At 40.3% G+C, this 288,358-nt stretch overlaps 1 protein-coding gene and 1 non-coding gene across 2 annotated transcripts; one reads left to right on the plus strand and one right to left on the minus strand.

Annotated features, from left to right (window-relative positions):
* Positions 1-169,831: 169,831 nt before the first annotated feature.
* On the minus strand, positions 169,832-169,938 carry LOC118491892. Its single transcript, XR_004892337.1, has one exon. It is a non-coding gene; the product is annotated as a small nucleolar RNA R71 (small nucleolar RNA).
* Positions 169,939-245,487: 75,549 nt separating this feature from the next.
* On the plus strand, positions 245,488-246,095 carry LOC110901552 (heavy metal-associated isoprenylated plant protein 2). Its single transcript, XM_022148373.2, has 2 exons — positions 245,488-245,527; positions 245,616-246,095. The coding sequence occupies exons 1-2, from the start codon at positions 245,519-245,521 to the stop codon at positions 245,931-245,933; spliced, it is 327 nt and encodes a 108-aa protein (XP_022004065.1). The 5' UTR covers positions 245,488-245,518; the 3' UTR covers positions 245,934-246,095.
* Positions 246,096-288,358: the final 42,263 nt, after the last annotated feature.

Raw genomic sequence — 288,358 nt, forward strand, 5'->3', positions numbered from 1 at the left:
GGCTTTGTTAGACCATATTACACGAGTCTCCATACTCCTTCGGTTTACGAACCCGCATACTATTCGATCCTTCCGATTTAGGTCCGGTATATTAACATAACTACCTATTAGGTGCCGTTTGATATTCCGTGATCTCTAGCATTATTTGGTTATTATACAAGAACTACAAAGCAATCTCAGGTGAGTACATTGAACCCCTCTTTTACTGTTTTCCAAACTGTTTTGGGGTGAAACGCATGTACCTACTTGTTACTTTCATGCTTTCCGGTTTTTCACATCATATACTTGCTATGTTCGATAGTACATATATAGTACATGATTTCATTGTGTCTATGCTATGTATGTCCAGTGTGTGCAAACTTAGTACATCACTTTACAATACATTTCATGTTATGTATGCCCATTGTGTGTGTACTTAGTATATTGCCTTACATTACATGCTATGTATGCCCATTGTGTGCGTACTTAGTACATTGCTTTACATTACATGCTATGTATGCCCATTGTGTGCGTACTTAGTACATTGCCTTACATTTCATGCTATGTATGCCCATTGTGTGCGTACTTAGTACATTGCCTTACATTACATGCTATGTATGCCCATTGTGTGCGTACTTAGTACATTGCTTTACATTAAATGCTATGTGTGCCCATTGTGTGCGTACTTAGTACATTGCATTTCTGTTGCATATGCTCCTCCAGCATATGAACACATTATACTACATTTTGAACCGTTGTAACCATTTGACTATGTGAACCGTCTTAACCCTTCGATTATATGAACTGTTTGTAACCATTGAACCGTGTAAACTAGTTGTATCCGTTGACATGATTTACATTTGACAATAGACATTTGACTATACATAAACATTTCCACAATTGTTAAACATTTCATCTTGATGGTTTGGTTTGAGTAAGTGATTAAGTAACGAGGCGTGTGTAATATGATACAAGCATGGTGGATACGCCGCTGGTACTTCCTATATATAAGTGTTTGTATGGTTTTACATATCGTAGCGTTATTTGAATCATTTCAATTTGAGACATATGACATTATATACAAATAACACACTTTTCACGAGACATTGTTTTACAAACGACTTATCTTATACAAACTCATTTTACATGGTTATCCGTTTAACCATACAGTGTTCTCTTATTTATACATGTCATCTAATCTTATCGTTTTTCAAATGATTTACAAGACAAAGCAAATTACAAGGTTCATGACTAAACATTTTCTCAAACATAAGTCATGAATTCCGTTTTCACAAAACCAATGTATCTCACAGGCATTTTTATGCTGACGTACCTATTTTCACATGTGTTTTCAGGAGATGATGCATAGGACTTATCAAGACATACTTAGGCGGACCTGTGCCTTAGTGACTTAAAACGAGACAAGAACTAGTTAAATTATGTTATGTACTCTTTGGTTCTTGTATAAAACAATGTAAACTTTCATGTTTGATTAATAAAACGAAACTTCAATTGCCATGGATTTGAAACAATTGATTCTGTTACAACACTCCCCGACGTTTCCGCCACGTTTTGTATGTTCCACGTGGTCGGGGTGTGACAGAAAAGTTGGTATCAGAGCCAATGGTTATAGGGAATTAGGTTATTAGTAATGCTTTGACCTAGTCTATAACCTTCCTAGGACCCTAACACGAGTTTACTTGCGTTTAGTCATAAAACAATACCGTCACCTATCCTTAGGCGACGACCACAACAAGAACATAAATTTCAAAACCGCTTTGAAAACGAATCATCTGTTCTAGGATGATTGATTACTAGGTTTTGAACCTTCTGGTATATGGTTTTGAACCCTCTGTTATAAGGTTTTGAACCCTCTGTTATAAGGTTTTGAACCCCTTTGAATTTTCAAAACACTCGTCAAAGTTTTGGGTCCTAAATAATGTGAACACATGCAAACTGGAAGAGTGAATACCTGTACCCTGTGATTTCTGTCTAAGGTTAGAGTGTTCGTACAAATCCACATAATCGGACCAGTCACTCTAACCTGGGAACTCTTGGGGTGAGTGTCCACTTATAGGCGAGCATGTCTTCGCGATACACTATGAGGATCTATTTGCTTTGATTCAGCCTTGGTGTTGTTTGTTTGCTTCGTGGTTCAAACAAATGACCATCAACCATGACTATGGTCGGTAATTGTAACATCCTATTCTTACCCAATGCCATTTCATTTGCTTTCTTTCTTGTTTCTCTTTTAGAATGCCTCCTCGACGCGAAAACCAGATAGCGACTGCCGAACTGGCAGAGATCATTGCACAGCAAATGGCTGCTCAATTCCCAAACCTCTTTGCTCAATGGAACCAAGCCAACAACAACAATAATGCCCCCTGCAACTTCAAGACGTTCAACTCGGCTAAGCCATCAAAGTTTTCTGGGTCTCAAGGAGCGACTACACTTCTGCAATGGTTCGAGAGTTTAGAGAACACCTTCAGACATGTTCAATGTCCAAGCGAGCGAAAGGTAGAATTCGCATCTAGCGTCTTTGAGAAACGAGCTTTGACATGGTGGAATGGTGTGATGAGAGATAGGGGTGCCGATGTGGCACTGGCTCAAACATGGCAAGAGCTTCGAGCTCTGATGATGAAGGAATTATGTCCTCGTCACGAGATCAGGGCCTTGGAAACGGAGTTCGACGATCTTAAGCAAGTTAGCGGTGAGCATCGAGCCTACACAGATCGTTATGAGGAGTTAAGTCTGTTATGCCCGGATATGGTTACACCTTTGGATAAGGCAATCGAAAAGTACATTGATGGCCTCCCTAACTCAATACAAGACATTGTGACTGGTAGCAACCCTACTACAGTTAGACAGGCCATTGAGCTATCTGCAACCTTGACTGAATCAAAGATCAGGAAAGGTAAACTTTTCCGAAAAGGTAACAAGAAACCGGTCGGGGAATCGAACCCAATCGAGGAATCAAAGACCATGGATGAACAGACTGAATCCCCTAAGAAGTCAAAGAAGCGAAAGGCTTCTCAGAACTTCGCCGTGGTCGCTCACAATGGTCAAGCCGTCCCCAACCAACCAGCTCAACCCGCTGCTAGAAAACCATACAATGGAATTGCACCCTTGTGCAACCAATGTAGCCTCCATCATCACGCCAATGTACAGTGCCGCAAATGCCAAACTTGTGGGCTTATAGGCCACACAGCAAGAGTCTGCCTAGCTGCAGTTGCGCCAAACCAAGCTGGCAACAATCCTGCTCAAGGTCATTTTCTACCAGGTTCTTGTTTCAACTGTGGCGAGATGGGTCATTTCCGAAGAAATTGCCCAAAGCTTGCTAATGCAAATCCAGCACAGGGATGAGCATCTGACTGACTAGAAGACAACATCGTTTAGAAATAATCACGTCTTATGTATTATTTTCTTTTGTTGTCAAGATCCAAGAAAACAGTTGTTATCGTTGTTTAGAAATAAATCTTTTATTTACATTGCAATGTATTTCTATGGTTGCATGTATAAACGACATAACCCTTACAATACCGACAATCAAGGAACCGTATTCCTTAAAGAACAAACTACCCCCAAAATTCTCCCATTCTATGATCTCTTGCGTCTTCCACGTAATTCCTAAGTACCCGTTTCTTCTATGAAAAACGAAGTACAAGGCACAAGTTACAACACATGACGAATACCCAAAGTACCACTATAAATCCTTAATAGGGTACCTAAGGATTTCCCGTGAGTCCTTAATTGTGTATGCCTTAATTCGAATGTGGTGATTCCTTGTAAACAAAAATCAAATTTTGGGAGATCTTCCTATCTTCTCAGATAGATCCCAGGGGACATTGTAGCCCATCGACAGGTTTCCATATCCGTATTCAATCAATAACAAGTTAATAACAAATTATAATCAAGTTAAACAATTATGTGACTTTGTGCTTATGTGTTCCCTTATGTGTTGTTGTGTGATCCAAATTATGTTATCCAAATCTTCGTAGAATCTTACATATCCTTGTACAAGAGATTCATAGTAGGATACCCAAAGGTATTACTTAAAATCCTCAATGGACTTCTATGTTATAGTTAAATCCCTTGGATTATAAAGTACTACTTCATAATTAGACCCCTGGAGTGGTCTAGTTAAACAGATTGATCCAAAAATCTGGCTAGGGGTATCATGTGATGATATAGCTGAAAGGACTCCTTGGTGGCCTAACTAAGAAGATCCCCTGTAGATCTAATTAAAGGGAACCGATGGAAGTCTAGCCACCCTCATCACAAGTTTGATATCCTTCCCAAAACATTACAAAACAAACTGTGCGGACTGTGCAAGGGATTACGTAATTATGGATGCATACATAATTATGGAATTTAGTGCACAGAAATCACAGCAAGTTCTTTAATGTGTCTAGAGTTAACCCCATTCATTTCCAACTCTGAGGAAGCAACCGTTGAAAATGACCCCGTTAGTTCATTTTCGTTTCTGAAGATTTATCCGTTGGGGAAATGAATATCCGTTGAGTAATCCTTCATTTCCAACTCTGAGGAAGCAACCGTTGAAAATGACTCCGTTAGTTCATTTTCGTTTCTGAAGATTTACCCGTTGAGGAAATGAATATCCGTTGTGTAATCCTTCATTTCCAACTCTGAGGAAGCAACCGTTGAAAATGACTCCGTTAGTTCATTTTCGTTTGTGAAGATTTATCCGTTGGGGAAATGAAAATCCGTTGTGTAATCCTTCATTTCCAACTCTGAGGAAGCAACCGTTGAAAATGACTCCATTAGTTCATTTTCGTTTCTGAGGATTTACCCGTTGAGGAAATGAATATCCGTTGTGTAATCCTTCATTTCCAACTCTGAGGATGTCACACCCCCAAAATCCACCTGCGGAGTATCACCGCTTGGGAGCGTGACTGACCAGGATCAAGCCACCAATCATATTGAACATGTAAATATATAGTAAAAGTTATCCATCAATACGAAAGGTGTTTATCAAAACCAACATAGTTAAGTATAGCGGAAGCATTAATGTAAAAACCCAATCATAAGTATTAATGTATGAAATGACATAAGTAATCACGATCCATTTGCCCACAACGACCTGCTCCTCCTTGTGCAAGCTCCATAATGTACCTAAGGTCCTGCAAGGCATGCAGCAGATAATCAACAACTAGTTGAGCGAGTTCACAGAAAGTAAGTTCATAACAGTAATGCGTAAGTTCATCTAGTGGGGGCTTCCCATGCAAGTATATACTACTGGTGGGGGATTCCCACATTTATCCTTAATAATGGGGGGCTTCCCATTATGGTACTTACTAGACTATTTGCAACCATGTGTTCTTCTTAATCCGAGAACAGGAATACGTACAAGGTCACGCAGGATTTACGTGAGTGCCCTTCCTCGAGGATAGTGGTACGCGTGGGGTTTACGTAGGATTTACGTAAGTGTCCTTCCGACCCGGAAGACAGTAGTGGGTGTTAGGTTACGCAGGATTTACGTAAGTGTCCTCCCGACCCGGGAGACAATGGTAGATACTAGTTTACGTAGGTTTTACGTAAGTGTCCTGACTATCCTGAGGACGATGGTCTATAGTCTAGTGATTGCGTAAGTACGAGTAATCATTCCATATCAAACATTCCAACCCAATTCCCAACCCGGGAATCCCATGCCTTGGCTGTGTGAACTCACCTTGGATTGCTCGGCAGATACACAAAGAGGGTTTCTTGAACTAAAGGTGGTCAACCACGTCCTAACAGGGTTACCACACAAATCAGGTTTTGACTCAAGTAATGCACGTACGTATCACATAAGTTAACACGTTGCAAACACGCATAGATCATGGTAACACTTAACAGTCAAGAGCATAACTTGTGCGTTTTAATCTTAGCCCAAATGTACTCGGCCCAACATAACCCAGCCCAATTATCATAACAGATCAATAACACATCGGCCCAATTAAACAACATAATAGTCCAATGGCATACACGGCCCAAACACTTAAACAGATAATTCAACTTGTACGACCCATGCATCTTGTGCGACTGGGATCACATTGTGCGACTCGTTTTGGGCTTCGAGGCCCAACAGTTAAACAAACTTTATCACATGTGCGATTCAGTAAACCTTGTGCGATTCATACGGGTTGTGCGATTAGGATTGGGCTTGTGCGGTTCTACTTGGGCTGATCGGCCCAACTACTTAACAACATTTCAACAGTTTGTACGTTTATGTGTGTGTGGCCCAACATATCAAACAACAAACTATCCAGCCCGGTCCATGTGTCTTGTGCGACTCGTTTTGGGCTTAAAGGCCCAAACGTTAAACACATGTAGCTCGTGCGATCCAGCAGGCCTTGTGCGACTGGACGAGTCTTGTACGACTGGCCAGACTTGTGCGAGAGAACCCCTTATGCGACTAGGGGCCTTGTGCGACCGGTTTAACAAAGTTCCGGATTTCTTGCCAATCGGTTACAATTATCATTTGTCATCAATAGTTTCCAAGTTTATAGAATCAATTAACAATTAAACAGTTTCATACCATGATGGATTTCGATCAAACAAAGTGGTTAACATCCAATTCTTATGAACCCTAACCTAATCATAACATGAACATCAAACACAATCCTTAACATATATCACATCACAGCCGATCACTAGGTGTTCGGTTCTAACTCTAGGTCATGCAATCCAAATCATAAACATCAACCAATTCCTCATGTAAATCAAACGAATCAACTAACCCTTCAATCTAGTAACCCGTGAACCATTTTCATAAACACTTCATTCTATCATAATCAATCTTATGAATCCATATCATCAATGATTTCATTAACAAAACCTTAGACTATCATACAAGGTTATAGCATCATAACATCAATCATCATACAAATAAATAATTAACAACACACTAACCGGTTAGAACAAAGATTGATCCCGATTAAAAGAGCTTCGAGGAAGGGAAAATGTTGCTGCCGTCGAGTTCGAGATTGAGGGAGAGAGAGAGCTAGGGTTTTTGTGTGTGATAGTGTTTTGATAAGAATGAGAGATGGTTACTACACTCTAAGAGTTATGCGTGTGAGGTGTGTGGGCCGAACCCTAACATGGGCTGCCCTATAGTCCGTTTACAAGCAATACGGCCCAATGGCCTTGTGCGGTCGAGTGGGTGTGTGGGTTGTTGTGCGATCGGATCATGTAACCCATATACATTCATATAACATGTCATACATTCATTCAATAAGAGCACATATCACATAACATTCATATCATTCACATACGTTACATCAAAGCACAAAATAGGTTCGGAAACACGAGTTGTCACATTATCCCCAACTAAAAAGAAATTTTGTCCCGAAATTTGGTATGCACTCACTGAGGGAGCTAGGTAAGTTGTATTGTTCACTGGTTTTCCTGGGGTGTCACATCCTCCCCCCGTTGATCTGGAATTTCGTCCCGAAATTCCGAAGTAGTAGCTTCAGCCTCAGTAGTGGTTGCATTGGTTCCGAATAACTGGGGGTACTTTTCTGTCATCCTATCTTCGCGTTCCCAGGTGTACTCTGGGCCACGTTTGGAGTTCCAACGTACTCGAACAAGAGGGATTCTCTTGTTTTTGAGGACCTTTACATCCCGGTCCGTGATTTCTACAGGTTCTTCGACGAACTGCAACCGCTCGTCGATAGTGAGTTCCTTAAAAGGAATTATGAGAGTCTCATCTGACAGGCACTTCTTCTGATTCGACACGTGAAAGACATTGTGAACTGCACCGAGTTCAGCTGGTAGGTTCAACTTGTAGGCCACTTTGCCGATTTTCTCAATGATTTCGAACGGGCCGACGTACCGCGGATTTAGTTTGCCCCGTTAGCCAAAACGAACCACACCCTTCCAGGGTGAGACTTTTAGTAAAACCCGGTCCCCGACCTGAAATTCCAATGGCTTTCTACGCTTATCCGCGTAGGCTTTCTGACGGTCGCGTGCTGCCGCCATGCGTTGTCGTATCTGTGCTATCTTTTCCGTGGCGTCCACTACAATCTCTGGACCCGTAATCTGACTATCGCCCACCTCTGCCCAACAGAGAGGTGACCGGCATTTACGTCCGTACAATGCCTCGAATGGAGCGGCTTGTATGCTGGTGTGATAACTGTTATTGTATGAGAACTCCACCAAAGGGAGATGCTTTTCCCAGCCGTTGCCGAAATCGATAACATATGCCCGAAGCATGTCTTCAAGAGTTTGAATCGTTCGCTCAGACTGCCCATCCGTCTGAGGATGATATGCTGTGCTCATGTCTAATCGTGAGCCGAAAGATTTGTGCATCGCTTGCCATAGTTCTGACGTGAATCGTGCATCGCGATCCGAAATGATGGATGTGGGCACCCCGTGCCTCGAAACAACTTCTTTAAGATAGACGTCTGCGAGAGTGGAGAACTTATCCGTTTCCTTTATAGCCAGAAAGTGTGCAGACTTGGTGAGTCGATCCACGATCACCCATATGGTATCATTCCCACACTGGGATCTGGGTAAGCCCGTAACGAAATCCATGGAAATTTCTTCCCATTTCCATTGCGGTATTTTGGGTTGCTGAAGTAGACCCGCTGGTTTCTGGTATTCAACCTTGACTCTCGCACAGGTCAAGCACTTGCCGACATAAGTAGCGATGTGGGCCTTCATGCTAGGCCACCAATAAGTAGTTCTGATGTCGTGGTACATCTTGTCCGACCCTGGATGTACTGAGTAGCGAGACTTGTGAGCTTCATCCATTACAAGTTCGCGTAGACCGCCGTAAAGTGGGACCCAAATACGCCCCGTTACATAGTAGGCGCCGTCTGCCTTCTGTTCTAATCGTTGCCTTGAGCCGCGTAGGGCTTCAGCCCTGACGTTTTCTGGTTTCAATGCTTCTGCCTGAGCATCTCGTATCTGTGTAGGAAGGCTAGACTGAATCGTAAGCTGTAGCGCTCGCACTAGCCGTGGTAGAGTGTCTTTCCGACTGAGGGCATCAGCCACAACGTTGGCTTTGCCTGGATGGTACTTAATGGCGCATTCGTAAACGTTCAGTAGTCCAACCCATCGTCGTTGACGCATGTTCAAATCCTTCTGCTTAAGAATATGCTCGAGACTCCTGTGATTGGTGTAAATCGTGCACCTGGTACCGTACAGGTAGTGTCGCCATATCTTAAGCGCGAAAACAACAGCTCCCAGCTCTAAATCGTGCGTCGTGTAGTTCCGTTCGTGAATCTTAAGTTGGTGCGAGGCGTAAGCAATGACCTTGTCGCGCTGCATTAACACACATCCAAGACCCTGGATGGATGCATCACAGTAGACCACAAAGTAGTCCATGCCCTCTGGCAATGAGAGGATAGGTGCACTGCAAAGTCTATCCTTTAAGTGCTGAAAAGCAGTTTCTTGCGTGTTGCCCCAACGGTAGGTGACACCCTTCTGTGTCAGTAGTGTAAGCGGCTGAGCAATCTTCGAGAAATCCTTGATAAACCGTCTATAGTACCCCGCCAAACCCAAAAATTGGCGTATTTCCATTGGTGTACGTGGTGCAGGCCAGTTTCTGATCGAGTCTACCTTGGATGGATCAACATGGATCCCATCCTTGTTCACTATGTGGCCTAGAAAGTGGACTTCACGAAGCCAGAAGTCGCATTTCGAGAACTTAGCGTACAGTTGTTCCTTCCGTAGGAGTTCCAAAATAAGGCGTAGGTGCTGCTCGTGTTCCCCCTGACTCTTGGAGTAGATCAGAATGTCGTCGATGAAGACAATGACGAACTTGTCAAGATAGGGTTTGCACACCCTATTCATAAGGTCCATAAATACGGCAGGTGCGTTCGTTAACCCGAACGGCATGACAAGAAACTCGTAGTGGCCGTAGCGAGTTCTGAATGCGGTTTTGGAGACGTCCTCATCCCGGACTCTCAGCTGATGATAACCGGACCTCAAGTCTATCTTGGAGTAGTAACACGACCCTTGCAACTGGTCGAATAGATCATCTATGCGTGGTAGAGGATAACGGTTCTTCACCGTCACCTTGTTGAGTTCACGGTAGTCGATGCACATCCTGAAGGTACCATCCTTTTTTTTCACGAAAAGTACTGGAGCTCCTCAAGGCGAAGAGCTTGGATGAATGAAGCCCTTTTCCAAGAGCTCTTGTAGCTGCTTTGACAGTTCCTCCAATTCTAATGGAGCTAGACGATACGGTGCGCGAGCTATGGGTGCTGCTCCTGGAGCGAGCTCGATTTGAAATTCGACCTGACGGTGAGGCGGTAATCCAGGTAAATCTTCAGGAAACACCTGAGGGTAGTCGCGTACAACTGGAATGTCTTCCAATTTCTTTTCCTTCACTGATGCATCCGAAACGAGTGCCAAGATTGCGGTGTGACCCTTCCGCAGACACTTCTGAGCCTTCAAGAAAGAGATGATGCCTACCACTGCACCACTCCTGTCACCTTGAACTTCGAGGGGTTCTTGACCAGAACGTGGAATACGAATGATCTTCTCACTGCATAAGATCTCTGCCTGATGTTGGGATAACCAATCCATCCCAATAACGATATCAAAACTTCCCAAGACTATGGGAATAAGGTCGATGGAGAAAACTTGACCGGCTAAGACAATACTACAACCCTTGACTATTTGCGTGGCTTCTAAACTCTTACCATTTGCTAACTCTACGACATGTTTGGTGCTTAGGGGTGTTGATGTACGTTTTAACAATTTACTGGCTTTCACAGAAATATAACTTGTATCCGCACCTGAATCAAATAAAACAGTAACATAAACATCGTCAAGGAGAAACTTACCCATAACCACATTGGGATCGTTCATTGCATCTCCTCGTCCTAACACGAAAGCTCGACCCCTTGCCTCGTTGCCATTGTTGTTGTTGTTTCCCTCGTTGTTGTTGTTCCCGTTGCCCTGGTTATTGTTGTTGCGATTCTGGTTCTGGTTCAGTTGAGGATAGTCGCGTTTGAAATGTCCTTCAGCCCCACACTGGAAACATCCCCGGTTTCCACGCTGTGGCTGCTGTTGCTGTGGGTTATGTGGAGCTGGTTGTTGCGGTTGCTGGTTCTGATTTGCAGGCCGTGGGCTCCTACAGTCTTTGGCCTCGTGACCCATCTTGAGACATCTTTGACAACGACCCTTGTTGCACTGGCCGCTGTGATGTCTGTTGCAGTTGTGACACTTGGGGTGAAACCCTTGATACCTTCTCTGTCTATGACCTCCAGAGGATTGCTGACTAGGACTCTGGTAGTGGTCAGTCTTTTGCTGCTGAGCTTGAGATTGAACTGTTGCTGAACCTTTGCTAGAATCCCCATCCCACTTTCTTTTGTTGTCACTGGGTGTAGTAGGAGTAGCGGCTGAAGTGGTAGCACTGATGTGTTTGGGCAACTTGTTTTGTTCCACCGCCTGATCCGTGAGGCGATGAGCAAGACGCTGGACGTCTTGGATATTATCGAGGTTAGCCGATGTAACATGGCTCTGAATTTCTGAGGCTAGACCCTTGAGGTACAACTCGATGCGTTTGATGGGAGGGTCTACCATGGTAGGACACAAAATAGCCAGTTCGTTCGATCGCTTCGTGTAAGCTTCTATCTCTGACCCCGTCATCTTCAAGTGATAAAACTCATTCTCCAACTTGTGGATATCATCCCTTGTGCAGTACTCACGCTTGATAAGTTCCTTGAATTCGTTCCAGGGTGTGGCGTTAGCAGCTGCCAACCCTAAGATCTGAACTTGGGCGTTCCACCAAGTTAGTGCTATTCCTTCTAGCGTGCCAGTGGCGTATTTCACCCTGCGAGCCTCAGGGCATTCACACATCTCGAACACTGACTCCAGCTTCTCAAACCAGTGGAGGAGTCCCACTGCCCCCTCTGTGCCGCTGAAAGTACTTGGACGACAGTCCATGAAGTTCTTAAAGGTGCAAACTTGCTGCTGCGCTGGTTGACCTATTGTGTACGAATAGGGCAAAGTTTAAATACAAGGGCTAGTTTAGGAGTGTAGGATCTAAAGATCCTAGTGTAAGTTATGACTACAGGATATACTACCTGCTTGAGCAGCTGCAAGTGCCGCAGCAACTTGAGCTTGAACGAGAGCCTCTAGCTGGGCTTGAGGCATGTTAATTCGTCCAGACATGATCTTCATAGTAAAAGTAACGTAAGTGAGAGTGGTTCGCGAATAGGGCGATGACAGAAAAGCGTAAGCACGTAGGTATTCTCATGTAATAAAGTCATGTGTATCTAAACGTATTGCGAGCAAAGTTCTATATAGTTCTAGCATGCAGGTAATAATCATAAACCTTATTACCTAGGATGTTGAGTCTTGCACGTGGAGCGAAGCGTCGTTGTGGATCGTTGAGAGCACTGTTCTGGTTATAGTCTGGTTTTAATAAAAACGTTTTCCCATATTAAAACCAAGTTCTCTATAACCAATGGCTCTGATACCAATCTGTCACACCCCCAAAATCCACCTGCGGAGTATCACCGCTTGGGAGCGTGACTGACCAGGATCAAGCCACCAATCATATTGAACATGTAAATATATAGTAAAAGTTATCCATCAATACGAAAGGTGTCTATCAAAACCAACATAGTTAAGTATAGCGGAAGCATTAATGTAAAAACCCAATCATAAGTATTAATGTATGAAATGACATAAGTAATCACGATCCATTTGCCCACAACGACCTGCTCCTCCTTGTGCAAGCTCCATAATGTACCTAAGGTCTTGCAAGGCATGCAGCAGATAATCAACAACTAGTTGAGCGAGTTCACAGAAAGTAAGTTCATAACAGTAATGCGTAAGTTCATCTAGTGGGGGCTTCCCATGCAAGTATATACTACTGGTGGGGGATTCCCACATTTATCCTTAATAATGGGGGGCTTCCCATTATGGTACTTACTAGACTATTTGCAACCATGTGTTCTTCTTAATCCGAGAACAGGAATACGTACAAGGTCACGCAGGATTTACGTGAGTGCCCTTCCCCGAGGACAGTGGTACGCGTGGGGTTTACGTAGGATTTACGTAAGTGTCCTTCCGACCCGGAAGACAGTAGTGGGTGTTAGGTTACGCAGGATTTACGTAAGTGTCCTCCCGACCCAGGAGACAATGGTAGATACTAGTTTACGTAGGTTTTACGTAAGTGTCCTGACTATCCTGAGGACGATGGTCTATAGTCTAGTGATTGCGTAAGTACGAGTAATCATTCCATATCAAACATTCCAACCCAATTCCCAACCCGGGAATCCCATGCCTTGGCTGTGTGAACTCACCTTGGATTGCTCGGCAGATACACAAAGAGGGTTTCTTGAACTAAAGGTGGTCAACCACGTCCTAACAGGGTTACCACACAAATCAGGTTTTGACTCAAGTAATGCACGTACGTATCACATAAGTTAACACGTTGCAAACACGCATAGATCATGGTAACACTTAACAGTCAAGAGCATAACTTGTGCGTTTTAATCTTAGCCCAAATGTACTCGGCCCAACATAACCCGGCCCAATTATCATAACAGATCAATAACACATCGGCCCAATTAAACAACATAATAGTCTAATGGCATACACGGCCCAAACACTTAAACAGATAATTCAACTTGTACGACCCATGCATCTTGTGCGACTGGGATCACATTGTGCGACTCGTTTTGGGCTTCGAGGCCCAACAGTTAAACAAACTTTATCACATGTGCGATTCAGTAAACCTTGTGCGATTCATACGGGTTGTGCGATTAGGATTGGGCTTGTGCGGTTCTACTTGGGCTGATCGGCCCAACTACTTAACAACATTTCAACAGTTTGTACGTTTATGTGTGTGTGGCCCAACATATCAAACAACAAACTATCCAGCCCGGTCCATGTGTCTTGTGCGACTCGTTTTGGGCTTAAAGGCCCAAACGTTAAACACATGTAGCTCGTGCGATCCAGCAGGCCTTGTGCGACTGGACGAGTCTTGTACGACTGGCCAGACTTGTGCGAGAGAACCCCTTATGCGACTAGGGGCCTTGTGCGACCGGTTTAACAAAGTTCCGGATTTCTTGCCAATCGGTTACAATTATCATTTGTCATCAATAGTTTCCAAGTTTATAGAATCAATTAACAATTAAACTAAGAAAGAGAGAAAATATTTTTGCGCAAATTTACCATTTACTAGAGAAAGGACACTTTATATACAAAATAATGAACTAAGAAAGAGAGAAAATATTTTTGTTTAACCGTTCTATCATCAGATTGAAGACTAATCAAAATCAAATCAAAGTACTGAATTTAAAAAGTACCTTTTGCTGATCGTATCTTACTTCTCTAATCTCCTCCAAAGGAAACATATCATCTGTAAAAAAATTTGAACTTTTTGCAACAGTGAAATGTTACCCGTTTTATCTCTGGAACAACCGCTATCAACATTCCAGAGATGTCAACAGCTCCTTATTAGTTGTTCCTGAAAGGTAAGGAGATTAGTAAGACATTGGTACCCAGGCCATCGTGGTCCTGGGTTTACCTGAAGCATCAAAATAAGACACTTCCTTTAAACATAAGTCCCCTTTAGTTTCAAGGATTGGAGACGTTGCTGCTTTGGGTTTCCAAGTCTGTTTCGGTTTAACAAACGTGTTTGTTACCTTCGGTTGAGCAACTTTAGCTAATTCAGGTTTATTGGTTTTAGAAACACGTTTTTGTTCCTAAAAAGCTTTTTGTTTGTTTTTAGCAGCATTCCAATCCCCATCAGAAGGTTTAACCTTGGGATTCACATTCTTCATTGCCTTAGGTGACGATACCTTCATTGGCTTAGAATGATTGTTATCCTTAGGTGTAACCCTCTGATTTTGTATATAGTAGGGTACATGGGGACGCCGTGTGCAGTTTCTAGCAATATGACCCACAATGCCACAGTTGTAGCAAGTTTGTCTTTTCATCGGAAAGACGTTTTGAGCATCTTGATTTGCTCTAGCAGGTCCTGAAGGACAAACTGATCCTTTTTGCACTGGATGCGCCTGCACATTTCTCTTAGACGAAGACGAGTTTGGGTGCTTGTATTTGTTGTTTGCAGAAGTCTTGTTGCTCTGAGCACCATTCTTCATCTTTTCTCCCTTATTGGAGCTTTCAATCACTTTGTCACGAGCCTTATGAGATCGTGATTTTCCTTGATAAGCAGACTTCGTATACCCCCGACTTTGATCTGCTCGTTTTGGCTCCTTTTGCGTGTTGTGAACCGGCTCGCAAACATCAGCACAAGAGTGAATATTCGCATTTTGTTGCACGTTTGGGCGATGAACACAATTTCTAGCAATGTGCCCAGGAATTCTACAGTTGAAACATGTCTGTCGCTTCAATGTATGGAGATTCGGAGAGCCAGCAGCAGTAGCTGATCTGATGGATCCAGATGACCGAGCTTGCTTAGCATGCTTAGGTTGCTTTGCTTGTGTTCCATGTGCCTTTTCTGATTTCTTCTGTACCTGTTGATCAGAACTAGCACAAGCATGAGATTCAGACAGTTGATGTTTTTCGTCTTTTATAGTTTTATTAGGATCATTTTGAAAAGACGATTCAGTTTCTGTTTTAATTTCCTTTTCAGAAACATTTTCTTGTGACTTTTCATTTAATGTGACCACCTCTTCTTTTTCAAAATCTGGTTCAGCTTTAATTTCAGAAGATGTAGAAGTTTCATCAACACGTGTTTCTGCATCACATGCATCAACGGTTTCCAATGGGGTCCCACTAGATTCAACATTAGGGACACCCACTGAGACCGATTCAGAAGAAGAATCAGGATATTCTTGATTTTCTTGAGAAGTAGTTTCAGTGGTTTCACTGAATGTATCCTGAGGGACCTCACCTGTACCACTATCATCAACTGAAGAGTTAGAAACATCACATTCGCAATCATTAACTGAAGAAAATTCATCACCAGAATTAATGTTCACAGATTGAACACACCCATCATCAGTCTTGCCCAAAACAGCAGGTCCATTAGACGCTAACGAAAGAAACATACTAAAAATATTTTGTCCCAAAACAAGATCAGGATTATTTTCATCAAAACAATTTTTAGGTAAATCAGAATTTAAAGCTTGTTCTCCCCCAAGAGTATCTTCACATTTCAAGTCTACCCTTTCTGCACATGCAAACGATTGGTTAGGATCAACATCTCCTTTAGAGACAAAGTTCATTAACGGGGCTGACTGTTTATTGCCAGCAGGACCATTGTTGACTGATGACTTATCAATTTTTGGTCCATAAGTCATCTTGCCCTCATTAATTAACTCCTCTTCCGTGAATGGCAAATAAGTATAGTTATGATTGTATGGAGGAGGAGTTTTTGTGTATCCCAAACCAGCCCCTTTCTTTCCTTTGTACTCTAGTTGTATATCACAAATGTTCTTGACCAAATTACTAGAAGTGTCAAATTTTTTAATATTAATTTCATTTACCTGATATTTGACCTTTAGTTCTTCCAGTTCTTTGGTCAAGTCACTAATTGTTGCTAGAGCATCTAAAAAATTACAATTCTTAGCGCTGAGATCTTCTTTCAACTGAATGATATGTTTCCTTTGGGCTTCAATTTTTTCTTTATAAAGTTTTTCATTTTTAGCCAAAGTAAAGTTTTTATTTTTAGTATCTTTGTAATCTTGAATCAACTCAGCGTTGTGTAACCGATATGCCTCCACTCTTTCTCTACACTCAGGAGTGCAAAAGACAGAAAGTATCTCTTCACGGAATGTCATAGTTTCAGAGGGTGGTTGATACTTTTGTTCTTCTCCTCAAAACACAAACCAAACGAGAACCCGTGTACTCGCTAACTCAAACCCTTTCAATCGAATGAACCCGCTTTCTGAACCACACCTCAAAACCTGTCAAAACTGTTATCACAAACGTTTTTTTTTTTTTTTTTTTTAAATTATAAGATAAACCCTTTTTTTTAAAGAAAACTTCTTCTTCTTATTATTATTATTATAAATAAATATTTATTGATTAGGTAATTATGATCCAATGATTAGTCAATTTATTATTATAATTAAATGAAAAAAAAATCAGTAAACGACAATTTTGCAAATGTCTGTTATCCTCTTCGTTCAAACAACACACAATGGTGACGAAGATTGAAACGGAGATGGTGTGAGGAAGACGACCGGGTTCTGGTGATTCACGGTAGTGAATGGTTGTTCGTTGCAGTGGTCGGTGACGAACGGTATGAAGGACGATACGATGTAGACTGAGGTTGTACAGAGTTGCACGTCGGAGAAGACGATGATGACCGGAAAGTTGAACGGAGAAGGAGAAGGTTAAGGATAAAGATTGACGAAGATGGTGAACGATGAAGATGATGACGGAAGAAGATGATGAGGTCGGATAACGTCGGAACGATGACAGGAGACTATGGTGACTCGTAATAAATGATGAAAGTGATCGGAAGTTGTAGGTGATGATGGTGATGAAAGTGATCGAAAGTTGTAGGTGATGATGATCGGAGAGATGAGCGGCGTCGACGATCAAGCTAGCAAGATATAACGACAGTGAAGCGGTAGTGTTCTATGGTGATTAATGGTGATCGGAGGTGGTGGTTGTGTTTCGAAAACTTCGCGGACTCGGAACCGTTGTGGAAACAATGGTTGCGACTCAAATATGAATGACTCGAGACCAATGAAGTTCAAATGGTGAGTCGAGAGCTTGAAGATGATGATGTAGCTTTGGAGATGATTGCGACTCGTAACTTGAAGTCGGAAAGGATGATTGACTCGAGACCTTGGTTGCGACTCGTGATGAAATGGCTGTGATGATGATGATTGCAACTCGAAATCGTGAGTCGAAATGTAGATTGCGACTCGAAATCGAGGTTGCGAGTCGGAACGATGTTTGCGAGTCAAGACCTGTTGTAGAGATGGCTGTGATGATGATGATTAGTCGAGACCGTGGCCTGTAAATATGAGTCGAGACCTTTAACAGATGATGAAGTTGAGTCAAGACCTCAACTGATGTCAATTTGGAGAAGGTTGTTGACTCGAAACCGATACTGACTCGAAACAGTTGATGAAACTTTTAAATTTGGAAATTAGAAAATTTCAAAAGATTCTATCAATTCAACAAATCACCGAAAACATTGTAGAAATATTAAAATCAAGATATTTTAGTAAAAATAAAAGATTATGTTTAATCCTTTTAACAGCCTTTTTCAAAATCAACACACCAAAATATAGTGATTTTTGATGAAATTTCGATGAACACTACGACGAACGCCAAGAACACTGAACCAAAAGTAACGAAAATCTTGAATCTTTGATATCACACCGAGCCTAGAAATAGGTTCTAATGGCTCTGATACAACTTGTAAGTCCCGTTTAACCGGATCTTTCAATGATATCAAACCTAATCTTGTGAGAGTGCGGAAACCAAACACAAGATGATTCAAGATAAACCGAAAATATGAAACACGAAAAACAAACCGAATCACCTTTCAAACTTGCACACGATTCTATTACTATCAACTAGCAAAACCGTCTGGTACAAGTTCCTACACCACAATCGCCTCTCTCTAGCTTCTTTAGAACTTTTGTAACAAAGAGGTTCAAAAACTAAACCAAGTTAAAAACTTGTTTATATACATAGACAAGCCCACTTCACTACATGGGCTCCCCTTGGGCCTTCTTGGCCCACATGGCCTAAAGCTTGGCCCAAGTGACCTATAAAGGTCCACAACCTAATATAAACTAACCCAATAAAGCCCAGTTCGCAACCATAACCCGTTGTGTTAATTTGATGCGTCAGTCTCACACTTCAGGGCCTAACAGTTGTAAACATCCAACTTCTTTAAAAAAGAAGTTTTTAAAGAAGTAAATACATTTTAAAGGGTAACTACACTCACTAAACACACTAGTAAGTTACTACAAGTTTTTATAAAAGTTCAAGTTCATGTTGTTGTGTAAATTGCATGATTTTGGCACTTGGTAAGCGTTGATTGAATTGTTAATTGTTTGTTATGATTTTTCAAAAGAAAATGATATGCTTAAGAGGATGGAAACCTCCATTTTTAAGGAAAACTATGGCAAAATTTTTGTAAAAATTAAATACTTAGAAAAATATTTTTGAACAAGTATTTACAAGTATATTTTTAACCATGATTTTCAGACAAAGTTTGCCATGTTTTTTTTTATTACAAAAAGTATAAATATTGGAGGTTGGTTTTCATAAATAAAAGTGACTAAATATGTATTTAAGAGACACAATGTGTGTGATTATTTGTATACTTTGTGCATCAGTTATATTATTTTAGGGCATAAAAATAATGTAACACATCAAATACCAAGGATTACAACCCAAAATGTTACCAAAATCTCAAGAAATAAATTACAAGTTACACACAAAAGATTGGTGAAACCGAACAAGAAATGTAACTTACAAAATATTCCAAAACTTAATTCACAAGTATATTTGGTAAATAATATTTTGGACACAAGGAAATGAAAATATGATTTCTACAATTATTACAAAAATTATATCATACTTTTGACAAGGAGAAAATATATTATTTTTGGGAAATAAAAATATATTGGAATCTTTGGAAGATATATTATTTTTGGGAAAGATATATATATTTTCTTGGGTAAACTTAAACACATTATTTTGGATAAAAATAAGTTTATATATATTTTCTAAATTAGATTTGAAAATATTTTATTTTTGGAACTTATATGAAAATAAAAATATTTTTGCCAAGTGAAAAAATTATAAATAATTCTTCTAAGTAATACTTCTTGAATAGATATTTTGGAAATATATATTAGTGGACTTTTATTAGAAATAATATTCCGGAAAATTTAATATAAATTTAAGTATATGAATACTTAATGAATACAATAAAATACGTATTCTCACACGTATAAATACACACCGGAATACGACACCAATACATGGCAAAAATTTACAAATACAAGAATACGAATACAAATACCCCCATCCTTGGGAAGGAAATACAAGTATGAATACTTGGGAAGTATTAAGTTAAAATATGTTATTTTAACGATTATTCCAAAATTTAAGAAACATCATTTAAAGTTAAAATATTAATTATTTTGACAATAATGATATAACTTGGAACAATATCAAAGGCATAAAAGAAACGTAACTCAAAGACATTAATACTAAATAAAGGCACGGCCCGTTCGTCTAATAGACATTAGTACGTTGTAGGTAGTCGTGTTCATCGAAGGAGCTTTGAGTTACTGTGACCCGAAGACGCAAGACTGTGAGTTCATGACCCCCTTTTCTTTTAACTGTTTTTTTTTTCAGTTTTATAACTTCGGGGGTGAAATACATGTTACAAACTGTTTACGAACATTTTATGTGGTATGGTTAGCTAAAGAAGGGTACTGCTTGATCATGTGAGTGGTGGGTATGACACTTAAGGCAATTAATCCTCGTTGTAGGACCGAGGGACATGAGTGATAGATCTATTTGGGTGTAGCGAGCCCACACCCATGCGGACCAGGGTGGCCCATGTGGTGACTATGTCTTATTCCCGGAGACAAATTTGCTAGGTTTGAGTTTTCCTGCATCACTTCACACATATCAATGGCCTTGCAAACCATTGGTGATCTGTTTTCCTTGTTGCTTTCATACCAGGAGTTTACAAACTTACACACATACTTTCAATGATTACAAAGGTTTATTCTTACACACAAACTAACACATGAACTCGCTCAACTTTTGTTGATGTTTTCAAACTACATGTATTTCAGGAAATTAGATGTGGATCTGGCGGGCGTTCGGAAGTTCCAAGTATGGTTTATGAATAAAATATGTCATCCATGGACTTAGGTTTTGGTCAGTGTGTCTTATTCCTGGACGAGACACGTCTTCCAAATCCTGGTTTTACGTAATATCTTTTGTCGAGTCTTTGTGAACTCTTAGACAAATTGCATGGTTTGTACTCGAATTAGAATTCTTCATGTTTTAAAACAATGTTGTTATTATGTATTTAAAACTTATTTAACAGATGATCATCGTTGGTTTTATCATATATGTTGGATCGTCGTGTAACCCTAACGAGTCAATTTGAAGAGTTCAACATCAAAATCAAAGGCGGAATCAATGAAACTGATGTAACACAGCTTGTTTTCCTCTAATTATCTTCTTATTAACCGATTCTGAGCTTTTACAGATTCAAATAACAAACGGACAACACCTCGGCTCTGAATCACACACACTAATTTCGTTTCAAATGACACAGGCACAACAGGTATTTATAGGCGGCTAATTCCTCTTGAAAGGTCCATGCGAGATTTAATTCCGTGCGGAATTAACTCAAGCAGAATAACGTTTCGTGCGGAATTACCATTTCGTGCGGAATTATAATTCCAAGCGGAATTATAATTTCGTGCGGAATTACCTATAAACTCCATTTCTCATTTTGCATGCCCTGATCTATCTAATACAATACAAGACTCTATAAAGACGAAGTTAACAGACATCAGTGCACCAACAGACTCCCCCTTGGATGTTGACGAAGTCTTTAGCATCTAGTTCTTCAGTCTTTAGTCTTGATCTATCGTTCTTTGCTCTAAATTGTTTTGACATTGTAAAGCATCCTTCAAACTTCTATCTTCAAACTCCCCTTTGAATGTTGATCCGGAATCTAGACTCCCCCTTTCGATGACTCCCCCTCTCGATCAGCTGGGACTTGAAATCTGGTTCAAACTTTGACATTTTCTTTGCCATGGGAATCTTCCAAAACTATTTCCTGTTTCTCAAACATATAATATTACAAACTATTCAATCTTAAATTTCTATTAACTGTTCATCAGTTTTAGAAATCCACTTAAGTATTCAGGTCCAAGTTAATGACCCTGATTACTCAATTTATCTACCAAGTCCAACTTAATGACCTTGGTTGATACAATACAGAAACAAAACTGATTTTGTTCAAAAAAATTTTCTGAAAAATTACTCGTTTAAAGTTAATGAACTTGTTCTGACTTTCCATTTTATCAATTAACATGTTAAGCTCCCAACTCATCGTCCAGCTTAGAATCTTTCTGCATCTGCTCCAACTTTCTGAATCTGAAGATCAACTCCCCACTTTGGTTTGTCGGAAAATAAAGCAGAAATGAAAAATCTTTTTGGATTTTTAATAACATTTCTAAACTAGAAAGTTAGGACATAAATGAAATGCAGAAATATAATGCAATGGAAGTAAACTATTTACAAACATATATTTGGTGAGCGTGTTAGGGAATCATATCAGCTGACGACAAGTTACTAGCACCGTTAAGCTTGATAACATACTAAGTCTTAAACAATTCACTTAGATTGTCGATATGCTGATCCTCTTAAATTTTCATACAGATTTGAATCTGTTCAGGATACGATTTAGGTGAATTAACGACTTAAACTTATATGTGTATCCCACCTCTTGAATATACTCCTGTATCCAGATCCCAATATTCAGTCTTACAGGTGAGTATACTTAGATAATATCTGTAAAGGGTTAAATGCGAAACCGTGAGAGCTCAGGTCAGAACTTCCGTTCAGCAAAGAGATGACGGTTCGACTTTAGGTGTGTTCCCTTTAGAGAAATCTTTTCTTCAACAGCACATGATTAGCATTTTGCAATGTTTCATCATTTTCTGTACTGAGGGTGAGCTTTATTTCAAGCAAGCACAATTATACGGGGACTAGGCCATTGCTTCCGCAAAATCAGAAGTCCCGGGATAATACCCTTGATATCACTGAGTATAAAGACCTAGTATCTCGGAAAAAGGGACCTTTCAAACAAGATTTCAGGGGTTACCTTTATATCCAAGATTTGTTCCCCACAAGATAAGCAAGTTTGAATTTTAGGTTTATATCCCAAAAAAGATTTACTGAATGTATTAAAACCTGTCGACACATCATCAGCGAGACTGTTTAACACTTTTAAACTTTACATTTCTTTAGCGTACCATAACTGTCAAGCCGATGTATTATCATTTTCCCTTTTTACACAAGCTCCTTTTTAGTTTTCTATTGTTTTTGGATTTTGAAATTTTCTCATGTTTTTGGATTTTTGAATTTTTTATTGTTTTTGTATTTTCTGAAAATATAATACTCCCCCTAAATACCAAAACAAGTAAAAAATCGACAAACCGTTGCAAATTGTTTGTCGACATCATCATCTACAATGTTATCCTCATCAACGCCAATAATCCCATCCGACACCGATAAAAGCTTCATACCGTTTAGTTTTAAAAGATATTTAAAACGAGTTTTGTCAAATGCTTTGGTATGTAAATCAACTTTCTGTTCGTCAGTGTGGATTTTCTCAATTCGTATCAACTTCTTCTCGAAGCAATCTCGGATGAAGTGATGACGAATTTCGATATGTTTTGTTTTAGCGTGATGAACAGGATTTTTTGTGATATTAATCGCTGCCTCATTATCAACAAAGATAGGGGTGTTAAGAAATTGCAAACCGTAGTCACGCATCTGTTGCTGGATCCACAAGATCTGAGAGCAAAAACGGCTAGCAGATACATACTCAGCTTCACATGTGGACAAAGCTACAGAGGTTTGCTTCTTACATTGCCAGGTGACCAAGCGTGGTCTGAAAAGCTGACAACCCGCTGTTGTTGATTTTGCGTTAACTTTGCAGCTTCCGTAGTCGGAGTCAGAATACCCTTCGAGCATGAAGTCGCCTGTTTTTGGATACCACAACCCCAAAGATGGAGTTCCTTTCAGGTAGCGTAATATCCGTTTCACAATCACCATGTGCGAAGCTCTGGGGCTTGACTGAAACCGTGCTGCGAGGCACGTTGGATACATGATATCGGGTCTTGAAGCAGTTAAGTACATCAACGATCCGATCATGGAACGATACATCGTTTCATCTACCCTGTCTCCGGTGAGTCTGGGTTTATCCCATGATTCGTCGCTAAAGGGGTTGAAGCTGGAGTAGATCCTGACATCCCAAATTTCTCTAAGATATCATGAACATACTTCGTCTGATGTATGAAAATTCCCTCAGGTAGTTGATCAACTTGAAGTCCCAAAAAGAATTTCATCTCCCCCATCGATGACATTTCAAATTTTTGCTTCATAACTTTTTCAAAGTCTTTGCACAAATTCTCATTTGTTGACCCAAATATGATGTCGTCCACGTACATCTGAACTATCAGAAGATGTCCGTCGACCTCTTTAGTGAAGAGAGTGGCATCCACTTTTCCACGGATGAAGCTGTTGGCTAGCAGGTGTTGAGACAAAGTCTCGTACCAAGCTCTCGGGGCCTGGTGTAAATCATACAGTGCTTTATCCAGCAAATAAACCTTTTCTTTGTGGATTGGGTCGGTGAAGCCCGGTGGCTATCTGACATATACCTCCTCTTTTAACTTCCCATAGAGAAAAGCCGATTTAACATCTAACTGATATACTTTGAAATTTTTCCAAGATGCAATTGCTAGAAAGATTCTAATTGCTTCTAGTCGAGCCACAGGAGCATATATGTAACACCCCCAAAATTCCACCTGCGGAAACCCCGCGAGGCGTGTTACGCATCAGAGTTCGAGCCACCAATCACACTGAACCAATAGTAAATACTTAATAAAACATGCCATTAATTACCAATAGAAATCGTTAAACATGATATCAATTCTCAAAATGTTGTGTAGCGAAATCATGTAATAAGTTGTTTAGCAATTGTTTCATAATAATACTTAAAACCAACGTATCAAATGTAAGTTAATCCCAGAGCCTCGATCCATTACCACTCCAGCACTCCCAGATAGCAAGTCCATGTTCCAAGGTTAACGACCTACAAGCATGCAAACAAGTGTGTCAGACTACGCTGGTGAGTTCAAGGTTTTGTTAACGTGTCGTGTTACCAGATGTATGTTAATGCGATTCAATGTTGCGTTACGATGTTGCTCATGCTAGTTACCCTAGGGAGTACGCCCTTACGTAACCGAGGAGTGTGCCTCTTAGCAACCCACTATGTTGTTCACGCTAGTTACCCTAGGGAAAACGCCCTTACGTAACCGAGGAGTGTGCCTCTTAACAACCATAGTGAAACCCAGATATTAGTTCACCCCCGTCCTTACGGCCCGGTGTGAGGTTTCCCACCTAATAGCGCTATCAACTAATTACCCCATTGCCCTCCAGGCAATCCGATGATAGATTCCATGTTCAATAACCAAAACCGATTAAGTTGTTTACCCAAGATTTCCCTTCCAAATGTTTATCAGTTGTCCCAAACCACCGGGACGCATGCTTGAGAAAATGCAATGAACTCACCTGGGATTGCTCGGTATGATACACGAGAAGGTTCAGTTAAGCTACAACGTGATCACCCACGTCCTAGCATGTTTATCATACAAGTCAGGTTTGTATACAAGTATTTCACGTATGTTCTACACGTCTCGTAACAAGTTGTGTACAAGTATTGACCATCGTATTCACGTATAAGCATAACAGTTCAACAGTAGCTTCACAAAACAAAGTCCAAATATGCGGCCCAATTAGATGGACTTGTAACAGTGTGCAGGCCCAATGACAAAGTGTACACGTAAATGGTCTCGAGTCGAGACTAAGCTCTCGAGTCGAGACTAAGTGGTCTCGGGTTGTCCTGGTTTCCCAGTCTCGAGTCGCAACAGGGTGTTCTCGGGTCATCTTGGTCTGGTCGAGACTACATGGTCTCGAGTCGCAACGGGACTCGCAAACGTTGGTCTCGAGTTGTGCTGTTTGTGTGCGAGTGTTGTGGTCTCGAGTCGAGACTAGGAGTTCTCGACTCGCAACCTGTGTCGAGACTATGCATGTAACAGACTTCCTGGTTTCCATAATTTGCAGCTCTATCAGTTCCGTAAAATTAGCAAACATCTTTGGAAGTTACACAATTCGGATCAAATCATAGTTTATTCAATAATTATGAACATTCATATCATCATCATCAAGAACAACAATCGGATCATCATACAAACCGAATCATTTAACTATCATGAAACCGGATTCTAGACTAATCATGCCATCCTAACCCGAAATCATATTATCACAGCCCGTTTAACTAGCATATAATCGGACTAACTATCATATTGCCAATCATTCATGCAACTGATTTCATGAACACTAAAAATCAACAACATAATAAATCATGCAAGCAAGAACCCTAGATCATGTAACAATAGCCCTAGATTATCATGCAAGAAACATCATCAAACATGGAATCATATAACAACAAACACTTAAAACACTAACCGGCTTAGAGATGAAACCCGTGAGGTCTCGAGTCCAGGTGGTGTCGTCGCCGGCTTCAAGGGAGAGGGAATGAGTTCTAGGGTTTGTGTATGTGCTAGGATGTTTTGCAAGTTGTGAGAATGTTACTAACATTCTAGGTATAATTCGGTTAAGGGAGGGGTTGGGCCGAACCCTCACATGGGCTGCCCTAAAGGTCTCGAGTTCATGCATAGTGGGCCGAATGGGTTGGTGCAATCGAGTAAGTGTTGTGCGATCGGATCATATTGTGCGTTTGGGCCACTATATACATACATACACATATAAATAACATAACATTCAATCAACATAGTTCACGTAAGCACGTAACGTTACAGAAAGTAGGTTCAAATTACGAGTTGTCACAGTATCCCCAACTAAAAAGAAATTTCGTCCCGAAATTTGGTACGCACTCACTGAGAAAGCTAGATAAGTTAAAGCTAGGTAAGTTATATCGTTTGCTGGTTTTCCTGGGGTGTCACATCCTCCCCAACTTGAATGGGAATTTCGTCCCGAAATTCACTAGTTGTATCAACACTAGGTTTGCTAGGTTTTGACTGGTCTTTGGGGAACAAATGTGGATACTTAAGTTTCATCTGGTCCTCGCGTTCCCACGTGAACTCTGGACCACGTCTTGAGTTCCAACGAACTCTCACAATCGGTATACGGCTGTGTTTACGAACTTTAACTTCCCGATCCATAATCTCAATTGGTTCTTCGACAAACTGCAATTTGTCGTCTATCTTTAGCTCTTGAAATGGTACAACTAGTGTTTCATCAACCAAACACTTCTTTAGCTGCGATACATGAAATACATCATGGACATTACCCAACTCAGCCGGTAATTCCATCCTGTAGGCCACCTTTCCAATCCGTTCTAAAATTTTGAATGGTCCTACATAACGAGGGTTTAGTTTGCCGCGTTTCCCAAAACGCACCACACCCTTCCAGGGTGAAACCTTTAACATAACGCGGTCATTAACTTCAAATTCCAGCGGTTTACTACGCTTGTCAGCGTAGCTTTTCTGGCGGTGGCGAGCTGCGGCCATCCGGTTTCGGATCTGCACAATGCTTTCTGATGCCTCAAGCACAAACTCAGGGCCTGTGATCTGACTATCACCCACCTCAAGCCAACAGAGAGGTGAACGACATTTCCGTCCGTACAATGCTTCGAACGGAGCTGCCTTAATACTTGCATGGTAGCTGTTGTTGTAGGAGAACTCTATCAATGGCAAATGTTTCTCCCATCCTTTCCCAAAGTCGATTACACATGCCCGTAGCATGTCTTCAAGTGTTTAGATGGTGCGCTCGCTTTGACCATCCGTCTGCGGGTGATAAGCGGTACTCATGTCGAGTTGGGAACCGAACGATTTATGCATTGACTGCCATAACTCTGAAGTGAAACGCGGATCTCGGTCTGAAATGATAGAAGTTGGCACCCCATGCCTAGAAACCACCTCCTTAAGATACACTGCTGCCAGCTGAGAGAATTTGTCTGTTTCCTTGATTGCTAGGAAGTGTGCTGATTTCGTGAGGCGATCAACAATCACCCAAATGGTATCATTCCCAGCCTGAGTTCGGGGTAGCCCTGTCACGAAATCCATGGCTATCTGTTCCCACTTCCATGTGGGTATCTCTGGTTGCTGCAGTAGACCTGAGGGCTTTTGATGTTCTGCTTTGACTTTAGCACAAGTTAAACATTTGCTGACGTAGGTTGCTATATGAGCCTTCATGCTGGGCCACCAGTAGGTAGTTTTCAAATCGTGGTACATCTTATCTGATCTAGGATGTACAGAGTAGCGTGATTTATGTGCCTCTTCCATTACAAGTTCTCGTAAGTTGCCAAAGAATGGGACCCAAATGCGTCCAGTTACGTAGTAAGCACCGTCTCCCTTTCGTTCTAGTCGTTGCCTCGAGCCACGTAAAGCTTCAGCTCGAACGTTCTCTGGTTTCAACGCTTCTAACTGAGCGTCTCGTATCTGGGAAGGAAGGTTGGACTGGATCGTGAGTTGCAATGCTCGTACACGCCTAGGTGCATTATCCTTTCTGCTGAGGGCGTCAGCTACAACGTTTGCCTTGCCCGGATGATACTTGATGGCACATTCATAATCGTTCAATAATTCCACCCATCGTCGTTGTCACATATTCAATTCTTTCTGGTCGAAGATGTGCTGGAGACTCCTATGGTCGGTGTAGATGGTGCATTTGGTACCGTACAGATAGTGCCTCCAAATCTTCAACGCAAATACCACCGCTCCTAACTCCAAGTCGTGTGTCGTGTAGTTCTTCTCGTGCACCTTCAGCTGACGAGAAGTATAAGCTATCACCTTCTCGCGTTGCATCAACACGCAACCGAGACCCTGAATCGAAGCATCACAATAAACCACAAATTCGGTTCCCTCTGGTAACGACAAGATCGGTGCACTGCAAAGTTTCTGTTTTAACAACTGGAAGGCCTCTTCCTGCTTCGTTCCCCAAGAGTATACCGTGTTCTTCTGTGTCAACGAGGTGAGGGGTTGCGCGATTTTCGAGAAGTCTTTAATGAACCTTCGATAATACCCTGCGAGACCAAGAAATTGTCGCACCTCAGACGGAGTCTTTGGTGCCGCCCAATTCTTAACTGCATCCACATTCGCAGGATCCACATGTATCCCTTTCTCGTTAACAACGTGCCCAAGGAAATGCACTTCTCGAATCCAAAAGTCGCACTTCGAAAATTTCGCATACAGCTGTTCTCTTCTCAAAAGTTCCAAGATGAGACGTAGGTGACGCTCGTGATCCTCCCTGTTCTTCGAATAGACTAAGATGTCATCAATAAACACTATAACAAACTCGTCGAGATATGGCTTACATACGCGGTTCATGAGATCCATGAAAACCGCTGGTGCATTGGTCAATCCAAACGGCATGACCAAAAACTCATAGTGTCCGTAGCGCGTTCGAAAAGCCGTCTTAGGAACATCTTCTTCTCTAACCCTTACCTGGTGATAACCCGATCTTAAGTCGATCTTGGAATAGAAACTTGACCCTTGCAGCTGGTCAAACAAGTCGTCGATGCGTGGTAACGGATAACGGTTCTTAATGGTCACCTTGTTGAGCTCTCGATAATCAATACACATACGAAATGACCCATCTTTCTTCTTTACGAACAGGACTGGGGCTCCCCAAGGCGAAGAACTGGGTCGAATGAAACCCCTATCCAACAACTCCTGTAGTTGATTGGACAGCTCCTGTAACTCTCCAGGTGCTAACCGGTAAGGAGCTCGAGCAATTGGAGCCGCTCCCGGCGCAAGATCAATCTGAAATTCTACTTGACGGTGAGGAGGTAACCCTGGTAGCTCCTCTGGAAATACATCAGCGAATTCTCGCACCACTGGTAGATCCTCGATCTTACTTTCTTCAGACTGAGCGTTGGTAACTAACGCTAACATTGCTGGATACCCCTTTTGTAGATACTTCTGCGCATGCATGGCCGAGATAATACCAACCATCGTCCCACTATGATGTCCTTGAACTAATAATGTCTCCCCATCAGGGAGAGGAATACGCACAATCTTTTCCTTACACAAAATTTCTGCTTGGTGCTTAGACAACCAATCCATGCCTACCACTATGTCAACACTACCGAGCGTAACAGGAAGGAGGTCAATATCAAACACCTGACCCACGAGATCTAGTTTGCACCCAAAAAGGACATTCGAGGCTTCTATCGTTTTACCATCTGCTAGTTCTACTACTTGTTTAACATCTAAAGGTGTTGGGGTTATCCCTAATCGTTGACTAAACTCTAGGGACACGTAACTCCAATCGGCACCCGAATCAAATAATACAGAAGCAATACGATTGTTAACAGGAAACGTACCAGTTACAACGTTGCCGTCATTCCTGGCATCCCCTGCTCCAAGCTGGAACACTCTGCCTCGAGCACCATTTCCCCCGTTGTTGCCGTTGTTGTTGTTGTTGTTGTTCCCAGCATTGTTATTATTCGGGCGGTTGTTGTCGTTAGCGTTCTGGTTTAGCTGAGGGCAATCCCGCTTAAAGTGGCCCTCGTCACCACACTGATAGCACCCCTTCCTGAAACCCTGATTCTGCTGGGGTGGTTGTCCCTGTTGTCTCTGGTTCTGTTGCTGCTGGTGTTTGGGTTGTGAGGTCCTACAATCCCTGGCCTCATGGCCCGTCTTACCACACTTGTTACACATCCGACCACACGGCCCAAAATGATGATAGCCACACTTGTTACACCGTGGCTTCCTCCCTGCATACGAACCCTGGCTGTGGCCACTTCCCTGGCCTTGATTGACAGAAGACGACTTGCTGATGCTGCGGTTGTTGTTGTTGTCTGGCCTTTTCTGAGTCTGACCAGCACTGGGTGCTTTGTCGTAGTCGCTCCACTTCCGTTTGTTATCATTAGCAGATGTAGTAGCAGTGGGTGCCGCAGCAGCAGTGGGAGAAATGCGCGGGGGTAACGAATTGCTCTCTACCTCTTGGTCCACAATCTTATGAGTCAGTCGAACAATCTGTGTTAAATCATTGAGATGGGCTGCAGTGACCAAACTCTTCACACGCGGAGGCAACCCTTTGATGAATAACTCAATCCTCCGAGACATAGGCCGGGACAAGTTTGGGCACATGTCGGCCAGTTCATACGATCGCTTCACATACGCTTCGACTTCAGATCCAACCATCTTCAAGTCGTAGTACTCGTTTTCCAACTTCTGGACTTCATCCCGAGGACAGTACTCCTCCCTGATCAGTTCCTTAAAGTCTTCCCAAGTTGTGGCATTCGCTGCCTCGATGCCAAACAACTGCACCTGGGCATTCCACCACGTTAGGGCACCATCCGCCAAGGTACCCGCAGCATATTTCACCCTGTCCCCAGCGGGACAGTTACAGATAGCAAACACAGACTCTGCTTTCTCGAACCATCTCAGAAGTCCCACAGCCCCTTCAGTCCCGGTGAAGGTCTGTGGCTTACAGTCCATAAACATTTTGAATGTACACACAGGCTGGTTGTTGTGGGGTTGCGCTTGCTGACCTAAATGACGGAAGGAAACACATTATAGAAGTGAAAAGACGTGTACGCGATATGAGAGTAAGAGTACTTGGTACATTCCGTACCAGCTTGATAGGCTGCTAGAGCCTCAGCCACACGGGTATTGATTAAGTCAGTCAACTCAGCCTGAGTCATGTTGATGTTGCCACGTCCGTGTCCTCGTCCACTCATGATTCTATAGTTGGAAATGAACTGATTTAGGAGTCGATCAAGGTGGAATTCATGTATCACACTAATATCTATTCACTACCAAATTCGTACACAAAATAAGGCAGAACCCTTCTCACGCTCGATAAGCCTCACTGGGACTTGCATGCACCCCGCGTTATTATTAAGTGTGCACCCATAATAATAAGGCAATTTGCATGCTTATCTCAGTGCCTCTTAGCTTGCGCTCGAAGCTTCCCCCGTTCAAACAACACAACAGATGGTATCACAGGTCTATGATTCACACGAGTCGAAGAGTAGTGTCACACTATCAAGTCACTATGGTGTTAAATGTTTCAGTTCATATACGTTGTGAGTGTGTGACTGCTAAGCAAGTAATGTATAAAGTGAGAGAGAGACGAACCTTGCAATCTGGAGCTGAGTGTCATGATCGATTTTCGAAGTTGTTCGGTTATAGTCTGGTTTTACAAAACGTTTTAAAACCTAGTGCACTATAACCAGTGGCTCTGATACCAACTGTAACACCCCCAAAATTCCACCTGCGGAAACCCCGCGAGGCGTGTTACGCATCAGAGTTCGAGCCACCAATCACACTGAACCAATAGTAAATACTTAATAAAACATGCCATTAATTACCAATAGAAATCGTTAAACATGATATCAATTCTCAAAATGTTGTGTAGCGGAAGCATGTAATAAGTTGTTTAGCAATTGTTTCATAATAATACTTAAAACCTACGTATCAGATGTAAGTTAATCCCAGAGCCTCGATCCATGACCACTCCAGCACTCCCAGATAGCAAGTCCATGTTCCAAGGTTAACGACCTACAAGCATGCAAACAAGTGTGTCAGACTACGCTGGTGAGTTCAAGGTTTTGCTAACGTGTCGTGTTACCAGATGTATGTTAATGCGATTCAATGTTGCGTTACGATGTTGCTCGTGCTAGTTACCCTAGGGAGTACGCCCTTACGTAACCGATGAGTGTGCCTCTTAGCAACCCACTATGTTGTTCACGCTAGTTACCCTAGGGAAAACGCCCTTACGTAACCGAGGAGTGTGCCTCTTAACAACCATAGTGAAACCCAGATAATTAGTTCACCCCCGTCCTTACGGCCCGGTGTGAGGTTTCCCACCTAATAGTGTGACACCTGTGTCACCGCGACCATCAAACAAATACCAAGCCGACGAAATATTGTATTTCATACTTGGGATCTTGTATAAATATGTGTATGTTTTGCACATATCAATTATTGTTCAATTTCAAACTCTACATTGCTTTCTAGAGCATTATACGCAAACTGGTGCGTAAACGTACTCAGTTTAATGCGACAAATACTCCGGAACATCAACATATACTCAACATACCTTAAATAAACCTTACATAACTTAGAAATAAGTTTTGAAGGCTTGGGTATAGCAAAAACAAGTTAATTCGCTTACAGGGACTAAACTTGACAAACTGCGAAAGTATGCCAAATTGAACTGTAACGAACATTCCGGAACATGTTCATAAGTTAAACATACCCTAAATATCATCTACATAGCTTAGAAATAGGCTTTGAGGTGTTTGGTATGCTAAAACAAACTTTTGGATCATTCAGGGACTAAAAGTGTCAAAAAGTGCACAAGTTTGCACTTTCGCGCATAACTTACGTTCTGAATACATCCGGACATCCAAAAATTTATGTAAGCATCCTTATATTATGCCTTAGTGTTGGGCATGAGAAAAATCCATTCGTCGCGTCATTTGGATCATCTTTCGCGCTTATGCGCATTCCGTCGTAATTAAGCGAACATCGCAATCGTACGGCCAAACGAACCGACATCCGGAACATTTTTGAGCATATTTCATGTCCCCTACACTTTAACTTCATCTTAGAGCCTTGAAATGAGGTTAACGGGGCTTAAACGTGCCAAAAATGGGCCAAAATACGTGTTTCTGAAGTGCAGGGACCAAAATTGTAAATTCTGATCTGGGAACCTTAGGCGGGGCGCGTAAGGATTTACCAAATCCTTACGCGGGGCGCGTGAGACTGTCAGACAGATTCAATGTATCTATTTAATGCAGTTGGCCTTTCGTTCGATCAAGAGGCAATGCCCTTTCACCCAATCAAGAGCCAAGGGGCAATTTCTGACTTACCACAAGAATTTGACAAGTGTACGCTCGAGATCGCGGCACGATATTCGATAAACGATCCTAACGGTTCCACTTTTCCTATAAATACCCCCCCCCTTTGTTCCAAAAACCCACAAAATCTGATCTTAAGGCTCTAAGTTGGAACCATTGTTCTATACCTGAGCTATTTGATCTAGATTAGCACTCGGGGACCTTCCGTAAGTCTTCTTTCGCTCTTTTATCGCTTTTCGAGTCCGAAAGTCAATGTTTTGTTGACTTTCTGCATTGACCAGCTTATGGTCGATGCGAAGTTCATGGAACTTCATAACGTGAGCGTGATCACGATGGTTATAGTTCGTAGTGACTATACCTACTGATCACCACGTTAACTAGGCTCAGTGACGGGTCGTAGTTTCGGCCAAAATGTGCATTCTTGCATATTTTGTAACCAAACTACTCGTGAGCATCAAAGCCGTTTGTTTTGATGTCAAACCTGTTTTCTAAACTTAGTTAAGCATGTTCTAACATGCTTAGCTCATCACTTTTAGTTTAGTGCTTATATAGGGTCGTAAGGTAAGCGATCTAAACCATCGCTTATACTTTCGAACCCGACCCATTTGGTCGATCTTTAGGATCTGACCAAACACATTAGGTGACTATAGCTATAACCTTCCGAGGTTATACCTTGTGGTCACGATGTTAGGCGTTCCGAACGCGTTCTACGCAAACGACGCGTTAGGGTAGCATAAGCTACCTAAACGGGTCGTAATGGGTCGCAAGCACTTAGGTTAGGTTTCATTTTAGTATGTAGGCTTTGTTAAACCATATTACACGAGTCTCCATACTCGTTTGGTTTACGAACCCGCGTACTATCCGATCCTTCCGATTTGGTCCGGTATATTAACATAGCTACCTATTAGGTGCCGTTTGATATTCCGTGATCTAGCATTTGTTTGGTTATTATACAAGAACTCAAAGCAATCTCAGGTGAGTACATTGAACCCCTCTTTTACTGTTTTCCAAACTGTTTTGGGGTGAAACACATGTGCCTACTTGCTACTTTCATGCTTTCCGGTTTTCACATCATATACTGCTATGTTCGATAGTACATATATAGTACATGATTTCATTGTGTTTATGCTATGTATGCCCATTGTGTGCGTACTTAGTACATTGCTTTACATCACATTTCATGCTACGTACGCCCATTGTGTGCATACGTAGTACATTGTTTCACATTGCATATCTGTTGCATATGCTCATCCAGCATATGAACACAGTATACTACATTTTGAACCGTTGTACTCTACAATACATTTCATGCTACGTACGCCCATTGTGTGCATACGTAGTACATTGTTTCACATTGCATTTCTGTTGCATATGCTCATCCAGCATATGAACATATTACACTACATTTTGAACCGTTGTAACCATTTGACTATGTGAACCGTCTTACCCCTTTGATTTCATGAACCGTCTGTAACCATTGAACCGTGTAAACCAGTTGTATCCGTTGACATGGATTACATTTGACAATAGACATTTGACTATAGATGAACATTTCTACAATTGTTCAACATTTCATCTTGATGGGTTGGTTTGAGTAAGTGATTAAGTAACGAGGCGTGTGTAATATGATACAAGCATGGTGGATACGCCGCTGGTACTTCCTATATATAAGTGTTTGTATGGTATTACATATCGTAGCGTTATTTGAATCATTTAAATTTGAGACATATGACATTTTATACAAATAACACACTTTTCATGAGACATTGTTTTACAAACTCATTTTACATGGTTATCCATTTAACCATACAGTGTTCTCTTATTTATACATATCATCTGATCTTATCGTTTTTTCAAATGATTTACAAGACAAAGCAAATTACAAGGTTCATGACTAAACATTTTCTCAAACATAAGTCATGAATTCCGTTTTCACAAAATCAATGTATCTCACAGGCATTTTTATGCTGACGTACCTATTTTCACATGTGTTTTCAGGAGATGATGCATAGGACTTATCAAGACATACTTAGGCGGACCTGTGCCTTAGTGACTTAAAACGAGACAAGAACTAGTTAATTTATGTTATGTACACTTTGATTCTTGTTTAGACAATGTAAACTTTCATGTTTGATTTACAAAACGAAACTTCATTTGCCATGGATTTGAAACAATTGATTCTGTTACAACACTCCCCGACGTTTCCGCCACGTTTTGTATGTTCTACGTGGTCGGGGTGTGACAGAAAAGATGGTATCAGAGCCAATGGTTATAGGGAATTAGGTTATTAGTAATGATTTGACCTAGTCTATAACCTTCCTAGGACCCTAACGCGAGTTTACTTGCGTTTAGTCACAAAACAATATCGTCACCTATCCTTAGGCGACGACCACAACAAGAACATAAATTTCAAAACCGCTTTGAAAACCAATCATCTGTTCTAGGATGATTGATTACTAGGTTTTGAACCCTCTGTTATAAGGTTTTGAACCCCTTTGAATTTTCAAACCTCCCGTCAAAGTTTTGGGTCCTAACTAGTGTGAACACGTGCGAACTGGAAGAGTGAATGCCTGTACCCTGGGTTTTCTGTCTAAGGTTAGAGTGTTCGTACAAATCCACATAATCGGACCAGTCACTCTTACCTGGGAACTCTTGGGGTGAGTGTGCACTTATAGGCGAGCATGTCTTCGCGATACACTATGAGGATCTATTTGCTTTGATTCAGCCTTGGTGTTGTTTGTTTGCTTCATGATTCAAACAAGTGACCATCAACCGTGATTATGGTCAGTGATTGTAACATCCTATTCTTACCCAATACCATTTTATTTGTTTCCTTTCATGTTTTCCTCTTTTAGAATGCCTCCTCGACGCGAACACCAGATAGCAACTGCCGAGCTGGCAGAAATTATTGCGCAGCAGATGGCTGCTCAATTCCCAAATCTCTTTGCTCAATGGAACCAAGCCAACAACAACAACAATGGTACATGCAATTTCAAGAGCTTTAACTCGGCTAAACCACTCAAGTTTAGTGGTTCTGAGGGAGCAACTGGGCTTCTCCAATGGTTCGAGAGCATCGAGAATACCTTTCGCCACGTGCAGTGTCCGGAAAATCGCAAGGTCGAGTTTTCTTCGAGTGTGTTTCAGAAGAGGGCTCTTACATGGTGGAATGGGGTAATGAGAGACCGTTGTGCAGATGTTGCTCTAGCACAAACATGGGCTGAACTGAGAGCTCTTATGATGAGAGAGTTTTGTCCTCGTCATGAACAACGAGCGTTGGAGGAGGAGTTTGATGATTTAAAACAAGATAGTGGCGAACACAGGGCATATACTGATAGGTTTGAGGAGTTGAGTCTACTTTGCCCGACTATGGTCGCCCCACTCGACAAGGCTATCGAAAGGTACATCGACGGCCTGCCTGACTCGGTACAAGACATTGTCACTGGTAGTAACCCTACCACACTCCGTCAGGCCATTGAGCTATCTGCAACCTTGACTGAATCGCAGATCAGAAAGCATAAACTTTTTCGAAAGGGTGACAAGAAGCCAATCGAGGAATCAAAGACCATGGATGAACAGACTGAATCTCCTAAGAAGTCAAAGAAGCGAAAGGCTTCTCAGAACTTCGCCATGGTCGCTCACAATGGTCAAGCCGTCCCCAACCAACCAGCTCAACCCCCTGCTAGAAAACCATACAATGGAACTGCACCTTTGTGCAACCAATGTGGCCTCCATCATCACGCCAATGTACAATGCCGCAAATGCCAAACTTGTGGACTTATAGGCCACACAGCAAGAGTCTGCCCAGCTGCAGCTGCGCCAAACCAAGCTGGCAACAATCCTGCTCAAGGTCGTTTTCTACCAGGCTCTTGTTTCAACTGTGGCGAGATGGGTCATTTCCGAAGAAATTGCCCAAAGCTTGCTAATGCAAATCCAGCACAGGGATAAGCATCTGACTGACAAGAAGACAACATCGTTTAGAAATAATCCCGTCTTATGTATTATTTTCTTTTGTTGTCAAGGTCCAAGAAACCGTTGTTATCGTTGTTTATAAATAAATTTTTATTTACATTGCAATGTATTTGTGTGGTTACATATATAAACGACATACCCCCTTACAATACCGACAATCAAGGAACCGTATTCCTTAAAGAACAAACTACCCCCAAAATTCTCCCATCTTATGATCTCTTGCGTCTTCCACGAAATTCCTAAGTACCCGTTTATTCTAAGGAAACGAAGTACAAGGCGCAGGTTACAACACATGACGAATACCCAAAGTACCACTATAAATCCTTAATAGGGTACCTAGGAATTTCCCGTAAGTCTTTAATTGTTGTATACCTTCATTCGAATGTGGTGATTCCTTGTAATCAAAAATCGAATTTTGGGAGATCTTTCTATCTTCTCAGATAGATTCCAGTGAACATTGAGATCCGTCGACAGGTTTCCATATCCGTATTCAATCGATAACAAGTTAATAACAAATTATGATCAAATTAAACAATTATGTGACTATGTGCTTATGTGTTTCCTTATGTATTGTTGTGTGATCCAAATTATGTTATCCAAATCTTCGTAGAATCTTACATATCCGTGTACAAGAGATTCATAGTAGGATGCCCAAAGGTATTACTTAAAATCCTCAATGGACTTCTATGTTATAGTTAAGTCCCTCGGATTATAAAGTACTACTTCATAATTAGACCCCTTGAGTGGTCTAGCTAAACAGATTCATCCAAAAATCTGGTTAGGGATATCATGTGATGATATAGCTGAAAGGACTCCTTGGTGGCCTAACCAAGAGGATCCCCTGTCGATCTAATTAAAAGGAACCGATGGAAGTCTAGTCACCCTCGTCACAAGTTTGATATCCTTCCCCAAAACATTACAAAACAAACTGTGCGGACTGTGCAAGGGATTACGTAATTATGGATGCATACATAATTATGGAATTTAGTGCACAGAAACCACAGCAAGTTCTGTCATGTGTCTAAAGTTAACTCTATTCATTTCCAAACTCTGAGGAAGCAACCGTTGAAAATGACTCCGTTAGTTCATTTTCGTTTCTGATGATTTACCCGTTGAGGAAATGAATATCCGTTGTGAAATCCTTCATTTCCAACTCTGAGGAAGCAACCGTTGAAAATGACTCCGTTAATTCATTTTCGTTTCTGACGATTTATCTGTTGGGGAAATGAATATCCGTTGTATAATCCTTCATTTCCAGCTCTGAGGAAGCAACCGTTGAAAATGACTCCGTTAATTCATTTTCGTTTCTGACGATTTATCCGTTGGGGAAATGAATATCCGTTGTGTAATCCTTCATTTCCAGCTCTGAGGAAGCAACTGTTGAAAATGACTCCGTTAGTTCATTTTCGTTTCTGAAGATTTACCCGTTGAGGAAATGAATATCCGTTGTGTAATCCTTCATTCCCAACTCTGATGAAGCAACCGTTGAAAATGACTCCGTTAGTTCATTTTCGTTTCTGAAGATTTATCCGTTGGGGAAATGAACATCCGTTGTGTAATCCTTCATTTCCAGCTCTGAGGAAGCAACCGTTGAAAATGACTCCGTTAGTTCATTTTCGTTTCTGAAGATTTACCCGTTGAGGAAATGAATATCCGTTGTGTAATCCTTCATTCCCAACTCTGATGAAGCAACCGTTGAAAATGACTCCGTTAGTTCATTTTCGTTTCTGAAGATTTATCCGTTGGGGAAATGAATATCCATTGTGTAATCCTTCATTTCCACTTCTGACGAAGCAACCATTGAAAATGACCCCGTCTGTTCATTTCGTTTCTGAAGAATGACCGTTAAGGAAATAACAGGACATTACTTTGCATATCGCTGATGGTTATTTGGCAGAGTCACAAATAGACTCCAACGAATAAATTTCGGGACGAAATTTCCTAAAGTAGGGGAGACTGTGACACCTGTGTCACCGCGACCATCAAACAAATACCAAGCCGATGAAATATTGTATTTCATACTTGGGATCTTGTATAAATATGTGTATGTTTTGCACATATCAATTATTGTTCAATTTCAAACTCTACATTGCTTTCTAGAGCATTATACGCAAACTGGTGCGTAAACGTACTCAGTTTAATGCGACAAATACTCCGGAACATCAACATATACTCAACATACCTTAAATAAACTTTACATAACTTAGAAATAAGTTTTGAAGGCTTGGGTATAGCAAAAACAAGTTAATTCGCTTACAGGGACTAAACTTGACAAACTGCGAAAGTATGCCAAATTGAACTGTAACGAACATTCCGGAACATGTTCATAAGTTAAACATACCCTAAATATCATCTACATAGCTTAGAAATAGGCTTTGAGGTGTTTGGTATGCTAAAACAAACTTTTGGATCATTCAGGGACTAAAAGTGTCAAAAAGTGCACAAGTTTGCACTTTCGCGCATAACTTACGTTCTGAATACATCCGGACATCCAAAAATTTATGTAAGCATCCTTATATTATGCCTTAGTGTTGGGCATGAGAAAAATCCATTCGTCGCGTCATTTGGATCATCTTTCGCGCTTATGCGCATTCCGTCGTAATTAAGCGAACATCGCAATCGTACGGCCAAACGAACCGACATCCGGAACATTTTTGAGCATATTTCATGTCCCCTACACTTTAACTTCATCTTAGAGCCTTGAAATGAGGTTAACGGGGCTTAAACGTGCCAAAAATGGGCCAAAATACGTGTTTCTGAAGTGCAGGGACCAAAATTGTAAATTCTGATCTGGGAACCTTAGGCGGGGCGCGTAAGGATTTACCAAATCCTTACGCGGGGCGCGTGAGACTGTCAGACAGATTCAATGTATCTATTTAATGCAGTTGGCCTTTCGTTCGATCAAGAGGCAATGCCCTTTCACCCAATCAAGAGCCAAGGGGCAATTTCTGACTTACCACAAGAATTTGACAAGTGTACGCTCGAGATCGCGGCACGATATTCGATAAACGATCCTAACGGTTCCACTTTTCCTATAAATACCCCCCCCCCCTTTGTTCCAAAAACCCACAAAATCTGATCTTAAGGCTCTAAGTTGGAACCATTGTTCTATACCTGAGCTATTTGATCTAGATTAGCACTCGGGGACCTTCCGTAAGTCTTCTTTCGCTCTTTTATCGCTTTTCGAGTCCGAAAGTCAATGTTTTGTTGACTTTCTGCATTGACCAGCTTATGGTCAATGCGAAGTTCATGGAACTTCATAACGTGAGCGTGATCACGATGGTTATAGTTCGTAGTGACTATACCTACTGATCACCACGTTAACTAGGCTCAGTGACGGGTCGTAGTTTCGGCCAAAATGTGCATTCTTGCATATTTTGTAACCAAACTACTCGTGAGCATCAAAGCCGTTTGTTTTGATGTCAAACCTGTTTTCTAAACTTAGTTAAGCATGTTCTAACATGCTTAGCTCATCACTTTTAGTTTAGTGCTTATATAGGGTCGTAAGGTAAGCGATCTAAACCATCGCTTATACTTTCGAACCCGACCCATTTGGTCGATCTTTAGGATCCGACCAAACACATTAGGTGACCATAGCTATAACCTTCCGAGGTTATACCTTGTGGTCACGATGTTAGGCGTTCCGAACGCGTTCTACGCAAACGACGCGTTAGGGTAGCATAAGCTACCTAAACGGGTCGTAATGGGTCGCAAGCACTTAGGTTAGGTTTCATTTTAGTATGTAGGCTTTGTTAAACCATATTACACGAGTCTCCATACTCGTTTGGTTTACGAACCCGCGTACTATCCGATCCTTCCGATTTGGTCCGGTATATTAACATAGCTACCTATTAGGTGCCGTTTGATATTCCGTGATCTAGCATTTGTTTGGTTATTATACAAGAACTCAAAGCAATCTCAGGTGAGTACATTGAACCCCTCTTTTACTGTTTTCCAAACTGTTTTGGGGTGAAACACATGTGCCTACTTGCTACTTTCATGCTTTCCGGTTTTCACATCATATACTGCTATGTTCGATAGTACATATATAGTACATGATTTCATTGTGTTTATGCTATGTATGCCCATTGTGTGCGTACTTAGTACATTGCTTTACATCACATTTCATGCTACGTACGCCCATTGTGTGCATACGTAGTACATTGTTTCACATTGCATATCTGTTGCATATGCTCATCCAGCATATGAACACAGTATACTACATTTTGAACCGTTGTACTCTACAATACATTTCATGCTACGTACGCCCATTGTGTGCATACGTAGTACATTGTTTCACATTGCATTTCTGTTGCATATGCTCATCCAGCATATGAACATATTACACTACATTTTGAACCGTTGTAACCATTTGACTATGTGAACCGTCTTACCCCTTTGATTTCATGAACCGTCTGTAACCATTGAACCGTGTAAACCAGTTGTATCCGTTGACATGGATTACATTTGACAATAGACATTTGACTATAGATGAACATTTCTACAATTGTTCAACATTTCATCTTGATGGGTTGGTTTGAGTAAGTGATTAAGTAACGAGGCGTGTGTAATATGATACAAGCATGGTGGATACGCCGCTGGTACTTCCTATATATAAGTGTTTGTATGGTATTACATATCGTAGCGTTATTTGAATCATTTAAATTTGAGACATATGACATTTTATACAAATAACACACTTTTCATGAGACATTGTTTTACAAACTCATTTTACATGGTTATCCATTTAACCATACAGTGTTCTCTTATTTATACATATCATCTGATCTTATCGTTTTTTCAAATGATTTACAAGACAAAGCAAATTACAAGGTTCATGACTAAACATTTTCTCAAACATAAGTCATGAATTCCGTTTTCACAAAACCAATGTATCTCACAGGCATTTTTATGCTGACGTACCTATTTTCACATGTGTTTTCAGGAGATGATGCATAGGACTTATCAAGACATACTTAGGCGGACCTGTGCCTTAGTGACTTAAAACGAGACAAGAACTAGTTAATTTATGTTATGTACACTTTGATTCTTGTTTAGACAATGTAAACTTTCATGTTTGATTTACAAAACGAAACTTCATTTGCCATGGATTTGAAACAATTGATTCTGTTACAACACTCCCCGACGTTTCCGCCACGTTTTGTATGTTCTACGTGGTCGGGGTGTGACAAATAGCGCTATCAACTAATTACCCCATTGCCCTTCAGGCAATCCGATGATAGATTCCATGTTCAATAACCAAAACCGATTAAGTTGTTTACCCAAGATTTCCCTTCCAAATGTTTATCAGTTGTCCCAAACCACCGGGACGCATGCTTGAGAAAATGCAATGAACTCACCTGGGATTGCTCGGTATGATACACGAAAAGGTTCAGTTAAGCTACAATGTGATCAACCACGTCCTAGCATGTTTATCATACAAGTCAGGTTTGTATACAAGTATTTCACGTATGTTCTACACGTCTCGTAACAAGTTGTGTACAAGTATTGACCATCGTATTCACGTATAAGCATAACAGTTCAACAGTAGCTTCACAAAACAAAGTCCAAATATGCGGCCCAATTAGATGGACTTGTAACAGTGTGCAGGCCCAATGACAAAGTGTACACGTAAATGGTCTCGAGTCGAGACTAAGCTCTCGAGTCGAGACTAAGTGGTCTCGGGTTGTCCTGGTTTCCCAGTCTCGAGTCGCAACAGGGTGTTCTCGGGTCATCTTGGTCTGGTCGAGACTACACGGTCTCGAGTCGCAACGGGACTCGCAAACGTTGGTCTCGAGTTGTGCTGTTTGTGTGCGAGTGTTGTGGTCTCGAGTCGAGACTAGGAGTTCTCGACTCGCAACCTGTGTCGAGACTATGCATGTAACAGACTTCCTGGTTTCCATAATTTGCAGCTCTATCAGTTCCGTAAAATTAGCAAACATCTTTGGCAGTTTCACAATTCGGATCAAATCACAGTTTATTCAATAATTATGAACATTCATATCATCATCATCAAGAACAACAATCGGATCATCATACAAACCGAATCATTTAACTATCATGAAACCGGATTATAGACTAATCATGCCATCCTAACCCGAAATCATATTATCACAGCCCGTTTAACTAGCATATAATCGGACTAACTATCATATTGCCAATCATTCATGCAACCGATTTCATGAACACTAAAAATCAACAACATAATAAATCATCCTAGCAAGAACCCTAGATCATGTAACAATAGCCCTAGATTATCATGCAAGAAACATCATCAAACATGGAATCATATAACAACAAACACTTAAAACACTAACCGGCTTAGAGATGAAACCCGTGAGGTCTCGAGTCCAGGTGGTGTCGTCGCCGACTTCAAGGGAGAGGGAAGGAGTTCTAGGGTTTGTGTGTGTTGTAACATCTGTGCTTGTAATCATTGTGAACAGTTCAATTATCAATAAAATAATGTTATTTGATCCCAATGTTTGTTTGGTTGTGCTTTGCATTTTTCATGTTTTGAGTTTCGTTCAATTTCAAGCTCTACATCGCTTTCTGGAGCATTATACGCAAACTGGTGCGTAAACGTACTCAGTTTAATGCGACAAATACTCCGGAACATCAACATATACTCAACATACCTTAAATAACCTTTACATAACTTAGAAATAAGTTTTGAAGGCTTTGGTATAGCAAAAACAAGTTATTTCGCTTACAGGGACTAAACTTGACAAACTGCGAAAGTATGCCAATTTGAACTGTAACGAACATTCCGGAACATGTCCATAAGTTAAACATACCATAAATATCCTTTACATAGCTTAGAAATAGGCTTTGAGAGGTTTGGTATGCTAAAACAAACTTTTGGATCATTCAGGGACTAAAAGTGTCAAAAAGTGCCTAAGTTTGCACTTTCGCGCATAACTTACGTTCTGAATACACCCGGACATCCAAAAATTTATATAAGCATCCTTATATTATGCCTTAGTGTTTGGCATGAGAAAAATCCATTCGTCGCGTAATTTGGATCGTCTTTCACGCTTATGCGCATTCCGTCGTAATTAAGCGAACATCGCGATCGTACGGCCAAACGAACCGACATCCGACATATTTTTGGGCATTTTTCATGTCCACAATGTTTAGGCATCATTTTAGGGCCTTAAAGATGGCTTTACAGGTCTTAGAAGGGCTGGAAATAGCTTAAACACGCAACAGGGACCAAATGTGTAAATTCTGCAAGTGGTGCAGATCAGAGAGGGCCAGGCGGCCCGCGTGAGTTTTGCCCAAATATGAGGCGGGCCGCGTGGGGATGTCTGACAGAAAGATTTTGCATTTAATGCAGAATCTGGCCTTTCGTTCGATCAAAGGGCGATGCCTTTTCACCCAAATGAAGGGCCAAGGGTCAAGTTCACTGAACTTATCCACTGGACACATGTACGCACGAGATCAAGGCACGATATTCGATAAAACGATCCTAACGGTTCCACATTTCCTATAAATACCCCCCCCCCTTTAGTGTAAAAATCACAAAATCAGATCCTAAAGCTCTAAGTTGAAACCATTGTTTCATACCTGAGCTGTTTGGTCTTGATTTGCACTCGGGGACCCTCCGTAAGTCTTCTTTCGCTCTTTTATTCGCTTTTCGAGTCCGAAAGTCAACGTTTTGTTGACTTTCTGCATTGACCAGCTTATGGTCGATGCGAAGTTCATGGAACTTCATAACGTGAGCGTGATCACGATGGTCATGGTCCGTAGTGACCATACCTACTGATTTCCCCGTTATCTAGGCTTAGTGACGAGTCGTAGTTTCGGCCAAAATGCGCATTCTTGCGTGTTTTGTAACCAAACTACTCGTGGGCATCAAAGCCGTTTGTTTTGATGCCAAACCTGTTTTCTAAACTAAGTTAAGCATGTTCTAACATGCTTAGCTCGTCACGTTTAGTATAGTGCTTATATAGGGTCGTAAGGTAAGCGATCTAAACCATCGCTTATACTTTCGAACCCGACCCATTTGGTCGATCTTTAGGATCCGACCAAACATATTAGGTGACCATAGCTATAACCTTCCGAAGTTATACCTTGTGGTCGCAATGTTAGGCGTTCCAAACGCGTTCTACGCGAACGACGCGTAAGGTGGCATAAGCTACCTAAACGGGTCGTGATGGACCGTAAGCACTTAGGATAAGTTTCATTTTAGTATGTAGGCTTTGTTAAACCATATTACACGGGTCTCTATACTCGTTTGGTTTACGAACCCGCATACTATCCGATCCTTCCGATTTGGTCCAGTATATTAACATAGCTACCTATTAGGTGCCGTTTGATATCCCGTGATCTTTAGCATTATCTGGTTAATATACAAGAACTCCAAAGCAATCTCAGGTGAGTACATTGAACCCCTCTTTTACTATTTTCCAAGCTGTTTTGGGGTGAAACACATGTGCCTATCTGTTACTTTCATGCTTTCCATGTTTTCACATCGTATATTTGCTATGCTCATTAGTACATAATAGTACATGATTTCGTTACATTTTATGCTATGTATGCCCATTGTGTGCATACTTAGTACATTGATTTACATTACATTTGCTGTTGCATATGTTTACTCAGCATATGGACACATTGATTTACATGAACATTTCTGTTGCATATGTTTACTCAGCATATGGACACATTGATTTACATGAACATTTCTGTTGCATATGTTTACTCAGCATATGGACACATTGGTTTACATGCACATTTCTGCTGCATATGTTTACTCAGCATATGGGCACATGCCTTCATTTTGTTATGACATTTGGTTTGTTTAAACATGGGACAATACATTCATTAACATTAGCTACGCCGTTCGTTAGTAGGTAGTGGTACCATAGGAATTGACAACTCCCATTCCTGAAGTCCTGGGTTTGATAGGACTGGAAGGAATGACCGAATTCGATATACATAACTTAGATAAACCTTTAATTTGTTTAAGGGTTTATCGCCGCAGTCTCAAGGCTTGGATGTATGCATAGTTTACAATACCACATAAATGTTAATATCAATAGAGCATGCATTTCCCGCAGAACATAACGCTGATTTAAACCACGTTTTACTTCAACGACTTGTTTTGTGCATATGGTTTAAGTCGATACATTTCGCTTACCATACATGATACATTTTGGGATTTCACATTACATGATTTACATTGAACATAAACACGTCGACATTGACATATACGTTTGGTGGTTTACATTTGAACATAAACATTTGACATGGTTTACAATAACACTTGACATTTGGTTTACACATGAACAATTTACATGGTGGATTGGTTTGGGTGAATGATTTAAGTAACGTGGCGTATGTAATATGATACAAACATGGTGGATACGCCGCTGGTACTTCCTATATATAAATGTTTGTATAATGTTACATATCGTGGCGTTATCTGAGTCATTTCAGTTTAGACACATTACATTTTACATAAATAACATATTCTTCACAAGACATTATTTTCACAAGCAACTTATCTTATTCAACTCATTTTACTTGGTTATTCGTTTAACCTTGCACTTATCTATACATATCGTTTGATGTTATCGTTTTTCAAATGGTTTACAAAGCAAAACAAATTACAAGGTTCATGACTGACTGTTATTAAACATTTCTTTAAGCTCAAGTCATGAATCCCATTTTCACAAAAACTATGTATCTCACAGGCATTTTTATGCTGACGTACCTACTTTCACATGTGTTTTCAGGAGCTATTCCATAGGATGATGATCATGACACTAGGGCGGACCTGTGCCTTAGAGCCTAAAAATGAAGTTTGAACTAGCTTAATTATGTTTTGATTTCCGTACTCTCTTTCCAAGACAATGTAACACCTTTGTTCATAAATAAAATACAACTTGTATGCCATGGTTATGAAACAATTTAATTCTGTCCTCAACACTCCCCGGCGTTTCCGCCGCGGTTGCATGTTACACGCGGCCGGGGTGTGACAGAAGAGTTGGTATCAGAGCCATTGGTTATAGGGAATTAGGTTATTAGTAATGCTTTGACCTAGACTATAACTTTCTAGGACCCTAACACAAGTTGTCTTGTGTTTAGAGTTTAAAACATGCACATCACCAATCCTTAGGTGATAACCACAACGGGAACTTCGGTTCCGAATCCGCTTTGAAAATTAATCATCTGTTCTAGGATGATTGATTACTAGGTTTTGAACCCTCTGTTATAAGGTTTTGAACCCCTTTGGATTTCAAAAATCCCGTCAAAGTTTTGGGTTAATAGTGTGAACACGTGCGAACTGGAAGAGTGAATGCCTGTACCCTGGGTTTTCTGTCTAAGGCTAGAGTGTTCGTACAAATCCACATAATCGGACCAGTCACTCTTACCTGGGAACTCTTGGGGTGAGTGTTCACTTATAGGCAAGCATGTCTTCGCGATACACTAATTCTGACCCATTTACTTTGACTAGACATTTCATATCGCTTGTTTGCATTGCGATGCATAACCGCCATCTTTGCTTTTGATTGCTTTTGCTTCATCTCATTCTCTTCATCCAATCATCTCACTCGTTTCATTTCATGTTTTTCTCTTCTAGAATGCCTCCTCGACGCGACAACCAGATAGCTACTGCCGAGCTGGCGGAGATCATTGCGCAGCAGATGGCTGCTCAATTTCCGAATCTCTTTGCTCAATGGAACCAGGCCAACAACAACAATGGTACATGCAAATACAAGGATTTTAACCAGGCTAAGCCACTCAAGTTTAGTGGTTCTGAAGGAGCAACTGGGCTTCTTCAGTGGTTCGAGAGCATCGAGAACACTTTTCGCCATGTGCAGTGTCCGGATAATCGCAAGGTCGAGTTTTCTTCGAGCGTGTTTCAGAAGAGGGCTCTTACATGGTGGAATGGGGTTATGAGAGATCAAGGTGCAGAAGTTGCTCTAGCTCAAACATGGGCTGAACTGAGAGCTCTTATGATGAGGGAGTTTTGTCCTCGTCATGAGCAACGAGCGTTGGAGAAAGAATTTGATGTTTTGAAGCAAGATAGTGGCGAGCACAGGGCTTATACGGATAGGTTTGAGGAGTTGAGTCTTCTTTGCCCGACTATGGTTACCCCACTTGATAAGGCCATCGAAAGGTACATCGACGGCCTACCTGACTCAGTACAAGACATCCTTACTGGTAGCAACCCTACCACACTCCGTCAGGCAATCGAGTTATCAGCGACACTGACTGAGTCGCAGATTCGGAAGAATAAGCTACACAGGAAGGGTGACAAGGGCAAGAAACAGTCGGCTGACAAGGAGGATAGTAAGAAAGGTCAGAACAAGAAGGGAAAGGACTCTGGTTCCTCAAGGGGGTCAAGGAAGCGTAAGGCTTCCCAAAATTTTGCTGTGACTGCCCAAGCTAACCAGGCAGCTCCCAACCAAGCCGCACAGCCTCCAGCCAAGAAACCCTATTCAGGAAATGTACCTTTGTGCAATCGATGCAACAGTCACCACCAACCACAATATCAGTGCCGTTTCTGTACTAACTGTGGGAAGTCGGGTCATCTTGCCGATGTTTGTCGGTTTGCTCAGAATCACACAGTCCAGAACCCTGCTCAACAGGTTGCTCAACAACAGGGTCAGGCTGCACGACCAAACTACCCACCAGGTGCATGTTATAATTGTGGGGATCTGACCCACTACAGAAATCGGTGTCCAAGACTAGTCAACCAGAACCAGAATGCAAACCAGAATCCGGCACCGGCTCGAGGTCGAGTCTTTAACATGAATGCACAAGAAGAACAAGCAGACAACGAGGTGGTGAACGGTACGTTCTTTATTAATAATCAGCCAGCATCTGTTCTTTTTGATTCGGGTGCCGACAAGAGCTTTGTGTCATTGTCTTTTGAGACAATGCTTCGCGTGTCTAGAACGAAACTAGGTAAACCTTTGACAGTAGAGGTTGCCAGTGGTGAACCCATCGTTCTAAATTCTGTTCTGCGCAACTGCCAGTTGAACCTTAACGACCATATTTTTCCTATTGACCTCACGCCAATGCAACTTGGAAGCTTCGACGTTATTGTGGGAATGGATTGGTTATCTAAGCATCGCGCAGAGATAGTTTGTTCTGAGAAGATTGTTCGTGTACCGCTGTCGACAGGCGAGATCCTACAAGTTCGTGGTGAGAAGCCTGCCGGTGGTCTCAAACTCATGTCTTGTTTTAAAGCACGGAAGTATCTGCGAAAGCACTATGTGGCTTTCTTAGCACATGTTACAGCAGATAAAGGCAAGGGTAAGTCTATTTCAGATATTCCTGTCGTTCGGGATTATTCCGAAGTATTCCCTGAAGACTTACCTGGTCTACCTCCAGCACGCCAAGTCGAGTTTCGTATTGATCTCGTACCTGGTGCAAATCCCATTGCCAGAGCTCCATACCGTCTTGCACCGTCTGAGATGCAAGAGTTGTCTAAACAACTGCAGGAACTCTCCGACAAAGGTTTTATCCGTCCTAGCTTTTCACCCTGGGGTGCTCCCGTTCTTTTTGTAAAGAAGAAGGATGGATCTTTTAGGATGTGTATCGATTATCGTGAGCTTAACAAGCTCACCATCAAAAATCGATATCCCCTACCTCGCATTGATGATCTCTTTGATCAATTGCAAGGCGCTTCTTATTTTTCAAAGATCGATCTACGATCTGGATATCATCAGCTTCGTGTGCATGAAGAAGATATTCCAAAGACAGCGTTCCGTACTCGTTATGGACATTATGAGTTCACAGTCATGCCATTCGGTTTGACTAATGCTCCTGCTGTTTTCATGGACATGATGAATAGGGTCTGCAAACCTTACTTGGATAAGTTCATCATTGTTTTCATTGACGACATTTTGATATATTCTAAGACGCGAGCTGATCATGAGCAACATCTCCGTCTTACTTTGGAACTCCTAAAGAAAGAACAACTTTTCGCCAAATTCTCCAAGTGTGATTCTGGCTTAAAGAGGTTCAATTCTTAGGACATATTGTCAACGAACAAGGTATTCATGTAGATCCCTCCAAGATCAGTGCGATTAAGGATTGGGATACACCTACTACCCCTACTGAAGTTCGTTCTTTTCTTGATCTGTCACACCCCCAAAATCCACACGCGGAATATCACCGCTTGGGAGCGTGACTGACCAGGATCAAGCCACCAATCATATTGAACATGCAATTAATATCAAGTAAAATAAAAGTAAACCATCCATTCAACACGAAAGGTGTTCAACCAAAACCATAGTTTCAAAATGTAGCGGAAGCATAGTAAATAATCCAGTAGTAGTTAACAATTTTTAAGTGTCATAATAGTTCAACAGAAAAGCCACGATCCTTGTCCACAACGACCCGCTTCTCCAGTACAAGCTCCAAGTACCTAACGATCTGCAAGGCATGTAACAGAATGATCAACAAACTAGTTGAGCGAGTTCACAGTTAATAGTTTAGTTTGGGTAACAATGCGTTCGTTCAATTAAGTCTCATATCGTATCAGTTCCATCGCGGCCTCACAGGCATGTGTGCGAAGATTAGGTTCATTAGTTCGCGACCATAGTCTTTACCGACCAGGGTGTGTGCGAAGGCAGTTGAGTAGTTCGTTCGCGACCATAGTCTTTACCAACCAGGGTGTGTGCGAAGGCAGTTCGACAAGTATCATTTAAGCATGCACAAATAATCATCCAACCCATTCCCACCCTGGGAACCCATGCCTTGGCTGTGTGAACTCACCTTGGTTTGCTCGGTATGCTAGGTTATGCACTCACAAGTAATTAATCAAGTCCTATTGTATGCACGTATAACAAATCAGTTCATGTTCACAGTGATACGCATGCAATTTAATGTTCACATAACAGTCAGTTTGCATATCGGCACAACACGTATTATTTCACATTAAATCATCAGCTAGTGCGCACGAATACAAATGTTAACATTCATCACCAGCATGGCATGCCAAATAATTCAAACATACATTCCAACATTCAAAATATGTTCCTAATTATATATCTTTCGATCCACCCTTATCTTTCGGTACATTAGTGATCTTTCGACAAACAGTTATCACAGTTATCCTTCGGACCGAATGTTATGTTTCGAACCAATGCCATCTTTCGACCAACTGTCATCTTTCGGTCAACCTAATTATGTTTCGGTCAATGCTATCCTTCGGTCAATGCTACTATGGTTCGGTCAAAGCTATCCTTCGACAACAACTATGTTTCGAGTAGCAAGTATCTTTCGATACATATCAGTTACGTTTGATCACAATCAGTTACGGATATCACGCAGTCAATTACAGAAACAGAAACCCTAATCATCTACAGCCGTCATCATCATTAACAATCATCATCGATCATGCATGTCCAAACAAATCACAACCGGTACCAAAACTTAACAGTACATCTACATAACGAGTATCATACGAGCACGATTCCTCACTACAATCGATCTATAATATTAATTAATAATCCGAACAGAATACCAAAAACCCTAATCGATAGCAAGTTTTGATCTTTGTGTTTAAACTAACCCAAACCGTGTTCCCTTGTTTCGTTTTCGTTTACCATAATCAACATCATCAATCAGTAAGGATTCAAACATGAGGTCAGGCATTATGTATATATATATTAATGAATCATGTATTCGATTAACAGTTAGCAAAGATAACAATTTAAATAATCATGAAATGCTTGGATACTAACCGAGATGAATCGAAAACTAAAGCAAGCTTCGAAAGTTCCAAATTGCCGTCACTCACAGAAAGGCTCTAGGGTTGAAAATGACTGCCGACTACATGCATTCACGTATTTAAAAGTATCACAGAAATGGGCCAAGCCCATTAGAAAGGCTGGGCCGAAAGATGTCGAAGGATAGGGTCCTTGGTCGAAGGATATGTTTCGAGATCCTTCGGACCGAAAGTTGATCCTTCGAATCGAAGGATATGTTTCGAGATCCTTCGAACTGTAGGTCATGTTTCGTGGTCTAGATTAAGTGTTTTAATAATAATTCTAACATTATTTTCTACCACAGCAAGTAATCACACATAGGCAAAAATGACAATACGTTTCATTAAAACACAACTCGTACAATTTCAAGTCCACAATCCAAACAACTAAACAGTCAAAGTCAACGCGCATTTAATGCGAAAGTGAAAGTCAGAAACTCGAGTTGTCACATTATCCCCAACTTAAAAGAAATTTCGTCCCGAAATTTGGTACGCACTCACTGAGGAAGCTAGGCAAGTTACATCGTTCACTGGTTTTCCTGGGGTGTCACATCATCCCCCCGTTGATTTGGAATTTCGTCCCGAAATTCAGTAGTAGTAGCTTCAGCCTCAGAAGTGGATGCATTGGTTTCGAATAGCTGGGGGTACTTTTCCTTCATCTGGTCTTCGCGTTCCCAGGTATACTCTGGGCCACGCTGGGAGTTCCAACGAACTCGAACAAGAGGGATTCTCTTGTGTTTGAGGACCTTAACATCCCGGTCCGTGATTTCAACTGGTTCCTCGACGAACTGCAACCGCTCGTCGATAGTGAGTTCCTTAAAAGGAACTATAAGGGTCTCATCTGACAGGCACTTCTTCAAATTTGACACGTGAAATACATTGTGAACTGCACCGAGTTCAGCTGGTAGGTTTAATCTGTAGGCTACTTTGCCAATCTTTTCTAAGATTTCAAATGGTCCGACGTACCGCGGATTCAGTTTGCCTCTTTTACCAAATCGAACCACACCCTTCCAGGGTGAAACTTTCAATAAAACCCGGTCCCCGACCTCAAATTCCAATGGCTTTCTACGCTTGTCCGCGTAGGCTTTCTGACGGTCGCGTGCTGCCGCCATGCGTTGCCGTATCTGTGCTATCTTTTCTGTGGCGTCCACTACAATATCTGGACCCGTAATCTGACTATCCCCCACCTCTGCCCAACAGAGAGGTGACCGGCATTTACGTCCGTACAATGCCTCGAATGGAGCGGCTTGAATGCTGGTATGGTAACTGTTATTGTATGAAAACTCCACTAAAGGGAGGTGCTTTTCCCAGCCGTTGCCGAAATCGATAACACACGCTCGAAGCATGTCTTCTAGAGTTTGAATCGTGCGCTCAGACTGCCCATCCGTCTGAGGGTGATATGCTGTGCTCATGTCTAATCGTGAGCCGAAGGATTTGTGCATCGCTTGCCAAAGCTCTGACGTGAATCGTGCATCGCGATCCGAAATAATAGAAGTGGGCACTCCGTGCCTTGAAACAACTTCTTTCAAGTAGATGTCTGCTAGGGTAGAAAACTTATCCGTTTCTTTGATAGCCAAGAAGTGAGCAGACTTTGTGAGTCGATCAACGATTACCCAAATAGTGTCATTCCCACGCTGGGATCTTGGTAAGCCCGTAACGAAATCCATGGAAATTTCTTCCCATTTCCACTGCGGTATCTTGGGCTGCTGAAGTAGACCAGCTGGTTTCTGATATTCAACCTTGACTCTCGCACAGGTTAAGCATTTTCCAACGTACGTAGCGATGTGAGCCTTCATACTAGGCCACCAATAAGTAGTGCTGATGTCGTGGTACATTTTATCCGACCCTGGATGTACCGAATAGCGAGACTTGTGAGCTTCATCCATTACAAGTTCGCGTAAACCGCCATAAAGTGGGACCCAAATATGCCCTGTTACGTAGTAGGCGCCGTCTTCCTTTTGTTCCATGCGTTGCCTTGAGCCGCGTAAGGCTTCAGCTTTGACGTTTTCAGGTTTCAGAGCTTCCATCTGAGCAGCTCGTATCTGAGAGGGAAGACTAGACTGAATAGTAAGCTGTAGCGCTCGCACGCGCTTCGGTAGAGTGTCTTTCCGACTGAGGGCATCAGCCACAACATTGGCCTTGCCTGGATGGTACTTGATGGCGCATTCATAGTCGTTTAGAAGTTCAACCCATCTCCGTTGACGCATATTCAAATCCTTTTGCTTAAGAATATGCTCGAGACTCCTGTGATCGGTGTAAATTGTGCACCTGGTACCGTACAGGTAGTGTCGCCATATCTTAAGCGCGAAAACAACAGCTCCCAGCTCTAAATCGTGCGTCGTGTAGTTTCGTTCATGAACCTTGAGTTGCCGCGAAGCGTAGGCAATAACTTTATCCCGCTGCATCAATACACAACCAAGCCCCTGTATCGATGCGTCACAATAAACCACGAAGTCATCCGTGCCCTCTGGCAATGAGAGAATAGGTGCGCTGTAAAGCCTATCCTTTAAGTACTGAAAAGCGGTCTCTTGCGTATTACCCCATCTGTAAACGACACCTTTCTGTGTTAGCATGGTAAGTGGTTGCGCGATCTTGGAGAAGTCTTTAATAAATCGCCTGTAGTAACCCGCCAAACCCAAGAATTGGCGTATTTCTGTCGGTGTACGTGGTGCTGGCCAGTTTCTGATCGAATCAACCTTGGATGGATCGACATGAATCCCATCCTTGTTCACCACATGGCCTAAGAAGTGGACTTCACGAAGCCAGAAGTCGCATTTTGAAAACTTTGCGTACAGTTGCTCCTTTCGAAGAAGTTCCAAGATAAGACGTAAGTGCTGCTCGTGCTCCTCCTGACTCTTGGAGTAGATCAAAATGTCGTCGATGAAGACGATAACAAACTTATCAAGATACGGTTTGCACACCCTGTTCATAAGATCCATGAAGACTGCAGGCGCGTTCGTAAGCCCGAATGGCATGACAAGAAATTCGTAATGACCGTAGCGAGTTCTGAAAGCGGTTTTGGAGACGTCCTCATCCCGGACTCTCAGTTGATGATATCCTGACCTCAAATCAATCTTGGAATAGTAACACGACCCTTGCAACTGGTCGAATAGGTCATCTATGCGCGGGAGAGGATAACGGTTCTTCACCGTCACCTTATTGAGTTCACGGTAGTCGATGCACATCCTGAACGTACCGTCTTTCTTCTTTACAAATAATACTGGAGCTCCCCAAGGCGAAGAGCTTGGACGAATAAAGCCCTTTTCCAAGAGCTCTTGTAGTTGCTTCGACAGTTCTTCCAGTTCGGTTGGAGCTAAACGATACGGTGCGCGGGCTATTGGTGCTGCTCCAGGAGCTAACTCAATCTGAAACTCGACTTGACGATGAGGAGGTAAACCAGGTAAATCTTCAGGAAACACTTGAGGAAAATCACGCACAACTGGTATATCCTCCAGCTTCTTTTCCTTTGCTGACGCGTCTGTGACAAGTGCCAGAATGGCAGTATGTCCCTTTCGTAGACATTTCTGCGCCTTTAAGAAAGAGATGATGCCAACCACAGCACCACTCTTGTCACCTTGTACATCGAGAGGTTCTTGACTGGAGCGAGGAATACGAATAACTTTTTCTTTGCATAAGATCTCCGCGTGATGTTGGGATAACCAATCCATACCGATGACGACGTCGAAACTACCCAAAACTATGGGTATGAGATCAATCGAGAAAGTCTGACCCGCTAGAACAATACTACAACCCTTGACTACTTGTGCGGCTTCTACGCTTTTACCATTGGCTAGTTCTACAACGTGTTTGGTGTCTAGGGGTGTTGGTGTACGTTTTAATAATTTACTCATTTTCAATGACATATAGCTTGTATCAGCACCCGAATCAAATAAGACAGTAACATAAATATCGTCGAGAAGAAACTTACCCATAACCACATTGGGATCATTCACTGCATCTCCCCGACCCAACACAAAAGCACGACCACGAGCTTCATTGCCGTTGTTGTTGTTGTTTCCCCCGTTGTTGTTGTTACCATTACCCTGATTGTTGTTATTTCCGTTGCCCTGGTTGTTGTTGTTGTTGCGATTCTGGTTCAACTGAGGGCAATCGCGTTTGTAATGACCTTCAGCCCCACACTGGAAACATCCCCGATTTCCACGCTGTGGCTGCTGCTGCTGATTCTGTGGAGCTGGCGGTGGGAGTTGCTGGTTCTGGTTTACTGGTCGCGCGCTTCTACAATCTTTGGCCTCATGGCCCATCTTGTGGCATCTTTGACAGCGATCTTTCCGACACCTTCCACTGTGGTGTTTGTTGCACTTGTTGCACCACGGATGATTTCCCTGATAACCTCGTTGTCCCTGACTTCCCGATGATTGCTGACTCGGACTCTGGTAATCGTTGGTGCGACGTTGCTGAGTTTGGGACTGAACAGACACCGATCCCCTGCTGGAATCCCCATCCCATTTTCTCTTGTTGTCGCTGGGTGTAGCAGAAGTAGCAGCTGTAGTGGCAGCAGTAGCACTGATACGCTTTGGCAGTTTGTTCTGATCCACTGCCTGATCGGTGATGCGATGAGCGAGACGCTGTATTTCCTGGATCTTGTTGAGATTAGCCGAGGTAACGTGGCTCTGTATTTCTGGCGCCAAACCTTTGAGATACAACTCAATACGCTTGTATGGAGGGTCCACCATAGTTGGACATAACACAGCCAACTCATTCGATCTCTTGGTGTAAGCTTCGATTTCCGAACCAACCATTTTCAAGTTATACAACTCGTCCTCCAACTTGTGAATGTCTTCTCTAGTGCAGTATTCCCTCTTGATCAGTTCTTTGAATTCATTCCAGGGTGTGGCGTTAGCAGCTGCCAACCCTAAGATCTGCACTTGTGCGTTCCACCAAGTGAGCGCAATCCCTTCAAGTGTGCCAGTGGCGAACTTCACCCTGCGAGCCTCAGGGCATTCACACATTTCGAAAACCGACTCGAGCTTTTCAAACCAGTGGAGGAGTCCAACTGCTCCCTCCGTGCCACTGAACGAACTAGGACGACATTCCATGAAATTCTTGAAGGTGCACCCAGGTTGTTGCTGAGCGGGTTGACCTATTGTGTACGAATAGGGCAAAGTTAAGTACAAGGATTAATGTAGGATCTAAGGATCCTAGTGTCTATACTGCAGGGTACACTACCTGCTTGTGCAGCTGCAACTGCCGCAGCAACGAGAGCCTCTAGCTGGGCTTGAGTCATGGTAATTCGTGCGGCCATTGATCTTCACATCAAAGGCAACATAAGTGAGAAAGGTTCGCGAATAGTGCGATGACAGAAGAGTGTAAGCACATAAGTATTCTCATGCAATGTCAAGTTGTGAGCAAGGTAATGTAAGCATACTACGAGCAAAGTTCTATGCAAATTCTAGCATGTAGGCAATAAACATAAACCTTATTACCTAAGAAGTTGAGTCTTGCACGTGGAGCGAAGCGTCGTTGTGGATCGTTGAGAGCACTGTTCTGGTTATAGTCTGGTTTTAATAAAACGTTTTTCCATATTAAAACCGAGTTCTCTATAACCAATGGCTCTGATACCAATCTGTCACACCCCCAAAATCCACACGCGGAATATCACCGCTTGGGAGCGTGACTGACCAGGATCAAGCCACCAATCATATTGAACATGCAATTAATATCAAGTAAAATAAAAGTAAACCATCCATTCAACACGAAAGGTGTTCAACCAAAACCATAGTTTCAAAATGTAGCGGAAGCATAGTAAATAATCCAGTAGTAGTTAACAATTTTTAAGTGTCATAATAGTTCAACAGAAAAGCCACGATCCTTGTCCACAACGACCCGCTTCTCCAGTACAAGCTCCAAGTACCTAACGATCTGCAAGGCATGTAACAGAATGATCAACAAACTAGTTGAGCGAGTTCACAGTTAATAGTTTAGTTTGGGTAACAATGCGTTCGTTCAATTAAGTCTCATATCGTATCAGTTCCATCGCGGCCTCACAGGCATGTGTGCGAAGATTAGGTTCATTAGTTCGCGACCATAGTCTTTACCGACCAGGGTGTGTGCGAAGGCAGTTGAGTAGTTCGTTCGCGACCATAGTCTTTACCAACCAGGGTGTGTGCGAAGGCAGTTCGACAAGTATCATTTAAGCATGCACAAATAATCATCCAACCCATTCCCACCCTGGGAACCCATGCCTTGGCTGTGTGAACTCACCTTGGTTTGCTCGGTATGCTAGGTTATGCACTCACAAGTAATTAATCAAGTCCTATTGTATGCACGTATAACAAATCAGTTCATGTTCACAGTGATACGCATGCAATTTAATGTTCACATAACAGTCAGTTTGCATATCGGCACAACACGTATTATTTCACATTAAATCATCAGCTAGTGCGCACGAATACAAATGTTAACATTCATCACCAGCATGGCATGCCAAATAATTCAAACATACATTCCAACATTCAAAATATGTTCCTAATTATATATCTTTCGATCCACCCTTATCTTTCGGTACATTAGTGATCTTTCGACAAACAGTTATCACAGTTATCCTTCGGACCGAATGTTATGTTTCGAACCAATGCCATCTTTCGACCAACTGTCATCTTTCGGTCAACCTAATTATGTTTCGGTCAATGCTATCCTTCGGTCAATGCTACTATGGTTCGGTCAAAGCTATCCTTCGACAACAACTATGTTTCGAGTAGCAAGTATCTTTCGATACATATCAGTTACGTTTGATCACAATCAGTTACGGATATCACGCAGTCAATTACAGAAACAGAAACCCTAATCATCTACATCCGTCATCATCATTAACAATCATCATCGATCATGCATGTCCAAACAAATCACAACCGGTACCAAAACTTAACAGTACATCTACATAACGAGTATCATACGAGCACGATTCCTCACTACAATCAATCTATAATATTAATTAATAATCCGAACAGAATACCAAAAACCCTAATCGATAGCAAGTTTTGATCTTTGTGTTTAAACTAACCCAAACCGTGTTCCCTTGTTTCGTTTTCGTTTACCATAATCAACATCATCAATAAGTAAGGATTCAAACATGAGGTCAGGCATTATGTATATATATATTAATGAATCATGTATTCGATTAACAGTTAGCAAAGATAACAATTTAAATAATCATGAAATGCTTGGATACTAACCGTGGTGAATCGAAAACTAAAGCAAGCTTCGAAAGTTCCAAATTGCCGTCACTCACAGAAAGGCTCTAGGGTTGAAAATGACTGCCGACTACATGCATTCACGTATTTAAACGTATCACAGAAATGGGCCAAGCCCATTAGAAAGGCTGGGCCGAAAGATGTCGAAGGATAGGGTCCTTGGTCGAAGGATATGTTTCGAGATCCTTCGGACCGAAAGTTGATCCTTCGAATCGAAGGATATGTTTCGAGATCCTTCGAACTGTAGGTCATGTTTCGTGGTCTAGATTAAGTGTTTTAATAATAATTCTAACATTATTTTCTACCACAGCAAGTAATCACACATAGGCAAAAATGACAATACGTTTCATTAAAACACAACTCGTACAATTTCAAGTCCACAATCCAAACAACTAAACAGTCAAAGTCAACGCGCATTTAATGCGAAAGTGAAAGTCAGAAACTCGAGTTGTCACAGTCTAGCGGGTTATTACCGCCGCTTCATAGAAAATTTCTCAAAGATTGCAGTTCCTCTAACTACTCTAACTCAGAAGAACAAGCCATTTGATTGGGGAGTCAAACAAGAGGAAGCGTTTCAGACTTTGAAGCAAAAACTTTGTGACGCGCCTGTCCTAACTTTGCCCGAGGGTAATGATGATTTCGTCGTTTATTGCGACGCATCTAAATTAGGACTTGGCTGCGTCCTGATGCAAAGAAACAAAGTCATAGCATATGCATCAAGGCAGTTGAAGATACATGAGAAGAACTACACCACTCATGATCTTGAGTTGGGTGCAGTTGTCTTCGCTCTCAAAATCTGGAGACACTACTTGTATGGCACAAAATGTGTGGTTTTCACAGACCACAAAAGTCTTCAGCATATCTTCAATCAAAAAGAGCTCAACATGAGACAACGACGTTGGGTTGAACTTCTAAACGACTACGACTGCGAGATTCGCTACCATCCTGGTAAGGCGAATGTCGTAGCCGATGCATTGAGTCGCAAGGAACGTACTAAGCTTCATTGTGTACGTATCCAATCTGTTATTCAAACCGATATCCAAGCTCGTATTTCTCAGGCTCAACAAGCTTGTGTTTCACAAGGCTCGATGGATAAGGAATTTCCTTATCACATAACACCTGCTCTTGAATTAAAAGACAATGGATCGTATTATTTCATGGACCGTTTGTGGGTCCCAAGCCAAGATAATCTCCGTACCTTGCTTATGGATGAAGCCCATAAGTCTCGTTATTCTATTCATCCTGGCTCAGATAAGATGTATAAGGATCTTCGTATTCAGTATTGGTGGCCTGGTATGAAGAAAGACATTGCCTTATACGTATCCAAATGCCTTACTTGTCTTAAGGTTAAGGCTGAACATCAGCGTCCTTCTGGCTTATTGGAACAACCAGAGATCCCAGTTTGGAAATGGGAAAACATTACTATGGATCTTATTACCAAACTCCCGCGCACAAAGAAAGGTCACGATGCCATCTGGGTAGTCGTGGATCGTCTTACAAAGTCAGCGCATTTCTTACCAATCCGTGAGGATTTTTCGGCTGACAAACTTGCTCAAATCAACGTAGATGAAATTGTAGCTCGACATGGTGTTCCTTTGAGCATCATTTCTGACAGAGATGCTCGTTTCACTTCTCATTTTTGGAGAACCATGCAATCTGCTATGGGGTCTCAACTCAATTTGAGCACAGCTTATCATCCGCAAACGGATGGTCAATCTAAAAGAACAATCCAGACACTGGAGGATATGCTTAGAGCTTGTGTGATCGACTTTGGTGGTAGTTGGGATTCACATCTTCCATTGATTGAATTCTCCTACAACAACAGTTATCACTCCAGCATCAACATGGCTCCTTTCGAGGCTCTCTATGGTCGAAAATGTCGTTCACCAGTCTGCTGGAATGAGATTGGCGAGGCTCAACTTACTGGACCTGCCCTCATTTTGGAGACAACAGAAAAGGTAAAGAAAGTTCGTGATAACCTTCAGACAGCTAGAAACCGTTAGAAGAGTTACGCGGACCTAAAACGCAAACCCTTGGATTTTCAAGTCGGTGATCGTGTATTACTTAAGGTCTCACCTTGGAAAGGTGTGATCAGGTTTGGAAAGAAAGGAAAACTTGCACCTAGATACGTTGGACCATTCAGGATCGTCGAAAGAATCGGTAAGGTAGCCTACAGACTTGAGTTACCTCCTGAACTTGGAAATGTTCATCCAACCTTTCACGTGTCCAATCTCAAGAGGTGTTTAGCTGATGAAAACCTCCACATACCGCTTGACGAAATTCGTGTTGATAAAACACTGAAGTTTGTTGAGAAACCAGTAGAAATCATGGAACGTGAAGTCAAGTGGCTTAAACGCAAGCGCATTCCTTTGGTCAAGGTTCGTTGGGAATCTAAGCGTGGACCCGAGTTTACTTGGGAACGTGAAGATCAAATGAAGGCAAAATATCCGCATCTTTTTCAATCAGTTTCCTCTAAATAAATTTCGGGACGAAATTTCCACAAGTAGGGGAGACTGTAACATCTGTGCTTGTAATCATTGTGAACAGTTCAATTATCAATAAAATAATGTTATTTGATCCCAATGTTTGTTTGGTTGTGCTTTGCATTTTTCATGTTTTGAGTTTCGTTCAATTTCAAGCTCTACATCGCTTTCTGGAGCATTATACGCAAACTGGTGCGTAAACGTACTCAGTTTAATGCGACAAATACTTCGGAACATCAACATATACTCAACATACCTTAAATAACCTTTACATAACTTAGAAATAAGTTTTGAAGGCTTTGGTATAGCAAAAACAAGTTAATTCGCTTACAGGGACTAAACTTGAAAAACTGCGAAAGTATGCCAATTTGAACTGTAACGAACATTCCGGAACATGTCCATAAGTTAAACATACCATAAATATCCTTTACATAGCTTAGAAATAGGCTTTGAGAGGTTTGGTATGCTAAAACAAACTTTTGGATCATTCAGGGACTAAAAGTGTCAAAAAGTGCCTAAGTTTGCACTTTCGCGCATAACTTACGTTCTGAATACACCCGGACATCCAAAAATTTATGTAAGCATCCTTATATTATGCCTTAGTGTTTGGCATGAGAAAAATCCATTCGTCGCGTCATTTGGATCGTCTTTCACGCTTATGCGCATTCCGTCGTAATTAAGCGAACATCGCGATCGTACGGCCAAACGAACCGACATCCGACATATTTTTGGGCATGTTTCATGTCCACAGTGTTTAGGCATCATTTTAGGGCCTTAAAGATGGCTTTACAGGTCTTAGAAGGGCTGGAAATAGCTTAAACACGCAACAGGGACCAAATGTGTAAATTCTGCAAGTGGTGCAGATCAGAGAGGGCCAGGCGGCCCGCGTGAGTTTTGCCCAAATATGAGGCGGGCCGCGTGGGGATGTCTGACAGAAAGATTTTGCATTTAATGCAGAATCTGGCCTTTCGTTCGATCAAAGGGCGATGCCTTTTCACCCAAATGAAGGGCCAAGGGTCAAGTTCACTGAACTTATCCACTGGACACATGTACGCACGAGATCAAGGCACGATATTCAATAAAACGATCCTAACGGTTCCACATTTCCTATAAATACCCCCCCCCCTTTAGTGTAAAAATCACAAAATCAGATTCTAAAGCTCTAAGTTGAAACCATTGTTTCATACCTGAGCTGTTTGGTCTTGATTTGCACTCGGGGACCCTCCGTAAGTCTTCTTTCGCTCTTTTATTCGCTTTTCGAGTCCGAAAGTCAACGTTTTTTTGACTTTCTGCATTGACCAGCTTATGGTCGATGCGAAGTTCATGGAACTTCATAACGTGAGCGTGATCACGATGGTCATGGTCCGTAGTGACCATACCTACTGATTTCCCCGTTATCTAGGCTTAGTGACGAGTCGTAGTTTCGGCCAAAATGCGCATTCTTGCGTGTTTTGTAACCAAACTACTCGTGGGCATCAAAGCCGTTTGTTTTGATGCCAAACCTGTTTTCTAAACTAAGTTAAGCATGTTCTAACATGCTTAGCTCGTCACGTTTAGTATAGTGCTTATATAGGGTCGTAAGGTAAGCGATCTAAACCATCGCTTATACTTTCGAACCCGACCCATTTGGTCGATCTTTAGGATCCGACCAAACATATTAGGTGACCATAGCTATAACCTTCCGAAGTTATACCTTGTGGTCGCAATGTTAGGCGTTCCAAACGCGTTCTACGCGAACGACGCGTAAGGTGGCATAAGCTACCTAAACGGGTCGTGATGGACCGTAAGCACTTAGGATAAGTTTCATTTTAGTATGTAGGCTTTGTTAAACCATATTACACGGGTCTCTATACTCGTTTGGTTTACGAACCCGCATACTATCCGATCCTTCCGATTTGGTCCAGTATATTAACATAGCTACCTATTAGGTGCCGTTTGATATCCCGTGATCTTTAGCATTATCTGGTTAATATACAAGAACTCCAAAGCAATCTCAGGTGAGTACATTGAACCCCTCTTTTACTGTTTTCCAAGCTGTTTTGGGGTGAAACACATGTGCCTATCTGTTACTTTCATGCTTTCCATGTTTTCACATCGTATATTTGCTATGCTCATTAGTACATAATAGTACATGATTTCGTTACATTTTATGCTATGTATGCCCATTGTGTGCATACTTAGTACATTGATTTACATTACATTTGCTGTTGCATATGTTTACTCAGCATATGGACACATTGATTTACATGAACATTTCTGTTGCATATGTTTACTCAGCATATGGACACATTGATTTACATGAACATTTCTGTTGCATATGTTTACTCAACATATGGACACATTGGTTTACATGCACATTTCTGCTGCATATGTTTACTCAGCATATGGGCACATGCCTTCATTTTGTTATGACATTTGGTTTGTTTAAACATGGGACAATACATTCATTAACATTAGCTACGCCGTTCGTTAGTAGGTAGTGGTACCATAGGAATTGACAACTCCCATTCCTGAAGTCCTGGGTTTGATAGGACTGGAAGGAATGACCGAATTCGATATACATAACTTAGATAAACCTTTAATTTGTTTAAGGGTTTATCGCCGCAGTCTCAAGGCTTGGATGTATGCATAGTTTACAATACCACATAAATGTTAATATCAATAGAGCATGCATTTCCCGCAGAACATAATGCTGATTTAAACCACGTTTTACTTCAACGACTTGTTTTGTGCATATGGTTTAAGTCGATACATTTCGCTTACCATACATGATACATTTTGGGATTTCACATTACATGATTTACATTGAACATAAACACGTCGACATTGACATATACGTTTGGTGGTTTACATTTGAACATAAACATTTGACATGGTTTACAATAACACTTGACATTTGGTTTACACATGAACAATTTACATGGTGGATTGGTTTGGGTGAATGATTTAAGTAACGTGGCATATGTAATATGATACAAACATGGTGGATACGCTGCTGGTACTTCCTATATATAAATGTTTGTATAATGTTACATATCGTGGCGTTATCTGAGTCATTTCAGTTTAGACACATTACATTTTACATAAATAACATATTCTTCACAAGACATTATTTTCACAAACAACTTATCTTATTCAACTCATTTTACTTGGTTATTCGTTTAACCTTGCACTTATCTATACATATCGTTTGATGTTATCGTTTTTCAAATGGTTTACAAAGCAAAACAAATTACAAGGTTCATGACTGACTGTTATTAAACATTTCTTTAAGCTCAAGTCATGAATCCCATTTTCACAAAAACTATGTATCTCACAGGCATTTTTATGCTGACGTACCTACTTTCACATGTGTTTTCAGGAGCTATTCCATAGGATGATGATCATGACACTAGGGCGGACCTGTGCCTTAGAGCCTAAAAATGAAGTTTGAACTAGCTTAATTATGTTTTGATTTCCGTACTCTCTTTCTAAGACAATGTAACACCTTTGTTCATAAATAAAATACAACTTGTATGCCATGGTTATGAAACAATTTAATTCTGTCCTCAACACTCCCCGGCGTTTCCGCCGCGGTTGCATGTTACACGCGGCCGGGGTGTGACATGTGTGCTAGGATGTTTTGCAAGTTGTGAGAATGTTACTAACATTCTAGGTATAATTCGGTTAAGGGAGGGGTTGGGCCGAACCCTCACATGGGCTGCCCTAAAGGTCTCGAGTTCATGCATAGTGGGCCGAATGGGTTGGTGCAATCGAGTAAGTGTTGTGCGATCGGATCATATTGTGCGTTTGGGCCACTATATACATACATACACATATAAATAACATAACATTCAATCAATATAGTTCACGTAAGCACGTAACGTTACAGAAAGTAGGTTCAAATTACGAGTTGTCACAATATACTTTGGTGAAATCTATACCCTCCTACTGACTAAAGCCCTGGACTACGAGTCGAGCTTTATTGCGAATAATAACCCTTCGATCATCTCTCTTGCATTTAAACACCCATTTTGTGTTAATTTTCTTGTGACCATCAGGCAAATCTACTAACTTCCATACTCCTAACTTCTCAAACTGGCTCAGTTCCTCCTGCATCGCATTGACCCAAGAATCTTCAGTAAGCGCCTCCTTGTAAGTCCTCGGTTCAATCTGCGAGATAAAACAACTAAGTGAAAACTCAGTTTGTAACGGAGCAACTGTAGAATAAAAACAAGTAAGCCCTTGATCAATTTGTCGTCTAGTTCGGACGCCTGATTGTAATTCTCCAATAATCAGCTCCTCTGGATGGTATGAAAGAGTTCTTGGCATCGCCTCGCCTGGAACATCTACCTCGCCTTCCAAATTAGTGATATTCTGGTTTACATCTTGTTCACTGACTGGATTTGTTTGACTTGAAATCTGGATCTGCTCCCCCTCAGAATATTAATCACCACGATCGAATACTCGCATGTTATCAGATTCTTGATTATCATTGACCACCGTCTGATTATCAGGAGCTTGTTCTGAAGATTGTTGAATATCATCATGTTCACCAGCATTGCTTGGACCGGCTTCACCATCATTTGAAGTTTGCCGTGGTCTTCTAGAATACTCAGCTGGAAACCTTTCTCCAGATGACTCATACTCTCTCAGAATATCCAACTTATCAAAGAACTCCATTTCTTCCTCTGTTTCTTCTTCCATGTTAAACGAATCCCACAAAGTATCGTAATTAAATCGCCACGAGTCTCCTGGATTCTGCGGTGGCATTGTGTAACCTTGACACTCAACATTTGATGCTTCGATGGTCCGCTTTAAGCTTGGAACAAAGACACGTCTTAGTGGACTTGAGTAACCCACAAAAATCCCTTCGATGCTCTTTGGGCCAAATTTACCAAAAGGCTCTAGAACAGTGCAGGGAGACCCAAACGGTTCTAAATACTTTAGGTTCGGCTTGCGGTTGTTGATCAGCTCGAAACATGTCTTGTTGAGTTTCTTGACAGTAAGAACCCGGTTGAGCGTATAGCAAGCGGCTGACACTGCTTCTGCCCAAAAATTTACTGTTAGCTTTGAATCATTAAGCATCGTCCTGGCCGTTTCAATTAGCGTCCTGTTCTTTCATTCAGCTACTCCATTTTGTTGTGGAGTGTAAGGAGCACTAAATTCTTGCAATATACCTCTCTCATCACAGTATCCTTCCATTCGGTTGTGTGACACCCCAGGAAAACCAGTGAACAATACAGCTTACCTAGCTTCCTCAGTGAGTACATACCAAATTTCGGGACGAAATTTCCAATTAGTTGGGGATAATGTGACAACTCGAACTTTAGACCTATCGTTGTGTAACATACGTGAACGTGTTATGATTTTACAAACTTTGATGCTAATGAATGTTATGATGTTTATGTGCATTATGTGTGTATGTTATGTCTTGCACGAGCCCAAACCACACACTAAAACCCGATCGCACAAGGCAAACCGGTCACACAAGCCCATTTCGGGCCACACCTTGTTCACGGATCCATCTGGCAGCCGAGTGGGCTCGGCCCACTCCCCACTCGCAAACACAAAACCTTTTGGTAAAGGTTGATTCTCATTGTTGTTACAAATCACAAAAACACACAACAAACCCTACTTGCTCTCTCTCTCTCTCGGCTTGCTTAGGACCCGACGGCACAAGACCATCCGATCATCCTCTTGTTCGGATCACACCTCTTTACTCGTAACCGGTTAGTATGTTATCCATTGATGTGTGTTGTATATGCTCGGCATGTTGATGATGATTTGGTTTGATGTTATGATGCATATATGTGATTCTTATGTGCATGTAAATCGGATTTGCTTCTGGATTGATGTTAACCGAATGCTTGTTAACCGGTTATAGTTTCATAGGTATCGAATGGTATGGTAAATGTGAAACCGAATAGATGTTAACCCGGATATCATGTTCTGTTAGTTTAATTGTTATGAGATAGTTGATTTTTAGATGCTTATGTCCAGAATTTCGGATTGTTCATATGATTGATTGATGTTTATAAAACGGTTTCATGATTGTTAAATTGTTCATATATTTGGTGCTAGGGTTCATAAGGATTAGCGTTGATTTTCCCTGTTTGATCTAAAAAGTTCCCGGATAGAAACTGTTAGTGATTTGAATTTTGGAAACTGATAATTGATGGCATAAATGTGTATAACTGAATTGCATGAATTCAGGAAACCAGTACACACGCACGGTTGCGAGTCGGTACCTCCAATTACGACTCGAAACCTCACACCGACACAGCAGCACGAGCCGCAATCATGGTTGCGAGTCAGGTTGCGACTCGTAACCAAACCATGATGAGCCGAGACCACCCGTTGCGACTCGTATTCAGCTGTTGCGACTCGTATTCAGCTGTTGCGACTCGAGATCCCCGTTGCGACTCGAGATCCCCGTTGCGACTCGAGATCCCCGTTGCGACTCGAGACCATCTTTGCATATCCACTGTTTTGGGCCTACACTGTCACGGGCCCAATCTTATGACTGTTATGTTATTGGACTGCTTATCTGTTGGGCCGATAAGTTATTTGGGCTGATATGTTATTTGGGCGGATTACCTTTCGGGCTTAGACATTGGATCGCACATGAATGTTAATGCTATGCTCTTACCTGCTCGCATGCATACGTGATAGTAACGTGTTAGTTGATGTGATGCATACGTGTACTACCTTAGTCAAAACCTGACTTGATTAATAACCATGATAGGACGTGGTTGACCATTTCTAGCTTAACTATACTCTTTGTGTATCTGCCGAGCAAACCAAGGTGAGTTCACACGGCCAAGGCATGGGATTCCCGGGTTGGGAATTGGGTTGGATATGTTGAATATGGAATGATTACTCGTACTTACGCATTCTCTAGACTATAGACCATCGTCCTCAGGTTAGTCAGGACACGTTACGTAAAGCCTACGTAACCCAGATTATTTGCCATTTGTCTCCCGGGTCGGGAGGACACGTTACGTAAAGCCTACGTAACCCAATACCATCCACTGGCTTCCAGGTCGGAAGGCCACGCTGCGTAAAGCCTACGTAGCCCCCACGCGTACCATGTCCTCGGGGAAGGGCACGTCACGTAAAGCCTACGTGACCCTGTACGTATTCCTGTTCTCGGTAAAGAAGAACACATGGTCGGAAGTTGGTCTAGTAAGTACCGTTAATGAGAAGCCCTCATTAGCCAGGATAAACATGGGAAGCCCCCACCTTTAGTACACACTAGTATGGGAAGCCCCCACTAGTTATACTTATGCACTATGTTATGAACTTACTTACTGTGAACTCGCTCAACTAGTTTGTTGATTATTTGCTGCATGCCTTGCAGGACCTTAGGTACATTACAGAGCTTGCACAGGGAGGAGCAGGTCGTTGTGGGATACGGATCATGAACTTATTCTGAACTTATAACTATTTTGAGATTACATACTATGCTTCCGCTATTTAAACGATGTTTGGTTTTGGAACATCAATCATGTCATGATGATTTACATTGATTACTTTTATTTTTAAATGCTATGTTTGATATGATTGATGGCTTGATCCTGGTCAGTCACGCCTCCAAGCGGTGGTACTCCGCGGGTGGATTTTGGGGGTGTGACAGGTTGTTTTTAAACTCAGTACCATTATCACTCCTGATTCTTCTGATTCGAGTTTGGTACAAGTTTTCAATCTTTCTGAACAACGCCATCAAACTTTCAAACGTCTCATCTTTAAATTTCAGAAACGATACCCATGAAAATATGGAATAATCGTCAGTTACTACAAGACAATAGAGATCACCGGTTATGCTTTTGACGTTCACTGGACCAAAAAGATCCATATGAAGTCTCTCTAGAGGTCTTGAGACTGAATTGACTTTCTTTTGAGGGTGTGATTTCTTCTTCTGCTTTCCTTTGACGCAGCTAATGCACCCCCCTTCTAGATGGAAACTTTTCAAATGAACGCCAGTTACTAAATCATTGTGCACCAGGTGATTCATTTTTTGTAGGTGAATACGACCCATCTTTCGGTGCCACAACTTCGATTCTTTTTCCGTTGCTCTTGACATGAAGCAATGAGCCTGACCCGTGGTAGTAGTAGCAACACTCATGTCTAACACGTATAGATCATTAACTCTAGGTGCTCTCATGATAACCCACTCTTCGGGAACAACAAATCCTGGTTTCAAGATCAAACATTCTTTGTCTGTGAAGTGTGTTATATACTTTCTATCATAGATTTGAGAAATACTCAGCAAATTATTCTCCAGCTCGGCAATGTAGTTAACTCTTTCAAACGTGACAATTCCATTAGATAACGTTCCTTCTCCAACTATCCGACCTCCTTGATTTCCTGCAAAACCCACATATCCTCCATTAAACCCTCTAACATCGTACAGCAGGGTCTTCTTCCCCGTCATGTGCCGAGAAGCTCCACTATCCATAATCCAATGTGAAACGGATCTTGGAAGCTCCTGCATAAGTCACAAATGCTTAGTTAGATTTCGATGCCACCCAAGCCTCTTTTAACTCAGGTAGCTGGAAATTAATAACAGTTCTTTTGGTAATCAATGGTGGAAAATTCTTATCATTCATTTTCAAGCTTTCTTCAGACCCAACCTCAACCTCTTTGTATAGGAAAAACTCATCTTTGAGACGTTGACCAGATGGTTGGTCTTTCTTTGGAACATCTTTCTTCTCAGAATTTTGCATTTCTTTCTCAAATTTCACATAGTAATCCAATGGAACATTCATCTTTACTGGTGTAGAAGAAGATGATTGTTTTTGCATCTCAGAAACCTTTGGTTTTGGAGAACTTGTTTTTATTTCAACAACTTTTGGCTTCCATGTTTGTTGAGATGACGCAACCCGTTTATAAAACTTGTCATTTTTAGTTACCACATTTTCAACAGGTTTAGTTTTGACTTTGATGTTTTCATTTTTCAAAACCTTTTGCTCAACAACCATTGGAGCTTTTCTTTTCACATCAACTTTCCTTTTCTAAATCTCAACAACTTCAGTCTTAGGCTTCAAGTTGGTACACTTTCGAGCAATACGTCTAACTTGATTACATTTGAAACTTGTTTGGGTGTCAACTACCCGACTTGTGCCTTCAGACTGAGGCTGTGAGGCCTTCTTCTCAAAGAACTCTTTGTTTGATTTTGAAAAAATTTCAGATTCCTCATCAGAAAGTGAACTCGAATTTTTCACAAACACCTTTTTCTCAACAAACCTTCTGTTTTGAACATTCTTTTTCTGATATTTCTTACCACCCTGATATCCACCCAACCATTTGTTTTGATTGTTGTTATAAAAACGCGGTGGAACAACAGGCTTCTTGTAGTAAGCTTTGTCTTTTTCAAAATTCATTTGCCTTTTTGTCTGATTTAAACTTTTTACTTCAGACAGATCAACTTCAATCAATTTGAACACATTTGTCAATTTAGCAACATTAACATTCTCCAGTAGAAACTCAGAATCCGAATACAACTTATCCGATCCCGGCATCTTGTACATGACAAGAGGAGATTCTTCATTTAAGTTGTTTTTGGATTTTGGTTTTGGAATGTATTTGTCCAAGAAATATTCATCATCCTTAGTAGTGTCACTTTCAGTTTTCAAAAAATTTTTAGCCATGCTTTTAACAATTTCAGATTGAACACTATCCTCATCGGACGATGAAGTGAATGTGACATCAATTGTGTCCGGAAGTTTCACTTCATGAACATCTTCATCATTAACCAGCCCTGATTGTTTCTTTGAATAATTATTTAAGACTGGTGGTGGAACTTGATGATAACCCACCCCGGTTCCATCAGAATATACATCTTCGCCTGCTTTGTTCTTTCCAATTGGTTTGGGGATGATATGTTGGAGAACAAAACTTGCGGAGTTGTAACTGCTCAGTTTCAACTGGATGCGTTCATTTTCAATTTTAGCTTCTTGAAACTGAAGCTTCAACTTAGCAATTTCATCCAGTTGCTGGTTTATTAACTCTCCTTTCACCCTAAGTACTCCTGACAGTTGAAGATTTTCTTTGGTTGTTTTACCATTTCTTTCATCAGAATCTTTAACCGTACGTTTTAGCTTCTCAAACTTTTCTGAAATTTGATGATTTTCAAGAATTAAATTTTCATTTTCTTTCCTAATTCTTTCTATGTCGTTTTTATCATTTTCGATTTTCTCAGTTAATTCTTTTAATCTGTCGTTTGAAGCTTTCAACAATTTATCATGGTTTAATATCTGATCTTCAACACTTCTGACTCTACTAGTCAGTTCTTCAACTTTCTTACCACTGAGGTAAGTAATTGTACTACAAACTTTGCACACTTTCATGCAATTTTTGCAGTTGTTCTCAGATGTAACTTTCTTACCTGACTCATGTGTATCATTTGAACTGACCTTGTTTTTGGACTCAGTTCCAGAACCAGAAACTACCTCTAGTTCTTTTGCAGCAAGAACTTTATCAGCCATCTTTTTCAAGTTTTCAGCGGTGAATTCTTGTGATGTATCAATAATCCCATCAACAATCTTCTTTGTCTGCTGCTCTTTCTCCTTTTCTTTTTCTTCTACTTTCTCTTCTCCACCTCCCCACCATTCTCTCTGTCTGGCTTCTTTGTCACACCCCTCCAAAACCCCACCCCGCCTTGGAGGCGTGACATGCCCAGGATCATAGCCACCAATCATATTGAACAAACATGTAGTTTATTTATAAAAACCAACACAATACAATTGGTGTCAAAACATAGTTTGAGTTTACAGCGGAAGCAAAACATAAGTTTAATATAAGTTTTCCCACAACGACCACGCCTCCCAGTGCAAGCTCCTTAAGCTAGGGACCTAACGACCTGCAAGGCATGTAACAACGAGTCAACAACAAAGTTGAGTGAATTCACGGTTGGTTCGCTGGCTTACTAGCCCGTATCGCGGTCTCCCAGACATGTGTGCGAAGGTTAGTATCTGTATCGCGTCGCATCGCATCGCGGCCCTACAGGCATGTGTGCGAAGATCAGTGGAGTGGCATCTTACCTCTGGAGGATGGCCGTGCCTTGTAGAAAGTTTGTGAACTCACCTTTGCTTTTGCTTTGGTCGGTTTGCCTATCTTCTTTGATTGTGAGGGTATGGTTTAGCCTACTGATAAGCCTAATAATCTAATGCACACGAAATTAGGTAAGTAACCAATACAGCATTTACGATAACTCACGAGATCAAATTCTCACAACGAACGACAAAGTGCGATACTTAAACATCCATCGAATTAACGACGAACGACAAAGTATAACCCTATGTGGGCGACACTTAAACATCCATTGGATATATTGATTAATCGGAAAATGAATCGTAATAGCGATCGAATTAATACCCTGAATCGTAGCAGCACTTCGTGATTGTGTGTGTTGTTGGACTGTTTAGACGATATCTCAGCCTACAGAGAGAGTTTTCTCGTCGTTCAAATGCCAAAATCTAAGTCCCAAAGCCCTCTATTTATAGCTGGAAAATCGTCCCCTTCGCGTGTCGCGACAGGGAAACCTAGCTCTGTCGCATGGCGCGACGAGTTACTTTTTAGCATAGGGTTGCCATGTGTCCCGGTAGCCTAGCTGAGTCGACAGCTTCTTAAAAGTCTATGTTGACAACGAATAATTAGGATAATCGTCAGGTAAGGAAATACCCCCCCTGAGTTTTAGGGGTCTTGATCCTAATTCTAATTGTTCTGAAACTTTCAGGGTTTGTGCAGAATCACCTGGGGATCTTAATTATGGTTTCCTTAATAGATAATTAACATCCTAAGTATTGATTTTAGTGAGAGTTGTTACATTCTTCCCTCCTTATAGAAATCTCGTCCTCGAGATTTATTCGAATAAGTAAGGATACCAGTACTAATCTTTTATGCTCGAGAAACTTAACCTGTCTTCTATCTAAAGTGGTTTCTCAACTAATCTTTAAATTTTTCATTCACTTATATGTCTTGAAGAGGTACTACCAGCTATTCGTCAGATAGATATTTCTTAAAGTTGGATACATGAAATACTTAGGGAAGACTTAACCTTACCTGTAACACTTAAAATGAATATTACAGAATGCAGTAAAGTATTGAGTCTTTGCACTTGGAGCGAAGCATCGTTGCGGATTACTGTACAGGTTATAGTCCGGTTTTATCAAAAAAACTTTTCCCTTTTTAAAACCAAGTTCACTATAACCAATGGCTCTGATACCACTCTGTCACACCCCTCCAAAACCCCACCCCGCCTTGGAGGCGTGACATGCCCAGGATCATAGCCACCAATCATATTGAACAAACATGTAGTTTATTTATAAAAACCAACACAATACAATTGGTGTCAAAACATAGTTTGAGTTTACAGCGGAAGCAAAACATAAGTTTAATATAAGTTTTCCCACAACGACCACGCCTCCCAGTGCAAGCTCCTTAAGCTAGGGACCTAACGACCTGCAAGGCATGTAACAACGAGTCAACAACAAAGTTGAGTGAATTCACGGTTGGTTCACTGGCTTACTAGCCCGTATCGCGGTCTCCCAGACATGTGTGCGAAGGTTAGTATCTGTATCGCGTCGCATCGCATCGCGGCCCTACAGGCATGTGTGCGAAGATCAGTGGAGTGGCATCCTACCTCTGGAGGATGGCCATGCCTTGTAGAAAGTTTGTGAACTCACCTTTGCTTTTTCTTTGGTCGGTTTGCCTATCTTCTTTGATTGTGAGGGTATGGTTTAGCCTACTGATAAGCCTAATAATCTAATGCACACGAAATTAGGTAAGTAACCAATACAGCATTTACGATAACTCACGAGATCAAATTCTCACAACGAACGACAAAGTGCGATACTTAAACATCCATCGAATTAACGATGAACGACAAAGTATAACCCTATGTGGGCGGCACTTAAACATCCATTGGATATATTGATTAATCGGAAAATGAATCGTAATAGCGATCGAATTAATACCCTGAATCGTAGCAGCACTTCGTGATTGTGTGTGTTGTTGGACTGTTTAGACGATATCTCAGCCTACAGAGAGAGTTTTCTCGTCGTTCAAATGCCAAAATCTAAGTCCCAAAGCCCTCTATTTATAGCTGGAAAATCGTCCCCTTCGCGTGTCGCGACAGGGAAACCTAGCTCTGTCGCATGGCGCGACGGGTTACTTTTTAGCATAGGGTTGCCATGTGTCCCGGTAGCCTAGCTGAGTCGACAGCTTCTTAAAAGTCTATGTTGACAACGAATAATTAGGATAATCGTCAGGTAAGGAAATACCCCCCCTGAGTTTTAGGGGTCCTGATCCTAATTCTGATTGTTCTGAAACTTTCAGGGTTTGTGCAGAATCACCTGGGGATCTTAATTATGGTTTCCTTAATAGATAATTAACATCCTAAGTATTGATTTTAGTGAGAGTTGTTACATTCTTCCCTCCTTATAGAAATCTCGTCCTCGAGATTTATTCGAATAAGTAAGGATACCAGTACTAATCTTTTATGCTCGAGAAACTTAACCTGTCTTCTATCTAAAGTGGTTTCTCAACTAATCTTTAAATTTTTCATTCACTTATATGTCTTGAAGAGGTACTACCAGCTATTCGTCAGATAGATATTTCTTAAAGTTGGATACATGAAATACTTAGGGAAGACTTAACCTTAGCTGTAACACTTAAAATGAATATTAAAGAATGCAGTAAATTATTGAGTCTTTGCACTTGGAGCGAAGCATCGTTGCGGATTACTGTACAGGTTATAGTCCGGTTTTATCAAAAAAACTTTTCCCTTTTTAAAACCAAGTTCACTATAACCAATGGCTCTGATACCACTCTGTCACACCCCTCCAAAACCCCACCCCGCCTTGGAGGCGTGACATGCCCAGGATCATAGCCACCAATCATATTGAACAAACATGTAGTTTATTTATAAAAACCAACACAATACAATTGGTGTCAAAACATAGTTTGAGTTTACAGCGGAAGCAAAACATAAGTTTAATATAAGTTTTCCCACAACGACCACGCCTCCCAGTGCAAGCTCCTTAAGCTAGGGACCTAACGACCTGCAAGGCATGTAACAACGAGTCAACAACAAAGTTGAGTGAATTCACGGTTGGTTCACTGGCTTACTAGCCCGTATCGCGGTCTCCCAGACATGTGTGCGAAGGTTAGTATCTGTATCGCGTCGCATCGCATCGCGGCCCTACAGGCATGTGTGCGAAGATCAGTGGAGTGGCATCCTACCTCTGGAGGATGGCCGTGCCTTGTTGAAAGTTTGTGAACTCACCTTTGCTTTTGCTTTGGTCGGTTTGCCTATCTTCTTTGATTGTGAGGGTATGGTTTAGCCTACCGATAAGCCTAATAATCTAATGCACACGAAATTAGGTAAGTAACCAATACAACATTTACGATAACTCACGAGATCAAATTCTCACAACGAACGACAAAATGCGATACTTAAACATCCATCGAATTAACGACGAACGACAAAGTATAACCCTATGTGGGCGGCACTTAAACATCCATTGGATATATTGATTAATCGGAAAATGAATCGTAATAGCGATCGAATTAATACCCTGAATCGTAGCAGCACTTCGTGATTGTGTGTGTTGTTGGACTGTTTAGACGATATCTCAGCCTACAGAGAGAGTTTTCTCGTCGTTCAAATGCCAAAATCTAAGTCCCAAAGCCCTCTATTTATAGCTAGAAAATCGTCCCCTTCGCGTGTCGCGACAGGGAAACCTAGCTCTGTCGCGTGGCGCGACGGGTTACTTTTTAGCATAGGGTTGCCATGTGTCCCGGTAGCCTAGCTGAGTCGACAGCTTCTTAAAATTCTATGTTGACAACGAATAATTAGGATAATCGTCAGGTAAGGAAATACCCCCCCCCCCCCATGAGTTTTAGGGGTCCTGATCCTAATTCTAATTGTTCTGAAACTTTCAGGGTTTGTGCAGAATCACCTGGGGATCTTAATTATGGTTTCCTTAATAGATAATTAACATCCTAAGTATTGATTTTAGTGAGAGTTGTTACATTCTTCCCTCCTTATAGAAATCTCGTCCTCGAGATTTATTCGAATAAGTAAGGATACCAGTACTAATCTTTTATGCTCGAGAAACTTAACCTGTCTTCTATCTAAAGTGGTTTCTCAACTAATCTTTAAATTTTTCATTCACTTATATGTCTTGAAGAGGTACTACCAGCTATTCGTTAGATAGATATTTCTTAAAGTTGGATACATGAAATACTTAGGGAAGAGTTAACCTTAGCTGTAACACTTAAAATGAATATTACAGAATGCAGTAAAGTATTGAGTCTTTGCACTTGGAGCGAAGCATCGTTGCGGATTACTGTACAGGTTATAGTCCGGTTTTATCAAAAAAACTTTTCCCTTTTTAAAACCAAGTTCACTATAACCAATGGCTCTGATACCACTCTGTCACACCCCTCCAAAACCCCACCCCGCCTTGGAGGCGTGACATGCCCAGGATCATAGCCACCAATCATATTGAACAAACATGTAGTTTATTTATAAAAACCAACACAATACAATTGGTGTCAAAACATAGTTTGAGTTTACAGTGGAAGCAAAACATAAGTTTAATATAAGTTTTCCCACAACGACCACGCCTCCCAGTGCAAGCTCCTTAAGCTAGGGACCTAACGACCTGCAAGGCATGTAACAACGAGTCAACAACAAAGTTGAGTGAATTTACGGTTGGTTCGCTGGCTTACTAGCCCGTATCGCGGTCTCCCAGACATGTGTGCGAAGGTTAGTATCTGTATCGCGTCGCATCGCATCGCGGCCCTACAGGCATGTGTGCGAAGATCAGTGGAGTGGCATCCTACCTCTGGAGGATGGCCGTGCCTTGTAGAAAGTTTGTGAACTCACCTTTGCTTTTGCTTTGGTCGGTTTGCCTATCTTCTTTGATTGTGAGGGTATGGTTTATCCTACCGATAAGCCTAATAATCTAATGCACACGAAATTAGGTAAGTAACCAATACAACATTTACGATAACTCACGAGATCAAATTCTCACAACGAACGACAAAATGCGATACTTAAACATCCATCGAATTAACGACGAACGACAAAGTATAACCCTATGTGGGCGGCACTTAAACATCCATTGGATATATTGATTAATCGGAAAATGAATCGTAATAGCGATCGAATTAATACTATGAATCGTAGCAGCACTTCGTGATTGTGTGTGTTGTTGGACTGTTTAGACGATATCTCAGCCTACAGAGAGAGTTTTCTCGTCGTTCAAATGCCAAAATCTAAGTCCCAAAGCCCTCTATTTATAGCTGGAAAATCGTCCCCTTCGCGTGTCGCGACAGGGAAACCTAGCTCTGTCGCGTGGCGCGACGGGTTACTTTTTAGCATAGGGTTGCCATGTGTCCCGATAGCCTAGCTGAGTCGACAGCTTCTTAAAATTCTATGTTGACAACGAATAATTAGGATAATCGTCAGGTAAGGAAATACCCCCCCCCCCCCATGAGTTTTAGGGGTCCTGATCCTAATTCTAATTGTTCTGAAACTTTCAGGGTTTGTGCAGAATCACCTGGGGATCTTAATTATAGTTTCCTTAATAGATAATTAACATCCTAAGTATTGATTTTAGTGAGAGTTGTTACATTCTTCTTCTTCAGCAAATTGCTGAATAAGAGTATCAAGACTAATGGACTTTGGATCAACAGCAATGTTTCCTATGGGATCAAGATAACATTCTCTATCAGCATCCCATCTCTTTGCCCTTTTAGCTTCATTGAATGTAGAAGACATTATGATCATCCTGTTTTGAGCTTTCATCTTTCTGTTAACGAATTTCTCTTCTTCTGTTCTGTTGTCTTTGAATGGAACAGGCTTTGCCACAAACGCATATCCTACTGCATCCTCCTCTGGTAACAATTCGCTCCAGTCAAAACCTTCGTCATCATGAATAACAGCAAGAGCTCTGGATTTTTCTTTGGGGGTATCTTCAAGCTGCTTCATTCTGGGCGGTTCTGATTTGTTCTGATGATAGATTGCTCAATTAGCAGTATCATCAGCTGGTGCGTTCCGACATTCTCGTTTGAAATGTCCTTTTTGTTTACACCGGAAACACGTGACTTTTGATTTGTCAAAGCCAAGGTTTGTGGACGGCCCTCCGATAGAATCTCTACCAGTAATCTCAATGAACCGTTGTGCTCGTCGGACTGCACTAGCCATACACCACCTGATGTCGATCAACTCCATCTCTTCATGATCGATCTTATCGTAGTCCTCCTTGGTGAGGTTAGTGTTTCCAATCTTGCCTGCCACAAGGCTCTCATATGACTCTAGCACAGAAGCTAAGAACACCATCTGTTGCTTTGCGGATTCTTCACTGGAATTTTGAGCATTCTTTAAATCCACAACAATGTTACGTTGAAACAAGTTCCTTGAGGCTGATTGGCTTGAAGTTGATGAAGAACCACTATGAAAACCACTGCTTGAACTCTCTTTTCTTGATGTGTTAGAATTTTTAGCAGAGAAAGTTGTCTTAGGAGACACATTCTTGGGAATCATACTTTTTGGATAGTACAGCTCCACATTCTGTTAATAAGAGGAATGATTGACTTTATTTGATTTCTTGATCTCTAGCTCATGACTCTCCAGTCTTTCAATCAACAGATCAACCGTCAAATCCTCCGACTTTATCGTATTCTTCAACATCAAAGCAAAGTATTGCCAATCCATCTCATCCGGCAGCGAGTCAAACAATTTGTCAACTAATTCTTCTCGAGAATATACAACCTTGTGTCTTGCCAGCTCCAACTTCAAGTGGCCGAATCTTTCAATCATCTTAGAAACAGATTCGTTTTTCAAACAGCCAAATAAATCAAACTCTTTTCTTAACAGTTTCTTTTTTGTTTTTTACTATCTCAGCACTACCCACACATTTCACTCTTAATTTTTCCCAAAGATCTTGAGCATTTTTGTACTCAATCAAAGATATTATGTCGTCTCTCACAGACTGATGAAGCAATGCAATGCACTTTTGTTCAGCAACAAAATTCTCTATATCTTCAGTTTCTGTCAAATTTTCACAATCTGGTCTTTCATTACTAAAACCATTCTTTAAACTTTTCCAGCTTGGGTATGCAAACGCTTTTAGCCATTCTTCAAATCTTTTGGCCCACCTATTGTACTCTTCAATCGCCATCAGTTTTGGAGGTTTGTTGTATGTACCATATGCACTCTCCACACTTAAAGCATCGGACAGAGTTTTCTTCGCATTTGGAGTGTTTTCATTTGTGTTGTTTGAAGTATCATCTCTAGTGTTTCCCGCGAAAGCAAACATGTCACTGAAAGGATTCATAAACTCATCCATCTTTCAAGTACCTGAAACAATCAAACACTTAGAAAAATTTTTGAAGTTTTAAGATTTTCAAACGAAATCAGTTTAAGCAGAATTGCTCAAACGAAATTACTTGCTTCAAACGAAATACTTACTCAAACGGAATTAAGTATTTCGAATGAGATTCTCAAACAGTATCTAATTCCGTGCGGAATTAGCCTAATTTCAAACGAAATTAAACCAATAGAAACGAAATTAGGTGCTTTGAAGCGGAATTATTAATTCCGTTTTAATGTTTTAAACGAAATTAAATCTCGTGTGAACTTGACTACAATTTTCAAACGAAATTAGAACCAAAGAGTAATTCCGTGCGGAATTGCAAAGCTGATTTCGAACGGAATTACTTAGGACGTCAGCATGTTCGAACAGTTTTTCAAGCGGAATTACAAGATTTTATCAAATTTTGTTCGAATTAAGGTCCAAATCTTTCACGGATTAGTTAAAACTTTGTTTCGCTTGATATATGTGAGTTTTATGCCATTTCAACCGATAAATCTTGTTCAAATCAGAAAAGAATGAGTAGAAGTGAGAGAATCCGATGAAATCAAGCTGAACTGGTATGAACTCCTCGTCCTGAGCTCTGGTACCACTTGTTGGATCGTCGTGTGACCCTAACGAATCAATTTGAAAAGTTCAACATCAAAATCAAAGGCGGAATCAATGAAATTGATGTAACACAACTTGTTTTCCTCTAATTATCTTCTTATTAACCGATTCTGAGCTTTTACAGATCCAAATGACAAACGGACAGCACCTCGGCTCTGAATCACACACACTAATTTTGTTTCAAATGACACAGGAATAACAGGTATTTATAGGCGGCTAATTCCGCTTGAAAGGTCCACGCGAGATTTAATTCCGTGCGGAATTAACTCAAGCGGAACAACGTTTCATGCGGAATTACCATTTCGTGCGGAATTATAATTCCAAGCGGAATTATAATTTCGTGCGGAATTACCTACATACTCAATTTCTTGTTTTGCGTGCCCTGATCTATCTAATACAATACAAGACTCTATAAAGACGAAGTTAAAGACATCAATGCATCAACAATATAGTTATTGTTATGATTGAGTGCAATGGTATTAAGAAAGTCACACCATAATCACGCTTCCGCAAAAGTCAGGGTGTGGCAGCTTGGTATCAGAGCTTCGATCGTAGCGAACTAGGATTCTTTCTCGAGTCTAGACTATGATCATTAGGGCTCTCACGAAAATGTTTTCACAACATATTTTCATTGCATACACGAAACGCCCAGATCCAGGAAACAAACATTTTTACAAAGAAAAGACACAAAACACATTTCAAGGAATTCTTTTATAGTTCAGTCTGAGAGACTGGGTAGTTCAGTCTGAGAGACTCGGTAGTTAGTCTGAGAGACTAGTTAGGACAGTCTGAGAGACTGGGGAGTTTAGTCTGAGAGACTAAGTAGTTCAATCTAAGAGACTGCGAGGCTTAGTCCGAGAGACTAGGTGGGTAGTCTAGGAAGACTAGGAATAATACGCGCTTACATTGTTATTGATTACATGCTTATTGATGATTGTTGATATATGTGCATATGTTGTGATTGTTTTGTTACAAACACTATGTCCTCATCTGAGAGTGGACTGTCAGATACTGCCGACCCCATGGCCATTGTTTCGGACTTTGAGATTGTCCCAGACCCTGAGATTTTTACCTCCGACAGTGAGAGTGACCCGGAGATAATGTCGGATGATGATGATGATTTCCAGCCTTTTGCATTACCTGACTTTAGCGATGATGTACCGCATGCTGATGGTTTACCCGACGAGGATCCCTTTGTTGTTCCTATTCCTGACCAGGACCATCTCATCCTCGGACATCCCGATGGCGAGCACATCGTGGTTTCGATCCTTGCCCCTTTGCCTCTTGCGGCCTTTCCTCTCGAGGATTTGCCTTTTGATGACTTGTTTGATGACGATGTCGATCGTTTCATTGATGGTCCCCTGATGATGCCCAGGGTGACGGAGTTCCAGCTGATGACGACCTTGTTGTTCCACTTCTTTCGAGTCTGTGTCAACCACCTCCTTGCATGCAGTGGGATTGCGACGTTACGCCCCTGATACTGATAACGACACAGCTATGTCGGCTGCACCGGTTGTGACACCTGTGTCACCACGACCATCAAACAAATACCAAACCAATGAAATATTGTATTTCATACTTGGGATTTGTATAAATATGTGTATCGTTTGCACATATTAATTTTTGTTCGATTTCGGGCTTTAAATCGCTTTCTGGAAGGTTATACGCGATCTGATGCGTAAATATAACCAGTTTAATGCAACAAACACTCCGGAACAGTGAAATAGGCTTAACATACCATAAATAACCCTTACATAACTTAGAAATATGTTTTGGATGGTTTGGTATGCCGAAATCAAGTTTATTCGCTTACATGGACTAAATTCGACAAACTACGAAAGTATGTCAATTTGTACTTTAACAGACCCTCTGGAACTTGATCATAAGTTAAACACACTCTAAATATCCTTTATATATCTTAGAAATAGGCTCTGAGGTGTTCGGTGTGCTAAAATAAACTTTATGCTCATTCAGGGACTAAAAGCGTCAAAAAGTGCATAAGTTTGCATTTTCGCGCATATTTTACGTTCTGAATACTTCCGGACTTCCAAAAATTTATGTAAGCATTAAAATATTATGTTTTAGTGTTTGGCTTGACAAAAATCCATTCGTCGCGCAATTTGGATCGTTTTTCGCGTTTATGCGCATTCCGTCGTAATTAACCGAACAACGCAACCGTACGACCAAACAACCGACATCCAAGATATTTTTGAGCACATTTTAAGTTCCCTATATTTTAACTTCATTTTAGAGCTTTGAAATGGGGTTAACGGGGCTTAAACATGTCAAAAATGCATCAAATACCAAGTTTTGGGGCTGCAGGGACCAAAACTGCCAATTTTGAAAGTTGCTGACCTGCAAGGTCCTTACGGTCTGTATGGACCTTTGCTTACGGTCCGTAAGCATGTCCCAGATCAGCAGAATTGGTTTCCAGCCTGTTCCAGCTGTTCCACACCTTTGCTAATGGTTTTTCATCAATCTATGGGCTATTTTTGATGGTTTTTAAGTGCCCATGGTATCCAAATACCATATGCCCACTTGTACGGCTTAGATCGAAGCTCAATCTTCGAGAAACGATCTTAACGGCTCATGAATTCCTATAAATACCCACCCTCATTCATTCCTCCAACTCACACTTGATCTGATTTTGGCTCTCTAAGTTGAAGTTTATGCTTCATACCTGAGAGTAAATCGGATCAAGAGCTTGCGGGGACCTTCTGTAAGTATTCTTTCGCGTTTTTCGTTCGTTTTAGCGTTTATGTCAAACTGTGTTTGACTTCCTGCTTTGAGCAGTTTATGGTCAACGCGAAGTTCGTTTGAACTTCATAACGTGAGCGTAATCACGATGGTTATAGTCCCTAGTGACTATACCTACTGATTTCCATGTTCTCTAGGCTCAGTGACGAGTCGTAGTTTCGGCCAAAATGCGTTTTCTCACGTATTTTGTAACCAAACTACTCTAGAGTATTAAAGCCGTTTGTTTTAATACCAAACCTGTTTTCTAACTTTACTAAACATGTTCTAGCATGTTTAGCTCGTCGCTTTTAGAATTATGCTTGTTTAGGGTCGTAAAGGTAAGCGATCTAATCAATCGCTTATACTTTCGAACCCGACCCATTTTGTCGATCATTAGGATCCGACCAAACGTTTTAGGTGACCATAGTTGTATAGGGAATAACCTTTCGAGGTTATACCTTATGGTCACGACGCTTAAGTAGTTGTATGATAAGTAGTTCTTATGCCTTGGGTAAATTTCCAAAATGCCCTTTTTACGCATAAATTCATTTTAAGCATATGTGACTTAATTTTTGACATCTAAACTGATTTAACAACAATATTAAACATGTTAAGGCATATCTTGCTTGTCATAGGACTAGTTAGGCGTTCCGAATGCGTTTACGCAAACGACGCGTTAAAGTGGCATAAGCTACCTAAACGGGTCGTAATGGGTCAAAAGCACTTAGGATAGGTTTCATTTTAGTACGTAGGCTTTGTTAAACCATATTACATAAGTTCCCATACTTATTTGGTTTACGAACCCTCGTACTACCCGATCCTCCGATGGGTCCGTTTATTAATGTAGATACCTATATTAGGTGCCGTTTGATTCCATGATCTTCTAGCTTGCTTGGTGGTTATCCAAGGACTTCTAAGCAATCTCAAGTGAGTACATAGACCCCTCTTTTACTGTTTTCCAAACATTTTGGGGTGAAACACATGTGCCTACTTGTTACTTTCATGATTTCATGCTTTTATATCATATACTTGCTATGTTCACTAGTACACTATTAGTACATGATTTTATTATGATTTTGCTATGTATGCCCATTGTGTGCATACTTAGTACATCGTTTTACATGACATTCCATGCTATGTATGTTCATCATACTTAGTACATTTTACATCACATGCTATGTATGCCCATTGTGTGCATACTTGGTACATCGTTTTACAAGACATTTTATGCTTGGTATCATGCTATGTATGTCCATCTGTCGCACACTTAGTACATTGTTTGTGCATTCTTACCTATGGTTCGGTTGTTACATATTTCACTTGCCATACATGACATTATGTTTACACATTACTTGATTAACATTTGACAACGGTTTAGACGTGGGCAATTTACATTGATGGTTTATGTGGGTAAGTGATTTGAGTAACGAGACGTGTGTAATATGATACAAGCATGGTGGATACGCCGCTGGTACTTCCTATATATAAGTGCTTGTATTATATTACATGGCGTAGCGTTATTTAAATCATTCATTTGGATTTATACATTGCTACACAAATAACATATTTTTCACAAGACATTGTTTTACAAAACAGTTTGTTTTATACAAACTCATTTTTCACTTGGTTATTCAATTAACCTTACATCATTCTTTTAACTATACATATCTATCATCGATTTTCAAACATTTTATAAAAGCAAACACTTAAACTGGATTCATGACAAGTTTTTGGTTAAACATTTTCTTAAACCTAAGTCATGAATCCTGTTTTTTATAAAACCTATGTACTCGCCGGCATTTTTATGCTGATGTATTTTCACATGTGTTTCAGGTGCTATAGTTGATGACTATTGATGATGATATTGATGCATGCTCACATAGGATTGGACGAGGCCTTAGTGACATTAAAAGATGCAAGACTAAATAATTTTTGTTATGTTTCTTTATTGTTAAGACATTGTAACTCATTTAATTCAATAAAACGAAATTTGTTTAATCTATGGTTGTGAAACAATGATTCTGTTACAACACTCCCCGACGTTTCCGCCACGTTTTGTTGTTTTACGTGGTCGGGGTGTGACAGAAAAGTTGGTATCAGAGCCAATGGTTATAGAGAATTAGGTTATTAGTAATGCTTTGACCTAGACTATAACCTTCCTAGGACCCTAACGCGAGTTTACATGCATTTAGTCATAAAACAATACCGTCACTTATCCTTAGGTGACAACCACAACAAGAACATAAATTTGATCTGCTTTGAAAACTAATCATCTGTTCTAGGATGATTGATTACTAGGTTTTGAACCCTTAGTTATAGGTTTCGAACCCTTTAAGTTTTCAAAATTCCGTCAAAGTTTGGGTCTAAATAATGTGAACACGTGCAAACTGGAAGGGTGGGTGCCTGTACCCTGAGTTTTCTGTCTAAGGCTAGAGTGTCCGTACAAATCCGCAGTATCGGACCAGTCACTCTTACCTGGGAACTCTTGGGGTGAGTGTCCACTTATAGGCGAGCATGTCTTCGCGATACATTTTGGGGACCTATTTACTTTGATTCAGCCTTTGTGTGTTGTTTGTTTGCTTCGTGGTTCAAACAAATGACCATCACCCATGCTTTTGGTCGGTAATTTCCTATTCTTACCCAATGCCATTTCACTTGTTTCTCTCTCTTGTTTCCCTTTTAGAATGCCTCCACGACGCGACAATCAGATACCTAATGAAGAACTGGCAACTATCATTACGCAGCAAATGACTGCTGCAATCCCGAACATCGTTGCTCAATGCAACCAAGCTCTCAACAACAATAATGTCCCTTGCAACTTCAAGACGTTCAACTCAGCTAAGCCATCAAAGTTTTCTGGGTCTCAAGGAGCGACTGCACTTCTGCAATGGTTCGAGAGTCTAGAGAGCACCTTCAGGCATGTTCAATGCCCAAATGAGCGAAAGGTAGATTTCGCATCTAGTGTCTTTGAAAAGCGGGCTCTAACATGGTGGAATGGTGTAATGAGAGATAGGGGTGCCGATGTGGCACTAGCTCAAACATGGGAAGAGCTTCGAGCTCTGATGATGAAGGAATTATGTCCTCGTCATGAGATCAGGGCCCTAGAAAGGGAATTCGACGATCTTAAGCAAGACAGCGGTGAACATCGAGCCTACACCGATCGATATGAGGAGCTGAGTCTGTTGTGTCCTTCCATGGTTATGCCTTTGGATAAGGCGATCGAAAAATACATTGATGGCCTCCCTGACTCAGTTCAGGACATTGTTACTGGTAGTAACCCCACTACAGTTAGGCAGGCCATTGAGCTATCTGCAACTTTGACTGAATCTCATATCAGGAAACGTAAGCTTTTCCGAAAGGGTGACAAGAAACCGGTCGAGGAATCGAAACCAATCGAGGAATCAAAGACCATGGATGAACAGACTGGATCCCGTAAGAAGTCAAAGAAGCGAAAGGCTTCTCAGAACTTCGCCATGGTTACTCACAATGATCAAGCCGTCCCCAACCAACCAGCTCACCCCCCTGCTAGGAAGCCATACAATGGAAATTCACCCTTGTGCCACCAATGTAACCTTCATCATCATGCTAGGGTGAAGTGCCGCGAATGCCAAATTTGTGGACTTAAAGGTCACACAACAAAGGCTTGCCGAGCTGCAGTTGCACCAAATCAAGCTGACAACAATCCTGCTCAAGCTCGCTTTCCACCAGGTTCTTGCTACAATTGTGGCGAGATGGGTCATTTCCGAAGAAATTGCCCAAAGCTTGCTAATGCTAATCCAGCACAGTGATGAGCATCTGACCGACTAAAAGACAACACCCTTTAGAAATAATCATGTCTTGTGTATTATTTTCTTTTGTTGTCAAGGTCCATGAAACAGTTGTTATCATTGTTTATAAATAAATCTTTTATTTACATTGCAATGTATTTATGAGGTTGTATGTATAAAGAACATATCCCTTACAATACCGACAATCAAGGAATCGTATTCCTTGAAAAGCAAACTACCACCCAAAATTTTTTTCCATCTTATGATATCTTGCGTTTCCATGAAGTTCCTAAGTACTCGTTTCTTCTAAGAAAAACGAAGTACAAGGCGCAAGTTACAACACTGGACAAATACCAAAGTACCACTATAAATCCTTAATAGGGTACCTAAGAGTATTTCCATAAATCCAAAAATTTATGTGTTCCTTAATTCGAATATTACGTTTCTTTGGAAACAAAAATCGAAATTTTTGGAAGATCTTCCTATCTTTTCAGATAGATTCCAGAGGACATTGAAGTCCATCTACTGGTTTCCATATCCATTTTCAATCAATAACAAGTTAATAACAAATTAATAACCAAGTTAAACAACTATGTGATTATGTGCTTATGTGTTCCCTTTTATGTTTTTGTGATCCAATTTTTGTTATCCAAATCCTCGTAGAATCTTCCATATCTTCGTATAAGGGAGTCATAGTAGGATATCCAAAGGTACTATATTAAATCCTCAATGGGCTTTTACGTGATAGTAAGGACCCTTGAATTATATTGTACTATTCCATAATTAAACCCCTTGAGTGGTCTAGTTAAACAGATTGATCCAAAAATCTAGTTAGGAATATCATGTGATGATATAGCTGAAAGGACTCCATAGGTGGTCTAATTAAAGAGATCATTTATTGATCTAATTAAAAGAACCCTATGGTAGTCTAGTCACCCTCATCACAAGTATGATATTCTTCCCCAAAACATTACAAAACAAACTGTGCGGACTGTGCAAGGAATTACGTAATTATGGATGCATACATAATTATGGAATTTAGTGCACAGAAACCACAGCAAGTTTTGTCGTGTATCTAGAATTAACCCTGTTCATTTTCGTATCTGAAGAAATTGTGGAAAATGACTCATTCCGTTCGTTTTCGTTTCTGAAGAAATTGTGGAAAATGACTCATTCCGTTCATTTTCATTTCTGAAGAAATTGTTGAAAATGACTCATTCCGTTCATTTTCGTTTCTGAAGAAATTGTGGAAAATGACTCATTCCGTTCATTTTCGTTTCTGAAGAAATTGTGGAAAATGACTCATTCCGTTCATTTTCGTATCTGAAGAAATTGTGGAAAATGACTCATTCCGTTCATTTTCGTTTCTGAAGAAATTGTGGAAAATGACTCATTCCGTTCATTTTCGTTTCTGAATAAATTATGGAAAATGACTCATTCCGTTCATTTTCGTTTCTGAAGAAATTAAGGAAAATGACTCATTCCGTGCATTTTCGTTTCTAAAAGATACCCATTAAGGAAAATGACTCATTCCGTGCATTTTCATTTCTAAAGGATACCCATTAAGGAAAATGACCCATTCCGTGCATTTTCGTTTCCAAAGGATACCCATTAAGGAAAATGACTCATTCCGTGCATTTTCGTTTCTAAAGGATACCCATTAAGGAAAATGACTCATTCCGTGCATTTTTGTTTCTAAAGGATACCCATTAAGGAAAATGACTCATTCCGTGCATTTTCGTTTCTAAAGGATACCCTTTAAGGAAAATGACTCATTCCGTGCATTTTCGTTTCTAAAGGATACCCATTAAGGAAAATGACTCATTCCGTGCATTTTCGTTTCTAAAGGATACCCACTAAGGAAAATGACTCATTCTGTGCATTTTCGTTTCTGAAAATTTTCCATTGAAGGGAAATGAATATCCCTGATTTTTCCTTCATTTCCATTTCTGAAGAGTCTCCGTTAAGGAAATGACAGGATATTGCCTTGCATATCTTTGGTGGCTATTTGACACAAAGTCACAAAATAGACTCCTATGAATAAATTTCGGGTCGAAATTTCCTAAAGTAGGGGAGACTGTGACACCTGTGTCACCACGACCATCAAACAAATACCAAACCAATGAAATATTGTATTTCATACTTGGGATTTGTATAAATATGTGTATCGTTTGCACATATTAATTCTTGTTCGATTTCAGGCTTTAAATCGCTTTCTGGAAGGTTATACGCGATCTGAAGCGTAAATATAACCAGTTTAATGCAACAAACACTCCGGAACAGTGAAATTGGCTTAACATACCTTAAATAACCCTTACATAACTTAGAAATAAGTTTTGGATGGTTTGGTATGCCGAAATCAAGTTTATTCGCTTACAAGAACTAAATTCGACAAACTGCGAAAGTATGTCAATTTGTACTGTAACAGACCCTCCGGAACTTGATCATACGTTAAACACACTCTAAATATCCTTTACATAGCTTAGAAATAGGCTTTGAGGTGTTCGGTGTGCTAAAATAAACTTTATGCTCATTCAGGGACTAAAAGCGTCAAAAAGTGCATAAGTTTGCATTTTCGCGCATATTTTACGTTCTAAATACTTCCAGACTTCCAAAAATTTATGTAAGCATTAAAATATTATGTTTTAGTGTTTGGTTTGACAAAAATCCTTTCGTCGCGCAATTTGGATCGTTTTTCGCGTTTATGCGCATTCCGTCGTAATTAACCGAACAACGCAACCGTACGACCAAACGAACCGACATCTAAGATATTTTTGAGCACATTTTAAGTTCCCTATACTTTTACTTCATTTTAGAGCTTTGAAATGGGGTTAACAGGGCTTAAACGTGTCAAAAATGCATCAAATACCAAGTTTTGGGGCTGCAGGGACCAAAACTGCCAATTTTGAAAGTTGCTGACCTGCAAGGTCCTTACGGTCCGTATGGACCTTTGCTTACGGTCCGTAAGCTTGTCCCAGATCAACAGAATTGGTTTCCAGCTTGTTCCAGCTGTTCCACACCTTTGCTAATGGTTTTTCATCAATCTATGGGCTATTTTTGATGGTTTTTAAGTGCCCATGGTATCCAAATACCATGTGCCCACTTGTACGGCTTAGATCGAAGCTCAATCTTCGAGAAACGATCTTAACGGCTCTTCAATTCCTATAAATACCCACCCTCATTCATTCCTCCAACTCACACTTGATCTGATTTTGGCTCTCTAAGTTGAAGTTTATGCTTCATACCTGAGAGTAAATCAGATCAAGAGCTTGCGGGGACCTTCTGTAAGTATTCTTTCGCGTTTTTCGTTCGTTTTAGCGTTTAAGTCAAACTGTGTTTGACTTCCTGCTTTGACCAGTTTATGGTCAATGCGAAGTTCGTTTGAACTTCATAACGTGAGCGTAATCACGATGGTTATAGTCCCTAGTGACTATACCTACTGATTTCCACGTTCTCTAGGCTCAGTGACGAGTCGTAGTTTCGGCCAAAATGCGTTTTCTCACGTATTTTGTAACCAAACTACTCTAGAGTATTAAAGCCGTTTGTTTTAATACCAAACCTGTTTTCTAACTTTACTAAACATGTTCTAGCATGTTTAGCTCGTCGCTTTTAGAATTATGCTTGTTTAGGGTCGTAAAGGTAAGTGATCTAATCAATCGCTTATACTTTCGAACCCGACCCATTTTGTCGATCATTAGGATCCGACCAAACGTTTTAGCTGACCAGAGTTGTATAGGGAATAACCTTCTGAGGTTATACCTTATGGTCACGACGTTTAAGTAGTTGTATGATAAGTAGTTCTTATGCCTTGGGTAAATTTCCAAAATGCCCTTTTTACGCATAAATTCATTTTAAGCATATGTAACTTAATTTTTGACATCTAAACTGATTTAACAACAATATTAAACATGTTAAGGCATATCTTGCTTGTCATAGGACTAGTTAGGCGTTCCGAATGCGTTTTACGCAAACGACGCGTTAAAGTGGCATAAGCTACCTAAACGGGTCGTAATGGGTCAAAGGCACTTAGGATAGGTTTCGTTTTAGTACGTAGGCTTTGTTAAACCATATTACATAAGTTCCCATACTTATTTGGTTTACAAACCCTCGTACTACCCGATCCTCCGATGGGTCCGTTTATTAATGTAGATACCTATATTAGGTGCCGTTTGATTCCATGATCTTCTAGCTTGCTTGGTGGTAATCCTAGGACTTCCAAGCAATCTCAAGTGAGTACATAGACCCCTCTTTTACTGTTTTCCAAACATTTTGGGGTGAAACACATGTGCCTACTTGTTACTTTCATGATTTCATGCTTTTATATCATATACTTGCTATGTTCACTAGTACACTATTAGTACATGATTTTATTATGATTTTGCTATGTATGCCCATTGTGTGCATACTTAGTACATCGTTTTACATGACATTCCATGCTATGTATGTTCATCATACTTAGTACATTTTACATCACATGCTATGTATGCCCATTGTGTGCATACTTGGTACATCGTTTTACAAGACATTTTATGCTTGGTATCATGCTATGTATGTCCATCTGTCGCACACTTAGTACATTGTTTGTGCATTCTTACCTATGGTTCGGTTGTTACATATTTCACTTGCCATACATGACATTATGTTTACACATTACTTGATTAACATTTGACAACGGTTTAGACGTGGGCAATTTACATTGATGGTTTATGTGGGTAAGTGATTTGAGTAACGAGACGTGTGTAATATGATACAAGCATGGTGGATACGCCGCTGGTACTTCCTATATATAAGTGCTTGTATTATATTACATGGCGTAGCGTTATTTAAATCATTCATTTGGATTTATACATTGTTACACAAATAACATATTTTTCACAAGACATTGTTTTACAAAACAGTTTGTTTTATACAAACTCATTTTTCACTTGGTTATTCAATTAACCTTACATCATTCTTTTAACTATACATATCTATCATCGATTTTCAAACATTTTATAAAAGCAAACACTTAAACTGGATTCATGACAAGTTTTTGGTTAAACATTTTCTTAAACCTAAGTCATGAATCCTGTTTTTTATAAAACCTATGTACTCACCGGCATTTTTATGCTGATGTATTTTTACATGTGTTTCAGGTGCTATAGTTGATGACTATAGTTGATGACTATTGATGATGATATTGTAACTCATTTAATTCAATAAAACGAAATTTGTTTAATCCATGGTTGTGAAACAATGATTCTGTTACAACACTCCCCGACGTTTCCGCCACGTTTTGTTGTTTTACGTGGTCGGGGTGTGACACCGGTTCCCCCACATGACGTTGAGCCTGGACATGAGATTGACATTGTTCCCGACGATCAGCCTGTTGATGCACCCGCTGATCCTGAGTAGATGCCAGCTCCTGAGCCTCTGCCTGATCATGATCATGTACCATTTGGCATACATGTTGTTGCACCACTTATACCAGACCCGATTCCTGCACCTGCTGACCCTGCTGCTTTTGCCGATCAGATAGATCCCCGATACGCCTTCACCAGCAATGGATGGATAGATGATGATGATGATATGCTCCCTTTTGTTGAGCCTGTTACTCCCCCACACATACCTGCACCTGTTGAGGTTGCCCCTTTTCACCCGATTGTGTCCGATGTTCACCGCACTGACCTGCCTATCACGTTCTTGCAGGGCATCTCTCCACCCCGTCCGTGGGAAGACCCCTCTAGCCAGCAGCCTGGCCATGTTCCACACGTGTCAGCAGCTTTTCCTCACATGCCTCAGTATACACCTACTACTCATTTAACTTCTTCACTGCCAGGCGAGCCACTCATATGGTTTCCGCCGAACACCATGCCCGTTTCTGATCCCTACCATCCTTCACACTACACTGGTTACACGAGGGATGAGTTACTCCTGTCGTTACAGCTTCAGCAGGAGATCCTATGTCGTAGAGTTATTTAGCTAGAGAGGATTCCACGTCCTCTACCTTGTTCATGTCAGTCACCTTTTGCGACTCCACCTGCTCCTCTTTTGCCTTATCCAGATTTTGATGTTCGATTTCTCACCATGGAGCAGCAGATCAGTTATCTGTTGCGTCACGTTTATGACCTTGAGGAGGAGCTCACGCATGTGCGCAGCTTGCTTCCTGTTCCTCCACCTCCTCCTCCACCGCCATCAGCATAGCCGGTTTTTGGTTTTATGTAGGTAGCTTACGTTTGATGAGAGCACCGTTATTGAGCCTAGCTTGCGAAGCCTTTTGGAAACCACAATTTGACAGTATGACCTCTGTAGATTGGTAGACTTATTGGACAAGTGTAGTGTGACCCTGTATTCCCTTTTGATATAATGCACTTTGTAAAACATGTAACAATATTTGGTGATCGATGATTAATGAAAGCTCAATCGTCATGTTCTCATTAAGCACGTTGTTGACATACATGTTTGTGATATGATACTACATGCATGCTTGTTACGTTCTCATTAAATATGCTCCCATTTACTTGTCCATGTTATCACTGTGTTGTGGCTTGATTGTTTGATATGATGGTTAGTTATGTGTGTGTACATACGACCCCTAGACAACTATATACATTCCCTGAACAAACGAGACCTAACTAATCTAAACTTCTTCTTAGAAGATGTCTCATCAAGAGATCATTCGACTGAACGAGGAAGAATGGCAAGCACACGCCTCACGGGTCATAGCTCGGTACGAGGTTCTTCGCTACAAACGCAGCGAAAGTACCTCAAGGAATAACCCACCTAACGGTAATGTTTAAGTCATCCAAGACACATTACAACATGTTTGGAAAATCCCTAGTGTGCTTTGCTAATACTTACTATGATGATGATTGCTTGGGTACAGGTTGTACCTACAAACAGGTTTTAGACTGCAAGCCCCTAAACTTTGGCAGCACTGGAGGTGCCATAGCTTTTGTAAAATGGGTCGAGAATGTGGATGCTGTTGTACGAATCAGCGGTTGTACGCTAGAGCAACAAGTCCCATACGTTTCTGGATTGCTTCAAGATGAGGCTCTGATATGGTGGAACCTTTGGGTTCAAATAATGGGCGATACTGCAGCATATGCGTTTACATGGGATGAGCTGAACGGAATAATGCGTAGGGAGTATTGTTCTCAGATGGAGACCTAGAAGCTGGAAAGTGAATTCCGGAGCCTGATGATGGAAGGTCCAAGGGTGGTGGAGTACGTGCAGAGACTTCATGATTTGTCGTGAGTTGTTCCATACCTGGTGGAACCAGAATTGAAAAGGATGGGGAAATTCATTTGGGGACTGGCACCTCAAGCCTTGAGCTTGTTGACGGCATCAACCCCGCCAACTACTATTGATGCGAATATCTTGAGTTTGGCGCTCGCTAAGTAAGCACTTAGACTGGAAAAACTTGCAACCCCTAACAAGAAGAAATAGACTCATGTGGAGCCATCGGGAGATAATAAGAGGAAGTTCGCAAAGTTCAAGAAGAGCACTCGAGCAAATAAAAAGATCAGGACCAAAAAGGGGAAAAAGCACATGGGTATCCCACCTAAGTGCAACAACTCTCTACGTTATCATAACAGGCGATGCAGGTATGGGAAATGTGGAACTTGTGGAAAGGTTGGTCACCCTATGGAGACATGTTGGTACGGTATCGGACATAGGAATGAAGGTCAAGATGGCAGCGGAAATCGCGGAGAAAATAGCAACAATGGTTACCAGGACGGAAACAGTAATAATCAAGAACAAGGTCAAGGTTGTGGTAGCGTAGGGCATTTCCAGAGAGTTTACTTGGGGACTAAGCCGAGATGTGATGAGTGCAAGTTTCACCATGAAGGTCGATGCCAGAAGCCTTGGTGCGATAGGTGCGGAAGGGAAGGACACAACAAGTACGCCTGCCGAACGAAGTATCCCAGACAAGAAGGAAATAATAACGATAACCAAGACGAAAACAATGATGGTAGAACTCCAGGTTGCTTCAAATGGTGAGACATGGGGCACTTTAGGAAGGAATGCCTAAAGGATGACCAGGATCGTGGAAGGGTGTGCAACATCGGAGCTCTTGAAGCATGCCAGGATCTAGATGTGGTTGCTGGTACGTTCTCTATCAACCAAAATTTTGCACCTATGTTGTTTGAGACCAATGCCGACCATAGCTTCGTATCTCTAGAGTTTAAGAATATACTTGGTTTAGTAGCAGTAAGTTAGATATCTCGTATTCAATAGAACTGACTAATGAGAAGCTAGTGGGATGCCAACGAAGTAATTAAAGGGCGCGTGATAGAACTTAGAGAGCGTGAGTTCTCGACAGATCTTCTGCCAGTTGGGTTGAGAAGCTTCGGCGTTGTTGTTGGGATGGAATGGTTGTCGAATAATTATGCTGAAATTATTCGCCATGAAAAGATTATCCGCATCCCGATGGCAAGTGAAGAGACGATCGTGATTCCTGGAAGAGAAGCAGGGTATGCTACTACGAGTTACTGGCTATTTGAAGCCACAGAAGTTTTTGCGTAAAGGATGTGTCGCCTTCATAGCTCATGTCGTGGGCAAAGAAACCAATGAACTGAAGCCGGAAGATGTCCCTGTGGTAAGGGAATATCACAAAGTCTTCCCCGAAGACTTGCCAGGAGTTACCCCTCAGCGACAAGTCGAATTCCACATCGCTTTAGTTCCAGGCACCACGCCTGTAGTTAAGACTCCTTATCGACTTACACTTCCAGAGATGCAAGGATTGTCATCGCAGCTTCAGGAGTTGCTAGAGAAGGAAGCTAACAGACCAAGTTTCTTGTTTTGGGAAACTCCAGTTTTGCTCGTCAAAAAGAAGGACGATAGTTTTCGTACGTGCATCAACTACCAGGAGCGTAGGTCGAAACTTGTTAAGGGTTATCACTTAGGAACTATACCTATTAACTTTGGAAAACACCATTAATTTGCCAAATATGTCATCTCAGTTAACCAAATAGATAGAGTACTCAAATTTTTTTTATGGAGATTTCCCACTTTTGCTTCTAGCAAGTAAATTTTTACATCTCTACTCCTCTTAATGGTAGTTGCATCACAAGGATTTTCTTTATTTTAGCAAACACTCCATTGTCTCGATACTTGATCATCTTTTTCGTTTTAGCGAATACTCATTGTATCAATTCTTAGAAATTCATATGTTACGCGTGCACCGTTTGTCATGCATGTGGTTTCGTTTCGAAGGAGCACTTCATCAAAGTTCCAAATATCATTTCGTTAAATCTAATTATTGAACAGTGATTCTAATGACCTACCTTATTGTAATTGTTGACTCCTTTGCTATCAAGTCAACACACTTTCTTGAAGTTTCACTTCATAAATAGTTATCATTGTAACTATGCCGAAATTCCTTTTTCGATATATACGATTATTGTCGGATTGCGCTGAAACCAAGTTCAATTACCTGAACTTATCCATTTCGCATATTCAATTCAAAATACCATATGATTTATTGACGGCATCATATTTAAGTTTATTCTTACTATGACATCTGTGCTCTGTAATCATCGTATAATATAAAACAATTTTGATTATCAATAAAACAATGTGCTTTGGTGTTATTATATTTGTTATTGTGTGTGATGATTTTACAATATGATTCGATTCCGATTTCAAGCTTTAAATCACTTGCTGGAAGTTTATACGCAAACTGGTGCGTAAACGCAATCAGTTTAACACGACGTACACTCCAGAGCTGTGACGTAAGCCAAACATACCCTAAATATCCTTTACATAACTTAGAAATAAGTTTCGAAGGACTCGGTATGGCAAAAACATGTTTATTCGAACTTAAGAACTAATTACGATAAAACTGCGAAACGAACGTTAGTGACCGCCCGGATAATATTTAAATCCCAAAAATATTCTGTCATGATTAAAATTTTATTTTTAATTAGGTTCGTGTTGAAAAATAAATTAAAAAGGTAAAAAACGTTATTTTTCAAGTTTAAGCGCGTACCGAGTGTTTCTCCGCAACACAGTGCTTCTACTGCAAAATGCAGACAACACAGCCAGTCACGGCAACTGAAATTTATTTCAGTAATATTTTGGCGAGTTTATTTTTATAGAATAATAAAAATAATTTAGAACGCCATAAACCGGGATTTAAACGCTAGATAAAATATCCGGTATCCAGTTAAATACCTGTTTTATCTATTTTTCCAACAAAAAAATTACACATGGACCCCCTCCCCCTTCAAATTTTCGGTTACAATATGTGTGGCCCCACCATATATTTTGCTAGATTATGGCAATATTCCATTTGAACTTGATTGGCCAAGTGTTGGTGCATGCATCTTTCCATATCTTGCAAATATCATTATATATCTGATGGAGAGGGTGAAACCCGAGTTTTAGAGTGATTAATTATCATGTTTTATGTGTATTTGATGTGTCTATTTTCTTGGAATGAAGTAACTATGAGATTTTGGTGATTTGTAGGTAAAACACGTAAATCTGTGCATTTACGATGGTTAAAGATGAAGTTGTGAGCTTTGGATGGGATATTGCAGCTCGAGGATGAATATTGAAGTTTGTTCGGGTGATATGAAGGCTCACGAGTGAAAGGAGTATGAAAGAACAAAGTATAGGGGCCGTTTGGTAATTAATTGGAAGTTAATAATAGTTGAAATATTGAAGACATACGTGATATTGAAGTTTGAGGGGTCTCCAGGTCATTAAACGGAAGTTATATGATGGGTATATGTTAAGAAGATGATGGGAGTTTAGTTGGGGGACCAATCTTGCCATTCTATGAAAGTTGCACAATTGTTGGAGAAAAGTTATGCAATTCACGTTCTTACCCATCACGGTTCAGGAGTATATAGTTATTAAACCAACAGCAAGTCTATACCATGACCCCCACTTCAGACTGTAACTCCCTGTTCAGAATCCATGTTAGTGCAGCAAAGGTAAACTGTGACCCACGGTTCTGAACTGTGGGTGAAGCTGGGCAATAGGGGAGCGCGAATTGGGCTTATTTTAGAGGGTTTTATATGATAAAAACCCTAGTTTTCTCATTGTCATTCATACACAATCGATCCTAGGCTTCAAGATACTCAAGATTCAAGGTTTCTTCCATCCAATTCCATCAAGATTCTTAATTCCATCACCGAATCAACCATGATTTCTTCATCAATTCAAGCTTTTGAAGATTCTTCGTGTGACACCCCAGGAAAACCAGTGAATGATACAACTTACCTAGCTTCCTCAGTGAGTGCATACCAAATTTCGGGATGAAATTTCTTTCTAGTTGGGGATAATGTGACAACTCGTACTTTAGACCTATCTTGTAACGTTACGTGAGCTACTCTAATTGAATAAATGCATGTTTATGTGATATGTGTGTATTAAATGTTAGTATAGTGAACGAGCCCAAACCGCACACCATAACCCGATCGCATAAGGCTCAACCGGTCGCACAAGCCCATTTGGGCCACACCTTGTAATCGGACACCATAGGGCAGCCGAGTTGGGCTCGGCCCACTCCCCTTATACGCAAACAAACACTCTCTAGGGACTTGTTTTCTCATTTGTTGCAAAACATAACACACACAAATTCACAAACCCTAGGAGCTCTCATTCTCTCTCTCGTCCCCTCTTGGAACCGGTGACAACTCCCTTGTTCACCCAAGACCTTTCTTGTTCACCCTCTAATCCGGTTAGTGTCTTATTAACGGCTTGTATTATATGTGATATTGTTAATAATCGGATTACATGATCGGTTAGGGTTGTGCTAGTAACTCGGTTGATATGTTGTATGATATGTGTATGCATGATAACCGGATTGAAGTTTGCTATCCTTGTTATTGTTCTTGTTGTAAATCGGATTGCATGATTAGAACCGAATGGATATGTATAATCGGCTGTATGCATATGATTGTGTTTAAGAAATCCGTTTGGAATGATTTAGGTTGCATGATAGTCTATGAATTTATTTATCACATGATCCGATCATATGTTCTATACAAGATTGATTAATTGTTCTTGAATTGATGATGATTATGAACATGCTTGAATATGGATTAATTGTTGATTTGATCTGTTTTCGAAACTGCCCAATGTGTTATCTGAAATCACGGAATTGATTGAGATTGAATTATGGAAATCAGGAAAGTTGTTACAATCGGATTGTCTCGACCAGGGTTGCGAGTCGAGATCTCCTAGTCTCGACTCGAGACCACAACACTCGCACACAAACAGCACAACTCGAGACCAACGTTTGCGAGTCCCGTTGTGACTCGAGATCATGTAGTCTCGACCGGACCATGACAACTCGAGACCGCCCTTGTTGCGACTCGAGACCCCGAAACCATGACAACTCGAGACCGACTAGTCTCGACTCAAGACCAGCTACACATGCACACTGTTGGACCCTTCACTGTTACGAGCCCAATTGATTGGGCCGGATACTTAGACTTGTTTATGTGCCTGCTATTGGACTGCTATGATATACTTGTGCATGCCATGATCATACTTGATACAATACGTGTAGAACATACGTGCTATATACGAACCTGGCTTGTATAATAACCATGATAGGACGTGGTTGACCACTTACTAGCTTACCTGTACTTTCTGTGTATCTGCCGAGCAACCCAAGGTGAGTTCACACAAGCCAAGGCATGGGGTTCCCAGGGTGGGAATGGGGATTTAATGATTTACTGTACATACATAGATGATAGAACCTACTGCTAGACTAGTAACACTTATTGAACGATCTTCGCACACCTGCCAAGGGTTGGCCGCGATATTATGACTGACTCCGCACACCTGCCTTTGGAAGGCCGCGAACTGTAATCTGCTAATCTTCGCACACCTGCCTGGTAGGCCGCGATACAAACAAACCTAGTCTAGAATACTCGGGAGGAACATCCCCTAATATCTTCGCACACCTGCCTGGGAGGCCGCGATACGAACTAAACGATACACGACTTAACAAACGAACAAAACGCTACGCATGCTATACTATTACTGAACTGTTAACTGTGAACTCGCTCAACTAGTTGTTGATTATCTGCTGCATGCCTTGCAGGACCTTAGGTACATTATGGAGCTTGCACAGGGAGGAGCAGGTCGTTGTGGGATACGGATCGTGAACGATATTTGAACTTATAACTTACTTTGGGTTTTCATTATTATGCTTCCGCTACTTAAATAATGTTTGGTTATGAACATCAGTCATGTCATGATGAAATACATTTTCTACTTTTACACTTAAATGCTATGTTTGATATGATTGATGGCTTGATCCTGGTCATGTCACGCCTCCAAGCGGTGGTACTCTGCGTGTGGGATTTTGGGGGTGTGACACTTCGTGCGAGATGAGCGGCTAAACTTTTTGTGGTTTCCTCCGGATGGAGGGTTTGTGTAATTAGGTACTTTTATGTGTTTTTAATCATTGTAACTTGGTGATCTAAGCATCCGATGCTTTTCACCATGGATTTAATTGACTGATTGTAACTGGTTGCATTTATTTAAACCTTGATTTCTAAGCATTCAGTTCCCGAGAGTTCTAGTAATTGGGATATATTTGACATGGGATTAGGGTTTGTAATTGTAATTGATAATCATTCGATAACCTCCCGTTATGTATTGACCGGAGTACTTAGTCGTTGGTTATCACAATTGGTTAATTAGGTTAAACATTTATGTCTATGTGAATGTTTTGATTAAACACATAATTGAAGCTAATTGCAAAACCTGAAATCTGGAGGAACCATCTTTTCTCCCATTGAATTAAATCACAATTTTTACTCGTTAATTTAGTTTTTTTTCACATAATCAAACAACCCAATTTCTCAATTCAGTAACTGTCACACCCCCCACAATCCACCCGCGGAGTACCACCGCTTGGAGGCGTGACATGACCAGGATCAAGCCATCAATCATATCAAACATAGTATTTAATAATAATAAAAGTAACTAAGGTAGTTCATCATGACATGATTGATGTTTCAAAACCAATTTTGTTTAAGTAGCGGAAGCATAGTAATGTAAACTCAAAATAGTTATAAGTTCAAATATCGTTCATGATCCGTATCCCACAACGACCCGCTCCTCCCTGTGCAAGCTCCAAAATGTACCTAAGGTCCTGCAAGGCATGCAGCAAATAGTCAACAACTAGTTGAGCGAGTTCACAGAAAGTAAGTTCGTAATAGTAATGCGTATAATCAACTGGTGGGGGCTTCCCATACAAGTATATACTACTGGTGAGGGATTCTCACGTTTATCCTTTATAATGGGGGCTTCCCATTATGGTACTTACTAGACTAGTGCAACCATGTGTTCTTCTTAAACCGAGAACAGGAATACATACTGGGTCACGTAGGCTTTACGTGACGTGCCCTTCCCCGAGGACAGTGGTACGCGTGGGGGCTACGTAGGCTTTACGCAGCGTATCCTTCCGACCCGGAAGACAGAAGAAGGTATTGGGTTACGTAGGCTTTACGTAACGTGTCCTCCCGACCCGGGAGACAAATGGCAATTACTGGGTTACGTAGGCTTTACGTAACGTGTCCTAACTATCCTGAGGACGATGGTCTATAGTCTAGTGAATGCGTAATTACGAGTAATTCTTTCCAACATATCCAACCCAATTCCCAACCCGGGAATCCCATGCCTTGGCTGTGTGAACTCACCTTGGTTTGCTCGGCAGATACACAAAGAGTACAGGTAGCAAGTAAATGGTCAACCACGTCCTATCACGGTTTTTGTACAAGTCAGGTTTTGACTTCACGTAATGCACATATAAAATATGCAAGTTAACATGTTTCGAGCACTTATAGAACATGGTAACACTTAGCAGTCAAGAGCATAACTTGTGCGTTCTAATCTTGGCCCAACATAACCCGGCCCAATTTATATACCACATATTAAACTTGTGCGATCCAATGTCTAAGCCCGGAAGACAATCAGCCCAAATAACATTCACCCAAATAGCATATCGGCCCAATAAAAGTCCAATGGTATACACGGCCCAAATACATAACGCATGACAGTCAATTGCATAAGTCCAAAATGTTTGGCCCAGAATGATTGGGCCCGTGACAGTGTAGGCCCAAAACAGTGTACGTGCATAACTGGTCTCGAGTCGCAACCGGCGATCTCGAGTCGCAACAGGGGGTTACGAGTCGCAACAGCTGGTTACAAGTCGCAACAGGTGGTCTCGGCTCGTCATGGACCGGTTACGAGTCGCAACAAGACTCGCAACCATGGTTTCGGCTCGTGCTGCTGGGTGTGAGGTTCCGAGTCGCAACGATCACCGGTCTCGACTCGCAACCGTGTGGTTAGTCAATGCAACAAACTTCCTGATTTCATGCAGAATTCTTTCAATCCGTTTCAAGGTTTCCAAACATAACCAATTCAATTAACATGAAATCAGTTACAAGACATGCTAAATCTCGATCAAACAAGACAACTTATTCAAAAATCCATATGAACCCTAATCAACATTCGTGAACACTAATCTATTCCATGCCATTTAATTGAACCAACTCTAGAACTTTACACATAACATACGGGTTCAATTCATATCACAGCCGATTGTTTATTTACCCGGTAATATCACAAGATCATCGTTTAAGCAAACAAGATAGCAAGAATATCAACCACGATCAAACATCACCAACTCGCATACACGACATAGCAATATCAATTCGGTTTTAGCTTAACATCATGCAATAATATATACAAGAACAACACATATTCAATCCTAGTCGGTTGATCTAAGCATGGAACATGTAAATCACAGTGTACATCACACAATCAAATACCAAACAAACACCAAAACACTAACCGGATGAAGATAGAGGATCGATCCGGTTCACGAGCTTCAAAGGGTGTGTGTGTGCCGTCGGGTTCCAAGCAACAAGAGAGAGAGCAAAAGTTGTCTAGGGTTTTGTGTGTTTTCTTGTGTTTAGTGACAAAATGAGAGAACAAAACCCCTTACGGGTGTTTTACTCGCTAAGGAGAAGTGGGCCGAACCCACTAATGGGTTGCCCATGTTCCGAGTACAAGAGGTGCGGCCCAATTTGGGCTTGTGCGGTCGGATGGTGTTGTGTGGTTCGGATAGGGCTTGATTAATACACCCATAAAAAAACACACATATTAAACATAGCACATATCAAATAATCATTCGCTTAGTAAGTCAAGTTCATATAGTCATAACATGTTCATAAACGTTACACAAAGATAGGTCTAAAGTTTGAGTTGTCACATTATCCCCAACTAATTGGAAATTTCGTCCCGAAATTTGGTATACACTCACTGAGGAAGCTAGGTAAGTTATAACATTCACTGGTTTTCCTGGGGTGTCACATCCTCCCCCCGTTGATCTGGAATTTCGTCCCGAAATTCCGAAGTAGTAGCTTCAGCCTCAGTAGTGGTTGCATTGGTTTCGAATAACTGGGGGTACTTTTCTGTCATCCTGTCTTCGCGTTCCCAGGTGTACTCTGGGCCACGTTTGGAGTTCCAACGTACTCGAACAAGAGGGATTCTCTTGTTTTTGAGGACCTTCACATCCCGGTCCGTGATTTCTACTGGTTCCTCGATGAACTGCAACCGCTCGTCGATAGTGAGTTCCTTAAAAGGAATGATGAGGGTTTCATCTGATAGGCACTTCATTAGGTTCGACACATGAAAGACATTGTGAACTGCCCCGAGTTCAGCTGGTAGGTTTAGCTTGTATGCTACTTTGCCAATCTTTTCTATGATTTCGAATGGTCCGACGTACCGTGGATTTAGTTTGCCCCGTTTGCCAAAACGTACCACACCCTTCCAGGGTGAGACTTTAAGTAAAACCCGGTCCCCGACCTGAAATTCCAATGGCTTTCTACGCTTGTCCGCGTAGGCTTTCTGACGGTCGCGTGCTGCCGCCATGCGTTGTCGTATCTGTGCCATCTTTTCTGTGGCGTCCACTACAATCTCTGGACCCGTGATCTGACTATCTCCCACCTCTGCCCAACAAAGAGGTGACCGGCATTTACGCCCGTACAATGCCTCGAATGGAGCGGCTTGAATGCTGGTGTGATAACTATTATTATACGAGAACTCCACCAAAGGGAGATGCTTTTCCCAGCCGTTGCCGAAATCGATGACGCATGCCCGAAGCATGTCTTCTAGAGTTTGGATCGTTCGCTCAGACTGCCCATCCGTCTGAGGATGATATGCTGTGCTCATGTCTAATCGTGAGCCGAAAGATTTGTGCATTGCTTGCCAAAGTTCTGACGTGAATCGTGCATCGCGATCCGAAATGATGGATGTGGGCACCCCGTGCCTCGAAACAACTTCTTTAAGATAAACGTCTGCTAGAGTGGAGAACTTATCTGTTTCTTTTATAGGTAGGAAGTGTGCAGACTTGGTGAGTCGATCCACGATCACCCATATGGTATCATTCCCACGCTGGGATCTAGGTAGGCCTGTAACGAAATCCATGGAAATTTCTTCCCATTTCCACTGAGGTATCTTAGGCTGTTGGAGTAGGCCCGCTGGTTTCTGGTATTCAACCTTGACTCTCGCACAGGTCAAGCATTTTCCAACGTACGTAGCAATGTGGGCCTTCATACTAGGCCACCAATAAGTAGTGCTGATGTCGTGGTACATTTTGTCCGACCCTGGATGTACCGAGTAGCGAGACTTGTGTGCTTCGTCCATCACAAGTTCGCGTAGTCTGCCATAAAGTGGGACCCAAATACGCCCCGTTACATAGTAAGCGCCGTCTGCCTTCTGTTCCAATCGTTGTCGTGAGCCGCGTAAGGCTTCAGCCTTGACGTTTTCGGGTTTCAATGCTTCTACCTAAGCATCTCGTATCTGTGCAGGAAGGCTAGACTGAATCGTAAGCTGTAGCGTTCGCACGCGCCGTGGTAGAGTGTCTTTCCGACTGAGGGCGCCGGCCACAACATTGGCCTTGCCTGGATGATACTTGATGGCGCATTCGTAGTCGTTCAGTAGTTCAACCCATCTCCGTTGACGCATGTTCAAATCCTTCAGCTTAAGGATATGCTCGAGACTCCTGTGATCGGTGTAAATCGTGCACCTGGTACCGTACAGGTAGTGCCGCCATATCTTAAGCGCGAAAACCACAGCTCCCAGCTCTAAATCGTGCGTCGTGTAGTTCCATTCATGAATTTTAAGTTGGCGTGAAGCGTAAGCAATAACCTTGTCGCGCTGCATTAACACACATCCAAGTCCCCGAATGGATGCATCACAATAAACTACGAAATCATCTGTGCCCTCTGGCAAAGAGAGGATAGGTGCACTGCAAAGTCTATCCTTTAGGTGCTGAAAAGCAGTTTCCTGGGGGTCTCCCCAACGGTAGGTGACACCCTTCTGTGTCAGTAGTGTAAGTGGTTGCGCGATCTTGGAGAAGTCTTTGATAAACCGTCTGTAATAACCCGCCAAGCCCAAGAATTGGCGTATTTCCGTTGGCGTACGTGGTGCAGGCCAGTTCCTGATCGAGTCTACCTTGGATGGATCGACATGGATCCCATCCTTGTTCACTACATGGCCTAAGAAGTGGACTTCACGAAGCCAGAAGTCGCATTTTGAAAACTTAGCGTACAACTGTTCCTTCCGAAGGAGTTCCAAAATAAGACGAAGATGCTGCTCGTGTTCCTCCCGACTCTTGGAGTAAATCAGGATGTCGTCGATGAATACTATGACGAACTTGTCAAGATAGGGTTTGCACACCCTGTTCATAAGGTCCATAAATACAGCAGGCGCGTTCGTTAACCCGAACGGCATGACAAGAAACTCGTAGTGGCCATAACGAGTTCTGAATGCGGTTTTGGAGACGTCCTCATCCCGGACTCTCAGCTGATGATAACCAGACCTCAAGTCTATCTTCGAATAGTAACACGACCCTTGTAACTGGTCAAATAAGTCGTCTATGCGTGGGAGAGGATAACGGTTCTTCACCGTCACCTTGTTCAGTTCCCTGTAGTCTATGCACATTCTGAACGTACCGTCTTTCTTTTTCACAAATAGTACTGGAGCTCCCCAAGGCGAAGAGCTTGGACGAATGAAGCCCTTTTCCAAGAGCTCTTGTAGCTGCTTTGATAGTTCTTCCAATTCTGATGGAGCTAAACGATATGGTGCGCGAGCTATGGGTGCTGCTCCCGGAGCGAGCTCGATTTGAAATTCGACCTGACGATGAGGCGGTAAGCTAGGTAAGTCTTCAGGAAACACCTGAGGGTAATCGCGTACAATTGGAATATCCTCCAATTTCTTTTCTTTTGCTGATGCGTCTGTAACGAGTGCCAAGATTGCGGTGTGACCCTTCCGCAGGCACTTCTGAGCCTTCAAGAAAGAGATGATGCCAACCACTGCACCACTCTTGTCGCCTTGGACTTCGAGAGGTTCTTGACCAGAACGTGGAATACGAATGATCTTCTCTCTGCATATGATCTCTGCCTGGTGTTGAGATAGCCAATCCATCCCAATCACGACGTCGAAGCTACCCAAAACTATGGGAATGAGATCGATAGAGAAAGTTTGACCAGCTAGGATAAGATTACAACCCTGCACTACGTGCGTGGCTTCTAGACTTTTACCGTTAGCTAACTCTACTACATGTTTGGTGGGTAAAAGTGTTGGTGCATGTTTTAGCAGTTGACACATTTTCACAGACATATAGCTTGTATCCGCACCCGAATCAAATAAAAGAGTAACATAAATATTGTCGAGGAGAAACTTACCCATAACAACGTTGGGATCGTTCACTGCGTCACCTCGACCTAGCACAAAAGCGCGTCCCCCAGCTTCGTTGCCATTGTTGTTGTTGTTTCCACCGTTGTTGTTATTCCCGTTGCCCTGATTGTTGTTGTGATTCTGATTCTGGTTCAACTGGGGACAATCGCGTTTGAAATGACCCTCAGCCCCACACTGGAAACATCCCCGGTTTCCACGCTGTGGCTGCTGCTGCTGCTGTGGGTTCTGTGGAGCTGGTTGTTGCGGTTGCTGGTTCTGGTTTGCAGGCCGTGGGCTCCTACAGTCTTTGGCCTCGTGACCCATCTTGAGGCACCTTTGACAACGACCCTTGTTGCACTGGCCGTTGTGATGCCTGTTGCAGTTGTGACACTTGGGGTGAAAACCCTGATATCTTCCCCGTCTATGACTACCAGAGGATTGCTGACCAGGACTCTGGTAGTGATCAGTCTTCTGTTGCTGAGCTTGAGACTGAACAGTTGCTGAACCTTTACTGGAATCTCCATCCCACTTCTTTTGCCGTCGCTAGTAGTAGCAGGAGTAGCTGAAGGAGTGACTGTAGTAGTAGCGTTGACACGCTTAGGCAGTTTATTCTGATCCACTGCCTGGTCGGTGATGCGATGAGCGAGACGCTGAATTTCCTGGATGTTGTCAAGGTTAGCCGAGGTAACATGGCTCTGGATTTCTGGTGCCAACCCTTTGAGATACATCTCGATGCGCTTGTATGGAGGGTCTACCATAGTTGGGCATAGCACGGCTAGCTCATTTGACCGTTTAGTATACGCTTCAATCTCTGACCCAACCATTTTCAGATTATACAACTCGTCTTCCAGCTTGTGAATATCTTCACGCGTGCAATATTCTCTCTTGATAAGTTCCTTAAAATCGTTCCAGGGTGTGGCGTTAGCAATCTGTCACACCCCCCACAATCCACCCGCGGAGTACCACCGCTTGGAGGCGTGACATGACCAGGATCAAGCCATCAATCATATCAAACATAGTATTTAATAATAATAAAAGTAACTAAGGTAGTTCATCATGACATGATTGATGTTTCAAAACCAATTTTGTTTAAGTAGCGGAAGCATAGTAATGTAAACTCAAAATAGTTATAAGTTCAAATATCGTTCATGATCCGTATCCCACAACGACCCGCTCCTCCCTGTGCAAGCTCCAAAATGTACCTAAGGTCCTGCAAGGCATGCAGCAAATAGTCAACAACTAGTTGAGCGAGTTCACAGAAAGTAAGTTCGTAATAGTAATGCGTATAATCAACTGGTGGGGGCTTCCCATACAAGTATATACTACTGGTGAGGGATTCTCACGTTTATCCTTTATAATGGGGGCTTCCCATTATGGTACTTACTAGACTAGTGCAACCATGTGTTCTTCTTAAACCGAGAACAGGAATACGTACTGGGTCACGTAGGCTTTACGTGACGTGCCCTTCCCCGAGGACAGTGGTACGCGTGGGGGCTACGTAGGCTTTACGCAGCGTGTCCTTCCGACCCGGAAGACAGAAGAAGGTATTGGGTTACGTAGGCTTTACGTAACGTGTCCTCCCGACCCGGGAGACAAATGGCAATTACTGGGTTACGTAGGCTTTACGTAACGTGTCCTGACTATCCTGAGGACGATGGTCTATAGTCTAGTGAATGCGTAATTACGAGTAATTCTTTCCAACATATCCAACCCAATTCCCAACCCGGGAATCCCATGCCTTGACTGTGTGAACTCACCTTGGTTTGCTCGGCAGATACACAAAGAGTACAGGTAGCAAGTAAATGGTCAACCACGTCCTATCACGGTTTTTGTACAAGTCAGGTTTTGACTTCACGTAATGCACGTATAAAACATACAAGTTAACATGTTTCGAGCACTTATAGAACATGGTAACACTTAGCAGTCAAGAGCATAACTTGTGCGTTCTAATCTTGGCCCAACATAACCCGGCCCAATTTATATACCACATATTAAACTTGTGCGATCCAATGTCTAAGCCCGAAAGACAATCAGCCCAAATAACATTCACCCAAATAGCATATCGGCCCAATAAAAGTCCAATGGTATACACGGCCCAAATACATAACGCATGACAGTCAATTGCATAAGTCCAAAATGTTTGGCCCAGAATGATTGGGCCCGTGACAGTGTAGGCCCAAAACAGTGTACGTGCATAACTGGTCTCGAGTCGCAACCGGCGATCTCGAGTCACAACAGGGGGTTACGAGTCGCAACAGCTGGTTACGAGTCGCAACAGGTGGTCTCGGCTCGTCATGGTCCGGTTACGAGTCGCAACAAGACTCGCAACCATGGTTTCGGCTCGTGCTGCTGGGTGTGAGGTTCCGAGTCGCAACGATCACCGGTCTCGACTCGCAACCGTGTGGTTAGTCAATGCAACAAACTTCCTGATTTCATGCAGAATTCTTTCAATCCGTTTCAAGGTTTCCAAACATAACCAATTCAATTAACATGAAATCAGTTACAAGACATGCTAAATCTCGATCAAACAAGACAACTTATTCAAAAATCCATATGAACCCTAATCAACATTCGTGAACACTAATCTATTCCATGCCATTTAATTGAACCAACTCTAGAACTTTACACATAACATACGGGTTCAATTCATATCACAGCCGATTGTTTATTTACCCGGTAATATCACAAGATCATCGTTTAAGCAAACAAGATAGCAAGAATATCAACCACGATCAAACATCACCAACTCGCATACACGACATAGCAATATCAATTCGGTTTTAGCTTAACATCATGCAATAATATATACAAGAACAACACATATTCAATCCTAGTCGGTTGATCTAAGCATGGAACATGTAAATCACAGTGTACATCACACAATCAAATACCAAACAAACACCAAAACACTAACCGGATGAAGATAGAGGATCGATCCGGTTCACGAGCTTCAAAGGGTGTGTGTATGCCGTCGGGTTCCAAGCAACAAGAGAGAGAGCAAAAGTTGTCTAGGGTTTTGTGTGTTTTCTTGTGTTTAGTGACAAAATGAGAGAACAAAACCCCTTACGGGTGTTTTACTCGCTAAGGAGAAGTGGGCCGAACCCACTAATGGGTTGCCCATGTTCCGAGTACAAGAGGTGCGGCCCAATTTGGGCTTGTGCGGTCGGATGGTGTTGTGTGGTTCGGATTGGGCTTGATTAATACACCCATAAAAAAACACACATATTAAACATAGCACATATCAAATAATCATTCGCTTAGTAAGTCAAGTTCATATAGTCATAACATGTTCATAAACGTTACACAAAGATAGGTCTAAAGTTCGAGTTGTCACAGTAACAGTTAATCAATACTCAGCATAAAAACGCTTTCCACAGTCCTCCCTTGGTTCGATACCCTGCTTATTCTATACTATTAGTTTAAATAGGTTTTTGCATGTCCATTACGACATACATCAATATCTTCCAAGATCAGTTCACATCCTACAAGACCACTCAAACTCCTTCTCTCTCCATAACCGTCCACCCTCTCTCTCTCTCTCTCCATCTTCATCTTCATCTTCATCTTCTTCAACTATGTTCTAGTCAATCAAGCTCCATTTTTAGCAAACTTCAAGTTGGTGTGAAGATCCTAAGGTGTTTCCAAGGTGCATTCAAGTGATTTCAAGCTTCCTATCATCAAAATCTCATCCAACAACCTACTTGAATCTTGAAGGTATAACATTTATGTTTAAATCATACTTTTGATTCTTGGATGTTCTTGATGATTTGAAGTTTCTCTTGAATCTTGGAATTTTCACAAACTTGAAATCTAAAATGAAATGGGTCTTGTTACAAGTAAAAATGGTGGTGTATATGTATGTATATAACCGTACATATATGTATGGGTGTAAGAGTTTTGAAGTTTGATTTTTGATAAAGTACATGTTTAAGTTGTTACTTGTTCTTGAATGATAGTTAAAGTGCAAGTGTTTAATGATCTATGCATGATATGAAAAGTGTAAATCACATCAGCAAATAAACATGAATAAGTTGTATATTTGATGCATCTAAACTCATATAAAATGATGATGATATGATAGTATGCTGTAGGCACTTATACATAAGTATACATGTTGATTTAAAGCTCAAGAAGTGATAAAAAAATGGTTGTATGACAAAAAGTGATTTTGAACAGATTATAAACACTAAATATAACATTATTTGGTATATTATAATGGCATAAAACTTTGACAAAGGTTTGATAGCTTTGCATGTTGTACATATAACTTAAAAAGTGGTAAAATATGTGAAACTTGCATGATTTATGTGCTTTATTTAAGACCTGCACTATCATGAGTATAAAGTAAATAACATGGGTTGTGTTAAAATTTCAAGTCGTTTCGATTTGGGATGGTTCGGGTAACGTTTGGTGCAAAACTATGCGGTAAAACGGTTTAAAATCGCCTTTTCGGAAGATTTTTATAAAACTGTTTTAGATCAGTAACCAAACTGATATTTTTGATATACAAATAACTATTTTAACTTATATTAAGTTTACTTGGTCTTTGGTTAGTCATACGTGACTTCCGACGCCCGAAAATGTTACCGAATCGCTAAAATAAGTGTTTTTCAACGTACACTAGAATGGGTTGTTCATGGGTTATTTTATGTGTTACAATGTGTTATGTGTTTTACAATACGTGTATAATGATATGATAATACTTGACAAGATTACGTGTATTACGCTTGAGTACATATATACAAATACACCAAGATAATCAAAAATAATAACTTTTCGAGAAAATCTCAAAGTTATGTGGAAATTCTAAGTATCGGAGAAACTCATGTATTTTGTGGGTTTTTGATTATTAAATCATTCTTATTTAATTTAGGGCGAATAAACAATTTGAGGGATTGTGTTCACATATAAAAACGCACCCAAAGGTGAGTACATAGACCCCCTCTTTTTACTATTTTCGATTGTTTTGGGGTGATTCATATATATCAAAACGAATTCGATATTTTAACGATGGTTTCAAAAAAATGATTAAGATGGTTTATACTAAACTAATAACAATTTCGATAATGTGAACGAACTTGTTGGTTGTAGTTACACAACGAATGACATTCATTAGCATTGATCAAGCCGACCAGTATTAGGTTATGGTATCATATGATCTGACAAATCCTGTTATCAGACCACACCCATGGTTATGTGTGGGTGAGGTGGGTAACGACTGAATCTGATGATTGTTAACTTACCCTTTGGTGGTTTGTTAATACGAGTTGAATGATGAACGAGTCACAAAGGTTTGAATGTTATTAGCGAAACGACCAAAAGCAGTTTTCACAATTAAAACGAGAACGATTTTGAACGATTGAATGATTAATAACGATTTAAACAAGTGAGCGATGATTTATAACGAGAACGAGTTAAACGATGTCACACAACGAGGTTTACTAAATGATATAAACCATACGAGTTTTATTACGAGGACGATTTATGATTTGGTTTACGAAAACAAAGGTTTTGGGTTAAGATTCATGGCATCGAGGTTTATAAATTATAACCAAATCTGTTTTGACTTGGTTATTCATTTTACAATACAAACATTTTACAGAACAAGGTTTCTAATATCGATTAACGAAGTTGTACGAGATATTTCAACATGTAAACGAGCCATGAATCTGACACTCACAGAAAAACTATGTACTCGCCAACATTTCTTTGTTGACTTTGTTTTTACATATGGTTCAGGTGATGTTGCTTAATGTTGATTGCGAATAGGATGCATGCTCACTTAAGACCGGACGAGGCTTTAGTGATTTAATAACGATGATAGACTATGTTTGACTTGCTTGTTTAACTTTAAGACAATGTTTAATATTTAATAAAACGAAACTCTTTGTATCCATGGTTTGAAACAATAATTCTGTTACAACACTCCCCGATGTTTCCGCCACGATTTGTTTTTTTATGTGGTCGGGGTGTGACAGAAGAAGTTGGTATCAGAGCCAATGGTTATAGGGAATTAGGTTATTAGTAATGTTTTGACCTAGACTATAACTTTCTAGGACCCCAACGCAAGTTGATTTGCGTTTAGATTTTAAAAATAAAATCCGAATCTGCTTCGAAAATTAATCATCCGTTATAGGATGATTGATTACTAGGTTTTGAACCCTCTGTTATAAGGTTTTGAACCCTTCCAGTTTGACTCATTTTTGGCTTAGTGCCTTCTGAGTTTTCAAAATCTCGTCAAAGTTTGGGTCTAAATAATGTGAACACGTGCAAATTGGAAGAGTGAATGCTTGTACCCTAAGTTTTTTTGTCTAAGGCTAGAGTGTTCGTACAAATCCACATAATCGGACCAGTCACTCTTACCTGGGAACTCTTGGGGTGAGTGTTTACTTATAGGCGAGCATGTCTTCGCGATACATTATTATTGACCTATTTACTTTGATTAGTCTCTGCGTATCGTTTGTTTGTTCGAGGTAACGAACAAATGAATGATCGCATCCCCTATGTTTTGTCGATGTTTTGGATACCTCTTGTGTTTTTCCAACTGTCGATCCCGCTCATGGATGAGCATTCAATCTGAATGCAAACGAGGCTCGAGCTGACCACCTCGTTGTCAATGGTACCTTTCTGGTTAATGGTACGTTTCTTGTTAACAATCGACCTGCATCTATTCTTTTTGATTCTGGTGCCGATAGAAGTTTTGTTTCATTATCTTTTGAACCTTTGCTTGCGATACCTAGAACTAAATTGAGGAAACCCTTATCTGTCGAAGTTGCTACTTGTAAACCTCTTGTTCTCGATTCTATTATTCGTGATTGTCAGTTAAACCTTGATAACCATCTTTTTCCCATTGACCTCACGCCGTTGCAACTTGGGAGTTTCGATATCACGCTGAGGTGGTTTGTTTCGATAAGATTGTTCGTATTCCTCTTCCGTCTGGCGATGTTCTGGAAGTTCGTGGAGAGAAGCCATCTGGTGATTTGAAGCTTATGTCGTGTACAAAGGCCCAAAGTTATTTGCGAAAAGGATATGTTGCTTTCCTGGAACATGTCACCGAGGAGAAAGGCAAGAGCAAGAGTATTCAGTATATTCCAATTGTTCGGGATTATCCAAGGTGTTTCCCGATGAACTGCCTGGTTTGCCTCCAGTTCGTCAAGTCGAGTTTCATATTGACCTTGTACCCAATGCCAACCTGATTGCGAAAGCACCATATCGTCTTGCACCATCGGAGATGCAAGAGTTATCGAAACATCTTCAAGAGTTGTCTGATAAAGGATTCATCCGTCCGAGCTTTTTGCCTTGGAGAGCTCCTGTCCTCTTTGTGAAAAAGAAAGATGGATCTTTTCGAACGTGTATCGATTATTGTGAGCTTAATAAGCTTACCATCAAAAATCGATATCCCCTACCTAGAATTGATGATCTCTTCGACCAGCTGCAAGGTGCTTTAAGCTTTTCCAAGATCGATCTGCGATCTGGGTATCATCAACTTCGTGTACTCGAAGAAGATATTCCCAAAACTGCATTCCATACGAGATATGGGCACTACGAGTTTACTGTCATGCCTTTTGGTTTGACAAATGCCCCAGCTATCTTCATGGACTTAATGAACAGGGTTTGTAAACCTTATTTAGATAAGTTCATCATTGTGTTCATCGACGATATTCTCATTTATTCAAAGTCTCGAGCCCATCACGAGCAACACCTTCGTTTGACATTGGAACTCCTAAAGAAGGAACAACTTTTTGCTAAATTCTCCAAGTGTGAATTTTGGCTTAAAGAAGTTCAGTTCTTGGGTCATATTGTTAATGAGCAGGGTATACATGTGGATCCTTGCAAAATATCAGATATTAGGATTGGAATACACCGACGACACCTACAGAGATCCGATCATTTCTTGGTCTTGCTTGTTATTATCGTCGATTCATTTCTAATTTCTCAAAGATCGCGGTTCCACTCACTGCTTTGACTCAGAAAAATAAGCCTTTTGAGTAGGGACCTAAGCAAGAAGAAGCGTTCCAAATGCTGAAACGGAAGCTCTGTGATGCTCCTGTTTTATCTCTACCTGAGGGAAACGATGATTTTGTTGTCTATTGTGACGCATCGAATCTAGGACTTGGTTGTGTTCTTATGCAACGAGGTAAAGTCATAGCTTATGCGTCTAGACAGTTGAAAGTTCACGAGAAGAACTATACGACTCATGATCTTGAATTAGGAGCTGTGGTTTTCGCACTTAAAATCTGGAGTCACTACCTCTATGGAACAAAGTGTGTGGTTTTCACAGACCACAAAAGTCTCCAGCATACTCTCAATCAGAAGGAACTGAACATGAGGCAACGACGTTGGGTTGAACTCTTAAACGATTATGATTTGCGAGATCCGCTACCATCCTGGTAAGGCGAATGTCGTAGCCGATGCGCTTAGTCGAAAGGAACGAGTCAAGCTTCATTCTGTTCGCACTCTATCTGATATTTAGTCTCGTGTCCTTCAAGCTCAACGATCTTGTGTGATCAAAGGCTTGTTGAAAAATGAGCTACCGCTTCAACTTGAGCTTAAACTCGAAATGAAGGACGATGGGTTGCTATATTTCAAGGATCGTTTGTGGATTCCAAAACAAGACGATCTTCGCACCTTGGTAATGGACGAATCTCACAAGTCTCGATATTCTATCCATCCTGGTGCTGATAAAATGTACAAGGATCTTCGTACTCAGTTCTGGTGGCCTGGTATGAAGAAGGATGTTGCCTTGTATGTATCGAAATGCCTAACTTGTCTCAAAGTCAAGGCCGAACATCAACGACCTTCTGGTTTGCTTGCACTGTCACACCCCGACCACGTAAAACATCAAATCGTGGCGGAAACATCGGGGAGTGTTGTAACAGAATTATTGTTTCACAACCATGGCATATAAAGTTATATTTTATTAATCAAACAAACGAGTTTCATTGTCTTAAACAAAAGATACAAGAGTACATCACATAAATTAAACTAAGTCTATCTTCATTTTAAGTCTCTAAGGCACATGTCCGCCCTAGTGTCACGATCAACATCCTAAGCAACAGCTCCTGAAAACACATGTGAAAGTATGTACGTCAGCATAAAAATTCCTGTGAGATACATAGGTTTTGTGAAAATAAGATTCATGACTTGAGTTTAAGAAAATGTTTAATAAAAGTTAGTCGTGAACCTTGTAAGTTGTTTTGTTTTGTAAATCATTTGAAAAGCGATAAAATCAGATGATATGTGTATATATGAAGAATAATGTATGGTTAAATGAATAACCAAGTAAAATAGGTTGTATAAAATAAACTGTTTTGTAAAACAAAGTTTTATGAAATATATGTTATTTGTGTAAAATGTATAAGTCCAAATTGAATGATTTAAGCAAGGCTACGATATGTAATATAATATAATACAAACACTTATATATAGGAAGTACCAGCGGCATATCCACCATGCTTGTATCATGCTACACACGTATCGTTACTTAAGTCACTTAAACAAACCATCAATGTATAAAGTCTATGTTTAAACCAAATGTCAAATGTTCTTGTATAATCCAATGTCAAATGTTTAGAAGTCCAAAATGTAGTCATGTAGTCATGTATGTGTAACAAATGTTATGTATGTTAAGTAAAATGTGTTCACTTAAACCAAATGTAAAAATGTAAAAAACAAAGTATTTTGAGTATATCAAAAAGTTATGTTTTGCAAAGTAAAAGCATGTTTTAATGATACAAACATTTATGTGGTAAGTTAACGCATACATTCAAGCCTTGAGACAGACGGATAACCGTAAGTCATGGTTATCAAAATAAATGTTATCGGATTCAGTCATTCTTTACACCCAAACAAACCTAGGATGTCAGGAACGGGGTTTGTCAAGTCCTATGGTACCATTACTTACTACCGAGCGGCGTAGCTAATGTTAATGAATGTATTTAAGTCCCGTTCGTGCAAACCAAATGTTATACCAAATGTAAACATGTTATATGAAAACAATGTACTAAGTATGCTAAGTTAACATACAAAGCAGAAAAGTCATGTAAATCAATGTGCTAGCATGCTCAGTCTACATACATAGCAGAAAATGTAATGTAAAACAATGTGCTAATATGCCAAGTAAACATATGTAGCAAAACAATGTAATGTAAATCAATGTGCTAGCATGCTAAGTTAACATACTTAGCAAAACAATGTAATGAAATCATGTACTATAAGTGTACTAAAGAACATAGCAACATATGACGTGAAAACATGAAAGCACGAAAGTAACAAGTAGGCACATGTGTTTCACCCCAAAATGTTTGGAAAACAGTAAAAGAGGGGTCTATGTACTCACTTGAGATTCCTCAATAGGCTTTAGATATCCACCAAGCAAGCTAGAAGATCACGGATTCAAACGGCACCTAAAATAGGTATCTACATTAATAAACGAACCTATCGGAGGATCGGGTAGTACGAGGGTTCGTAAACCAAATAAGTGTGGGAACTTATGTAATATGGTTTAGCAAAGCCTACATACTAAAACAAAACTTATCCTAAGTGCTTTTGACCCGTTACGACCCATTTAGGTAGCTTATCCTACTTTAACGTGTCGTTTGCGTAAAACGCGTTCGGAATGTCTAACTAGTCCTATGACAAGTAAGATATGCCTTAACATGTTTAATATTGTTGCCAAATCAGTTTATATGTCAAAAGTTATGTTACATAGGCTTAAAATGAATTTTAGCGTAAAAAGGGTATTTTAGTAACTTACCTAAGGCATAAGAACTACTTATCATACAACTACTTAAACGACGTGACCATAAGGTATAACCTCGGAAGGTTTTTCCCTATACAACTATGGTCACCTAAAGTGTTTGGTCGGATCCTAATGATCGACCAAATGGGTCAGGTTCTAAAGTATAAGCGATTGATTAAATCGCTTACTTTTACGACCCTAAACAAGCACAATCTAAAAGCGACGAGCTAAACATGCTAGAACATGTTTAGTAAAGTTAGAAAACAGGTTTGGTATTAAAATAAACGGTTTTAATACCCCTATAGTAGTTTGGTTACAATATACGCGAGAAAACGCATTTTGGCCGAAACTATGACTCGTCACTGAGCCTAGATAACGTGGTAATCAGTAGGTATAGTCACTAGGGACTATAACCATCGTGATTACGCTCACGTTATGAAGTTCAAACGAACTTTGCGTTGACCATAAACTGGTCAATGCAGAAAGTCAAATGCAGTTTGACTTTAACGCTAAAATGAAAGAAAAACGCGAAAGAATACTTACAGAAGGTCCCCGCAAGATTTGACCCGATTCACTCTCAGGTAGGAAGCATATACTTCCACTTAGAGAGTGTAGAATCAGATTCAAATGTGAGGAATGAATGAAATGGGTTGGTTTATATAGGCATGGCACAACCGTTAGGATCGTTCATCGCGAAACGTGCTTCGATCTAGGCCGTACACATGGGCCCATTGTTTTGGAAAACCATTAGAGCCCATAGATTCAGTCCATGGTTTGAGAAAAACCATTTGCAATGGGTTTTGGGTGATTAACAGCTGTAAACAGCTGTTTGCAACAATTCTGCAGATCTAGGGGGCTCTCGCGCCCCGCGTAAGGTTTAACCATACCTTACGCGCCCCGCCTGGGGTTCTGAGCAGCAAACATCTTTGAAAAATGACAGTTTCAGTCCCTGTTATGCAAAAAGCTCATTTCCGACACGTTTAAGGCCCGTTAAGCCAACTTTAAGGCCGTAAAATGATGCTCAAACATTGTTGACATGAAACATGCTCAAAAATATGCCGGATCTCGGTTCGTTTGGTCGTACGATCGCGATGTTCGCTTAATTACGACGGAATGCGCATAAGCACGAAAAACGATCCAAATTGCGCGACGAATGAATTTTTCTCATTCCAAACACTAAAATAAAATATTTTAATGCTTACATAAATTTTTGGATGTCCGAGTGTATTCAGAACGTAAGTTATCCGCGAAAATGCAAACTTATGCACTTTTTGACGCTTTTAGTCCCTGAATAAGCATAAAGTTTATTTTAGCACACCGAACCCCTCAAAGCCTATTTCTAAGCTATGTAAAGGATATTTAGGGTGTGTTTAACTTATGATCATGTTCCGGAATGTTCGTTACAGTTCAAATTGGCATACTTTCGCAGTTTGTCAATTTTACTCCCTGTAAGCGAATTAACTTGATTTTGCCATACCAAAGCCTTCAAAACTTATTTCTAAGTTATGTAAAGGTTATTTAAGGTATGTTAAACATAAATTGATGTTCTGGAGTATTTGTCGCGTTTAACTGATTACGTTTACGCACCAGTTTGCGTATAATTCTCCAGAAAGCGATATAGAGTTTGAAATTGAATAAAAACCAAAACATGAAAAACATCAAACATAAACAAACAAACATTGGGATCAAATAACTTTATTTCATTGATAACTGAATTGTTTATAATGATTACAAGCACAGATGTGACAGTCTCCCCTACTTGTGGAAATTTCGTCCCAAAATTTGTTTAGAGGAAACTCGTGAGAATAAATGTGGATACTTCGCCTTCATTTGATCTTCACGTTCCCAAGTAAACTCAGGTCCACATTTAGATTCCCAGCGAACTTTAACCAAAGGAATGCGCTTGCGTTTAAGCCATTTGACTTCACGATCAATAATTCCCACAGGTTTCTCAACAAAATGGAGTGTTTTATCAACACGAATCTCGTCAAGCGGTATGTGGAGGTTCTCATCAGCTTGACATTTTTTGAGATTGGATACGTGGAATGTTGGATGAACATTACCAAGTTCAGTAGGTAATTCAAGTCTGTAGGCTACCTTACCGATTCTTTCGACGATCTTGAATGGTCCAACATATCTAGGTGCAAGTTTTCCTTTCTTTCCAAATCTAATCACACCTTTCCAATGTGAGACCTTAAGTAATACGCGATCACCGACTTGAAATTCCAAGGGCTTGCGTCGTCGGTCCGCTTAACTCTTTTGACGACTTCGAGCTGTCTGAAGGTTATCACAAACTTTCTTAACCTTGTTAGTCGTTTCTAGAATGAGGTCAGGTCCAGTAAGCTGAGCCTCACCTATTTCATTCCAGCAGACTGGTGAACGACATTTTCGACCATAGAGAGCCTCGAAAGGAGCCATGTTGATGCTGGAGTGATAACTGTTGTTGTAGGAGAATTCAATCAATGCAAGATGTGAATCCCAACTACCACCAAAGTCGATCACACAAGCTCTAAGCGTATCCTCCAAAGTCTGGATTGTTCTTTCAGTTTGGCCATCTATTTGCGGATGATATGCTGTGCTCAGATTTAGTTGGGTCCCCATAGCAGATTGCATGGTTCTCCAAAAACGAGACGAGAAGCGAGCATCTCTATCAGAAATAATGTTCAAAGGAACACCATGTCGAGATACAATTTCATCCACATAGATTTTAGCCAGCCTTTCAGCAGAAAAATCCTCACGGATTGGCAAGAAATGCGCTGACTTAGTAAGACAATCAACAACTACCCAGATGGCATCATGACCTTTCTTAGTGCGCGGAAGTTTAGTAATGAGATCTATAGCGATGTTTTCCCATTTCCAAACTGGAATCTCTGGTTGCTCCAAAAGACCAGAAGGATGTTGATGTTCAGCCTTAACCTTAAGACAAGTAAGGCATTTTGAAACGTACAAGGCAATGTCTTTCTTCATACCAGGCCACCAATACCGAGTACGAAGATCCTTATACATCTTGTCTGAGCCAGGATGAATAGAATAACGAGACTTATGGGCCTCATCCATAAGCAAGGTGCGAAGATCATCTTGGCTTGGGACCCACAAACGGTCCATGAAATAATATGATCCATCATCTTTCAGCACAAGATCAGGCTTAATGTGATAGGGTAATTCCTTACCCATCAAATCTTGTGAAACACAAGCATGTTGAGCCTGAGAAATGCGTGCTTGAATATCGGATTGAACACGAACGTAATGAAGCTTAGGACGTTCCTTACGATTCAATGCGTCAGCCACGACATTCGCTTTTCCAGGATGGTAGCGAATTTCGCAATCATAGTCGTTTAGGAGTTCGACCCAACGTCTTTGCCTCATGTTGAGTTCTTTCTGATTGAAGATATGCTGAAGACTTTTGTGGTCAGTGAAAACCACACATTTTGTGCCATACAAATAGTGTCTCCAGATTTTGAGAGCAAAGACAACTGCACCCAACTCAAGATCATGAGTGGTGTAGTTTCTCTCATGCACCTTCAATTGCCTTGATACGTAGGCTATGACTTTGTTCCTTTGCATCAGAACACAGCCAAGACCCAATTTCGATGCATCAAAATAAACGACAAAATCATCATTACCCTCGGGCAAAGTCAGAATAGGTGCATCACAAAGCTTCTGCTTCAAGGTCTGAAACGCTTCTTCTTGCTTAGAACCCCATTCAAAGGGTTTGTTCTTCTGAGTTAGAGCAGTTAGAGGAACTGCAATCTTCGAGAAGTTTGATGTGTGAAATATGTGTTAATTAAATTCAACAAGTTTTAAAAATCGGAAAAACCCGTAAACCACACATTACCGGCAAGTGTACCGGTCGTAAGTAGTAAAACAAGTAAGTCCGAGTATGGAACTGTGGACACAATCTAGCGACTCTTGATACTAAACCTCTATCGAACCCTAGCTTAATAATTTGGTTTTGTTTTAAGAAAAATATGTTTAAACTAAAAAGCAATTTAAATAAATAAACGACCAAACAGCAGCAAACGCAGACAACTAGAGACTGGACTGAAACTCAAGTATGAGAAAAATAGGTTACCTAGGCAAGAGTCCCTAGACTCATGAATAAAATCCTAACTTTGGTTCTGAATGAAGACTCTGCCTAACCCGATAAACCCCTGGAAGGTAAACCGAACCTGACAGTATGACAAGTGATGAAGTGCTAAAATGGACTGACTCGAGTTATCGACCACCAAGTCCCACAACTATGAGGTATGAAGAAATTATTTACTAAAACCCTCAAATTATGAAGCAGAAATAACTAAGAACACCGAGACCCTAGGAAACTCTAGACGCGAATAAACAGATGAACCCGAGTTATCGGCCACCAAAACTGCCAAACAACGCCCAGCTAATAACCTAGCAATTCTAGATTAGATTTCTCACCTCTAGAAGAGATTGCACGTTTTAATTAATTGGTTTTAATAATTATGAAACTTGAATTAGATTTCTCACCTTCAAGGTCTAGACCGAAAGATTAACAACCTGGACTGACTCCCGGCTCTAAAGAATATTTCTAAGTATCTAGAGTAATGGAACCAACAAATAAATTATCAAACGAATCAACACCAACACACAAATAATTAGAATCGGGTTCAAAAATTATAACATGTAAATCATCACATTCATTCAAAACCGAAAGTTAATCATTCAAACAATCATCTAGTTCATCAAACCTAGGCAACCATAAAAAGTTTAGCTACTCATAGTAAATAAAAACGCATAAACAATGTTCAATATAACCGCATACATCATGTTTAATTATGAAAAAAACAAAGTTTAGTGTTTAAATCTAACCAGATCATGAATTAAATAATATCCTTTTTTCACTCATTTTTCCTTCTTTTCTTGCTGCCGTGCGATCTGATGTTCGTCCGTAGTATGATTTCTTCTGCCGTCAACTGTTGTTCTCTATGCTTGCTGCCGTATGCTCCTCTTTTTTTACAACCCTCTCAGGATATCAATATATATTTTCACTCCATTAGGGTTATTTTTTCAAAGCCCAAAAACAAATCCAATTCCACCCAATATGATGTTGTCAACGTGCATGGTGGCATATTCTTTTTTTCTTTTTTTTTTTTTTCGGCCCAATGTTATCGAATATAATTAGTTCACCTTTCTAAAATATAGGTAGAGGATCCTTTACAAAATGGAACTTTTGTGAGAAGTGTGAGAAGTAATTTGGGAATGACAAATGTCCTTTGTCCTAATTAATTCAAAAGTGTATATTAGTAATTTGATATTCTTAATATTTAATTAATTTCCAAGATAACTGCCAAAAAAAAAAAAAAAAAAAACTGGCGAAAAGTTTTTATAAGGATTGATTCGAATTTTAAATTTTTTTTTGCAAGATCCAATAAGATTATCATCTACGCATCATTCTTCATCAATTATAAATACATGAAATCGCCAGATACCTTCCCCAGATACAATACAATTGTTTACTTTCTGCGCCCTTCTTCGATTTTGGTGTTTTATAGCATTTACAGATGTATAGTGTTGTATCCCCAATCAATAGTGTTATATTCTGTACAGACATCTTGATTTTCTGGTTTATAGTGTTTTATCCCTAATCAATAGTGTTATATTCTGTACAGACATCTTGATTTTCTGGTTCATAGTTTATATCTTCATATAGTGTTTATCAAGGGTTCATAGTGTTATATCTTCATATAGTGTAGATACGGTTACCATTTTTGATTGAGGAAAGTCGCTGATTTTTAGGAGAATAATGGGGGTTTTGGTTGTGTAGGATACGGTTACCATACTTGAAACATTTGAAAAGACACTATTGCCCTTCAATTTTACATAAGGCCCATCTAATTAAAACACAATTTACATTTTTATACCCTATTGATCTCAACCACTAGATCAAATATCCAATGGTTTAAAACACTTCTTACCCTTCTCACATTTTAAACACTTTTTATCATATCCCTACCCATAAAATATATATGCTTCTTTTTTTTTGGTCAACTTTTAACTTCCTCGGTCAACAACAGCAATTCACAATTCATGTGAATTCTAACTTTTTTCATTTAGTGGATAATTAATTCCACTTTCAGCACAAGGCGAATTTAGTCCCTCATCTTTTAACAACTATTTTTAAAACAACTTTTTTTTTATTGCAATTCAGCCCTCCATCTTTCAACTTTATTTAATATTTCCCGATTCTTCATACACTAATCGTTTAGGCTCGTTTTTCATTCCTTTTCACACCGGGACCTGTAATAATAATAAATAATAAAATATATGTCTAAATATTATAAAAATGACTCTAAACTAATAAAATAGTATAGAAAATACACAAGGAAAATAAGATGTGTTTGCAACACATCAAACATCCCCACACTTAAACATTTTTCGTCCCGAAAAATATGCAATGGAATCATAACTAGGATAGATGGTTTCAAAAACTTTAGATTATTTAATTAAAAGATATAAAAACATTTAACCACGATTACCGGTATTGTTATCCAATTGAACCCAACCGCCAACTTATTAAGCTCCTTTCATGTCAGCTGATATGCGCAAAATGCAACATATAAATTATATCAAATGTGGCATAAAACTAACCCCTTTTTAGTACTAATGTTGGAAAAAGTGTGTTTTTGTCTTCCTTTTGTATTTTCAGGATTAAATGAGCTCAAATTAACAAAAGAAGCAAAAAGACAGCAAAATCTAACATAAATACAAGAAAAGGAACAAAAGTGGAATGCCCGACCCCTCAACAGCATCTTCCCAAGCAAAACCAAGAAAATAGAAGACTGAACACGCCCCGTGCTCAGCGAGCACGGGGCCGTGCTCAAGAAGCAGCAGAAAAGACAAACCTTTAGAAGCTTCTATTGCCCACCACGGGGCCGTGCGCAGCGGACACGGGGGCGTGGTCAGACTCCTGCAGGCGCATTTATTGTAATTGCGAATTACAATTAATGAGGAGAGAGACAAGGATGGGCACGGGGCCGTGCCCAGCGGGCACGAGGCCCTGCCCGAGCTTCTGTTCAGCCTATAAATAGGAGTGCTTGGAGACATTTCAACTCATCCCTTGGCACACCACCTGTCTCACACTTCACCGACCACCCACCACCACCATAACACCATCATCCACCACCATCATCCACTGTCCATCATAGAGTGTGTGAGTCGTCTCGGGATCCAAGATTGATCGTAAGAGTTCTTGACAATCAAATGCCATGTTTGCCTAAGTCTCTTACATCACTTGGTGAAGACAAGTGTTTAGTGTAATACTTTTTATTTTTAATCTTTTGGACTTTTTAATTGGTTTTGTATTAATGACTTTAATTACTAGTTTCTTATGTTGAAGGTGATTCTTCCTTATCGTTTGTCCGTGGTGTCTTGGCATTATTTTACTGTCTATATAAAATAAAAGATTTTCACCATTCATATCTCCACGGTCTATATGGAGGTATGTTGGCTACCTGGTCGGGGGTTAAGGGAACGGTTTGGTAAGAGTCTTGCCATTGTTCAGCGTTTAGAGATCCTGCAAGGGACCTGGGTCAAATTTAGTAGGACCTCCTTCAATACCCAAAGGTATTGGATGGCGGGGGTCCAAACTCTTTGATCCCCTCATAAGTTAAACTACTATTAAAACTTTAACCCAGCTAGTTAGGACTGTATCCTTGCTGACTCAGACTACTTAGCTAAGGGTAACGTCGCCTTCAAAAGAGGGGCCTACCACATTATGCATTAAGAACTTAATTAATTATCTTTCAATAATTCGACTCTTTAGGATTGTATCCTTGCTGACTCAAACTACTGGGTTGAGGGTAACGTCACCTTCAAAAGAGGGGCCTACTACAATAACTAAGATAATCTCTTAAACAAGTGCAAAAGTGCGAAAATAATCAAAGGTTACACTAACACACAAGTCGGATCCAAGTGATTCATCTTCTCTATCTGTTTTTATTTTTTATTTTTATTTTCAGCATTTTATTTAGTTTTATTTTCTTAGTTTAAAATCTTTTTCTAACATTTTGATTTGATTAGACGTTGAGGATAAACCGGTACTAAAAGCTCTTTTGTCCTTAGACGACCTCGGTATCTTACCAACACTATACTACGTCCACGATGGGTGCACTTGCCCATATGTGTGTTTAGTGTTAGTAAATATCGTGTTTTATAAATTTGAAACTTGGCTAAAAGGTGTAAAAGGGCTTAAAATATATACCTAAAATATAACACACTTCACGCACATCAAGTTTTTGGTGCCGTTGCCGGGGACACAAGGATTTTAAGAAAGTTAGGAATCAACGGCCTAATCATTTTTTTTATTTTCTTTTTATTTTTTTTAGGATTTTCTTAACTTTTAAGCTTCTGCAGAGCTCAGCACGGGCCGTGCCTGGTCGGACACGGGCCATGCCCAGCATTGGTACTGGCAGTTTTTATTTTCCGAGTTATAGAAGGCTGAGCACGGGGCCGTGTCCAACTTTCCAGTAACAGGGATCCGGAAAACAATCGCTGTAACTCCGACCATCGGCCGTGCTCACCGAGCACGGGGCCGTGGTGAACTTTCTGACCAGCATTCTCTTTTTTTTTTTTTTTTGTTGCAGGACTTGGAACCAGACGCCACCTCTACGTAGTGTATGAGCTCCAGTTCTAATAAAGACATAAAAGAACCTCTAGAAGAACCCGAACGCTTTCTCAGAAAAAGACTAAAAGCTAAAAACCAAGAGAAGGTTTCGGGGGACCCACTTCCAATGGCGGACCAACGTACCCTCATGGATTACCTACGACCCACATAGGTAATCTCGGCGCTGCTATCAATGCACCGAATGTCGAATCCAACAACTTCGAACTTCGGCCAAATTTGATACAGATGCTTCAAAACTCTACAACCTTTCATGGGCTTGCAGACGAGGATCCCCATCTACATATCACTAATTTCTTAGAAATCTGTGATACCTTTCGGATCAATGGAGCATCAAATGACGCCATCCGCCTTCGAATGTTTCCATTTTCACTAAAAGACCGAGCAAAAGCTTGGCTTAACACCCTCCCAGTTGGTTCGGTAAACACCTGGGATGAACTATGTGACAACTCATATTTCAAACCTCTATTTATGTGCTTCGATGTAACTTGTTTGGACTATACGTGACTAGTTGACGTGTTTGATTGTAATGGAATACTATGTTTTGTTATGCTATGTGCTACGTAATTGCATGTGAATATTATAAGCTCGGTTGCACAACACTTGTCCGGTCACACGAGCCCTCTTGGGCCGCACACTTCCCTTTCTTGGCTCACTATACTTGGCCGACTCGAGACCAAGGGCAGCCCATCAATGGGTTCGGCCCACTTCTCTTGTTCACCTACACTTAGTAGCATTGGGGTTTAATTCCTCATATGTTAAAAAAACACTAACACACACAAAAATCCTAAGCTCTCTTCCTCTCTCTTTGTGCGACGGCAACAATCCTCCAGCACCGAACCCGGTGGTAGTTGAAGGCTATCTCGATCAAATTAGTCACATCACACACTTCCGGTTAGTGCTTCGTTATCTCTTTTGGTTGTATGATCATGGTGTTGTGGTTGCTATAATCATATGCAATAACTAGGGTTTCATGCTAGTGATGTTTATTAATGAGATTATATTGTGAAATCGGAACATGTGTTTAGATGAATAGATGGTATACAAGCAGCTTTGGTTCGGGTATTGCATGATGTTCGTGTGGCTAGATTTGATGCCATAATCGATGATTGTATGTTGTGTGATGATTGGTTTTATGACCAACTGATGATTGTTTGATCTGGCTCAATGATTTCAGGAATAATTGATTGGCCATGATGTAGGGTTACATGCTAGTCCTTGAATTTGTTAATCAGATGATTCAATTGAATGTGCAACGGTTGTTCATGATTAGAGAAATATTTAGGGTGCATGATTGTTGAATAATTATGATTTGATCTGATTTGTGAAACTGCCAAAGTTGTTACTGATGTTACGGAAATAAATGAGCTGTGAATAAGGAAGTTTGTTACACCTTCTGATCTCGACAAGGGTTGCGAGTCGAGAACCCACAGTCTCGACTCGAGACCACGCATCATCAGCACAAACATCATAACTCGAGACCATCGTTGCGGGTCCTGTTGCGACTCGAGACCGTCTAGTCTCGACTAGAACATGCATGACTCGAGACCCTCTTAGTTGCGACTCGAGAACACCAAGACTTCTACTCGAGACCGCCTAGTCTCGACTCGAGATCTCTAGTCTCGACCCGAGACCATATAACCATATAGACTGTTGGACTTGCACACTATTACGGGCCTAGCATTGGGCCGCACTGTTGGGCTTTGTTTGTTTACGTGATGCTACTATTGAACTCGTATGAACAGTGAACTGTCATGATTATACGTGAATGCCATGATCAATACTTGTATACAACTTGTTAGTATACGTGTAGAAAATCTTACGTGCAATACATGAATATGAACCTGACTTGTATGGTAACCATGGTAGGACGTGGTTGACCACCAGATAGCTTGATTGACTTGTCTGTGTATTTGCCGAGCAAACCAAGGTGAGTTCACACTCTTACCAAGGCATGGGATTCCCGGTGGGTAGGAAATGAGATTGAAGGAATGGTATTGAACAATTACTCGTACTTACACTGTTACTAGACTAACTACCATCGTCCTCGGATGCGAAGGACCCATACGTAAAACCTACGTATACCTGTACTCATCACTGTCCTCAGGTTGCGAAGGACACTTACGTAAGACCTACGTAAACTTATATTCACTACTGCCTCGGGTTGTGACAGGCACTTACGTAAAACCTAAGTAAATCCCCGCGTACCACTGTCCTCGGGTTAAGAAGGACACTTACGTAATACCTACGTAAACCCCGTACGTACTACTGTTCTCGGGTTAAGAAGAACACTTATGGTTGCCCCTAGTCTAGTACATACACTCATGGGAAGCCCCCACCAAATGAACATACAACTAACTTAGTTAATAACGCATGGTGATGCAACGGACCTATTATTACGAACTTACTTACTGTGAACTCGCTCAACTAGTTGTTGACCTTCTGTTACATGCCTTGCAGGACCATAGGTACTCATGGAGCTTGCACGGGAGGCGCGGTCGTTGTGGGCGCGGATTGTGGATATTATGATAAACACTTTTATGACGTTTCAACTTAATACTTATGTTGGGTTTTTACATTATTGCTTCCGCTTCACATTTAACTATGTTTAGTTTTGAAAACACCTTTCGTATTGATGAATGACTTTTTACTATTTACATATATGTTCAATATGATTGGTGGCTTGATCCTAGTCATGTCACATCTCCATGCGGTGGTACTCTGCGTGTGGATTTTGGGGGTGTGACAGATTGGTATCAGAGCCATTTGTGACAACCCGTAACTTCAGGTTAATGCTTTAACTTAACACAATTAAGTTGGTCACACAATCTTTAGCATTTCATGGAATTATGCACTACTTTATGCATTATTTGACTTACATGAGAACTTTGTGCCTTAATTGTAAATTATATGTGGTGTGTGTGTTTTATGTAAAAGATGATACTTAAGGGTGAGTAGAGTAGTTAGTGAAACCTTAATAACCTCTTAACCCTAACCTCTCTCACAAATCATTATACGTACTTTCAATCTTTCTCTACAATCATCTCCTACAATCATCTTCTTCATCATTCTTGGTGGCACAAGCTCTCAATCATCACTTTTGGTCTCCCTCTTCATCTATAATCAATCTAATGTAAATGTTTAATGGTTATTTGTTGTTAATCCTTGATTATTTGATTAATGCAAAACCCTAGTTCTCCAAACAATGGTTCTGTGGTTATTGATCATTCTGATTGTTTGTACAATGGTTTATGAGTAATTGCGTAACCCTTTGCCTTAACTGTGATGTCTAATATGCTAGAATAGTTAGATTGTCTGTTTGATTACAACACTGGCAATGTTTGGGATTAGGGTTTTTGATCATAACCTGTAACTGTTCCATTGGAGTCTGTGATTTGGTTTTGAATATTCACATGATTGTTAGTCCGGGGATTTGTGTCAGGGTTTTGTGAAGTCACAAGTCCGGGTTTTGTTAAAGAAACACAAGTCCGAATATTATAGGGACTCCTTGAGTCCGAGTTTTATTGATGCACATGTCCGAGTTTTATGAGATGAACATGGTCCGACTTTTGATTATGAAATACATGGTCCGAATTCTTCAAGTAATGTGTGGTCTGAGTTTTAGTAATATGCATGATCCGAGTTTATTAGAGACACTTGATCCGAGTTTTGGTTGTTATGTGGTCCGAATTTCTGGTTAGATGCTTGGTCCAAATTTTTGGTTAAGGAAGGTTGGTCCGAGTTTTGTAATGCCATAAGGTCCGAGTTTCATGAATAATGTATTGTCTGAGTTTTAGATTGAGCACATGATCCGAATTTCTAGTAATGATGCATAGTCCGAACTTTAATGATGTTGTAAGGTCCGAGTTTTTGTAAACAAAACACATGGTCTGAGTTTGTTGTTTGGTTCATAAGTGTTACTGTATATTACTGTATGCCACTATATGCCACTGCATCTTACTACATGTTACTGCATGTTACTGTATGTTACCGTATGTTACTGTATGTTACCGTATGTTACTGTATGTTACTGTATGTATGTGCAATCTATGTCATGTCAATCTGTAAACAATTATCACACAGAACACAGTTGTTTGGACACCAAGGAATTGTAAACCTTACTTGAACGCAAACACTTACATTGAGTTTATGTGCAATGAACCTTAGGTCGTGTGTAACGGACCTAACCATTAAGTAACACTAGAAGCACAATAACAAACCGCGCAAACCAAGGTGAGTTCACACTCTTACCAAGGCATGGGATTCCCGGGGTTGGGAATGGGATTGAAGGAATAGGATTGTATCTACACTGTTACTAGACTATCTACCATCGTCCTCGGATGCGAAGGATACATACGTAAAACCTACGTATACTTGTACTCATCACTGTCCTCAGGTTACGAAGGACACCTACGTAAAACCTACATAAACTTATACCCACTACTGCCTCGGGTTGTGACAGGCACTTACGTAAAACCTACGTAAACCCCCGCGTACCACTGTCCTCGGGATAAGAAGGACACTTACGTAAAAGCTACGTAAACCTCGTACGTACTACTGTTCTCGGGTTAAGAAGAACGCTTATGGTTACAAATAGTCTAGTGTATATCCAACTATGGGAAGCCCCCACTAATAGAACATACTATCGGCCTAGTAGAGCCACACGTTACGAAACAAACTTACTATTACGAACTTACTTACTGTGAACTCGCTCAACTAGTTGTTGACTTTCTGTTACATGCCTTGCAGGTCGTTAGGTATTCATGGAGCTTGCACTGGGAGGTGCGGTCGTTGTGGACAAGGATCGTGAATGCTTTGATTAAACATTTGACATTTCATACTTTACTTATGTTGGGCTTTTACTCATATGCTTCCACTAAACGTTGAATTTATACTTATGTTTTGAACACCTTTCATATGGATTGGTTTGGTTTTAAATTACATTTACTTTTACTATTTACGTTGTTCTATATGATTGGTGGCTTGATCCTGGTCATGTCACGCCTCCAAGCGGTGGTACTCCGAGAGTGGATTTTGGGGGTGTGACAGATTGGTATCAGAGCCATTGGTTATAGAGAACTTGGTTTTAATTTGGGGAAAACGTTTTTATTAAAACCAGACTATAACCAGTACAGTGCTCAACGATCCCCAACGACGCTTCGCTCCACGTGCAAGGCTCAACACTAGGTACTATTATTCATGTTTACATTGCTTACTTGCTAGAATTACATAGAACTTTGCTCGTCGTGGTATGCTTAGATTACATTGCTTACTATTCGTTATTGCTTGAGAACACTTGTGTGCTTACTCTCTTCTGTCATCGCACTATTCGCGAACGCTCTCTCACTTACATTACTTTTGCTATGAAGATCATGGCTGGACGCTTTAACTTGACACAAGCCCAGTTGACGGCTCTCATTAACGAACAAGTTGATGCGGCACTTGCAGTCGCACAAGCAGGTAGCATACCCTGCAGTCGTGACTTACGCTAGGATCTTTAGATCCTACATTCCTAAACCAACTCTTGTGTTTAACCTTGTCCTATTCTTACACACTAGGTCAACACGCTCAGCAACCTGTTTGCACTTTCAAGAACTTCATGGACTGTCGTCCTAGCACGTTTAGTGGCACTGAAGGAGCGGTTGGACTCCTCCATTGGTTCGAAAAGCTCGAGTCGGTATTTGAGATGTGTGAATACCCTGAGGCTTGCAGGGTGAAATACGCCACTGGTACTCTAGAAGGAATTGCGCTGACTTGGTGGAACGCGCAAGTTCAGATTTTAGGGCTGGCAGCTGCTAACGCCACCCCTTGGAATGATTTCAAGGAACTCATCAAACGGGAATACTGCACACGTGATGACATCCACAAGTTGGAAGTGGACCTCTACCATCTGAAAATGACAGGGTCGGAAATTGAAGCCTATACGAAACGGTCAAACGAGCTGGCCATCTTGTGTCCAACTATGGTGGACCCTCCAGTCAAGCGCATTGAATTGTACCTCAAGGGGTTAGCACCAAAAATCAGAGCCATGTAACATCGGCTAACCTTAATAATATCTAGGATGTTCAGCGTCTTGCTCATCGCCTCACGGATCAGGCAGTGGAACAAAACAGGCTACCTAAGCGCATCAGCGCTGCTGCTACCGTTACCACTTCTGCTACTCCTGCTACTCCCAGTGACAACAAGAGAAAATGGGAGGGGGATTCCAGCAAGGGATCAGCTTCAGTTCAGTCTCAGGTTCAACAGCGAAAGACTGACAACTACTAGAGCCCCAGTCAGCAGTCTTCTGGTAGTCACGGGCAGAGAAGATATCAAGGAAATCACCCAAGGTGCAACAACTGTAACAGACACCACAGTGGCCAGTGCAACAAGGGTCGTTGTCAGAGGTGTCTCAAGATGGGTCATGAGGCCAAGGATTGTAGGAGCCCACGGCCTGTAACTCAGAATCAGCAGCAACAGCAAGCACAGCAGAACCAGCAACAGGGCAACAATGGATGTTTTCATTGTGGCGCTGAAGGTCACTTCAAAAGACATTGCCCTCAGTTAAACCGAAACCAGAACAACAACAACAACAACAATAACCAAGGCTATGGAAACAACAACGGTGGGAACAACAACGGCAACGAAGCTAGGGGACGTGCATTTGTGCTGGGGCAGGGTGATGCCAGGAATGATCCCAACGTGGTTATGGGTAAGTTTCTTCTTGACGACTTTTATGTTACGGTATTGTTTGATTCGGGTGCGGATACCAGTTATATGTCTTTGAAAGTTAGTCAAATGTTAAAACATGCACCAACTCCCTTAAACACCAAGCATGTTGTAGAATTAGCTAATGGTAAGAGTCTAGAGGCCACGCACATAGTTCAGGGTTGTAATCTTATCCTCGCTGGTCAGACTTTCTCCATCGACCTCATTCCTATAGTTCTGGGTAGTTTCGACATCGTCATTGGTATGGATTGGTTATCCCAGCAGCAAGCAGAGATCTTATGCAAGGAGAAGATCGTTCGTATTCTCCGTTCTGGTAAAGAACCTCTCGAAGTTCAAGGCGACAAGAGTGGTGCAGTGGTTGGCATCATCTCCTTTCTGAAGGCTCAGAAGTGTTTACGAAAGGGGCACACTGCCATTTTGGCACTAGTTACGAATGCATCAACGAAAGAGAAAAGAATAGAGGATATCCCAGTTGTACGCGATTTTCCTCAAGTGTTTCCTGAAGATTTACCTGGTCTACCGCCTCATCGCCAGGTCGAATTCCAGATTGAACTAGCTCCTGGAGCAGCGCCTATAGCTCGTGCACCATATCGATTAGCTCCCACTGAACTAGAAAAACTGTCTAAGCAATTGCAAGAGCTCTTGGATAAGGGCTTTATTCGTCCTAGCTCTTCGCTTTGGGGAGCTCCAGTGCTATTTGTGAAGAAGAAAGATGGAACCTTCAGGATGTGCATAGATTACCGCTAACTAAACAAGGTGACAGTGAAGAACCGCTATCCTCTGCCATGTATCGATGACTTATTCGACCAGTTGCAAGGGTCGAGCTACTACTCCAAGATAGATCTGAGGTCAGGTTACCACCAGCTGAGAGTCCGGGATGAGGACGTCTCCAAAACAGCTTTCAGAACTCGCTACGGCCACTATGAGTTTCTAGTCATGCCATTCGGGCTAACGAACGCGCCTGCAGTTTTCATGGATCTTATGAACAGGTCGTGCAAGCCTTATTTAGACAAGTTTGTGATTGTTTTCATCGATGACATTCTGATCTACTCCAAGAGTCAGGAGGAACACGAGCAGCATCTACAACTTATCTTGGAACTTCTTCGAAAGGAACAACTGTACGCCAAGTTTTCAAAATGCGACTTCTGGCTTTGTGAAGTCCATTTTCTAGGCCATGTGGTAAACAAGGATGGGATTCATGTTGATCCATCCAAGGTAGATTCGATCAGGAACTGGCCTGCACCGCGTACACCAAAGGAAATACGCCAATTCTTGGGTTTGCGGGTTATTTGTCACACCCCAATTTTCCACGTGTCACCGGTGGGCCCGGTGGGGAGTATAGTGACGTAGTTGGCGTCATCATAGACAAACAACACAATATGATAATGCACAGCGGAAGCAAAAGATAAATATATTACATTCCGAATATAAGTAATGTCAAAGTATTACAACGGAAGGTAAAGGATCCACAGGCGGATCAATAATAGAAAACTGTTCAATAGACTTTAGGCATCTAGGACTTGCAAGATTCCCTAGTGACGCCCCGAGCTCCCAGCCAATTACGCATAGTACCTGTCACTTAACCTTTTGGAAAATACGTCAGTTTACACTGGTAAATACAATTAACTGACTCATTTTGGAAAAAGAGTTTGAAAATTGATTCGAGTGCAAACGGCACAAAATATCTTGACACATCGATTAAAATGCACAGAGGCAAAATTAATCTTTATACTTGGGACAATTTTATTAATAAAAATCTTGTATCCGATTTACATGGTTGTCCAACATTTAGGGCCGGTGATTATACAATACAAGCCGGACAAGATTAATCGACACACCACAAATATAATCTCACAAGAAGATAATCTCACGAGTGAGTATACGTTATACATATGCAACAGGAGGTGTTCTGCCTACACCTTGTGCTTACGTCGTGGCCATTCACTTTTTAAAATGAGCCAAGGATATCCAGGACACGGTCATTAACCCCCAATGTTATTTGTTATCAATCAACACAGATTAAAACGGGATTATGCAATTTAATCATCTCCGATTAAACAGTTTCTACACCCGACCAAGCGGTATTTTTATAATACCGTATCCCAAGCCCGTATAAGGGAAAATAAGTTAAAAGTATTTACTTGAGCTAGCTCCTGTCTTAAATATCAAGAATAATAACTCAGCCGTATTCCTAGGTAAGCGTAGGTACGATTTACCGGAAAGCTCTAGTCTGGAACGATGGTATAAATAACCAATTAGACTGCTAACGGGTCTTTAATTAAGCCTAAGCTTAGACCGGTTAGTCTTACAGAAATATACGGTTAAGACGCATGATTAAGCGAAAGACCGGATAAAATGTGATTTAGACCCGACAAGTTTGAATACTTGTATAATATGGGTATACTAAATACATTCTGGATTTTGAGATAAAAATGATAACGTTTGACCCGTTTCGGTCAATTTATGCAACTAGTTACATAAACCGGACCAAACGCCAAAAGGGCGTTACAGGTAGTCGAAAGAGTCATATGTAAGTTCCCTGAGATATTATGCTTTAAATATGATATAATATCAGTAAGTTATGTTCTATTATGCCCCGAATAGTTTTAAACTCAATTTATGCCTTAGAAGGGCATTTTGGTTATTTAAAAGATTATAAAAGAGTCAATTTAGAAATCTGAGTTTCGGGTCTGGTTTATACAGTAAATATACTTCATTTAACATATTATGACAGTAGGGTATGACCCATATACCAAAGTTATCATTTAAAATCAAACTATGCACCGTAGGGGTATTTTAGTAATTTCACAAGGGCTAAAACTGCCAAAACTTGAAATCTGAGTTCAAACATTTATACATACTGTTATTATATGAAAATATGCTAAATACATCAGTAGGTATGAGTCTTATATGTTTAATATGAGTATAACACTTACAATGCGCTAAAAACGCTAAAAATGCGATTTAGAGCCGTTTCCGGGTTTTTAAAAGAAAGCTGAGATTTTTATATTTCCAGAATGCCCAAAATAATTTATTTAACAAATAAAATCCGTAGAAAGAGGTTTGGGGTCAAAAGAATGTATAAAACTCATTTTATGGCTTAAACGGTCAAAACCGGCATTAACCGAATCGACTTAGCGATCTATGATCCGATCAGCCAAAAATTAAATAAAAATCATCAAAAATCCGAAAATAATATATAACATCAGTGGGTAAAAAGTTTTATATCAAAAAGCGGTCTGAAATAGGTTATACGCGAAATGCGCCGTTTATGTAACTTTAAGATATAGTTTTACGATATCGGCCATAACTCAAAATCTGGACCACTAACTGATCTCAAATTTTCGGTGCAAGTTCATATATTAGAAATAAAGATTTCTACTCTTTCACTTTTCTAAAAATCACGTTTTATATCAAAAAGGGCAAAATAGTCAACTTTAAGCATAAATCGGAAACACGCAAATGAATCGGCTAAACATAGACTCAAGCAATAAAAATTCCAGAGAGTTTTACCAAAATGAAAATGGTTCAAAATACTCTCCAATACAGGTCTCAAACATGCACGTACGGATCCGAATCGATAGTCTACGAAAAAGTCTTTTTATAAGACTTTCGGTTCCGATTCGTATTTATACTCAAGATTGTCGAGTTGATTATGATAAAACACATTCTTACATATATTATAAGTTATTTATGATGATCAAACAGATTGCATGTCCTCTACATTACCATTTAAGCTTATTTTTGCAAAAACCACTTATGTTGACTTTTTAAGAACGCCTTTGACTCGACAATTAGCATGCATAAAGTGGGAATCAGAGAATACCCTTTTGAGGGTTTGTTTCCCACATGAATACCAACATATGTGTGGTTTCAATTTGAGAAGTGACTGAGTAAAACTCGTTTAATCAGAAAGTCAAAGTTCAAGAACAACGGTTTGACTTTTAGCAATTAATCAATGCTAGAACGAATTAGAGACTGAATTAGAAGCTTACAAAGGTCCTATTGATGCTTAGCTAACACTAAGAATCGGCCTTGATGTCCAGAAATGCTCCAGGAATTCTTGAGAGTTCTTGAGAGTTGAAAGAGTTCTTGATCACAATGCAAATGCCAAGGAATGGAGCTTTGATCTGATTTAAAGAGGGATTCAGAGGTTTGAGGATAGGTTACTATAGTCCTAGGCATGCAAGGGTTTTCATTGGTGCAAAGGGAGGTGCTACCAGCTGTTACACACCTCAATTTCGGACCAAATATGCAAAATTCGCGAATTTCTGATGCTGGGGGGTTCACGCGGCCCGCCTAAGGATTCCCAGGCGGGTCGCCTGGGGTCTGCAGGCCCAAAAATGTTTCAAACTTGGCAGCTTTGGTCCCTGGTCTTGCACGCGATGTTTCGGCTGCTTATTTTGACTCGTAAACCCCCAAACTTGGTTTTTAAGAACCTTGGGACATTTACCAACATGGTAATGTCCTCGGATAACTTTGCGCTCAACCGAAAAGCCATGAAATTCGACGTTGACGCTTTTAGCCCCTCAAGTACGGTTTTGGCCATAACTTTCTCATACGTTAACGAAACTTCATGAAATTTTTACCACATATTCTAGTGAGTATATTTTAGCATTATAAAGCTTCAGGTCTGCCAAAAGTTCACTCAGAGGTATAAATTAAACATGTTGACACTTTTGGCCCCTATAGTTTGAAATTCCTCACTTTGGTGCAATTTCTGCGTCGTATGATCCATGAACCATCCGTTTAATGTTATAAACGTTATGTAGGGTTATCATAGAGTCTAATTATCCATTGTTGACACTTTGGACCCTTACGTTCCATAATTTTCACTGTTTGTCACTTTTAGTCCCTCTAAAGTATGTTTTCACATACCGGAACCTTATGACACGTGTCAAGACATAATTGGACAAAATTTTTCGAGGTGTTACATCCTCACCCCCTTAAAAGAAATCTCGTCCCCGAGATTTACTGAAACAAATGAGGATACTTTTCTTTCATCGTGGATTCCACTTCCCACGTGTATTCGGGTCCTCTACGGGCATCCCATTTGACCTTAACAATAGGCACATGCTTCCTTCGAAGCTTCTTTACCTGTCGATCCTCAATCGACAAAGGTTTTTCCACAACTTTAGACTCTCGTCTATGTGTATATCTGTATGCGGTATAACCAGTGATTCGTCAGCGAAACACTTCTTCAGATTACAGATGTGGAACACATTATGAATGGCGCTAAGCTCTTCAGGCAAGTTTAACTTGTAAGCGACTGACCCGACACGTTCGACAATCTCGAAAGGTCCTTTGTATCTCGGGCTTAGCCTGCCTTTCTTTCCAAATCGCATCACCCCCCTTCTAGGGCGATACCTTAAGTAACACTTTATCACCTACTTCGAAGTGAAAATTTCTGCGTCTTGAATCCGCATTCGATACGGGTTTATCATTATATCACAAGTCTTCCAACCATTATGTGATAGTGCTCCTTGACTTATTGGCGAAACACATCCCTTAATCCTTAGGGTGTAATACATTGCGAGCTCCACCAAGCTCCTTAAATAGGCTTTTAGCTCATAAGTTATATGATCTATGATACATTCGATTCCTTCGAATGATTTTTATATATAATCAGAGTTTAACTAGCCTGATACTTATTAATTTGGCACACCCTTCCAGAGTGATGTCTTTGATGAACCTTATTTCTTAACAAGGACTTAAGATGGTTGCTATTTTCACAACTCTTGATTTTTCTGCCAAAACCGGCAATCTTACAGATGATCGTGGATTTGCCTGATCTTATTCGTTGTTTCCAAGGCATCTATCAGACCGGACGATTGGACTTACCAATCTTCTATTTATCAATAGATAATTAACATTCCATCTAGGCAAGGCCCCCAAAGGAGTAGCCTTGATACTTATACATCACTATTATAGAAATGCTTATCTTAAGGTGAGATGGTTCTTCCAACCATTACTTAAAACTAGTCTTAAGGGATAGTTAATTCTCTCAGTTAGTCGAACAATCGACGATCCTGTGCAGCTGATGGAAATTCTCAATTGTTGCTTAATTTGGGTTGTGGTATTCAATGCATAAGCAGAATGAACCTTCTTTCTTAATTAACAATGCCGATTTCTTCAGGATATCGAGTTAGGCTATATGGATCCTTTGTTTTAAAACTTACTTATTTGGGGTTTCGATTCTTCCAATGATGGTACTAGCTACCTTGAAGGTTTCATAATATAATAACCTGAAATGGGATATAGATCTTAAATCTACTTGCCTCTCAAGAGGTGAACATGGTAATTCTTATAAGGAAGCTAATTATGACACATAAAGATGTCAGAGATTTCCGTACTCTCAGGCTTTGGCTAATCTATCGCTGTCGGTGTCAGATAAATGACACATTCCCTTTGCCTTTGCAAAGATGCCCTAAGTAGAGATACTTATAAGGACATTTTTATTTTGGATATCTTCTTTGAATACTACTAGTCGACTTTAGTACAATATGACTATTGGGCTATCTTCGGGGATCCCATGCATTAAACCTCCATACTGATCAGGCATGGAAGCAATCTATGGGACACACTAGGATACGCAAATCCTCATATGGCACTTTTATCAAACATAGTTTGGCATTCGCAGACGATAGAAAACAATGAGAAAAAAAATAATAAAATAAATAATAAATATTGTCGTACTCTTTCTGGGGAAAAGTACTCCAGATTCTTATGAAAGGATTTTCTCCGAGGATGCGAGAGAGGTCATTAAAGATTCCATTGGTAATTTATACCTCATATTTAATATATGGAGTCCTTATGATGAGTTTTTTAAAAAATCTGATATACTTATAGTTTACGAAGGATTTATTGGTATCCGAACCAAAATAAAACTCTTAGCATTTAAATTACTGATAAAACGACAAAGAATTGTACCTGATGTCATTATTTATGGGCCAGCTTAGGCACTTTAGGCGTTTTCAATTTTTTTTTGGCTTTACTTCCTCCGCCGCATTTCCTTTGACATATTTAGGGCACGTAGTCTTGATGTGGCCTTTCTCATTACAGCCAAAACAAACTGCATTCTTCATGTCCTTACAGTCCAATGCTTTATGTCCCTTAGACTTGCAGATCCCACAAGCCCTGGGCTGTGATTTGGATCTTAGTTCGAACCTGCATTTCCCATAATGGCGCTTCTTGCAGGTCTCACATACTGGTTTCTTGTCAGACTTTTGTTTGTTCTTTTTCTTAAAACTCTGGGAGTTATCTACCTCCCTTTTCCTTTTTAGTTCATCCTTTGCATCCGAGGCATGAACGAGATCCTCCTTAAGAGCAAGGAAATGTGGTCCTAGATAGAACTTGGACTGAGCAGCATGGGGCTCCTTTAACTTTTTCACAGCCTTCTTCACAGCTTTTCCAACGGCTGCGTCTATCATATTTTGAAGAACATCTTTGGAAATTCTAAGGTTTACAATTTCAGCATCATTAGCATGCGTCGCGTCATCAATGGCGCGATTGACTGTTATCTTACCCGAGTTTGCCATACTCGATATTGGTTCCTAATACCAATAAAACAATTTCTTAGTTGAAATCCAACAACTGCTATTTTTACTCTGATGGCCTTAATATATACTAACCATGGTGTCAATCACCTATACAGGCTATTATAGCACTAACATTATTAATGAACGTTATTTAAAATATATTAATACTACTTAGCCTAGGTCGCAAAAGACCATCAATGGCATTAAAGATTTGGACCTATTCCATTACTTTTCTGACAGAGAATCAAAACGTCACGTCTGTCTTTATTATATTAAAGAATTTAGGTAGCTTGAAAGCTTGCCATAGGAATATCAGAAAAGGGTGACGCCTATTTAGATATAAAATATCCATCTAAGGTTTGTTGGAGCATTTTCTAAAGTGTCATCGGCCAGTTCCTTCTTCGTATAAAATGACCGAAGTTCTACTAAGACGGAGACAACAGTTCTCAACAGTGATCGTTCATTATTGAATCTCATGTGTCAGTATTAATTAAATTTCTGCATAAACTGCTTGATAAGGAAAAGTACCTGCTATATAGTTATCCTTCCTGGCATTCATCCGGAAGACTCATGCATTTGTTTTCCTGGCCTCTCAGGCTTCTTTATAAGCTTTGGGCAGTTGGTTTTGATGTGCCCTTCCTCGTTACAGTTGTAGCATGTGGCGTTCTTTAACCCCTTGCAATCTAAGGTTTTGTGGCCTTTGGTCTTGCAAATTCCACACAATTTAGCGCGTGGGTCTATTGTACATTTTCCAAAATGCTGCTTTTTGCAGTTATTGCATTTGGGTCTGTTATCAGACTGACTCGAGTTCTTCCTAAACTCAGAATCTTTCCCATGCTCCGAGCTTCCCTTCTTCTTCTTGTTAGTTTGATGAGAGTTTTCCTCCTCTCTTTCTCTTCTTCTCTCGCCAGAAGCCTTAACAGACTTAATTCTGATTGCATCTAAGGTGAGAGATATGGATAAGTCCACCGCGGACCTATATGTGGTTGGCCTATATGCTTTAACATTTCCTTTTATCTCTGGTGCTAGGCCTCCAATGAAACGCGCTATGCGTTTAGGTTCAGGGGTGACTAGATAAGGAACTAGGCGGGACATAGTGTTGAAACTTGTCACATATGCCGGACAATTCAAATCTTCCATGACCAAGGTCAAGAAGTCTGATTCTATCTTTTCTACTTCATGCTGAGGGCAGTAGTTTTCCTTGACTAAAGCAACAAATTGACTCCAAGATAAGTTGTAGAGTAGAACTTTCCCCGTGGCTTGGAGCAATGATCTCCACCATGCCAACGCTTCTCCTTTAAATGATTGTGAAACAAATTTCACAACATCTTGCTCCGCACAACCGCTGATGTCAACAACGGCGTCCATCTCATCGAGCCATGTCATGCAATCGATGGCCCCATTTTCTCCTGTAAAGTCTCTGGGCTTGCAGGAGATAAAATATTTATATTAACAGGTCTTAACTGGTGCCTCTTGATGAAACACAACTTGTCTAGACGGAATACTCCTTTGATTTGACAAGTCATGATCATCGTCCCCCCCTTGACTCATATGTTTTAGGAGGGGGCTTACTACGAGCCATAGATAGAGTCTTGGAGTGGGTATCATTTGATTCATCATTCTGTCGATCAAGAGCTCGAGTAACAGCATAATCTATTATTGCATGCAGTTCTGCTCCAGTTACATTAATTCCGGTAGTATCATTGCTCTCCTTCAAACGACTGTTAAATTCATCTAATCCAGCCATGTAGCTTGATTGCTACATAATTATTAACAATGATTTATTCAGAGATTATTATGGAATCATCATCTTTGACGATTTATCAACCATGGTAATATAAACCATATTGGTTAACTTGTTAGTTATATTTAATTAGTATTTTCCATTATAATTTATCCTAGTTATAAAACATTAAGGATATTAAAGTGGCGCAAAAGGCCTAGTCACAAGGACAGTTCTAAATTTTGGTAAGCCATGATTTCAGAGAATCGAGGCATTTAAGGTTCGAATCACGTTCATTACCTTCTCTTGACAGGGAGTTGTAGACTTCAACTGTCTTTTGTCCTTTAGGACAATAGGCATAGCCCGTGGGCGTTCCCCTTCTGAGGGATGGTTATAATATGATCATCTTCTCAGATGTTATTAGTCGAGATCGTATGGATCCTACCGACTATTATGCTTGGACCTGGTCCAACACTTTTAGACAGGAGGTCAAGACCACCACTGTCATTGTCTTATCGGACAACCAGTTTAGCCCGGAGGCACTTCATCACTATCGGATGTTTATAATGTGATCATCTTATAGGATGACACAAGCCATGATTTCTAAATCACTAGGCTAGATAAGAAAATTGGAAGAATCCAATATAAGTTTGATTGTTGTGATTTATCGAATCACATTTGTCAGGAGTGCTAACACGTTCTTAGGCGTTAACAAGGATCTGAATCCCTTGGGTAGGTTTCACCATCTTGGCCGCGTAGGCTAGATTTCACCTTTAAGATTCTTTTTAAAAATGCCTACTGGCAGGGAAGGAAGGATATTTATTTTATTCAGGATTTTATCATAAATCCTAATTTATAAGTTAATAATAGCACAAATGGCCTAGTCGCGTAGACAAGTTTAATTTATAAGCCATGATCGTCTGGGATCGAGGCATTTAGTAATAGCACAAAAGGCTTAGTCACGTGGACAAGTTTAATTTATAAGCCATGATCGTCTGGGATCGAGGCATTTAGTAATAGCACAAAAGGCTTAGTCACGTGGACAAGTTTAATTTATAAGCCATGATCGTCTGGGATCGAGGCATTTAGTAATAGCACAAAAGGCTTAGTCACATGGACAAGTTTAATTTATAAGCCATGATCGTCTGGGATCGAGGCATTTAGGTGTGAATCAAAGTTCATTACCTTTTCTTGACAGGGAGTCATAGACCACCACTGCCTTTTGTCTTATATGACAATTAGTATGGCCCGTAGGCGCTACATCACTATTGGATGTTTAATAAGTTTGGCCCGTAGGCACTACATCGCTAATGGATGTTTTAAATAAGTTTGGCCCGTAGGCATTAAAAGATAATTATGTCCTTATAAGGGCTAATAAGGAAAACGATTTTCAGTAAAAGGAGTTTCTTCTTCATCTTATTTCTGAATGCTTTCTCCTTGGATGTTCGTTCCATTTTAGCCGCGGTACGAGACTCAGCATCTCGGGCTCCGGTGTGGAGAACTCCTATTACGGCTTCTTCGCTTGGCGACGTATCCAATATAAAAATAATCGGAAGCAGTAAATTCCATATTAGAATCGGGAGTATTCCTATGTTAAGTCTAGACTCAAGTATGTGCAATTGTGTCACTGAGATTAAACACATTAGGATAGTGTTTAATTCACTCAATGTTGGCTCTGATACCAACCTGTCACACCCCAATTTTCCATGTGTCACCGGAGGGCCCGGTGGGGAGTATAGTGACGTAGTTGGCGTCATCATAGACAAACAACACAATATAATAATGCACAGCGGAAACAAAAGATAAATATATTACATTCCGAATATAAGTAATGTCAAAGTATTACAACGGAAGGTAAAGGATCCACAGGCGGATCAATAATAGAAAACTGTTCAATAGACTTTAGGCATCTAGGACTTGCAAGATTCCCTAGTGACGCCCCGAGCTCCCAGCCAATTACGCATAGTACCTGTCACTTAACCTTTTGGAAAATACGTCAGTTTACACTGGTAAATACAATTAACTGACTCATTTTGGAAAAAGAGTTTGAAAAGTGATTCGAGTGCAAACGGCACAAAATATCTTGACACATCGATTAAAATGCACAGAGGCAAAATTAATCTTTATACTTGGGACAATTTTATTAATAAAAATCTTGTATCCGATTTACATGGTTGTCCAACATTTAGGGCCGGTGATTATACAATACAAGCCGGACAAGATTAATCGACACACCACAAATATAATCTCACAAGAAGATAATCTCACGAGTGAGTATACGTTATACATATGCAACAGGAGGTGTTCTGCCTACACCTTGTGCTTACGTCGTGGCCATTCACTTTTTAAAATGAGCCAAGGATATCCAGGACACGGTCATTAACCCCCAATGTTATTTGTTATCAATCAACACAGATTAAAACGGGATTATGCAATTTAATCATCTCCGATTAAACAGTTTCTACACCCGACCAAGCGGTATTTTTATAATACCGTATCCCAAGCCCGTATAAGGGAAAATAAGTTAAAAGTATTTACTTGAGCTAGCTCCTGTCTTAAATATCAAGAATAATAACTCAGCCGTATTCCTAAGTAAGCGTAGGTACGATTTACCGGAAAGCTCTAGTCTGGAACGATGGTATAAATAACCAATTAGACTGCTAACGGGTCTTTAATTAAGCCTAAGCTTAGACCGGTTAGTCTTACAGAAATATACGGTTAAGACGCATGCTTAAGCGAAAGACCGGATAGAATGTGATTTAGACCCGACAAGTTTGAATACTTGTATAATATGGGTATACTAAATACATTCTGGATTTTGAGATAAAAATGATAACGTTTGGCCCGTTTCGGTCAATTTATGCAACTAGTTACATAAACCGGACCGAACGCAAAAAGGGCGTTACAGGTAGTCGAAAGAGTCATATGTAAGTTCCCTGAGATATTATGCTTTAAATATGATATAATATCAGTAATTTATGTTCTATTATGCCCCGAATAGTTTTAAACTCAATTTATGCCTTAGAAGGGCATTTTGGTTATTTAAAAGATTATAAAAGAGTCAATTTAGAAATCTGAGTTTCGGGTCTGGTTTATACAGTAAATATACTTCATTTAACATATTATGACAGTAGGGTATGACCCATATACCAAACTTATCATTTAAAATCAAACTATGCACCGTAGGGGTATTTTAGTAATTTCACAAGGGCTAAAACTGCCAAAACTGGAAATCTGAGTTCAAACATTTATACTTACTGTTATTATATGAAAATATGCTAAATACATCAGTAGGTATGAGTCTTATATGTTTAATATGAGTATAACACTTACAATGCGCTAAAAACGCTAAAAATGCGATTTAGAGCCGTTTCCGGGTTTTTAAAAGAAAGCTGAGATTTTTATATTTCCAGAATGCCCAAAATAATTTATTTAACAAATAAAATCAGTAGAAAGAGGTTTGGGGTCAAAAGAATGTATAAAACTCATTTTATGGCTTAAACGGTCAAAACCGGCATTAACCGAATCGACTTAGCGATCTATGATCCGATCAGCCAAAAATTAAATAAAAATCATCAAAAATCCCAAAATAATATATAACATCAGTGGGTAAAAAGTTTTATATCAAAAAGCGGTCTGAAATAGGTTATACGCGAAATGCGCCGTTTATGTAACTTTAAGATATAGTTTTACGATATCGGCCATAACTCAAAATCTGGACCACTAACTGATCTCAAATTTTCGGTGCAAGTTCATATATTAGAAATAAAGATTTCTACTCTTTCGCTTTTCTAAAAATCACGTTTTATATCAAAAAGGGCAAAATAGTCAACTTTAAGCATAAATCGGAAACACGCAAATGAATCGGCTAAACATAGACTCAAGCAATAAAAATTCCAGAGAGTTTTACCAAAATGAAAATGGTTCAAAATACTCTCCAATACAGGTCTCAAACATGCACGTACGGATCCGAATCGATAGTCTACGAAAAAGTCTTTTTATAAGACTTTCGGTTCCGATTCGTATTTATACTCAAGATTGTCGAGTTGATTATGATAAAACACGTTCTTACATATATTATAAGTTATTTATGATGATCAAACAGATTGCATGTCCTCTACATTACCATTTAAGCTTATTTTTGCAAAAACCACTTCTGTTGACTTTTTAAGAACGCCTTTGACTCGACAATTAGCATGCATAAAGTGGGAATCAGAGAATACCCTTTTGAGGGTTTGTTTCCCACATGAATACCAACATATGTGTGGTTTCAATTTGAGAAGTGACTGAGTAAAACTCGTTTAATCAGAAAGTCAAAGTTCAAGAACAATGGTTTGACTTTTAGCAATTAATCAATGCTAGAACGAATTAGAGACTGAATTAGAAGCTTACAAAGGTCCTATTGATGCTTAGCTAACACTAAGAATCGGCCTTGATGTCCAGAAATGCTCCAGGAAGTCTTGAGAGTTCTTGAGAGTTGAAAGAGTTCTTGAGAGTTGAAAGAGTTCTTGATCACAATGCAAATGCCAAGGAATGGAGCTTTGATCTGATTTAAAGAGGGATTCAGAGGTTTGAGGATAGGTTACTATAGTCCTAGGCATGCAAGGGTTTTCATTGGTGCAAAGGGAGGTGCTACCAGCTGTTACACACCTCAATTTCGGACCAAATATGCAAAATTCGCGAATTTCTGATGCTGGGGGTTCACGCGGCCCGCCTAAGGATTCCCAGGCGGGTCGCCTGGGGTCTGCAGGCCCAAAAATGTTTCAAACTTGGCAGCTTTGGTCCCTGGTCTTGCACGCGATGTTTCGGCTGCTTATTTTGACCCGTAAACCCCCAAACTTGGTTTTTAAGAACCTTGGGACATTTACCAACATGGTAATGTCCTCGGATAACTTTGCGCTCAACCGAAAAGCCATGAAATTCGACGTTGACGCTTTTAGCCCCTCAAGTACGGTTTTGGCCATAACTTTCTCATACGTTAACGAAACTTCATGAAATTTTTACCACATATTCTAGTGAGTATATTTTAGCATTATAAAGCTTCGGGTCTGCCAAAAGTTCACTCAGAGGTATAAATTAAACATGTTGACACTTTTGGCCCCTATAGTTTGAAATTCCTCACTTTGGTGCAATTTCTGCGTCGTATGATCCATGAACCATCCGTTTAATGTTATAAACATTATGTAGGGTTATCATAGAGTCTAATTATCCATTGTTGACACTTTGGACCCTTACGTTCCATAATTTTCACTGTTTGTCACTTTTAGTCCCTTTAAAGTATGTTTTCACATACCGGAACCTTATGACACATGTCAAGACATTATTGGACGAAATTTTTCGAGGTGTTACATTATTACAGACGGTTCATCAAAGACTTCTCAAAGATCGCACAACTGCTTACAATGCTAACACAGAAAGGTGTTACCTATCGTTGGGGTAATACACAAGAAACGGCTTTTCAACACCTAAAGGATAGACTATGCAGTGCACCTATTCTCTCCTTGCCAGAGGGCACGGACGATTTTGTGGTCTACTGTGACGCGTCGATTCAGGGTCTTTGTTGTGTATTGATGCAAAGGGATAAAGTCATTGATTACGCTTCGCGGCAACTTAAAGTTCATGAATGGAACTACACTACACATGATTTAGAACTTGGAGCTGTTGTTTTCGCGCTTAAGATATGGCGACACTACTTGTACGGTACCAAGTGCACTATCTACACCGGTCACAGGAGTCTCGAGCATATCTTCAAGCAGAAGGAATTGAACATGCGGCAACGTCGATGGGTCGAGCTACTTAACGAATACGAATGCGCCATCAAGTACCATCCTCGCAAAGCCAATGTTGTGGCTGATGCCCTCAGTCGAAAAGATACTACACCTAGGCGTGTACGAGCCTTGTAGCTTACTATTCAGTCTAGTCTTCCTGCACAGATACGGGATGCTCAGGTAGAAGCATTGAAACCCGATAACGTCAAGGCTGAAGCCCCACGCGGCTCAAGGCAACGATTAGAACAAAGGGAGGACGACGCCTACTACGTAACAGGACGCATTTGGGTTCCACATTATGGCAACTTACGCGAGCTTGTAATGGATGAAGCTCATAAGTCCCATTACTCGGTACACCCAGGTTCGGACAAAATGTACCACGATCTTAGAACTACGTACTGGTGGCCTAGCATGAAGGCCCACATAGAAACTTACATCGGCAAGTGTTTGACTTGTGCGAGGGTCAAGACGGAATACCACAAACCATCGGGCCTACGTCAGCAACCAAGGATACCACAGTGGAAATAGGAGGAAATTTCCATGGATTTTGTTACGGGCCTGCCTAGATCCCAGCGTGGGAACCATACTATTTGGGTGATCGTGGATCGACTCACAAAGTCTGCTCACTTCTTGGCTTTCAAGGAAACTGACAAGTCACACCTCCATGCGGTGGTACTCCGCGTGTGGATTTTGGGGGTGTGACAGATTGGCATCAGAGCCATTTGTGACAACCCGTAACTTCAGGTTAATGCTTTAACTTAACACAATTAAGTTGGTCACACAATCTTTAGCATTTCATGGAATTATGCACTACTTTATGCATTATTTGACTTACATGAGAACTTTGTGCCTTAACTGTAAATTATATGTGGTGTGTGTGTTTTATGTAAAAGATGATACTTAAGGGTGAGTAGAGTAGTTAGTGAAACCTTATCAACCTCTTAACCCTAACCTCTCTCACAAATCATTATACGTACTTTCAATCTTTCTCTACAATCATCTCCTTCAATCATCTTCTTCATCATTCTTGGTGGCACAAGCTCTCAATCATCACTTTTGATCTCCCTCTTCATCTAGAATCAATCTAAGGTAAATGTTTAATGGTTATTTGTTGTTAATCCTTGATTATTTGATTAATGCAAAACCCTAGTTCTCCAAACAATGGTTCTGTGGTTATTGATCATTCTGATTGTTTGTACAATGGTTTATGAGTAATTGCGTAACCCTTTGCCTTAACTGTGATGTCTAATATGCTAGAATAGTTAGATTGTCTGTTTGATTACAACACTGGCAATGTCTGGGATTAGGGTTTTTGATCGTAACCTGTAACTGTTCCATTGGAATTTGTGATTTGGTGTTAGTCCGGGGATTTGTGTCAGGGTTTTGTGAAGTCACAAGTCCGGGTTTTGTTAAAGAAACACAAGTCCGAATATTATAAGCTGTGACATCTGTGCTTGTAATCATTGTAAACAATTCAGTTATTAATGAAATAAAGTTATTTGATCCCAATGTTTGTTTATTTGTTTTTGATGTTTTTCATGTTTTGACTAGTATTCGATTTCAAACTCTGTACCGTTTTCTGGAGAATTATACGCAAACTGGTGCGTAAATGCAATCCGTTTAACGCGACAAATACTCCGAAACATCAATTTGTGCTTAGCATACCTTAAATAACCTTTACAAAACTTAGAAATAAGTTTTGAAGGCTTTGGTATGGCAAAATTAAAGTTAATTCGCTTACAGGGACTAAAATTGACAAACTGCGAAAGTATGCCGATTTGAACTGTAATGAACATTTCGGAACATGCCCATAAGCTAAACACACCCTAAAATATCCTTTACATAGCTTAGAAATAGGCCTTGAGGGGTTCGGTGTGCTAGAATAAACTTTTGGGTCATTCAGGGACTAAAGGCGTCAAAAAGTGCATAAGTTTGCATTTTCGCGCATCACTTACGTTCTGAATACATCCGGACATCCAAAAATTTATGCAAGCATTAAAATATTTTATTTTAATGTTTGGCATGAGAAAAATCCATTCGTCGCGCAATTTGGATCGTCTTTCGCGCTTATGCGCATTCCGTCGTAATTAAGCGAACATCGTGATCGTATGGCCAAACGAACCGACATCCGAAATATTTATGAGCATGTTTTGAGTTCCCTGCACTTTAACTTCATTTTTGAGCCTTGAAATGAGGTTAACGGGGCTTAAACGTGCCAAAAATGGGCCAAAATACATGTTTCTAAAGTGCAGGAGCTAAACTGCAATTTCTGAATAGTCAGCCAAGCGGGCCGCGTAAGCCCATATGCATATCTCACGCCGGCCGCGTGAAAGGCCCAGTAACAGAAAACTAGTTTCTGAATCAGCAGCTGGTATTCGTTGAACTTGGACATGTTTTTGATTAATCTAGGGGCAAATTTTGATGGTTTTTATCTACCCATTGTATTGCAAAACAATGGGCACGAGTGGAGGGCCAAGATTAAAAGCGGTCCTAACGGTTCTACCATTTCTATAAATACCCAACCCATTTGCCCATCTTCCTCACATTTGATCTGATTCAAAGCTTTCTAAGTGGAAGTGTATACTTCCTACCTGAAAGCGAATCGGGTTAAATCTTGCGGGGACCTTCTGTAAGTATTCTTTCGCGTTTTTGATTCGTTTTATCGTTAAAGTCAAACTGTGTTTGACTTTCTGCATTGACCAGTTTATGGTCAACGCGAAGTTCGTTTGAACTTCATAACGTGAGCGTAATCACGATGGTTATAGTCCCTAGTGGCTATACCTACTGATTACCACGTTATCTAGGCTCAGTGACGAGTCGTAGTTTCGGCCAAAATGCGTTTTCTTGCGTATTTTGTAACCAAACTACTCTAGGGTATTAAAACCGTTTGTTTTAATACCAAACCTGTTTTCTAACTTTATTAAATATGTTCTAGCATGTTTAGCTCGTCGCTTCTAGTTTTGTGCTTGTCTAGGGTCGTAAGGTAAGCGATCTAAACAATCGCTTATGCTTACGAACCCGACCCATTTGGTCGATCATTAGGATCTGACCAAATACTTTAGGTGACCAAAGTTGTATACGGAATAACCTTCCGAGGTTATACCTTATGGTCACATCGTTTAAGTAGTTTTATGATAGGTAGGTAGTTCTTATGCCTTAGGTAAATTACCAAAATACCCTTTTGCGCCAAAATTCATTTTAAGCCTATGTAACAAAATTTTTGGTATCTAAACTGATTTAACAACAATATTAAACATGTCAAGGTATATTTTACTTGTCATAGGACTAGTTAGGCATTCCGAACGCGTTTTACGCAAACGACGCGTTAAAGTAGCATAAGCTACCTCAGCGGGTCATAACGGGTCAAAAGCACTTAGGATAAGTTTCGTTTTAGTATGTAGGCTTTGTTAAACCATACTACATAAGTTCCCATACTTATTTGGTTTACAAACCCTCGTAATACCCGATCCTCCGATAGGTCCGTATATTAATGTAGATACCTATATAGGTGCCGTTTGATTCCGTGATCTTCTAGCTTTGCTTGGTGGTCATTCTAAGACTTCTAAGCAATCTCAAGTGAGTACATAGTACCCCTCTTTTACTGTTTTTTAAACATTTTGGGGTGAAACACATGTGCCTACTTGTTACTTTCATGCTTTCCATGATTTCATATCATATGCTTGTTATGTTTAATAGTACACATATAGTAGATGCTTTCATCGTGTTTTTGCTACGTATGTTCGTTTAGCGCATACTTAGTACATTGTTTACATTACCTTTTCACGCTATGTGTGTTCATCATACTTAGTGCATTTGTTTTTCATCACATGGTTACATATTGGGTATGACATTTGGTTTGTATAAGTGGGACCATATACATTCATTAACTTTGATCACGCCGCTCGTTAGTAGGTAGTGGTACCATAGGAATTGACAACTCCCGTTCCTGACATCCTGGGTATGTTTGGATGAAAGGAATGACCGAATTCGATTAAACATAACACAGATAGACCTTTAATTTGTTTAAAGGTTTATCACCACAGTCGCAAGGCTTGAATGTATGCACTTTCACAATACCACATATAAGTGTTTGTATTCAGTGTAGCATGCATTTCCACAAAACATAACTTTGATTTAAACTGAGTTTTACTTCAATACTTTGTTTTGTGCATTTTTTCACCTATGGTTTAGTTGATACATATTTCACTAGCCATACATGACATTTTGTTTACACACTACATGATTGACATTTGACATAGATATTTTGACATGGTTTTCACAATGACATTTGACAATTTGGTTTAGACATGGGTAAATTTACATTGGTGGTTTGTTTGGGTAAGTGGTTTAAGTAACGAGACGTATGTAATGTGATACAAGCATGGTGGATACGCCGCTGGTACTTCCTATATATAAGTGCTTGTATTGTATTACATGTCGTAGCGTTATTTAAATCATTCAATTTGGATTTATACATTTTTTTTTACAAATGACATATTTTTCACAAGACATTAATTTACAAAATAGTTTATTTATTACAACTTATTTTACTTAGTTATTTATTTAACCATACATTATTCTTTTACTTATATACATCATCTGATTTTATCACTTTTTAAACGATTTACATAACAAAACAATTTACAAGGTTCATGACTAACTTTTCTTAAGCATTTTCTCAAACTTAAGTCATGAATCCTATTTTCACAAAACCTATGTATCTCACAGGCATTTTTATGCTGACGTACCTATTTTCACATGTGTTTCAGGAGCTAATGCATAGGACATTCGTGACACGCTAGGGTGGACTTGGGCCTTAGTGACGATAAAATGGAATTAGACTAGTTAAAACTTGTTATGTACTCTTTGTTTCAGTTGTTTTAAGACAATGTAACTCGTTTGTTGATTCAATAAAATATAACTTTGTATGCCATGGTTGTGAAACAATAATTCTGTTACAACACTCCCCGACGTTTCCGCCACGGTTTGATGTTTTACGTGGTCGGGGTGTGACAGAAGAGTTGGTATCAGAGCCAATGGTTATAGGGAATTAGGTTATTAGTAATGCTTTGACCTAGACTATAACCTTTCTAGGACCCCAACACAAGTTGTCTTGTGTTTAGATCTTAAAACATGCATTTCACCTATCCTTAGGTGATCACCAAAACAAGAACCCATTTTTCTAAAACGTTTTTTGAAAAAAAAAACAATCTCCTGTTTTTAAATGATTTCTTATATGGTTTTGAACCCTTTTGACTTTTCAATTTGATTTTGAAACTTTATCATTTGTTTTTGAATGATTCTTTTGGCCTTGTGCCTTCCAAGTTTTCAAAATCTCGTCAAAGTTTTGGGTTCTAAATAGTGTGAACACGTGCAAACTGGAAGGGTGAATGCCTGTACCCTGGGTTTTCTATCTAAGGCTAGAGTGTTCGTACAAATCCACATAATCGAACCAGTCACTCTTACCTGGGAACTCCTGGGGTGAGTGTTCACTTATATGCGAGCATGTCTTCGCTAAGCATTATTTATGAACCCATTTACTTTGATTAGTCACTGTGTGTCGTTTGTTTGCTTTGTGATACGGACAAATGACCACCATCCTTGCTTTGATTTATTTTGTTTCATCTCGTTCTTTTCATCTAAGCATCTCACTCATTTCCTCTCATGTTTTCCTCTTTTTAGCATGCCTCCTCGACGTGAAAACCCGTTGTCTAATGCCGAAATGGCAGACATTCTGGCACAGCACATGGCTGCCGCACTCCCAAACATTATTGCTCAGATAAACCAAGCCAACAACAATCAGAACGCTCCTTGTAACTTCAAGAGCTTCAATTCGGCTAAACCACTGAAGTTCAGTGGTACTGAGGGGGAAACTACGCTCCTTCAATGGTTTGAGAGCATTGAGAGTACATTCCGTCATGTTCTGTGTCCTGAAAATCGAAAGGTCGAGTTTGCTTCTAGTGTTTTTCAGAAAAGGGCATTGACATGGTGGAACGGGGTTATGAGAGATCGTGGTGCTGAAGTTGCTTTAGCACAAACACGGGCCGAACTGAGAACTCTTATGATGAGGGAGTTTTGTCCTCGTCATGAGCTACGAAAATTGGAGAGGGAGTTTGATGATCTGAAACAGGTTAGTGGTGAGCACAGGGCGTATACTGATAGATATGAAGAGCTGAGCTTATTATGCCTAACACTGGTCACCCCACTCGACAAGGCTATCGAGAGATACATCGATGGTCTACCTGACCCCGTATAAGACATCGTTACTGGTAATAATCCTACCACTGTCCGTTAGGGAATCGAGTTAGCTGCGACGTTGACTGAGTCGCAGATTCGAAAGGGTAAGTTGCACAGAATGGGTGACAAGAAGGGTAAGAAACAGGAGTTTGACAAAGGGGATAGCAAGAAAGGTAAAAACAAGAAGGGGAAGGATTCTGGTACCTCAAAGGGCTCTAGGAAGCGAAAGGCTTCCCAGAATTTTGCCATCACTGCCCAACAGAACCAGGCAGCTCCTAATCAGCCAGCGCAGCCTCCAGCAAAGAAGCGGTATGAAGGGAATGCACCTTTGTGCAATAGGTGCAATAGTCATCATCATCAGCAACTCCCGTGCCGTTTCTGTACCAACTGTGGAAAGTCAGGTCATCTTGCAGAAGTTTGTTGTTCTGCTCGAAATCAGGTCGCTCAACAAGTTGCTCAGCCTCCTGCTCAGCAACAGGGTCAAGCCGCACGACCTCACTATCCTCCTGGCTCGTGCTTTAATTGCGGAGACCTGACCCATTATCGAAACCAGTGTCCAAGGCTGTTTAATGCGAATCCAGTTCAGGCTCAGGCTCGTGGACGAGCTTTTAACATGAATGTTGTTGAAGCGCAAGCAGACAATGAGGTGATGAACGGTACGTTCTTTGTTAATAATCAACCTGCGTCTGTTCTTTTTGATTCAGGGGCCGATAAGAGTTTCGTGTCGTTATCTTTTGAGCCATTGCTTCGCGTGTCTAGAACGAAACTAGGTAAGCCTTTGACAGTAGAAGTTGCTAATGGAGAACCCATTGTTCTTGATTCGGTTCTTCGCAACTGCCAATTGAACCTTAACGATCATCTTTTTCCCATTGACCTCACGCCTATGTAACTTGGAAGCTTCGACATTATTGTGGGTATGGATTGGTTAGCCAAGCATCGCGCAGAGGTAGTTTGTTTTGAGAAGATTGTTCGAGTTCCGCTTTCGTCTGGCGAGATTCTACAGGTTCGTGGTGAAAAACCTGTTAGTAACCTCAAGCTTATGTCCTGTTTTCAAGCTCGGAAGTATCTGCGAAAGAACTATGTGGCCTTCTTGGCACATGTTACAGCAGATAAGGACCAAGGTGAGTCTATTCAAGATATCCTTTTTGTTCGGGATTATCCGGAGCTATTCCCTGAAGAATTACCTGGTCTACCTCCTGCACGCCAAGTCGAGTTCCGTATTGACCTCGTACCTGGTGCAAATCCTATTGCCAGAGCTCCATATCGTCTTGCACCATCTGAGATGCAAGAGTTGTCTAAGCAGCTTCAAGAGTCGATATCCCCTACCTCGCATTGATGATCTCTTTGACCAGTTGCAGGGTGCTACATGCTTCTCGAAGATCGACCTTCGTTCTGGGTATCATCAACTTCGTGTGCATGAAGAGGATATTCCCAAGACAGCATTCCGCACTCGATATGGGCATTATGAGTTCACAGTCATGCCATTCGGTTTGACCAATGCTCCTGCTGTATTTATGGACTTAATGAATAGGGTCTGCAAGACTTATTTAGATAAGTTCATCATCGTTTTTATCGATGATATCTTGGTTTACTCTAAGACGCGAGCTGATCATAAGCAACATCTTCGTCTTACTCTGGAACTCCTAAAGAAAGAACAACTTTTTGCAAAATTCTCCAAGTGCGAATTTTGGCTTAAGGAAGTTCAATTTTTGGGACATATTGTCAACGAACAAGGTATTCATGTAGATCCCTCCAAGATAAGTGCGATTAAGGATTGGGATACGCCTACTACTCCAACCGAGGTTCGTTCTTTTCTTGGTCTTGCGGGTTATTACCGCCGCTTCATCGAGAACTTCTCAAAGATTGCAGTTCCTCTAACTGCTCTAACTCAGAAGAACAAACCCTTTGAATGGGGTTTTAAGCAAGAAGAAGCATTTCAGACCTTGAAGCAGAAGCTTTGTAATGCACCTATTCTGACTTTGCCCGAGGACAATGATGATTTTGTTCTTTATTGCGATGCATCTAAATTGGGTCTTGGCTGTGTTCTAATGCAAAGGAACAAAGTCATAGACTACGCATCAAGACAGTTGAAGGTGCATGAGAGAAACTACACCACTCATGATCTTGAGTTGGGTGCAGTTGTCTTCGCTCTCAAAATCTTCAGAAAGAACTCAACATGAGGCAAAGACGTTGGGTCGAACTCCTGAACGACTATGATTGCGAAATTCGCTACCATCCTGGTAAAGCGAATGTTGTGGCTGGCGCATTGAGTCGTAAGGAACGTACTAAGCTTCATTGTGTTCGTGTTCAATCTGATGTTCAAGCTCGATCTGATATTCAAGCACGTATTTCTCAGGCTCAACATGCTTGTGTTTCACAAAATTTGATGGGTAAGGAATTACCCTATCACATTAAACCTAATCTTGTTCTGAAGGAAGATGGATCTTATTATTTTATGAAAAACGTTTGTGGGTCCCAAGCCTTCATGACCTTCGCACTTTGCTTATGGATGAAGCCCACAAGTCTCGTTATTCTATTCATCCTGGCTCAGACAAGATGTATAAGGATCTTCGTACTCAGTATTGGTGGCCTGGTATGAAGAAAGACATTGCCTTGTACGTTTCAAAATGCCTTACTTGTCTCAAGGTGAAGGCTAAACACCAAAATCCTTATGGTCTTTTGGAGCAACCAGAAATCCCAGTTTGGAAATGGGAAAGCATTGCTATGGATCTCATTACCAAACTTCCGCGCACAAAGAAAGGTCACGATGCCATCTGGGTAGTTGTTGATCGTCTTACTAATTCAGCGCATTTCTTACCAATCCGTGAGGATTTTTCTGCTGAAAGGCTGGCCAAAATCTACGTGGATGAAATTGTATCTCGACATGGTGTTCCTTTGAACATTATTTCTGATAGAGATGCTCGTTTCTCTTCTCGATTTTGGAGAACCATGCAATCTGCTATGGGGACCCAACTCAATCTGAGCACAGCATATCATCCACAAACAGATAGATGGCCAAACTGAAAGAACAATCCAGACTTTGGAGGAGATGCTTAGAGATTGTGTGATCGATTTTGGTGGTAGTTGGGATTCACATCTTCCATTGATTGAATTCTCCTACAACAACAGTTATCACTCCAGCATCAATATGGCTCCTTTTGAGGCTCTCTATGGTCGAAAATGTCGTTCACCAGTCTGCTGGAATGAAATAGGTGAGGCTCAGCTTACTGGACCTGACCTCATTCTAAAGACAACTGACAAGGTTAAGAAAGTTCGTGATAACCTACAGACAGCTCGAAGCCGTCAAAAGAGTTACGCGGACCGACGACGCAAGCCCTTGGAATTCCAGCTCGGTAATCGTGTATTACTTAAGGTCTCACCTTGGAAAGGTGTGATCAGATTTGGAAAGACAGGAAAACTTGCACCTAGATACGTTGGACCATTCAAGATCGTCGAAAGAATCGGTAAGGTGGCCTACAGACTTGCATTACCTCCCGAACTTGGAAATGTTCATCCAACTTTCCACGTATCCAATCTCAAAAAGTGTCTAGCTGATGAGAACCTCCACATACCACTTGACGAAATCCGTGTTGATAAAACACTACATTTTGTTGAAAAACCTGTGGAAATCATGGATCGTGAAGTCAAATGGCTTAAACGCAAGCGCATTCCGTTGGTTAAAGTTCGCTGGGAATCTAAACATGGACCTGAGTTTACTTGGGAACGTGAAGATCAAATGAAGGCGAAATATCCACATCTTTTCCCAAGAGTTTCCTCTAAACAAAATTCTGGACGAAATTTCCACAAGTAGGGGAGACTGTGACATCTGTGCTTGTAATCATTGTAAACAATTCATTTATTAATGAAATAAAGTTATTTGATCCCAATGTTTGTTTATTTGTGTTTGATGTTTTTCATGTTTTGACTATTATTCGACTTCAAACTCTGTATCGCTTTCTAGAGAATTATACGCAAACTGGTGCGTAAATGCAATCCGTTTAACGCGACAAATACTCCGGAACATCAATTTATGCTTAACATACCTTAAATAACCTTTACATAACTTAGAAATAAGTTTTGAAGGCTTTGGTATGGCAAAATTCAAGTTAATTCGCTTACAGGGACTAAAATTGACAAACTGCGAAAGTATGCCGATTTGAACTGTAATGAACATTCCGGAACATGCCCATAAGTTAAACACACCCTAAAATATCCTTCACATAGCTTAGAAATAGGCCTTGAGGGGTTCGGTGTGCTAGAATAAACTTTTGGGTCATTCAGGGACTAAAGGCGTCAAAAAGTGCATAAGTTTGCATTTTCGCGCATAACTTACGTTCTGAATACATCCGGACATCCTAAAATTTATGCAAGCATTAAAATATTTTATTTTAATGTTTGGCATGAGAAAAATCCATTCGTCGCGCAATTTGGATCGTCTTTCGCGCTTATGCGCATTTCGTCGTAATTAAGCGAACATCGCGATCGTACGGCCAAACGAACCGACATCCGAAATATTTTTGAGCATGTTTTGAGTTCCCTGCACTTTAACTTCATTTTTGAGCCTTGAAATGAGGTTAACGGGGCTTAAACGTGCCAAAAACGGGCCAAAATACATGTTTCTGAAGTGCAGGGGCTAAACTGCAATTTCTGAATAGTCAGCCAAGCGGGCCGCGTAAGCCCATATGCATATCTCACACGGGCCGCGTGAAAGGCCCAGTAACAGAAAACTAGTTTCTGAATCAGCAGCTGGTATTCGTTGAACTTGGACATGTTTTTGATCAATCTAGGGGCAAATTTTGATGGTTTTTATCTACCCATTGTATTGCAAAACAATGGGCACAAGTGGAGGGCCAAGATTAAAAGCTCAATTATCGAGAAACGATCCTAACGGTTCTACCATTTCTGTAAATACCCAACCCATTTACCCATCTTCCTCACATTTGATCTGATTCAAAGCTTTCTAAGTGGAAGTGTATACTTCCTACCTGAAAGCGAATCGGGTTAAATCTTGCGGGGACCTTCTGTAAGTATTCTTTCGCGTTTTTGATTCGTTTTATCGTTAAAGTCAAACTGTGTTTGATTTTCTACATTGACCGGTTTATGGTCAACGCGAAGTTCGTTTGAACTTCATAACGTGAGCGTAATCACGATGGTTATAGTCCCTAGTGGCTATACCTACTGATTACCACGTTATCTAGGCTCAGTGACAAGTCGTAGTTTCGGCCAAAATGCATTTTCTTGCGTATTTTGTAACCAAACTACTCTAGGGTATTAAAACCGTTTGTTTTAATACCAAACCTGTTTTCTAACTTTACTAAACATGTTCTAGCATGTTTAGCTCGTCGCTTCTAGTTTTGTGCTTGTCTAGGGTCGTAAGGTAAGCGATCTAAACAATCGCTTATGCTTACGAACCCGACCCATTTGGTCGATCATTAGGATCTGACCAAATACTTTAGGTGACCAAAGTTGTATACGGAATAACCTTCCAAGGTTATACCTTATGGTCACATCGTTTAAGTAGTTTTATGATAGGTTGGTAGTTCTTATGCCTTAGGTAAATTACCAAAATACCCTTTTGCGCCAAAATTCATTTTAAGCCTATGTAACAAAATTTTTGGTATCTATGATTTAACAACAATATTAAACATGTCAAGGCATATTTTACTTGTCATAGGACTAGTTAGGCATTCCGAACGCGTTTTACGCAAACGACGCGTTAAAGTAGCATAAGCTACCTTAGCGGGTCATAACGGGTCAAAAGCACTTAGGATAAGTTTCGTTTTAGTATGTAGGCTTTGTTAAACCATACTACATAAGTTCCCATAGTTATTTGGTTTACAAACCCTCGTACTACCCGATCCTCCGATAGGTCCGTATATTAATGTAGATACCTATATAGGTGCCGTTTGATTCCGTGATCTTCTAGCTTTGCTTGGTGGTCATCCTAAGACTTCTAAGCAATCTCAAGTGAGTACATAGTACCCCTATTTTACTGTTTTTTAAACATTTTGGGGTGAAACACATGTGCCTACTTGTTACTTTCATGCTTTCCATGATTTCAGATCATATGCTTGTTATGTTCAATAGTACACATATAGTACATGCTTTCATCGTGTTTTTGCTACGTGTGTTCGTTTAGCGCATACTTAGTACATTGTTTACATTACCTTTTCACGCTATGTGTGTTCATCATACTTAGTGCATTTGTTTTTCATCACATGGTTACATATTGGGTATGACATTTGGTTTGTATAAGTGGGACCATATACATTCATTAACTTTGATCACGCCGCTCGTTAGTAGGTAGTGGTGCCATAGGAATTGACAACTCCCGTTCCTGACATCCTGGGTATGTTTGGATGGAAGGAATGACCGAATTCGATTAAACATAACACAGATAGACCTTTAATTTGTTTAAAGGTTTATCACCACAGTCGCAAGGCTTGAATGTATGCACTTTCACAATACCGCATATAAGTGTTTGTATTCAGTGTAGCATGCATTTCCACAATACATAACTTTGATTTAAACTGAGTTTTACTTCAATACTTTGATTTGTGCATTTTTTCACATATGGTTTAGTTGATACATATTTCACTTGCCATACATGACATTTTGTTTACACACTACATGATTGACATTTGACATAGACATTTTGACATGGTTTTCACAATGACATTTGACAATTTGGTTTAGACATGGGTAAATTTACATTGGTGGTTTGTTTGGGTAAGTGGTTTAAGTAACGAGACGTATGTAATGTGATACAAGCATGGTGGATACGCCGCTGGTACTTCCTATATATAAGTGCTTGTATTGTATTACATGTCGTAGCGTTATTTAAATCATTAAATTTGGATTTATACATTTTTTTTTACAGATGACATATTTTTCACAAGACATTAATTTACAAAACAGTTTATTTACTACAACTTATTTTACTTAGTTATTTATTTAACCACACATTATTCTTTTACTTATACATATCATCTGATTTTATCACTTTTTAAACGATTTACATAACAAAACAATTTACAAGGTTCATGACTAACTTTTCTTAAACATTTTCTCAAACTTAAGTCATAAATCCTATTTTCACAAAACCTATGTATCTCACAGGCATTTTTATGCTGACGTACCTATTTTCACATGTGTTTCAGGAGCTAATGCATAGGACGTTCGTGACACGCTAGGGTGGACTTGGGCCTTAGTGACGATAAAATGGAATTAGACTAGTTCAAACTTGTTATGTACTCTTTGTTTCAGTTGTTTTAAGACAATGTAACTCGTTTGTTGATTCAATAAAATATAACTTTGTATGCCATGTTTGTGAAACAATAATTCTGTTACAACACTCCCCGACGTTTCCGCCACGGTTTGATGTTTTACGTGGTCGGGGTGTGACATAAGGACTCCTTGAGTCCGAGTTTTATTGATGCACATGTTCGAGTTTTATGAGATGAACATGGTCCAACTTTTGATTATGAAATACATGGTCCGAATTTTTCAAGTAATGTGTGGTCCGAGTTTTAGTAATATGTATGATCCGAGTTTATTAGAGACACTTGATCTGAGTTTTGGTTGTTATGTGGTCCGAATTTCTGGTTAGATGCTTGGTTCGAATTTTTGGTTAAGGAAGGTTGGTCCGAGATTTGTAATGCCATAAGGTCCGAGTTTCATGAATAATGTATTGTCTGAGTTTTAGATTGAGCACATGATCCGAATTTCTAGTAATGATGCATAGTCCGAACTTTAATGATGTTGTAAGGTTCGTGTTTTTGTAAACAAAACACATGGTCTGAGTTTGTTGTTTGGTTCATAAGTGTTACTGTATATTACTGTATGCCACTGTATGCCACTGCATGTTACTGCATGTTACTGAATGTTACTGTATGTTACTGTATGTTACCGTATGTTACTGTATGTTACTGTATGTATGTGCAATCTATGTCATGTCAATCTGTAAACAATTATCACACAGAACACTGTTGTTTGGACACCAAGGAATTGTAAACCTTACTTGAACGCAAACACTTACATTGAGTTTATGTGCAATGAACCTTAGGTCGTGTGTAACGGACCTAACCATTATGTAACACTAGAAGCACAATAACAAACCGAGCAAACCAAGGTGAGTTCACACTCTTACCAAGGCATGGGATTCCCGGGGTTGGGAATGGGATTGAAGGAACGGGATTGTATCTACACTGTTACTAGACTATCTACCATCGTCCTCAGATGCGAAGGATACATACGTAAAACCTACATATACTTGTACTCATCACTGTCCTCAGGTTGCGAAGGACACCTACGTAAAACCTACGTAAACTTATACCCACTACTGCCTCGGGTTGTGACAGGCACTTACGTAAAACCTACGTAAACCCCGCGTACCACTGTCCTCGGGATAAGAAGGACACTTACGTAAAACCTACGTAAACCTCGTATGTACTACTGTTCTCGGGTTAAGAAGAACACTTATGGTTACAAATAGTCTAGTGTATATGCAACTATGGGAAGCCCCCACTAATAGAACATACTATCGGCCTAGTAGAGCCACACGTTACGAAACAAACTTACTATTACGAACTTACTTACTGTGAACTCGCTCAACTAGTTGTTGACTCTCTGTTACATGCCTTGCAGGTCGTTAGGTATTCATGGAGCTTGCACTGGGATGCGCGGTCGTTGTGGACAAGGATCGTGAATGCTTTGATTAAAGATTTGACATTTCATACTTCACTTATGTTGGGCTTTTACTCATATGCTTTCGCTAAACGTTGAATTTATACTTATGTTTTGAACACCTTTCATATGGATTGGTTTGGTTAAATTACATTTACTTTTACTATTTACGTTGTTCTATATGATTGGTGGCTTGATCCTGGTCATGTCACGCCTCCAAGCGGTGGTACTCCGCGGGTGGATTTTGGGGGTGTGACACCATTGGCTATAGAGAACTTGGTTTTAATAAGGGGAAAACGTTTTTATTAAAACCGGGCTATAACCCGAATAGTGCTTAACGATCCACAACGACGCCTCGCTCCACGTGCAAGACTCAACATTCTAGGTGATATGGTATATGTTGTATTGCCTACTTGTTAGATTGCATAGAACTTTGCTCATGGTATGCTTAGATACACATAACCCCTATTGCTTGCAAATACCTGTGTGCTTACACTCTTCTATCATCGCACTTTTCGCGAACCTCTCTCACTTATGATTACCTTTGCTATGAAGATCATGGCTAGACGTATTAACATGACTCAAGCCCAGTTGACGGCTCTCATCAACGAACAAGTTGCTGCGGCACTTGCAGCCGCACAAGCAGGAGGTATATCCTGCTCTCGTAACTCACACTAGGATCTCTAGATCCTACACTCCTAAACCAACTCTTGTGTTTAACCTTGTCCTATTCTTATACACAATAGGTCAACACGCTCAGCCACCTGTTTGCACTTTCAAGAATTTCATGGACTGTCGTCCAAGCACGTTCAGTGGCACCGAAGGAGCAGTTGGACTCCTCCATTGGTTTGAAAAGCTCGAGTCAGTATTTGAGATGTGTGAATGCCCTGAGGCTCGCAGGGTGAAGTACGCCACTGGTACCCTAGAAGGCATTGCGCTGACTTGGTGGAATGCGCAAGTTCAGATTTTAGGGCTGGCAGCTGCTAACGCCACTCCTTGGAATGATTTCAAGGAACTTATCAAGAGGGAATACTGCACACGTGATGACATCCACAAGCTGGAAGTGGAGCTTTTTCATCTGAAAATGACAGGGTCGGAAATTGAAGCTTATACGAAACGGTCAAACGAGCTGGCCATCTTATGTCCAACTGTGGTGGACCCTCCAATCATGCGCATTGACTTGTATCTCAAGGGTCTAGCGCCAGAAATCCAGAGCGACGTGACATCGGCTAACCTCGATAATATCCAGGATATTCAGCGTCTTGCTCATCGCCTCACGGATCAGGCAGTGGAACAGAACAGGCTGCCTAAGCGTATCAGCGCTACTACTACCGCTGCCACTTCAGCTACTCCTACTACTCCCAGTGACAACAAGCGAAAATGGGAGGGGGATTCTAGCAAGGGTTCAGCCACAGTTCAGTCCCAGGTTCAGCAGCGAAAGACTTGACAACTATCAGAGCCCTGGTCAGCAATCTTCGGGCAATCAGGGAAGGGGTGTGTATCGGGGAAATCACCCCATGTGCAACAATTGTAACAGACACCACAGTGGACAGTGCAACAAGGGTCGTTGTCAGAGGTGTCTCAAGATGGGTCATGAGGCCAAGGATTGTAGGAGCCCACGGCCTGTAACTCAGAACCAGTAGCAGCAGCAAACGCCGCAGAATCAGCAACAGGGCAACAAGGGATGTTTTCATTGTGGCGCTGAAGGTCACCAGTTAAACCGAAACCAGAACAACAACAACAACAATAACCAAGGCAACGGGAACAACAACGGGGGAAATAACAATGATGGAAACAATGGCGCTAGGGGACGTGCTTTCGTGCTGGGGCAGGGTGATGCCAGAAATGATCCCAACGTGGTTATGGGTAAGTTTCTTCTCGACGACTTCTATGTTACTGTTTTGTTTGATTCGGGTGCGGATACCAGTTATATGTCTTTGAAAGTTAGTCAAATGCTCAAGCGCACACCCACACTATTGAACACTAAGCATGTCATAGAGTTAGCGAATGGTAAAAGTCTAGAGGCCACACACATATTTCAGGGTTGTAATCTTATCCTCGCTGGTCAGACTTTCTCTATCGATCTCATTCCTATAACTCTGGGTAGTTTCGACATCGTCATTAGGATGGATTGGTTATCCCAACAACAAGCATAGATCTTATGCAAAGAGAAGATTGTTCGAATTCCCCGTCCTGGTAAGGAACCTCTCGAAGTTCAAGGCGACAAGAGTGGTGCCGTGGGTGGCATCATCATCTCCTTCTTCAAGGCCCAGAAATGTTTGCGAAAGGGTCACGCTGCCATTTTGGCACTTGTTACAGATGCAGCAATGAAAGAGAAGAGATTAGAGGATATCCCAGTGGTACGTGATTTTCCTCAAGTGTTTCCTGAAGATTTACCTGGTCTACCGCCTCATCGCCAGGTCGAATTCCAGATTGAACTAGCTCCAGGAGCAGCACCCATAGCTCGCGCACCATATCGCTTAGCTCCAACAGAACTGGAAGAACTGTCTAAGCAACTACAAGAGCTCTTGGATAAGGGCTTTATTCGTCCAAGCTTTTCGCCTTGGGGAGCTCCAGTATTATTCGTGAAAAAGAAGGACGGTACCTTCAGGATGTGCATCGATTATCGCGAACTCAACAAGGTGACAGTGAAGAATCGCTATCCTCTTCCACGTATTGATGATTAATTCGACTAGTTGCAAGGGTCGAGCTACTACTCGAAGATTGATCTGAGGTCAGGGTACCATTAGCTGAGAGTCCGGGATGAGGACGTCTCTAAAACAGCATTCAGAACTCGCTACGGCCACTACGAGTTCCTAGTCATGCTATTTGGGCTAACGAATGTGCCTGCAGTCTTTATGGATCTTATGAACAGGGTGTGTAAACCCTACCTAGATAAATTTGTGATTGTATTCATCGATGACATCCTGATCTACTCTAAGAGTCGGGAGGAACATGAAAAACATTTGCAGCTTATATTGAAACTTCTTCGAACGGAACAGTTATACGCCAAGTTTTCGAAATGCGACTTCTGGCTTCATGAAGTCCACTTCCTAGGCCGTGTGGTAAACAAGGATGGGATTCATGTGGATCCATCCAAAGTAGACTCGATCAGGAACTGGCCTGCACCACATACCAACGGAAATTCGCCAATTATTGGGTTTGGCAGGTTACAGGAGGTTTATCAAAGATTTCTCAAAGATTGCACAGCCGCTTACTCTACTGACACAGAAAGGTGTCACTTATCGCTGGGGCAATACACAGGAAACAGCTTTTCAGCACTTAAAGGATAGGCTATGCAGCACACCTATTCTTTCATTGCAAGAGGGCACGGACGATTTTGTGGTTTATTGTGACGCATCCATTCAGGGTCTTGGATGTGTGTTAATGCAGCGCGACAAGGTCATTGCTTACACCTCGCGCCAACTTAAGGTCCATGAGCGGAACTATACTACGCACGATTTAGAGCTGGGAGCTGTTGTTTTCGCGCTTAAGATATGGCGACACTACCTGTACGGTACCAAGTGCACCATCTACACCGATCACAGGAGTCTCGAGCATATCTTCAAGCAGAAGGAATTGAACATGCGTCAACGACGGTGGGTCGAACTACTGAATGATTACGAATGCGCCATCAAGTACCACCCAGGCAAAGCCAATGTTGTGGCTGACGCCCTCAGTCAAAAAGATACTATACCTAGACGCGTGCGAGCACTACAGCTTACTATTCAGTCTAGTCTTCCTGCACAGATACGAAATGCTCAGGTCGAAGCATTGAAACCAGAAAACGTCAGGGCCGAAGCCCTACGCGGCTCAAGGCAACGATTAGAACAGAAGGAAGACGGCGCCTACTATGTAACGGGGCGTATTTGGGTCCCATTATATGGCGGTTTACGAGAACTTGTAATGGACGAAGCACATAAGTCCCGCTACTCGGTACATCCAGGTTCGGATAAAATGTACCACGATCTCAGAACTACGTATTGGTGGCCTAGTATGAAGGCCCACATTGCAACCTACGTCGGCAAATGTTTGACTTGTGCCAGAGTCAAGGCGGAATATCAGAAACCATCAGGCCTCCTTCAGCAACCCAAAATACCACAATGGAAATGGGAGGAAATTTCCATGGATTTTGTTACGGGCCTGCCTAGATCCCAGCGTGGAAACGATACCATTTGGGTGATCGTGGATCGACTCACAAAGTCTACTTGAAGGAAGTTGTTTCGAGGCATGGAGTGCCAACCTCTATTTTTTCGGATCGAGATGCAAGATTCACTTCAGAACTATGGCAAGCGATGCACAAAGCTTTCGGCTCACGATTAGACATGAGCACAGCATATCACCCTCAGACGGATGGGCAGTCTGAGCGCACTATCCAGACTCTAGAAGACATGCTTCGGGCATGTGTTATCGATTCGGCAACAGCTGGGAAAAGCACCTCCCTTTAGTGGAGTTTTCGTACAATAACAGTTACCACACCAGCATTCAAGCCGCTCCATTCGAGGCATTATACGGACGTAAATGCCGGTCACCTCTCTGTTGGGCAGAGGTGGGGGATAGTCAAATCACAGGTCCAGAAATGGTAGTTGATGCTACTGAACGGATTGCATAGATACGGCAACACATGGCGGTGGCCCGTGACCGTCAGAAAAGCTACGCTGATAAGCGCAGGAAACCGCTCGAGTTCCAAGTTGGGGATCGAGTGCTACTTAAAGTCTCACCCTGGAAGGGTGTAGTTCGTTTTGGCAAACGGGGCAAACTTAATCCGCGGTATGTCGGACCATTCGAAATCATTCAAAGAATAGGCAAAGTGGCCTACAGACTAAACCTACCAGCAGAACTCGGTGCAGTTCACAACGTTTTCCACGTGTCGAATCTGAAGAAGTGTCTGTCAGATGAGACCCTCATAGTTCCTTTGAAGGAGCTCACTATCGACGAACAGTTGCGATTCGTCGAGGAACCAGTCGAAATCACGGACCGGGATGTTAAGGTCCTCAAGCACACTAGAATACCTCTTGTTCGAGTTCGTTGGAACTCCCGCCATGGCCCAGAATTCACCTGGGAACGAGAAGATCAAATGAAACTCAAAGATCCCCAGTTGTTCAAGAACAATGCAACCACTACTGAGGCTGAAGCTACAACGGAATTTCGGGACGAAATTCCAACTCAACGGGGGGATGATGTGACACCCCTGGAAAACCAGTAAACGATACAACTTACCTAGCTTCCTCAGTAACCGCATGCTAAATTTCGGGATGAAATTTCTTTCAAGTTGGGGGATGATGTGACAACCCACAGTCTCGACTCGAGACCACGCATCATCAGCACAAACATCATTACTCGAGACCATCGTTGCGGGTCCTGTTGCGACTCGAGACCGTCTAGTCTCGACTAGAACATGCATGACTCGAGACCCTCTTAGTTGCGACTCGAGAACACCAAGACTTCTACTCGAGACCGCCTAGTCTCGACTCGAGATCTCTAGTCTTGACTCGAGACCATATAACCATATAGACTGTTGGACTTGCACACTATTACGGGCCTAGCATTGGGCCACACTGTTGGGCTTTGTTTGTTTACGTGATGCTACTGTTGAACTCGTATGAACAGTGAACTGTCATGATTATACGTGAATGCCATGATCAATACTTGTATACAACTTGTTAGTATACGTGTAGAAAACCTTACGTGCATTACATGAATACGAACCTGACTTGTATACTAACCATGGTAGGACGTGGTTGACCACCAAATAGCTTGATTGACTTCTCTGTGTATCTGCCGAGCAAACCAAGGTGAGTTCACACTCTTACCAAGGCATGGGATTCCCAGTAGGTAGGGAATGAGATTGAAGGAATGGTATTGAACAATTACTCGTACTTACACTGTTACTAGAATAACTGCCATCGTCCTCGGATGCGAAGGACCCATATGTAAAACCTACGTATACCTGTACTCATCACTGTCCTCAGGTTGCGAAGGACACTTACGTAAGACCTACGTAAACTTATATTCACTACTGCCTCGGGTTGTGACAGGCACTTACGTAAAACCTACGTAAATCCCCGCGTACCACTGTCCTCGGGTTAAGAAGGACACTTACGTAAAACCTACGTAAGCCCGTACGTACTACTGTTCTCGGGTTAAGAAGAACACTTATGGTTGCCCCTAGTCTAGTACATACACTCATGGGAAACCCCCACCAAATGAACATACAACTGACTTAGTTAATAACGCATGGTGATGCAACAGACCTATTATTACGAACTTACTTACTGTGAACTCGCTCAACTAGTTGTTGACCTTCTGTTACATGAATTGCAGGACCATAGGTACTCATGGAGCTTGCACGGGAGGCGCGGTCGTTGGGGGCATGGATTGTGGATATTATGATAAACACTTTTATGACGTTTCAACTTAATACTTATGTTGAGTTTTTACGTTACTGCTTCCGCTTCACATTTAACTATGTTTGGTTTTGAAAACACCTTTCGTATTGATGAATGACTTTTTTCTATTTACATATATGTTCAATATGATTGGTGGCTTGATCCTGGTCATGTCACACCTCCATGCGGTGGTACTCCGCATGTGGATTTTGGGGGTGTGACAAACTAGCCCAAAAATTTCTATATAGGTATTTCCCACCCGCTAAAACGGCTAAATTAATAACTGAAATTAGTACATACTCGCAAGATGAGGGGGAATCCTTATATGAAACTTAGGAAAGGTTCAAGGAGCTATTACGAAAGTGTCCTCATCATGGTCTTGCGGTGTGGCAACAAGTATCCACTTTCTATAATGGATTATTGCCACATACTAGACAAACACTTGACTCCAGCTCCGGGGCACTTTTAGGTAATCGCCGCCCGCAGGAAATATATAATCAAATTGAGGAAATTGCTCAAACCAATTTTCAATGGCACACTCCCCGAGGCAATAAATCTATTGCCCCGGGCGCCCATAAGGTTGATGAAAGCACTTCTTTACAAGCCCAAATCGAGGCCCTTTCTTCAAAAATTAAAAAGCTAGAAATGACAAACAGTCTCGGTTAAGGCTTGTGAAGGGTGTGGTGGGCCACATGAAAATTGGAGTTATATGAAAGAAACATATGATCAACCAGAATCAGTAAACTACATTGACAATAGTCCTAGGCCGTCGGGTCCCCCAACAGGCACCTACAACCAAGGATGGCGTAACCACCCTAACCTTGGTTGGAGAGAACCCGGCAATAGTAGTAACCAACAAAACCAAAATCAACGAACAATCTTTCAACAACCAAGAAATGAGTCACAAAATTTTCCTCAACAACAAGGTGGACGAGAAAGTCTTGAAGATACTGTATCTCGCCTCATCTCCGACACTGAAAAGAAAAACTCGGATAGGTTTATACAATTAGAATCAAATTTTAGAAATCAACAAGCTAGTATACAAAACATCGAAAAACAAATAAATCAACTAGCCCAAAATTTCTCCGAGAGACCGCAAGGCACATTACCAAGCAATAACGAAACAAACCCAAAGGCACAAGTTCATCTAATAACACTACGGAACCGTACCGCGGGTCCCACGAAATGCCCACCGCCTACTGAGGAGATCGCAACACCGCCCCAACAAGAGAAAGTTTCTCCTCCATCACCAGAGCCCACCAAGGCTCCTCCGGTTCCGTACCCCGGTAGGTTAATCCGTCAGAAGACCAATGAGCAATTCGCAAAATTCGAAAGTCTACTAAAACAATTGCATGTTAACATTCCTTTTATTGACGTCCTAACCCAAATGCCTGACTATTCAAAATTCATGAGGGACTTCCTCACTCATAAAAGGAAAATTGAATCATTGCAATTAGTTAACTTAGGCGAAGAATGCCCCGCCCTCGTGCTCAACAAACTTCCCCAAAGGAAGATTGATCCCGGAAGCTTCACAATTCCTTGCTCGATTGGGGACTCCCCCATTCGAAATACGCTAGCTGACCTTGGGGCTAGCATCAACCTCATGCCAGCATCAATCTTCAAAAGACTCGCCTTAGGCAAAACGAGTCCTACAAAGATGAGTATACAGCTTGCTGATCGATCCGTCAAATTCCCGCAAGGTGTCACTGAAAATCTGCTGGTCAAAGTTGATAATTTCGTCTACCCGGCCGACTTTGTCATACTTGATATGGAAGAAGACACCGAAGTCCCCCATCATACTAGGGAGACCATTTCTAGCCACCGCACAAGCAGTGGTAGACATGAATGACGGAACGCTCACTTTAAAATATGGTGATAAGGAAGTGAAGTTCGGGGTTGGGAAGAGAATAAAGGACGATGACCCGGTCAATTACATGAAGGTTATTGATTCAAGTTTGGATGGTGCTCTCCGACGGTGCAACATGGGATGCAAAACACCCCGCTCGGAAAACATATAACCTCACCTTGGGTCTAGCCAAGGACCCTTATAAACGTGGCGCACCACGGAGGCATTCCGCGGAACTATCCTTAGTTTAGTTTAATCTTTTAGTTTAATTTTAATTTGCAGAAATAAAACACAAACTGGATGGTGAAGGATAACAAGGGAAACGAGAAACATCGCCCCATGCACTAAAACAGAGCAATCCGACAACGATCTCCCATTACAGTAGGCTCAGCACGGGCCGTGTCCACCCAACACGGCCCCGTGCTGCACAATCTGCAGCAAATCGCCCAGTTCAGGTAACTGGACACGGGGCCGTGTTCACTGGACACGCCCCCGTGCCCAGGCTTCTGTTTCTTTTCTTAAATTTTTGTCACTGGCACCTGAACACGGGGTCGTGCCCGGTCCCCACGGGGCCGTGTCCAGACTGCCAGTAACATAAAATTTTGCTTTAAACACCATTTTACACATTCAATCAACCTAAAAACTTATTTTTGGGATACATTGAGGACAATGTGTAATTTAAGCGTGGGGGGATGCTAAAACCTTGAATTTTGCAAGTCCTAATAACAAGCCTTACACAAAACTCTATTGGAATCGCTAATCACCCCAATTTTTTTCCAAAAAAATTTCATTTTTTTTTACTTGTCTAAGTTTAAGTTGGGAATTCAAGTCTTAACAAGGTTATATTTTTACAAATTTACAACCGATAGCGTCGTGATAAAAAGAACCAACATAAGAAAATTATGAAAAGGCATGACAAACTTAGTTAAAATTCGATTATATATACTTGATCACATAAAAACCCTTTTCCCACAAAAGTGAGTTTTGAGCCTTTAACGAGCATACAAATATATATATATCTTTACACTAAATGCTCATTTTTCGTTTCTTGTGTGAATAGCCGCTTGGTTCATACGACTCTAGAACTTGCCACAACAATACATTCCCGGTCCTTACCAACTTAAACCCAAGTAAGTAAATGATGGAGGCATTAGGACTAATCATTTTTCATTCTATACCATTATTTTTCTTTTTTTTTACCAACTACCCAAAATCCCCCTAGTTAACCCCTTTGAGCCTAAACCTTTTCATTTCTTAACCCAAAACAACCCTTTTTACCCACCTAAACCTTTTTATTTATTTTTTTAGTAACAACTTTCGGTTCTCTTATGACTTTCAAAAAAAAAAAAAAGATCGATGAAGCCAAACAAACAAAGAAAGTTTATCAAATATCTTTGTTTGAACAATCCATCGAAATAAAATAAAAATATGAAAAATAAAAAGTCTTTCAAACCGACGTTTGTTACGCCTTTCGCCCTCTTTTTACTAACCACTAACCCAACTACCCACCTTTAGCCCAAGCCAAAAAAACCCATAAAGTCCTCTTGATATTTACAAAGGTATATAGTTAAAAAGGAGGAGGATTAATTGCTTGGCAAGCTTATGGTAGTAGTAAGTTCCATGCCGCTCTCGAGTGATTCACTAAAAAAATACACCTTCAGCCGAGTGTTGAGTGATCTCCCGTGAGGTATGTGAACTTGTATATAAACGAAATTTTAAAAAGGTACGTTATGCCCAAATAAGTATTTTATCTTAAGGAATGTTCTTAATAAATCATGCCGAATAGGATTGTAAATAAATAAAAATAAAACCTCAATAAAGAATCTTGGAAATCCCGACACTCTATGACAAGCCCAAAAACCTTCTCTTCTACCCATTCCATTTGGGAGTGAATAAAGCCACATTATAAAGAGTTTTGCTTGAGGACAAGCAAAGATTCAAGTGTGGGGGTATTTGATATGCGCAAAATGCAACATATAAATTATATCAAATATGGCATAAAACTAACCCTTTTTTAGTACTAATGTTGGAAAAAGTGTGTTTTTGTCTTCCTTTTGTATTTTCAGGATTAAATGAGCTCAAATTAACAAAAGAAGCAAAAAGACTGCAAAATCTAACATAAATACAAGAAAAGGAACAAAAGTGGTACGCCTGACCCCTCAACAGCATCTTCCCAAGCAAAACCAAGAAAACAGAAGACTGAACACGCCCCGTGCTCAGTGAGCACGGGGCCGTGCCCATAAAGCAGCAGAAAAGACAAACCTTTAGAAGCTTCTATTGCCCACCACGGGGCCGTGCCCAGCGGACACGGGCGCGTGGTCAGACTCCTGCAGGCGCATTTATTGTAATTGCGAATTACAATTAATGAGGAGAGAGACAAGGATGGACACGGGGTTGTGCCCGAGCTTCTGTTCAGCCTATAAATAGGAGTGCTTGGAGACATTTCAACTCATCCCTTGGCACACCACCTCTCTCACACTTCACCCACCACCCACCACCACCATAACACCATCATCCACCACCATCATCCATTGTTCATCATAGAGTGTGTGAGTCGTCTCGGGATCCAAGATTGATCGTAAGAGTTCTTGACAATCAAAGGCATGTTTGCCTAAGTCTCTTACATCACTTGGTGAAGACAAGTGTTTAGTGTAATACTTTTTATTTTTAATCTTTTGCACTTTTTAATTGGTTTTGTATTAATGACTTTAATTACTAGTTTCTTATGTTGAAGGTGATTCTTCCTTATCGTTTGTCCGTGGTGTCTTGGCATTATTTTACTGTCTATATAAAATAAAAGATTTTCACCATTCATATCACCACGGTCTATATGGAGGTATGTTGGCTACCTGGTCGGGGGTTAAGGGAACGGTTTGGTAAGAGTCTTGCCATTGTTCAGCGTTTAGAGATCCTGCAAGGGACCTGGGTCAAATTTAGTAGGACCTCCTTCAATACCCATAGGTATTGGATGGCGGGGGTCCAAACTCTTTGATCCCCTCATAAGTTAAACTACTATTAAAACTTTAACCCAGCTACTTAGGACTGTATCCTTGCTGACTCAGACTACTTAGCTGAGGGTAACGTCGCCTTCAAAAGAGGGGTCTACCACATTATGCATTAATAACTTAATTAATTATCTTTCAATAATCCGACCCTCTAGGATTGTATCCTTGCTGACTCAAACTACTGGGTTGAGGGTAACGTCGCCTTCAAATGAGAGGCCTACTACAATAACTAAGATAATCTCTTAAACAAGTGCAAAAGTGCGAAAATAATCAAAGGTTACACTAACACACGAGTCGGATCCAAGTGATTCATCTTGTCTATCTGTTTTTATTTTTTATTTTTATTTTTAGCATTTTAGTTAGTTTTATTTTCTTAGTTTAAAATCTTTTTCTAACATTTTGATTTGATTAGACGTTGAGGATAAACCGGTGTTTAGTGTTAGTAAATATCGTGTTTATATATTTACTTATAGGCTATTTACTTACAGTGGCACCTTTTATACTATCAACAGTTTCGGCTTTTCTATTTCCCCTAAGATGAGAACCTACAAGATTTCATGATTTTTAATAAGGTATATTAAAACAATCTAGGGAACCCTCTAAGTTGGCTGGGCCTACCGGTACTTCCAGTACGTCTTCTATCTATTTTATCTTTTATATATAATATTTTGAAAACCAAAATCCCAATTTTTCTATCATTTTCCATTTATTTGCAACAAAATCAGCGACATTTTTTTTAATTTTCTATTTTTTTATATTTCAATTTTCAATTTTTTTTATTTTTAAAAATTTTTATTTTTTTTTTATTTTTCAATTTTTTATGACTCAAGAGTCTACTAACTAGACACTAAAAACGATAGTTTCCCATCCCCATACTTAAACTCTACATTGCCCTCAATGTAGGATGGAAACCGACTCAAAAACTAAAAATAAATAAGAATAAAAAGACTAAGGGCAAATTGGAAAGGACGTAGCTGGTTTTATCATCACATATGCTCCAAACCTCTCGTCCAATCCGGCTCGATCGTATAGTATTTCGGTCGCGATCGGCTTTGACTCTGACTAGTACACTTGGTAAGTTCCTTGAAATTGGTGTATAGCTCCGAAATCACCCGAATGGAGATTGAGTACGAGTGGTACATATTCTAACCTGCATAAACAAAAACAAGAAAAAAAACAAGCAGTACCGACTCAAGACTGACTCAAACAGACTAACTAAGACTCAAAATAAAATAAAACAAATACAAAACACTACAAAAAATATATACAACTCTACAACAAGTTATCATAACTCACGGGGGATCATAAAGATCAAACTCACCCCTGAACCTCTCACTAGGGCCTCTAAAATAATCACTCATACCGAAACCCTTCTTTCTCCAAAAGTCACCATCAAACCAACTCGACTTATGCTCGCTCGTGGGGAATTTATACCTTGAATTACACACTACAATACCATCCCTACACTTAGTTTCCTTCACACCTCGCGAACTAAACTCTCCCCATTCATCTTCCTCTACCGAACTCCAAGAACTATCCTTAAACTCAACCTTACCTCCTACTACTTCCACCTTTTCCTTAAACCTAACATGCTTCTCCTTCTTTGTCACACCCTGGCTTTGCGGAAGCGTGGTTATTTGGTGTGACTTCTTAATACCATAGCTTAATTATAACAAAGCTACATGAATTTAAAATATGCAAGATCATCCATTAAAATTAAAAATAAAAATATCGAAACATTGTCTAACGGGTTAACACCCAACAACCATAAACTTGTCTAAACATTACAAATTCAAACAGAAACATGAATTCAAGGACTGTGACTTGTCCAGGTAAGAGTCACATTCCCCGAATCCTGGATGACCTTGGTGCCTAATGCAGCGGAAAACAAGCCATACCGCGCCAGATCGTTAATTTCCTGAAATACATGTAAGTTGGAAAAATCAACAATAATGTTGAGCGAGTTCATGCGATAGTGAGTAAATAAACCTTTATCTTTATCAAAAACCTGGTATGTAGCAAATAAGGAAAAAGAGATCACCAATGGTTTGCAAGGCCATTGATATGTGTGAAATGCAAGTAGGAAGGCTCAAACCTAGCAAATTTATGCGTCGGGAACAAAGTCATCCCAAGGTCCGTTATGCTGGACCTGGGACTGGGCTCGCTACACCCAAATAGATCTACCGCTCCTGCCCCTCGGTCCTACCCTGAGGATTAATGACCTCAAGTTTCCGCCTACCCATTCACATGATCTAGAAAGTAACCCTCCTTACGCTAATCATACCGTGTAATAAGTAATCATAATCATTGTAACATGTATTTCACCCCCGTAGTTAGAAAACCGAAAACAGTTAAGAGAAAAGGGGGACATGAACTCACCAAAGTGTGTCTCTAAAAAGGTATCTCCCAGAAAATCTGCTGTGCGACGACCTACACGTACTAACTTCAATTAGACGGACGGCCGTGCCTTAGTTTAAGGTTTAATGTCTTTGGGAAATAGTTAGGCAACTATTTCGTGTTTACACTTCGTAATTATTTGATAATTATATTCCTTTCCAAGGATGGGGGTTTTTGATACATGTTCGTTTTCTTGTAAAACCAAAATATATTATTAAGTCTCACTTAAAATATATTTAAATTCTATCTCCAAAATATAAATATTTTTCCCAAAAAAAATATTATATTTTATTCCATATAATTTTACCCAAAATAATACTGATAATAACAATAATAAGTTTATATAGGTTTGGTTTAAAGTCATTACTTATCTACATAAAGACTAGTAATGCTCTCATAAGTAAAGTATTATGAGTTTAGTGCTTTTACGAAAATATGTCAAAAAAATTATTCATAACACTTGTCACAAAATATTCTAAGTGTTATTTTTGTAAAACTCCCGTTCTCTGGATTTTTAAATGTTCACAACTTGTGAACTTATTTTATAAAAATATCCATTTATAACTTTTTCATGCCTTGCAAGTATACATATACTTATTTCCTCCAAAAATTATGACTTTACAAAAAGACCCGTCTTTTACCTTGGTGTGTCTTAGAAAAAATCATTTGTAGATGTCGGGTCCATAAGACCATCCACTCACTTACTTTATTTATTTATTTATTTTTTTTTTTAAAACACTTTGTTACCAAGTTTATGTTGAAACATGGAGGTGATCTTTTTATATAAACATTAGTCACCTCTTAACTTGTTAACATAAGTTTTTAAATCTTATTTTAACAAGTTAAATTTTTGATGTCCAACATCATCTTACTAGTAAGCATCAAAATAAATAATAACCATATCAAAACAATTTTTTTTTAACAAGATTCCATCTTATTTTAACCTCTTACTAGCTTTATGTTCAAGTTTGCATTTATGATCTTCTAATGTTCGTTTATTTACATCACCACATGATTTTTAACCATAAAAAATATAAAGTAAAAGATGATCAAAGGAGCTTACTACTAGCTTTGAAGCTAGGGAAGAAACACAAGAGAAAACGAGTGGATAAAGGCAAACTAGAGAGGTCCTTCGAGCTCCGGATGCACCAAGCCTCCTCGTATGTGATCCTTCACCCTTGTATGTAAGTGGGATGCCTTGGTCACAATGGAAAGAAAAGGATGGATGGTAGTGAATGCTCTCGGCAGAAGCAAGAAAGAAAGGAGAAAGATAAATTTTTTTTTTGTTAAGTGATAGGATAATGTGATGGATCTCATGGTTATTTAAAGGCAAATTTCTTTCTTTGTCCAAAGGATTATATGTAACTGATAGTACAAGCAAAATCGTTTCATATCTTGACAAGATTGCATGGGGAATACACAAATTCAACCAAAATATCTTATGGTGGAGGATGAGAATTCGTATGGTGGGGGGCCACATATGGGACGATTACATGCAAATGGGGGCTTATGTGAAAGTTATTTGGTAAATGGATGAATAATTTGGGGGTGCTAAGTGTAAGTATTAGGATCTTTTGTATGGAAATTGATGGATCTTTTGGTGGCTTCATGGGGAAATCGAAACTTGGGAAGGGGTAGCATATGTGCCGCCAATTTCACATGGGGGAAAGGTACAGTTGGATATCAACTAAGCTAGTTAGTGGTTTGGTTGAAGGTCAATAGTTTAGTTAGTGTGTTTAAGTGTGGTAATTAATATAAAGGACGTTAAGGTGTTCGGGGACCCTAACTGGCTCAGAAAAAGACCAATAATATTTCTGGCAATATTTTTATGTTCCGGGTATAGTCCGGTTGTTCGATTGGATATGACTCCGATAAAGCGCCAAATAATTATTTAAAGTGTCGTTGATATTATTTTTAGTGACACAGTTTATTCCCGATACTTTGGAGAGTGTCTAGTAATATTTTTCCAACTTTTTGCACTTTACTAATTTAGATAAATGCTGAATTTTTATTTTAAAGTGCAGAATTTTGTTCTCAAAGTACGTTTTAGGCACATCCGGTCACTATAATTATACCTAGTGACGCAGTTCTACAACCCTCTTATCCCTACACTCTCTACTAGTGTAGTAAACTATCTCAGGCTCATATAGGCCTTAGAGGCAGTGCCTGCCTGGTGCTGGCTATGTCAGCACGTTCAATAGGTTATCCGTTCATTGTGCTACTGTGCTTTTGTGCATCAAGATTGTCACTAGAGTTCAGCGTGTAAATAATGTAGTGACGGAAATCAAAGTATGATGCAGATATGTACAAGTATCAACAGTCAAGTAGTAGTTTATCAGAAATCTCAGTTAAGCACAGTAATTAGGCAGCAATTAATAATTAATTAAATCGTACGGATACCTGGTTTTGTGAGGGTTGTCACATTCTCCCCCCGTTAAAGAAATTTCGTCCCGAAATTTAAGCTCTGCTTGTAGAAGCAGGGTTCTCAGGAAATAAGTGGGGGTATTTCTATTTCATTCGGTCTTCACGCTCCCAGGTGAATTCAGGACCATGTCTAGCATTCCAACGAACTTTGACGAGCTTGACACTGCTCCGGCGGGTCTTGTTCACTTTCCAATCCGTGACCTCGACAGGTTCTTCAACGAAGTGGAGTGTGTCATCAACATGAATTTCGTCGGTAGGAATGGCAACGTTAACTTGAGTTGGACTTCTCTTCAGATTGGATACATGAAATGTATCGTGAACATTATTCAGTTCGGCAGGTAGATCCAACTTGTATGCTACGGTCCCAATTCTTTCCAAAATCTTGAAAGGACCAATGTAGCGCGGATTCAGCTTCCCACGCTTCCCAAAGCGTGCCACACCCTTCCAGGGTGATACCTTCAACAAAACCATATCCCCAACCTCAAACTCCTGAGGTTTCCTTTTCAGATCTGCGTAGGTCTTCTGACGGTCACGAGCCGTACTAATGCGATCTCGGATTTGCGCAATCTTATCTGTAGTTTCCTGAACTACATCGGGACCTACCAATTGTCTATCACCTGCGTCAGACCAACAGAGCGGCGACCTGCACTTGCGCCCATATAAAGCTTCGAATGGCGCGGCACCAATACTGGTGTGGTAGCTGTTGTTGTATGAAAACTCAACCATGGGTAAATGCTTATCCCAGCTACCGCCCAAATCCATCACACATGCTCTCAGCATGTCTTCTAACGTCTGAATCGTCCGCTCGCTTTGGCCGTCGGTCTGCGGGTGAAAAGCGGTGCTCATATTCAGCTTTGAGCCAAAAGCTTCCTGGAAGGATTGCCATATCCTCGATACGAACCTCCCGTCTCTATCAGAAATAATCGAGAGAGGTGCTCCATGGCGTGTAACAATCTCTCTCATGTAGATTTCAGCCAATTTGCTTGTATTATCCTTCTCGCGGATAGGTAAGAAGTGTGCTGACTTCGTTAAGCGATCCACTATCACCCAGATAGTGTCATGGCCTTTTGGCGTTCTTGGCAACTTCATAATAAAATCCATGGAGATTTCTTCCCACTTCCACTGGGGAATTTTTGGTTGCTGCAGAAGTCCCGAAGGCTTCTGGTATTCCGCCTTAACTTTGGCGCAAGTTAAACATTTGCTCACGTAAATAGCAACATCGCATTTCATCCTAGGCCACCAGTAATAATCTTTAAGATCCTGGTACATCTTATCCGCTCCAGGGTGGATAGAGTACCGCGACTTGTGAGCTTCATCGAAGATAATCTCTCTTAAACCACCAAACAGAGGAACCCAAATCCTTTTCTCAAAACACAACGTTCCTTCCCTGTTTGGCACCAATATCTTCTCCATCCCACAGAGATATTCTTCCTCAAGGTTTCCCTCCTTGAGAGCTTCCTTCTGTGCTGCACGAACGCGCGAGGAAAGGTCGGTTTGAATTATCATTTCCATAGCCCTAACCCTTATGGGCTTGATTCTCTCTTTACGACTTAGGGCATCAGCGACCACATTCGCCTTCCCTGGATGATACTTGATCTCGCAGTCGTAATCGTTTAACAACTCGACCCATCGCCTTTGCCTCATATTCAACTCCTTCTGATTGAATATATGCTGGAGGCTCTTGTGATCTGTGAAGATTGTGCACTTTGTACCGTAAAGGTAGTGTCTCCAGATCTTCAAAGCAAAAACCACTGCGCCTAGCTCCAAATCATGAGTGGTATAGTTCTTTTCGTGCACTTTCAGTTGGCGTGATGCGTAGGCGATAACCTTTTGACGTTGCATCAACACACAACCCAATCCTTGACGCGATGCATCGCAGTATACCACAAAATCGTCAGTGCCTTCTGGTAGAGCTAAGATTGGCGCGTTGCAAAGCTTGTCTTTCAATATCTGAAACGCTTCATCCTGTTTGATTCCCCAATCAAACTTCTTATCCTTCTGCGTGAGGAGTGTCAACGGTTGAGTGATCTTTGAAAAGTTCTCGATGAACCTTCGATAATAGCCAGCCAAACCCAAGAATTGCCGAATCTCAGTTGGCGTCTTTGGCGTTTCCCAATCTTTGATCGCCTCGATCTTGGTTGGGTCCACATGAATTCCATCTCCATTCACCACGTGCCCAAGGAATTGCACTTCTCTTAGCCAAAACTCACACTTAGAGAGTTTGGCGTACAACTGTTCCTTCTTTAACAGCTCCAGAATGGCTCTAAGATGCTGCTCGTGCTCAGCCTTTGTCTTTGAATAAATCAAAATGTCGTCGATGAATACAATCACGAACTTATCCAGGTATGGCTTACAAACTCGGTTCATCAAATCCATGAACACTGCAGGTGCGTTTGTCAAACCAAACGGCATAACGAGAAACTCGTAGTGTCCATATCGAGTTCTGAAGGCTGTCTTCGGGATACTCTCCTCCTGTATCCGTAGCTGATGGTATCCAGATCGAAGATCGATCTTTGAATAGAAGCTTGAACCTTGAAGCTGGTCGAACAGATCATCGATTCTTGGCAGGGGATACCTATTCTTGATCGTCAGTTTGTTCAACTCTCTGTAGTCAATGCACATACGGAAACTACCGTCCTTCTTCTTCACAAACAAAACTGGAGCTCCCCAAGGCGAGAAGCTTGGTCGGATAAACCCCTTGTCTAACAACTCTTGAAGTTGTGTCGACAGTTCTTGCATCTCAGACGGAGCAAGTCTGTAGGGTGCCTTAGCCACAGGCGCGGCGCCTGGAACTAAGTCGATGCGAAACTCCACTTGCCTTTGAGGTGGCAAGCCAGGCAAGTCTTCTGGAAAGACTTCTGGGTATTCCCTCACGACAGGGATGTCTTCGATCTTCGGCTCAGCAGCCTTTTTATCCACAATGTGTGCCAGAAAAGCAACACATCCTTTCTGCAAACACTTTCTCGCTTTCAGGCAGCTAATCATCCTTAACGGCGTCTCACGCTTCTCCCCATGAACAACAATGGTCTCACCATCATCGGTCGGGATACGAATAACTTTCTCGTGACAAACTATCTCTGCTTTGTTACTCGATAACCAATCCATCCCTACTACCACGTCGAAGCTTCCCAACTGGACTGGTAGTAGATCGAGAGCAAACTCTCGCTCTCCCAGTTCGATTACGCAACCTCGAATCACCTCGTTAGCTTCTACTAACTTCCCATTCGCTAATTCGATCGAGTATGGAATATCTAACTTACTAGCGGCTAAACCAAGCATGTTTCTAAATTCTAGCGATACGAAGCAATAATCGGCACCAGTATCAAACAAAACGGATGCATAGCGTTGGTTTACAGGGAACGTACCAGTGATAACATTGGGATCCTGGCGCGCTTCCCTGGCTTCCATGTTAAAAACTCTTCCACGTGCCTGGTTTAATTCTGGGCAATTCCTCTTGTAGTGCCCTTGATCTCCACAGTTGAAACATCCGGGCCTCTGCCCGTTTCCACCATTGTTTCCAGCTTGGTGGTTTCCCTGGTTCCGATTCATGGCGCCCGCTTGGTTAGCATTATTGGCACGGTTCCCATCACCTCCCTGGTTTCCTTGTGGGCGGTTTCCATCACCACGATTGTTCCTATTCCCATATCCTCCTTGGCCTCCCCGGCCAGCAGCGGCCCAACTAGTCTCCTTCAGGTGGCCAGCCTTTCCACATGCTTCACAAACTTTTATCCCACAACGACCAGAGTGATGTCGTTGGCATGAGTTGCACTTGGGCTGTGCACTCATATATCCCTTACTTTTCTTTCTTCCACCAGCTGAATTCTGAGCTGACGCATTCGATTCCCCTTTCTTAACCACCATCCCGGTGCCCTGCTTGAAATTCGAAAACTTTCGCTTGCTACCACCTGACGACTCCACATGAGTCTCTTTCTTTCTTGGCTCGACTTCATCAAACTTGTTCAACCGAATTGCCTCCTCGGTGAGAGCCACACTCAAATCAATGGCTTCAGTGATAGTTGCAGGTTTGGAGGAGGTCACCATGCTGATAATTTGAGGAGCTAATCCCCAAATGAAGCGTTCAATTCTCTTGAACTCCGGTGTAACCATATATGGTACCACATGCGACAAGTCGTGGAACCTCTGGACATATTCAGCTATCTTCGAACCTTCCATCTTCAGGTGCCAGAATTCGGTCTCTAACCTCTGGATTTCCGCACGAGAACAGTACTTCTTGCGCATGAGTTCTTTTAGCTCAGTCTAGGTCAGTGCGTAAGCCGCAGCTTCGCCAAGGGTCTGGACCTGTAGATTCCACCAGGATAGGGCTCCATCCACAAATAGCCCTGAGATGTAAGTGACTTGTTGATCCAGCGCGCATTTGCTCATGCGAAGTACGGACTCGGTTTTCTCAGCCCAGCGGACGAAAGCAACAGCACCTCCTGTGCCATCGAAGTTTATGGGCTTGCAGTCCAAGAATTGTTTGGAAGTACACCCATGCGGTGGATTGTTGTTGTTGCCCGTGTTGCCGGAGTTGCTTCCACTCATTCCTCCTTGCGAGGCAGCATATTGAGCAATAGCAGCAGCAATGACTTGCTGTAGCTCGTCCTGAGTAGTAGGCATTGGCTGAGGTTGACGTCTTGGCGGCATCTTCTAAAGATGTATACGTCGGTCAGGCCATAGTAAGCATACGAATATAGTAATAGTAATAGCACATAACATCTCATGTTATCAATATATCACACACAACATCCCACGTTACGATCATTATACACACAACATCCCATGTTACGATCATTATACACACAACATCCCATGTCCCAACATCCCATGTCACAAGTATTATATACACAACATCCCATGTCCCAACATCCCATGTCACAAGTATTATATACACAACATCCCATGTCCCAACATCCCATGTCACAAAAATATAAATAAGAAATCAAGTGCATCAGATATGGTGAGAATACCGCGATTGCTACATATATCGAGACCATAATGTAGTAAGTGTGGCATACAACCATCAATCAAATAGGGGCTACATCACCCCTGTACAAAACTATATCATAACAGTATCCGTTTCTTTGATAGCCAAGAAGTGAGCAGACTTTGTGAGTCGATCAACGATTACCCAAATAGTGTCATTCCCACGCTGGGATCTAGGTAAGCCTGTAACGAAATCCATGGAAATTTCTTCCCATTTCCACTGTGGTATCTTGGGTTGTTGGAGTAAGCCTGCTGGTTTCTGATATTCAACCTTGACTCTCGCACAGGTTAAGCATTTTCCAACGTACGTAGCGATGTGAGCCTTCATACTAGGCCACCAATAAGTAGTGCTGATGTCGTGGTACATTTTATCCGACCCTGGATGTACCGAATAGCGAGACTTGTGAGCTTCATCCATTACAAGTTCGCATAAGCCGCCATAAAGTGGGACCCAAATACGCCCCGTTACATAGTAGGCGCCGTCTTCCTTTTGTTCCATGCGTTGCCTTGAGCCGCGTAAGGCTTCAGCTTTGACGTTTTCGGGTTTCAGTGCTTCTAACTGAGCAGCTCGTATCTGTGCAGGAAGACTGGACTGAATGGTAAGCTGTAGCGCTCGCACGCGCTTCGGTAGAGTGTCTTTCCGACTGAGGGCATCAGCCACAACATTGGCCTTGCCTGGATGATACTTGATGGCGCATTCGTAGTCGTTCAGAAGTTCAACCCATCTCCGTTGACGCATATTCAAATCCTTTTGCTTAAGAATATGCTCGAGACTCCTGTGATCGGTGTAAATCGTGCACCTGGTACCGTACAGGTAGTGTCGCCATATCTTAAGCGCGAAAACAACAGCTCCCAGCTCTAAATCGTGTGTCGTGTAGTTCCGTTCATGAACCTTTAGTTGCCGTGAAGCGTAGGCAATAACTTTATCCCGCTGCATCAATACACAACCAAGCCCCTGTATCGATGCGTCACAATAAACCACGAAGTCATCCGTGCCCTCTGGCAATGAGAGAATAGGTGCGCTGCAAAGCCTATCCTTTAAGTACTGAAAAGCGGTCTCTTGCGTACTACCCCATCTGTAAACGACACCTTTCTGTGTTAACATAGTAAGTGGTTGCGCGATCTTGGAGAAGTCTTTAATAAATCGCCTGTAGTAACCCGCCAAACCCAAGAATTGGCGTATTTCTGTCGGTGTACGCGGTGCTGGCCAGTTTCTGATCGAATCAACCTTGGATGGATCGACATGAATCCCATCCTTGTTTACCACATGGCCTAAGAAGTGGACTTCACGAAGCCAGAAGTCGCATTTTGAAAACTTTGCGTACAATTGCTCTTTTCGAAGAAGTTCCAAGATAAGACGTAAGTGCTGTTCGTGCTCCTCCTGACTCTTGGAGTAGATTAGAATGTCGTCGATGAAGACAATGACGAACTTGTCTAGATAGGGTTTACACACCCTGTTCATAAGATCCATGAAGACTGCAGGCGCGTTCGTAAGCCCGAATGGCATGACAAGAAACTCGTAGTGTCCGTAACGAGTTCTGAAAGCGGTTTTGGAGACGTCCTCATCCCGGACTCTCAGCTGATGATACCCAGACCTTAAATCAATCTTGGAATAGTAACACGACCCTTGCAACTGGTCGAATAGGTCATCTATGCGCGGAAGAGGATAACGGTTCTTCACCGTCACCTTGTTGAGTTCGCGGTAGTCGATGCACATCCTGAACGTACCGTCTTTCTTCTTCACAAATAACACTGGAGCTCCCCAAGGCGAAGAGCTGGGACGAATAAAGCCCTTTTCCAAGAGCTCTTGTAGCTGCTTCGACAGTTCTTCCAGTTCGGTTGGAGCCAAACGATACGGTGCGCGGGCTATTGGTGCTGCTCCAGGAGTTAACTCAATCTGAAACTCGACTTGACGATGAGGAGGTAAACCAGGTAAGTCTTCAGGAAACACTTGAGGAAAATCACGCACAACTGGTATATCCTCCAGCTTCTTTTCCTTTGCTGACGCGTCAGTGACAAGTGCCAGAATGGCAGTATGTCCCTTTCGTAAACATTTCTGCGCCTTTAAGAAAGAGATGATGCCAACCACAGCACCACTCTTGTCACCTTGTACTTCGAGAGGTTCTTGACTGGAGCGAGGAATACGAATAACTTTTTCTTTGCATAAGATCTCCGCATGATGTTGGGATAACCAATCCATACCGATGACGACGTCGAAACTACCCAAAACTATGGGTATGAGATCAATCGAGAAAGTCTGACCCGCTAGAACAATACTACAACCCTTGACTACATGAGCGGCCTCTACACTTTTACCATTGGCTAGTTCTACGACGTGTTTGGTGTCTAGGGGTGTTGGTGTACGTTTTAATAATTTACTCATTTTCAATGACATATAACTTGTATCAGCACCCGAATCAAATAAGACAGTAACATAAATATCGTCGAGAAGAAACTTACCCATAACCACATTGGGATCATTCACTGCATCTCCTCGACCCAACACAAAAGCACGACCACGAGCTTCATTGCCGTTGTTGTTGTTGTTTCCCCCGTTGTTGTTGTTACCATTACCCTGATTGTTGTTATGATTGTTGTTGTTCTGGTTCCTGTTTAGCTGAGGGCAGTGTCTCTTGATGTGACCTTCAGCACCACAATTATAGCACCCCTTGTTGCCCTGTTGCTGATTCTGCTGTGCTGGTAGCTGCTGCTGGTTCTGGTTCGCAGGTCGAGCGCTTCTACAATCTTTGGCCTCATGACCCATCTTGAGGCATCTTTGACAACGAACCTTATTACACTGGCCACTGTGATGTTTGTTGCAGGTGTTACACTTTGGAAGGTTTCCTCGATACCCTCCCTGTCTGTGGCTGCCTGAGGAGTGCTGACTGGGACTCTGGTAACTGTCTGTCTTTCGTTGCTGAGCTTGTGACTGTGCTGAAGCTGACCCCTTGCTAGAATCCCCATCCCATTTTCTCTTACTTTCACTGGGAGTAGCAAGTGTAGTAGAAGCAGTAGCGGTAGCGCTGACACGCTTTGGCAGTTTGTTCTGGTCTACTGCCTGATCAGTGATGCGATGAGCGAGACGCTGGATTTCCTGGATGTTGTTGAGGTTAGCCGAGGTAACGTGGCTCTGTATTTCTGGTGCCAAACCTTTGAGATACAACTCAATACGCTTGTATGGAGGGTCCACCATAGTTGGACATAACACAGCCAACTCATTTGATCTCTTGGTGTAAGCTTCGATTTCCGAACCAACCATTTTCAAGTTATACAACTCGTCCTCCAACTTGTGAATGTCTTCTCTAGTGCAGTATTCCCTCTTGATCAGTTCTTTGAATTCATTCCAGGGTGTGGCGTTAGCAGCTGCCAACCCTAAGATCTGCACTTGTGCGTTCCACCAAGTGAGCGCAATCCCTTCAAGTGTGCCAGTGGCGAACTTCACCCTGCGAGCCTCAGGGCATTCACACATTTCGAAAACCGACTCGAGCTTTTCAAACCAGTGGAGGAGTCCAACTGCTCCCTCCGTGCCACTGAACGAGCTAGGACGACAATCCATGAAATTCTTGAAGGTGCACCCAGGTTGTTGCTGAGCGGGTTGACCTATTGTGTACGAATAGGGCAAAGTTAAGTACGAGAATTAATGTAGGATCTAAAGATCCTAGTGTCTATACTGCAGGGTATACTACCTGCTTGGGCGGCTGCAACTGCCGCAGCAACGAGAGCCTCTAGCTGGGCTTGAGTCATGGTAATTCGTGCGGCCATTGATCTTCACATCAAAGGCAACATAAGTGAGAAAGGTTCGCGAATAGTGCGATGACAGAAGAGTGTAAGCACATAAGTATTCTCATGCAATAACAAGTTGTGAGCAAAGTAATGTAAGCATACTACGAGCAAAGTTCTATGCAAATTCTAGCATGTAGGCAATAAACATAAACCTTATTACCTAGGAAGTTGAGTCTTGCACGTGGAGCGAAGCGTCGTTGTGGATCGTTGAGAGCACTGTTCTGGTTATAGTCTGGTTTTAATAAAAACGTTTTTCCATATTAAAACCAAGTTCTCTATAACCAATGGCTCTGATACCAATCTGTCACACCCCCAAAATCCACACGCGGAGTATCACCGCTTGGGAGCGTGACTGACCAGGATCAAGCCACCAATCATATTGAACATGTAAATAATATTAAGTAAAATAAATGTAAACTATCCATTCAATACGATAGGTGTTCAAAAACGTAACCATAGTTTCAAAGTGTAGCGGAAGCATAGTAAATAAACCAACAAGGGATAATAGTTTTAAAAGTCATAATAGTTCAACGTAGAAAACACGATCCCTGTCCACAACGACCCGCTTCTCCAGTGCAAGCTCCCAGTACCTAACGATCTGCAAGGCATGTAACAGAATGATCAACAAACTAGTTGAGCGAGTTCACAGTAAGTAAATGCGTAATAGTAAGTAACGGGTGGCTCTACAGGGCCAATAGTAAGTTATACAAGTGGGGGCTTCCCATGTTAAGTGACCACTAGACTATTCGAATTATCCCTGTTCTTCGTCCGAGAACAGAAGCGCGTATAGCGTAATTGAAAATATGACCACGTAGGTGTTATCCCAACCTACGGAAGAAGTAAGTAATGCGTACACGTAGGTTTTACGTGCGTATCCTTTGTATCGAGGATAGTAATGGCATATGACCACGTAGGTGTTATCCAACCTACGGAACCACGTAGGTGTTATCCCAACCTACGGAACCGTCCTGACATCCGAGGACCATGATAGGTGATAGTCTAGGAAAAGCGTTTGTACGTTATAAGTCAATTGAAACCTTTAACCCATTCCCACAACCCGGGAATCCCATGCCTTAGTAGGAGTGTGAACTCACCTTGGTTTGCTCGGTATGCTAGATTATGCACTCACAAGTAATTAATCAAGTCCTATTGTATGCACGTATAACAAATCAGTTCATGTTCACAATGATACGCATGCAATTTAATGTTCACATAATAGTCAGTTTGCATATCAGCACATCACGTATCATTTCACATTTAATCATCAACTATCATTCGATTCACATTACCCATCCTTCGATACATTGCTCATCCTTCGGTCTAACAATTATCACAACTATCACAATTATGTTTCGACACGTCTTTCGATACACAGTTATCATCTTACGATTCATGGTTATCTTTCGACACATCAGCTATGTTTCGACATAGTTATCCTTCGACACACAGATTATGTTTCGGTCAACACACTATCTTTCGGTCAATGCTATCCTTCGGTCACAACTATGTTTCGAATAACTAATATCTTTCGACAAATAACAGTTACGTTTACACAAAGTTTCCAAGTTTATCCGATTATCAATTAACACAAATTCAGTATTCAATTACTTCAGAATCGATCAAACAGGGGGTTTCATATTAAATCTCATGAACCCTAATTTAACCACATGAACAATAATAACACAATCGAACCGGCCCTAAATCACTATCATGCGATTCTATTAAAACAACATCAAAACCTCAAGTATAGACAACCAATCATACTAACTGAACCGTTCGGATGCATCACATACATAATCGATTAAACAGGTTAACATCATACAAACAATCCGGCCGATTAAGCAAATCTGATTATATGTCCGGTTGATCAATCAAACATGTTTGGCCGATTTGCTAGCCGATCAACAACAACATCTAAACAATCATGACAATTCAATCCAATTATATTTGCTAAACCTACCATATCCGATTCATAACAACATACAAGCAACATCATGAAATCAAAGCATCGTGAAATCAAAGCATCGTAAACAACATCACACACTAACCGGAAATCTGGATTACGGAATGAAATCCTTCGAACAGGGGATGGGTCTGCTATGCCGTCACACACACACAATAGAACTAGGGTTTTGAAAACTAACTGATGACTTACATGCATTCACGTATTTAAATCGTATCACAGGAATGGGCCAAGCCCATTAGAAAGACTGGGCCGAAAGATGTCGAAGGATAGGGTCCTTGGTCGAAGGATATGTTTCGAGATCCTTCGAACCGAAAGTTGATCCTTCGAATCGAAAGATATGTTTCGAGATCCTTCGAACTGTATATCATGTTTCGTGATCTAGACTAAGTGTTTTAATAATAATTCTAATATTATTTTCTACCACAGCAAGTAATCACATATAGGCAAAATGACAATACATTTCATTAAAACACAACGCGTACAATTTCAAGTCCACAAACCAAACAACTAAACAGTCAAAGTCAACGCGTATTAAATGCGAAAGTGACAGTCAGAAACTCGAGTTGTCACATTATCCCCAACTTAAAAGAAATTTCGTCCCGAAATTTGGTACGCACTCACTGAGGAAGCTAGGTAAGTTACATCGTTCACTGGTTTTCCTGGGGTGTCACATCATCCCCCCGTTGATTTGGAATTTCGTCCCGAAATTCAGTAGTAGTAGCTTCAGCCTCAGAAGTGGATGCATTGGTTTCGAATAGCTGGGGGTACTTTTCTTTCATCTGATCTTCGCGTTCCCAGGTATACTCTGGGCCACGCTGGGAGTTCCAACGAACTCGCACAAGAGGGATTCTCTTGTGTTTGAGGACCTTAACATCCCGGTCCGTGATTTCAACTGGTTCCTCGACGAACTGCAACCGCTCGTCGATAGTGAGTTCCTTAAAAGGAACTATAAGGGTCTCATCTGATAGGCATTTCTTCAGATTCGACACGTGGAATACATTGTGAACTGCACCGAGTTCAGGAGGTAGGTTTAATCTGTAGGCTACTTTGCCAATCTTTTCTAAGATTTCGAATGGTCCGACGTACCGCGGATTCAGTTTGCCTCGTTTACCAAATCGAACCACACCCTTCCAGGGTGAAACTTTCAATAAAACCCGGTCCCCGACCTCAAATTCCAATGGCTTTCTACGCTTGTCCGCGTAGGCTTTCTGACGGTCGCGTGCTGCTGCCATGCGTTGCCGTATCTGTGCTATCTTTTCTGTGGCGTCCACTACAATGTCTGGACCCGTAATTTGACTATCCCCCACCTCTGCCCAACAGAGAGGTGACCGGCATTTACGTCCGTACAATGCCTCAAATGGAGCGGCTTGAATGCTGGTGTGGTAACTGTTATTGTACGAGAACTCCACCAAAGGGAGGTGCTTTTCCCAGCCGTTGCCGAAATCGATAACACACGCTCGAAGCATGTCTTCTAGAGTTTGGATAGTTCGCTCAGACTGCCCATCCGTCTGAGGATGATATGCTGTGCTCATGTCTAATCGTGAGCCGAAGGATTTGTGCATTGCTTGCCATAGCTCTGACGTGAATCGTGCATCGCGATCCGAAATAATAGAGGTGGGCACTCCGTGCCTCGAAACAACTTCTTTCAAGTAGATGTCTGCTAAGGTAGAAAACTTATCCGTTTCTTTGATAGCCAAGAAGTGAGCAGACTTTGTGAGTCGATCAACGATTACCCAAATAGTGTCATTCCCACGCTGGGATCTAGGTAAGCCTGTAACGAAATCCATGGAAATTTCTTCCCATTTCCACTGTGGTATCTTGGGTTGTTGGAGTAAGCCTGCTGGTTTCTGATATTCAACCTTGACTCTCGCACAGGTTAAGCATTTTCCAACGTACGTAGCGATGTGAGCCTTCATACTAGGCCACCAATAAGTAGTGCTGATGTCGTGGTACATTTTATCCGACCCTGGATGTACCGAATAGCGAGACTTGTGAGCTTCATCCATTACAAGTTCGCGTAAGCCGCCATAAAGTGGGACCCAAATACGCCCCGTTACATAGTAGGCGCCGTCTTCCTTTTGTTCCATGCGTTGCCTTGAGCCGCGTAAGGCTTCAGCTTTGACGTTTTCGGGTTTCAGTGCTTCTAACTGAGCAGCTCGTATCTGTGCAGGAAGACTGGACTGAATGGTAAGCTGTAGCGCTCACACGCGCTTCGGTAGAGTGTCTTTCCGACTGAGGGCATCAGCCACAACATTGGCCTTGCCTGGATGATACTTGATGGCGCATTCGTAGTCGTTCAGAAGTTCAACCCATCTCCGTTGACGCATATTCAAATCCTTTTGCTTAAGAATATGCTCGAGACTCCTGTGATCGGTGTAAATCGTGCACCTGGTACCGTACAGGTAGTGTCGCCATATCTTAAGCGCGAAAACAACAGCTCCCAGCTCTAAATCGTGTGTCGTGTAGTTCCGTTCATGAACCTTTAGTTGCCGTGAAGCGTAGGCAATAACTTTATCCCGCTGCATCAATACACAACCAAGCCCCTGTATCGATGCGTCACAATAAACCACGAAGTCATCCGTGCCCTCTGGCAATGAGAGAATAGGTGCGCTGCAAAGCCTATCCTTTAAGTACTGAAAAGCGGTCTCTTGCGTACTACCCCATCTGTAAACGACACCTTTCTGTGTTAACATAGTAAGTGGTTGCGCGATCTTGGAGAAGTCTTTAATAAATCGCCTGTAGTAACCCGCCAAACCCAAGAATTGGCGTATTTCTGTCGGTGTACGCGGTGCTGGCCAGTTTCTGATCGAATCAACCTTGGATGGATCGACATGAATCCCATCCTTGTTTACCACATGGCCTAAGAAGTGGACTTCACGAAGCCAGAAGTCGCATTTTGAAAACTTTGCGTACAATTGCTCTTTTCGAAGAAGTTCCAAGATAAGACGTAAGTGCTGTTCGTGCTCCTCCTGACTCTTGGAGTAGATTAGAATGTCGTCGATGAAGACAATGACGAACTTGTCTAGATAGGGTTTACACACCCTGTTCATAAGATCCATGAAGACTGCAGGCGCGTTCGTAAGCCCGAATGGCATGACAAGAAACTCGTAGTGTCCGTAACGAGTTCTGAAAGCGGTTTTGGAGACGTCCTCATCCCGGACTCTCAGCTGATGATACCCAGACCTTAAATCAATCTTGGAATAGTAACACGACCCTTGCAACTGGTCGAATAGGTCATCTATGCGCGGAAGAGGATAACGGTTCTTCACCGTCACCTTGTTGAGTTCGCGGTAGTCGATGCACATCCTGAACGTACCGTCTTTCTTCTTCACAAATAACACTGGAGCTCCCCAAGGCGAAGAGCTGGGACGAATAAAGCCCTTTTCCAAGAGCTCTTGTAGCTGCTTCGACAGTTCTTCCAGTTCGGTTGGAGCCAAACGATACGGTGCGCGGGCTATTGGTGCTGCTCCAGGAGTTAACTCAATCTGAAACTCGACTTGACGATGAGGAGGTAAACCAGGTAAGTCTTCAGGAAACACTTGAGGAAAATCACGCACAACTGGTATATCCTCCAGCTTCTTTTCCTTTGCTGACGCGTCAGTGACAAGTGCCAGAATGGCAGTATGTCCCTTTCGTAAACATTTCTGCGCCTTTAAGAAAGAGATGATGCCAACCACAGCACCACTCTTGTCACCTTGTACTTCGAGAGGTTCTTGACTGGAGCGAGGAATACGAATAACTTTTTCTTTGCATAAGATCTCCGCATGATGTTGGGATAACCAATCCATACCGATGACGACGTCGAAACTACCCAAAACTATGGGTATGAGATCAATCGAGAAAGTCTGACCCGCTAGAACAATACTACAACCCTTGACTACATGAGCGGCCTCTACACTTTTACCATTGGCTAGTTCTACGACGTGTTTGGTGTCTAGGGGTGTTGGTGTACGTTTTAATAATTTACTCATTTTCAATGACATATAACTTGTATCAGCACCCGAATCAAATAAGACAGTAACATAAATATCGTCGAGAAGAAACTTACCCATAACCACATTGGGATCATTCACTGCATCTCCTCGACCCAACACAAAAGCACGACCACGAGCTTCATTGCCGTTGTTGTTGTTGTTTCCCCCGTTGTTGTTGTTACCATTACCCTGATTGTTGTTATGATTGTTGTTGTTCTGGTTCCTGTTTAGCTGAGGGCAGTGTCTCTTGATGTGACCTTCAGCACCACAATTATAGCACCCCTTGTTGCCCTGTTGCTGATTCTGCTGTGCTGGTAGCTGCTGCTGGTTCTGGTTCGCAGGTCGAGCGCTTCTACAATCTTTGGCCTCATGACCCATCTTGAGGCATCTTTGACAACGAACCTTATTACACTGGCCACTGTGATGTTTGTTGCAGGTGTTACACTTTGGAAGGTTTCCTCGATACCCTCCCTGTCTGTGGCTGCCTGAGGAGTGCTGACTGGGACTCTGGTAACTGTCTGTCTTTCGTTGCTGAGCTTGTGACTGTGCTGAAGCTGACCCCTTGCTAGAATCCCCATCCCATTTTCTCTTACTTTCACTGGGAGTAGCAAGTGTAGTAGAAGCAGTAGCGGTAGCAGTAGCAGTAGCGCTGACACGCTTTGGCAGTTTGTTCTGGTCTACTGCCTGATCAGTGATGCGATGAGCGAGACGCTGGATTTCCTGGATGTTGTTGAGGTTAGCCGAGGTAACGTGGCTCTGTATTTCTGGTGCCAAACCTTTGAGATACAACTCAATACGCTTGTATGGAGGGTCCACCATAGTTGGACATAACACAGCCAACTCATTTGATCTCTTGGTGTAAGCTTCGATTTCCGAACCAACCATTTTCAAGTTATACAACTCGTCCTCCAACTTGTGAATGTCTTCTCTAGTGCAGTATTCCCTCTTGATCAGTTCTTTGAATTCATTCCAGGGTGTGGCGTTAGCAGCTGCCAACCCTAAGATCTGCACTTGTGCGTTCCACCAAGTGAGCGCAATCCCTTCAAGTGTGCCAGTGGCGAACTTCACCCTGCGAGCCTCAGGGCATTCACACATTTCGAAAACCGACTCGAGCTTTTCAAACCAGTGGAGGAGTCCAACTGCTCCCTCCGTGCCACTGAACGAGCTAGGACGACAATCCATGAAATTCTTGAAGGTGCACCCAGGTTGTTGCTGAGCGGGTTGACCTATTGTGTACGAATAGGGCAAAGTTAAGTACGAGAATTAATGTAGGATCTAAAGATCCTAGTGTCTATACTGCAGGGTATACTACCTGCTTGGGCGGCTGCAACTGCCGCAGCAACGAGAGCCTCTAGCTGGGCTTGAGTCATGGTAATTCGTGCGGCCATTGATCTTCACATCAAAGGCAACATAAGTGAGAAAGGTTCGCGAATAGTGCGATGACAGAAGAGTGTAAGCACATAAGTATTCTCATGCAATAACAAGTTGTGAGCAAAGTAATGTAAGCATACTACGAGCAAAGTTCTATGCAAATTCTAGCATGTAGGCAATAAACATAAACCTTATTACCTAGGAAGTTGAGTCTTGCACGTGGAGCGAAGCGTCGTTGTGGATCGTTGAGAGCACTGTTCTGGTTATAGTCTGGTTTTAATAAAAACGTTTTTCCATATTAAAACCAAGTTCTCTATAACCAATGGCTCTGATACCAATCTGTCACACCCCCAAAATCCACACGCGGAGTATCACCGCTTGGGAGCGTGACTGACCAGGATCAAGCCACCAATCATATTGAACATGTAAATAATATTAAGTAAAATAAATGTAAACTATCCATTCAATACGATAGGTGTTCAAAAACGTAACCATAGTTTCAAAGTGTAGCGGAAGCATAGTAAATAAACCAACAAGGGATAATAGTTTTAAAAGTCATAATAGTTCAACGTAGAAAACACGATCCCTGTCCACAACGACCCGCTTCTCCAGTGCAAGCTCCCAGTACCTAACGATCTGCAAGGCATGTAACAGAATGATCAACAAACTAGTTGAGCGAGTTCACAGTAAGTAAATGCGTAATAGTAAGTAACGGGTGGCTCTACAGGGCCAATAGTAAGTTATACAAGTGGGGGCTTCCCATGTTAAGTGACCACTAGACTATTCGAATTATCCCTGTTCTTCGTCCGAGAACAGAAGCGCGTATAGCGTAATTGAAAATATGACCACGTAGGTGTTATCCCAACCTACGGAAGAAGTAAGTAATGCGTACACGTAGGTTTTACGTGCGTATCCTTTGTATCGAGGATAGTAATGGCATATGACCACGTAGGTGTTATCCAACCTACGGAACCACGTAGGTGTTATCCCAACCTACGGAACCGTCCTGACATCCGAGGACCATGATAGGTGATAGTCTAGGAAAAGCGTTTGTACGTTATAAGTCAATTGAAACCTTTAACCCATTCCCACAACCCGGGAATCCCATGCCTTAGTAGGAGTGTGAACTCACCTTGGTTTGCTCGGTATGCTAGATTATGCACTCACAAGTAATTAATCAAGTCCTATTGTATGCACGTATAACAAATCAGTTCATGTTCACAATGATACGCATGCAATTTAATGTTCACATAATAGTCAGTTTGCATATCGGCACATCACGTATCATTTCACATTTAATCATCAACTATCATTCGATTCACATTACCCATCCTTCGATACATTGCTCATCCTTCGGTCTAACAATTATCACAACTATCACAATTATGTTTCGACACGTCTTTCGATACACAGTTATCATCTTACGATTCATGGTTATCTTTCGACACATCAGCTATGTTTCGACATAGTTATCCTTCGACACACAGATTATGTTTCGGTCAACACACTATCTTTCGGTCAATGCTATCCTTCGGTCACAACTATGTTTCGAATAACTAATATCTTTCGACAAATAACAGTTACGTTTACACAAAATTTCCAAGTTTATCCGATTATCAATTAACACAAATTCAGTATTCAATTACTTCAGAATCGATCAAACAGGGGGTTTCATATTAAATCTCATGAACCCTAATTTAACCACATGAACAATAATAACACAATCGAACCGGCCCTAAATCGCTATCATGCGATTCTATTAAAACAACATCAAAACCTCAAGTATAGACAACCAATCATACTAACTGAACCGTTCGGATGCATCACATACATAATCGATTAAACAGGTTAACATCATACAAACAATCCGGCCGATTAAGCAAATCTGATTATATGTCCGGTTGATCAATCAAACATGTTTGGCCGATTTGCTAGCCGATCAACAACAACATCTAAACAATCATGACAATTCAATCCAATTATATTTGCTAAACCTACCATATCCGATTCATAACAACATACAAGCAACATCATGAAATCAAAGCATCGTGAAATCAAAGCATCGTAAACAACATCACACACTAACCGGAAATCTGGATTACGGAATGAAATCCTTCGAACAGGGGATGGGTCTGCTATGCCGTCACACACACACAATAGAACTAGGGTTTTGAAAACTAACTGATGACTTACATGCATTCACGTATTTAAATCGTATCACAGGAATGGGCCAAGCCCATTAGAAAGACTGGGCCGAAAGATGTCGAAGGATAGGGTCCTTGGTCGAAGGATATGTTTCGAGATCCTTCGAACCGAAAGTTGATCCTTCGAATCGAAAGATATGTTTCGAGATCCTTCGAACTGTATATCATGTTTCGTGATCTAGACTAAGTGTTTTAATAATAATTCTAATATTATTTTCTACCACAGCAAGTAATCACATATAGGCAAAATGACAATACATTTCATTAAAACACAACGCGTACAATTTCAAGTCCACAAACCAAACAACTAAACAGTCAAAGTCAACGCGTATTAAATGCGAAAGTGACAGTCAGAAACTCGAGTTGTCACAACAAGTATTATATACACAACATCCCATGTCCCAGCATCCCATGTCACAAAAATATAAATAAGAAATCAAGTGCATCAGATATGGTGAGAATACCGCGATTGCTACATATATCGAGACCATAATGTAGTAAGTGTGGCATACAACCATCAATCAAATAGGGGCTACATCACCCCTGTACAAAACTATATCATAACAGTATCACATACATCAGGTACATCAAATAAGTATCAACAAAAGTCAGTAACATCAGATGGTCTCCAAAAGGCTGTGCAGTCACAATCGCTGTCGTCTCACCAACGTCTACCACTATGGCACCGATGAGCTCTATGCGGATGGGGGTGGAGGAGGGGGAAAGTGAGTGTAGAGTAAGCGGCATAAATGAAGCCAGTCCTCCTCCATCGCCTGCTGAGTGTGAATAACAGAAGCGATCTGCTGCTCTAAAGTCGAAAGTCGGGCAGCAAAGTCCGGGGGTAATGATCGAAAAGGCTGAAAAGGTGAGGATGTCTGACCATGATATGGGCCTAGTGATAGCTGAGTCCTCTCGAGCTCCTGGAGTCGCTGTGTATGGGACTCATGCTGATGGACAAAGGACATCAAGACGTCCTCTATGGTATGCCCCATATGGAATGGATGATATGGATCAGTGGGTGGCATCGGAGAGGAAGATGACCAAAGCAGTGGCGTGCTGGTGGGATCGAAGGATGCTACATGAACAGGTGAAACAGAAGATGGAACAGATGTCATCTGAGGTACGAAAGGCATAGGCATCGGTACGTGACCAAAAGGGTGGGCTGAAGAGCCCTCTCCAGGCCCCGCTGGAGGTACAAACGGTGGGATCTGAAATGAAAAATCAGTATGATGTGCATCAGTGTGATGTGGGGGAAACGGTGGAACATCCTCGTCAGCAGGTATCCAACCGTGCTGAGCCTCCTCATCGGGTGGATCCATATGCTCTGCAAATAGAGCGTGCTCAGGCTCGAGGGGTACAGGATCAAACGGAGCAATGACAGGATCAACGGGTGCAACATGCTCAACTGGGTGGTCAACAGGGATATCAGCAATCAAAGGGGGATCAACAAAAGGTGGATCAACAACAGGATCATCAGCTATCAAAGGAACATCAGCCAAAACGGGCTCAACAGGAACGTCAGCATGTACCAAGTCATGCTCATGCACAGGATCGAGAGCAGCTGCCTGCTCTGGGGCCAAGGCAGGCTCTGGGTCATCAAAAGCCATATCGAAATCAAACTCTGGATCAATAGGGTCAATGGGATCAGCAGGATCCTCCATATGCTGGTCCATAGGAATATACTCAATGTCGCGGTCAGGATCAAATCCTGGAGGAAAAACGGGATCAGAATCCTCAATGTCGTCGTGCTCGAACACAAAGCTCGGGATGGGTGCGGCAGAAGATGCCTGATCGGGGTCCGAGTCATGTACAAAATGCTGCGTGCTCACCTCGTGAGACGGTACAGATGCCACAGACTCAAAGGAGTCTGGGACTGGCGAATGGGCGGGCGAGTCCCCAACTGGAGCACCAGCGATCATCAAAAGATCGCCAGCGGGAAGAGGGGCTGCATCAGGAATCTCATCCTCGTAAGGCTCGTCCTCAAAGAGATCAATGTCGCCGTCAGCCTCGGCGTCGGGTAGCAAGTCGTATGCTGGATACGAAGCAAGGGGTATGGGAGCTGGAATCGCTACCAAGGGAAGATACTCAGCAGGTGGGTCATCGATATGCTCATCAGCGCCGTCGGGCAGAGCGAAGGGCTGGAAGTCATCATCATCGGTGCTGGTGAAGTCGGAGGTATGCACCTCGTGCTCTGAAGACACAATGTCGTCCGATACTACGGGTAAAGGTCCGGTGGTATCTGAATCACCCGTGGCTGGTGAGTCCATGGGTCTGTAACATAAACACAAGCATACACAAAAATCAGTAAATCAGGTAATCACGCAAGTTACCAAGTAATAATCACATAATCCTCCTAGTCCCACTAGCCTCCCAGCCTCCCAGACTGTCCTTCCTAGTCCCACTAGCCAACTTTCCCAGCCTCCCAGACTGACTCCCTAGTCCCACTAGCAAACTTCTCCCAGCCTCCCAGACTGACTCCCTAGTCCCACTAGCAAACTTTCCCAGCCTCCCAGACTGACTCCCTAGTCCCACTAGCAAATTCTCCCAGCCTCCCAGACTGACTCCCTAGTCCCACTAGAGAACTACCTCGATCCATTAGATCGAGCCTCGGCCTCCCAGACCGAGCCTCAGTCTCCCAGACCGAGCCTCAGCCTCCCAGACAGAGCCTAAAAATATTAAATAAAATATGCTCAACATTTGTTTATAAAAACTTTTTGGATCTGGACTTAAGTGGTATGCAGTAAAAAATGTTTTCGTGAGAGCCCTAGTGATCATAGTCTAGACTCGAGAAGGAATCCTAGTTCGCTATGATCAGAGCTCTAATACCAAGCTGTCACACCCTGGCTTTGCGGAAGCGTGGTTATTTGGTGTGACTTCTTAATACCATAGCTTAATCATAACAAAGCTACATGAAATTAAAATATGCAAGATCATCCATTAAAATTAAAGATAAAAATATCGAAACATTGTCTAACGGGTTAACACCCAACAACCATAAACTTGTCTAAACATTACAAATTCAAACAGAAACATGAATTCAAGGACTGTGACTTGTCCAGGTAAGAGTCACATTCCCCGAATCCTGGATGACCTTGGTGCCTAATGCAGCGGAAAACAAGCCATACCGCGCCAGATCGTTAATTTCCTGAAATACATGTAAGTTGGAAAAATCAACAATAATGTTGAGCGAGTTCATGCGATAGTGAGTAAATAAACCTTTATCTTTATCAAAAACCTGGTATGTAGCAAATAAGGAAAAAGAGATCACCAATGGTTTGCAAGGCCATTGATATGTGTGAAATGCAAGTAGGAAGGCTCAAACCTAGCAAATTTATGCGTCGGGAACAAAGTCATCCCAAGGTCCGTTATGCTGGACCTGGGACTGGGCTCGCTACACCCAAATAGATCTACCGCTCCTGCCCCTCGGTCCTACCCTGAGGATTAATGACCTCAAGTTTCCGCCTACCCATTCACATGATCTAGAAAGTAACCCTCCTTACGCTAATCATACCGTGTAATAAGTAATCATAATCATTGTAACATGTATTTCACCCCCGTAGTTAGAAAACCGAAAACAGTTAAGAGAAAAGGGGGACATGAACTCACCAAAGTGTGTCTCTAAAAAGGTATCTCCCAGAAAATCTGCTGTGCGACGACCTACACGTACTAACTTCAATTAGACGGACGGCCGTGCCTTAGTTTAAGGTTTAATGTCTTTGGGAAATAGTTAGGCAACTATTTCGTGTTTACACTTCGTAATTATTTGATAATTATATTCCTTTCCAAGGATGGGGGGTTTTGATACATGTGCGTTTTCTTGTAAAACCAAAATATATTATTAAGTCTCACTTAAAATATATTTAAATTCTATCTCCAAAATATAAATATTTTTCCCAAAAAAAATATTATATTTTATTCCATATAATTTTACCCAAAATAATACTGATAATAACAATAATAAGTTTATATAGGTTTGGTTTAAAGTCATTACTTATCTACATAAAGACTAGTAATGCTCTCATAAGTAAAGTATTTTGAGTTTAGTGCTTTTACGAAAATATGTCAAAAATATTATTCATAACACTTGTCACAAAATATTCTAAGTGTTATTTTTGTAAAACTCCCGTTCTCTGGATTTTTAAATGTTCACAACTTGTGAACTTATTTTATAAAAATATCCATTTATAACTTTTTCATGCCTTGCAAGTATACATATACTTATTTCCTCCAAAAATTATGACTTTACAAAAAGACCCGTCTTTTAACTTGGTGTGTCTTAGAAAAAATCATTTGTAGATGTCGGGTCCATAAGACCATCCACTCACTTACTTTATTTATTTATTTATTTATTTTTTTTTTAAAAACACTTTGTTACCAAGTTTATGTTGAAACATGGAGGTGATCTTTTTAAATAAACATTAGTCACCTCTTAACTTGTTAACATAAGTTTTTAAATCTTATTTTAACAAGTTAAATTTTTGATGTCCAACATCATCTTACTAGTAAGCATCAAAATAAATAATAACCATATCAAGACAATTTTTTTTAACAAGATTCCATCTTATTTTAACCTCTTACTAGCTTTATGTTCAAGTTTGCATTTATGATCTTCTAGTGTTCTTTTATTTACATCACCACATGATTTTTAACCATCAAAAATATAAAGTAAAAGATGATCAAAGGAGCTTACTACTAGCTTTGAAGCTAGGGAAGAAACACAAGAGAAAACGAGTGGATAAAGGCAAACTAGAGAGGTCCTTCGAGCTCCGGATGCACCAAGCCTCCTCGTATGTGATCCTTCACCCTTGTATGTAAGTGGGATGCCTTGGTCACAATGGAAAGAAAAGGAGGGATGGTAGTGAATGCTCTCGGCAGAAGCAAGAAAGAAAGGAGAAAGATAATTTTTTTTTTTTTTTGTTAAGTGATAGGATAATGTGATGGATCTCATGGTTATTTAAAGGCAAATTTCTTTCTTTGTCCAAAGGATTATATGTAACTGATAGTACAAGCAAAATCGTTTCATATCTTGACAAGATTGCATGGGGAATACACAAATTCAACCAAAATATCTTATGGTGGAGGATGAGAATTCGTATGGTGGGGGGCCACATATGGGACGATTACATGCAAATGGGGGCTTATGTGAAAGTTATTTGGTAAATGGATGAATAATTTGGGGGTGCTAAGTGTAAGTATTAGGATCTTTTGTATGGAAATTGATGGATCTTTTGGTGGCTTCATGGGGAAATCGAAACTTGGGAAGGGGTAGCATATGTGCCGCCAATTTCACATGGGGGAAAGGTACAGTTGGATATCAACTAAGCTAGTTAGTGGTTTGGTTGAAGGTCAATAGTTTAGTTAGTGTGTTTAAGTGTGGTAATTAATATAAAGGATGTTAAGGTGTTCGGGGACCCTAACTGGCGCAGAAAAAGACCAATAATATTTCTGGCAATATTTTTATGTTTCGGGTATAGTCCGGTTGTTCGATTGGATATGACTCCGATAAAGCGCCAAATAATTATTTAAAGTTTCGTTGATATTATTTTTAGTGACACAGTTTATTCCCGATACTTTGGAGAGTGTCTAGTAATATTTTTCCAACTTTTTGCACTTTACTAATTTAGATAAATGCTGAATTTTTATTTTAAAGTGCAGAATTTTGTTCTCAAAGTACGTTTTAGGCACATCCGGTCACTATAATTATACCTAGTGACGCAGTTCTACAACCCTCTTATCCCTACACTCTCTACTAGTGTAGTAAACTATCTCAGGCTCATACAGGCCTTAGAGGCAGTGCCTGCCTGGTGCTGGCTATGTCAGCACGTTCAATAGGTTATCCGTTCATTGTGCTACTGTGCTTTTGTGCATCAAGATTGTCACTAGAGTTCAGTGTGTAAATAATGTAGTGACGGAAATCAAAGTATGATGCAGATATGTACAAGTATCAACAGTCAAGTAGTAGTTTATCAGAAATCTCAGTTAAGCACAGTAATTAGGCAGCAATTAATAATTAATTAAATCGTACGGATACCTGGTTTTGTGAGGGTTGTCACATTCTTCCTATCACTCTCCATTCTAACATCTCCAATTCCCTTTAACTCTTGCCTAATTACCGAGGGCGTCCCTACCTTCTCGGAATTTTTTCTATTAACATGGAATGTAACCATTTCATCAGTGACACCAAGAGTTATCTTACCGCCATGAACATCTATTATAGCTTTCGCGGTAGAAAGGAATGGACGACCTAAGATGAGTGAAACACAAGAGTGTCCACTAAGATCCTCGCCCATGTCTAGAACAACAAAATCAGTAGGAAACACAAACTTACCTACTTTCACTGGCACGTTTTCAACTATACCTCTAGGAAATTTCACTGAACGATCCGCGAGTTGAACATTCACGTAGGTCGGGGTAGGCTCTCCTAGTTTAAGCTTCTTAAACACAGAATATGGCATCACAGTTATACTAGCTCGTAGGTCGGCCAAAGCAGTCCTAAACTCATAACCCTCTATCTCACAAGGGATGGTGAAACTTCCCGGATCCGGCATCTTTGTGGGGGGTTTGTTTGAGATCACCGCAGAACATTCCTCACTCAATGTAATAATCAAAAGATCCTCAATTTTCTTCTTATTGAGCAAGAGTCACTTGAGAAACTTGGCAAATTTAGGCATTTTAGCCAAAGCCTCAAGGAAGGGAATGTCTACGTGGAGCTTTTTGATCATCTCCAAAAAGCCATTATACTGAGCAATTTGCTTCTTGTTCAAAAGTCTCATAGGGTATAGTGGAACAGGCTCATACACTTCAACGGGTTCTTCTACATTCTCATCTTCCGGTTTAACCACTTTCTCAACTACCTTTTCCGGGTCTACCTCTTTCTTAACAATCCACTCAGGTTCTATCACCTTTTCTATCTCAAACCCCTGATCAACAAATCCTGTGCTCCTACCACTACGTGTGAACACGACATGTAACTGAGCATTAGGGTTAAGCTGGGTGGTGCTAGGGAATGTACTTGCGGGCCTCTCAGTCATCCTACTCGCCATTTCTCCTACGGTCCTCTCTAGACTCTGTATGGTGGACCCCTGATTCCTAAACATCAACTCAAACTCCTGGTTTTTCTTCAGCTGCTCCTAATGTCTAGCCTCACCCTGCATCACTATCGACTCTAGGAGTTTGGTAGTCCTACTCTGGCTCTCCTCATTCCTCTTCAAAAACTCGCTCAAATCAGATTTAGATTCTCCACTGTTCTGTCCATCAGCAGGGGTCTGAAACAGACTCTGGCAGGGCTGGAATCCAGGGGGATTCCTGCTCTGCCAGTTTGAGGTCTGGCGTGATTGCCATCGAGAGTTGTAACCCTGGCCTCGTCCCTGGTTCTGGACAAAACTCAACTCCTCCTCAGATCCTACAGGGCAATCTATCGTCTCATGCCTACCTCTACACTCCTCACACTTAGAACTAATCTTAACCTGAATGTCCTAGACCATCTTTGTTAAGGATTCGACCTGTGCGGCTAAAGCTACACTAGAATCTACCGTATGAATACCTTTAGGGGTAGCAGTAACGCCCCCAAAGCCTGGCCCGGTGTAAGTACTGGTGGCTAGATCCTCTATCATCTCAAGACACTCAGCAGTTGTCTTGGTCTTCATCATGTTGCCTCCTGCTGTGGAGTCAAGCAGTCTCTTAGTCGCTTCAGAAACTACATTATAGAATTTCTCCACGACTCTCCACTCCTCAAGCCCATGGTGTGGGCACTTGTTCAGCAGTGCCTTAAACCTATCCCAAGTCTCGTAGAAAGACTCCTCTGGCTGCTCAGTGAATGCGTAGATGAGATTTCTAAGACGAGCGGTTTTCGCAGGTGGAAAGTATTTCTGTAGGAATTTAGACTGAAGATCATTCCAAGTGGTGATTGCTCCCTATGGGAGGGAGTCCCACCAGATAGCAGCTTGATCAGTGAGTGAGAATGGAAACAAACGAAGATTAATGGCCTCCTCAGTGACGCCCGTAAGGCGGAAAGTATTACAGACCCTACCGAATCTAGTCAAATGAGCATGTGGGTCCTCGTCTCGCAGACCATGGAACTGGACCGAATGGGTAATGGTGTTGATCAAGGCGGGTGGGATGGTCCAGTTGTTTGCCTCTACAGCGGGAAGGGTGATGCTCGAGCGAACGGTGGTGGGAGCAACACTAATGTGATCAGCAACAGTCCTACGATCAGCCATAACTACTTCGGGTTCTAGATTGAATTCTACTTTTCGAACCTTAAACTTAAGCAAGTATCCTAAGAAAGCAAACAACTATTTTTTTTTAATTTTTGGTTTTTATTATTTTTTTTGATTAATTTTTTTTACTAAGAAATATAACAACTAATCTAAGAAAGCAGTAAAATGGCTAAATCCCCGACTCGGGTCGTCCTCAAAAGCGCACAGTGTCCCCGGCAACTGCACCAAAAACTTGATGTGTGAAATATGTGTTAATTAAATTCAACAAGTTTTAAAAATTGGAAAAACCTGTAAACCACACACTACCGGCAAGTGTACCGGCCGTAAGTAGTAAAACAAGTAAGTTTGAGTATCGAACCGTGGACACAATCTAGCGACTCTTGATACTAAACCTCTATCGACCCCTAGCCTAATAATTTGGTTTTGTTTTGAGAAAAAATATGTTTAAACTAAAAAGCAATTTAAATAAATAAACTACCAAACAGCAGCAAACACAGACAACTAGAGACTAGACTGAAACTCAAGTATAAGAAAAATAGGTTACCTAGGCAAGAATCCCTAGACTCATGAATAAAATCCTAACTTTGGTTCTGAATGAAGACTCTGCCTAACCCGATAAACCCCTGGAAGGTAAACCGAACCTGACAGTATGACAAGTGATAAAGTGCTAAAATGGACTGACTTGAGTTATCGACCACCAAGTCCCACAACTATCAGGTATAAAGAAATTATTTACTAAAACCCTCAAATTATGAAGCAGAAATAACTAAGAACACCGAGACCCTAGGAAACTCTAGACGCAAATAAACAGATGAACCCGAGTTATCTGCCACCAAAACTGCCAAACAACGCCCAGCTAATAACCTAGCAATTCTAGATTAGATTTCTCACCTTTATCTGCAATAACATGTGCCAAGAAGGCCACATAATTCTGTCGCAGATACTTCCGAGCTTGAAAACAAGACATAAGCTTGAGACGACTAGCAGGTTTCTCACCATGAACCTGTAGGATCTCACCTGAGGAAAGTGGCACACGAACGATCTTCTCAAAACAAACTACCTCTGCGCGATGCTTGGCTAACCAATCCATTCCCACAATAATGTCGAAGCTTCCAAGTTGCATAGGCGTGAGGTCAATGGGAAAAAGATGGTTGCTAAGGTTCAATTGGCAGTTGCGAAGAACAGAATCAAGAACAACGGGTTCACCATTCGCAACTTCGACTGTCAAAGGCTTACCTAGTTTTGTTCTAGACACGCGAAGCAAGGGCTCAAAAGACAACGACACAAAACTCTTATCGGCCAATGAATCAAAAAGAACAGACGCAGGTTGATTATTAACAAAGAACGTACCGTTCACCACATCATTGTCTGCTTGCGCCTCTTGTGCATTCATGTTGAAAGCTCGTCCACGAGCCTGAGCTTGAACTGGGTTCGCATTCACCAATCTTGGACACTGATTACGGTAGTGGGTCAGATCCCCACAGTTGTAACAAGAACCTAGCGGGAAGTGAGGTCGTGCAGCTTGACCTTGTTGCTGAGCAAGAGGCTGAGCAACTTGTTGAGCCGGGTTCTGAGCTGCCCGATTCTGATTGGCAGGAATATGGCAGGTGGGAGCAAGATGACCAGGTCTGCCGCAGTTGGTGCAATGACGACACTGGAGGTGGGGTAGGTGATGGCCGTTACACCTGTTGCATAAAGGTGCATTGCCAAGATAAGGCCTCTTGGCAGGTTGTTGCGCAGGCTGATTTTGTGCAGCTTGAGCCTGTGTAGTAACGGCATAGTTTTGGGAAGCCTTTCGCTTCCTAGAACCCTTTGAGGAACCCGCATCATTTCCCTTCTTGTTTTTACCTTTCTTGCTATCCTTCTTGTCAGACTCCTGCTTCTTACCCTTCTTGTCACCTTTTCTGTGCAACTTACCCTTTCGAATCTGCGACTCAGTCAACGTCACAGATAACTTGATCGCCTGACGGACGGTGGTAGGATTACTACCAGTGACGATGTCTTGCACGGAGTCAGGTAGACCATCGATGTACCTCTCGATAGCCTTATCGAGTGGGGTAACCATTGTTGGGCAAAGTAAGCTTAACTCCTCATACCTGTCAGTATACGCCCGGTGCTCACCACTTTCTTGTTTCAAATCATCAAACTCCCTCTCCAATGCTCGCAGCTCATGACGAGGACAAAACTCCCTCATCATAAGAGTTCTTAGTTCAGCCCATGTTTGTGCCAAAGCAACTTCAGCACCACGGTCTCTCATAACCCCGTTCTACCATGTCAAAGCCCTCTTCTGAAAAACGCTAGAAGCAAACTCGACCTTCCGATTCTCAGGACACAGAACGTGGCGGAATGTACTCTCAATGCTTTCGAACCATTGAAGGAGCCCAGTTGCCCCTTCGGTACCACTGAATTTGAGTGGTTTAGCCGAATTGAAACTCTTGAAGTTACAAGGAGCATTCTGATTGTTGTTGGCTTGGTTCACCTAAGCTATAATGTTTGGGAGTGCGGCAGCCATGTGCTGTGCCAGAATATCTGCCATTTCGGCATTTGTTAACGGGTTTTCACGGCGAGGAGGCATGCTAAAAAGAGGAAACATGAGAGGAAACGAGTGAGATGATTAGATGAAAAGAACAAGAGGAAACAAAATCAACAAAGGCAAAGATGGTGGTCATTTGTCCGTATCACAAAGCAAACAAACGACACACAGTGACTAATCAAAGTAAATGGGTCCAAAAATAATGCTTAGCGAAGACATGCTCACCTATAAGTGAACACTCACCCCAGGAGTTCCCAGGTAAGAGTGACTGGTCCGATTATGTGGATTTGTACGAACACTCTAGCCTTAGACAGAAAACCCAGGGTACAGGCATTCACCCTTCCACTTTGCACGTGTTCACACTATTTAGAACCCAAAACTTTGACGTGATTTTGAGAACTTGGAAGGCACAAGGCCAAAAGAATCATTCAAAAACAAATGATAAAATTTCAAAATCAATTTGAAAAATCAAAAGGGTTCAAAACCATATAATAAATCATTTAAAAACAGAAGATTGTTTTTCAAAAATCGTTTCAGAAAATTGGGTTCACATTTTGGTGATCACCTAAGGATAGGTGAAGTGCATGTTTTAAGATCTAAACACAAGACAACTTGTGTTGGGGTCCTAGAAAGGTTATAGTCTAGGTCAAAGAATTACTAATAACCTAATTCCCTATAACCAATGGCTCTGATACCAACTCTTCTGTCACACCCCGACCACGTAAAACATCAAATCGTGGCGGAAACGTCGAGGAGTGTTGTAACAGAATTATTGTTTCACAACCATGGCATATAAAGTTATATTTTATTAATCAAACAAACGAGTTTCATTGTCTTAAACAAAAGATACAAGAGTACATCACATAAATTAAACTAAATCTATCTTCATTTTAAGTTTCTAAGGCACAGGTCCGCCCTAGTGTCACGATCAACATCCTAAGCAACAGCTCCTGAAAACACATGTGAAAATAGGTACGTCAGCATAAAAATGCCTGTGAGATACATAGGTTTTGTGAAAATAAGATTCATGACTTGAGTTTAAGAAAATGTTTAATAAAAGTTAGTCGTGAACCTTGTAAGTTGTATTGTTTTGTAAATCATTTGAAAAGCGATAAACTCAGATGATATGTATATATATGAAGAATAATGTATAGTTAAATGAACAACCAAGTAAAATAGGTTGTATAAAATAAACTGTTTTGTAAAACAAAGTTTTATGAAATATATGTTATTTGTGTAAAATGTATAAGTCCAAATTGAATGATTTAAGTAACGCTACGATATGTAATATAATACAAACACTTATATATAGGAAGTATCAGCGGCGTTTCCACCATGCTTGTATCATACTACACACATATTGTTACTTAAGTCACTTAAACAAACCATCAATGTATAAAGTCTATGTTTAAACCAAATGTCAAATGTTCATGTATAAACCAATGTCAAATGTTTAAAAGTCCAAAATGTAGTCATGTAGTCATGTATGTGTAACAAATGTTATGTATGTTAAGTAAAATGTGTTCACTTAAACCAAATGTAAAAATATACAAAACAAAGTATTTTGAGTATATCAAAAAGTTATGTTTTGCAAAGTAAAAGCATGTTTTAATGATACAAACATTTACGTGGTAAGTTAACGCACACATTCAAGCCTTGAGATAGACGGATAACCCTAAGTCATGGTTATCAAAAGAAATGTTATCGGATTCAGTCATTCCTTACACCCAAACAAACCTAGGATGTCAGGAACGGGATTTGTCAAGTCCTATGGTACCATTACTTACTACCGAGCGGCGTAGCTAATGTTAATGAATGTATATAAGTCCCGTTCGTGCAAACCAAATGTTATACCAAATGTTAACATGTTATATGAAAATAATGTACTAAGTATGCTAAGTTAACATACAAAGCAGAAAAGTCATGTAAATCAATGTGCTAGCATGCTCAGTCTACATACATAGCAGAAAATGTAATGTAAAACAATGTGCTAATATGCCAAGTAAACATATGTAGCAAAACAATGTAATGTAAATCAATGTGCTAGCATGCTAAGTTAACATACATAGCAAAACAATGTAATGAAATCATGTACTATAAGTGTACTAAAGAACATAGCAACATATGACGTGAAAACATGAAAGCACGAAAGTAACAAGTAGGCACATGTGTTTCACCCCAAAATGTTTGGAAAACAGTAAAAGAGGGGTCTATGTACTCACTTGAGATTTCTCAAAAGACCTTAGATATCCACCAAGCAAGCTAGAAGATCACGGATTCAAACGGCACCTAATATAGGTATCTACATTAATAAACGGACCAATCGGAGGATCGGGTAGTACGAGGGTTCGTAAACCAAATAAATGTGGGAACTTATGTAATATGGTTTAGCAAAGCCTACATACTAAAATGAAACTTATCCTAAGTGCTTTTGACCCGTTACGACCCGTTTAGGTAGCTTATGCTACTTTAACGTGTCGTTTGCGTAAAACGCGTTCGGAATGCCTAACTAGTCCTATAACAAGCAAGATATGCCTTAACATGTTTAATATTGTTGCTGTCACACCCCGGCCGCGTATAACATGCAACCGCGGCGGAAACGCCGGGGAGTGTCGTGGACAGAATTAAATTGTTTCATGACCATGGCATACAAGTTGTATTTTATTTATAAACAAAGGTGTTACATTGTCTTGGAAAGAGAGTACGGATATTCAAAACATAATTAAGCTAGTTCAAACTTCATTTTTAGGCTCTAAGGCACAGGTCCGCCCTAGAATCATGATCATCGTCCTATAGAATAGCTCCTGAAAACACATGTGAAAGTAGGTACGTCAGCATAAAAATGCCTGTGAGATACATAGGTTTTGTGAAAATGGGGTTCATGACTTGAGTTTTAAAGAATGTTTAATAACAGTCAGTCATGAACCTTGTAATTTGTTTTGCTTTGTAAATCATTTGAAAAAAAAAACGATAACATCAAACGATATGTATAGATAAGTGCAAGGTTAAACGAATAACCAAGTAAAATGAGTTGAATAAGATAAGTTGTTTGTGAAAATAATGTCTTGTGAAGAAAATGTTATTTATGTAAAATGTGATGTGTCTAAACTGAAATGACTTAGATAACGCCACGATATGTAACATTATACAAACATTTATATATAGGAAGTACCAGCGGCGTATCCACTATGTTTGTATCATATTACATACGCCACGTTACTTAAATCATTTACCCAAACCAATCCACCATGTAAATTGTTCATGTGTAAACCAAATGTCAAGTGTTATTGTAAACCATGTCAAATGTTTATGTTCAAATGTAAACCACCAAATGTGTATGTCAATGTCGACGTGTTTATGTTCAATGTAAATCATGTAATGTGTAATCCCAAAATGTATCATGTATGGTAAGCGAAATGTATCAACTTAAACCATATGCACAAAACAAGTCGTTGAAGTAAAACGTGGTTTAAATCAGCGTTATGTTCTGCGGGAAATGCATGCTCTATTGATATTAACATTTATGTGGTATTGTAAACTATGCATACATCCAAGCCTTGAGACTGCGGCGATAAACCCTTAAACAAATTAAAGGTTTATCTAAGTTATGTATATCGAATTCGGTCATTCCTTCCAGTCCTATCAAACCCAGGACTTCAGGAATGGGAGTTGTCAATTCCTATGGTACCACTACCTACTAACGAACGGCGTAGCTAATGTTAATGAATGTATTGTCCCATGTTAAACAAACCAAATGTCATAACAAAATGAAGGCATGTGATGTAAACAATTGTACTAAGTATGCTAAGTAAACATACGAAGTAGAAATGTTCATGTAAATCAATGTGTCCATATGCTGAGTAAACATATGCAACAGAAATGTTCATGTAAATCAATTTGTCCATATGCTGAGTAAACATATGCAACAGAAATGTTCATGTAAATCAATGTGTCCATATGCTGAGTAAACATATGCAACAGAAATGTAATGTAAATCAAATGTACTAAGTACGCACACAATGGGCATACATAGCATGAAATGTAATGAAATCGTGTACTATAATGTACTAACAACATAGCAGGCATATGATGTGAAAACATGGAAAGCATGAAAGTAACAGATAGGCACATGTGTTTCACCCCAAAACAGTTTGGAAAACAGTAAAAGATGGGGTTCTATGTACTCACCTGAGATTGCTTTGAGTTCCTTGTATAATAACCAGATAATGCTAAAGATCACGGGATATCAAACGGCACCTAATAGGTAGCTATGTTAATATACCGGACCAAATCGGAAGGATCGGACAGTACGCGGGTTCGAAAACCAAACGAGTATGGAGACTCGTGTAATATGGTTTAACAGAGCCTACATACTAAAATGAAACTTAACCTAAGTGCTTACGGTCCATCACGACCCGTTTAGGTAGCTTATGCTACCTTACGCGTCGTTCGCGTAGAACGCGTCTGGAACGCCTAACATCGTGACCACAAGGTATAACCTCGGAAGGTTATAGCTATGGTCACCTAATGTGTTTGGTCAGGTCCTAATGACCGACCAAATGGGTCGGGTTCGAAAGCATAAGCGATGGTTTAGATCGCTTCCCTTACGACCCTATATAAGCACTAAACTAAAAGTGACGAGCTAAGCATGTTAGAACATGCTTAACTAAGTTTAGAAACATGTTTGACATCAAAACAAACGGCTTTGATGCCCACGAGTAGTTTGGTTACAAAATATGCAAGAATGCACATTTTGGCCGAAACTACGACTCGTCACCGAGCCTAGATAACGTGGTGATCAGTAGGTATGGTCACTACGGACCATGACCATCGTGATCACGCTCACGTTATGAAGTTCCATGAACTTCGCATCGACCATAAGCTGGTCAATGCAGAAAGTCAACAAAACGTTGACTTTCGGACTCGAAAAGCGAATAAAAGAGCGAAAGAAGACTTACGGAGGGTCCCCGAGTGCTAATCAAGACCAAATAGCTCAGGTATGAAACAATGGTTTCAACTTAGAGCTTTAGATCTGATTTTGTGGGTTTTTACTCAAATGGGGGGGGGTATTTATAGGAAAAGTGGAACCGTTAGGATCGTTTTATCGAATATCGTGCCTTGATCTCATGCGTACATGTGTCCAGGGGTTAGATTCAGTGAACTTGACCCTTGGCCCTTCATTTGGGTGAAAAGGCATCGCCCTTTGATCGAACGAAAGGCCAGATTCTGCATTAAATGCAAAATCTTCTGTCAGACATGTTCACGCGGCCCGCCTCATGTTTTGGGCAATCCTTACGCGGGCCGCCTGGCCCCTCTGATCTGCACCACTTGCAGAATTTACACTTTTGGTCCCTGTTGCGTGTTTAAGCTATTTCCAGCCCTTCTAAGACCTGTAAAGCCATCTTTAAGGCCCTAAAATGATGCCTAAACATTGTGGACATGAAACATGCCCAAAAATATGTCGGATGTTGGTTCGTTTGGCCGTACGATCGCGATGTTCGCTTAATTACGACGGAATGCGCATAAGCGTGAAAGACGATCCAAATGACGCGACGAATGGATTTTTCTCATGCCAAACACTAAGGCATAATATAAGGATGCTTACATAAATTTTTGGATGTCCGGATGTATTCAGAACGTAAGTTATGCGCAAAAGTGCAAACTTATGCACTTTTTGACACTTTTAGTCCCTGAATGATCCAAAAGTTTGTTTTAGCATACCAAACCTCTCAAAGCCTATTTCTAAGCTATGTAAAGGATATTTATGGTATGTTTAACTTATGGACATGTTCCGGAATGTTCGTTACAGTTCAAATTGGCATACTTTTACAGTTTGTCAAGTTTAGTCCCTGTAAGCGAATTAACTTGTTTTTGCTATACCAAAGCCTTCAAAACTTATTTCTAAGTTATGTAAAGGTTATTTAAGGTACGTTGAGTATATGTTGATGTTCCGGAGTATTTGTCGCATTAAACTGAGTACGTTTACGCACTAGTTAACGTATAACTCTCCAGAAAGCGATGTAGAGTTTGAAATTGAACAAAAGTCAAAACACGAAAAATGTAAAACACAATGAAACAAACATTGGGATCAAATAACATTATTTTATTGCTAATTGAACTGTTCACAATGATTACAAGCACAAATGTTACAGTCTCCCCTACTTGTGGAAATTTCGTCCCGAAATTTATTTAGAGGAAACTCGTGGAAACAGATGCGGATATTTTGCCTTCATTTGATCTTCACGTTCCCAAGTAAACTCGGGTCCACGCTTAGATTCCCAACGAACCTTGACCAAAGGAATGCGCTTGCGTTTGAGCCACTTGACTTCACGTTCCATGATTTCTACCGGTTTCTCAACAAACTTCAGTGTTTTATCAACACGAATTTCGTCAAGCGGTATGTGGAGGTTTTCATCAGCTAAACACCTCTTGAGATTGGACACGTGAAAGGTTGGATGAACATTTCCAAGTTCAGGAGGTAACTCAAGTCTGTAGGCTACCTTACCGATTCTTTCGACGATCTTGAATGGTCCAACATATCTAGGTGCAAGTTTTCCTTTCTTTCCGAATCTGATCACACCTTTCCAAGGTGAGACCTTAAGTAATACACGATCACCGACTTGAAAATCCAAGGGTTTGCGTTTTAGGTCCGCGTAACTCTTTTGACGGCTTCTAGCTGTCTGAAGGTTATCACGAACTTTCTTTACCTTTTCTGTTGTCTCTAAAATGAGGGCAGGTCCAGTAAGTTGAGCCTCACCGATCTCATTCCAGCAGACTGGTGAACGACATTTTCGACCATAGAGAGCCTCGAAAGGAGCCATGTTGATGCTGGAGTGATAACTGTTGTTGTAGGAGAATTCAATCAATGGAAGATGTGAATCCCAACTACCACCAAAGTCTATCACACAAGCTCTAAGCATATCCTCCAGTGTCTGGATTGTTCTTTCAGATTGACCATCCGTTTGCGGATGATAAGCTGTGCTCAGATTAAGTTGAGACCCCATAGCAGATTGCATGGTTCTCCAAAAAATGAGAAGTGAAACGAGCATCTCTGTCAGAAATGATGCTCAAAGGAACACCATGTCTAGCTACAATTTCATCCATGTAGATTTGAGCAAGTTTGTCAGCCGAAAAATCCTCACGGATTGGCAAGAAATGCGCTGATTTGGTAAGACGATCAACGATTACCCAGATGGCATCGTGACCTTTCTTTGTGCGTGGGAGTTTAGTAATGAGATCCATAGTAATATTTTCCCATTTCCAAACTGGGATCTCCGGTTGCTCTAATAATCCGGAAGGACGCTGATGTTCAGCCTTAACCTTAAGACAAGTAAGGCATTTTGATACATATAAGGCAATGTCTTTCTTCATACCAGGCCACCAATACTGTATACGAAGATCCTTATACATCTTATCTGAGCCAGGATGAATAGAATAACGAGACTTATGGACTTCATCCATAAGCAAGGTACGGAGATTATCTTGGCTCGGGACCCACAAACGGTCCATGAAGTAATATGATCCATTGTCCTTCAGTTCAAGAGCAGGTGTTATGTGATAAGGGAATTCCTTATCCATTAAACCTTGTGAAACACAAGCTTGTTGAGCCTGAGAAATACGGGCTTGGATATCGGTTTGAATAACAGATTGGACACGTACACAATGAAGCTTAATACGTTCCTTGCGACTCAATGCATCGGCTACGACATTCGCCTTACCAGGATGGTAGCGAATCTCGCAGTCGTAGTCGTTTAGAAGTTCAACCCAACGTCGTTGTCTCATGTTGAGCTCTTTTTGATTGAAGATATGTTGAAGACTTTTGTGGTCAGTGAAAACCACACATTTTGTACCGTACAAGTAGTGTCTCCAAATTTTGAGAGCGAAGACAACTGCACCCAACTCAAGATCATGAGTGGTGTAGTTCTTCTCATGTATCTTCAACTGCCTTGATGCGTATGCTATGACTTTGTTTCTTTGCATTAGGACGCAACCAAGTCCTAATTTAGATGCGTCGCAATAAACGACGAAATCATCGTTGCCCTCAGGCAATGTTAGGACAGGCGCGTCGTAAAGCTTTTGTTTCAAGGTCTGAAACGCTTCCTCTTGTTTGACTCCCCAATCAAATGGCTTGTTCTTCTGAGTTAGAGCAGTTAGAGGAACTGCAATCTTCGAGAAATTTTCTATGAAGCGGCGGTAATAACCCGCTAGACCAAGAAAAGAACGAACTTCAGTAGGGGTAGTAGGTGTATCCCAATCCTTAATCGCACTGATCTTGGAGGGATCTACATGAATACCTTGTTCGTTGACAATATGTCCTAAGAATTGAACCTCTTTAAGCCAGAATTCACACTTGGAGAATTTGGCGAAAAGTTGTTCTTTCTTTAGGAGTTCCAATGTAAGACGAAGATGTTGCTCATGATCAGCTCGCGTCTTAGAATATATCAAAATGTCGTCAATGAAAACGATGATGAACTTATCTAAATAAGGCTTGCAGACCCTATTCATTAAGTCCATGAAAACAGCAGGAGCATTAGTCAAACCGAATGGCATGACTGTGAACTCATAATGTCCATAACGAGTACGGAACGCTGTCTTGGGAATGTCTTCTTCATGTACACGAAGCTGATGATATCCAGATCGTAGATCAATCTTTGAAAAGTAAGATGCGCCTTGTAATTGATCGAAGAGATCATCAATGCGAGGTAGGGGATATCGATTTTTGATGGTAAGCTTGTTAAGCTCACGATAATCGATACACATCCTAAAAGATCCATCCTTCTTCTTTACAAAGAGAACGGGAGCACCCCAAGGTGAAAAGCTAGGACGGATAAAACCTTTGTCGGAGAGTTCCTGCAGCTGTTTAGACAACTCTTGCATCTCGGACGGTGCAAGACGATATGGAGCTCTGGCAACGGGATTTGCACCAGGTACGAGATCAATACGGAACTCGACTTGGCGTGCTGGAGGTAGACCAGGTAAGTCTTCAGGGAATACTTCGGAATAATCCCGAACGACAGGAATATCTGAAATAGTCTTACCCTTGCCTTTATCTGCTGTAACATGTGCTAAGAAAGCCACATAGTGCTTTCGCAGATACTTCCGTGCTTTAAAACAAGACATAAGTTTGAGACCACCGGCAGGCTTCTCACCACGAACCTGTAGGATCTCGCCTGTAGACAGCGGCACACGAACAATCTTCTCAGAACAAACTATCTCTGCGCGATGTTTAGATAACCAATCCATTCCCACAATAACGTCGAAGCTTCCAAGTTGCATTGGCGTGAGGTCGATAGGAAAAATGTGGTCGTTATGGTTTAACTGGCAGTTGCGTAGAACGGAATTAAGAACAATGGGTTTACCACTGGCAACCTCTACTGCCAAAGGTTTACCTAGTTTCGTTCTAGACACGCGAAGCATTGTCTCAAAAGACAATGACACAAAGCTCTTGTCGGCACCCGAATCAAAAAGAACAGATGCTGGCTGATTATTAATAAAGAACGTACCGTTCACCACCTCGTTGTCTGCTTGTGCTTCTTGTGCATTCATGTTAAAGACTCGACCTCGAGCCGGTGCCGGATTCTGGTTTGCATTCTGGTTCTAGTTGACTAGTCTTGGACACCGATTTCTGTAGTGGGTCAGATCCCCACAATTATAACATGCACCTGGTGGGTAGTTTGGTCGTGCAGCCTGACCCTGTTGTTGAGCAACCTGTTGAGCAGGGTTCTGGACTGCGTGATTCTGAGCAAACCGACAAACATCGGCAAGATGACCCGACTTCCCACAGTTAGTACAGAAACGGCACTGATATTGTGGTTGGTGGTGACTGTTGCATCGATTGCACAAAGGTGCATTTCCTGAATAGGGTTTCTTGGCTGGAGGCTGTGCGGCTTGGTTGGGAGCTGCCTGGTTAGCTTGGGCAGTCACAGCAAAATTTTGGGAAGCCTTACGCTTCCTTGACCCCCTTGAGGAACCAGAGTCCTTTCCCTTCTTGTTCTGACCTTTCTTGCTATCTTCCTTGTCAGCCGACTGCTTCTTGCCCTTGTCACCCTTCCTGTGTAGTTTATTCTTTCGGATCTGCGACTCAGTCAACGTCGCCGATAACTCGATTGCCTGACGGAGTGTGGTAGGGTTGCTACCAGTAAGGATATCTTGTACTGAGTCAGGTAGGCCGTCGATGTACCTTTCGATATCCTTATCGAGTGGGGTAACCATAGTTGGGCAAAGAAGACTCAGCTCCTCAAACCTATCTGTATAAGCCCTGTGCTCGCCACTATCTTGCTTCAACACATCAAATTCTTTCTCCAACGCTCGTTGCTCATGACGAGGACAAAACTCCCTCATCATAAGGGCTCTCAGTTCAGCCCATGTTTGAGCTAGAGCAACTTCTGCACCTTGATCTCTCATAACCCCATTCCACCATGTAAGAGCCCTCTTCTGAAACACGCTTGAAGAAAACTCGACTTTGCGATTGTCAGGACACTGCACATGACGGAAAGTGTTCTCGATGCTCTCGAACCACTGAAGAAGCCCAGTTGCTCCCTCAGAACCACTAAACTTGAGTGGCTTAGCCGAGCTAAAATCCTTGTATTTGCATGTACCATTGTTGTTGTTGGCCTGGTTCCATTGAGCAAAGAGATTTGGAAATTGAGCAGCCATCTGCTGCGCAATAATCTCCGCCAGCTCGGCAGTAGCTATCTGGTTGTCGCGTCGAGGAGGCATTCTAGAAGAGAAAAACATGAAATGAAACGAGTGAGATGATTGGATGAAGAGAATGAGATGAAGCAAAAGCAATCAAAAGCAAAGATGGCGGTTATGCATCGCAATGCAAACAAGCGACGTGAAATGTCTAGTCAAAGTAAAATGGGTTAGAATTAGTGTATTGCGAAGACATGCTCGCCTATAAGTGAACACTCACCCCAAGAGTTCCCAGGTAAGAGTGACTGGTCCGATTATGTGGATTTGTACGAACACTCTAGCCTTAGACAGAAAACTCAGGGTACAGGCATTCACCCTTCCAGTTCGCACGTGTTCACACTATTAACCCAACACTTTGACGGGATTTTTGAAAATCCAAAGGGGTTCAGAACCTTATAATAGAGGGTTCAAAACCTAGTAATCAATCATCCTAGAACAGATGATTAATTTTCAAAGCGGATTCGGAACCGAAGTTCCCGTTGTGGTTATCACCTAAGGATAGGTGATGTGCATGTTTTAAACTCTAAACACAAGATAACTTGTGTTAGGGTCCTAGAAAGTTATAGTCTAGGTCAAAGCATTACTAATAACCTAATTCCCTATAACCAATGGCTCTGATACCAACTCTTCTGTCACACCCCGGCCGCGTATAACATGCAACCGCGGCGGAAACGCCGGGGAGTGTCGTGGACAGAATTAAATTGTTTCATGACCATGGCATACAAGTTGTATTTTATTTATAAACAAAGGTGTTACATTGTCTTGGAAAGAGAGTACGGATATTCAAAACATAATTAAGCTAGTTCAAACTTCATTTTTAGGCTCTAAGGCACAGGTCCGCCCTAGAATCATGATCATCGTCCTATAGAATAGCTCCTGAAAACACATGTGAAAGTAGGTACGTCAGCATAAAAATGCCTGTGAGATACATAGGTTTTGTGAAAATGGGGTTCATGACTTGAGTTTTAAAGAATGTTTAATAACAGTCAGTCATGAACCTTGTAATTTGTTTTGCTTTGTAAATCATTTGAAAAAAAACGATAACATCAAACGATATGTATAGATAAGTGCAAGGTTAAACGAATAACCAAGTAAAATGAGTTGAATAAGATAAGTTGTTTGTGAAAATAATGTCTTGTGAAGAAAATGTTATTTATGTAAAATGTGATGTGTCTAAACTGAAATGACTTAGATAACGCCACGATATGTAACATTATACAAACATTTATATATAGGAAGTACCAGCGGCGTATCCACTATGTTTGTATCATATTACATACGCCACGTTACTTAAATCATTTACCCAAACCAATCCACCATGTAAATTGTTCATGTGTAAACCAAATGTCAAGTGTTATTGTAAACCATGTCAAATGTTCATGTTCAAATGTAAACCACCAAATGTGTATGTCAATGTCGACGTGTTTATGTTCAATGTAAATCATGTAATGTGTAATCCCAAAATGTATCATGTATGGTAAGCGAAATGTATCAACTTAAACCATATGCACAAAACAAGTCGTTGAAGTAAAACGTGGTTTAAATCAGCGTTATGTTCTGCGGGAAATGCATGCTCTATTGATATTAACATTTATGTGGTATTGTAAACTATGCATACATCCAAGCCTTGAGACTGCGGCGATAAACCCTTAAACAAATTAAAGGTTTATCTAAGTTATGTATATCGAATTCGGTCATTCCTTCCAGTCCTATCAAACCCAGGACTTCAGGAATGGGAGTTGTCAATTCCTATGGTACCACTACCTACTAACGAACGGCATAGCTAATGTTAATGAATGTATTGTCCCATGTTAAACAAACCAAATGTCATAACAAAATGAAGGCATGTGATGTAAACAATTGTACTAAGTATGCTAAGTAAACATATGAAGTAGAAATGTTCATGTAAATCAATGTGTCCATATGCTGAGTAAACATATGCAACAGAAATGTTCATGTAAATCAATGTGTCCATATGCTGAGTAAACATATGCAACAGAAATGTTCATGTAAATCAATGTGTCCATATGCTGAGTAAACATATGCAACAGAAATGTAATGTAAATCAAATGTACTAAGTACGCACACAATGGGCATACATAGCATGAAATGTAATGAAATCGTGTACTATAATGTACTAACAACATAGCAGGCATATGATGTGAAAACATGGAAAGCATGAAAGTAACAGATAGGCACATGTGTTTCACCCCAAAACAGTTTGGAAAACAGTAAAAGATGGGGTTCTATGTACTCACCTGAGATTGCTTTGAGTTCCTTGTATAATAACCAGATAATGCTAAAGATCACGGGATATCAAACGGCACCTAATAGGTAGCTATGTTAATATACCGGACCAAATCGGAAGGATCGGACAGTACGCGGGTTCGAAAACCAAACGAGTATGGAGACTCGTGTAATATGGTTTAACAGAGCCTACATACTAAAATGAAACTTAACCTAAGTGCTTACGGTCCATCACGACCCGTTTAGGTAGCTTATGCTACCTTACGCGTCGTTCGCGTAGAACGCGTCTGGAACGCCTAACATCGTGACCACAAGGTATAACCTCGGAAGGTTATAGCTATGGTCACCTAATGTGTTTGGTCAGGTCCTAATGACCGACCAAATGGGTCGGGTTCGAAAGCATAAGCGATGGTTTAGATCGCTTACCTTACGACCCTATATAAGCACTAAACTAAAAGTGACGAGCTAAGCATGTTAGAACATGCTTAACTAAGTTTAGAAACAGGTTTGACATCAAAACAAACGGCTTTGATGCCCACGAGTAGTTTGGTTACAAAATATGCAAGAATGCACATTTTGACCGAAACTACGACTCGTCACCGAGCCTAGATAACGTGGTGATCAGTAGGTATGGTCACTACGGACCATGACCATCGTGATCACGCTCACGTTATGAAGTTCCATGAACTTCGCATCGACCATAAGCTGGTCAATGCAGAAAGTCAACAAAACGTTGACTTTCGGACTCGAAAAGCGAATAAAAGAGCGAAAGAAGACTTACGGAGGGTCCCCGAGTGCTAATCAAGACCAAATAGCTCAGGTATGAAACAATGGTTTCAACTTAGAGCTTTAGATCTGATTTTGTGGGTTTTTACTCAAATGGGGGGGGGTATTTATAGGAAAAGTGGAACCGTTAGGATCGTTTTATCGAATATCGTGCCTTGATCTCATGCGTACATGTGTCCAGGGGTTAGATTCAGTGAACTTGACCCTTGGCCCTTCATTTGGGTGAAAATGCATCGCCCTTTGATCGAACGAAAGGCCAGATTCTGCATTAAATGCAAAATCTTCTGTCAGACATGTTCACGCGGCCCGCCTCATGTTTTGGGCAATCCTTACGCGGGCCGCCTGGCCCCTCTGATCTGCACCACTTGCAGAATTTACACTTTTGGTCCCTGTTGCGTGTTTAAGCTATTTCCAGCCCTTCTAAGACCTGTAAAGCCATCTTTAAGGCCCTAAAATGATGCCTAAACATTGTGGACATGAAACATGCCCAAAAATATGTCGGATGTTGGTTCGTTTGGCCGTACGATCGCGATGTTCGCTTAATTACGACGGAATGCGCATAAGCGTGAAAGACGATCCAAATGACGCGACGAATGGATTTTTCTCATGCCAAACACTAAGGCATAATATAAGGATGCTTACATAAATTTTTGGATGTCCGGATGTATTCAGAACGTAAGTTATGCGCAAAAGTGCAAACTTATGCACTTTTTGACACTTTTAGTCCCTGAATGATCCAAAAGTTTGTTTTAGCATACCAAACCTCTCAAAGCCTATTTCTAAGCTATGTAAAGGATATTTATGGTATGTTTAACTTATGGACATGTTCCGGAATGTTCGTTACAGTTCAAATTGGCATACTTTTACAGTTTGTCAAGTTTAGTCCCTGTAAGCGAATTAACTTGTTTTTGCTATACCAAAGCCTTCAAAACTTATTTCTAAGTTATGTAAAGGTTATTTAAGGTACGTTGAGTATATGTTGATGTTCCGGAGTATTTGTCGCATTAAACTGAGTACGTTTACGCACTAGTTAACGTATAACTCTCCAGAAAGCGATGTAGAGTTTGAAATTGAACAAAAGTCAAAACACGAAAAATGTAAAACACAATGAAACAAACATTGGGATCAAATAACATTATTTTATTGCTAATTGAACTGTTCACAACGATTACAAGCACAAATGTTACAGTTGCCAAATCAGTTTATATGTCAAAAGTTATGTTACATAGGCTTAAAATGAATTTTAGCGTAAAAAGGGTATTTTAGTAATTTACCTAAGGCATAAGAGCTACTTATCATACAACTACTTAAACGACGTGACCATAAGGTATAACTTCGGAAGGTTTTTCCCTATACAACTATGGTCACCTAAAGTGTTTGGTCGGATCCTAATGATCGACCAAATGGGTCGGGTTCGAAAGTATATGCAATTGATTAGATCACTTACCTTTACGACCCTAAACAAGCATAATCTAAAAGCGACGAGCTAAACATGCTAGAACATGTTTAGTAAAGTTAGAAAACAGGTTTGGTATTAAAACAAACGGTTTTAATACCCTAGAGTAGTTTGGTTACAAAATACGCGAGAAAACGCATTTTGGCCGAAACTATGACTCGTCAATGACCCTAGATAACGTGGTAATCAGTAGGTATAGTCACTAGGGACTATAACCATCGTGATTACGCTCACGTTATGAAGTTCAAACGAACTTCGCGTTGACCATAAACTGGTCAATGTAGAAAGTCAAACGCAGTTTGACTTTAACGCTAAAATGAACGAAAAACGCGAAAGAATACTTACAGAAGGTCCCCGCAAGATTTGACCCGATTCACTCTCAGGTAGGAAGCATATACTTCCACTTAGAGAGTGTAGAATCAGATTCAAATGTGAGGAATGAATGAAATGGGTTGGGTTTATATAGGCATGGCACAACCGTTAGGATCGTTCATTGCGAAACGTGCTTCGATCTAGGCCGTACACATGGGCCCATTGTTTTGGAAAACCATTAGAGCCCATAGATTCAGTCCATGGTTTGAGAAAAACCGTTTGCAATGGGTTTTTGGGTGATTAACAGCTGTAAACAGCTGTTTGAAACAATTCTGTAGATCTGGGGGGCTCTGGCGCCCCGCTTAAGGTTTAACCATACCTTACGCGCCCCTCCTGGGGTTCTGATCAGCAAACATCTTTGAAAAAATGACAGTTTCAGTCCCTGTTATGCAATAAGCTCATTTCCGACACATTTAAGGCCCGTTAAGCCAACTTTAAGGCCCTAAAATGATGCTTAAACATTGTGGACATGAAACATGCTCAAAAATATGCCGGATGTCGGTTCGTTTGGTCGTACAATCGCGATGTTCGCTTAATTACGACGGAATGCGCATAAGCACGAAAAACGATCCAAATTGCGCGACGAATGGATTTTTCTCATGCCAAACACTAAAATAAAATATTTTAATGCTTACATAAATTTTTGGATGTCCGGATGTATTCAGAACGTAAGTTATGCGCGAAAATGCAAACTTATGCACTTTTTGACGCTTTTAGTCCCTGAATGAGCATAAAGTTTATTTTAGCACACCGAACCCCTCAAAGCCTATTTCTAAGCTATGTAAAGGATATTTAGGGTGTGTTTAACTTATGATCATGTTCCGGAATGTTCGTTACAGTTCAAATTGGCATACTTTCGCAGTTTGTCAATTTAAGTCCCTGTAAGCGAATTAACTTGATTTTGCCATACCAAAGCCTTCAAAACTTATTTCTAAGTTATGTAAAGGTTATTTAAGGTATGTTAAACATAAATTGATGTTCCAGAGTAATTGTCACATTTAACTGATTACGTTTACGCACCAGCTTGCGTATAATTCTCCAGAAAGCGATATAGAGTTTGAAATTGAATACAAAACCAAAACATGAAAAATATCAAACATAAACAAACAAACATTGGGATCAAATAACTTTATTTCATTGATAACTGAATTGTTTATAATGATTACAAGCATAGATGTCACATGCACAACCAGAGATACCGGTTTGGAAGTGGGAGAACATTGCAATGGATCTCATCACTAAGTTACCGCGTACATCTAAAGGTCACGATGCTATTTGGGTTGTTATTGATCGATTAACGAAATCAGCTCATTTTATACCGATTCGCGAGGATCTACCTACTGATGAACTTGTAAAGATTTATGTTGATGAGATTGTATCACAGCATGGTGTTCCTTTGGATATCATTTCCGATCGTGATGCTCGGTTTTCATCTCATTTTTGGAAGACCATGCAATCTGCGTTGGGAACCCAACTGAATCTAAGCACTGCTTATCATCCCCAAACGGATGGACAATCTGAGAGGACGATTCAAACTTTGGAGTATATGCTTAGACCATGCGTGATAGACTTTGGTGGTAATTGGGATTCTCATCTTCCACTGATCGAGTTCTCTTACAACAACAGTTATCGTGCTAGTATTAGTATGGCACCATTCGAAGCTCTCTACGGTCGAAAATGTCGTTCACCTGTCTGTTGGAATGAGATCGGTGAAGCTCAGCTTACTAGACCTAAGCTCATTCTCGAAACAACAGACAAAATCAAGAAGATCCGTGATAATCTTGTGACAGCTAGAAGCCGTGAAAAGAGTTATGCGGATATGCGATGCAAGCCCTTAGAATTTCAAATCGGAGACCGTGTCCTACTCAACGTGTCACCTTGGAAGGGAGTGGCGAGATTTGGAAAGAAAGGAAAACTTGCACCCCGATATGTTGGACCATTTAAGATTGTTGAAAGAATTAGAAAGGTTGCCTATTAACTAGAGCTACCTCCTAAGCTTGGAAATATTCATCCGACTTTTCACGTGTCCAATTTGCGAAAGTGTTTAGCTGATGCTGATCTTCACATTCCTCTCGACGAGATTCAAATTGATGAAACAATGCACTTTGTCGAGAAACCTGTGGAGATAGTGGACCGTACATTCGAACAGTTGAAGAACAAACGGATTCGATTGGTCAAAGTTCGCTGGGAATCCAAACGTGGCACCGAAATATCCGCATATGTTTCACAAGTTTCCTCTAAATAAAATTTCGGGATGAAATTTCCTAAAGTAGGGGAGACTGTGACAACTGTGCTCTGTAATCATCGTATAATATAAAAGAATGTTGATTATCAATAAACAATGTGCTTTGATTTTACAATTTGATTCGATTCCGATTTCAAGCTTTAAATCACTTTCTGGAAGGTTATACGCAAACTGGTGCGTAAATGCAATCAGTTTAACGCGACGTACACTCCGGAACTGTGACGTAAGCCAAACATACCCTAAATTCCTTTACATAACTTAGAAATAAGTTTTGAAGGATTCGGTATGGCAAAAACATGTTTATTCGAACTTAAGAACTAATTACGACAAAACTGCGAAACTAAAGTTAGTGACCGCCCGGATAATATTTAAATCCCAAAAATATTCTGTCATGATTAAAATTTTATTTTTAATCAGGTTGGTGTTGAAAAATAAATTAAAACGCTTAGAAATGTTATTTTTCAAGTTTAAGCGCGTACCGAGTGTTTCTGCGCAACACAGTGCTTCTACTGCAAAACGCAGACAACACAGCCAGTCTCGGCAACTGAAATTTATTTCAGTAATATTTTGGCGAGTTTATTTTTATATAATAATAAAAATAATTTAGAACGCCATAAACCGGGATTTAAACGCTAGATAAAATACCTGGTATCCAGTTAAATACCTGTTTTATCTATTTTTCCAACAAAAAAATTACACATGGACCCCCTCCCCCCTTCAAATTTTTGGTTACAATATGTGTGGCCCCACCATATATTTTGCTAGATTATGGCAATATTCCATTTGAACTTGATTGGCCAAGTGTTGGTGCATGCATCTTTCCATATCTTGCAAATATCATTATATATCTTCCAAGATCAATTCACATCCTACAAGACCACTCAAACTCCTTCTCTCTCCGCTCTCCATAACCGTCCACCCTCTCTCCCTCTCTCTCCATCTTCATCTTCTTCAACTATGTTCTAGTGAATCAAGCTCCATTTCTAGCAAACTTCAAGTTAGTGTGAAGATCCTAAGGTGTTTCCAAGGTGCATTCAAGTGATTTCAAGCTTCCTATCATCAAAATCTCATCCAACAACCTACTTGAATCTTGAAGGTATAACATTTATGTTTAAATCATACTTTTGATTCTTGGATGTTCTTGATGATTTGAAGTTTCTCTTGAATCTTGGAATTTTCACAAACTTGAAATCTAAAATGAAATGGGTCTTGTTACAAGTAAAAATGGTGGTGTATATGTATGTATATAACCGTACATATATGTATGGGTGTAAGAGTTTTGAAGTTTGATTTTTGATAAATTACATGTTTAAGTTGTTACTTGTTCTTGAATGATAGTTAAAGTGCAAGTGTTTAATGATCTATGCATGATATGAAAAGTGTAAATCACATCAGCAAATAAACATGAATAAGTTGTATATTTGATGCATCTAAACTCATATAAAATGATGATGATATGATAGCATGCTTTAGGCACTTGTACATAAGTATACATGTTGATTTAAAGCTCAAGAAGTGATAAAAAATGGTTGTATGACAAAAGTGATTTTGAACAGATTATAAACACTAAAAATAACATTATTTGGTGTATTATAATGGCCTAAAACTTTGACAAAGGTTTGATAGCTTTGCATGTTGTACATATAGCTTAAAAAGTGGTAAAATATGTGAAACTTGCGTGATTTATGTGCTTTATTTAAGACCTGCACTATCATGAGTATAACCACTATTTGAACGATAGAACGATTATGAATGATTTAACAAGTGAATGATGATTTATAAAGAGAACGAGTTAAACGATGTCACACAACGAGGTTTACTAAACGATATAAACCATACGAGTTTTATTACGAGGACGATTTATGGTTTGGTTTACGAAAACAAAGGTTTTAGGTTAAGATTCATGGCATCGAGGTTTATAAATTATAACCAAATATGTTTTGACTTGGTTATTCATTTTACAATACAAACATTTTACAGAACAAGGTTTCTAATATCGATTAACGAAGTTGTACGAGATATTTCAACATGTAAACGAGCCATGAATCTGACACTCACACAAAAACTATGTACTCGCCAACATTTCTTTGCTGACTTTGTTTTTACATATGTTTCAGGTGATGTTGCTTAATGTTGATTGCGAATAGGATGCATGCTCACTTAGGACCGGACGAGGCCTTAGTGATTTAATAACGATGATAGACTATGTTTGACTTGCTTGTTTAACTTTAAGACAATGTTTAATATTTAATAAAATGAAACTCTTTGTATCCATGGTTTGAAACAATAATTCTGTTACAACACTCCCCGACGTTTCTGCCACGATTTGTTGTTTTACGTAGTCGGGGTGTGACACTTACAAATGTCCTTTTGTTCCGAGTCGTAGTAGACTTGTTTGGTCTACGGTTCCATTAAATCGTTCATTAATTTCGACACCTTATGGTGATGTTTTCACTAGGTTGAAGCTTGCGCTAATCTCATTTACACACCTCATACTCGGATTTAATTGTTTATATATTGATTTACTCTAAATCCGTTTTGTTTTATCACCATTAAAGTAGTCTTAACACAGTTGTGTGTTAAGACAATGGTACATAAATTCATTTTATATTCCAGTGTACCCCTAACGATTCTTTCCTTATCAATCGAAAACAGTAGTTCTTTGATGTTCCGTATTCAATTAAAAGCTCTATGACATTGTGTAAATCGAATCTTTAGATTGTTTCAGTACACTTACATTTGACTCCAAACACGGTGAACTTGTTCAGTCACCATATTATGACCTTATGACACCTTGTGGTGTCATTACAAACTTGTAGCTTATGCTAGTCATGGTCAAGCGTTTCACACAAAAACTGCTCATACTTTCGTCTGACTTGTCATTTAGACATTCCGAATGCAACTTACGTATTGAGACAATGATACGCCAAGTTCGATTGTATACCATTTCGGTGTATCCTTGCAATTTAGTACTGTCAACACACTAATTTTATTTATTCATTTGTTCGAAAGTTGACGGATCATATTCATGTTACTGTAACATTTGAGCTTGTAGATTCCGAGTTCATCTAACGGATGCTATTGCCTTTAGAACTCATGAGCACATTGTAAACGATCGTTTGGAATTCTATTGGTCGAAACTCCTCTTTTATTGGACCCCTGTTAACTAAGTTACACAAAATTATACATCTATACATCTCATGTCCTTTGACATCAAATTCTGAAACACATACCTTTTAACTGTTGAGTTCTGATTGTTGTAATATGCCATTGGATGCACCTGTTTTGAATAAGTTCTGATTCGGTTTCGTGGTTAAGCACTTCGGTATTATTCATATCCATGCATGTATAACGTAACTCTAAGAAGCTAATGTATTTTAAATTTCGAGGACGAAATTTTCTTAACAGGGGGAGAATGTGACAACTGCCAAATTTGCATGCATCCGTACAATTATTAAATAATGATTAGTGCTTAATGACTATCCTGAATTACATTTAACTACTTGAATTTCTTTCTGATCATTATCATTATACATGCATGTGCATCATATATTGCAAATGACATAACATTACTGCACGAAAACTTTATTGACTCAAATGATGCACGAAACACAGTTAGCACAGTTATCAGACAAATCAGGATAATGCTGTCAAAACTCAGCACATAGACAGACAGTACATTGAGGTACAGAATGGGCCAGAAACCAAGTAATACACTAGTATGGTGTGTAGGAAAGTAAGGATCACAAAACTGCCTTCCTAGTGATAGTTTAAGTGCCGGAAACTGCCTAAAAACTCTCGTACACTGTAGAATTCAGCAAATTCAGCAAAAATTCAGCATTTAAACCAACTAATATCATGCAGAAAATGGTTAAATGGTCCAGAATACTTTCCTAAGTGTCGGGAATTACAAGTGTCACAAAAGGTAACATAAAATATACTAAACTGCAAAGTTTAGCACTTTAACGAACTAGTATCCAACCAAACAACCGGACACTACCTGAAACATCAAAATTATACTAGAAGCATTGTTTTAATGTTTTCAAGCTAGTTATGATCTCTGAAGATCATAACACCCCATACAAAATATCTAGTAACTAATACATGTAATAAACACTTGAAATTAAACTAAATGGTAACTACTTGGTTAAGACCTAAGCTAATACCCCCCCCCCACCTACTTACAGCCCAACCATGGTCCCACCATCAAGATTTCATTTGATTATTATATTGGGTCTTGCTCCCTTGATTAGAACATATTATCCATGGGTTAAACTTCTAACATGGATTATAAGAATGCACTTTGAGTTCATAACTTTATTATCTTTCACACACAACACACACAAGCTTCTCCTCTCCCTCTCTTTGGCTTTCGGCCGAAACCACAACCACCCACCATCATCATCATTCATCCATTCTAAGGTGTACACAAGGTGCTAGAAGCTAAGTTAGGAAGCTTGGAAGGTATGGAGATTGAAGGACCTCTTTCATTTGCTTTTATCCATCACATTCATCATCTTCATCTTCTTGAGTTTCATCCCTAGCCTTGTGCTAGTAGTAAGGCTCTTATAATCTCTTGTTACTTCCTATAATGTTGGTTAAAAGATAATATATGTTGCTAAACATGAAGAACACTAATGAATAAGATGATAATCTCTAACATAAAGCTCACTAACATAAGAATATATGTTGTTTTAGTATATGTGTGATACTTGATGATTGATTCTTGTGATTATGATGTTAAACATCATATGAAACTTACTAGATTGTGATTAAACACATGATCTAGCAAGTTAAAGTGATGATTTTGTGAAAGACCAAGATGATCATACATTAAGTATACATGAACTTGAAATAATAAAATTGTTTTCATGTGAGATGATGATTTAAACACAATATAAGTCTTGTAAGTGAATGATTTCAAAGATAGTTTTCTCAAGAAACTAAGTTAAGTAACAAGATTTACATAAACTAGGTTCTTACATAAACCAAACTTGTTTTTAATGGCTAAACAAGTGTAGAAACACTTGTGTAACAAGAAGTTTACATAAGGAAGCATTTTTAGAAAATATGTTTTGAAGTTGTAAACATCCAACTTCTTTAAAAATGAAGTTTTTAAAGAAGTAAATACATTTTAAAGGGTAATTACACTCACTAAGCACACTAGTAAGTTACTACAAGTTTTTATAAAAGGTCAAGTTCATGTTGTTGTGTAAATTGCATGATTTTGGCACTTGGTAAGTGTTGATTGAATTGTTAATTGTTTGTGATGATTTTTCAAAAGAAAATGATATGCTTAAGAGCATGGAAACCTCCATTTTTAGGGGAAACTATGGCAAAATTTTTGTAAAAATTAAATACTTAGAAAATATTTTTGAACAAGTATTTACAAGTATATTTTTAACCATGATTTTCATACAAAGTTTGCCATGATTTTTTTCATTACAAAAAGTATAAATATTGGAGGTTGGTTTTCATAAATAAAAGTGACTAAATATGTATTTAAGAGACACAACGGGTGTGATTATTTGTATACTTTGTGTATCAGTTATATTATTTTAGGGCATAAAAATAATGTAACACATCAAATACCAAGGATTACAATCCAAAATGTTACCAAAATCTCAAGAAATAAATATACAAGTTACACACAAAAGATTGGCGAAACCGAACAAGAAATGTAACTTACAAAATATTCCAGAACTTAATTTACAAGTATATTTGGTAAATAATATTTTGGACACAAGGAAATGAAAATATGATTTCTACAATTATTACAATAATTATATCATACTTTTGACAAGGAGAATATATTATTTTTGGGAAGTAAAAATATATTGGAATCTTTGGAAGATATATTATTTTTGGGATAGATATATATATATTTTCTTGGGTAAAATTGAATACATTATTTTAGATAAAAATAAGTTTATATATATTTTCCAAAGTTAGATTTGAAAATATATTATTTTTGGAACTTATATGAAAATACAAATATTTTTGCCAAGTGAAAAATTATAAATAATTCTTCTAAGTAATACTTCTTGAATAGATATTTTGGAAATATATATTAGCGGACTTTTATTAGAAATAATATTCCGGAAAATTTAATATAAATTTAAGTATATGAATACTTAATGAATACAATAAAATACGTATTCTCACACGTATAAATACACACCGGAATACGACACCCATACAAAGCAAAAATATACAAATACAAGAATACGAATACAAATACCCCCATCCTTGGGAAGGAAATACAAGTATAAATACTTGGGAAATATTAAGTTAAAATATGTTATTTTAACGATTATTCCAAAATTTAAGAAACATCATTTAAAGTTAAAATATTAATTATTTTGACAACAATTATATAACTTGGAACAATATCAAAGGCATAAAAGAAATGTAACTCAAAGACATTTATACTAAATCAAGGCATGGCCCGTTCGTCTAATAGACATTAGTACGTTGTAGGTAGTCGTGTTCACTGAAGGAGCTTTAAGTTACTGTGACCCGAAGACGCAAGACTGTGAGTTCATGACCCCCTTTTCTTTTAACTATTTTTTTTTTTCAGTTTTATAACTTCGGGGGTGAAATACATGTTACAAACTCTTTACGAACATTTTATGTGGTATGGTTAGCTAAGGAAGGGTACTGCTTGATCATGTGAGTGGTGGGTATGACACTTAAGACCATTAATCCTCGTTGTAGGACCGAGGGACATGAGTGAAAGATCTATTTGGGTGTAGCGAGCCCACACCCATGCGGACCAGGGTGGCCCATGTGGTGACTATGTCTTATTCCCGGAGACAAATTTGCTAGGTTTGAGTTTTCCTGCATCACTTCACACATATCAATGGCCTTGCAAACCATTAGTGATCTGTTTTCCTTGTTGCTTTCATACCAGGAGTTTACAAACTTACACACATACTTTCAATGATTACAAAGGTTTATTCTAACACACAAACTAACACATGAACTCGCTCAACTTTTGTTGATGTTTTCAAACTACATGTATTTCAGGAAATTAGATGTGGATCTGGCGGGCGTTCGGAAGTTCCAAGTATGGTTTATGAATAAAAGATGTCATCCATGATCTTAGGTTTTGGTCAGTGTGTCTTATTCCTGGACGAGACACGTCTTCCAAATCCTGGTTTTACTTAATGTCTTTTGTCGAGTCTTTGTGAACTCTTAGACAAATTGCATGGTTTGTACTCAAATTAGAATTCTTCATGTTTTAAAACAATGTTGTTATTATGTATTTAAAACTTATTTAACGGATGATCGTCGTTGGTTTTATCAGATACTTATTGTTATGATTGAGTGCAATGGTATTAAGAAAGTCACACCATAATCACGCTTCCGCAAAAGTCAAGGTGTGACACATTAGGATCCGACCAAACATGGGACCATAGTTGTATAGGGAATAACCTTCCGAGGTTATACCTTATGGTCACTTCGTTTAAGTATTTATATGATAGGTAATTTATATGGCTTAAGAAAATGACCAAAATGCCCTTTTTACGCATAAATTCATTTTAAGCATATGTAACCTATCTAAACTGATTAGGCAAATTATTAGGCATGTTAAGGCATATAATACCTATCATAGGACTAGTTAGGCGGTCCGAACGCGTTTTATGCGAACGATGCGTTAAAGTAGCATAAGCTACCTAAACGGGTCGTAAGCACTTAGGTTAGGTTTCGATTTAGTATGTAGGCTTTGTTAAACCATATCATATGAGTTCCAATACTCATTTGGTTTACGAAACCTCATCCTATCCAATCTTCCGATTTAGGCCTGGTTATTTATGTAGTTATCTATATTAGGTGTCATTAGATTCTGTGATCCGTCTAGCTTTGCTTGGTTGTTATTCAAGACTTCTAAGCACCCTCAAGTGAGTACATAGTCCCCTCTTTTACTGTTTTTCAAACATTTTGGGGTGAAACACATGTGCCTTCTTGTTACTTTCATGCTTTTCATGTTTTCATATCATACGCTTGCTATGTTCATTAGTACACATATTGTACATGATTTCTTCCATGTTTTGCTATGTATGTTCACTTAGCATGCTAGCACATTATTTTACATTGCATTTCTGTTGCATATGTTTACTCAGCATATGGACACATTGTTTTACATTGCATTTCTGTTGCATATGTTTACTCAGCATATGGACACATTGTTTTACATTTCTACTTTGTATGTTCATTTAGCATATTAAAGTACATTATTTTCATAAAATATGCTTACATTTGGTATGACATTTGGTTTGTTTAACGGGTCATAAGTACATTCATTAACACCGATCATGCCGCTCGGTAGTAGGTAGTGGTACCATAGGACTTGACAACTCCCGTTCCTGAAATCCTAGGTTTGTTTGGGTGGAAGGAATGACCGAATCCGAAAACATTTTTGGTAGACCTTGACATTGTTCTAGGGTTTACCTTACAGTCTCAAGGCTTGGATGTAGACGTTAGAACATTACCGCATAGATGTTTGTATCAGTAAAGCATGCATTATTTTACAAAACATAACTTTTGATTATGATTTATCAAATGCATTGTTTTGTATATTTCTTTCTTATAGGGTTGAGTAAATGCTTTTAATCACTAAATGCTTTTATTCACTATACATTACATTTGATTAATACATGAACATTTTTGACATTGGTGGTTTGTTTGGTAAATGATTTAAATAACGAGGCGTGTGTAATATGATAAAAGCATGGTGGATACACCACTGGTACTTCCTATATATAAGTGTTTTTATGGTATTACATATCGTAGCGTTATTTAAACCATTTCAATTTTGACATAATACATTTTACACTTGTAATATATCTTCATGAAACATTGTTTTACAAACAACTTATTTTATACAAAACTCATTTTACTTGGTCATTTATTTATCTATGCATATTTCTTTTATATCATCTGATTTTGTATCACTGTTTATATGATTTATAAAACAAAACATTTTACAAGGTTCATGACTAACTTTTGACAAACACTTTCTTTAAACTTACAAGTCATGAATCCTAAATCAATAAAACCTATGTATCTCACAGGTATTTTTATGCTCACGTACCTATTTTCACATGTGTTTTCAGGAGATGATGTGTAGCATTGATCAAGATACACTTAGGCAGACTTGGGCCTTAGTGACAATAAAAGATGCAAGACTAGTTAATTATGTTTTGTTCATTTGTTTTTAAGACATTGTAACCTCTATCAATTCAATAAAACAAAACTTTAATTTTCCATGTGTTATGGAACAATGATTCTGTTACAACACTCCCCGACGTTTCCGCCATGATTTGTTGTTTTACGTGGTCAGGGTGTGAGATTAGGGGGTTGCCTCCAAGAAGTCAACCTTTTGCACCAAAGGTTGAATATTCTTGCTTCGCCTCGCATGGTGCCAATCGTCACACAAGGAGGGTGGAATGTCATGCCGGAAGTCATTATTCCAGCCGGATGGAATGTCATGCCTCCGGAACCTCCTCTAGACATACTACACGGGGTTCTGGTAGCCGTTGCGCCTCCCCCACTAGACATTGTGGAGAATGAGCCCGCATTCTTTCTCCCTAGGGAGATAGAGGAATGGCTCAATGACATTTGAGGGACATCCTCCGGTTTCGAGTTCTACAAAATTCTTAAGCACCAGAAAGTCATTCCCGGGTTTTTGTAATTCTTAGAATGAACAACATCTAGGGTAGGACTCCTTAGTGATTTAGATTTCCTGCATTTTATGACCTATCTATCTTAGGACCTTTGTAGTTTTTCATCTTTAGCAACTTTATTTTCAAAATTTTTAGGATCTTTGTACTTGACACCTTTAAATGAATGATGGTTTAAATTATGGAATGGTGTTTGGATGATGTTATAATGGTTAAACACACTCGAAAAGGTGGAGGTTACCAAGGGAACGTTAAAACCACACCCCATGCACGAAAACAGAGCCTCCCGACAATTTTCCAGCATTACAGCAAGTTCAGCATGGGGCCGTGCTCAGCCTAACACGCCCCGTGTCCGGGCTCTGCAGAAAATTTGCCTAGTTCAGGTAACTTGCCATAGGGCCGTGCTCATTCAACACGCGCCGTGGCCAGCGTTCTATTAAATTTTGTTACTAGCAATCTGACCACGGGGCCGTGCCCAGACCAACACGGGACCGTGGCTAGACGCCCAGTTACATAAAATTTTGTTTTTCAACACCTTTTTACACATTCGATCAAACTAAAAACTTATTTTTGAGACACATTGAGGACAATGTGTAATTTAAGTTGGGGGGGGGGATGCTAAAACCTTGAATTTTGCAAGTCCTAATAACAAGCCTTACACAAAACTCTATTGAACCACTAATCACCCCAATTTTTTTTTCAAAATTTTTCATTTTTTTTTACTTGTTTTGGTTTAATTTGGGAATAAGAAGTTCTAAAAAGGTTATATTTTTACAAATTTACAACCAATAGCGTCGTGATAAAAAGAACCAAATAAGAAAATTATGAAAAGGCATGACAAATGTAACTAAAATTTGATTATATACTTGATCACACTATAAACCCATTACCACAACAAGAGAGTTTTGAGCCTTTATTGAGCGTACAAGCATATATCTTTAAACTAAATGCTCATTTTTCGTTTCTTGTGTGAATAGCCGCTTGGTTCTTACGACTCTAGAACTTGCCACGACGATACACTCCCGGTCCTTACCAACTTAACCCAAGTAAGTAAATGATGGAGGCATTAGGACTAACCCATTTTCCTTTCAACACCATTATTTTTCATTTTTTTATCACCTTCCCAAAATGCCCCTAGTTAACCCCTTTGAGCCTAAACCTTTTCATTTCAAAACCCACAAAACAAACACCCTTTACCCACCAAAAACCTTTTTCTTTTCAACCCCTTTGTTTTAGTAAAAAGCTCGGTTATCTTGTGACGTTTCTTTATAAAAAAAATGAAAGTCTTGCAATAAACAAACAAGTTCCTCAAAGAAACTTTGGTTGAATATGCTTAGTTTGAATAAAAGTCACAAAAACAAAAAGTTTTACGACAACCGACGTTTTTTACGCTTTTAGCCATTTTTACTAACCACTAACCAAAACCACCTACCCTTAGCCCAAGCCTAACCCTTTCCCAAAGTCCTCTTGGTATTTACAAAGGTTTATAGTTAAAAAGGAGGAGGTTTGATTGCTTGGCAAGCATATAGTAGAAGTAAGTTCCATGCGGTGTCTCGAGTGTTTCACAAAAATACATCTTCAGCCGAGTGTTGAGTGATCTCCCGTGAGGTATGTGAACTTGTATATAAATGGAATTTTAAAGAGGCATGTTATGCCCAAATAAGTAATTTTTCTTATAAAAGGTTCTAAATAAATCATGACGAATAGGATTGTAATAAAATAAAAATAAAACCCAATAAAGATCTTGGATTCCCGACACTCAAGACAAACCCAAACTTCTCCTCTACCTATTCCATTTGGGTGTTTAAGCCACATATTAAAGAGTTTTGCTTGAGTACAAGCAAAGATTCAAGTGTGGGGGTATTTTATGTGTGCAAAATGTAACATATAAATTACATCAAATAAGGCATAAAACTAACCCTTTTTAGTACTAATATTGGAAAAAGTGTGTTTTTGTCTTCCTTATGAATTTATAGGACCAAATGAGCTTAAACGAGCAAAAGGAACAAATATACAACAAAACCAACATAAATACAAAGAAAAGGAATAAACGTGACATGCCCGACCCCTCGGCAGCACCCCCAAAGCAAAAGCAAAAGCAAAAACAAAGAAACAGAAGACTGACCACGGGGCCGTGCCTACTGGACGGGGGGGCGTGGTCAAGTGCCTACAGAAAAGACAAACCTGTAGAAGCTTCTACGCCCACCACGGGGACACGGGGCGTGGTCAACGCGAAGATACGCAGAATCTTGCAAAATCTTGATAGTAGAGATACGATTCTGACCACGGGGCCGTGCCCACTGGACACGGAGCTGTGTGGGACCCTCTGCTGACAAGTGCATTTAATGAAGGAAGAGAAAAGGCTGGCCATGGGGGTGTGCCCACCGGACACGTGGTCGTGGCCAGTGCTCTGTGTAGGCTATAAATAGGGGTTCTTGGCTCACTTCAAAGGTATCTCTTGGCAAACCACTACTCTCTCACTTTGCCACCACTCCACCACCACTACACCACCAACACCCACCACCGTCATCCATCATCCATCTTTAGAGTGTGTAGTACTATCGGGATCCAAGATTGATAGTAAGAGTTCTTACCAATCAAAGGCCATGTTTGGTTAAGCCTCTTACATCACTTGGTGAAGACAAGTCTTTTATGTATTACTTTTGTTTTTTAATCTTTCGGCACTTTTTATTTGGTTTTGTATTAATGACTTTAATAACTAGTTTCTTATGTTGAAGGTGAATTTTCTTTATCATTTGTCTGTGGTGTCTTGGCGTTACTTTACTCTCTATATAAAGTAAAATATTGCATCATTCATGTCTCTACGGTCTATATAGAGATATGTTGGCTACCTGGTTGGGGGTTAAGGGAATGGTTTAGTAAGGTTCTTGCCTTGTTAAGTGTATAGATCCTGCAAAGACCTGGTTCAAGCTTACTAGGACCTCCTTCAATACCCACTAGTATTGGATGGCAGGGGTGCGAATGGCTTGAACCCCTCATATGTAAACTACTATTAATACATTAAATCGGCTACTTGGGATTGTATCCTTGCTGACTCAAACCACTTAGCCCAGGGTAACGTCACCTTCAAAAGAGGGGCCTACCATTTTTCGCATTAATAACTTAATTAATTATCTTTCAATATTTCAACCCTTTGTGATTGTATCCTTGCTGACTCAAACCACTGGGTTGAGGGTAACGTCACCTTCAAAAGAGGGGCCTACTACTATAACTAAGACAATCTCTTAAAAAGTCCGAAAGTGCAAAAATCATCAAAGGATACATTAAAGGAGAGTCAGATCCAAGTGATTCATCTTGTCTATCTGTTTTTATTATTTTATTTCTGCATTTTTAGTTTTTATTTTCATGTTTCAAACCTTTTCTCAAAAAAATTTAGATTGACTAAACGTTAAGGATAAACTGGTACTAAAAGCTTTTGTGTCCTTGGACGACCTCAGTATCTTACCAACGCTCATGATGGGTGCACTTGCCCAAGTGTGTGTTTAGTGTTAGTAGAATATCGTGTTTTATAAATTTAAAACTTGACTAATGCGTAAAATGAGCTTAAAATATCAATAAAAACATATCACGCTTCGCACACACCAATATGCTCTTGATTTAAAAGGTTCAAGTTCATGTATTCGAGAATTAACAATCAATTTCATCATCTCTTTCTTAAAAATCAATGGATTTTAATTAGGAACTGTTGTATGAGTAAAACTGAATTCATTTAGATTTGGCTTGAGTCAATTTGTTGTGTTTCTTCAAATTAGAGTTTGAAATTGTGACATTTGATTGAAATTACCTAAGAAATTGAGTGTTTTTATTAAAAAAATGGTTAAAGACGATTTCTGAGGGTGACTAGATCGTGTTTGAGCGTTAGGTGTGGTGTTTATCGACAAAAGTTGATTGACAAGTCGGATTTTGAAGTTCCTCCTGCTTTAGGAGTGAAAACTACCAATGTGTGGGACTTTATAAGTGAGTGCGACTTTATTGGGTTTGTACTACTTTAACTAAAATCACATTGAATGAAAAGTGTTCGATACATCTAGCGATTTCATAAATTTACATAGAGTTGGATTGTTTGAGATGTGTTGTGACTTTGAGTAAATTTGCAAAGTGTTATGTGTTGGAATACCATTTTCAAATTTGTGCAAATTCACATAGTGTATACCATCTCCGACTCTAACTGTAAAAACTTGAAAATTTTCTCATTCTTATCACGGCAAGTCTTTCTAATGTTATTATGATGTGTTGATACAAGTTCAGTGCCAACAGCCTGGAGGGTGTCTTGTTTATGTCTTAGGTTGTTTACAATGTCTGTATTACACGCTAGCTTCGTTCCAAAACCTCGTTCAGCCTCCAAGATGCACCTTAAACATGTCGAGAGCTGCAAAATACAAACCATCTTAAAGTAGCGCATTCTAAAACTTCATTTCACACAATTTAGTAAAAATAGACGCTTTAAACAATGGAAATTCAACAACCCATCACGGTGATAGATTAGAACTTTTTTTGTGATTATTTTGTCACCTGAATTTGTTACATAATTCAATTTTTTTGACAGATTATAATTCATTTATATTTCATGTTAATGTCTCTAAACTACTGGGAGTTTGTAAAACAATATGTCGTACCTGGAAGTGGTCTTTAAATGGGTCTATTTGTTCGAAGGGTACTCGTATACTTTTGGGTTGGAATACAGATTTTGTTGATGTTATGGTACTATCTATTACTCCCCAAGTCATGCATGCTCAGCTGATTTTTAAAGATACTAATAAAGCTATGATGTGTTCCTTCGTTTACGCGGATAATTATTATATTGAAAGAAGAAAACTATGGGAAAGTCTATGTTTGCATAAACTGTTTATTAAGGACAAGCCGTGGGCGATCATGGGTGATTTTAACTCGTCGTTGTTCCTAGAAGATTTGGCTATGGGAACATCGAAAATCTGTACAGGTATGAGGGACTTCAATGAGTTTGTTAATCGGTTAGAAGTTTTGATGTCAATTGTTCAGGTCTCCACTTTACTTGGACTCAAAAGCCGAAAAATGGAGTTGGTATTTTGAAGAAGATTGATCGAGTTTTGGCAAATGTTTATTTTACGGACGAGTTTCCGAGTGCCTGTGCGGTTTTCCAACCATACAGAATTTCGGACCATACTCCATGTATTCTAAAAATTCCGGGTACGAGATTGTCTAAACCGAAGCCGTTCAAGTTTCCTAATTTCATTGTTTACAAAAAGGAATTTGGAGATATTGTAAAAGCGGAGTAGTCGAAGCATATTAATGGGGTTACGATGTTTAGAATGGTGAAAAAACTGAAAGCTCTAAAACATCCAATCCGCAGCCTTCTTTTTAAGCATGGTAACCTTCATAAAAAAGTTAAATTGTTACGGGAAGAGTTGGATGTGGTTCAAAAGAAGATTGATTCAAACCCGGCTGATTTGTTGCTTAGAGAAAGTGAATCGACTATTTTGGTCTCTTATCAAGAGGCTTTACTTGATGAAGAACGGTTCTTGAAGCAAAAATCCAAGGTTGACTGGTTGAAGGTTGGTGACGCTAATTCAGCATACTTCCATAATTCCGTAATATGTAGGAATCATAGAAGCCGAGTTGACATTATTAAAGATGTTAATGGAAATTTTTATGAAGGGAATGATGTTCCTAATGCTTTTGTGAATCATTTTACTGCTTTTCTTGGCCAGAAGGGTGATACTACTAGCATGCCTACACCGGAATTGTTTCCGAATGTTTTGGAAAATCATGTCGCTGAGCACATGGTGCGAGAAGTAACGAATGTGGAGATTAAAGCAGCCATGTTTTCTATTGATGAAAATAAAGCTCCGGGCCCGGATGGTTACTCTTCTGATTTCTTTAAAAAGGCGTGGCCGATTGTGGGAAATGATGTTTGTGATGCAATAAAAGATTTTTTCAACTAAAAAAGAATGCTAAAGGAGGTAAATCATACCATTATTGCACTCATGCCTAAGGTGACTACACCTTGTCGTGTGACGGATTATAGGCCTATTTCATGTTGTAACGTTCTTTATAAATGTATTACTAAAATTCTATCTACTAGAATTTTAGAGGGTCTGGATAAGGCGGTAAGTTTAAACCAATCAGCCTTTGTACCGGGTAGAAGAATAGCAGATAATATCCTTCTAGTGCAAGACCATATGCACAACTATCACAGGGACAACGGCCCTCCTAGATGCGCTTTTAAAGTGGATATCTAAAAGGCTTATGACACGGTTGATTGGGATTTTCTTTGTGCTATTCTGAATGGCTTTGGTTTTCATCAAAAAATGATCTATTGGATTATGGAATGCATCACATCCTCGTCTTTTTCTGTGTTCGTAAATGGCAATCTATTCGGATACTTCAAAGGTAAGCGGGGTCTCAGACAAGGGGACCCAATGTCACCCTACCCTTTTACGCTGGTTATGGAAGTTCTTACGTCGATGCTTCAGGTTGCAACTTCTATAGGCTCTTCTTTCCGATTCCATAAGAGATGCGAGAAACAGAAGATTGTTAATCTATGTTTTGCAGATGATCATTTTCTTTTTTCTAGAGGAGAGGTGCAATCTGTGAAGGTTATTATGGATACCTTGAATGATTTTAAAGATATGTCTAGATTGATCCCTAGTCTCGCGAAGAGTACGGCTTTCTTTTGCAATGTTCCAAACCATGTAAAGACTAATATTCTTGCTATCATGCCTTTTGAAGAAGGATCGCTTCCAATAAAGTACCTTGGTGTTCCTCTAATTGCTACGAGACTCTTAAATTCTGATTGCAAAGTGTTAGTGGAAAAAATGGAGAATAGAATTTCTGATTGGAAAGTTAAATATCTTTCTTTTGCGGCTAGACTTCAATTGGTGATCTCAGTCTTGTCAGCTTTTTATGTTTACTGGGCTTCGGTTTTTATCCTACCGGTAAGTATAGTTAAACAGCTTGAACAAAAATTAAGAAGTTTCCTATGGTGTCAAGGCCGTATAGTCAAGGGCAGAGGAAAAGTTTCATGGAATATCGTTTGTTTACCAAAGAAAGAAGGTGGCTTGGGTGTTAGACGCATTGCTGATGTGAATAAAGCTTTAATGGCGTTTCATATTTATAGCATTGTTTCTCGTAGGCGATCTCTTTGGGTGGAATGGGTGCACTCGTATCACTTGCAAGGTCGAAGTTTTTGGGATATTCCTACACAAACAAACAATTGTTGGAGTTGGAGGAAGTTGCTTCAACTAAGGCCAATTGTTCGAAGTTTCTTTATTTCTAAAATAGGTGATGGCGAACACAGGTTTCTATGGCATGATAAGTGGTGTGATCAGTGTCCTCTGAGCTCGTATATTACCCCTAGACAAATGAATAGGGAAGGGCTAACTATTTATTATAAAGTGGCTGATGTGGTACACGATAATAGATGGGTTTGGCCCGATGCTTGGCGTGACTTGTTTCCTATTCTATTTCAGCTGAATCCGGTCTCTCTAATACCAAATAAGATGGATACGATATTGTGGGAAAAGGAGCCGAATGTGACTGAGGATTTTTCTACAAAAACGGCTTGGGATTCTCTGCGAAATTCGGGTCAAGAGGTGGATTGGTATAGGATGGTGTGGTCGTCTTTCTCTATTCCACGACATGCGTTCTTTTGTTGGTTGATTTGTCGAAGAAAGCTTGCTACGCAGGATCGGATCCAAATGTGGAATAATGCAGCTGGTAACATGAATTTAATGTCATGTCTCTTATGTAACAGGGGGCTGGAATCGCATGAACACCTTTTCTTCGAGTGTCCATACTCCAGCAAAGTTTGGTGTTCTCTTCGTGCAAAGGTTGACATGTATCAAATTGATGGAAAATGGGATGATGTGCTAGCATGGTTAATTCCGAATGCAAACTCTAAATTGGCGATTTGGGTGATTCGAAAGATACTGGTTGCCGCTTTTGCTTATTATGTGTGGCAGGAAAGGAATGCGAGATTTTTCAATAATCAATTAAGGCCGCCAGAGAAGTTAGATGAACATATTACAGAGATAGTTCGCTTGAAGCTACACTCTTTTAAGTTCAAGAAGAACGAGCGGGTTACAAGACTATTGAAGATTTGGAAGATTTCATCGTTGGATGAAGCGGATACCACCTAAACATATTGCAACTTTAGTTGATTTTAATGTATAGTGTTTAGGTGTTATGTTCGGTTTGTAGTTTTGCTTTTGTTTCTTGGTTTACTTTAGTGTCGCATGTCACACTATTGAACTAGTTTGGCAACCAGCCATTCTACTTGTTATTTTTTTGGATAGTAATACAATCACTGGGGTATACCCTTTTACGCAAAAAAAAATTCATTTATTTTTCAAATTCTTTTGACAAACTTATTTTTCATATCGAACTAGTTATTTTCCACCCGCGCGTTGCGGCGGCAATCCAATGACTGCAAAACGCGTGTCAGCGATAACAAGCAGATACCGAATATCAAAACATAAATAAAATGACGTGGTAAGTATAGGACCCACACGTCCTACACGTTGAAAATTTGATTGTTTTTAATTCAGTTATTACGGTGCTATCACGTTAAAATATGGAGGAGCTCAGTTATCACGGTGCTATCACGTTAAAATATGGATGAGCTCGGTACCGGTAATGGCACCGAAAGTACCGATCCGAAAAATCATCGAAATTAGTTACCGGCACCGAAAATGCTCGGTACAATACGGTATGGTATTTGAAGCTAAAAATCAATAAATACAGGTATGGTGCTAGACCGGTGTCGAACCGAAAGTAACGATTCTGAAAACGCCAAAAGGTGGGTACCAAATTGGTATCGAGAATGATTTGGTATAGTAAATTTGGTACCAATGCGATACCAGTTTGATTACAGGATTTGATACGATTTGCTCATCAATAATCTAAATATCCAAGTTAATTTTACATGCTACAATTCATTCATTACAGAAAAAGACAAAAAGAAAGCAAAATAAGTTGTTGTGTATATAAAACCCAATTCAAACAAAATACAGTTTACTTACTGTGTGTATGAAAAGTAATATAAACGGTGCAATTACTTGCATTGCTACGTTGTTATAGGATTTGATGAGCTCGATACCAACCGTACCGAAAATACCTTTACCGAAATCTCTAAACGTGGGTACCGGTACCTTATATACCTAGTATGGTACGGTTCGGTACCGGTCCGTACTGGTACGGCACCGGTATTTGAAGGTAAAAACCGGTGAATACCTGTGCAGAACCGGTACCGAAAACACACCGGTTTGGTAGATTTGAGACCGGTACCTATACCCGATACCATTTGCTCATCTTTTAATGATGTTACTATTCTAATCTATATTCTAATTTTCATTTAAAATTTTAATTTAAAATGAATTTAAAATTCTAGAATTCAGTTTAGATTTTATTATATATAAATTCTTTTAAATTTCCATTCTTTTGCTATATTCTACTAACCGAACTCCCAGTAAGAGTATTTTATTTGTATATAAATTAGAGTGTGTAGATATATATTTATGATATTACACCTAAAAAAATAGTATAAAATTATTATTTTTTTAGGATGACATAACTCTTTTTATTAAATAAATGATTTCGGAATGAGTCCTTCCTGAAAGTGACATTTTAAGAAGTCAAAAAGTCTTTGCATATTCAATATGTTAGGTATGATGTGGTTCTCAAGATACGTAGGGTTGATTCTATAAATTTAACATGGATTTAAGAACATATATTTATACTATGATCGTCTTCATTTAATTCTCATACACGATGGTTCAGGTAATCTTTTTCTTCTTTTGCATAACCCACTTTCTGTATCATAAATCTTCCCTCCTAACTACTGATTTGCATGCATGCACAATTGCAGGAGATAAAAATAAAAGTTAATATGCACTCCGAAAAATGCAGGAAAGGGGTGATGAAGGCTGTCACTAAATTATCTGGGGTCGACCAGGTAACGGTGGATCTACCGAAGGAGATGTTAGTGGTGATCGGTGATGTCGATCCTGTTTGTGTCGCAACTTGCTTGAGGAAGAAACGATGGGTTGCTCAGATAGTTAGTGTTGGACCAAAAAAGGAGAAGGAGAAAGATGAAAATAAACTCTTTCCAATGATGTATTGTAACGCTCCTTATGATTATGGATATGGGTATGGGTATTACCCTGTGTATCGTTCAATAGAATGATGCTCGAACTACTGACTATTGTAAAATACAAAATCAAAATGTTGTGTGTCGTTTATTTCAAAGCAATTCTGTGTTTATTTTTTGTTTGTATAAATGCATTTCTTTCGTAGTATGAGTTTGAGTAAGAAACGAGTAAACGTGCTCGAATATGAGCTTTGCATATCGGAGTTTTGAGTATAGCCTACAATCCTGTTATAATAGTTTCATTTAATACAATAAACATATATATAATTAAATTAGTAACAAATATTTGACGAGTTAACCTAGAATTGACAAGAACATGCAATTCAAGATTAAGTTCAGAGCTATGTTTTATTAAGTTAAATAAGCCGTGTTCAAACTTAAACAACATTAAATTTGTTGATCCATTTACTAATCTATCACATATAAGGTAGGTTATAGGGTGTACCCTAACATTTGGGGTGTTAGCGGTGACATTGCATATTTGCATGTTAACCGGCATTAAAAACCATTTCATCCTTGTATTAAGAAACGTTAAATGGGATGTTAACATTATGCTAAGAGATTGAATTAATTATTTTTTTTTAAACGAAAAACCGTTAAAATATGATTGGGGAAAAATAGGTAATGTAGCCCTTAGATAGAGTTAAAAATGGTTAAAGTATACCGAAGAGGTAAGGGTTAAATAAACTCATTTAACAACCTATGACAAATCAGGGTTAGATTTTTTTTCATATTGTTTCTATTGTTTACTGGAAACCGATAATAGTTTTGATGTTAAAATGTAGTTTTTTTTTTTATGTCAAAATAGCAGTGTGTCAAAATATTATTTTTTCCTCTACATGGTCAATAAGTCAATGGTTCAAGTATACCAAACACTCGTTCAATTTAAGTAATTTTATACACAACTAGAGAATTTGATATTGAGTGGGTGAGTTGACTAGGTAAGTTGGTTTAAGAATTGAGAAACTTAACACTTGCAAGATCAACATGATAAGTTCCAAGATTTTGCAGTCATATAAGTCGTTGATTTAACTTGTACATAAAACGGTGTTGATTTTCAAATGTCAAGAATTGAGCATGTCTAGTTTGAGGCATGAGCATATAATAATAAGTTTGACTTGGCTCATAAACTTTTTAATCTTTTCGAAAGTATATCATATTCAATTTAAATCAACGCGTAGATTATTTAAAAACAATGTATAAGTGTATCTGAAAAGTATATCATATTCTATTTAAATCAACACGTACATTAAGTTAAAAACAATGTATATATATCAATATTAAAACACGCTACATACTATCAATAGATAAGAAATATCAAAACTACAAAAACACATACTATCAATAGACAAGAAATATCAAAATTACAAATATATTGGAACAAATTAAAGAACAAACTTAACTCTGATTGAACTCGGCTTGATATTTAATACAAACTGACTCCATATGTAATTTACTATGTAATTTACTGATATACTTTACTAATTACTAATAGGTACATAGATGCTACGCAATGGGATAATGCATTTTATAACTAAAACATGATCGGTTTCTTTATCTAACTAACGTATATTTATATGGTTATCGTTTTTAAATTTATTTTTGATGAAACAACAAATCGAACACCTTTTTTTACTAAATATTTTAACATTTTTTTATAACTTTTTAGAAACATTAATGAATTTGGTTTTTAATGTTTTCTTTAATTGAGTGAATTGAAGAGCAGGTAATGAGTTTAATAGGAATGATACTATTAGACCCTCAAGGTTTATACATTAGTTATTCTATTAGTGTTGGGTTAGAGATGTAAAAAAAAATAGATTATTCAACCGAAATCGATAAATAAACCGAAACTGGTTTTTTTAGAACCCGTTTTTTTGTAACCGGTTCGGTTACTAGCCGATTAGACCGGTTATGGTCCGGTTTCAAATTTCAGGCAGCGGTTCGGTTTTAAAACCGGTTGGTATAAAAACCGGTTGGTATAAAAACCGGTTATTAACCGATTAACATAAAAAACCGGTTTAACAACCGGTTAACCGTTAACGTTAAAAAAAAACCGGTTAAAAAACCGGTTATTAAAGTTGCAGCAACAGCAACGGTCATATGACCGTTTGGGCTTCATTCTAGCCGGTTTTTTGGTCTTTTCCTACATAAAAATCACCTCTAACTAGTATAAAAGCGTGGTGGGCGTTTAGGTTCAATCACACCATTTTCTATCCTCCAAAACGTCTAAAAACGCTCACATTCTTGTTAGATAACTCTCAAAAAAATATGGCAACCTCTAGTGCACATGATTCGGTCAATGTTGGCGAGTCTACAACCGACACAGTGGTTCGTGTTGTTCCAACGAAGCGCAACCCCGATGTTTGGCAACATTTCGACTTGGGCGAGATGGCCAACGGTAAGAAAAAAGCGCGTTCTCATCATTGTCAAAACTTTTACGCCGAAACCGCAAACTCCACCTTGAAACAACACATCGAAAAACCGTTTTGCAAGGCATTGAAATAACAACCCGTTGATTGTCAAGCTTCCATGGCAAGTGATGGCGCTAATTTGTTCAACTACAATTTCAATATGGCTAGGGAGGAAATGGCGAAGTTTGTAATCCAAGAAAGTTTGTCGTTCAACCATTTCGACAATCAATGCTATACAAAGATGGTTCAACGAACTCTCCAACCACGATACACCCATGTAAGTCATGCTACTCTTAGGAGGGATTGTTTATAATTATAGAAAAATGCTAAACTAGAATTAGTTTCTTATTTTGAAAAATTAGAAACCGGTGTTAACTTGACCTAGTGACGTTTGGTCCGCACCGCATGGTTCACCCGATTCGTATCTTTGTGTCACCGCCCACTGGATTGAACTGGCGACGTGGCAAATGATGAAACGCACGATTTTGTTTAAATTATTCGATTGCCCTCACACTGGTGAAGCTATATATAAAGTAATCGACAAATGTATTACAACATACAAATTGGGAAAAAAAAGTTTTTTTCAATATCTTTTGATAACGCCTCAAACAATACGACTTCGGTAATGCATTTAAAATTAAAATACAATCCGATTTGTGAGGGTATTTTTTCCATAGTCGATGTGTTGCACACATCATAAATTTGGCCGTTCAAGACGGGTTTGTAACATACGAAAAAAAAAGATGCCAAAACTCATTTAAAAAACCGGATCTGAAAACGTAATATATAAAAATGGATTATTAAATTATTATATTTTTCTTTCATGAAGCTAATGTGTAGTATCAAAATCGAAAGTTGCATAAATATAAATATTAAATTAGAATATCAACCATCTGAAACTGACGGCAACCTCTTGACTTCAAATTGTAATACCAACCATTTAAAGAATTCTTATGAGGATCCTTTAATTTGCAACACAATTTAACAATCCGTAAATATACCCAAGGCTGCTAATCGTCACAAAAAAGAGAAAACACACACCACACTCATCTTCCTCTCTTTGCTCCATTATCATGGTTGACAACCCCTGGTTCGAACCCATCTCGCCGGTCCATTTTACTTGTGGTTTGTCTATTTGAAGCAACAAAACGTTTCTAGTACCACTGTTAAAAAAGGTGTTACAATATATTGCTCATTCATTATGTCCTAAGATTAAAAGGTGCGGTTTATTATTTTTATTGTGTGATATGATATGTATGGTTCTATTGTGGGTGAGAAAACCGGGTCTGATCCTCAGAGTTCCATTATCATGGTTGACAACCCCTGGTTCTTCTATGTCTCCTTTTTCTTTTAAGCAGATTGCAAAACTCTTAAGTCTTGTGGGTGAGAAAACCGGGTCTGATCCTCAGAGTTCCAATATGGGGGGTAAGTCTAATTGTGTGTATGATGTTAATGTTTGTTTTATTTGTTGTTCCAGTAGTACAAACTTTGGTCTTGATTATAACTGGATTGTTGATTCGGGGGCGAATCAACATATGGTTAATACTGACAAAGTTATGTTTAATAGTATTGAAGTGTCTGAGTTTGATTTGAATGTGTGTCACCCAATTGGGACTAGTGCCAAAGTGTCTAAAATTGGTAATATTAAGTTAGCTGATGGGGTGGTTTTAAATGATGTTTTCTTTGTTCCCGATTATGGAGTTAATTTGTTGTCTGTTTTCAAGTTGGCAAAAGATAATAAGATCACTATCGTTTTTAATGAGAATACCTGTTCATTACAGGATTCGAAGTCAAAGAAAGTCCTGGTGACTGGTAATCGGGACAATGGTCTGTATTTTGTTAATAAAAGTGGTAATACTGCTAATTTCTTTTTTAATAGCTTGAATAGTAGTAATCTTTGGCACAGTAGGTTAGGACACCCTGCAAACCAAGTTCTAACTGTTTTAAAAGATGTCTTAGGTGTTAATAAAGTTGTTAATCATCCGTGTGATATCTGTCATAGGTCTAAACAAGTTAGAGAACCTTTTCCAACAAGTAATCATAAAACTAAATGTGTTGGAGAGTTAGTTCACCTAGATGTTTAGGGACCGTATAAGGTCACAAGTAGAGATGGTTATAAGTATTTTTTAACTGTGGTTGATGACTACTCAAGGTCTGTTTGGTGTTATTTGTTAAAAAATAAGACAAAAGTGTTTGAAAATATTAAATATTTTTATGAGTTAGTGTTAACTCAATTTGGTAAAAGGATAAAGATGTTTTGAAGCGATAACAGAACTAAGTTTGTTAACAAGCTAATGAACTTATTTTGTAAAAATAAGGGTATAATCCATCAAACTACTTGTGCTTATACGCCACAACAAAACGACATTGTAGAGAGAAAACACAGGCATCTCTTAAACATGGCTAGGGCACTTATGTTTCAGGGTGGTCTACCTCTTCGTTTTTGGTCTGATTGTATCTTGACTACTGTATATCTGATTAACAGGTTACCTTCATCAGTGTTGTTAGGTAAAAGTCCATATGAGTTGATGTTTAACGTTAAACCCTCTTTAATGCATATTAGGAACTTTGGTTGTTTATGTTTCAGTACTATCTTAGATGATTCCGATAAGTTTTTTGTTTTGTGCTGAAAAGTGTGTTTTAATTGGTTATTCTAATGTTAAAAAAGGTTATAGGTTGTGGAGTTTGGATAAAAAAAGGAGTTTTATTCTAGGGATGTAAAGTTCTTTGAAACTGTTTTTCCTTTTAAATCTGAACAAATGAATAACCAAGAAAAAACTGTGTTTAATGGACTAAATCATTTGAATTTTTTTGATAGTATTGACATGTCTTCATCCATTGTTCCTGTCGCTCCCGATGATGAAGAGGGGAATACTGATTCTCACGAGGTACCTTGTGATGATCAGCAGCCAGTCCCCTCTACATCTACCACCACTAGTAATGTTGATGAAACTCAACATATTGAGTCTAGGGTTGAGGATAGTAGTGGAGGTGGATCTGGCGTGGCAGAGGACACAGGAACCTAAAATGTTGAGACTGTCCCATCTGAGGGAAATAATCAATTTGTTAGAAGGTCTTCTAGGGCTACATCTTTTTCTAAAAGGTTTGATGATTTTGTTTTAAATAGTACAGCTAAGTATCGGATACAAAAGTATGTGAGTTATGCTTGTTTGTCTTTTGAAAATAAATGTTTTGTCTCTAATTTGAATAAGTTTGTTGAACCTAGTAGTTTTAATAAGACTGTTACTGATCCTAAGTGGGTAGAAGCTATGAATCAAGAGATGGAAGCTTTACTTAGGAATAAAACTTGGGATGTTGTTAATTTACCTGTAGGGAGAAAACCAATAGGTTGCAAATGGATTTATAAAATAAAGTATAAATCCAATGGTGAGATAGAAAGATACAAAGCTCGTTTATGTCACACCTTGGCTTTTGCGGAAGCGTGGGTTTAATTGGTGTGACTTCTTAATACCATAGCAACAATCATAACAACGCTATATGAGAATAAAACACAAGATGATCATCCATTCATTAAGTTTGAAGATACCACAACGTTATTGTTTGAAAATGTCGACACATAAAACAAGTTACAACCATGACAAGATCAAATCGTGTTCACATGACACAACAAAAGACTTAAATAAAACGTGGATTAAAGACATGTAACCCGTCCAGGTAAGGGTTGCACCTCCTAAACCTGGATGACATCGTTATTGTTGATGCACTGATGTCTGTTAACTTCGTCTTTATTGAGTCTTATAATGTAATAGATACATCAGGTCACGCAAAACGAGAAAACAGTGTTAAAGGTAATTCCGCTTGAAAGGTGCCTAAGACATTTCAAACGGATTAGAAGTCTCAAGCGAAATTAACTAATTCCGCACGGAATTATGTAATTCCGGTTGAAACGTAATTCCGCGTGAACTGTTTCAAGCGGAATTAACTCGCCTATAAATACCTGATCTGATCTGTCATTTGGAACAGAATTAAGTCATAGATTCAGAGCCGAGGTGCTGCCGAATTGTTATCAGAATTGTAAAAAGCTCAAAATCAATCAATAAGAAGATAATTAGAAAGGAACAAGCTGTTTCACATCAATTACACTGATTCCGCCTTTGTTATTGATGCTGAACTCATCGGATTGACTCGTTAGGGTCACACGATGATCCAACAAGTGGTATCAGAGCTCAGGACGAGGAGTTCATACCAATTCAGCTTGATTTCATCGGATTCTCTCACTTCTACTCCTTCTTTTCTGAATTGAACGAGATTGAACGGACAAAATGGCCTAATTTTCACATATTATAAGCGAAACATAGTTTTATCTAATCCTTGAAAGAATTGGACTAAAATTCGACTTAAAACTGATAAAACTTCTAATTCCGCTTGAAAACAGATTCGAAAATGATGACGTCATCCTAATTTTGTGTGAAAATTTCACTGTAATTCCGCACGGAATTACACTTGGTACCTAATTTCGTTTGTAAAGTGCAATCAATTTCAAACAGGATTTAATTCCGCTTGAATCATTCAAACGGAATTACTAATTCCGCTTAAGAGTACCTAATTCCGTTTCTATTGGTTTAATTTCGTTTGAGATTAGACTAATTCCGCACGGAATTAGATATTGTGTGGTAATTTCGTTTGAAACTCTTAATCCCGTTTGAGTTGGAATTCCGTTTGAAGCTATTCCGCTCGAACTAATTTCGTTTGAAATTGCTATTTTCAAAATTCCAAAATTTTTTCTAAGTGTTTGTTGACTGTTTCAGGTACTTGAAAGATGGATGATTTCATGAATCCATTTAGTGACGTGTTTGCATTTACTAGTGGTTCGGGAGATGGCACATCAAACAACATGAGTGAAACTACACCAACACCGAGTGCGAAGAAAATTCTTTCGGATGCTGTGAGTGTAGACAGTGCGTATGGAACATATAACAAGCCGCCCAAGTTGATGGCTATTGAAGATTACAACAGGTGGGCTACAAGATTTGAGGAATGGCTTAAAGCGTTTGCTTATCCCAGTTGGAGAAGTTTGAAAAATGGCTTTGATTTAGGAAGATCAGACTATGAAAACTTAGAAGAAAATCAATTAGAACGATACGTTGCTGAACAAAAGTGCATTGCTCTGCTTCATCAATCTGTCAGAGATGACATTATCTCATTGATTGAGCACAAAGATTCGAGAGACCTTTGGGAAAAATTAAAAATAAAATGTGTAGGCAGTGCTGAAATAGTTAAGAACAAAAAGAAACTGTTACGAAAAGAGTTTGATTTGTTTGGTTGTTTAAAGAACGAATCTGTTTCCAAGATGATTGAGAGATTTGGGCATCTGAAGATGGAGCTTGCTAGACATGACATCATTTACACTCAAGAAGAGCTGGTAGACAAACTGTTTGACGCACTACCGAATGAGCAAGACTGGCAGTATTTTGCATTGATGCTGAAGAATACGATAAAGCCGGCTGATTTGAAGGTTGATCTGCTTATAGAAAGACTGGAAAGCCATGAATTGGAGATCAAAAAATCCAATAAAGTCAATAACACATCTTATCAGCAGAATGTGGAGCTGTATTATAGAGGCAGTATGATTCCAAAGACTGCATCTCCTAAGACAGCCTATTCAGCAGAAAGTTCAAACACAATGAATCAAGAAACTCCTAGCAGTGGCTATCATGGTGGTTCTTCGTCAAGTACTTCAAATCAATCTGCATCAAAGAATCTCTTTCAATGCAACATTGTTGTGGATCTGAAGAATGGTCAGAATTTCAGTGAAGAATATGCTAAACAACAGATGGTGTTTTTAGCGTCTGTGTTAGAATCGTACGAAAGTCTTGTTGCAGGAAAGATAGGCAACACCGACCTAACAAAGGAAGATTACGATCAGATCGACCCTGGGGAGATGGAGTTGATTGATATAAGGTGGTGTATGGCTAGTGTAGTGAGAAGAGCACAGCGATTCATGGAGATTACCGGAAGACAGTCTATTGGTGGACCTTCTACCATGTTAGGCTTTGACAAGTCAAAAGTGACATGCTTTAAATGTAAACAGAAAGGTCACTTTAAGCGTGAGTGCAGAAATGCTTACACTGATGATATTGCAAATCCTTTTCGAGAGGATTATTACAAAAGGGCAATTTATCATCAGAATAAAGCAGAACCTCCCAGGATGAAGCAGTTAGAGGAGGCACCCAAAGAGAAATCCAGGGCACTTGCAGTTTTTCATGACGATGAAGGTTATGATTGGAGTGATGTTTTACCTGAGGAAGACGCCGTTTGTCACACCCCCAAAATCCCACACGCGGAGTACCACCGCTTGGAGGCGTGACGTGACCAGGATCAAGCCACCAATCATATTGAACATGTAATTAAATAGTAAAAGTTATCCATCAATACGAAAGGTGTTTATCAAAACCAACAAAAGTAAATATAGCGGAAGCATTAATGTAGAAACCCAACATAGGTGTTAATGTATGAAAAGTAATAAGTGTTTGTTCACGATCCAATCCCCACAACGACCTGCTCCTCCTTGTGCAAGCTCCTTAAGTACCTAAGGTCCTGCAAGGCATGCAACAGAGAGTCAACAACTAGTTGAGCGAGTTCACAGAAAGTAAGTTCAGTAACAGTAATTGTATGAGTCGCATTATGTTCGTTCGTTGTTCATGTATAGTATTGGTTTCCATCGCGGGCCCTTTCGGCATGTATGCGAAGATTAGGGGAAATATTCCCAAATATTCTAGACTATGTATATTTGTATCGCTGGCCACCCTGGCATGTGTGCGAAGTTTTAGTATGTATAGTTCGCAGCCTTCCCGAGGCATGTGTGTGAATGATTAGTCATAATATCTCAGCCAACCCCTGGCGTGTGTGCGAAGATCAGTCATAATATCGCAGCCAACTCCTAGCGTGTGTGCGAAGATCAGTTCAATTGGTATACTAGTCTAGCCGTATCTTATCTTTGCTCTTCCTCTCCCATGGACCATATCATTAGGTTCGGTTAACTAAGTATGTATGAATAAATCATTCAATCCCATTCCACCCTGGGAACCCCATGCCTTGGCTGTGTGAACTCACCTTGGGTTGCTCGGCAGATACACAGAAAAGTAGAATCAGCTATTTGGTGGTCAACCACGTCCTACCATGGTTACCATATAAGTTAGGTTCGTATTCAAGTATAGCACGTATGTCCTACACGTATTGTACACAAGTAGTATCATGGAATACACAAGTACTCATAGCAGTCCGAAGGAAATCACGTAAATAAATCCAAGTGTCCGGCCCACATCAGTTGGGCTCGTAATCAGTGAAAGTCCAAAAGTGTGCACGTGTTTACGGTCTCGAGTCGAGACTAAGCGATCTCGAGTCGAGACTAGGTGGTCTCTAGTTGTGCTGGTTTTGAAGTCTCGAGTCGCAACAGAGGGGGTCTCGAGTCATCATGGTCTAGTCGAGACTACACGGTCTCGAGTCGCAACCGGACCCGCAAGCGTGGTCTCGGCTTGTGCTGTTGTGTGCCGATAATGTGGTCTCGAGTCGAGACTGAGGGTTCTCGACTCGCAACCGTGTCGAGACTAGCAAATTGTAACAGACTTCCTAATTTCCATAATTTGCAGCTCAATCAGTTCCGTATTATTAGCAAACATCTTTGGCAGTTTCACAATCAGATCAAATCAGCAGTTTAATCAATAATTATGAACATTCATATCATCATCATCAAGAACAACAATCGGATCATCATACAAACCGAATCATTTAACTATCATGAAACCGGATTCTAGACTAATCATGCCATCCTAACCCGAAATCATATTATCACAGCCCGTTTAACTAGCATATAATCGGACTAACTATCATATTGCTAATCATACATGCAGCCGATTTCATGAACACTAAGAATTCAATAACATAATAAATCATGCTAACAAGAACCCTAGGTCATGTAACAATAGCCCTAGATTATCATGCAAGAAACATCATCAAACATGGAATCATATAACAACAAACACTTAAAACACTAACCGGCTTAGAGATGAAACCCGTGAGGTCTCGAGTCCAGGTGGTGTTGTCGCCGGCTTCAAGAGAGAGGAAAGGAGTTCTAGGGTTTTGTGTAACTTTGTGTTTTTGTAACAAATGAGAGAATGTTACTAACACCCTATGTGTTATGCGATTAAGGGAATGGGCCGAATTCTATACCGGGCTCCCTTCTTGGTCTCGAGTTGGATGCATGGCCCGAATGGGTTTATGCGACCGGGTGAGCCTTGTGCGATCGGGTTATGGTGTGCGGTTTGGGCTCGTTTACTATACTAACATTTAATATACACATATCACATAATCATAACATTCAATTAATAAAGTTCACATAAACACGTATCGTTACACAAAGTAGGTCCGAATTACGAGTTGTCACACCGTTGGTTATGCCTTTGCAACAGCGAAGATTGTTCCGTTTAAAGATAACAGATCTGAAGAAGTGAAGTATGTGAACAGGAAGGCAACAGCTCAAGTCATGAAAGGCAAAATCTATCGTACATGGATGGAAGCAAAGAAAGCAAGGCGATGGGATCCTGATAGAGAATGTTATCTTGATCCAAATGGAAACATAGTTGTGGATCCAGATACTGTTGATGTTGAAGTTCTCACCAAACAACTTGCTGATGAAGAAGAAGCCAGACAGAGAGAATGGTGGGGAGGAGGAGAAGTTGATGAGAAAGAGAAAGAGAAAGAGAAAGAAAAAGAGCAGCAGCCAAAGAAGATTGATGATGGGATCATAGATACATCACAAGAATTCACCGCTGAAAACTTGAAGAAGATGGCTGACAAGGTTCTAGCTGCGAAAGAACTAGAGGTAGTTTCTGGTTCTGGAACTGAGTCCAAAGATAAGGTCAGTTCAAATGATACACATGAGTCAGGTAATAATGTTAAATCTGAGAATAACTGCAAAAATTGCATGAAAGAGTGCAAAGTTTATAGTACAGTTGCTTACCTTAGTGGTAAGAAGGTTGAAGAACTGACTAGTAGAGTCAGAAGTGTTGAAGATCAGATCTTAAACCGTGATAAACTCTTAAAAGCTTCAAACGACAAATTAAAAGAATTAACTGAGAAAATCGAAAATGATAAAAATGACGTAGAAAGAATTAGGAAAGAAAATGAAAAATTGATTCTTGAAAATCGTCAAATCTCAGAAAAATTTGAGAAGCTTAAACGAACGGTTAAAGATTCTGATGAAAGAAATGGTAAAACAGACAAAGAAAATCTTCAACTGACCGGTGTTCTTAGAGTTAAGGAAGAGTTAATCAACCAGCAACTGGATGAAATTGCTAAGTTGAAGCTTCAATATGAAGAAGCTAAAATTGAAAATGAACGTATCCAGTTGAAACTGAACAGTTACAACTCCGCAAGCTTTGTTTTACAACACATTGTTCCCAAACCCATCGGGAAAAACAAAGCAGGCGAAGATGTATTTTCGGATGGAACAGGGGTGGGATATCAAAGAAACAATCAGGGTTGGTTAATGATGAAGATGTTAATGAAGTGAAACTTTCGGACACAATTGATGTCACATTCACTTCATCTTCCGATGACGATAGTGTTCAAACTGAAATTGTTAAAAGCATGGCTGAAAATGTTTTGAAATCTGAAAGTGACACTACTGAGGAAGATGAATGTTTTCTGGACAAATACATTCCGAAACCAAAATCCAAAAACAACTTAAATGAAGAAACTACTGTTGTCATGTACAAGATGTTGGGATCGGATAAGTTGTATTCGGATTCTGAGTTTTCACTGGAGAATGTTAATATTGCTAAATTGACAAAAGTGTTCAAATTGATTGAAATTGATCTGTCTGAAGTAAAAGATTTAAATCAGATAAAGAGGCAAATGAATTTTGAAAAAGATAAAGGTTACTACAAGAAGCCTGTTGTTCCACCGCGTTTTTATAACAACAATAAAAACAGATGGTCGGGTGGTTATCAGGGTGGTACGAAAAGATCGATGTCGTCATCAGAGCCAACATCGGGTGGCAAATCTGCTACGGGAAAGGCGGTAATTGGAACAGGAGCAGGGATCTCAGCAAGAGGTAGATCCCCAGCTAGAATGCCATCAGCGGGCTGAACCTCATCCCCATCGACAGGACCATCAGCTAAAGGCGCAACGTCTGGCAGGGCAAACAGCTGGAAGTCATCATCATCCGTGCTCGTGGTATCCGACGTGTAAACCTCTCCCTCGGATAGTATCTCATCGTCCGATACAATCGCCATGGGGTCCAATGTATCTGATACTCCAGTATCGGAAGAGGAAGCCATAGCGTCTGTAACACAACCACACATATGCACGTATATTAACATATAATCAAGTAAACATGTAAGTCACAATAATGCAATCAAGTAATCATCCTAGTCTTCCCCAGACTATCCCTCCCAGTTTCTCAAACTGAACTCCCTAACCTCTCAGACTAACTCCCTGGTCTCTAAGACCACTCCCAGTCTCTAAGACTAATCCCCTGGTCTATAAGACCAACTCCCTGGTCTCTAAGACCAAACCTCCCAGTCTCTAAGACTAAACATCCCCAATCTCCAAGATTGAACCCCTCAGTCTCTAAGACTGAACCTCTCCAGCCTCTAAGGCTGAACTCCCTCAATCTCTAAGACTGAAATATAAATTTTGAAAAGTGCATTTGTGCCTTTTGTTTATAAAAATGTTTGTACCCTGGATATGGACGATTTATGTATGCAATGTAAAAATGTTTTCGTGAGAGCCCTAGTGATCATAGTCTAGACTCGAGAAGGAATCCTAGTTCGCTATGATCGAGGCTCTGATACCAAGCTGTCACACCCTGGCTTTTGCGGAAGCGTGGGTTTAATTGGTGTGACTTCTTAATACCATAGCAACAATTATAACAAAGCTATATGTGTCACACCCCGACCACGTGGAACAACAAAAAGTGGCGGAAATGTCAGGGAGTGTTGTAACAGAATCATTGTTTCATAACACATGGAAATTGAAATATTGTTTTATTGAATAAAAGAGTTACAATGTCTTGACAATCAAAGAAATATAACATAAATAACTAGTCTTGTATCTTCTATTGTCACTAAGGCCCAAGTCCGCCTAAGTGTGTGACACTCTAGGTTTTCCCGAGCAACCTCCTTTTATTAGCCTTTGGTGTACTTATATTATTAAATGAAAGTTCGTGAATTATCTTGAAGAGTTATGTGATCCTTGTATTAAGTATGTGAACTATATATATATATATGTATGTGTATGATAGTGAACCGAGACCACGAACCCGACTCGAGACCACTCTCGGTCTCGAGTAAACAGTAAACGGTTGGGCCGGTTGGGCCGCAACCTCCCTTAGCCCACTCGAAACCCTTGTAGGGTGCACCACCCACCGAGTATAAAACCCCTCATCCACCTTCTCCCTTACACTCTCACACACTCTCTCCCTCACTAAAACCCTAGAACCACAAGACCTCCTCTCCTTTCTCTCGGACCAAACCGGTGACAACAAGGACACTCGGCTCGGTTCAAGCTCGGAATCACCATTCGGAAGCTCACTCATCGACCCTTCATGCCCTCACACTTCGAGTCTCTACCGGTTAGTGTTCTAATGTGTACTAGGTGTTATATGTGTGTTAGATGCCTTGTGTGCTTGATGAATGAAATATATGCTTAACCTCTTTTACATGACCTTGATTGATTTAGTGAGTAAAAATCATGAATTACATGAAGATTGATGTTCATCTATGATGTAGATGCTTGGTTTCTAGATAGAGTGGTTTGTTAATAATCATGCTAACTTGACATATGAATAAGTAGAAAAATGCTTGAATATGGTGCTATCATGTTCTCGGTTGGGTGTGTGAATGATGATGATCGATAGTACATTAAACTAGGTGTATTATGCTAGCATAAATCGGTTTAAATGAGTATGTTTGTTTAGGATGAAAACCCTAAAGATGAACTAGATGAATATGTGTTGAATGTGTTTGAATGTTGTTACAAATATTTGAAAAACTTGTTGTTTGATCCATTTTGGTTAAGTGTTAGACAAGGGAACATGTTTGTGAAACCTTATTGGATAGTACTTAATGGCATGAAATCAGAATTCTGTTACATAGTACATTTCGGGCAGATGCATCAGAATCAGCAGGTAAACGACTCGAGACCAACGGTTGCGACTCGAGACCTGGACCAAGCAACTTCAAAACGGACTTCAGGGACTCGAGACCATCAAGGTCTTGACTCGAGACCACATCGTGACAACTCGAGACGGGACTCGAGATCTCCGGGGTTGCGAGTCATGCCTACACCACTCGAGACCAGCCATTACAAGCCGAGACCTCCTGGTTGCGACTCGAGACCGCATGTTCTCGAGTCGAGACCACCTTGTCTCGACTGGGCTGCTCACTTTAGTTATTGGGCCACAACGTGATTTGTTTGGGCTGCCTGTTTAACTGAACTATGTGTTAGTTGATACTGTTGACTGATCCAATAGTAGAACAGGCCCAATAACTCTACATGTAACTATATGCATGCTATGTGTTAGATTATGTGTAAAATATACCTGACCTATACTGGTAACCATGTTAGGATGTGGTGACCAACGTGTTTGACAAGTAACCTAATCTGCCGAGCAACCCAAGGTGAGTTCACACACTAAAAGCATGCGTCCCAAGGAGGGACACGGACAAACTGCGAACTTTGGGAAAAATACTTTTGAACTATTATTTCCGGGGGAAAACCGAATGGGTATTTACTATCTCCAGGGGAGATACGTTTAGATATTATTTATAAATCACAACTAGCCAAGCTAAACGAAACTCTATCACCTTAAGTCCCTGCTTACAGTACCGATTAATCATCGGGGGCGAACGGGTTATTAGTTGATAGCGCTATTAGGTTTGACAACCTCACACCGTGACCGGGGGAGATCGGGCGTGAACTAGTAGACCTTGTATCTTGGTCAATGACGATAGACATTGACTCGGGGCACAACAACTTTCCGTCAACAGTTTTGATATCTACAGTTTAGTGAGCTTATAGATGGGGTAGCTCCCCACAACGTGATTATAAATGCTTTATCTAAACAACTTACGTTTTCGAAAACTAAAACCTGACACTTCGTGGACTCGCCAACATTATGTTGATACCCTACTGCATGCTTTGCAGGTACCCAGTGATTCAGGAGCTTGCAGCTTGCGGATGTGTAGTGGTCGTCTAACCCGTGTGTTGGTTTTTAAACAACTTGAACTGAGAACTTTGTTTTAATCCATTTTGTCTATGCTTCCGCTACTTGTCTGAACTATTACTTAAACTTAAAACTTTTGAACTTTGACTATGATATTTGCTGACCTCGTGGTTGGTGAGTATTACTTATGTTATTTATTATATTGCTCAGTATAATTGGTGGCTGGATCCTGGTCAGTCACGCCTCCAAGCGGTGGTGTTCCGCACGTGGATTTTGGGGGTGTGACAGATTGGTATCAGAGCCATTGGTTATAGTGAACTTGGTTTTAAAAAGGGGAAAATCTTTTTGAGAAAAACCAGACTATAACCCGTGACTCGCGACGACACTACACTCCAAGTGCAAGACTCAACACATTAGACCTCATAGCTCGGACTAGTTTTTACTTGCTTGCTTGCTTTATGTTTTCTGTTTTGCTATACGTACTAGTGTGCCTAGTTAGATAGATACACCTCCCTCTTCTATCTCATTCTCGCTACATTACGACATCACACTCATACTATGTTTTCTGATTATGAAGACAATGAGTGGACGTGGAAGAGGAAACATCAACATGACTCAGGCTCAATTCACTAACCTGCTTAACACGGTGGCTGCAGCTTTCGCAGCTCACCCTGGAGGTAAACTCGTTATCCTAGGATGTTTAGATCCTACCGCCGCATCGTCTTTTACCTCTAAACCTATTCGCTTCGCTTCTCACCACAGGTTAGCATGCACCTGCGCAACCACACGTGTGTACTTTCAAAACTTTCATGGATTGCAAACCTCTCTCATTCAATGACACTAAGGGTGCCATAGGTCTTCTTCACTGGATTGAGAAAGTCGAAGCCGTCTTTGCTGTCTGTGAGTGTCCCCTGCAAATTGGGTGAAATTTGCTACTGGTACGCTTGAAGGAAACGCGCTTTCCTGGTGGAAGGCGCAAATTCAGATGTTTGGCTTGGAAACTGCTAATCTACTACGTGGGAGGATTTCAAGGACATGATTAAGGAGGAGTATTGCCATAGGGATGACATCCATAAGCTTGAAAACGAGTACTATGAGCTCAAGATGGTTGGATCAGAGATCGAGGCATACACCAAACAGTCCAACGACTATGCTGCCCTTTGCCCAAACATGTCTCGACCCATGTACCGAAGAATCGAATTGTACATCAAGGGTCTGGCTCCAGAAATTCGAAGCCATGTGACTGCAGCCAACCTTAATACCATTCAGCCGGTCGTCCGTCTTGCTCACAAACTCACTGACCAGGCCGTGGAACCGGGCAAGCTGCCCAAAAGGATCAGTGCTATTGCTGGAACTTCTAATGAAAACAAGCGTAAGTGGGAAGGAAATCAAAGCAAAGATGCTAACCCCACTCAGGCCCCAACCCAGCAAAGGAAAACTGACAACAACAAGGGCCCTCAACAACAGGGTGGCTATCGCGGGAACCACCCCAAGTGCAACAAGTTCAATCGACATCACAGTGGGCCTTGTGGGAAAGGTCAGTGTCAGCGATGCAACAAGATGGGGCATGAGGCCAAGGACTGTAGGAGCCCACGTCCCGCGGGGCAGAACCAACAGCAGCAGCATCATGGGAACGTCAAGGGTTGTTTCCAGTGTGGAGCTGAGGGGCACTTTAAGAAGAATTGCCCTGAACTGAACCAAAACCGCAACAACAATCAGGGAGCTGGAAACAACGATCAAAACAACAATGCTGGGAATGGTGCAAGGGGAAGGGCTTTTGTGATTGGAGCCGGAGAAGCGAGGAATGACCCCAACGTCGTGGCGGGTAAGTTCCTACTCGATGATCATTATGTTTCTGTATTATTTGATTCCGGAGCCGATGCTAGTTATGTGTCCCTACGTATTAGTAAGAAGCTTAAGCACCCGCCTTCGTTACTAAGTTCTAAACATATCGTCGAGTTAGCCAATGGTAGAAACATCGAGGCCTCACATGTTATCAACGACTGCAAACTAGAACTGTCTGGTCAGACCTATAGCGTCGATCTTTTCCCTATCGTTCTTGGAAGCTTCGACGTCGTCATCGGTATGGATTGGTTATCCAAACATCGCGCGGAAATCCTCTGTCAAGAGAAAGTGGTTCACATTCCCCGCCGTTCTGGCAAACCCCTCATCGTGCAAGGTAACAAAGGCGGAGAAGTCACAGGCATCATCTCGTTCTTGAAAGCCCAGAAATGTTTACAAAAGGGGCACACCGCTCTCTTAGCACTTGTCACCAACACACAGGAAAAGGAAAAGAGGATTGGAGATTTTCCAGTGGTACGCGACTACCCTGAGGTGTTTCCCGAAGAACTACCTGGACTCCGTCCCCACCGTCAGGTCGAATTCCAAATCGAGCTAGCTCCCGGAGCAGCGCCTATAGCTCGTGCGCCTTATCGACTAGCCCCCGCAGAACTGAAGGAACTTTCTACGCAACTACAGGAACTATTGGATAAAGGATTTATCCGCCCTAGTTCATCACCCTGGGGAGCACCAGTACTCTTTGTTAAGAAGAAGGATGGCACATTCCGAATGTGCGTCGACTATCGTGAGCTGAACAAGGTTACCATTGTGACATCTCGTATTTTCAATCTTTCCATTTTTGGCAAGTCTACTTGTACTTTCTATTTTTGTAAGTTGTACCTTCGTGGTATTTGTTTCAAATTCCAAATTGTACTCGAGACTTGAAATCATAATGAAAATGCATGATTTTATCCATATTTTGTGTTTGAATGCTATGTATTGTTGAAACAATTGAAACACGTTGAAACTATGTTAAACACGTAAAAACAGAGAAATTACATCTTAATCTCAGCTCTTAAATTCATCGTTGCCAAGAGATTACCCTAAACCGTGCAAAAATTGGGAATTTATACGCTAATTCGGTAAAAATATTGAAGTTTGGGTTAAATTTGATTTTTATATTATTTTATTAATATTCTAGATAAATAAAATAACAGTTTAAATTAAATAAATAATTATTTCTGGATTTTTATTGATGTTTTAAGCATTTTCGTTAAATAACCTAACCTGGTTAGCTTTTACTAAAGGGCAGCACTAACTGAGTTGGAAAACTCAGTTAGTGGCTAACCCAGTTAGTTAAAACTAACTTATACAAAAAAAAAGGGATTAAATACCAAGGATATGAGCGAACCGGGGATCGAACCTGCGACCTTTTGGTTCCCAGACACGCGCATCAACCAACTGGACTGCCTTCATATTTGTTAAAGGATCCAGAAGCATTTATATTTAAGCTAACATTAATGACGAGAATTCAAAACAAAAATGTAACCGCCTGTTCTTCGTCTTCTTCAACCCTTGAACTGCTTACCGGACATGACTGTTCGATTCCGTAACTGGTCACCTGCATTGTCTATAAAAACCGACCGAAACTCAGTCTCTTCGGTCCCTTCATTCTCGATCACCGATCATCGAAACCGAAACCGTAACCTTCGCCCACCGTCGTTCAAGACCCCGCCGGAAGTCTTGCACCACCACCGGAGCCGTCACCTTACCGGAGTTCACCACCGGAGCACCTCCGCACGTCCGCCGTCGCCGGTAACGATTTTCCGTTTCCGTTTTCGTCTGTGTTCGATTATTACTGTTAACATATTATTGTTATTATTATTATGATTATTAATATTATTATTATGTTATTATTATTAATATTATTATTATTAATATATCAGGTTTAATATATTTAATATTTATATAAAATCAGAATTTATTTAACTTATTTAAATAATCAGAATTTTTTTATAAAATCAGAATTATTTTTATATTTCAGAAATATTAATAACAGAATTAATATTTAAATCAAAATTATTATTATTTTCAGATTTATTATCAGGAATAATTATCTATTATAAATCAGAATTAATATTTTAATCAGAATTATTACTTGTGTTATTTATATAGTTCTGATTAATTATTTTAAAAATCAGAATTTTATAAAAACAGAATTTATATTACACATATTTAATTATTTCAGAATTTATTATTTAATTTGTCTTTCAGATTTATTATCTTATTTTATATAACTAGAATTTTATAAATAAGTTTATTATTTATAGAATTGTTAATGTTAAATTATTTATTTTAGATTGTTAATTTAAATAATTTTATACATATTCTTGTTTATTTAATCAAATACTTTGGTAATTCTATTTGTGATATTTGGTAGAATTAATCTTTATTTTTATCTATTTATTTGTCATAAATTATTAAATATATAAGGCATCTAATTTATATAATTTAGAGATATTAATTCTATTTTATTGATTGCCTTGTTAATTAATAATTCCCAAAATTCCCAATAATTGATAAATCCTTCCAACTTAATAGGGTAATCTTCTTGTGCACATCTCTTGGGATTCTATCATTTTATTTATTCTATCTTATTCCAAGAAACGCAACGCACTCTAAGGTGAGTATACTTGACCCATTCTCTTTTTACACTTTTGGGTGTAGTATGCATTTCCTATATAAAAAAAAAACACTATGTTAAACATTTTTGCACTATCTATCCACATTCTTGTGAATCTATTTGACTCATGTTAATCATGTTATGCTAATGTTATACATTTATGGCTGTGTGTTCATTAACTTTGCAAGCCTCCCCTAACAATGGCAGCGCTGTAGGTTGTAACGCCCCTCCCGTAATATTATGGGTATTGTTAGGATTTTTAACTCTATGTTTGTCACACCCCCAAAATCCACACGCGGAGTATCACCGCTTGGAGGCATGACTGACCAGGATCCTAACCACCAATCATATTGAACGTATAAAGTAGTTAAGTATAGCGGAAGCATTTAAGTAACCCAAACAATAGTATGTATGATTTAACATAAGTGTTGAAACATCATTCACGATCCTTTGCCCACAACGACCTGCTCCTCCCTGTGCAAGCTCCATAATGTACCTAAGGTCCTGCAAGGCATGCAGCAGCGAGTCAACAACTAGTTGAGCGAGTTCACAGAAAGTAAGTTCAGTAATAGCATAGTATAGCAAACATTGCGTTCGTTTATCTAATCATGCATCGTATTAGTTCGTTCATTGCTCATGTATAGTATCGGTTCGTATCGCGGGCCCTTTCGGCATGTATGCGAAGATTAGGGAAAGTTCTCAAGTATTCTAGACTATGTATATTTGTATCGCGGCCACCCTGGCATGTGTGCGAAGTTTTAGCATATAGTCGCGGCCTTTCCAAGGCATGTGTGCGAAGATCAGTCATAATATCGCGGCCAACCCCTGGCGTGTATGCGAAGATCAGTTCAATTGGTATACTAGTCTAGCCGTATCTTATCATTCACCACCCTCACCCTGAGGACTCATATCATTATGTTCTGTTAACTAAGTATGTACGTATAGTTTATTCAATCCCATTCCCACCCTGGGAACCCCATGCCTTGGCTGTGTGAACTCACCTTGGGTTGCTCGGTAGATACACAAGGAGTACAGGTAGCAAGTAAATGGTCAACCACGTCCTATCATGGTTATCACATAAGTCAGGTTCGTATATAGCACGTATCTTGAGTCACGTATAATCATGGCAAACACGTATGCACATAAGCAGATAAGAACATAGCATTAACATTCGTGTGTGATCCAATGTCTAAGCCCAAACTATACCCGGCCCAAACTATAAGAGTCCAACATAAAGGTCTCGGCCCAGTTAATCTAAGCGGTCCAATAGCGGATATGAAACCAGTCCAATAACATGCAGTCATAAGTTCAATTATTTGGCCCAACTGATTGGGCTCGTGACAGTGAAAGCCCAACACAGTATATGTGCAAAGGTAGTCTCGAGTCGCAACGGGGATCTCGAGTCGCAACAGAGATTACGAGTCGCAACTGAGGGTTTCGAGTTGGCAAGGTCCGGTTATGAGTCGTAACTACTGGTCTCGGCTCATCATGGTTTGATTACGAGTCGCAACCGGGACTCGCAACCATGGTCTCGGTTTGGCATGGTCTCGTTACGAGTCGAAATCATGACTCGCAACCGTGACTCCGGTTGATGCTGATGGGGTCTCGACTCGCAACTGGAGGTGCCGAGTCGTAACCGTGTGTGCTATCAATTTTGTAACAAGTTTCCATGTTTCATGCAATCATACATAATCAATTATCAGTTTCCAACTAACATCCCGTAATATCAGCAATTAGATCAAACAGTTTCGGAAACAGATCAAACACTGAAATTACCAGTTTCATGACAATCTTCCAACATGTTCATATGCTTAAACAAAACAGCCTAGATAACAATCAATCGGATCATCAAACAGCCTAAACCGAATCATGCAGAAACGTGTTGATTAACAATTTCATGACAGCCCATAACCATACACCAACCGGTTCGAATCAATCAATAAGTCGAGCATATAACGTAACCGTACATGTTATCCGATTAACAAACATCACTATTATAAGTACCCGCATCCAACATCAACAACCAATCAATTTTACTAACATACACCCTAGTTACATCACATAACAGAATGATAGCAATCATGGCATCACATATAATCGAACATGAATTCAAACAAACATACTAACCGGTTACAAGTAACGAGATGTGATCCGAACAAGAGGGTGATCGGATGGCCTTGTGCCGTCGGTTCCTAAACAAGCCGAGAGAGAGAGAGAGAGACGAGATAGAGGAGCTAGGGTTATGTGTGTGTATGATTTGCCAAAGTGTGTAAACAAAACCCTAAGGATGTGTGCATGTATATACGTATAAGAGAAGTGGGCCGAAACTCCCCACTTGGGCTACCTCATGGTCTCGAGTCCAACCATATGGACCGAGTGGGTTCTTGTAAAGGTTTTACTAATCGGTTCAATTAGTAACATATGAAATCACATTAAGTCACGTAACATGCAACATTCATTCAATCAATCAATATAATCACATAATCATGTAACACATAACATATCATGTATTCGTTCAAGTAACGTAGTTCTCGTGAGCATATAACGTTACACAAGCTAAGTCTAGAGTACGGGTTGTCACATTATCCCCAACTAATTGGAAATTTCGTCCCGAAATTTGGTATGCACTCACTGAGGAAGCTAGGTAAGTTCAATCGTTTACTGGTTTTTTCCTGGGGTGTCACATCCTCCCCCCGTTGATCTGGAATTTCGTCCCGAAATTCCGAAGTAGTAGCTTCAGCCTCAGTAGTGGTAGCATTGGTTTCGAGTAACTGGGGGTACTTTTCTGTCATCCTGTCTTCGCGTTCCCAGGTGCACTCTGGGCCACTTTTGGAGTTCCAACGAACTCGAACAAGAGGGATTCTCTTGTGTTTGAGGACCTTCACATCCCGGTCCGTGATTTCAACTGGTTTCCCGACGAACTGCAACCGCTCGTCGATAGTTTGATACCTGAAAGACATTGTGAACTGCCCCGAGTTCAGCTGGTAGGTTCAATCTATAGGCTATCCTGCCTGTACGTTCTATGATCCCGAATGGTCCCCGACCTGATATTCCAATGGCTTTCTACGCTTGTCCGCGTAGGCTTTCTGACGGTCGCGTGCTGCCGCCATGCGTTGTCGTATCTGTGCAATCTTTTTCCGTGGCGTCCATAAAATCTCTGGACCCGTAATCTGACTATCCCCCACCTCTGCCCAACAAAGAGGTGACCGGCATTTACACCCGTACAATGCCTCGAATGGAGCGGCTTGTATGCTACTGTGCTCATGTTTAATCGTGAGTCGAATGGTTTGTGCATTGCTTGCCAAAGTTCTGACGTGAATCGTGCTTCGCGATCCGAAATGATGGACGTGGGCACCCCGTGCCTCGAAACAACTTTTTTTTTTTTCTTTTTTTTTTTTTTTTTTTTTTTTTTTTTTAAGATAAACGTCTGCGAGAGTGGAGAACTTGTCCGTTTCCTTTATAGGTAGGAAGTGTGCAGACTTGGTGAGTCGATCCACGATCACCCAGATGGTATCGTTCCCATGCTGAGGTCTAGGTAGGCCTGTAACAAAATCGATGGAAATTTCTTCCCATTTCCATTGTAGTATCTTAGGCTGCTGAAGTAGACCTGTTAGCTTCTTGTATTCAACCTTGGCTCTCACACAGGTCAAGCATTTTCCAACGTATGTAGCGATGTGGGCCTTCATGCTAGGCCACCAATAAGTTGTGCTGAGGTCGTGGTACATTTTATCCGACCCTGGATATGTACCGAGTAGCGAGACTTGTGAGCTTCATCCATCACAAGTTCGCGTATACCGTCGTAAGGTGGGACCCAAATACGCCCCGTTACATAGGAGGCGCCGTCTGCCTTCTGTCCTAATCGTTGTCGTGTGCCGCGTAAGGCTCCAGCCTTGACGTTTTCAGGCTTCAGTGCTTTTATCTGAGCAGTTCGTATCTGTGCTGGAAGGCTAGATTGGATCGTAGTTGTAGCGCTCGCACGCGCTAAGGTAGAGTGTCCTTCCGACTGAGGGCGTCCGCCACAACATTGGCCTTGCCTGGATGGTACTTGATGACGCATGCTTCAAGTCCTTCTGCTTAAGAATATGCTCGAGACTCCTGTGATCGGTGTAATTCGTGCACCTGGTACCGTACAGGTAGTGTCGCCATATCTTAAGCGCGAAAACAACAGCTCCCAGCTCTAATTCGTGCGTCATGTAGTCCCGTTCGTGAACCTTGAGTTGACGAGAGGCGAAAACGATAACCTTGTCGCGCTGAAAAGCAGTCTCCTGGGGCTCTCCCCAGCAATAGGTGACATCCTTCTGTGTCAGTAGCGTAAGTGGCTGAGCAATCTCCGAGAAATCCCTGCGTAAACCGTCTGTAGTACGTGGTGTAGGCCGATTTCTGGTCGAGGTTACCTTGGATGGATCGACACGGATCCCATCCTTGTTCACTGCGTGGCCTAAGAAATGGACTTCACGAATACTATGACGAACTTGTCTAGGTAGGGTTTGCACACCCTGTTCATAAGGTCCTTAAATACGGCAGGTACGTTCAAACATATCAAACCATCCATCATATCAAACATAAAGTATAGTAATTAAAATAATCCATAAAACCCAGTACGATTCATGTTCAAACCAAACTTTGTTTGAGTAACAGAGACATAATAAAGAAAATCCCAAAACGAGTTATAAGTTCAAGCAGCGTCTCCTTGTCCTAGCATGAAAGCTCGACCCCTTGCCTCATTGCCATTGTTGTTGTTGTTGTTGTTCCCATTGCCCTGGTTATTGTTGTTGTTCTGATTCTGGTTCAACTGTGGGCAATCGCGCTTGTAATGACCTTCTGCCCCACACTGGAAACATCCCCGATTTCCACGCTGTGGCTGCTGCTGCTGTGGGTTCTGTGGAGCTGGTGGTGGAAGTTGCTGATTCTGGTTTGCAGGTCGTGAGCTCCTGCAATCTTTGGCTTCGTGCCCTATCTTGAAACATCTCTGGCAACGTTCCTTGCGACACCTTCCACTGTGGTGCTTGTTACACTTGTTGCATAGTGGGTGTACTCCCCTGTATCCACCCTGCTCCTGACTGCCAGATGATTGCTGACTCGGATTCTGGTAGTCATTCGTCCTGCGCTGCTGTACTTGAGACTGATCGGAATCCCCATCCCATTTCCGTTTGTTGTCGCTGGGTGTAGCAGAAGTAGCAGCTGAAGTGACTGTAGCAGTAGCGTTGACACGCTTAGGCAGTTTATTCTGATCCACTGCCTGGTCGGTGATGCGATGAGCGAGGCGTTGGATTTCCTGGATGTTTTCGAGGTTAGCCGACGTCACGTGGCTCTGAATCTCTGGCGCCAAACCCTTGAGATACAACTCAATGCGCTTGTATGGAGGGTCCACCATAGTAGGACACAGAACTGCCAGCTCGTTTGACCGTTTCGTATACGCTTCGATCTCTGACCCAATCATTTTCAGATTATACAGCTCGTCTTCCAGCTTGTGAATGTCTTCACGCGTGCAATACTCACGCTTGATGAGTTCCTTAAAATCGTTCCATGGGGTGGCGTTAGCAGCTGCCAACCCTAAGATTTGAACTTGGGCGTTCCACCAAGTTAGTGCTATTCCCTCCAAGGTGCCGGTGGCAAACTTGACCTTGCGAGCCTCAGGGCACTCGCACATTTCGAATACGGATTCTAGCTTCTCAAACCAGTGGAGGAGTCCCACTGCCCCCTCTGTGCCGCTGAAGGAATTTGGACGACAGTCCATGAAATTCTTAAAGGTGCAAACTTGCTGCGCTGGTTGACCTGCTTGAGCAGCTGCAAGTGCCGCAGCAACTTGAGCTTGAACGAGAGCCTCTAACTGGGCTTGAGTCATGTTGATTCGTCCAGACATGATCTTCATAGTAAAAGTAACGTAAGCGAGAGTGGTTTGCGAGTAGGGCGATGACAGAAAAGTATAGGCATATAGGTGTTCTCATGTAATCAAAGCATGTGTATCTAAGCGTAATGCGAGCAAAGTTCTAAGCAGTTCTAGCAAACAGGCAATAAACATAAACCTTATTACCTAAGATGTCGAGTCTTGCACGTGGAGCGAAGCGTCGTTGTGGATCGTTGAGAGCACTGTTCTGGTTATAGTCCGGTTTTAATAAAAACATTTTCCCATATTAAAACCAAGTTCCCTATAACCAATGGCTCTGATACCAATCTGTCACACCCCCAAAATCCACACGCGGAGTATCACCGCTTGGAGGCATGACTGACCAGGATCCTAACCACCAATCATATTGAACGTATAAAGTAGTTAAGTATAGCGGAAGCATTTAAGTAACCCAAACAATAGTATGTATGATTTAACATAAGTGTTGAAACATCATTCACGATCCTTTGCCCACAACGACCTGCTCCTCCCTGTGCAAGCTCCATAATGTACCTAAGGTCCTGCAAGGCATGCAGCAGCGAGTCAACAACTAGTTGAGCGAGTTCACAGAAAGTAAGTTCAGTAATAGCATAGTATAGCAAACATTGCGTTCGTTTATCTAATCATGCATCGTATTAGTTCGTTCATTGCTCATGTATAGTATCGGTTCGTATCGCGGGCCCTTTCGGCATGTATGCGAAGATTAGGGAAAGTTCTCAAGTATTCTAGACTATGTATATTTGTATCGCGGCCACCCTGGCATGTGTGCGAAGTTTTAGCATATAGTCGCGGCCTTTCCAAGGCATGTGTGCGAAGATCAGTCATAATATCGCGGCCAACCCCTGGCGTGTATGCGAAGATCAGTTCAATTGGTATACTAGTCTAGCCGTATCTTATCATTCACCACCCTCACCCTGAGGACTCATATCATTATGTTCTGTTAACTAAGTATGTACGTATAGTTTATTCAATCCCATTCCCACCCTGGGAACCCCATGCCTTGGCTGTGTGAACTCACCTTGGGTTGCTCGGTAGATACACAAGGAGTACAGGTAGCAAGTAAATGGTCAACCACGTCCTATCATGGTTATCACATAAGTCAGGTTCGTATATAGCACGTATCTTGAGTCACGTATAATCATGGCAAACACGTATGCACATAAGCAGATAAGAACATAGCATTAACATTCGTGTGTGATCCAATGTCTAAGCCCAAACTATACCCGGCCCAAACTATAAGAGTCCAACATAAAGGTCTCGGCCCAGTTAATCTAAGCGGTCCAATAGCGGATATGAAACCAGTCCAATAACATGCAGTCATAAGTTCAATTATTTGGCCCAACTGATTGGGCTCGTGACAGTGAAAGCCCAACACAGTATATGTGCAAAGGTAGTCTCGAGTCGCAACGGGGATCTCGAGTCGCAACAGAGATTACGAGTCGCAACTGAGGGTTTCGAGTTGGCAAGGTCCGGTTACGAGTCGTAACTACTGGTCTCGGCTCATCATGGTTTGATTACGAGTCGCAACCGGGACTCGCAACCATGGTCTCGGTTTGGCATGGTCTCGTTACGAGTCGAAATCATGACTCGCAACCGTGACTCCGGTTGATGCTGATGGGGTCTCGACTCGCAACTGGAGGTGCCGAGTCGTAACCGTGTGTGCTATCAATTTTGTAACAAGTTTCCATGTTTCATGCAATCATACATAATCAATTATCAGTTTCCAACTAACATCCCGTAATATCAGCAATTAGATCAAACAGTTTCGGAAACAGATCAAACACTGAAATTACCAGTTTCATGACAATCTTCCAACATGTTCATATGCTTAAACAAAACAGCCTAGATAACAATCAATCGGATCATCAAACAGCCTAAACCGAATCATGCAGAAACGTGTTGATTAACAATTTCATGACAGCCCATAACCATACACCAACCGGTTCGAATCAATCAATAAGTCGAGCATATAACGTAACCGTACATGTTATCCGATTAACAAACATCACTATTATAAGTACCCGCATCCAACATCAACAACCAATCAATTTTACTAACATACACCCTAGTTACATCACATAACAGAATGATAGCAATCATGGCATCACATATAATCGAACATGAATTCAAACAAACATACTAACCGGTTACAAGTAACGAGATGTGATCCGAACAAGAGGGTGATCGGATGGCCTTGTGCCGTCGGTTCCTAAACAAGCCGAGAGAGAGAGAGAGAGACGAGATAGAGGAGCTAGGGTTATGTGTGTGTATGATTTGCCAAAGTGTGTAAACAAAACCCTAAGGATGTGTGCATGTATATACGTATAAGAGAAGTGGGCCGAAACTCCCCACTTGGGCTACCTCATGGTCTCGAGTCCAACCATATGGACCGAGTGGGTTCTTGTAAAGGTTTTACTAATCGGTTCAATTAGTAACATATGAAATCACATTAAGTCACGTAACATGCAACATTCATTCAATCAATCAATATAATCACATAATCATGTAACACATAACATATCATGTATTCGTTCAAGTAACGTAGTTCTCGTGAGCATATAACGTTACACAAGCTAAGTCTAGAGTACGGGTTGTCACAATGTTACCACCCTTTCGAGGGTTAGGCTATGTTAATTGCGTTAAACTATGGTTTGAACACATAGTTTCATCGTTACGAGTATAACTGTTAATATGAATTCAAGTATTCACGTGGACTAGATCCTGTTAAACTATTTTAACTCTATTATGCTATGTACAAACTTGTATACTCGCCAGCATTATTTGTTGACTTTATTTTAAATGCATACTGCAGGGTGATGATACAAGAAGTGAAGAAATAAATAGGATGGCTTAGAAACCCACCTTGAAATAAATCATGTTTTATGTTTGTTATTTCCTTTTTATGACATTATGTATGAAACTTTGGAATTTTAATAAATGAAAATTTAATTATATTGTCACATTTAGTGTTATGATGTCTTTGAACAGTTTGTACGTCTCATCCCGATGTTTCCGCCATCGGTTGGGGTGTGACAGATTGGTATCAGAGCACTACTATAGGGAATTAGGTAGGATTGCCATACTTTTCCCTAGTCTATAGTAGGAGTACTCTGATACCAGATTGGTATCAGAGCCATAACTATAGGGAATTAGGAATGCCTTGCTTGCCTAGTCTATAGTTTAGGAGCTTTCTCATTTACTTGCTGTTAAAGACATTATCCTTTTCTCTCTTCTTTGCTTCTCTCTATTCTTTTGGACTTCTAATATACAAGCCTTTCCTAAGGCTAACACAATACACACATGGAAGCTTTGAAGACACTCTTACAACACAATCGAAATGATTCATCAAGATAGGGGTGATTCCCACACTTGGTGATGATTTTCACTCAGCTATACTTTGATTTTTGCACGAAATCTACCCTCAAGTTAGGAGTGATATCCAAACCTTGTTGGGAGTTTCCATTTCATATTCTAGTGGACTCTCATCTTTGGATGAGTACCAACCACATCAGGGTACGATGTTATCAAGTTAGAGGTGAAACTCGCATCTTGTTTAACTAGTCCCATTCTTTGATTTTCGATCTCGCCAAAGTTTCGATTTTCCCAATCGATTAAGGACGTGTAGTAACTGGAAGGACAAACATCGTTAGTCGCTCCTCGATGAGAATGTTTGTCTATTAGGCCAAAGCACGTCTCCTTAATTCGAAAAGGATTTCGATTCACTTTGGAATAGTCTATGTTACGTTCCGTGACACTCCATATTTTTATGATGAATCTCTTTTTATGTTATCTCAATTATCATGTGATTTACATTTTGAGCGTTATCTTCATTTCAAGTTTGGGAACACGAAGCACGTTATTATCGCAATCTAAAACAATTAATAATTACTCCTTCGTGAACAAACTAAATTTATCTTGCTTTCATTATACATGATATTCTATGTGTAACACTATGTTATTCTATGTGCAATACTATGCTATTCTATGTGAAACTATTTGGCAATTCATGTGAAAAACAATGTGCTATGTGATGCATACATGAAATCAATTTTCCTAAACAAAAACATTATGATCAAAGTCTCATTTATTTCCCTCTTTTTGAATCATTAGATGTCATCTTTTCAAAAGTTTTCCTCTTAGATTTCGAGGACGAAATCTCCTAAAGTAGGGGAGACTGTGACATCTCGTATTTTCAATCTTTCCATTTTTGGCAAGTCTACTTGTACTTTCTATTTTTGTAAGTTGTACCTTCGTGGTATTTGTTTCAAATTCCAAATTGTACTCGAGACTTGAAATCATAATGAAAATGCATGATTTTATCCATATTTTGTGTTTGAATGCTATGTATTGTTGAAACAATTGAAACACGTTGAAACTATGTTAAACACGTAAAAACAGAGAAATTACATCTTAATCTCAGCTCTTAAATTCATCGTTGCCAAGAGATTACCCTAAACCGTGCAAAAATTGGGAATTTATACGCTAATTCGGTAAAAATATTGAAGTTTGGGTTAAATTTGATTTTTATATTATTTTATTAATATTCTAGATAAATAAAATAACAATTTAAATTAAATAAATAATTATTTCTGAATTTTTATTGATGTTTTAAGCATTTTCGTTAAATAACCTAACCTGGTTAGCTTTTACTAAAGGGCAGCACTAACTGAGTTGGAAAACTCAGTTAGTGGCTAACCCAGTTAGTTAAAACTAACTTATAAAAAAAAAGGGATTAAATCCCAAGGATATGAGCGAACCGGGGATCGAACCTGCGACCTTTTGGTTCCCAGACACGCGCATCAACCAACTGGACTGCCTTCATATTTGTTAAAGGATCCAGAAGCATTTATATTTAAGCTAACATTAATGACGAGAATTCAAAACAAAAATGTAACCGCCTGTTCTTCGTCTTCTTCAACCCTTGAACTGCTTACCGGACATGACTGTTCGATTCCGTAACTAGTCACCTGCATTGTCTATAAAAACCGACCGAAACTCAGTCTCTTCGGTCCCTTCATTCTCGATCACCGATCATCGAAACCGAAACCGTAACCTTCGCCCACCGTCGTTCAAGACCCCGCCGGAAGTCTTGCACCACCACCGGAGCCGTCACCTTACCGGAGTTCACCACCGGAGCACCTCCGCACGTCCGCCGTCGCCGGTAACGATTTTCCGTTTCCGTTTTCGTCTGTGTTCGATTATTACTGTTAACATATTATTGTTATTATTATTATGATTATTAATATTATTATTATGTTATTATTATTAATATTATTATTATTAATATATCAGGTTTAATATATTTAATATTTATATAAAATCAGAATTTATTTAACTTATTTAAATAATCAGAATTTTTTTATAAAATCAGAATTATTTTTATATTTCAGAAATATTAATAACAGAATTAATATTTAAATCAAAATTATTATTATTTTCAGATTTATTATCAGGAATAATTATCTATTATAAATCAGAATTAATATTTTAATCAGAATTATTAGTTGTGTTATTTATATAGTTCTGATTAATTATTTTAAAAATCAGAATTTTATAAAAACAGAATTTATATTACACATATTTAATTATTTCAGAATTTATTATTTAATTTGTCTTTCAGATTTATTATCTTATTTTATATAACTAGAATTTTATAAATAAGTTTATTATTTATAGAATTGTTAATGTTAAATTATTTATTTTAGATTGTTAATTTAAATAATTTTATACATATTCTTGTTTATTTAATCAAATACTTTGGTAATTCTATTTGTGATATTTGGTAGAATTAATCTTTATTTTTATCTATTTATTTGTCATAAATTATTAAATATATAAGGCATCTAATTTATATAATTTAGAGATATTAATTCTATTTTATTGATTGCCTTGTTAATTAATAATTCCCAAAATTCCCAATAATTGATAAATCCTTCCAACTTAATAGGGTAATCTTCTTGTGCACATCTCTTGGGATTCTATCATTTTATTTATTCTATCTTATTCCAAGAAACGCAACGCACTCTAAGGTGAGTATACTTGACCCATTCTCTTTTTACACTTTTGGGTGTAGTATGCATTTCCTATATAAAAAAAAACACTATGTTAAACATTTTTGCACTATCTATCCACATTCTTGTGAATCTATTTGACTCATGTTAATCATGTTATGCTAATGTTATACATTTATGGCTGTGTGTTCATTAACTTTGCAAGCCTCCCCTAACAATGGCAGCGCTGTAGGTTGTAACGCCCCTCCCGTAATATTATGGGTATTGTTAGGATTTTTAACTCTATGTTACCACCCTTTCGAGGGTTAGGCTATGTTAATTGCGTTAAACTATGGTTTGAACACATAGTTTCATCGTTACGAGTATAACTGTTAATATGAATTCAAGTATTCACGTGGACTAGATCCTGTTAAACTATTTTAACTCTATTATGCTATGTACAAACTTGTATACTCGCCAGCATTATTTGTTGACTTTATTTTAAATGCATACTGCAGGGTGATGATACAAGAAGTGAAGAAATAAATAGGATGGCTTAGAAACCCACCTTGAAATAAATCATGTTTTATGTTTGTTATTTCCTTTTTATGACATTATGTATGAAACTTTGGAATTTTAATAAATGAAAATTTAATTATATTGTCACATTTAGTGTTATGATGTCTTTGAACAGTTTGTACGTCTCATCCCGATGTTTCCGCCATCGGTTGGGGTGTGACAGATTGGTATCAGAGCACTACTATAGGGAATTAGGTAGGATTGCCATACTTTTCCCTAGTCTATAGTAGGAGTACTCTGATACCAGATTGGTATCAGAGCCATAACTATAGGGAATTAGGAATGCCTTGCTTGCCTAGTCTATAGTTTAGGAGCTTTCTCATTTACTTGCTGTTAAAGACATTATCCTTTTCTCTCTTCTTTGCTTCTCTCTATTCTTTTGGACTTCTAATATACAAGCCTTTCCTAAGGCTAACACAATACACACATGGAAGCTTTGAAGACACTCTTACAACACAATCGAAATGATTCATCAAGATAGGGGTGATTCCCACACTTGGTGATGATTTTCACTCAGCTATACTTTGATTTTTGCACGAAATCTACCCTCAAGTTAGGAGTGATATCCAAACCTTGTTGGGAGTTTCCATTTCATATTCTAGTGGACCCTCATCTTTGGATGAGTACCAACCACATCAGGGTACGATGTTATCAAGTTAGAGGTGAAACTCGCATCTTGTTTAACTAGTCCCATTCTTTGATTTTCGATCTCGCCAAAGTTTCGATTTTCCCAATCGATTAAGGACGTGTAGTAACTGGAAGGACAAACATCGTTAGTCGCTCCTCGATGAGAATGTTTGTCTATTAGGCCAAAGCACGTCTCCTTAATTCGAAAAGGATTTCGATTCACTTTGGAATAGTCTATGTTACGTTCCGTGACACTCCATATTTTTATGATGAATCTCTTTTTATGTTATCTCAATTATCATGTGATTTACATTTTGAGCGTTATCTTCATTTCAAGTTTGGGAACACGAAGCACGTTATTATCGCAATCTAAAACAATTAATAATTACTCCTTCGTGAACAAACTAAATTTATCTTGCTTTCATTATACATGATATTCTATGTGTAACACTATGTTATTCTATGTGCAATACTATGCTATTCTATGTGAAACTATTTGGCAATTCATGTGAAAAACAATGTGCTATGTGATGCATACATGAAATCAATTTTCCTAAACAAAAACATTATGATCAAAGTCTCATTTATTTCCCTCTTTTTGAATCATTAGATGTCATCTTTTCAAAAGTTTTCCTCTTAGATTTCGAGGACGAAATCTCCTAAAGTAGGGGAGACTGTGACATCTCGTATTTTCAATCTTTCCATTTTTGGCAAGTCTACTTGTACTTTCTATTTTTGTAAGTTGTACCTTCGTGGTATTTGTTTCAAATTCCAAATTGTACTCGAGACTTGAAATCATAATGAAAATGCATGATTTTATCCATATTTTGTGTTTGAATGCTATGTATTGTTGAAACAATTGAAACACGTTGAAACTATGTTAAACACGTAAAAACAGAGAAATTACATCTTAATCTCAGCTCTTAAATTCATCGTTGCCAAGAGATTACCCTAAACCGTGCAAAAATTGGGAATTTATACGCTAATTCGGTAAAAATATTGAAGTTTGGGTTAAATTTGATTTTTATATTATTTTATTAATATTCTAGATAAATAAAATAACAATTTAAATTAAATAAATAATTATTTCTGAATTTTTATTGATGTTTTAAGCATTTTCGTTAAATAACCTAACCTGGTTAGCTTTTACTAAAGGGCAGCACTAACTGAGTTGGAAAACTCAGTTAGTGGCTAACCCAGTTAGTTAAAACTAACTTATACAAAAAAAAAGGGATTAAATCCCAAGGATATGAGCGAACCGGGGATCGAACCTGCGACCTTTTGGTTCCCAGACACGCGCATCAACCAACTGGACTGCCTTCATATTTGTTAAAGGATCCAGAAGCATTTATATTTAAGCTAACATTAATGACGAGAATTCAAAACAAAAATGTAACCGCCTGTTCTTCGTCTTCTTCAACCCTTGAACTGCTTACCGGACATGACTGTTCGATTCCGTAACTGGTCACCTGCATTGTCTATAAAAACCGACCGAAACTCAGTCTCTTCGGTCCCTTCATTCTCGATCACCGATCATCGAAACCGAAACCGTAACCTTCGCCCACCGTCGTTCAAGACCCCGCCGGAAGTCTTGCACCACCACCGGAGCCGTCACCTTACCGGAGTTCACCACCGGAGCACCTCCGCACGTCCGCCGTCGCCGGTAACGATTTTCCGTTTCCGTTTTCGTCTGTGTTCGATTATTAGTGTTAACATATTATTGTTATTATTATTATGATTATTAATATTATTATTATGTTATTATTATTATTATTATTATTAATATATCAGGTTTAATATATTTAATATTTATATAAAATCAGAATTTATTTAACTTATTTAAATAATCAGAATTTTTTTATAAAATCAGAATTATTTTTATATTTCAGAAATATTAATAACAGAATTAATATTTAAATCAAAATTATTATTATTTTCAGATTTATTATCAGGAATAATTATCTATTATAAATCAGAATTAATATTTTAATCAGAATTATTAGTTGTGTTATTTATATAGTTCTGATTTATTATTTAAAAATCAGAATTTTTATAAAAACAGAATTTATATTACACATATTTAATTATTTCAGAATTTATTATTTAATTTGTCTTTCAGATTTATTATCTTATTTTATATAACTAGAATTTTATAAATAAGTTTATTATTTATAGAATTGTTAATGTTAAATTATTTATTTTAGATTGTTAATTTAAATAATTTTATACATATTCTTGTTTATTTAATCAAATACTTTGGTAATTCTATTTGTGATATTTGGTAGAATTAATCTTTATTTTTATCTATTTATTTGTCATAAATTATTAAATATATAAGGCATCTAATTTATATAATTTAGAGATATTAATTCTATTTTATTGATTGCCTTGTTAATTAATAATTCCCAAAATTCCCAATAATTGATAAATCCTTCCAACTTAATAGGGTAATCTTCTTGTGCACATCTCTTGGGATTCTATCATTTTATTTATTCTATCTTATTCCAAGAAACGCAACGCACTCTAAGGTGAGTATACTTGACCCATTCTCTTTTTACACTTTTGGGTGTAGTATGCATTTCCTATATAAAAAAAAAACACTATGTTAAACATTTTTGCACTATCTATCCACATTCTTGTGAATCTATTTGACTCATGTTAATCATGTTATGCTAATGTTATACATTTATGGCTGTGTGTTCATTAACTTTGCAAGCCTCCCCTAACAATGGCAGCGCTGTAGGTTGTAACGCCCCTCCCGTAATATTATGGGTATTGTTAGGATTTTTAACTCTATGTTACCACCCTTTCGAGGGTTAGGCTATGTTAATTGCGTTAAACTATGGTTTGAACACATAGTTTCATCGTTACGAGTATAACTGTTAATATGAATTCAATTATTCACGTGGACTAGATCCTGTTAAACTATTTTAACTCTATTATGCTATGTACAAACTTGTATACTCGCCAGCATTATTTGTTGACTTTATTTTAAATGCATACTGCAGGGTGATGATACAAGAAGTGAAGAAATAAATAGGATGGCTTAGAAACCCACCTTGAAATAAATCATGTTTTATGTTTGTTATTTCCTTTTTATGACATTATGTATGAAACTTTGGAATTTTAATAAATGAAAATTTAATTATATTGTCACATTTAGTGTTATGATGTCTTTGAACAGTTTGTACGTCTCATCCCGATGTTTCCGCCATCGGTTGGGGTGTGACAACCATCAAGAACCCTTACCCTTTCCCGCGTATCGACGACCTATTCGATCAGTTGCAAGGATCGAGCTACTACTCAAAGATTGACCTACGATCGGGCTATCATCAGCTAAGAGTCCGTAATGAAGACATCTCCAAAACTGCATTCAGAACTCGTTATGGTCATTATGAATTCCTCGTCATGCCCTTTGGAATGACTAACGCGCCTGCGGTTTTCATGGACCTCATGAACCGAGTGTGCAAGCCTTACCTCGACAAATTCGTGATTGTGTTTATCGACGACATCCTGATCTACTCAAAAAGTCAAGAAGAGCATGAACAGCATCTACGCCTTATCCTCGAACTCCTTCGCAAAGAACAACTGTACGCCAAGTTCTCGAAATGCGACTTCTGGCTTCCGAGAAGTCCATTTCCTTGGGCAGGTGGTCAATAAGGACGGGATTCACGTCGACCCAGCTAAGATCGACTCTATAAAGAATTGGCCTACCCCTAAGACCCCGACCGAAGTTCGTCAATTCTTGGGATTGGCAGGATACTATCGTAGATTTATCAAGGGGTTCTCAAAGATTGCTCAGCCCCTCATGGTCTCACTCAGAAGAGTATTGCTTACAAATGGAATGAAGCCCAGGAATCCGCATTTCAGAAGCTAAAGGATAACCTCTGTAGTGCTCCTATTCTTTCGTTACCTGAAGGTACCGACGATTTCGTGGTTTACTGCGATGCGTCTATTCATGGGCTTGGTTGCGTGCTGATGCAACGCGAGAAAGTTATTGCTTACGCTTCTCGACAACTTAAGACTCACGAAAGAAACTACACTACGTACGACTTGGAGCTGGGAGCAGTGGTTTTTGCTCTTAAGATATGGAGACATTACCTGTACGGTACCAGGTGCACTATTTACACCGATCACAGGAGTCTCGAGCATATCTTCCAGCAAAAGGAATTAAACATGCGACAACGTCGATGGGTCGAACTCTTGAATGATTATGAATGCGCAATCAAGTACCATCCGGGCAAGGCCAATGTCGTGGCAGACGCCCTCAGCCGAAAGGACACTACACCCAAGCGCGTGCGAGCGCTACAACTCACCATCCAGTCTAACCTCCCTACTCAGATTCGAAATGCTCAGGATGAAGCACTGAAACCAGAAAACATCAGGGCTGAGTCCCTGCGAGGATCGAGGCAACGATTAGAACAAAAAGAAGATGGCGCTTACTACATGACAAGGCGCATTTGGGTTCCACTCTACGGAGATCTACGTGAACTTGTAATGAACGAAGCCCATAAGTCCTGTTACTCAGTACATCCTGGTTCGGATAAGATGTACCACGACTTAAGAACCACGTATTGGTGGCCTGGCATGAAAGCCCACATAGCAACATATGTCAGCAAATGTTTGACCTGCGCGAGAGTCAAGACTGAGTATCAGAAACCAGCAGGTCTACTCCAACAACCAGAAATCCCGAAATGGAAATGGGAGCAAATTTCCATGGATTTCGTTACTGGCCTACCTAGATCCCAACGTGGGAATGATACTATCTGGGTGATAGTAGATCGATTGACCAAGTCTGCACACTTTTTGGGCATCAAGGAGATAGATAAGTTTTCTACCTTGGCAGAGGTTTACTTAAAGAAAGTAGTTTCGAGGCACGGGGTGCCGACTTCCATTATTTCCGATCGAGACGCACGATTTACTTCGGAGTTGTGGCAAGCTATGCACACATCCTTTGGATCACGTTTGGACATGAGCACTGCTTATTACCCACAAGCGGATGGACAGTCTAAACGCACCATCCAAACCCTGGAAGACATGCTTAGAGCATGTGTGATCGATTTTGGCAAGAATTGGGAGAAGCATCTACCGCTAGTGGAGTTCTCCTATAATAACAGCTACCACACCAGCATTCAGGCAGCACCCTTCGAGGCATTGTACGGTCGTAAATGCCGATCACCTCTTTGCTGGGCGGAAGTGGGTGACAGCCAGGTCACAGGCCCAGAACTGGTGGTAGACACGACGGAGAAGATTGCCCAGATCAGACAACGCATGGCGGCCGCTCGTGACCGTCAGAAAAGCTACGCTGATAAGCGTAGGAAACCGCTAGAATTCCAGGTCGGGGACCGGGTTCTACTTAAAGTCTCACCCTGGAAGGGTGTGGTTCGTTTCGGTAAACGGGGCAAGCTTAATCCGCGATATGTTGGACCATTCGAAATTACCGAGAAAATCGGTAAGGTGGCTTATAGATTGAATCTGCCTGAAGAGCTGAGTGCGGTGCACAATGTCTTTCACGTGTCTAATCTGAAGAACTGTCTGTCAGATGAAACACTCATAATCCCCTTCAAGGAACTCACTATTGATGAACAGCTACACTTTACTGAGGAACCGATTGAGATCACGGATCGAGAAATCAAAACCCTCAAACGTAGCCAGATACCTCTCGTGCGAGTTTGTTGGAATTCGCGACGTGGCCTAGAGTTCACCTGCGAGCGGGAAGACCAGATGAAGTGCAAGTATCCCCAGTAACGAAACTCCCAGCACTGAAGCTACAACCGAATTTCGGGACGAAATTCCAAACTAACGGGGGGATGATGTGACACCCTGTTGAAACGCTCTCACTCATACTAGCTTGACAGTGGCTGCCTTAACTTTCGGGACGGAAGTTCTTAAAACTTGGGGATAATGTGACACTCTAGGTTTTCCCGAGCAACCTCCTTGTATTACCCTTTGGTGTACTTATATTATTAAATGAAAGTTCGTGAATTATCATGAAGAGTTATGTGATCCTTGTATTAAGTATGTGAACTATATATATATATATATGTATGTGTATGATAGTGAACCGAGACCATGAACCCGACTCGAGACCACTCTCGGTCTCGAGTAAACAGTAAACGGTTGGGCCGGTTGGGCCGCAACCTCCCTTAGCCCACTCGAAACCCTTGTAGGGTGCACCACCCACCGAGTATAAAACCCCTCATCCACCTTCTCCCTTACACTCTCACACACTCTCTCCCTCACTAAAACCCTAGAACCACAAGACCTCCTCTCCTTTCTCTCGGACCAAACCGGTGACAACAAGGACACTCGGCTCGGTTCAAGCTCGGAATCACCATTCGGAAGCTCACTCATCGACCCTTCATACCCTCACACTTCGAGTCTCTACCGGTTAGTGTTCTAATGTGTATTAGGTGTTATATGTGTGTTAGATGCCTTGTGTGCTTGATGAATGAAATATATGCTTAACCTCTTTTACATGACCTTGATTGATTTGGTGAGTAAAAATCATGAATTACATGAAGATTGATGTTCATCTATGATGTAGATGCTTGGTTTCTAGATAGAGTGGTTTGTTAATAATCATGCTAACTTGACATATGAATAAGTAGAAAAATGCTTGAATATGGTGCTATCATGTTCTCGGTTGGTTGTGTGAATGATGATGATCGATAGTACATTAAACTAGGTGTATTATGCTAGCATAAATCGGTTTAAATGAGTATGTTTGTTTAGGATGAAAACCCTAAAGATGAACTAGATGAATATGTGTTGAATGTGTTTGAATGTTGTTACAAATATTTGAAAAACTTGTTGTTTGATCCATTTTGGTTAAGTGTTAGACAAGGGAACATGTTTGTGAAACCTTATTGGATAGTACTTAATGGCATGAAATCAGAATTCTGTTACATAGTACATTTCGGGCAGATGCATCAGAATCAGCAGGTAAACGACTCGAGACCAACGGTTGCGACTCGAGACCTGGACCAAGCAACTTCAAAACGGACTTCAGGGACTCGAGACCATCAAGGTCTCGACTCGAGACCACATCGTGACAACTCGAGACGGGACTCGAGATCTCCGGGGTTGCAAGTCATGCTTGCACCACTCGAGACCAGCCATTACAAGCCGAGACCTCCTGGTTGCGACTCGAGACCGCATGTTCTCGAGTCGAGACCACCTTGTCTCGACTGGGCTGCTCACTTTAGTTATTGGGCCACAACGTGAGTTGTTTGGGCTGCCTGTTTAACTGAACTATGTGTTAGTTGATACTGTTGACTGATCCAATAGTAGAACAGGCCCAATAACTCTACATGTAACTATATGCATGCTATGTGTTAGATTATGTGTAAAATACACCTGACCTATACTGGTAACCATGTTAGGACGTGGTGACCAGCGTGTTTGACAAGTAACCTAATCTGCCGAGCAACCCAAGGTGAGTTCACACACTAAAAGCATGCGTCCCAAGGAGGGACACGGACAAACTGCGAACTTTGGGAAAAATACTTTTGAACTATTATTTCCGGGGGAAAACCGAACGGGTATTTACTATCTCCAGGGGAGATACGTTTGGATATTATTTATAAATCACAACTAGCCAAGCTAAACGAAACTCTATCACCTTAAGTCCCTGCTTACAGTACCGATTAATCGCCGGCGGCGAACGGGTTATTAGTTGATAGCGCTATTAGGTTTGACAACCTCACACCGTGACCGGGGGAGATCGGGCGTGAACTAGTAGACCTTGTATCTTGGTCAATGACGATAGACATTGACCCGGGGCACAACAACTTTCCGTCCACAGTTTCGGTATCTACAGTTTAGTGAGCTTATAGATAGGGTAGCTCCCCACAACGTGATTATAAATGCTTTATCTAAACAACTTACGTTTTCGAAAACTAAAACCTGACACTTCATCGACTCACCAACATTATGCTGATACCCTACTGCATGCTTTGCAGGTACCTAGTGATTCAGGAGCTTGCAGCTTGCGGATGTGTAGTGGTCGTCTAACCCGTGTGTTGGGTTTTAAACAACTTGAACTGAGAACTTTGTTTTAATCCATTTTGTCTATGCTTCCGCTACTTGTCTGAACTATTACTTAAACATAAAACTTTTGAACTTTGACTATGATATTTGCTGACCTCGTGGTTGGTGAGTATTACTTATGTTATTTATTATATTGCTCAGTATAATTGGTGGCTGGATCCTAGTCAGTCACGCCTCCAAGCGGTGGTGTTCCGCACGTGGATTTTGGGGGTGTGACAAAGTGTATCTTGATAAGTCCTATGCATCATATCCTGAAACACATGTGAAAATAGGTACGTCAGCATAAAAATGCCTGTGAGATACATAGGTTTTGTGAAAATAGAATTCATGACTTATGTTTGAGAAAATGTTTAGTCATGAACCTTGTAATTTGCTTTGTCTTGTAAATCATTTGAAAAACGATAAGATCAGATGATATGTATAAATAAATGTAAGGTTAAATGAATAACCAAGCAAAATGAGTTTGTATAAGATAAGTTGTTTGTAAAACAATGTCTTGTGAAAAGTATGTTATTTGTAAAAAAAATGTTATATGTCTAAATTGAAATGATTCAAATAACGCTATGATATGTAATACCATACAAACACTTATATATAGGAAGTACCAGCGGCGTATCCACCATGCTTGTATCATATTACACATGCCTCGTTACTTAAATCACTTACTCAAACCAAACCATCAAGATGTAATGTTTAACAATTGTAGAAATGTTTATGTATAGTCCAATGTCTATTGTCAAATGTAAATCTTGTCAACAGATACAAAAGGTTCACAAGGTTCAACAGTTAAAATCAGTTCATATAATCAAACGGTTACGACGGTTCACATGGTCGAATGGTTACAACGGTTCAAAATGTAATATAATGTGTTCATATGCTGGATGAGCATATGCAACAGAAATGCAATGTAAAACAATGTACTAAGTATGCACACAATGGACATACATAGCATGAAATGTAATGTAAAACAATGTACTAAGTATGCTATCAGTCAACATACATAGCAAAACGATATAATGGAAATCATGTACTATAAATGTACTAATGAACATAGCAAGTATATGATGTGAAAACATGAAAGCATGAAAGTAACAAGTAGGCACGTGTGTTTCACCCCAAAACAGTTTGGAAAACAGTAAAAGAGGGGTCTATGTACTCACTTGAGATTGCTTAGTAGTCCTTGAGTAACAACCAAACAGTGCTAGAGATCACGGATATCAAACGGCACCTAATATAGGTAACTATGTTAATATACCGGACC

Source organism: Helianthus annuus, chromosome 4 (genome assembly GCF_002127325.2).
Source record: "Helianthus annuus cultivar XRQ/B chromosome 4, HanXRQr2.0-SUNRISE, whole genome shotgun sequence".
Classification (NCBI taxonomy): domain Eukaryota; kingdom Viridiplantae; phylum Streptophyta; class Magnoliopsida; order Asterales; family Asteraceae; genus Helianthus; species Helianthus annuus.